The following is a 258,007-nucleotide window of genomic DNA, read 5'->3' on the forward strand; positions in this document are numbered from 1 at the left end:
TCTGCACCTCCAGGCAATCAGAGGGCGGGCTTTGTGTGAATGAAGATTGAGCTTCACGGAGACTGAAACTTCCTCCTGTTTCAAACATCTGTGAGAAAATCACTTTACTTTCTTTCCCCTTTCCATTTCTTTTCTAATTCTGGATTTCAATTGTTGATTTGCTGAAACTGAAGGGAAAGTAAGTGAATCCAGGGAGGTTGGACACTCTGGAAAGGTTGGTCCAGGTCATAGAATCCCTACAGTAAAGAAGGAGGCTATTCGGCCACATCGAGTCTGCACCGGCCCTTGGAAAGAGCACCCTACTTAAGGGTAGGTAAGTACTTAAGCCCACACCTCCATCCTATCTCTCGGGACCCTGGAGCTGTGAGGCAGCAATGCTAGCCACCATGCCTTCCTCTCACTCTCTCTCTTAAAGACATTAACATCCTTTGCACTCTCAGCATGACATTTATTTGTCTGGCTAAAAGGATGGTCTCTTTCCTAATGTTCGCAATTAAAGGGCTGGTTTCCTCAGGAGGCGATTGACATTTAAGGGGGCAGTAAATTAAGAGAGGATAGAGATATGTCTCGTGATGTTATATGGTATGTTTTAGATATTTATTGGCCTGTAATAAATTTCATTCATAATTATTTCTAGTCTTGTAATATATTACTCTAGTTGTGTTATATTTTTCCAGTTATAGTGTCACTAAAGCACACAAAGTCAAATTTAACAACTTGTGTCCATGTTGACTCTCTTTAGATCAATCCAGTCAGTCCATTCCCCGGTCTATATCCCCTGCCTGTATCCCCTTCCCCAGTAAGTTTATTTCTTCAAGTGCTGATCCAATTTCATTTAGAACTCATTCATCTCATAGGTAACAAGTTCCTGGTCATGTGCATTCACTCATAAATAAAGATCTTCTTTGTTGTAATTTTTTTTCATTCATTCATGATACCTAGACCTCGCTGGCTGGGTCAGCCTTTATTGCCTAATTGCCCTTGAACTGGGTTGATTTGTTCAGGCATTTGAGATCAACCACATTTTTGTGGGTCTGAGAGGGGATCTGATAGAAACATATAAATTTCAACAGGAGTGGACAGAGTAGATTCAGAAATAATGCTCCCGCTGGTGGGGAGTCCAGAACTAGGGGCTCATAGTTTGAGGATAAGGAATAAAACTGACGTGAGGAGAAATCCTTCACCCAGAGAGTGATGAGCCTGTGGAATTCATTACCACAGAAAGTCACTGAGGCCGAAACATTGTGCAATTTCAAGAACAAAGAACAAAGAAAAGTACAGCACAGGAACAGGCCCTTCGGCCCTCCAAGCCTGCGCTGACCATGCTGCCCGTCAATACTAAAATCGTCGAAGGAGTGAGATATAGCTCTTAGGGCTAAAGTGATCAAAGGATATGGCTCTATGGGCAATGGATAGTGTGTTGGACTTCTACTTTTTAAAAGTAAATTTAGAGTACCCAATTCATTTTTTCCAATTTAGTGGCAATTTAGCGTGGCCAATCCACCTAGCCTGCACATCTTTGGGTTGTGGGTGTGAAACCCACGCAAACAGGGGGAGAATGTGCAAACTGCACACGGACAGTAACCCAGAGTCGGATCAACCTGGGACCTCAGCACCATGAGATAGCAGTGCTAACCACCATGCTTCCCATACTAGTCATGTGATATTAACAATATGTCATCACCACACCGAGTGATGCAGTGTACTTTACACACATTTTTAATCCAGTAATATATACATATCCTACCTATATGATCCTTTTCAGGTCTCTGCCCTGCACAGGAATTAGTGAACATGGATATGTTCATCAGCATGAATTGTCATTCATAAGAATTGGGACGGTGTATATTAGGCACAGCAGAGAGAATGGAGGGAGTGTGTGAGATGGAGATATACAGGTTTTGGGGATGGGAGAGGAAGGAATATTCCATAGAAACGAGCATTAGGTGTTGTGAATATCTATCCTGTCCTGACAGTGATGACTTTTGTAAACTCCTTTCACAGGACAATAGAAGTTTGCATTCGGGAAATTCAAATTAAATATTGCATCAAGTTCGGACAGAAGTCAGTTGATTCATCAGCAACTGAATATCATCCTTCGAATGTGGAAGGAGAAATGTTTCTCTGTTCTGCCTGTGAGAAAAGATTTCAAACATCAGTGTGACTGGAAAAGCACCGAAATACACATGCAGCCGAGTGAGAGTGTTCCAGTGAACTGACAGTGGAAAGAGATTTAACCAGTTACACAGTGGGGAGGCGGTGGTGTAGTGGTATCGTCGCTGGACAAGTAATCCAGAGACCCAGGATAATGATCTGGGGACTCGGGTTTGAATCCAACTACTGCAGGTGATGGAATTTAAACTCAATAAAATATCTGGAATAAAAAATTTATGAAACCAGCTGGTTCACTAATGTACTTTAGGGAGGGAAATCTGCCGTCCTTACCCAGTCTGGCCTACATGTGACTCCAGACGACATAGCAATGTGGTTGACTCTTATCAGTCCCCTCAAGGGCAATGAGGGATGGGTAATAAATGCTGGCACAGCCTGCGACGCCCACGTCCAATGAATAAAAAAAAATTGTTTCATTAATTGTAACTCAATTAAGGATCACTACACATTTAATCATGTTACAAAATAATTAATACAGTAATTTGTAATAAATACATTTGGCTAATACAAGATGCACTGTTCTCTACTGAGTAGCACTACACTCCATATGCTTCACCTGGTGTCTGTGTTTACATTGTATATTTATCGTATGTCCTATGTTTTTTCATGGATGGAACAATACTTTTCACTACCTCGGTACACGTGACAACAAATCAAATCCAATCAAAGAGAGGGCGGCATGTGGCGCAGCAGTTAGCACTAGGACTGCGGCGCGGAGAACCCGGGTTTGAATCCCGGCTCTGGGTCACTGTCCGTGTGGAGTTTGCACATTCTCCCCATGTCCCCACAACCCAAAGATGTGCTGGTTAGGTGGATTGGCCATACTGAATTGTCCCTTAATTGGAAAAAAAAAAAATTGGGTACTCTAACTTTAAAAAAAAATTAAAAATCCAATCAAAGAGAATTTCTTACTAGTTTTCAGATTGAACAAAGAGTCTTCTTAAAAATTATTCATTCGTGGGAGTCACTGGCTGGGCCAGCATTTACTGCTCATTCCAATTGTGCTTGAACTGCGTGAGGCTATTTCAGGGGACACTTACAAATTAACCGCAACATTGCTGTGGATCTGGAGTCACGTTTAGGCTAGGCCACATAAGGAGAGCAGATTTCATGAAGGTCTTTAGTGAACGAGGTGGGTTTTACAACAATCAACAATGTCATCATTGGACTTCGAATTGCAAACTTTTATTCAATTTCACCATCTATCTTGCCAGATTCGATCCCAGATCCCCAAGCGCATTAACCTGGGTCTCTGGATTACCAGCCCAGTAACAATACCATTACACCACTGCCTAGCCCACATAGACTTGGCAGAATATGATGTCTAGTAACTTCTCAAAATTATTAAGTAATTTATTTTTTCAACCAAATTCTGATCGCTCTGCAGTTTCTGGAAACATTTTGGTTGATAGTGTTATTTTTTAAAATAAAGATCTAGTCTTTACAACATAATTACCCAATACACCAATTCACTAATGATAATCAATGTTCACTACTGAATAATCATGAATTTAATTGTTTTTTGCTGTGAAATCAATACATAGTTAATATAGAAAAGGTACAGAAGGTGAAATGGCTGCAGGAAGCCACATGTTCGAGGTATAAAAGGGCTTCCTTGACCTTGTTACTAATGATAGTGATTACACTATGAAAATAACAATTTTATAACTAAATGTGATTACACATGCGTACTTACAGCTTCCTACATTACAACAGTGAATATGTTTCAAAAGTACTCCATTGGCTTTAAAATACTTTCGGAGATCCAGTGGTCATGAGATGTTTTATAGAAATATACATTTGTTCTAACTGTCCGCAAACTAGGATATATTACACTCGCTGTCCTCACCAATTTATTGATAAAGGTAGAGTCTTAATTTTGTGTAATAAGCACGTCGTTGATACCATTTTGAATACTCTGTGAAACTCCAGACACACCATAGGCACAATTATCTGTTGTAAAACACAGCGAGTTGTTGTGATTTGGAATGCACTGTCTACAAATGGTGCTGGAATCTCATTGGACTGTAACTTCCAAAAGGAAATTTAGTGCATTCTGAAAAAGAAAACAAAATTGTCGAACTATGAGCTTAAATGGGTCGCTGTACAAAGAGCTGGCACGGGAAAAATGGGCCAAATAGACTCCTCGATGCTCCATGAGCCTTGTGTAGATGTAAAGGGAGTGGTAACAACCTGGAACCTACTGCTCAAGAGGATAGGAGATGAAGGAATGATTTCAATAGGAAATTGGGCGGGCACTGACAGAAATAAATCATGGGGATTTGGGGATAGAATGGGGCAATGGACAGACTGGCTTCCTCCACAGGGAGCCGACGTGGTCTCAAAGGGCTGAACGGCCCCATTCACCACCCTCCAGATGCTGTGATCTCAGGAGAGAAATTCAGCTGCTCCAGTCACTCCAACTAACTGGAGTCCATCAACTCTGGTGCCATTCTTGTTAATGTCTGCTACACTGTCTCTAAGAACTTCACATCTTTCCTAAAGTGTGGGGCCCCTATATAGGGTTCCATTGTAGAGGGATAGAATTGAAAGGCACGGAGGAAATGTTCAACTTGTTTAGAACCAGGGTTGGACTACACTGGGAGCTCTGTCAACATTGATTATCTCCATTTAGAAAAAGGAAATAGAGGCACTGGAGAAGGTGCAACAAAGATTCAAAATATTCAGAACTGAGAGCATTTAACACCCAGGAAAGGCTGGGGCTGCTTTTTTCGGGAAAAGAGAAGACTGAATGATGACCTGTAGAAAATCTTTAAGATTATGAATGGATTCAATAATCCAATAGGAATTTCAGTAGAAACCTCTTTACCCAGTGAGTGGTGAGAATGTGGAACTCACTCCACAGCGAGTGGTTGAGGTGAACAGCATGAATCCATTGGACGTAAAGCTAGATACACAAATGATGGAGAAAGGAATAGAATGAGATGCTGATGGGGGGGGGAGATGTAGAGGGGTGGGTGGAGGATCATGTGGAGCATAAATACTGACACAGACCATGGCTAACCTCAGCCGGTATGGCAATTTAACGTGTGCTGTTGGTGTCACTCCGCACAAACCAGCCATCCAGCCAACTGAGCTAACCGATCCCCGTGTCAATCTGTAATAATTCCTTAAATATTACTGATTGTCTGTCTCCCACCATACTATTTAATGTAGTTTGCCAGTGCACCTCAGACAGCTTGCCCCTCATACCCTGATAGTTTTCTTCTGTGAGAAGCACCAAGATAAATTAAACAAAAGAACCATGTAACCACCATAGCCCATCTTCATGGCAATATGGCATGAGTTTTGGGGTATCCAAACAGAAATGGTAATGAAACATCTTCTAACCTCCAAACCCCCTTTCATTCCTTGTGAAATATGAAACTAGATACTCGCAAGAAGGCTCAGAGAGAATCAGCCCACTGGAGGCGAAGTCGTGAGACCGGCCAGTCCAGCAGAAAGAAACCCTCTGACCATCCCCATTGACCAACATAATGAATAAAATGCAGTCGTGGATGTAGTTGAGAACAGAAACTATAACAGCAGAATCCAATCCCTGTAATCAGTTGTGAACCTGTTGGTGTCTCAGAAAGTGCGATAAATTACAAAGTCCCTTTGCACATTGTGAGCAGGTGAATGGCCTCTCCCCAGTATGAACTCCCTGGTGTGACTGTAGACAGCATAACCGAGTGAATCGCCCAAATCGACGCACAAACGGGTGTGAGATAATCGGGATTATGGAGACATGGCTGCAGGATGACCAGGGATGGGAATTGAATATATTCAGTATTTAGGAAGGACAGCCAAAAAGGAAATGGCAGTGGCGAGGCAGTGCTGGTTAAAGAGGAAATTAATGCAATAGTGAGGAAGGATATTAGCTCCAACAATGTGCAATCTGTATGGGTAGAGCTGGGGCAAAATAATTAGTGGGCATTGTATATAGACTCCCAAACTGCAGTGGTGATGTTGGGAATGGCATAAAACAGGAAATTAGGCTGATTGTAAAAGTTTCTATAGGAATGTGAAGAGAAAAAGATTGGTGAAGCCAAATGTAGGTTCCTTACAGTCAGAAACAGGGGAATGTATAATAGGGGACAAAGAAATGGGTGAGCAAATAAATACATACTTTGGTTCTGTCTTCACATAGCAGATACTAGAAATGTTGGGGAATGCAGGATTTAGTGAGAGGGAGGAACTGAAGGAAATCAATATTCGAGAAATGGTGTTGGAGAAATTGATGGGATTGACGGCTGATGAATCCCCAGCGCCTAATAATCTGCTTCCCAAAGTACTTAAGGAAGTGGCTCTAGAAATAGTGGATGCATTGATGGTCATCTTCCAGGATTCTACAGACTCTGGAACAGTTCCTGAAGATTGGAGGGTGATTTATGCAACTCCACTATTTAAAAAGTGAGATAGAGAGAAATCAGGGAATTATAGACCATCAGCAGTGGGGAAAATTCGAGAAAACCATTATCAAAAATGTTATAGCAAAGTACTTAGAAAACAGTGACAGGATTGGACAGAATCAGCATGGATTTATGAAGGGGAAATCATGCTTGACAAATCTACTGGAATTCTTCGAGGGTGTAACTGGTAGAGTTGATGAGGGGGAGTCAGTGGATGTGGTATATTTGGACTTTCAGATGGCTTTTGACAAAGTCCCGCATAAGAGATTAAATGTGTAAAATTAAGGAACATGGGATTAGGGGTAGTGTATTGAGATAGATAGAAAACAGGTTGGTAGACAGGAAACAAAAGTAGGAATGAATGGATGTTTTTCCAATTGGCAGGCAGTGACGGGTGGGGTACCACAGGGGTCGGTGCTAGGTCCCCAGATATTCACAAGATATATTAATTGATTTTAAAAAAATGTAAAGTACCCAATTCTTTTTTTCCAATTAAGAGGCAATTTATTAGGGCCAATCCATCTAGCCTGCACATCTTTGGGTTCTGGGTGAGACCCATGCAGACACGGGGAGACGTTGTCTCCACACGGTCAGTGCCCCGGGGCCAGGATTGAACCCTGGTCCTCAGTGCTGTGAAGCAGCGGTGCTAACCATTGTGCCACACTATATATTAATGGTTTGGAGGAGAGAACAAAATGCAATATTTCCAAATTTGCAGATGACACCAAATTGCATGGGAGGGTGAATTGTGAGGAGGATGCAGAGATCCTTCAGTGTGATTTGCACAAGTTGAGTGAGTGGGCAAATGAAAGGAGATGCAGTATTATTTGGAGACATGCGAGGTTATGTGTTGATGGGCGGGGGGATGGGAGAGGGGGAACAATGAGAGCGAGACAAGTGGGCGGAGTGATGAGTCATCGGGCTAGCTGAGAAAGCTGGTCAACGGAAGCCAGGTGGGGGGTGTGCATACAGCCAGTATATGGCAGGGGTTGGGTTACAGAGGGTTGTTGCTGGGGGTGGGGTGGGGGGGGGTCGGGGGGAGCTATTCTGACATGGGAGGGATTTGAATCAGGTAACAGACAGGAGGTTGGGGGTGGGAGCCGCCAGGTGGCGAACCGGAAGAGGCGCGGCACATGGGCTGGAGGCGGGCCCAGGAAAGGTTATGGCTGATTGGCGTAGGGGGAGGGCCGGATGCCCTCCAACCAGGCTGATCACCTGGAATGTCAGAGGGTTAAACGGGCCAGTCAAGAGGACGTGTCTGTTTGCACATCTGCGAGCTTTAAAGGCGGACGGAATCATGCTGCAGGAGATACACTTGGAAGTGAGTGATCACACTAGATTCAGGAAGGGCTGGATTACCCAGGTCTTCCACTCGGGTTTAGACTCCAAATCCAGGGGGGTGGCAATTATGATCAATAAACGGGTTCTATTTAAGGCGGAGGACACAATTGCTGATGGGGTGGCAGATTCCTTATGGTCTGCGGCAAGCTTGAGGGAATGAGGGTAGTCCTGGTGAATGTATATGCCCCAAACTGGGACGATGCAGACTTCATTGAAAGGCTGTTGGGGAAAATTCCCGACTTGGACTCACGCAAGCTGATTATGGGTGGAGACTTTAACACGGTTCTCGACCCCGGCCTAGACCGGTCATGCTCCAGAACGGGTAGGGTCCCAGCAATGGCAAGGGAACTGATCGGTTCATGGAGCAAATGGGGGATGTAGATACATGGAGAGCCAGTCGGCCGATGGGAAAGGAGTTTTCGTTTTACTCACATGTCCATAAAGTCTATTCTAGAATTGACTTTTTCATCATGAGTAGGGATTGTTTAGTTGGGATAAAGGACACAGAATACTCGGCGATCACTATTTCGGACCATGCCCCACACTGGGTTGACTTGCAGGTCTGCAAAGAGAGTTACCTGCGCCCGCAATGGAGACTGGATGTCGGATTACTAGTGGATGAGGGGGTATGTGAGAGACCTGAGGAAGTGTATGCAGAACTATATGCAGGTCAATGACACAGAGGAAGTCTCAGCAGCGGTCCTGTGGGAGGCGCTGAAGGCGGTGGTGAGAGGGGAATTGATCTCTATACAAGCCCATAGGGATAGAACGGTTCAGAGCGGAAATGGACAGACTGGTCAGGGAGATTCACCAGACGGACAAGGAATATGCGGAGTCCCCGAGGGAGGACCTACTCAGAGACAGATGGAAGTGGGAGTGCTGTCCACGAGTAAGGCTGTGGAACAGCTCAGGAAGGCAAGGGGCGCGATCTATGAACATGGGGAGAAAGCCAGTAGAATGCTTGCGCAACAACTCTGGAAGAAGGAAGTAGCCAGAGAAATAGGTTGGGTAGCGGATGGTGAGGGAAACAAAGTGGACCACCCAACAGGACTGAACAAGGTGTTTCGGGATTTCTATAGCAAGCTCTATACCTCGGAACCCCGAGGGGCCGGAAGGGATGAGGCGCTTCTTGGACGGACTGACCTTCCCTAAAGTGGGAAGGGGGCTAGTAGACGGGTTGGGGGCCCCGATCAGGGTGGAGGAAATACTGGGTGGCTTGAAGGACACGCAGTAGGGCAAAGCCCCGGGGCCGAATGGATACCCGGTAGAGTTCTACAAAAAGTTCCCGGAGATAGTGGGGCCGGTTCTGACCAGGGTGTTTAATGAGGCGAGGGACAGAGGGGCTCTACCCCCGACGATGTCACAAGCCACCATCTCGCTGATACTAAAACGGCACGAGAACCCGGAAGCGTGTGGGTCATATAGGCCAATCTCCCTGATCAATGTTAACGCTAAGCCGCTGGCTAAGGTCTTGGCATTTAGAATTGAGGACTGGGTACCGGAGGTAATTGGGGAAGACCAAACTGGGTTCGTTAAAGGTAGACAGCTGACAGCCAACTTAAGAAGACTACTTAACGTGATCATGATGCCCCCAGAGGGCAGAGAGGTGGAATTAGTGGTGGCAATGAATGCCGAGAAGGCCTTTGACCGGGTGGAGTGGGACTATTTGTGGGAGGTATTGGGACAGTTCGGGTTCGGGGAGGGCTTCATCAACTGGGTCAGATTGCTATATCAGGCCCCGGAAGCTAGCGTAAGGATGAATAGGACAACATCCGATTATTTTAGACTACACCACGGGACCAGACAGGGATGCCCACTCTCTCCATTGCTGTTTGCTGGCGATTGCTCTGAGAGCAGCCAGGGGTTGGAAAGGAATAGTCGGGGGGATTAAGCATAGGGTCTCGCTCTACGCAGACGGCTTGCTTCGATACGTATCGGACCCACTGACCGGGATGGGTGGTATAATGGAAACACTGAGAGAATTTGGCTGATACTCTGGGTACAAGCTAAATATGACAAAGAGCGAGATGTTTGTGGTACAGGCGAGGGGCCAGGAGAATAGGTTGAAGGGGTTTCCATTTAGGCTGGTCGGGAAGTGCTTCCGATACTTGGGGATACAGGTGGCGCGAGACTGGGGCAGGCTACACAAGTTAAATTTGACCAGGGTGGTGGCGCAAATGAAGAGTGAGTTCCGGAGATGGGATGCACCCCCGCTATCACTTGCGGGGAGAGTGCAGACGGTGAAGATGACGATCCTCCCGAGATTCCTATTTATTTTCCAGTGCCTCCCAATTTTCATCCTTCTTTAAACGGGTTGATAAAATTATTAGGGGCTTTGTTTGGGCGGGGAAGTCCCCGCGGGTGAAGAAAGTGATGCTAGAGAGGAATCGCAGCGAGGGGGGACTGACGCTGCCGAATCTTAGCAACTACTACAGGGCAGCCAATATAGCCATGATAAGGAAATGGATGGTGAGTACGGGGTCTATTTGGGGGTGGCTGGAGGCAGCTTCATGCAGGGGCACCAGGCTAGCAGCCCTGGTCACGGCTCCTCTGCTGCTCCCGCCGGCCAGGTACTCCACCAGCCCTGTAGTGGTGGCGGCCCTGTGGATCTGGGGCCAGTGGAGGAAACATGTGGGGGAGGTGAGAGCATCGGTCTCGTCCCCAATCTGTGACAACCACCATTTTAACCCGGGGAACATGGATGGCGGGTTCCGAGCATGGCGAAGGGTGGGGGCGGGGTGGATGGGCGATTTGTTCCTAGAAGGAAGTTTTTTGAGCATAAGGGAGCTGGAGCAGAGATTTGGACTGGCATGGGGAAAGGACTTCAGGTACTTGCAAGTACCTGATTTCGTTTGCAGATAGGTCCCATCCTTCCCACGCCTCCCACCAAACGGGATCCAGGACAGAGTAGTTTCCAAGGGAGAAATGGGAGAAGGGAGAGTCTTGGACGTCTATAAAGAGCTCATGAGAGCGGAGGAGTCTCAGACAGAGAAACTGAAACTTAAGTGGGAGGAGGAACTCGGTGAGGAGATGGAGGACGCCGTATGGGCGGAAGCCCTGAGTAGGGTAAACTCAACTCCAACATGCGCAAGGCTCGGCCTGGTTCAATTCAAGGTCGTCCATCTGGCACACATGGCGGTGGCCCGGATGAGTAAATTCTTTGGACTGGAGGACAAGTGTGCTAGATGCGCAGGAGAACCAGCGAACCATGTCCACATGTTCTGGGCATGTCCAAAATTTAGGAGATACTGGGAGGGTTTTGCGGACTTCATGTCCCAGGTTTTGAAAACAAGGGTGGCGATGAGTCCAGAGGTGGCAATTTTTGGGGTTTTGGAAGACCCGGGAGTCCAGGAGGAGAAAGAGGCCGACGCCTTGGCCTTTGCTTCCCTGGTAGCCAGGCGACGAATACTGCTGGCGTGGAGGGACTCAAAGCACCCAAAGACTGAAATATAACTTTCGGACATGGCAAGCTTTCTCGGTTTGGAAAAAATTAAGTTCGCCTTAAGAGGATCAATGACAAGGTTCGCCCGAAGGTGGCAACCGTTTATCGACTTATTTGCGGAGAATTAAACGTCAGCGGGCGGGGGGAGGGTGTGTGTGGTGAGTAGAGTAGAGTAGGGGGATAAATAGGCGGGTGTTTGTGAGAGATGACTTGTTTTTTTGCACTATGTTTCTCGTGATAATGGCACATTACTGTACACTGTGGCTGTTTACAATGCCAAAAATACCTCAATAAAATTGTTCATTAAAAAAAAATGAGAAGGCAGACTATTAGCTGAATGGCCATAAATTACGAGGGGAATGTGCATTGAGACCTGGGTGTCCTCGTACACTGGTCACTGAAGGAAAGCATGCAGCTGTAGCAGGCGGTAAAGAAGGCAAATGGTATGCTGGTCTTCATTGCGAGCGGATTTGAATACAGGAACAGGGATATCTTGCTGCAATTATATAGGGCCTTGGTGAGGCAGTACCTGGAATATTGCGTGCAGTTTCGGTCTCCTTAGGAAGGATGTTCTTGCTCCAGAGGGAGTGCAGCAAAGGTTTACCAGACTGATTCCTGGGATGGTGGGACTGACGGACGAGAGATTGAATGTTAGGATTGTATTCGCTGGAGTTCAGAAGAATGGGGGACCTCAGAGAAACCTATAATATTCTAACAGGACTTGACAGGGTAGATGCAGGAAAGATTTTCCCGATGGTGGGAGTGTACAGAACCAGAGGTCGCAGTCTGAGGATAGGGGGTAAACCATTTAGGACAGAGATGAGTAATTTCTTCAACCAGAGAGTGGTGAGCCTGTGGAATTTGTTACCACAGGAAATAGTTGAGGCCAATACATTGTATGTTTTCAAGAAGCAGATGGATATAGCACTGAGGACGAAGGGGATCAAAGGATATGAAGGGGAAAGCGGGATTAGGCTATGGATGGTAAGCCATGATCATAATGAATGGCGGAGCAGGTGCAAAGGGCCAAATGGTCTCATCCTGCTCCTATTTTCTATGTAATCCCTTCCCACACTAAGAGCAGGTGAATGGCTTCTCCCCAGTGTGAACTCGCTGATGTCTCTGCAGGTTGGATAACAGTGTGAATCCTTTCCCACAGAGGGAGCAGGTGAATGGCCTCTCCCCAGTGTGAACTTGCTGATGTTTCCGCAGGGTGGATGAATCAATAAATCCCTTCCCACACTTAGAGCAGATGAACGGCCTCTCTCCAGTGTGAACTCGCTGGTGTCTCTGCAGGGTGGATGAATCAATAAATCCATTCCCACACTGAGAGCAGGTGAACGGCCTCTCCCCAGTGTGAACTCGCTGGTGTGTCTGCAGGGTGGATAACTGAGCGAATCCCTTCTCACACTGAGAGCAGGTGAACGGCCTCTCCCCAGTGTGAATTCGCTGGTGTGCCTGCAGGGTGGATAACCGAGTGAATCCCTTCCCACACCGAGAGCAGGTGAATGGCCTCTCCCCTGTGTGAACCCGCTGGTGTGACTGCAGGGTGGATAACTGAGTAAATCCCTTCTCACACTGAGAGCAGGTGAACGGCCTCTCCCCAGTGTGATTGCGGCGATGAATCTCCAGCAGAGATGGGACTCTGTATCCCTTCCCACAGTCTCCACATTTCCACGGTTTCTCCATGTTCTGGGTCTCGTGTCTCTCCAGATTGGACAGTCAGCGGAAGCCTTGTCTGCACGCAGACCATGTGCACTGTCTCTCCTCACTGTGAATAGTGTGATGTTTTTTCAGGCTGTGTCACACCTTGAAGCTCTTTCCACAGTCAGTTCACTGGAACACTCTCTCTCGGGTGTGTGTTGTGTGGGTCTCGGTGCTTTTCTAGTCACACTGATGTTTCCACAGTCAGTTCACTGGGACACCCTCACTCGGGTGTGTGTTGTGTGGGTCTTGGTGCTTTTCCCATCACACTCACATTTAAAATGTTTTGAAGCTGATAGATCAGACAAACATTTCTCCTTCTCGCCGATGATATTCAGAGCCCGATGATATTCAGATCAGAAGGAATCGAGTGAGTTTGTCACATCGAGACGTGATATTTGATATTTCTGTCTATAATTCCTCCTCTTCCAATATCCTTTAAATACAATTTACAAAAGTCATCATTGTTAGTACGGGATAGAAATTCAGAACAGACGGTTCTAGTTTCTATGGAACATTATTTCCTCTCTCGCTCTCCAAAAGCTGTAAATCTCCGTCCCACACAATCTCCCTTGATTCTCACTCTGCTGTATCTAATATTCACCCTCCCAATTCTCCTGAAGGTGCTGATTCATGTTGATTGACAGATCCAAGCTCAGCTCACTGCTTCCTGACCAGGACACAGAGATTACGTGACACCACTGTTTAAAAAAGGAGGTAGGCAAAAAGCGGGTAATTATAGGCCAGTGAGCTTAACTTCGGTAGTAGGGAAGATGCTGGAATCTATCATCAAGGAAGAAATAGCGAGGCATCTGGATGGAAATTGTCCCATTGGGCAAACGCAGCATGGGTTCATAAAGGGCAGGTCGTGCCTAACTAATTTAATGGAATTGTTTGAGGACATTAACAGTGCGGTAGATAACGGGGAGCCAATGGATGTGGTATATCTGGATTTCCATAAAGCCTTTGACAAGGTGCCACACAAAAGGTTACTGCATAAGATAAAGATGCATGGCATTAAGGGGAAAGTAGTAGCATGGATAGAGGATTGGTTAATTAATAGAAAGCAAAGAGTGGGGATTAATGGGTGTTTCTCTGGTTGGCAATCAGTAGCTAGTGGTGTCCCTCAGGGATCAGTGTTGGGCCCACAACTGTTCACAATTTACATAGATGATTTGGAGTTGGGGACCAAGGGCAATGTGTCCATGTTTGCAGACGACACTAAGATAAGTGGTAAAGCAAAAAGTGCAGAGGATACTGGAAGTCTGCAGAGGGATTTGGATAGGCTAAGTGAATGGGCTAGGGTCTGGCAGATGGAATACAATGTTGACAAATGTGAGGTTATCCATTTTGGTAGGAATAACAGCAAAAGGGATTATTATTTAAATGATAAAATATTAAAACATGCTGCTGTGCAGAGAGACCTGGGTGTGCTAGTGCATGAGTCGCAAAAAGCTGGTTTACAGGTGCAACAGGTGATTAAGAAGGCAAATGGAATTTTGTCCTTCATTGCTAGAGGGATGGAGTTTAAGACTAGGGAGGTTCTGCTGCAATTGTATAAGGTGTTAGTGAGGCCACACCTGGAGTAGTGTGTTCAGATTTGGTCTCCTTACTTGAGAAAGGACGTACTGGCACTGGAGGGTGTGCAGAGGAGATTCACTAGGTTAATCCCAGATCTGAAGGGGTTGGATTACGAGGAGAGGCTGAGTAGACTGGGACTGTACCCGTTGGAATTTAGAAGGATGATGGGGGATCTTATAGAAACATATAAGATTATGAAGGGAATAGACAGGATAGATGCGGGCAGGTTGTTTCCACTGGCGGGTGAAAGCAGAACTAGGGGGCATAGCCTCAAAATAAGGGGAAGCAGATTTAGGACTGAGTTTAGGAGGAACTTCTTCACCCAAAGAGTTGTGAATCTATGGAATTCCTTGCCCAGTGAAGCAGTAGAGGCTCCTTCATTAAATGTTTTTAAGATAAAGATAGATAGTTTTTTGAAGAATAAAGGGATTAAGGGTTATGGTGTTCGGGCAGGAAAGTGGAGCTGAGTCCACAAAAGATCAGCCATGATCTCATTGAATGGTGGAGCAGGCTCGAGCGGCCAGATGGCCTACTCCTGCTCCTAGTTCTTATGTTCTATTAGAATAGGAGAAAGAGTAGGCCATTCGGCCCACTGAGTCTGCTCAACCATTCAATGCGATCCTTGGCCGATCTACCCCAGCACCATTTTCCCACACAATCCCCATATCCCTCGATATCTTCAATATCTAGAAACCTACCAATATTTGTCTTGAACATCCCTGATGACTGAGGCTCCACATTCCTCTGGGGTAGAGAATTCCAAAGCTTCACCACATCCTCATCTCAGCTTTCTCTCTATTTTCCTACCTGTTGTCCATAACCCTTAACTCCATTGTCAATAAAATATCTGTCAAACTTGTGCTTTGATATGTTCAATGATCCCCAGATAGGGGCTGTTTAGCACAGGGCTAAATCACTGGCTTTGAAAGCAGACCAAGGCAGGCCGTTAGCACGGTTCAATTCCCGTACCAGCCTCCCCGAACAGGCGCTGGAATGTGGCGACTAGGGGCTTTTCACAGTAACTTAATTGAAGCCTACTTGTGACAAGAAGCGATTTTCATTTTAATTTTTCAGATACAACTGGTCCCTATGAAAGAGAAATCCAAAGACTAACAACCCTCTGAGGGAAGAGATGACTGGAAATCTATGACATAGCTGCAGTCTTATCATAGATTATCATAGAATTTACAGTGCAGAAGGAGGCCATTCGACCCATCGAGTCTGCACCGGCTCTTGGAAAGAGCACCCTACCCAAGGTCAACACCTCCACCCTATCCCCATAGCCCAGTAACCCCACCCAACACTAAGGACAATTTTGGACACTAAGGGCAATTTATCATGGTCAATCCACCTAACCATATATATATCAGAACAAATTTACTTTATTACAAACTGCAAATAATATATCTAATCTGTGCCATGTAACAACACGAGACATATCTCTGTCCATTATTAATTTACTGTCCCCTGAAATGTCAGCCATCTCCTGGGGAACCCACCCCTTTAATTGTGAACATCAGGAAAGAGACAAGCCTTTTTAAAAATAAATTTAGAACAACAAAGAACAAAGAACAGTGCAGCACAGGAACAGGCCCTTCGGCCCTCCAAGCCCGTGCCGACCATGCTGCCCGTCTAAACTAAAATCTTCTACACTTCCGGGGTCCGTATCCCTCTATTCCCATCCTCTTCATGTATTTGTCAAGATGCCCATTCAACGTCAATTTTTTTTTTCCAATTAAGGGGCAATTTAGCGTGGCCAATCCAGTTAGACATGGGGAGAATGTGCAGAGATGTGCAAACACCCCACGTATAGTGACCCGGGGCTGGGATCGAACCTGGTCCTCGGCACAGTGAGACGGCAGTGTTAACCACTGCACCACCGTGCCACCAGTGACCACCCTTTTAGTCAAGACAAATAAATGCGTCAACCTGTTAAGGAGATGTGTGGGAGGAGTTGGAAACACTTTGTGGAGCTGCAAATCTGCATGAGTTTTATCCCCCCCAATTATAATATAATAATCTTTATTGTCACACGTAATTAGCACTGCAATCAAGTTACTGTGAAAATCCCCTAGTCGCCACATTCCTGCCCCTGTTCAGGTACACTGAGAGAGATTTCAAAATGTCCAATTCACAACAGAAAGTCATCCCAAGGAGGAGGAAACATGCTAAAGGGGAGACAAGGCATCCATGGTTGAAGAGGGAAGTCAAGGACAGCAAATGAAACAGCATACAATTTGGCGAGGATTAGTGGGAAGCCAGAGGATTGGGAAGCCTTTAAAAGCGATCAGAGGACAACTATAAAAGCAATAAAGGAAGATGAAATAGAAGTGCAAGCTAGCTAGTAATAAGTGAAGATATGAAGAGTTTTTTTCAATATATAAAAGGTAAGAGAGAGGCAAATATAGACATTGGACCATTGGAAAATGTGGCTGGAGAAGTAATAATAGGAAACAAAGAAATGGCAGAGCAACTGAACTTTTCATCAGTCTTCATGGTGGAAGACACGTGGGATGCCAGAGATCCAGGAGAATCAGGGGGCCGAGGTGGGTGCAGTGGCCATCACTAAGGAGAAGGTTCTGGGGAAAGGTCTGAAGGTAGATAAACCACTGGACCGGATGGGTTTAGAACCCCAGGGTTCTAAAAGAGATAGCTGAGGAAATTGTGGAGGCATTGGTGGTGATCTTTCAGAAATCACTGGAGGCAGGAAGGGTTCCAGAGGACTGGAAAGTGGCTAATGTAACACCGCTGTTTAAGAAGGGAGGAAGGCAGAAGATGGGAACTTCGAGGCCGGTTAGCCTGACTTCGGTCATTGCTAGGATTTTGGAGTCCGTTATTAAAGCTGAGATCGCGGAGTATTGGGAAGTACATGGTAAAATAGGACTGAGTCAGCACAGCTTTGTCAAAGGGAGGTCATGTCGAACAAGTCCGTTTGAGGAGGTAGCATGGAAGATAGACAAAGGAGAACCAGTGGACGTGATTTATTTAGATTTCCAGAAGGTCTTTGACAAGGTGCCGCACAGTAGACTGTTAAATATGTTAAGAGCCCATGGTGTTAAGGGTAAGATCCTGGCATAGATAGAGGATTGGCTGGCCGGCAGAAGGCAGAGAGTGGGGATAAAAGGGTCTTTTTCAGGATGGCAGCCGCTGACTAGTGGTGTGCCTCAGTGGTCTGTGCTGGGACCACAACTTTTTCCAATATACATTCATGATTTGGAAGAAGGAACTGAAAGCACTGTTGCTAAGTTTGCACATGATACAAAGATCTAAAGGGGGACAGTTAGTATTGAGGAAGCACGAGGGCTGCAGAAGGACTTGGACAAGCTAGGAGAGTGGGCAATGAAGTGGCAAATGAAATACAATGTGGAAAAGTGTGAGGTTATGCACTTTGGAAGAAGGAATTTATGCATAGACTATTTTCTAAATGGGAAAATGTTTCGGAAATCAGAAGCACAAAGGTAATTGGAAGTCCTTGTTCATGATTCTCTTAAGATTAACGGACAGGTTCAGTCGGCAGTTAAGAAGGCAAATGCAATGTTAGCATTCCTGTCAAGAGGGCTAGAATACAAGACGAGGGATGTGCTTCTGAGGCTGTATAAAGCTCTGGTCAAACCCCATCTGGAGTATTGTGAGCCGTTTTGGGCCCCGTATCTAAGGAAGGATGTGCTGGTCTTGGAAACGGTCCAGTGGAGGTTCACAAGAATGATCCCGAGTAGCCTAATTCTGCTCCTATGTCTTATGGTCTAATCTCCTGTAAAAGGAGTTTCCAAAATCCATCGCAGTCAGTCCTCCTCCTGCTCCCTGGTCCAGGATGACCGCTCATACCCCCCGCTGCACACTGACCCTCGTTGTCATCAGCAGTCCCTTGATTTGAGGGCAATGTCTACTCACGTGTTGTGAGCTTCTGCCTTGGGTCTTCATGTGACTCATAGAATTTTCAGTGCAGAAGGAGGCCATTTGGCCCATCGAGTCTGCACCGGCTCTTGGAAAGAGCATCCTACCCACTGTATGTCCCTGTCAGGCAGGGAAGAGATGGTCGAGTGAGGGAACAATGGTTGACAAGAGAGGTTGAATGTCTTGTTAAGAGGAAAAAGGAGACTTATGTAAGGCTGAGGAAACAAGGTTCAGACAGGGCATTGGAGGGATACAAGATAGCCAGGAGGGAACTGAAGAAAGGGATTAGGAGAGCTAAGAGAGGGCATGAACAATCTTTGGCGGGTAGGATCAAGGAAAACCCCAAGGCCTTTTACACATATGTGAGAAATATGAGAATGACTAGAGCGAGTGTAGGTCCGATCAAGGACAGTAGCGGGAGATTGTGTATTGAGTCTGAAGTGATAGGAGAGGTCTTGAACGAGTACTTTTCTTCTGTATTTACAAATGAGAGGGGCCATATTGTTGGAGAGGACAGTGTGAAACAGATTGGGAAGCTTGAGGAAATACTTGTTAGGAAGATGTGTTGGGCATTTTGAAAAACCTGAGGATAGACAAGTCCCCCGGGCCTGACGGGATATATCCAAGGATTCTATGGGAAGCAAGAGATGAAATTGCAGAGCCGTTGGCAATGATCTTTTCGTCCTCACTGTCAACAGGGGTGGTACCAGGGGATTGGAGAGTGGCGAATGTCGTGCCCCTGTTCAAAAAAGGGACTAGGGATAACCCTGGGAATTACAGGTCAGTTAGTCTTACTTCGGTGGTAGGCAAAGTAATGGAAAGGGTACTGAAGGATAGGATTTCTGAGCATCTGGAAAGACACTGCTTGATTAGGGATAGTCAGCACGGATTTGTGAGGCGTAGGTCTTGCCTTACAAGTCTTATTGAATTCTTTGAGGAGGTGACCAAGCATGTGGATGAAGGTAAAGCAGTAGATGTAGTGTACATGGATTTTCGTAAGACATTTGATAAGGTTCCCCATGGTAGGCTTCTGCAGAAAGTAAGAAGGCATGGGATAGTGGGAAATTTGGCCAGTTGGATAACAAACTGGCTAACCGATAGAAGTCAGAGAGTGGTGGTGGATGGCAAATATTCAGCCTGGATCCCAGTTACCAGTGGCATACCGCAGGGATCAGTTCTGGGTCCTCTGCTGTTTGTGATTTTCATTAATGACTTGGATGAGGGACTTGAAGGGTGGGTCAGTAAATTTGCAGACGATACGAAGATTGGTGGAGTTGTGGATAGTGAGGAGGGCTGTTGTCGGCTGCAAAGAGACATAGATAGGATGCAGAGCTGGGCTGAGAAGTGGCAGATGGAGTTTAACCCTGAAAAGTGTGAGGTTGTCCATTTTGGAAGGACAAAAATGAATGCGGAATACAGGGTTAACGGTAGAGTTCTTGGCAATGTGGAGGAGCAGAGAGATCTTGGGGTCTATGTTCATACATCTTTGAAAGTTGCCACTCAAGTGGATAGAGCTGTGAAGAAGGCCTATGGTGTGCTCGCGTTCATTAACAGAGGGATTGAATTTAAGAGCCGTGAGGTGATGATGCAGCTGTACAAAACTTTGGTAAGCCCACATTTGGAGTACTGTGTACAGTTCTGGTCGCCTCATTTTAGGAAGGATGTGGAAGCTTTGGAAAAGGTGCAAAGAAGATTTACCAGGATGTTGCCTGGAATGGAGAGTAGGTCTTACGAGGAAAGGTTGAGGGTGCTAGGCCCTTTCTCATTAGAACGGAGAAGGATGAGGGGCGACTTGATAGAGGTTTATAAGATGATCAGGGGAATAGAGAGTCAGAGACTTTTTCCCCGGGTGGAACAAACCATTACAAGGGGACATAAATTTAAGGTGAAAGGTGGAAGATATAGGAGGGATATCAGAGGTAGGTTCTTTACCCAGAGAGTAGTGGGGGCATGGAATGCACTGCCTGTGGAAGTAGTTGAGTCAGAAACATTAGGGACCTTCAAGCTGCTATTGGAGAGGTGCATGGATTACGGTAAAATGATACAGTGTAGGTTTATTTGTTCTCAAGGGCAGCACGGTAGCATTGTGGATAGCACATTTGCTTCACAGCTCCAGGTTCCCAGGTTCGATTCCGGCTCGGATCACTGTCTGTGCATAGTCTGCACATCCTCCCCGTGTCTGCGTGGGTTTCCTCCCACAGTCCAAAGGTGGATTGGCCATGATAAATTGCCCCTAAGTGTCCAAAATTGCCCTTGGTGTTGGGTGGAGGTGTTGAGTTTGGGTAGGGTGCTCTTTCCAAGAGCCGTTGCAGACTCAAAGGGCCGAATGGCCTCCTTCTGCACTGTAAATTCAATGATAATCTATGATTAATCTAGGACAAAGGTTCGGCACAACATCGTGGGCCGAAGGGCCTGTTCTGTGCTGTATTTTCTATGTTCTATGTTCAAGCCCACACCACCCTATCCCCATAACCCAGTAACCCCACTCAACCAACCTTAAGGGCAATTTTGGACACTAAGGGCAATTTAGCATGGCTAATCCACCTAACCTGCACATCTTTGGACTGTGGGAGGAAACCCGAGCACCCGGAGGAAACCCACGCAGACATGGGGAGAACGTGCAGACTCCGCACAGAGTGTCCCAGCCAGGAATCAAACCTGGGACTCTGGAGCTGTGAAGCAATTGTGCTAACCACTATGCTACTGTGCTGCTCAACAGAGCCGCAGTGCTTTGGACACATGGAACAGGATATCTAATAAGACAGTAATATCTGGAGGACAGGATTGGCTTCCTTTTCTTTCCATCTCTGCCACCGCTTCGCATCAATAAGACATTGAGACTCAAAGACTAATCCAGTTTGATGGACAAGTTGTCTCCATTCTGAACAATGGGGAATAAGCTCCTCCCACTCATTGAATCATCGCCCGCGACAGAAATGACAAACGCGCATGCGCGATGATACACATTAAAGATGGCGGCCGTTAACCCGAGCCGAACGTGAAGAGCTGCAGCCCCGCTCGGTACAAATTGGGTCCCGTAAACTTTTGCGAGGTTTGCCATTGCAACAGCTTTACACAACGTTTCCGCCCACTCCCATTTTCTCTCGCTGACTCTATACTGTTAAACGCCTCTTACCAATTTCGGATCTGAAGAAAAGTTGCTTCTCCTTCGCCATTACCCACACTGCGCATGCTTCAATCACAGCGGGCCCCGCCCCTCATTCACTCCGATTGGTTGGAGGACCAGCCGCTTTCGGTCGGGAAATTCCGTTCCGCCCCTCCTTTTCCTATTGGTCGGGAGCTGCCGTCAATCACCCGGGCATTGTGACGGTTACAGATGGTGAGAGTGGCCACAGGCTCAGGCTGACTCGCTGATTGTCCAATAATAACAGTGGGAGTCTCAGTGGGACAATCAGACAATAATACTGGAGATGGGGCCCAGAGGATAAACAGCAACGGATTCATTCACTTTGAGAGTAACAAACACAGTGTTCCCATAATAAAAGTCAGGCTGCAGTGTGTGAGTGAACACATCTGTGTCTGCACAGATTTCCTGCCGCTGCTCTTATTTCCTCCCTCACAGTCCAAAGATGTGCAGGTGAGGTGGACTGGTTATGCTAAATTGTCCCTGGGAGCGGTTATGAGGATAGGGTGGGAGATTGGCCCAGATTGGGTGATCTTTCAGAGGGGCGGTGCAGACTCGATGGGCCAAATGGCCTCCTGCACTGTAGCAATTCTATGATCATTGAATCCAAAGTCCCACCCTATCCTCATAACCCCTCCCAGGGACAATTTAGCATAGCCAATCCACCGAACCTGCACATCTTTGTACTGTGTGGGAGGAAAGAAGAGCACCAACAGGAAATCTGTGCAGACACAGCAAGAATGTACAAACTCCACACAGTGACCCAAGGTCAGGATTGAACCCAGGCGCTGTGAGGTAACAGTGCTATCCACTATGCCACCCCTGTTACTTTGTCACAGTTATTAGACAATAAGCTGCCTGTTATTCCTATTCTGGTGTGTGTTACTCTGTTACTATTATTATTAGACAATAAAAGGAGGACAAGGTGGAAAGGAAGAGAAGGTGGAAAGGAGCAAAAATGTTGTGTTGTGGTGTCACTGGGAGGTGTGAGATAAAATAGGAATGGAAACGTCATGACAGAGCCACGTGTGACTGACTCTACCTGACTGAGAGCAATGAGGACATGTGGAATTCCAGAGATTTCTGATATCTGAGGTCACAGAATCCCGACAGTGCAGAAAGAGGCTATTCGGCCCATCGAGACTTCAGTGACCCTCTGAAAGTGCGTGCCACCCAAACCCACTTCCCTGTAACCCCTTAACCTGACGTACACTTCCCAGGACACAAAGGGGCAATTTTGCAGAGCCAACCCGCCTGACCTTCACACCTTTGAACTGTGTGAAGAAACCGGAGCACCAGAGGAAACCCACGCAGAGACCGGGAGAAAGTGAGAACTCCACACAGTCACGTGAGGCTGGAATTGAACCCGGGTCCCTCGCGCTATGAGGGCAGCAGTGCTAACCACTGTGCACCGCCCACTGCCTGATATGATTATCCCTCTCAAAAGCCCATTTATAACCATTATTTCTAGGGTCTTACATCAATCACTTATTCAACTGTCCATTAGTCAGGAATAGATATTCAAGTGAAAACCTCATTTTCCATCGGATGTCCATGAAGCCAGGTTGTGGCTCATCGCTTGCTCGGACGTCCTGTTTAATCTTTACACAGGCAGCTGGTTTACATGTTGGACTTGAGATCACAAATACACCAAGATTGTCTTGTTTCAGGCCCTGTGCAAGCCACATGTCCTTGGTAGAGACAACAGGCTAACACTGCCCTGTATTTGTCAATCCTGAAAATGTTCCCAATGGGAGGAAGAGAGACTGAAATAGTCCTATAATAGTCAACACATTTCAGAAGAATTTATTGTGTTATTCGACACTAATTTTTTTACAGATCTCCCCAACCCGAGAGAGAATATCCTTATTAACTTCTCACAACTAATTTCTGGCGTCGCAATTTTAAGCTATTTCAATGCATGTTTTCTTGATTCCATACCATAGATAACTTAGTAATGCCACGAGAATGATCAGAATCAGCAACACAATCGCTTCAGCTGCGACCAATAATAAATGTAAAACCTTTTGATAGAAAAATATGATAAGTATCAACTTAGATTCATCCTCCCCACCTGCAGGTCATCTCACACAATTCCAAATTACTGGCACGTTGTAAATATATCTGGTTCAAACAAACTTCATACACAGACTTTAAAGATTCTCCAGCTGTCTGTTGGGGCAGCATGGCAGCACAGTGGTTAGCACTGCTGCCTCATAGCAGCAGGGACCCAGATTCGATTCCGACCTCGGGAAACTGTCTCTGAGGAGTGTGCACTTTCTCCCCGTGTGCGCGTGGGTTTCCTCCGGGTGCTTCAGTTTCCTCCCACAGCCCAAGATGTGCAGGTTAGGTGAATTGGTCATGCTAAATTGCCCCTTCGTGTGGGGGTATCTATAAGCCCCGGATCGTCTGTTTTCTCTGTCAGACTATCTATCAGTCGTTTCCGGTAATATATCAATGGCATTGTCTACCCCAGGCTTCACTCAGGAATGTCTCCATTCACGTTTAACTGTGCCTGTGATACCACTCCTAACACCACTTGTAGCATTCAGGTCCACAAGTCACAGAATATTCTAAAAGGGGGTTGAGCTCAGAAGCGATTTTAAAGTAGTTTATTGAGAAATAACAGTTTAAATATGATTCAGCAGTTAAATGGTCAGGAAAACACATGACCCAAGACAGGTGATAATAGTAAACCCGTCTCAGAAACACAGAATAACGGTGCAGAAGAGGCCCTTCAGTCCATCGAGTCTGCCCCATCGCATGAGAAACATCTGACCTGCCGACCTAATCCCATTTACCAGCACTTGGCCCATAGCCTTGAATGTTATGTTGTGCCAGTCTTCATCCAGGTACTTTTGAAAGGATATGAGGCAACCCGCATCTACCACCCTCCCAGGCAGTGCATTCCAGACCGTCACCATCCTCTGGGTAAAAATGGTTTTCCTCAAATCCCCATTAAGCCTCCTGCCTCTCACCTTGAACCTGTGTCCTCTCGTAACTAACCCTTCAACTGGAACAGCTGTTCCGTATCCACTCTGTCCACGGTCCTCATAATATTGTACACCTCCATCAGGTCACCCCTGTCTTCTCTGCCCCAGCGAAAACAACCCAGGCCTAGCCACCCTCACTTCATAACTTAAATGTTCCACCCCAGGCAACATTCTGGTGAATCGCCTCTGCACTTGCTCCAGTGCAATTACATCCTTCCTATAATGTGACAACCAGAATGGCAGTACTCCAGCTGCGGCCTCACCAAAGTTCTGTACAGCTCCAATATGGCCTCCCTGCTTTTGTAATCTATGCCTCAATTGATAAAGGCAAGTGTTCCATCTGCCTTTTTCACCAGCCTATTAACCAACCTGGAGGACAAACGGACAGATGAGTGAGTTCTGGTCTCTGCAGCTGGTGACGGCATTCTCCTCTGAACGGTTAACTGGTGTGAGCCAGAGTGTGGTGTTGGGCTAAAGCCAGTATTGATCACTTCAAAATCTATTGCTCTCGAGAGCCTGTTTTAACATTCACACAGACAACTGCTTTAGGCTATGTGTCCTGAGATCCAATCATAGAATTTTTTTTTACATAGAATTTCATAGATTTCATAGAATTTACAGTGCAGAAGGAGGCCATTCGGCCCATCGAGTCTGCACCGGCTCTTGGAAAGAGCATCCCACCCAAGGCCAACACCTCCACCCTATCCCCATAACCCAGCAACCCCACCCAACACTAAGGGCAATTTTGGACACGAAGGGCAATTTATCATGGCCAATCCACCTAACCTGCACATCTTTGGGCTGTGGGAGGAAACCGGAGCACCCGGAGGAAACCCACGCACACACATGGAGGATGTGCAGACTCCGCACAGACAGTGACCCAAGCCGGAATCGAACCTGGGACCATGGAGCTGTGAAGCAATTGTGCTATCCACAATGCTACCTTGCTGCCCCGTAATCGTATCAGGGTTACTTGTTTCAGGGCCCGTGCTAGAGATATGTCCTTGGCAGAGGGAACAGGTCTGTCCTGTGTTTGTCACCCAGCAAGCTGCTAGGGAAGCTTTCTTTATGAGAGTGAGCTATTTCTGTAATATTCCATAAATTGCAAAAGATATTATGCAGTTATTAGATAGCCATTTCTTATAGTTGTTACTTGGATTCAACTTGTCTCTATTCCCATGCCGAAGGATTTCTCAATCAGATTGGAGGATAGCATTTGGGAAAGCTCGATTCTCCACCAATTCCCAGTTCCAGTCTCGCTGGCCGATAACAGAGGTGTCTGTGTGTGTAATGTACAGGTCAGTAAGAATTGTCAGCAAGGATTAATCAGCAATTTCTAATTGGCGATGTTAATCAGCGGAATGTTCAGACATTCAATTGTAGAGTTTCACACAAAATCTCATTTTGAGATTGAAGTAAAAGTCCAGACTCTTGTTGCGAACTAATTTCTGATGAGAGTTCCTGGATTATGGGGAAAGATCACAGACAGCAGTTCCAGAAGGGACACTGCAGCCCCGAGAACACAATCAGCTATAGATCCAGAATAATAAACTCCAGCCCAGTTAAACAGTGGATTAACATTAGCAGAAACCCCAACTGTCAGAACTAATGTGATTCGGGCCTGCTTGTCATTAACAGCAGCAATAACAGCAGAATCCAATCCCTGAGTCACTTGTGACGTCGCTGGTGTTTCAGTAGCTGGGATGAATCAATGAATCCCTTCCCACAATCGCAGCAGGTGAACGGCCTCTCCCCAGTGTGAACCCGTTCATGTCTCAGCAGTTGGCATGAATCTGTGAATCCCTTCCCACACATGGAGCAGGTGAATGGCCTCTCCCCAGTGTGAGCGCGCTGGTGTACAATGAGACTGCCTGAGTGCCTGAAGCTCCTTCCACAGTCAGGGCAGTTGAATGGTTTCTCCTTCGTGTGAACTCGCTGATGTTTCAGCAGAGTGGATGAAAGCCTAAAGCTCATTCCACAGGAGGTGCAGCTGAATGGTTTCTCCCCAGTGTGAACTCGCTGGTGTGCCACTAGGTTAGATGAATTAATGAATCCCTTCGCACATACAGAGCAGGTGAATGGTCTCTCCCCGGTGTGAACTCGCCGGTGTAATGCTAGATTGTATGACTGAATGAATCCTTTCCCACAGACAGAGCAGGTGTACGGCCTCTCTCCAGTGTGAACTCGCTGGTGTAACGCTAGGTTGGATGACTGACTGAAATCTTTCCCACATAAAGAGCAGCTGAAGGGCCTCTCCCCTGTGTGGACACGTCGATGAGTTTCCAACTTGGATGGGCAAGTGAATGCCTTCCCACAGTCCCCACATATCCATGGTTTTTCTGAGGTGTCGGTGTCATCTTGTCTCTCCATGTTGGACATGAGCATGGTCTCTTCCTGCTGTGAATGGTGTGATGTTTTCTCAGGCTGTGCAACTGGTTAAACCTCTTTCCACAGTCAGTTTACGAGAACACTCTCGCTCAATGTGTGTCTGGGTCTCGATGCTTTTCCAGTCACACTGATGTTTGAAATATTTAACCACAGACAGAACAGATAAATATTTCTCTTTCCATATTCAGAGTCCGAAGATACCCAGGTCCTGTTGACTCTGAAGATCTTGAAGTTTGTTTTCTCTTTCCTGTCCACAAATCCTCTCCTAATATCCTGTAAAAGGAATTTACAAAGGTCACAATTGTCAGTCCTGGAAGAAATTCAGAATTAAGTTTTAGTTTCTATGGAACATTTTTCTGTCTTGTTCCCCCAAAGCTGTAAATCCCCATCCCATACACCCTCCTCCCTGGTCTGAAATCCAAATAAAGTGTCAGATTGTCATAGAATCTCACTCTTGTCATAGAATTTACAGTGCAGAAGGAGGCCATTCGGCCCATCGAGTCTGCACCGGTTCTTGGAAAGAGCACCCTACCCAAGGTCCACACCTCCACCCTATCCCCACAACCCAGTAACCCCACCCAACACTAAGGGCAATTTTGGACACTAAGGGCAATTTAGCATAGCCAATCCACCTAACCTGCACATCTTTGGACTGTGGGAGGAAACCAGGGCACCCGGAGGAAACCCACGCACACACGGGGAGGATGTGCAGACTCCACACAGACAGTGACCCAAGCCGGGATCGAACCTGGGACCCTGGAGCTGTGAATCAATTGTGCTATCCACAATGCTACGGTGCTTCCCTCTACAATGCTACCGTGCTGCCCTTGACTGTGTGGAGATTTAATAAGCAATCGTGAAGGTGGTTTCTCCAAACCTCCCAGGGTTTCCGTCCTTCTTTCTCTCCATCTCCAACTAAGTTAAACCTGATACTGTTCTCAGGGCCTATTCTGATTTCTGGTTGTCTTCCTGTTGCCTAATTAACTCAAATTAAATATTGAGGAAACTGAAGCCACTGTTTTCAGTCCCTACACCAATCTCCGATCCCAAGATACCGAATCCATCCCTCTCCCTGGTAACAATCCCATTGCAATCTCAGTGTCACATTTGATCCCAAGATGAGTTTCTGTTCTCCTATCACTAAGACTGCCTGTTTCCACTTACACTACAGCACCTGGTGTCGCTTCTGACTCAACGCCTCTGGTGCTGAAACCCAAAATCATGCCTTCGTAAGCTCCAGACTCGGCTGTTCCAATACATTCCTGGCTGCTTGCCCACATTCTACCCCAGAAACCTGAAATGAAATGAAATTCGCTTATTGTCACAAGTAGGCTTCAAATGAAGTTACTGTGAAAAGCCCCTAGTCGTCACATTCCGGCGCCTGTTCGAGGAGGCTGGTATGGGAATTGAACCATGCTGCTGGCCTGCCTTGGTCTGCTTTAAAAGCCAGCTCTTTCGCCCTGTGCTAAACCAGCCCCGGACTTGAAACCATCTAAACGTCTGCTGTCTTAATTCACAGCCAGTTTCTTTCCTCTATCACCCCTGTGCTCTCTGACTTGCATTGGCGCCCAGTCAATTCTCACCCTGGTTTTCAAATCCCTTCATGGCCTCATCTCTCCGTCTCTGGAATCTCCTACAGCCCCATAACCCTCCGAGATATCTGCGCTCCTCTAATCCTGGTCTCTTGCGCACTCCCTATTATAATTGCTCTGCCATTTGCGGCCATGTTTTCAGTTCCCTCGGCCCCAAGCACTGGATTCCCTCCCTGAACCTCCCCGTCTCCACCTCACTTTCCCCCTTTAAGACTCAATTTAAAACTTACCTCTTTAATCAGGTTTTTGGTCCCCCTGCCGAATATCTTTTTCATTGTCTGTGTGTCTCACTTTGTTTTATAATGTTCCTGTGAAGTTGACTGGGATGATTTATGATGTTAAAGGTGTTATATAAATAGAAGTTGTTGTTGTTGACTGTAACCCTGACCTCCTGTTTTACATCCCATTGGTTTCACAACAAACTCTATCTCTGATTATATTCCCGTGGATTTGGAGCCTTTCTAGAGACGGCGGCCGTTAACTCAGGCCTGTCACCGGGAGCAGGCCGCAGCTGCCCCGCCGCTCGATGCAAACCCGGGCCCGGAAACTTCTTCTTGGGGTTTGAAGCCTCCACCGGGTTTCAGTGCAACCTCCCGGCCGCGTCGAGCAGCGGCACTGCGCATGCCCCGGCTCACAATGCCTTGGGAATGATTGACGGGAGCTCTGGACCAATAGGAGGCAATGGGTGGGTTTGGGGGCCCGAAAGGTCGCGGCTGGTCTTCCAACCAATCGGAGTGAATGAGGGGCGGGGCTGAGCCCGGATGTCCCTTGTTACAAACTGGAGCATGCGCAGTGCCATTCATGGCTCAGGATTGAGGAGGTTGTGTTGAAAGTTTTGGCTGTGAGGTACCACCGGGTGAGTCCTGAGGGAGGAATGGGGCGGGAGGCTTCATAACCCCCCCCTGCACAGGCCTGAAACCCCCAATACGAAACTGAGATGCGGCATTTGAACCGGCGAAAGCTGCTCGGGCTTTTCCCGGAAACAGGCCCGAGTTAACGGACGCCATTTTCTCGGGAGACTGTGTTTGGCCTGGCGCATGCGCATACATTGAGCCCAAGGCTCTGCCCCATCCATTCATTCTGATTGGTTGGAGGATCAGCCGCTTGCGTTCGGTCATCCAGCTTCGCCCCCTCTTCCAATTGGTCGCTACCTGCCGTCAATCAGTCCCGGGCATTGTGAGTTGGAGTAAACCCTTCAGAATAAATCTCCACTCCCTGGTTTGCAGCTGCGGAGCTTGTTTGCTTCACACGCGACCTTCATGGTGGAACAGCCCGGAGTGGGCGGGGCTTCAGGGTTCCAGTCACCAGGAGAGAAAATGGTGAATAATTGGTTTTATTGTCAAATTTTGTTTTCTATTCATTCACGGGATGCGGGTGTCGCTGGCTGGGCCAGCATTCACTGCCCATCCCTAATTGCCTTTGAACTGAGGGCATCTCAGGGCATTTTAAGAGTCAGCCAGTTAACTGTGGATCTGGAGTCACATGTAGGCCAGACCAGGTAAGGATAGAAGATTTCCTTCACTGAAGGACATGAGTGAACCAGATGGGTCTTTGCAACAATCGACAATTGTTTCATGGTCATCAGTAGACCTTCAATCAATTCAAATTTTACCTTCTGCCTTGGTGAGATTCATGCCTGGGTCTCTCGAAAATCATTATCACAGTAAAAAAGATTTTTGTGTCTCTGAAAAAAGTAGTTGCCTCCTAGGGCCTCTCCCTACGTACAAACTAGGAGCCGGCCCCTCACGCCTGCTCCTTACATACAAACTAGGAGTCGGCATCTCGAGCCTGCTCCTTTCACACAAACTATGAGTCGGTCCCTCGAGCCTGCTCCTTATATACAAACTAGGAGTCGGCGTCTCGAGCCTGCTCCTTTCACACAAACTAGGAGTCAGCCCCTCGAGTCTGCTCCTTACACACAAACTAGGAGTCGGCCTCTCGAGCCTGCTCCTTACACACAAACTAGGAGTCGGCCCCTCAATACTGCTCCATTATTCAATAATTTTAACCTCAACTCCACATTCCTGCCGACCCTGATGACCTTTCTTATCGAGAATCTATCCAATTCTGCCTCAAAAATATTGATGGACTCTACTTCCACTGCCTTTTAAGGACGGACGTTCCGAAGTCATAGAATCCCTACAGTGCAGAAGGAGCCCATTCGGCCCATCAGATCTGCACCAACCCTCTGAAAGAGCACCCCACCAAAGCCCACCCCATCCCACCCACTTCATCCTCATAACCCCACGCAACGTCCACATCCTTGGAGACGAAAGAGCAATTTAGCATGGCCAATCCACCTAACCTGGCCAATCCATCTAACCTGCACATCTTTGAACTGTGAGAAAAAACCAGAGTACCCGGAGGAAACCCACGTAGACATGGGGAGAACTTGCAAACTCCACACAGTCACCCAGGGTCGGAATTGAACCCGGGTCCCTGGTGCGGTGAGGCATCAGTGCTAACCACTGGCCACTCCCTATCTTACAACCCTCAGGAGAAAAAAATATCCTTGTCCCCATCTGAAATAGGTGACCCCTTATTTTGCAATAGTGACCCCCTTGTTCTAGATTCTCCCACAAGAGGAAACAACCTCTCCACATCCACCCTGTCAAAACCCCTCAGGATCTTATATAGTTCAATCCAGGTTTTACCCCAAACTTTAAATCTGTGTCCCGACTGCTTGTACGACCAGTGAATGGAAACAACAGTTTCTTTGTCCACCTGATGGAAATCTGGCATCATCTTGTGTCCCTGAATCAAATGTCCCCTCAACCTCCTTTGCTGGGACCATTCTGGTAAATCTCCTCTGCACCTTCTCACGAACCTTCACATCCTTCCTGAAGAGTGGTGGCCAGAGCTTTATAAAGATTCATAGAATAGAATTAGAACCATAGAATTTCTACAGTGCAGACGGCCATTCGGCCCATCGCGTCTGCGCTGATTCTCTGAAAGGGCACCCTGCCTAGGCCCACACCCCTGTCACTGTAACCCCATAGCCCCACCTATCCTGCCATTCCAAGGATACTAAGGGGCAGTTTATCAAGGCCAATCCACCTAAGTTTCCCTTCTTGGACTGTTGGAGAAAACCTGAGCACCGGGTGGAAACCCACGCAGACACGGGGAGAAAGTGCAAACTCCACACAGTCACCAAGGTCGGAATTGAACCCGTGTCCCTGGCGCTGTTACGCAGCAGTGCTAACCACCGTGCCACCAGAAACATTGTTTCGGTATCAATATTACCATTTATGAAGCTCAAGATCGAATTTGTTTTGCCAACAAATATGTCTTGTAGATATACAAAATCCCTCTTCACCTCTTTCTCTCTCCTCCCAAAGAGGCCAGTTGGGTTTTTATAACAATCCAGCAGTTTTCATGGTCACTTTTTCCCAGTGCCGGCCCCACAAATGACCAGATTCATTCAGCTCAATTTCACAACCTGCCTTTGTGTTTTTGTGGGTTCTCTCTCACTCCCTTTTCAATCAGTTTCACAGGGTGTTCGAAGGGGAGGCTTCAAAGTTTGGAAACTCAAACCAAGCATCACATCCGGATCTGACAGAGTCCTCAATTTATCATATCCTGAATATCATCGTACTTTGAACATGGACGGAAAAAGCATCGTTCACAGTGGGGCGAAACCGTACACGTGTTGTGTGTGTGGACGAGAATTCACTCAATCATCAGACCTCACAAGCCACAAATGTAGTCACACTGAGGAGAAACCGTGGAAATGTGCGGACTGTGGGAAAGGATTCACTGCCCCATCCAAGCTGGAAACTCATCGACGCAGTCACACTGGGGAGAGACCATTCACCTGCTCACAGTGTGGGAAGGGATTCACTGAGTTGTCCACTCTGTCCACACACCAGCAAATTCACACTGGGGAGAGACCATTCACCTGCTCACAGTGTGGGAAGGGATTCACTTGTTCATCTCACCTGCTGAGACACCAGCGAGTTCACACTGGGGAGAGGCCATTCACCTGCTCAGAGTGTGGGAAGGGATTTACTATGTCAGCCCACTTGCTGAGACACCAGCAAGTTCACACTGATGAGAGACCGTTCCAATGTCCAGACTGCGGGAAATGCTATAAAAGTTCTGGAGATATGATGAGCCATCAACGTGTTCACACTGACGAGAGACCGTTCAGGTGCTCTCACTGCGGCACTGTGTTCAGACTATCATCTCAGCTCATTGTACATCAGCGAATTCACACTGGGGAGAGGCCATTCACCTGCTCCGAGTGTGGGAAGGGATTCACTCAGTTATCCCACCTGCTGAGACACCAACGAGGCCACAAGTAACCACAGTGATTAGATTTTGCTGTTGACTCACATTCAGAACTGAACCATGTTCATTTGGATCACTTTCTGCTGATAACAATACAGGGGCTAATATTCTGGCTAAAAGTCAAATAAATTAGATTTGTGTGAAATATGTAGTGTGTTGAAACTTTTTAATATCTCTGACACAAGTTAATTCCTTTTGAAGTAATCTCACTCTCCTGTCTCTTCCATCCTCACCTCCAACAAGAAGTGTGAGGAGCTTCTTTGTGACTGAGATTGAGTAAATCCGATCAGCTGCCTCTGCTGCTTCCCTCCCTTCCACGAGCCCACCGGACCAAAGTTTCTCTAAATTTCATCCTTTCCTGAGCCCTGAACCCACATCTTTCTCTAGTTTCTCTCCCATCTCCCCTCATGCCCTCTCTGAGCTCATCTTGTCCATGAGACCCAGCTCCTGCTCCATCGACCCTATTCCCACTGAGCTACTGATCAGCCAACTTCCCTGTTTCCATGGATATTGTCAACATTTCTGTCCCACTGTCCTTCAAATCTGCCATCATCACCCCCTCCTCAATAAAACAAATCCTTGACCCTGCCATCCTTACAAATTACTGTTCCTTCTTCAACCTCCCTCTCCTCTCCAAACTCTTTGAACATGTTGTCACCCCCCAAATCCTTGCCCATCTTTCCCAGAACTCCCATGTTTGAATCCCTTCAATCAGGTCTCTGCCCTGTCACAGTGAAATACAAGAGACAAACAGAATCTTACCCGGAGAGAAAGACAGACAATCCGGGAGGTTGGATCCAACACGGATATGTTCATCAGACCAGAAGACAAGGACAACAGCACAGTCATTATCGAGAGCCAACAATATCTGCTGGAGACAGACAAGACAATAGAACAACACAAATCACAACACCAAGCTACCTCGACCCATATACCCGAGATAAGAAGGAGATTCCAGACACATTAACCAAAAACAGATGGAATATCTGAGGGGACAACAGGTAGTACCAAGGAAGTTAAAATACCCAAACACATAATAATAATCTTTATTATTGTCACAAATAGGCTTACATTAACACAGCAATGAAGTCACCGTGAAAATTCCCTCATTGCCACACTCTGGTGCCTGTTCGGGTACACAGAAGGAGAATTCAGAATGTGAAATTCACCTAACAAGCACCTCTTTCTTGACTTGGAGGAAACCGGAGCACCCGGAGGAAACCCACGCAGACACTGGGAGAATGTACAGACTCTGCACAGGTAGTGACCCAAGCGGGAATTGAACTTGGGACCCTGGTGCTGTGAAGCAACAGTGCTAACCACTGTGCTACCATCAGGGAAATAACACCACACAGACACATCGGATGAGACTGAGAGAAAATCTTATCCATATCTCTGAAATGGCCACAACATCGAAGTCCCAGGTACCAACCCATGCTGCCAGTTCCCCTACCTTATTTCGTATACTCCTGGCATTGAAGTAGACACACTTCAAACCACCTACCTGAACACTGGCCCCCTCCTGCGACGTCAAATCTGTGCTCCTGACCTCTATACTCTCATTCTCCCTTACCCTAAAACTACAATCCAGGTTCCCATGCCACTGCTGCATTAGTTTAAACCCTCCCAATGTTCAAACATCCAGAGAAATAGTGTGATAATAAATAACCTTTATTCCTTTAAAAATTACCAGTAAGCCTGCTGCTGAAATGTATTTTAAATAAAGAAAAATCACACTGAGGGCAAGGAAATATCACACAAACATCCTGATAAATGACTGGAAAGGACCACGAAATGTAATCAAACGCTGTATAACCCCCTTCAGGTAGCTATACAGAGGCTGCAGCCTCTCACACTGAATTTCTACGTAATCCAGAGATACCTCCAGGCGACAAATATCAGCTTCATCCGGAGTGGGTGAAAAACTGTTGACTTTGTTTATCTTCGCCGGGCACTAGGACCCGGCTGGGAACAGAAACCTTCAGGTTCCGCCCACTAACTGTTGCATCACCAAGACGCCAGCGCATGCGCTCTGCTTCCCCAAGATGGCGGCTGTGAACCAGGGCCTGGTCCCGGGAGAGAGCTGACCGGCGGTGATGTGACCTGAGGATCACCGCACCTCAGGCAAGCGGCCAGGTTGGGAAGGCGGTGCCTTCAGGAATAAGTGGGAAGGTGATGTTTGGTCAGTTGCTGCAGTCTGTGTAGTGAAGGTGCTGTCACAGTGGTGTGAGGTGAGGAAGTACAGGATTATCACCCAGCAATGATCAATTAAGGGGAATGTAAATCCAGCTCAGGCTGCTTTCAGATTGGAAAGGGAGCGAAGGTGTGTCCTCAGAGCTGGTGAGTGTTGTGGCTTTGGCACTGTCTCTGTCAATTCCTTCTCATTCATTCCCTCTCTTTACAACACAAATAGAGGCCCTTTGACCCATTCATAATAATCTTTATTATTGTCACAAGTAGGCTTACATTAACACTGCAATGAACATATTGTGAAAATCCTCTAGTCGCCACACTCCAGAGCCTGTTCGGGTACACAGAGAAAAAATTCAGAATGTCCAATTCGCCTAACAAGCTCAACTTTCGGGACTTGTGGGAGGAAACCGGAACACCTGTAGGAAACCCATGCAGACACGGGGAGAACATGCAGACTCCGAAGCCGGGAATCAAACCCAAGTCCTTGGTGCTGTGAAGCAACAGTGCTAACCACTGTGCTACCATGCCGCCCATAAGATTATTAGATTACTAGGTCTGGATGAATTGTGTCCCAGGATGCTGTGGGAGGCGAGGGAGAGATTGCAGCGGCTCTGACCCAAAGTTTTAATCTCAAATTAGGCCTGTTTTTGCTAGAATTTAGAAGGTTAAGGTGTGATCTGATTGAAGTATTTAAGATATTAACAGAGAAAGATTAACTATTTCCACTGGTTGGAGGTTCTAAAAGGAGGGATCACTGTCTAAAATTTAGGGCTAGACAGTTCAGTAGAGATGTTGGGAAGAACTTCTTCAAACAGGGTGATAGAGGTTTGGAACTCTCTCCCACAAACAGCACGTGAAGCTGGATCAGTTGTTAAGATTAAATCTGAGGTATTTTGTTAAGCAAAGATATTCAGAGATATGGAGTTAGGTCACAGATAGGCCATGATCTCACTAAATGGCAGGACAGACTCGAGGGGCTGAATGGCCTACTCCTGTCCCTATGGGTATTTCTGTGATTCTGAAATTCAGACAATAATACCTAGACAGGGGCAGCACGGTGACGCAGTGGGTTAGCCCTGCAGCCTCACGGCGCCGAGGTCCCAGGTTCGATCCTGCTCTGGGTCATTGTCCGTGTGGAGTTTGCACATTCTCCCCGTGTTTGCGTGGGTTTCGCCTCCACAACCCAAAAATGTGCAGGCTAGGTGGATTGGCCACACTAAATTGCTCCTTAATTGGAAAAAAAATGAAATGGGTCCACTAAATTAAAAAAAAAAAGAATACCATGACAGGGAAAGAGTCCGGATTAGAACCTGAGTTAATCCGAGCTGCAAACCATCCCTTCAGATCCTGGCTCTTCATGGATTTAATGAAGGCCAAGGCAATAGTTGGATTATTGAAAGGCTTGACGGAGTTGTTGGATACCATTTTTCGGGTCTCAGGATAAAGCCTGACGTAATTCACTCCCACAGGCTTGACCTGCCTTTGAACTTCATCGAAGCCTCAGCGCTTTGTTTGTGTTGCTTTCGAAAGTCCTGAATCCACCCTCCCTCCTGGGGCCAGATGCCACCTCACCATACCCATCTCCAGGACCTTCTGGCGATCTTTCCAGTTGTGGAAGTGAATGATTACAGGCCTGGGATGAAAACTGTCCCTCAGCCTCAGAGATACAATGCACCCTTTCTAATTTGGAACACCCAGGCTTCACATCCAGCTTGAGAAAACATGGCTTCCGGTCCTTGAAGAATTAACGGGAGCCTTACCCTCCACATCTTCTGACAGATCGACGACTCGGATGTTCTTTCTCCGACCCTCAGTTCTCCAAGGCCTCCAGGACATCCGCCAGCCACTCGGCTGGTTTTCAAAGGATTGAATTCTTGCCCCCGTTGAGGAGGCGTCTTGCTGAACATTCCAGATCCTCTCCTCCGGATCATCGAGCCTCTCATGGCGTTTTGCAGCTGGGCCTCATGAGCTCATAGATATTGAGTCAGCACACTCCGCCCCTGGTCAATAACACGGATAATATCGGCAGTCATCATTTTCGCCGCCTCCCAGAGAGCCCCGGAGAGCGCGGGGTCGAGAGACCTCCCGAGTGTCAGGCCGCCATGTTGAAAAGGCGACTCCATTTCCGCTGAATCCACCTCCGCTGTTTTATTGGTGCATTTCTTCACTTTTTCTGGCATAATCCTACCAGACCGAACCCTGAAGTCTTCCAGGACATGTTAAGAACATAAGAACTAGGAGCAGGAGTAGGCCATCTGGCCCCTCGAGCCTGCTCCACCAATCAATGAGACCATGGCTGATCTTTTGTGGAATCAGCTCCACTTTCCGGCCCGAAAACCATAACTCTTAATCCCTTTATTCTTCAAAAAAACTATCTATCTTTATCTTAAAAACATTTAATGAAGGAGCCTCTACTGCTTCACTGGGCAAGGAATTCCATAGATTCACAACCCTTTGGGTGAGGAAGTTCCTCCTAAACTCAGTCCTAAATCTACTTCCCCTTATTTTGAGGCTATGCCCCCTAGTTCTGCTTTCACCCGCCAGTGGTTAACAAATATGAATTCAAGGATTAGGTAGATGAGTGCTGGGCGATCAGGATAAGTGACAGATTATAGGTGAGAGGCACCAGAACCTGCAGCAAACCAGCTACTCCCATGCCAGTGTCACATTCCACCCCCCCCCCCCTTCCAAGGGTTATGGGGAACTGGCAGGAAAATGGGGAGAAAGCTGAGATGAAAGGGATTTCTTTATTCGAGGATGTGGTGAAGCTTTGGAATTCTCTACCCCAGAGGATTCTGGAGCTTCAGTCGTCAAGTATTTTCAAGACACAGATTGATAGGTTTCTAGATATTGAAGACGTCGGGGGATATGGGGGATAGTGTGGGGAAAACGGTGCTGAGGTAGATCGGCCAATGATCCCATTGAATGGTTCAGGTTCGATGGGCCGAATGGTCAACTGCAGCTCATATTTGTTATGATCTCCTGGACAGGAAGCTGGGAGCTTGGATCTGTCAGTCAGCCTGCATCAGCACCTTCAGGAGAATTAGGAGGGTCAATATTAGATACAGCAGAGTAAGAATGGAGGCAGTGTGTGGGATGGAGATTTACAGCTCTCGGGGAATAAGAGAGAGGAAAAAATGTGACATAGAACAGACAATGCCAGTTTCTGAGTTTCTATCCTGTACTGACAGTGATGAATTTTGTAAATTGTTTTTACAGGATATTGGACAAGGAGGAATTACAGACAGAAATCTCAAACGTCACGTCTCGATCTTACAGTCACTCCCTTCCTTGGAACCTGAATATCATCGGCCTTTCAATCTAGAAGGAAAAATGTTTCCCCGAACTGTCAGCTAAATATTTCAACCATCAGTGTGACTGAGAAAGCACCGAGACCCACACAACACACACCCGGGTGAGAGTGTTCCAGTGAACTGACTGTGGAAAGAGCTTTAACCAGTTACACAGCCTGAAAAACACCACAACATTCAGAGTGGGGAGAGACCATACCCGTGTTGTGGACAAGGCTTCAACTGATCATCCAATCTGGAGAGATGTGAGGAGACCCAAAACATGGAGAAACCGTGGAAATGTGGGGACTGTGGGAAGGGATTCAGAGTCCCATCTCAGCTGGAGATTCATCAACGCAGTCACACTGGGGAGAGGCCGTTCACCTGCTCAAAGTGTGGGAAAGGATTTACTCAGTTCTCCAGTCTGCAGACACATCAGCGAGTTCACACTGGGGAGAGGCCGTTCCCCTGCTCTCAGTGTGGGAAGGGATTTACTCGGTTATCCACCCTGCAGACACATCAGCGAGTTCACACTGGGGTGAGGTCATTCACCTGCTCCCAATGTGCGAAGGGATTTACTCAATTATTTCACCTGCGGAGACACCAGCGAGTTCACACTGGGGAGAGCCATTCACCTGCTCGGAGTGTGGGAAAGGATTTATTCGATTATCCACCCTGCAGTCACACCAGCGAGTTCACACTGGAGAGAGGCCGTTCATCTGCTCTCAATGTGGGAAAGGATTTGCTGAAGTATCCAACCTGCGGAGGCACCAGCGAGTTCACACTGGGGAGAGGCCATTCACCTGCTCTCAGTGTGGGAAAGGATTTACTCAGTTATCTCACCTGCGGACACACCAGCGAGGTCACACTGGGGAGACGCCGTCCACCTCTCAATGTGAGACGGGATTGCATGTTTTACCACACCTGCTGTGACGCCAACAATTTCACAATTGATTACAGGGGTTGGATTCTCCTGTTATTGTTTCTGCTCTACACCCAGGACTGCATTTTGTTCATTCTGACAGGTGGTCCGTAGGGATGGACGGAGGGTTTCTTTCTGCTGGACTGGCCGTTCTCACCACTTAGTCTCCAGTGGACAGATGCTCTTTGACCCTTGTTACTAATACCTGGCTTCAAATTACACAAGGATCACAGAGTGAAAGGGTGTTTGGAAGTTTGAAGATACTTGTTCCCATTTCTGTTTGCAACCCCCACAAAAGTGTGCCATGTTGCCATGGAAATGGGCCCTGGTGGTTACATGGTTCTTTTGTTTAATTTATCTGGGCGTTCCTCACAGAAGAAAACTATCAGGGTATGAGGGGCAAGTTGTCTGAGGTGGAGTGGGAAACTGATTGGTACAGGGAATACCTAATATTTAAGGAATTATTACATATTTATCAGGGGTCGGTTAGCTCAGTTGACTGGACGACTGGTTTGTGATGCAGACCAAGGCCAACAGAGTGGATTCGACTCCTGTACAGGCTGCGTTTATTCATGAAGGCCCCGCCTTCTCAACCAGGCCCCTCGCCTGAGGTGTGCTGACCCTCGGGTTAAATCACCTCCAGTCAGCTCTCTCTGTCAAAGGGGAGAGCAGCCTATGGTCCTCTGTGGTTGAACAACTTTAATTTCACATATATACAACAAATATAGGTTCCTTTCAGGAACAAAAATCCAAAGGAAAAGTGATGGAACCGTGGCTGACAAGAAAAGTTGAAGATTCCATGAGATCCATTAGAATTCAGCAAAGGAGGACCAAGAAACTGATGAGAGGAAACTGGCGAGAAATATAAAAAACGACTGGGAAAGCATCTCCAGGAATGTGAAAAGGAAAAGATTAGCAAAGACCAATGTGGGTCCATTCCAGGCAGAGACAGGAGAGTTTACAATGGGGAGTAAGGTGATGGCAGAGAAACTGAACAATGTGTGTCTGACTTCACAGAGGAAGATACAGAAATTGTCCCCAAAACACCAGAGAACCAAGGGACTGGCAGAGATTAGTATTGGTGAAAAAGTAGCACTGGAAAAATTAATGGGGTTGAAAGTCAATAAATCCCCCAAAGCTGATGACCTACATCCCAGAGTGTTGAACGAGGTGGCTGTAGAGATCTCTATTCCTCATTCTAAATTCTACTGACTCTATCTGGAACGGACAAAACTTTGTCTGAGCCAAACATTTCCTTTTTACGTAGCCACAGAAGCTTTTACAGTCCATTTTTATGTATTTTGCCAATTCACATTCTATTCTATTCTCCCTTTGTTTCTCAGTGTCTTGGTCGAAGAACTGAAGTAAATCCTCGGGAATGAATCATCACTTTGGACAGGTTCTGAGACAATTAAGTTTCAACTTCCAGGACAGATTAACTATAATCGTGGAGTGTGATTTTTAGATTGTATAAAGGGCAAAGTTCTAGTTTATAGTTTCATGTGTAGGTTTCCGAGTTAAAGTAGCTTCTAGTTTGTTTTTTTGTTGCATTAAAAGTCATAAAACTTGAAGTCCCGTCGTGTGATCCTTTAATTTGTGGACTGGGAACTTGATTTTTTATAAGAAGTTGCTGACCTTTATGGAGATCCTAATCCACAAATTTTGATTTCCTATTTGACCCTCGGCCACCTTTCTGTCTCTATTGCTCGTGTCAGTGACAGCCAGGTGATGGAGCTGAGGGCTGAATTTAGCTGAGAATAATGGGGCCTGTGCCCCAGTTGCGGAACTGCCATGGGCGTCGCTAATAGAGACAGGAAGGTGCTGGAGGACTGACTGGGAACTGCACCTCCAACCAATCGGGTGGGGGGGGGTGACCGGGGCTGACGGTGATGTGACCCCCAGGGTCCAGTGCCCCGTGTCCAAAGCGGGGAGTCACGGGAACAGGGTACAGAGGAGCCGAAGGGAAACCATTTGGGACCCAGAACATTGTGAACATCCTGTTACTCTGGTTGTCTTTGATCCTCAAGTAATTTTCTGTTAGTTTTTTTAACCATGTTCTGTTTCATCAATAAACTTTTAACAGGAAAATATTTGAATTGGTTGAACTTGTCTTGATTAAATTTATTCACTTTAGGAAAAATGGGTGAAATGGGTTGACAAGCTCTTTAACAGAAAGTGAGTCCCTCTAAGGTAATTGGCAAAGGAGCCAGAGGGGTTGAGGAGATTTGATTTTTCTTTTGACAGTGTTTGAAAATGGGTTTAAGGAATCAATTGTGACTGACTAATTTATCAAGGTTCTCTGAGGAAGTAACGAGGGATGTCAATAAAGGGGAACCTGTAGATGTGCTTTATCTAGATTTCCAGAAGGTATTTCCCAAGGTGCCACATCAAAGGTTATTACACAAAATAAGAGCAGCGAATGAGCTGGGGTGAGGTGGACCTGGTAACATTATGGAGATTGAAATATCTGGTATCAGTGATGGTGTGGATATGGGGTCCGAAACTCATCTTGGGGTCAGATCTGACACGGAGATTGTGTAGAGTGTGGTTCAGCTTCAGACAGTTCTCAGGGAGAGGGATGGACTCGGGGGTTAGGGAACGGAATTTGTAGTGGTGATTGAAGTTAATGGCTTTGGTCTTCCCAATTTTTAATTGGAGGAAATTTCTGCTCATCCAGTACTGGATGTGGGATAAGTAGTTTGATAATTTAGTAACAGTGGAGGAATGGAGAGTGATGGGGGTGAGGTAGAGCTGGGTGTTGTCAGTGTACATGTGAAGACTAACACAGTTGTTTTGTGTTGTCACGGATGATGTCACCTCACGAGAAATATGAGGGGCTGAGGATAGATCCTTCGGGAACACCGAGTACAAGGGATTTGGAGAGGAAAGGGAGATTGGGGATCATAGAATTTATAGTGCAGAAGGAGGCCATTCGGCCCATCGAGTCTGCACCAGCTCTTGGAAAGAGCACCCTACCCAAGCCAACACCCCCACCCTATCCCCATAACCCAGTAGCCCCACCCAACACTAAGGGCAATTTTGGACACTAAGGGCAATTTAGCATAGCCAATCCACCTAACCTGCACATCTTTGGACTGTGGAAGGAAACCGGAGCACCCGGAGGAAACACACGCACACACGGGGAGAACGTGCAGACTCCGCACAGACATTGACCCAAGCCGGGAATCGAACCTGGGACCCTAGAGCTGTGAAGCAATTGTGCTAACCACTATGCTGCCGTGCTGCCCTAAATGTCTTGGAAATTTGTAAAGCTGGTGGGGTCAAGTGTTCTGTTTAGGATGGGTGATGATGTTGCATTAAAGTGAGAAGGACAGGACAAAATGAGAGAGAACTGGAAACATATCAACTAACATAGCGAGGTTGGATGGTCAACTGTTTTGTGAGAATGGAGTCAAGGGAACAGAAGTTGGGGCTTGTGGACAATATAAGCTCGGAGGGAGACAGAAGATTGGAGAGAAACTGGAGAAAGATCCGGGTTCAGGGCTCAGACGAGGAAGAACTTTAGACAGTTTGGCCTGGCGGGTTAGTGGGAGGGAGGGAAGCAGCAGAGGCAGCTGATCAGATTGTCTCAATCTCAGTGACAAAGGAACCCCATGAACTCCACATACTTGTTGTCGGAGGTGAGGATGGATGAAACAGGGAGAGGGGGGAGAACATTTCAAAAGGAAGAACTTTTGTTAGAAATATTTTGAAATACTTGATGCACATTGTTTCACGCAATGCTGATTTATTTAACTTTTACCTGGAATATTAACCCCTATAACTGAGCTGGAGTTTATTTACTGTTAAGGGCACAGCCAAAAAGGAAATTTGAGACATTAGCGCATCAGGTCCACAGGACTTTAATAGCACTTCCCACAGTCAGTGCATTGAAATGGTCTCGCTTCAGTGTGAACCTGCAGGTGTTTCAGCAGGGTGGAAGAATCGCTGAATCCCTTTCCACACTTGGAGCAGGTGAATGGCCTCTCCCCGGTGTGAACTCGCTGGTGTAGCAGCCCTGATGATCGAGTGAATCCCTTCCCACATTCGGTGCAGGTGAACGGCCTCTCTCCAGTGTGAATTCGCTGGTGTACAATGAGTTCAGATGACTGCCTGATCCCAGTTCCACAGTCTGAGCACCTGAACGGTCTCTCATCAGTGTGAGCTCGCTGATGACGCTTTAGGTTGAGGGAACTTTTATAGCACCTCTCACAGTCTACACATTTAAAAGGTCTCTCGTCCGTGTGAACCTGCTGGTGTTTCAACAGAGTGGAAGAATCAGTAAATCCCTTTCCACACGTGGAGCAGGTGAATGGCCTTTCCCTAGTGTGAACCCGCTGGTGTTGCAGCCCTGATGATCGAGTGAATCCCTTCCCACACTCTGGGCAGGTGAATGGCGTCTCCCCACTATGAACTCGCTGGTGTCTCAGCAGGTTGGATGATCAGGTGAATCCCTTCCCAGACTCTGGACAGGTGACCAGTCTCTCCCCAGTGTGACTGGGCGGATGGGCTTCCAGCTCCGACAGGGATCTGAATCCCTGCTCACAGTCCCCACATTTCTCCGCACTGCCAGCATTGCTATTTTCTTGCATGTTAAAAATCCGATGATATTCAGGTCCTGATGTGATGTCTGGTTTCAGTTTCCCAACTGCAAATCCTCCCCTTCGCACACCCTGTGAAACGGATTGAAAACAGAAAATAGGGAGTGAGAGAGAACCCACAAAAACACAAAGGCAGGTTGTGAAATTGAGCTGAATGAATCTGGTCATTTGTGGGGCCGGCACTGGGAAAAAGTGACCATGAAAATTGCTGGATTGTCATAAAAATCTACCTGGTCAGGAATTTCCTTCATGGATGGGAACCTACCATCCGGTCTGGGCCTATACAGGATCCTGGCCTCTATACAAATATATGAAATAGGAGCAGGAGTATACCATAAAGCCCATTGAGCTGCTTCAATATTCACTGTGATCATGGCTGATCTTGGTTTAATCTCCAACTTCCCACCATCCTCCCCAAATCTTTTGATTCCCTGAAAAGTTTCTCTATCTCTGGGTTCGAAATTCCCATTTTAATCTTTTTTTTAATAAATGTTTTTTATTGGGTTTTTGAACATAGTATATTTACAGTTATGTACACAGATTGAAATATATATATTTTTTTAAAAAGGAAAAAACTGGTAGGATATTGTACACTGGCACAAGAACAGCAACTCTGTACAGTTCGCAATCTTACGTTTGACAAATAAGTAGGCACTTGATTGTGGGGGGGGGGGGGGGGGGGGGGGGACACTGGGAAACTGGGGAGGTGCATATACATTTGGGTGCCGGAGAAACAATTACAGTAGTTCTGTCCAATACAGAGAAGCAATACAAGAATTGATCTGGTGTTGGTGTTTTTGCTTGCTTCTCCTGGACGGTTTTCACTGCCGCTGTTGTTGCGCGTTCACCTCTGTTTCCACCATTCGGCCAGTCTTTCTCCAGTATTCTCTTGCTCTCTGTTACTGTATTTGCTGAGCTTGTTGTCGTTTCCCATGCTCTCCTTCCGGCTTTCATTCCCTCGCCTCCCCCCACCCTCTCTGATTCCCCTCTATTATTCCCTGTCCCTTCACTCTCCTCCCTTCTCCTGTGGTTCACTTTTCTTTTCTCTTAGATTTAGCTGTTTCCCCCCGCCAGGTCTTTCTCTCCATCTGCATTTTAATCGTAATCATCTCCTTTAATAGATTCTGCTGATGGCGCACGAGCAGCCCTGACCTCAATTTAAAAATGATCACAAATGTGTTCCAAATGAATACCTGCACCATGAGTAAATTAGCATAGAGTGAATGTGGTGTTTGCGTTGTTCAGTGATTTGCCTGGATAAATGGGGTTTGAGGGATGGCGGGGAGGTAGAGCTGGGTGTTGTCAGTGTGCATGTGAAAACTAACACAGTGCTTTTGGATGATGTTTTAGGGCTGGTTTAGCACAGGGCTAAATAGCTGGCTTTTAAAGCAGACCAAGGCAGGCCAGCAGCACGGTTCAATTCCTGTACCAGCCTCCCCGAACAGGCGCTGGAATGTGGCGACTAGGGGCTTTTCACAGTAACTTCAATTGAAGCCTACTTGTGACAATAAGTGATTTTTATTTCATTTCATGTCACCTCGTGGCAGCTTGTAGAGAAATAGGAGGGGCTAAGGATAGATCCTTCGGAGAAACTGAGTACAAGGACTGTGGAGAGGAAAGGGCGTTTCGAGATGGAGAAGTAGTTTGCAAAGCTGGGAGGGACAAGTGTTTTTTTGGGATGCGTGATGACAGTGGATTTAACACTGAGAGAGACAGTACCAGCAGAGATAGAGAGCTCTTCACTATATCAGCTCACATGGAGAAGTTGGGATGTCAGCGGTTTATGGGAATTATCAATGGAGCAGAAGTGGGGTCTCATGGACAAGGGAGTTCTGACGGGAGAGAAAATAGAGAAAGATGTAAGTTCAGAACTTCAACAAAAATGGGCTTTAGAGACAGTTTCGTCCGGTAGGTTAGTGGAGGAAAGCAGCAGAGGTAGCTGATCAGATTGTCTCAATCTTAGTGACAAAGAAGCTGTGAGAGCTCCTCACACTTGTTATTGGAGGTGAGGATGGGGGACACGGGGAGAAAGAGACCTTCAAAAGGAACTAACTTGTGTTAGCGATATTAAAAAGACACCACACGCTTTGTTTAACACAAACTGATTTGACTTTATTTTTATTCAGAATTTAATTCTTTGTAACTATTAGAGTTTATGAACATCAGCAGCAACTGACCCCCCAATGAACATGTTCCAGTCCAGGATGTGATTAACAGCGAGCTCCAATCACTGAAGTTACTTGTGAACTTGCTCGTGCATCAGCAGGTTGGATAATTGAGTGAATCCCCTCCCACACTCCGAGCAGGTGAATGGCTTCTCTCCAGTGTGAACTCGCTGGTGTACAGTGAGGTCAGATGATCGCCTGAATCCACTTCCACAGTGAGAGCACCTGAACGGTCTCTCGTCAGTGTGAACATGGTGATGAGATATCAGTTCCCCAGAACTTTTATAACACTTCTCACAGTCTGGACATTTAAATGGTCTCTCCCCAGTGTGAATTCGCTGGTGTCTCAGCAGATTGGAGGAATGAGCAAATCCTTTCCCACACTGCGAACAGGTGAATGGCCTCTTCCCAGCATGAATGTGTTGGTGTGTCTGCAAGTGGTATGAGTGTGTGAATCCCTTCCTGCACTCGAAGCAAGTGAACGGTCTCTCCCCAGTGTGAATGCGCTGATGGATTTTCAACTTGGATGGATAATCGAATCCCTTCCCACAATCCCACTTTTCCCATGGTTTTTCCCCGGTGTGACTGCATTTATGTTTCGAAAGGCCAGATGATCGACTGAAGCCTTGTCCACACACAGAGAACGCGAGTACGGTTTCTCCCCACTGTGAACGGTGCATCTTCCTTCCATCTTCAAACTCCCATGATATTTATGTTACAAACGTTTTGGTGAGTGTAGATCTTGATGTGATGTTCAGTTTGAATTTCCTGACTGAAGTTCCTTCACTTCTAATACTCTGCAAAATGATTCAAAACAGAAAATAGTGAGTGAGAGAGAACGCACAAAAACACAAAGACAGGTTGTGAAATTGAGCTGAATGAATCTGGACATTTGTGGGGCCGGCACTGGGAAAAAGTGACCATGAAAACTGCTGGGTTGTCATAAAAAAAAACTGGTTCACCTCTATGGGAGGAGAGAGGGAGAGTGTGTGTGAGAGAGAGGGTGCGAGAGAGAGGGTGTGAGTGAGAGAGAGGGTGCGAGAGAGAGAGGGTGCGGGAGAGACAGAGTGTGTGTGGGACAGAGAGAATTTGGGAAAGAGAGGCAGAGACAGCGAGGGAGTGTATGTATGTGTGTGTGTGAGTGAGTGTGTAAACACAGCGAATGGTAATGACCTGAAACGCAAACACTTGCGTTCAAAGGACGATAATGTTCACTTCCTGATGAATCGAGTGAAGCTGTCACAAAGAACAAAGAACAAGAACAAAGAAATGTACAGCACAGGAACAGGCCCTTCGGCCCTCCAAGCCCGTGCCGACCATGCTGCCCGACTAAACTACAATCTTCTACACTTCCTGGGTCCATATCCCTCTATTCCCATCCTATTCATGTATTTGTCAAGATGAACCCTTAAATGTCCCTATCGTCCCTGCTTCCACCACCTCCTCCGGTAGCGAGTTCCAGGCACCCACTACCCTCTGCGTAAAAAACTTGCCTCGTACATCTACTCTAAACCTTGCCCCTCTCACCTTAAACCTATGCCCCCTAGTAATTGACCCCTCTACCCTGGGGAAAAGCCTCTGACTATCCACTCTGTCTATGCCCCTCATAAATTTGTATACCTCTATCAGGTCTCCCCTCAACCTCCTTCGTTCCAGTGAGAACAAACCGAGTTTATTCAGCCGCTCCTCATAGCTAATGCCCTCCATACCAGGCAACATTCTGGTAAATCTCTTCTGCACCCTCTCTAAAGCCTCCACATCCTTCTGGTAGTGTGGTGACCAGAATTGAACACTGTACTCCAAGTGTGGCCTAACTAAGGTTCTAATTGGTCACATTGTGATGTAAGAGTTTGCTCAAGGTTCCGGTCTGTAAATCCTTTTCTAATACCCTGAAAATGAAATTTACAAAAGGTCAACCCTAATGTCAATCCAAAAATGGAATTCAGAAAATAAAATTGTGGTTTGGGTTTGTCGTGTGTAAATTCTCCCTTTCTAACTTCCTGTAAAAGGAGTTTCTCAAATCCATCATTGTGTGGGACGGCACGGTGGCACAGCGATTAACACTGCTGCCTTACAGCACCAGGGACTTGGATTCAATTTTGATCTTTTGGGTCACTGTCTGTGTGGGTCACTGTCTGCCCGTGTTTGCGCAGATTTCTTCGGGGTGCTTCAGTTTCCTCCCACAGTCCAAAGGTGGATTGGCCGTGTTAAATTGCCCCTTATGTCCAAAGATATGTTTGTTAGGTGGGGTTACGGGAACAGGGCGGGGGCTTAGGTAGGGTGGTCTTTCAGAGGATCTGTGCAGACTTGATGGGCTGAATGGCCTCCTTATGCACTGTCGGGATTCTATGACTGCCAGTCAAGGATAGAAATTCCCAACATTCCCTTCTCCTGCTCCCTAATCCAGTATGACTGTTCATGCTCCCCTCTGCACTTAAAAATTTTTTTTTAGAGTATCCAATTATTTATTTACGTATTTATTTATTTCCAATTAAGGCAATTTATGGAGCAATTACTGATACTGTGCATGCTTTCATCATAGCCCGGCCTCGCCCTTCATTCACTCTGATTTGTTGGAGGACCAGCTGCGCTCGGTTGGTCCTCCAGCCTGCCACTCCTCTTCCTATTGGTCCGGAGCCGCTGTCAATCTCCCGGGCATTGTGACCGTTCCAGATGGTGAGAGCCGCCACAGGCTCAGGCTGATTATCCAATAATTTTTTAAAAATAAAGTTATCAAAAATAACTTTAGAGTACCCAATTCATTTTTTCCAATGAAGGGACAATTTAGCGTGGTCAATCCACCTACCTTGCACATGGGGGTGAAACCCACTCAGACACGGGGACAATTTGCAAACTCCACAGGGACAGTGACCCAGGGCCAAGATTCAAACCCGGGTCCTAAGCGCCGGAGTCCCAGTGGTAACCACTGTACTGCCCTCTCCCCGCTTATACTTTGCCTGGACAAGTTGTCTGCATTCTGAACAATGGGTAACAAGCTCCTCCCACTCATCAAAACGTTGCCCCCGATAAAGATGGCGACCACGCATGCGCCATGGTGCACACTCATTCCAATAAAGATAGCCCCGCTCGGTACAATCTGGGTCCGGTAAACTCTTTTCAGAGTTTAATGACTCACAATGTGCTTACACAGCGTTTCCAACCTTCCCCGCGATCTCAAGCACCCTACATATTGCTAACCGCCTCTTACAAATTATAGATGCAAAATAGAAACAACCGCTCTCCATCGCCATTACTGATACTGCGCATGCTTCAATCACAGCTGGCCCCGCCTCTCTTTCACTCCGTTTGGTTGGATGACCAGCCTCTCTCGGTCGGGCCTCGACTCCCGCCCCTCGACTTCCTATTGGTCCGGAGCCGCTGTCAATCACCCGGTCATTGTGACAGTTCCAGATGGTGACAGACGCCACAGGCTCAGGCTGACTCGCTGATTGTCCAATAATGTTTTAAAAAATAACTAGACTCCGTGGCCAATCCGCCTACCCTGCACATCTTTGGGTTGTGGGTCAAAACCCACGCAAACACAGGGAGAATGTGCAAACTCCGCATGGACAGTGACCCGGAGCCAGGATGGGACCTGGGCCCTCAGCACCGTGAGGCAGCAGTGCTAACCACTGTGCCACCGTGCTCCTTGATTCTCCAATAATAACAGTGAGAGTCTCAGTAACAATAATAATGGAGATGGGGCCCAGAGGAGAAACAGCAAAGGATTCACTCACTTTGAGAGCAACAAATACTGTCTGTTCCCATAATAAGTCAGGCTGCAGTTTGTGAGTGAAAACATCATTGGATCAAATGTAATGATGATACAGTAAGTATCAAGAGAACCAAAACTAAATTTGGTTTTCAAATAATAGTGAAGTAGTCATGGTTTCTTGACAACATAATATAATCCGCTTCTGGTGTGTGTTACTCTGTCCCATTAGACAATAACCTTTAAAAAAAAAAATTTAGAGTACTGAATTCATTTTTTTCCAAGGGGAAATTTAGTGTGGCCAATCCACCTACTCTGCACATCCTCAGGTTGTGGGGGTGAGACACACACAGACTCAGGGAGAATTTACAAACTCCACACGGACAGTGACCCAGGGCCAGGATCGAACCCGGGACCTTGGCACTGTGAGGCAGCAGTGCTACCGTAGCACAGTGGTTAGCACAGTTGCTTCACTGCTCCAGGGTCCCAGGTTCGATTCCCGTCTTGGGTCAATGTCTGTGCGGAGTCTGCACGTTCTGCACGTGCCCACATGGATTTCCTCCGGGAGCTCCAGTTTCCTGCCACATTCCTAAGATGTGCAGGTTTGGTGGATTGGCCATGCAAAATTGCCCTTAGTGTCCAAAAAGGTTAGATGGTGTTACTGGGTCACCGGGATACGGTGGGGGTGTGGGCTTAGATCGCGTGATATTTCCATGGGCCTGTGCAGACTCGATGGGCCGAATGGCCTCCTTCTGCACTTTAAATTCTATGATTTATGATCGAGCGTGATGCACGCGGCGGCCACCATGTCGCTCCCTTCATTAGACAATAACCTGCTTTTTATTCCAATTCTGGTGTATGTTACCACTGTAGGTCCTGGGCTGAATGAGTCTGGTACAATAAACAGAGTCTGGTTCCAGTGCCTCTGAGGTCATTTGACCTACAGGTAAGCTGATATTAATCGAGACAAAAGGCCCAGTAAATATCCAATTGTAATAGGAGGACAAGTTGTAAGGAAGCAACGATATTTTGAGGCTTCTGTGTTGTGGTGAGTGTCACTGGGAGGTGTGTGATAAAATAGGAATGGAAACATGACAGAGACACGTGTGACTGACTCCACCTGATTGAGAGCTGTTATACCCAAGGGGACAGCAATGAGGACATGGGGAACTCCAAAGATTTCTGATATTCGAGGTACATCTGTTAGAGGAACTGAAAATATTCTGTTCTTTCTTGTGGTTCTCGAGTTACACAGTCACACAGGAAATGTATCCGACAGATCATCAAAACCAAAGTTTTAATCTTCTCTTTGAGACACACTGTGATTGAAAAGGTCAAATGTTAAAACATCAGTTTGAGCAAAATTCATAATGTCACAAAGATGAGTGAACTGTCCAATTAACCCCATTCACCATAACTCTGCCAATTTACCGTCCACAAGAATTTATCCAATTCCCTTTGAAAGTTACTGTGAAATCTGCTTCCTGCAGCGTGTCAGTGTGAATTCCAGATCACATCACATCACTGTGTAAAAACAATTCTCCTCATCACCTCCTTGGGTTCTGTTGTAAAATATCTTAAATCTCTGTGTCCTCTGGTTACAAACCCTCCTCCTCCCCATCGACACCATCACAAAGCCTTCCTCATTTTAAAGACCTCTATTAAATCTCCCCTTCACCTTCCCTGATCTCAGAGGGACAATCCCGGTTTCTCCTGCTCTGAGTCACAAGGACTCGAAGCGTTAACTCGGTTTCTCTCAGTACCGATGCTGCCAGAACTGCTGAGTTTTCCAACATTTTCTGTTTTTCTCCCTCTTTTTCCTTCTTCAATCTATCACAAACACTTCATGATTTTGATCACCTCAGTTAAATAGGAATAGGAGTGAAATATAGATGGAGAAAGAAAAACTGATAGAAGAACTGAGAGATTTTAAAAAACAGAAAGGTGAGGTGGCAAGAGATAAAAGCTGAGAAATAGAGGAAATAAGTAACACAGAAAGAATGATATAAAATATAAGGGAGCAGGTTATGCTACAGAGAGCAGAGGGAACTTGTAGAATCCCAAGTTTCTTTACCCGTCAGTCTGGCCTCAATAAAAGTCGAGATGGATTTGCAGGTACAGCATTAGTTATTTTATTTAGCTTGCAAGCGTTCCTCAATTCTCAGGAGCACGAAGCACATTCTGCTCCATGGACGTCTGGAATCAAGTGAGGATATGGAACAAAGGAATCTGTACTGATACATTCAAATGGCATCAAGTTTCACATACACAATGCCCATAGGTCATCCTATATCCCTCCTGACCTGTTAATCTATTCTGATTGGCTCACTTCCAATCCCTTCCTCTGGCCCCTATTACCCAGCATCCTTTTCTCCTGCTTTGGTGGACACACCTCTTCCTGCTTTTCCATGCGGTCTGAAATCCTTTGTCTGTGAACTCACCAGAATTAGACTGGCCTACCTCTACATTACATTAACTAATATCTCTAAAGTAACTATTTTATATCACATTCGTCAAACTCAGTGTTCCACAGACACAGCTGCTTCTGTCCGGGAATGGAGACTCTGAACAGAAATAACCGGCTCATTTGTAAATGTCACCACAATGTGATCTGTGGGACTCTGCCCTGACTCTGTGGACAGATATAGGCCGCACTGACAGATGTTCTCGCCAGATTGTGGACCGCGGATTTATTTTCTGCTCAGAAGTGAGATGTGCGGTTTGGAACCGGCAGCAGAGAAACAGGAAGTTGTGTTACCTGAGAATGAAACAGCAGGCGTCAGTTTCACATTATCACCGTGAACAGTCTTCCTGCCTGTGAGGGTGACCTCACTCTGACAGCATCAAGAACAACCACACAGATTGCTGCCGGTCTCAGCATTACATTCACCTCACTTCCCATTTTAAACATTAAAATATGAGGTTATTTAATTTTTTAACATGTTCTCTGAATTGGAAGATGGACTGAGGATTATCACTGGGAGAAATGAGGGGACATTATAGAAACTTAAATTTTCCTCAAAGAGGGTTATTAGAAAATAGGAGATTAAAAGTGAGTCAGGGCCAATCAGAGAGAGAGAGAAAATGAGAGGTAGAGAGAGAAAGGATTGAGTCTCCATAAATGAGATGTTCACTCAGAAAGCGGAGAGGTTCAGTGTGATGTTCAACACTCAGGTGGGAAAGACAAAAATCTGCAACAACGTTTCAAACACATTTATTCAGAATAATAAACCTCATCGGCAGATTAAGACTGTCAGAGTGAACATTATTCAGTCCTGTACATGATTAGCAGCATCAATAAGGGTGTATTCTAAACCTTGTGGTTGCTTGTGAACTCGCTGGTGTGTTAACAGGTGGGATGAGTGAGTAAACCCCTTTCCACAGACATTACAGTTGAATGGCCGCTCCACAGTGTGAACTCGATGGTGTTTCATAAGATAAAATAAATGAGAAAATCCCTTCCCACATATGGAGCAAGTGAATGGCCTCTCCCCACTTTGAACTCTCTGGTGTGTCAGCAGGTTGAATCCCTTCCCACACACAGAGCAGGTGAATGACCTCTCCCCAGTGTGAACTCACTGGTGATTCACAAGGTTGGATGAATGAGTGAATCCCTTCCCACACACTGAGCAAGTGAACGGCCTCTCCTCACTGTGAACCTGCTGATGTGTCAGAAGGTTGTATGAATGTGTAAATCCCTTCCCACATTCAGGGCAGGTGAATGGTCTATCCGCTGTATGAAGTTGCTGGTGTATCAGAAGGTTGGATGAATTAATGAATCCTTTTCCACAGTCAAAGCAGGTGAATGGCCTCTCGCCAGTGTGAATTCTCTGGTGGTTCAGTACGGCAGATGGACGGCTGAATCCTTTCCTACACACGAGCAGGTGAATGGTCTCTCCGCAGTGTGAGCATATTGGTGTGTTCGTAAATCCTTTTCATTTTTAAAGCTTTTCTCACAGTCAGGACAATAAAAAATGTGTTATCAGAGTGAACAAGTTGATGTGTCTGCAGATGGGATGACTGAATGAATCCTTTCCCACACAGGGAGCAGGTGAACGGTCTCTCCCCAGTGCCAATACGTTGATGTGTCAGCAGATCATTTTTACATTTCAAACTCTTCTCACAGTCAGGATATGTAAATGGCCTCTTATAAGTGTGAACAAGTTGATGAGTCACAATGTGGAATGACCGAGTGAATCCCTTCCCACACACAGGGCAGGTGAATGGCCTCTCCTCAGTGTGAACTCGATGGTGTGTCAGAAGGTTGTATGAATGGGTGAATCCCTTCCCACAAATGGAGCAGATGAACGGTCTCTCCCCAGTGTGAATGCGACAATGAACTTCCAGTTGTGATGGGTAACTGAATACCTTCCCACAGTCCGCACATTTCCACAGTTTCTCCATGGTGAGGGGTCTTTAGGTCTCTCCCGGTTGAAGCTTTGTCCACACACAAACAAGCATTTAATTTTTCCCTGCAGTGAATGATGTGATACTTTTTTTGAGGCTGTGTAACTGGTTAAAACTCTCTCCACAGTCAGTGGACTGGAAAACTCTCATTGGGGGTGGGTCTCGGTGCTTTTGCAGTCACACTGTTGAAACAGAACAAACACTTCTCCTTCCAAATTCAAAGACTGAAGATATTGAGCTCTTACTGAATTGAGTGACTGTCAGATTTCGAGGTGATGTTTGGTTTGAATTTTCTGTCGGCCAATCCTCCACTTCCAATATCCTGTAAAAGGAATTTATAAAAGTCATCACTGTCAATCCAGGTCAGAAATTCTGAACAGACAATTCTAGTTTGTCTGGAACATTTTTCCCTCTTGTTCCCCCCAAGCTGTAAATGTCCCACACACACTCCCTCCTCCCTGGGCTGAAATCCAAACCCATCTCACCATCTGCACCATTTCTTTCCCCCACTCCCAGTTTTCTCCCTCCCTCTCCTCTGCCTGGGTTCAGTTCTCCAGCTCCTGTCTGCAGACTGACAATAAAATCAATGGGTCTTATTGGGGGGTTTGAGGTTCTCACCATTGTCCCCGCTCGCGGTGGCTCTCATTCAGCCTCTGGGAGCCGCACTCACTCTCAATGCGGCTGCGCTCAGCCCGGAGCAGCAACGCGCATGCTCCACACGGGGAGGGGGGGCGGAACTTCCGGGTACGGGACATTCTGGTGCCTGCGCGTTCTGGCTCCTGTGACGAAGATAGGGCGTATTCATCCGCGCCCGGCATTCCGGGTAGCCTTATCCGCCATTATTTCATTACGTTCCTCAGGGTGAGAAATTGGTTCCGGCACTTTTGATACAATTCGGTGTTTGTACCGAATGGGGCGGCCGCATCGGCGTTTTTCTCTCTGATCGGCCCCTGTTAATGGCTGTCATGTGTTTCGGGGGCGAAATGCAGCAGAGCGCCTGCGTGGCCGCCATCTTGTTCGCCGGCCATGTGCAGCAGGATGCATGCGCGGGCATCCAGGAACGGGAAGCCGGAAGAGAGAATCTTGTGAATTTCTCTCCTGGAGTGAGAGTGAAATTCCTTTGGAAACGTCTCAAGAAAGAGGAGGATTTACTCACGGGAACTTCAAACCACATATCACAACATCATCTGACAGAGTCACTTGATTCATCAGGACCTGAATATCATTGGAAGGTAAAATGGGTTGTCTGTTCTGCCTGGACAATGATTTGAGATATCAGAATGACTGAAAGTTTTAATGAATTTTCCAGGTTAACTTTGAGACTAATTACACCAATCACATTGGTGAAGCTAAAGAATTTGCTGTTGTATTATTATGTATGAGGGCAAATTAACTCGTGTGTTTAAATAACTATATTAACATAAAGTCCAAACATGTGCTAAAGTTCCCCTTAGTGTCAAAAAGTTAGGTGAGGTTATCATAGAATCATAAAGTGCAGAAGGATGCCATTCGGCCCATTGAGTCTGCACCAGCCCTTGCAAAGCGCACCCTGCTTAAGGCCACACCTCCACCCTATTCTCTTAACTCCACCTCACCTTTTTGGACACTAAGGGCAATTTAGCACAGCCAATCCATCTAACCTGCACATCTTTGGATTGTGGGAGAAAACCGGAGCACCCGGAGGAAACCCACGCAGACACGGGGAGAATGTGCAGACTCTGCACAGGTGGTGACCAAGCCAGGAACCAAACCTCAGATCCTGGAGCTGTGATGCAACAGTGCTAACCATTGTGCTACTTTATCACCATGTGGTGATTAGGGGAATTTCACAGTAACTTCATTGCAGTGTTAATGAAAGCCTACTTTTGGCAATAATGAAGAATATCAACCTTTGAATGTGGGTGGAGAAATGTTTGTTTGTTAGGCAGCAGTTTCGAAGGATAAGAGGCGAATAGATTGAAACATATGATCCTCAGGAGTCTTGACAGGGTGGATGTGGAGAGGATGTTTCTTGAGGGAGAATCTGGAACCCGTCAATCACTGTTTAAAAATAAGGATGGCACGATGCACAGTGGTTAGCACAGTTGCTTCACAGTGCCAGGGTCCCAGGTTCTATTCTCGGCTTGGGTCACTGTCTGTGCAGAGTCTACGCGTTCCCCCCCATGTCTACGTGGGTTTCCTCCGGGTGTACTGGTTTCCTCCTACAAGTCGCGAAAGACGTGCTATTCGATAAATTGGATATTCTGAATTCTCCCTCAGTGTGCCCGAACAGGAGCCGGAGTGTGGCGATTAGGCGCTTTTCACAGTAACTTCATTGCAGTGTTAATGGAAGCCTACTTGTGACAATAATAAAGATTTTCATTATTATTATCAGTAGTCGCCCATTTAAAACAGTGATGATGGGCTGATACGTATCAGGGTGGTTGGGATGCAGATTTGGGCAGCACGATAGCACAGTGGTTAGCGCAGTTGCTTCACAGCACCAGGGTCCCAGGTTCGATTCCCGGCTTGGGTCACTGTCTGTGCGGAATCTGCACGTTCTCCCCGTGTCTGTGTGTGTTTCCTCCGGGTGCTCTGGTTTCCTCCCACAGTCCAAAGATGTGCAGGTTAGGTGGATTGGCCATGATAAATTGCCCTTCGTGTCCAGAAAGGATAGGTGGGGTTACGGGGATAGGATGGAGGCGTGGGCGTAGGTAGGAGAGCCGGCGCAGACTCAATGGGCCGAATGGCTTCCTTCTGCAGTGTAAATTCTATGATTTCAGGTTACTCAAATCAGCCATGATCTTATTAAGGGTCGAGGAGCTGAATGGCCGACTCCTGCTCCTTGTTTGTATTTTGTAAAACCATTCTAGTTTTGTTAAGAATGTTCCCTTCCCTTCTGTTATGACTTTGTTGCAGAAGGAGGCCATTCAGCCCATCAAGTCTGCACTGGCCCATGCCTCCGCCCTATCCCCGGAACCTGACCTAACCTTTTGGACACTAAGGGGCAATTTAACATGTCCAATCCACCTCATCTGCACATCTTTGGACTGTGGGAGGAAACCGGAGCACCCAGAGGAAATGTACACAGACACGGGAAGAAAGTGCAAATTCCACACAGACAGTATCCTGAGGCTGAAATCGAACCCGGGTCCCTGGAGCTGTGAGGCAGCACTGCTAACCATTGTGCCACCGTTTGATTGGGTCACATATTTGAAAGAAGAGAGAGGGGAAAAACTAGAATTATCTGTTCTGAATTTCTATCCTGGACTGATATTAACACTGGTAACTCCTTTTACAGGGGACCAGAAGGACATGATTTTCAGACGGAAATATGTCTCATTGAGGTCTGTCAAAGCCACTGAACTCATCAGGACAGAAATATTACCGGCCTTTGGGTGTGGAAGGAGAAATGTTTGTCTCTGGACACACACACACCCAAGTGAGAGTGTTCCAGCAATTACACAGCCTGAAAAAAACATTGCAACATTCACAGCGAGTAAAAACCGTTCTGTGTTGGAAGAGGCTTCAGCTGATCATCCAACCTGGATAGAGACACAAGGGCGCGAACACCATGGAGAAACCGTGGAAATGTGGAGACTGTGGAAAGGGATTCAATTACCAGTCACGGCTGAAATACCATCGACACACTCACATTGTGGAGAGACCATTTCTCTGCTCAATGTGCGGGAAGGGATTCACTCGGTCATCCGACCTTCTGAGACACCAACAAACTCACACTGAGAAGCTGTTCACCTGTTCCACATGTGGGAAGGGATTCATTAATTCATCTGATCTTCGAATACACCATTGAGTTCACACTGGGGAAAGGCCGTATACCTGCTCAAAGTGTGGGAAGGAATTCATTCAGTCAGCCCACCTGCTGACACACCAGCGAGTTCACACTGGGGAGAGGCCGTTCACCTGCTTTCTGTGTAGGAAGGGATTCTCGCGGTCACCCCATCTCACTGCACACCAACTGGTTCACACAGATCAGAGACCTTTTACATGTTCTGAATGTGAGAAAAGCTTTAAAGCAGGTACCAGATACTGACTCACCAACGTACTCACACTGGGGAGAGGCCGCACACCTGTTCAGTGTGGGAAGGGATTCATTCATTCATCTGACTTTCTGATACACCAGCGAATTCACACTGGGGAGAGACCGTTCGACTGCTCTGTGTGGTAAGAAATTCTCTTGGTTATCCCACCTCACTGAACATCAAGTGGTTCACACTAATCAGAGACCTTTCAAATGTTCTGACTGCGAGAAGAGTTTCAAAAGCAGACGAGCGCTACTGACACACCAAAGTACACACATTCTGGGAGACCTTTCACCTGCTCCGAATGTGGGAAAGGATTCACTCAGACATCCCACCTGATGCGGTAAGATTGAGAAGGCAGGGCTTTCATCAATAACCTCAGCCAATACAAGAATTGACGATGCCCTGTTGACCTTGCTCTGCATCAAGAACCAGCTGTCCAACCCACTGAGCTAAACCGGACGCCAAAACGCTGAAGTCCGAGCCAGCCAGGAGTCGAACCTGGAATCTCCTGATTCATAGTCAGAAGCGTTATCCATTGTGCCACTGGCCCACCCTTCATGGCTTTTGCTAGTTCTCTTTCACAATGACCGTTTACGAGATTGAGGTAATATTCAGCAAAGGTAATATTCAGCAAAGGACTAAACTAGAAGTATGAGATGTTTCTGCCCGGTTTCGAACCGGGGACCTTTCGCATGTAAGGCGAATGTGATAACCACTACACTACAGAAACAGCTGTCAATGCAGAAGCCACCGGACCTGTGCCACGTTCACTGAACTGCCTGCTGCAGCTTCTCATGGTTCGGCTGAGAGGCCATGTCACTGATTACAAGAAGGCAACGGTTTATTTAAAACAAATGTCTCAACTTATAAGACCATAAGAAATAGTACTTATGTTCAACTTTAGTATTTGTTCAGCAAATATTTAACAGAACAATGTTTTCTCTTCAATTTTAATGCATCACTCTTGTCTTCCTACAGAAACATTCAACCAACTTTACTCAATATTTGTTTTGTTATTCAATGTTTAACATCAGTATATTTACTTATTATATATGTCTTCATTTTTAATTGAATAACTCTGAAATATACAACATCGAATTGCAAACATGACTGACCAACAAAAGAAAGTGTGTCACTGGGTAATACAAATCCCATGGTGCTTTGTTGAGATTGACCACAGTCAGATTTTAAACAAAGTCAAATATCGTTAAATGCAAGTGAATTGAGAATTATGCGTTGCGTATATTTGACCCTCTGTGTTTTGTTGCAAAATATCTGGGGCCTAAATACTGTTCATGTATAAGAAAGGAGGGGTGACAGCAAATCCGCACTGAGCCTGGATTTCCTCATCTACCTGAGAGGCTTATCCTATTTCTCCATCATGAAGACACATTTTTTCAAAAAGGTGATTCAGTTAAATCTCTGGCATTTCCTCTAATTCAGTTACATATCGTCTATGTCTGTCCTTTTGAGTACACATTACTATTAGACATCCTTCAATCTGGCCTGTTGCATTTGCTGCTTGCAATGCGGTCTACTCTACATTGGAGAGACTAAATGTCGGTTGGGTGACCGCTTTGCAAAACACCTTCGCTCCATCCACAAGCTGGACCCAGACCCTCCTGTCACTTGCTATTTAAACTCACTGTCCTGCTCTCATGTCCACATGTCCGACCTTGGCCTGCTGCAATGTTCCCCTGAAGTCCAGCCCAAAGCCGAGGAACAGCCCCTCATCCTCCGATTAGACATGTTACAGCCTTGCGGACTTAGCTTTGAGTTGAACAACTTCAGACTGAACTCTATCCTCCACCTTCACCACATGTTCATTTCTATCAACTGATTTTCAGTTCTTGCATTAATCTGTTTTCCCCTCACCATTGCCCCCCCTTCCCCCCAGCTCATTGCACTTGAGCAATTCTGTTCCTAATTGTCTTTTGACTCACCGCTTACTTTGTTCTGCCATTAATACATCCCAATATCTTAATGCGCCACCATCAGCACCTTTCTGAGCCTTGATTACACTCATTTACATTCCCTTTTTCTTTCTGCTCAATCATTTTTTGTCATTCTCCACCTATTGCTGCCCAATACTCCTCCCCACCCACAACTGTCTAAATCTGACCCCATTTCCAGTTCTCCAGCTTTGACAAAGAGTCACCCAGACTCGAAAAATCAGCTGCCATCTCTCTCCACAGAGGCTGTCAGACCTGCTGAGATTGTCCAGTATTTTCTGTTTTTGTTTCAGAATGAAGCATCCGCAGTAAGTTGCATTTATCGTACATTTAGACATGTTTGAGATGGTGATTAAATACGTTCATCTGCATTTGTAAACCCATTAAATTCTGTTGTGGATGAACAAACTGCTAATATGTGAACTGTGACAAAATAGGAAAACCTTTTTCTTCTCCTTGCGTCTTGAAAGTTCAGTGCTTCAGTCTTTGCTGAATGAATTTTTGTGGCTGAAGTGAGACTAAATCTCATATTCATGTAATATACGAGATTCAGGTGAAATTCAGTACAAACTTTTCTCACACTATATGAGAATAATTTAATGTTTCTGCCGGGTTTAGAACCGGGGACCTTTCACGTGTGAGGCGAATGTGATAACTGCTACTCTACAGAAACGGCTGGCTGTACAACAGCCAAAGGCCCTGTGCAACATTCAGCTGCACTGTCTTGCTGCAGCTTCTCATGGTTAGGCTGAGAGGCCATGTCACTTCTTCCAAGAAGACAGCTGTTTCTTCAAAACAGAGGTCTCAATTTACACGGCGATAAGCTTGTATTGAATTTAGCATTTGTTGAGCAAATATCTAATGGAACAATGTTTTCTGTTCAATCATTAATCCATCATTCTTATCTTCCTGCAGAAATTTCCACCATCTTTGTTTCATTATTCAATGCTTAATATCAGTATATTTATTTGCTACATATGACTTCATTTCAAATTGAATAACTCGAGTCTTCACTCTGAAATATACACCATTGAATTGCAAACATGACTGACCAAAAAAAGAAAGCGTTTCACTGGGTAATACAAATCCCATGAATCTTTGTTCAGTCTGACCACAATCAGCTTTTGAACAAAGTCAAATATCATTAAATGGAAGTGAATTGAGAATTATGTGCTTCTTATATTTGACCCCTCTGTGTTTTGGTGTGAAACATTCTGCAGCCTAAATACCGTTCATGTATAAGAAAGGAGGGGTGACAGCAAATCCGCACTGAGCCTGGATTTCCTCATCTCCCTGAGTGTTTTTTCTTGTTTCTCCATCATGAAGACACATTTTTTCAAAAAGGTGATTCAGTTAAATCTCTGTCATTTCCTCCAATTCAGTTACAGTATCGTTAGTGTCTGTCTATATGAGCACACATATATGAGCACACATTAGGTATGTTTCAGACGGTGATTAAAATCTTAATCTATGTCTACAAAGCCATTAAAATCTTTTATGAACTGAGCAAACTGCCAAGATCCGCACTTTGTTTTTTCATGTATGGAACAATCTGTCTGGACTGTACACAGAACAATACTTTTCAATGTACTCGGTACACTTGACAATAAATCAATTCCAATCAAAGAGACAGTTTCTTACTAATCTTCAGATTGAACAGTGAGCCTTCTTAAAAATTATTCATTCATGGGAGGTGGGCGTCACTGGCTGGGCCAGCATTTACTGCTCATTCCAATTGCCCTTGAACTGCGTGTCTTGTGAGGCTATTTCAGAGGGCACTTACAGAGGGCAGCACGGTAGCACACTGGTTAGCACTGTTGCTTCACAGCGCCATGGCCCCAGGTTTGATTCCGGTCACTGTCTGTGCGGAGTCTGCACGTGCTCCCCATGTCTGCGTGTTTCCCCAGGGTGCTCCGGTTTCCTTTCACAAGTACCGAAAACATGTGTTGTTAGATAATCTGGACATTTTGAATTCTGCCTCTGTGTACCCACAGGCGCCGGAATATGGTGACTAGGGACTTTTCACAGTAACTTCATTGCAATGTTAATGTAAGCCTACTTGTGACAAAGATTATTAAAAAAAGGTAAACCACAACATTGCTGTAGATCTGGAGCCACGTGGAGGCAGTAAGAATACAATTACCCCACTGCCCAGCCCACATCCATGGCAGAATCTGGGGCGCAATTCTCCGCTCCCGCGTCGGTTGGGAGAATTGCCTGGGTCGCCAAATTTTCCCGCGATGCCGGTCCGACGCCCTCCCGCGATTCACGGAAGCGGCCAGATTGGCACAATCGCGTTTTGCGCGGCACGATACAGTGAATCGCCCGAGACAGCCAAAATGGCGATTCACCGGTACCCCTGCGAATCTCCGGCCTGGATGGGCCAAGCGGCCTGCCCAAAACGACGGGTTCCCCCCGGCGCCGTCTACACCTGGTCGTTGCCGGCGGGAACGCTGGGGGGGGGGGGGGCGGCCTGCGGGGGGAACCTGCACCGGGGGGGGCCTCAAATGGGGTCTGGTCCGCGATCCGTGCCCACCGATCGTCGGGCCGGGCTCTCTGAAGGAGGACCTCCTTTCTTCCGCAGCCCCGCAAGATCCGTCAGACATCTTCTTGCGGGGCGGACCCGGAGAGGACGGCAACCATGCATGTGCGGGTGACGCCAGTTATGCGGCGCCGCCTTTACGTGGCGCCAAGGCCTGGCGTGCGTAAATGACGCGGCGTCGCTCCTAGTCCATTATCGGGCCCTGAATCGGTCGGGATAGGAGCCGTTTCGCGCCGTCGTGAACCTCGACGGCGTTCACACTCCGCCTCTTTTGTAAGGGCCACGAAGAATCCAGCACGAGTTTTAAGGATACAAAATAATAACGTTTATTTACTATAACAATATATACATAACAGTAGCAGTAACTTCCCTTGCTACCTTCTCCTTCCTCTGGTTCCTGAACTGGCCAGCTTATTTATACTAGGAGTTTCTCCGCCCCCCTCATTGGGGAAGTTCATACTCCCATAGGATTGTGGGATAGTCATTAGTCCCCAGCCAATCGTAAGTAGACAGGTTATAACAGCCTCCATTTTGGAAAATCACACCCAAGGTGTCTTGTGTTGTGTCCTGTGATCTTGTCTTAGAACATAGAAAAATACAGCACAGAACAGGCCCTTCGGCCCACGATGGTGTGCCAAACCTTTGACCTAGATTAATCATAGATTATCATAGAACTCTCCTTACTTGAATCATAGAATTTACAGTGCAGAAGGAGGCCACCCGGCCCATCGAGTCTGCACCGTCTCTTGGAAAGAGCACCCTACCGAAGGTCAACACCTCCACCCTATCCCCACAACCCAGCAACCCCACCCAACACTAAGGGCAATTTTGGACACGAAACCAATTTATCACGGCCAATCCACTAACCTGCACATCTTTGGACTGTGGGAGGAAACCGGAGCACCCGGAGGAAACCCACGCAGACACAGGGAGAACGTGCAGACTCCGCACAGACAGTGACCCAAGCCAGAATCGAACCTGGGACCCTGGAGCTGTGAAGCAATTGTGCTATCCACAATGCTACTGTGCTGCCCCTAAGAACAAATTAATCTACACTATATCATTCTACCGTAATGCATGTACCTATCCAATAGCTGCTTGAAGGTCCCTAATGTTTCCGACTCAACTACTTCCACAGGCAGTGCACTCCATGCTCCCACTACTCTCTGGGTAAAGAACCTACCTCTGACATCCCCCCTATATCTTCCACCATTCACTTTAAATTTATGTCCCCTTGTAATGGTTTGTTCCACCCGGGGAAAAAGTCTCTGACTGTCTATCTATTCCCCTGATCATCTTATAAACCGCTCTCAAGTCACCCCTCATCCTTCTCCGTTCTAATGAGAAAAGGCCTACCACCCTCAACATTTCCTCGTAAAACCTACTCTCCATTCCAGGCAACATCCTGGTAAATCTCCTTTGCACCTTTTCCAAAGCTTCCACGTACTTCCTAAAATGAGGCGACCAGAACTGTACACCGTATTCCAAATGTGGCCGTACCAAAGTTTTGTACAGCTGCATCATCACCTCACAGCTCTTAAATTCAATCCCTCTGTTAATTAACGCAAGCACACCATAGGCCTTCTTCACAGCTCTATCCACTTGAGTGGCAACTTTCAAAGATGTATGAACATAGACCGCAAGATCTCTCTGCTCCTCCACATTGCCAAGAACTCTACCGATAACCCTGTATTCCGCATTCATATTTGTCCTTCCAAAATGGACACCCTCACACTTTTCAGGGTTAAACTCCATCTGCCACTTCTCAGCCCAGCTCTGCATCCTATCTATGTCTCTTTGCAGCCGACAACAGCCCTCCTCACTATCCACAACTCCACCAATCTTCGTATCGTCTGCAAATTTACTGACCCACCCTTCAACTCCCTCATCCAAGTCATTAATGAAAATCACAAACAGCAGAGGACCCAGAACTGATCCCTGCGGTACGCCACTGGTAACTGGGCTCCAGGCTGAATATTTGCCATCCACCACCACTCTCTGACTTCTATCGGTTAGCCAGTTCATTATCCAACTGGCCAAATTTCCCACTATCCCATGCCTCCTTACTTTCAGCATAAGCCTACCATGGGGAACCTTATCAAATGCGTTACTAAAATACATGTACACTACATCCACTGCTTTACCTTCATCCACATGCTTGGGCACCTCCTCAAAGAATTCAATAAGACTTGTAAGTCAAGACCTACCCCTCACAAATCCGTGCTGACTATCCCTAATCAAGCAGTGTCTTTCCAGATGCTCAGAAATCCTATCCTTCAGTACCCTTTCCATTACTTTGCCTACCACCGAAGATTAACTGGCCTGTAATTGCCAGAGTTAACCCTAGTCCCTTTTTTGAACAGGGGCACGACATTCGCCACTCTCCAATCCCCTGGTACCACCCCTGTTGACAGTGAGGACGGAAAGATTATTGCCAATGACTCTGCAATTTCATCTCTTGCTTCCCATAGAATCCTTGGATATATCCCGTTAGGCCCGGGGACTTGTCTATTCTCAAGTTTTTCAAAATGCCCAACACATCTTCCTTCCGAACAAGTATTTCCTCGAGCTTACCAGTCTGTTTCACACTGTCCTCTCCAACAATATGGCCCCTCTCATTTGTAAATACAGAAGAAAAGTACTCGTTCAAGACCTCTCCTATCTCTTCAGCCTCAATACACAATCTCCCGCTACTGTCCTTGATCGGACCTATCCTCGCTCTAGTCATTCTCATATTTCTCACATATGTGTAAAAGGCCTTGGGGTTATCCTTGATCCTACCCGCCAAAGATTGTTCATGCCCTCTCTTAGCTCTCCTAAGCCCTTTCTTCAGTTCCCTCCTGGCTATCTTGTATCCCTTCAGCGCCCTGTCTGAACCTTGTTTCCTCAGCCTTACGCAAGTCTCCTTCCTCTTAACAAGACATTCAACCTCTCTTGTCAAACCATGGTTCCCTCACTCGACCATCTCTTCCCTGCCTGACAGGGACATACATATCAAGGACACGTAGTACCTGTTCCTTGAATAAGTTCCACATTTCACTTGTGTCCTTCCCTGACAGCCTATGTTCCCAATTTATGCACTTCAATTCTTGTCTGACAACATCGTATTTACCCTTCCCCCAATTGTCAACCTTGCCCTGTTGCACGCACCTATCCCTCTCCATTACTAAAGTGAAAGTCACAGAATTGTGGTCACTATCTCCAAAATGCTCCCCCACTAACAAATCTATCACTTGCCCTGGTTCATTACGAAGTACCAAATCCAATATGGCCTCCCCTCTGGTCGGACAATCTACATACTGTGTTAGAAAAGCTTCCTGGACACACTGCTCAAACACCACCCCATCCAAACTATTTGATCTAAAGAGTTTCCACTCAATGTTTGGGAAGTTGAAGTCACCCATGACTACTACCCTGTGACTTCTGCACCTTTCCAAAATCTGTTTCCCAATCTGTTCCTCCACATCTCTGCTACTATTGGGGCGCCTGTAGAAAACTCCCTAACAAGGTGACTGCTCCTTTCCTGTTTCTGACTTCAACCCATACTACCTCAGTAGGCAGATACTCCTCGAACTGCCTTTCTGCAGCTGTTTTCTATCTCTAATTAACAATGCCACCCCCCCACCTCTTTTACCACCCTCCCTAATCTTATTGAAACATCTATAACCAGGGACCTCCAACAACCATTTCTGCCCCTCTTCTATCCAGGTTTCCGTGATGGCCACCACATCATAGTCCCAAGTACCGATCCATGCCTTAAGTTCACCCACCTTATTCCTGATGCTTCTTGCGTGGAAGTATACACACGTCAACCCATCTCCGTGCCTGCAAGTACTCTCCTTTGTCAGTGTTCCCTTCCCCACTGCCTCACTACAGCCTTTGGCATCCTGAATATCGGCTACCTTAGTTGCTGGACTGCAAACCCAGTTCCCATTTGTAGCCATGTAAAATGGCTGATTCCCGATTAGAATGGTCAAACCCCGATTTAAAATGGCGAATGAAAGAGGCTGATGGGAAAATCAGCAAACAGGACTCAAAAGGACAGCTGCAGGTAAAACAGTGTATTCGCCTCTGGGGACGTCAGTCCAGACCGATACCTGCCACCATCAACATCACAACAACCCAGCCATCTGCATTTTAATCAGCCATCCCCGGGAACAATTGCTACAAATTAGCAATTGAAAGCTGACCCAGATCTTTCGGCGCCAGCAGGGGCTGACACAAAGAAAGGCAAATGACTGCCCCCCCCCCCCCCCCCCCCCCCGATCAAGGAATCACCCCATTACTGGAGCATATCGAACCAAGTGATTGGGACCAAGTTCAATCACTTGGAACCAGGTACGAGGTCCACCCCGAGAGGCGGGAAGCCCCTGGGGACTATAAGAATAGGGGCCAAGTTCAAATCGACCCTTCTCTTCCTGCTCACAACCTGCGAGACCCTTCTACAAGAAACTGTAAGTGTTACTCCAGCGATCGCTACCAGATAGGCGCTCCTGACTATCGACTTGTACCAGCTTTTGAATCTCGCAGGCTCAGAACCAATTCGAAAGACCATTCGTTTCCCTGACCTGGTGGGCCATTTCCAAAGTTAAGTATTGGCCTTTAGTGGTAGGTAGTAGTCTAGAAGTAGGATTATTGTAAAAGTATTAATTGCTGTATATAATAAATGAACGTTGATTTAACTCTTACTAAGCGGTGTGTTGCATTATTAATCATTACTTGGACTTGAACCACGTGGCGGTATCAGAAAGATACCTGGCGACTCATGAGCAAAGGTGACAGAATAAGAATAAATAAACTAAGGCTAAAACGAGCAACACATTCCCCTGCCTAAATTAGTTTAAACCCTCCCGAAGAGTACTAGAAAACCTCCCTCCCAGGATATTGGTGCCCCTCTGGTTCAGATGCAACCCGTCCTGCTTGTACAGGTCCCACCTTCCCCAGAATGCGCTCCAATTATCCAAATACCTGAAGCCCTCCCTCCTACACCATTCCTGCAGCCACGTGTTCAACTGCACTCTCTCCCTATTCCTAGCCTCGCTATCACGTGGCACCGGCAACAAACCAGAGATGACAACTCTGTCTGTCCTGGCTTTTAACTTCCAGCCTAACTCACTCAACTCGTTTATTACCTCCACACCCCTTTTCCTACCTACGCCGTTGGTACCAATGTGCACAACGACTTCTGGCTGCTCCCCCTCCCCCTTAAGGATCCTGAAGACACGATCCGAGACAGCCCTGGCACCCGGGAGGCAACATACCTTCCGGGAGTCTCGCTCGCGACCACAGAATCACTTAGCTATTCCCCTAACCATTGAATCTCCGACTACTTTGCTTTTCTATTCTCCCCCTTCCCTTCTGAGCCCCAGAGCCAGACTCAGTGCAAGAGACCTGGCCGCTATGGCCTTCCCCCGGTAGGTCATCCCCCCCAACAGCATCCAAAATGGTATACTTGTTTTGAAGGGGAACGGCCACGAGGAATCCCTGCACTGTCTGCCTGTCTTGCAATGATTCTGCAGAACCGCTGGTGACTTAGCCAGAACGATGATTTATTAATGTACACGTGGTAAGGTAATGATCAGAATGCTATACAGCCCAGGTTATCACAGAGTTGCATTAGACTATCATGTAACTATCCTTATGTGCGACTGTCCTTGTGTACTCCTTACAACCTTCTGCTGGTAGCCAGATGTCACCTGACTGATATCTGACACCACCTCATGGGAGGTTACACTGCCGAATACATGTAATATATACAGGCTTATCACCACATCTCGTAACTTCTCAAAAGTATCAAGTAATTTATTTTTTCAAACAAATTCTGATAGTTCTGCAGTTTCTGGAAACATTTTGGTCGATGATGTTATTTTTAAAAATAAAGATCTAGTCTTTACAAAATAATTACCGAATACACCAATTCACTAATGATAATCAATGTTCACCACTGAATAAACGTAAACTTAATTATTGTTTTTGGCGATGAAATCAATACATAGTTAATATTGAAAAGGTACAGAAGGTTCAATGGCTGCAGGAAGCCACATGTTAGAGGTATAAAAGGGCTTCCTTGACCTTGTTACTAATGACAGTGAATACACTATGAAAGTATCAATTTTAAAACTAAATGTGATTACATATGCGTACTTGCAACTTCCTACATTACAACAGTGAATATATTTCAAAAATACTCCATTGGCTTCAAAACACTTTCGGAGGTCCAGTGGTCGTGAGAGGTTTTATAGAAATGTACATTTGTTCTAATTGTCCGCAAACCCGGATATATTACACTTGGTGTCCTCACCAAAGTCATTGATAAAGATTGGGTCTTAATTTTGTATAATAACCATTTTGAATCCTCTGTGAAACTCCAGGTGCACCATATACACAATTATTTGTAGTAAAATACAGCGAGTTGTTGTGATTCGGAATGCACTGTCTATAAATGGTGCTGGAATCTCATTGGACTGTAACTTCCAAAAGGGAATTTGTTGCATTCTGAGAAAGAAAACAAAATAGTCGAACTCTGGGATTAAATGAGTCGCTGTACAAAGAGCTGGCATGGGAAAAATTGCCAAACAGACTCCTCTGTGCTCTAGCAGCCTTGTGTACATGTAAAGGGAGTGGAAACAACCTGGAACCTACTGCCTATGAGGTTGGAGATGCTGAGATGGTGGAAGGATTTCAATCGGAAATTGGACAGGCACTGAGAGAAATAAACCGACAGGGATTCAGGGATAGAACGTAAATGGACAGACTGGCTTGTTCCACAGAGAGCCAACACGGTCCCAAAGGGCTGAATGGCCCGATTCCCCACCCTCCAGATGCTGTGATCTCAGGAGAGAAATTCAGCTGCTCCAGTCACTCCAACCAACTGGAGTCCCTCATCTCTGGTGCCATTCTCGTAAATGTCCTCTACACCGTCTCTAAGAACTTCACAACTTTCCTAAAGTGTGGGGCCCATATATAGGGTTCCATTCCAGAGGGATAGAATTGAAAAGCACGGTGGAAATGCCCAACTTGATTAGAACGATGGTTAGCTTACACTGGGAGCACTGTCAACATTGGTGATCTCCATTTCGAAAAGGGAAATAGAGGCACTGGATAAGGTGCAACAAAGATTCATAATATACAGAACTGAGAGCATTTAACATTCGGGAAAGGCTGGGGCTGCTTTTTTCTGGAAAAGAGAAGACCGATGGTGACCTAATGGAAGTCTTTCAAGATTATGAAGGGATTTAATAATCCAATAGGAATTTCAGTAGAAACCTCTACCCTGCGAGTGGCGAGAATGTGGAACTAGTTACCACAGCGAGTGGTTGAGGCGAACAGCAGGAATACATTGAACGTAAAGCTAAATACATACATGAGGGAGAAAGGAATAGAAGGAGATGCTGATGGGGGAGATGTAGAGCGGTGGGTGGAAGATCATGTGGAGCATAAATACTGACACAGACCACGGCTACCCTCAGTCGGTATGGGAATTTAACCTGTGCCGTTTGTGTCACTCAGCACAAACCAGCCATCCAGCCAACTGAGCTAACCGATCCCCGTGTAAATCTGGAATAATTCCTTAAATATTAGTGATTGCCTGTCTCCCACCATACTATTTAATGTAGTTTCCCAGTGCACCTCAGATAACCTACTCCTCATACCCTAATAATTTTCTTCTGTGAGAAGCACCAAGATAAATTAAATAAAAGAACCATGTAACCACCACAGCCCATCTTCATGGCAATGTGGCATGATTTTAGGGGTTTCCAAACCGAAATGGGAATGAAACATCTTCGAACCTCCAAACACCCTTTCACACTTTGATCCTTGTGAAATGTGAAACCAGATATTCGCAAGAAGGATCAGAGAAAATCAGACCACTGGAGACGAAGCGATGAGACCGGCCAGTCCAGCAAAAAGATACCCTCTGACCATCCCCATTGACCAACAGAAAGAACAAATTGCAGTCCTGGATGTACTTGAGGACAGAAACAATAAAAGCAGAATCCAATCCCTGTAATCAGTTGTGAACTTGCTAGTGTCTCAGAAAGTGTGATGAATTACAAAATCCCTTCGCACATTGAGAGCAGGTGAACAGCCTCTCCCCAGTATTAACTCCCTGGTGTGACTGCAGAAGGCAAACCGAGAGAATCGCGCAGAGGAAAGCATCTTTGAGTTATGGGGGTGACACCCACGCAGACACTTGGAGAACATGTCACCACACGGTCAGTGACCTGGGGCCAGGATTGAACACTGGTCCTCAGCTCTGTGAGACAGCAGTGCTAACCACTTCGCCACCTTATATATTGACGATTTAGATGAGGGAAAAAAATGCAATATCTGCAAATTTGGAGATTTCGCAAGTTGCTTGGGAGGGTGAGCTGTGAGGAGGATGCAGAGATCCGTCAGTGTGATTTGGACAAGTCAAGTGAGTGGGCAAACGAATGGCAGATACAGTATCATTTGGAGAAATGCGAGGTAATCCAGTTTGGTAGCAAGAAGGTAGACTTAACTGAATGGTCATAAATTAGGAGAGGGCAATGTGCAACGAAACCTGGGTATCCTCGTACACGTCACTGAAGGTAAACAGCAGGCGGGAAAGAAGGCAAATGATATGCTCGCCTTCATTGCGAGCGGATTAGAGTACAATAAGAATGTTGTGTGCAGTTTGGTCTCCTTATCTGAGGAAGGATGTTCTTGCTCTCGAGGCAGTGCAGCAAATGTTTACCAAACTGATTTGTGGGATGGTGGGACTGACGTATAAGAGATTGAATCAGTTAGAATTGTATTCGCTGGAGTTCAGAAGAATGGGGGCGAGCTCATAGAATCCTATAATATTCTAACAAGACTTGACAAGGTAGATGCAGGAAAGATTTTCCTGATGGCGGGAGTGTACAGAACCAGAGGTCGCAGTCTGAGGATACGGGGGAGACCATTTAGGACTGAATTGAGGAGAAATGTCTTCAACCAGAGAGTGGTGAGTCTGTGGAATTTGTTACCACAGGAAATAGTTGAGGCCAATACATTGTATGTTTTCAGGAAACAGTTAGATATAGCACTTAGAGCGAAGGGAATCAAAGGACATAGTTGGGAAATCGGGATTAAGCTATTAAGTTGGATGATAAGCCATGATCATAATGAATGGCGGAGCAGGCGCAAAGGGCCAAATGCTCTCATCCTGCTCCTATTTTCTATGTTTCTATGTAATCCCTTCCCACACTAAGAGCAGGTGAATGGCCTCTCCCCAGTGTGAACTCTCTGGTGTGTCTGCAGACTGGATAACTGTGTGAATCCACTCCCACAGAGGGAGCAGGTGAACGGTCTCTCCCCAGTGTGAACTCGCTGATGTGTCTGCAGACTGGATAACTGTGTGAATCCACTCCCACAGACGGAGCAGGAGAATGGCTTTTCCCCAGTGTGAACTCGCTGGTGTTTCCGCAGGATGGATGAATCAATAAATCCCTTCCCACACTGAGAGCAGGTGAACGGCTTCTCCCCAGTGTGAACTCGCTGGTGTGTCTGCAGGCTGAATAAATCACTGAATCTTTCCCCACACTGAGAGCAGGTGAATGACGTCTCCCCAATGTGAACTCGTTGATGTTTCTGCAGATTGGATAACCAAGAGAATCCCTTCCCACACTGAGAGCAGGTGAACGGCCTCTCCCCAGTGTGAACTCGCTGGTGTTTCTGCAGGTCGGATGACTGAGTGAATCCTTTCCCGCACTGAGAGCAGGGGAATGGCCTCTCCCCAGTGTGAACTCGCTGGTGTGTCTGCAGACTGGATAACCGAGTGAAACCATTCCCACACTGAGAGCAGGTGAATGGCCTCTCCCCGGTGTGAACTCGCTGGTGTGTCTGCAGGATGGATAACTGAGCGAATCCCTTCTCACACTGAAAGCAGGTGAACGGCTTCGCCCCAGTGTGAATGCGTCGATGAATCTCCAGCTTAGATGGGACTCTGAATCCCTTCCCACAGTCCCCACATTTCCACGGTTTCTCCATGTTTTGCGTCTCCTCGTGTCTCTCAAGGTTGGACAGTCAGTGGAAGCCTTGTCGACACACAGAACATGTGCACTGTCTCTCCTCACTGTAAATGGCGTGATGTTTTTTCAGGCTGTGTAACTAGTTGAAGCTCTTTCCACAGTCAGTTCACTGGAACACTCTAACTCGGGTGTGTGTTATGTGGGTCTTGGTGCTATTCCAGTCGCATTCACATTTAAAATCTTTTGAAGCCGACAGATCGGACAAACATTTCTCCTTCTCGCCGATGATGTTCAGAGCCCGATGATATTCAGATAAGGAGGAATCGAGTGAGTTTGTCACATCAAGATGTGATGTTTGAGATTTCTGTCTATAATTCCTCCTCTTCCAATATCCTTTGAAAACAATTTATAAAAGTCATCAGTTAGTACAGGATAGAAATTCAGAACAGACAATTCTAGTTCCTGTGGAACATTATTTCCTCTCTCGTTCTCCAAAAGCTGTAAATCTCCGTCCCACACAATCTCCCTCCATTCTCACTCTGCTGGATCTAATATTCACCCTCCCAATTCTCCTGAAGGTGCTGATTCATGTTGATTGACAGATCCAAGCTCAGCTCACTGCTTCCTGACCAGGACACAGAGATTAGAATAGGAGCAAGAGTAGGCCATTCGGCCCACTGAGTCTGCTCAACCATTCAATGAGATCCTTGGCCGATCTACCTCAGCACCATTTCCCACACAAACCCCTATCCCTCGATATCTTCAATATCTAGAAAACTATCAATATTTGTCTTGAATATACCTGATGACTGAGGCTTCACATTCCTCTGGGGTAGAAAATTCCAAAACTTCACCACATCCTCAAGTGGAAAAAATCCCTCCTCATCTCAGCTTTCACTCTATTTTCCTACCTGTTCCCCATAACCCTTAACTCCATTGTCAATAAAATATCTGTCCAACTTGTGCTTCAATATATTCAATGATCCCCCAGATACAACTGGTCCCTGTGGAAGAGAAAGCCAAAGACTAACAACCCTCTGAGGGAAGAGATGACTGGAAATCTATAACGTAGCTACAGTCTTATATTACAAGACGAGAAATAATAATATTTACTGTATTACAGAACCATAAATAATATATCCAATCTGTACCATGTAACAACACATGACATATATCTCTGTCCATTATTAATTTAATGTCCCCTGAAATGTCAGCCATCTCCTGGCGAATCCATCCTTATCCACCTACCCTGCACATCTTTGGTTTGTGGGGGTGAGACCCACGCAGATACAGGGAGAATGTGCGAACTCCACGCGGACAGTGACCCGGGGCCGGGATCAAACCCGGCAATGCTAACCGCTGTACCACCATGCCACCAGAAACCATTCTTTTCGTCAAATAAATGCGTCAACCTGTTAAGGAGATGGGGGAGAGGAGAGGGAAACACTTTGTGGAGCCGCGAACATTCACAAATTTGTTTTTTCCGAATTGAGCAATTTAGCGTGGTTCCAGTTTGGGCTCAAATCATCAATGAGGACTCTAATCTCTGGCAAGGAAGGAAACCCTGGCAGATGGGCAGGGAGGATTCACAAATACCCGCTGGAGGCCCCAAACCCCCAATAAGACCCATTGATTTTATTGTCAGTCTGCAGACAGGAGCTGCAGAACTGAACCCAGGCAGAGGAGAGGGAGGGAAAAAACTGGGAGTGGAGGAAAGAAATGGTGCAGGTGGTGAGATGGGTTTGGATTTCAGCCCAGGGAGGAGGGAGAGTGTGTGGGACGGGTAAAACATTTCGAGAGAAACTCGAATTGTCTGTTCAGAATTTCTATCCTGGACTGACAGTGATGGCTTTTGGGGTTTTTTTAATAATAAAAAAAAAATACATTTAGAGTACCCAATTCCTGAGGTGTCAAAGGCAGTTGTCTGGTAGGTTCTAAAGGCGGTGGTGAGGGGTGAGGTGATCTTGTTTAAGGTGCAGGGTGAAGAAAGAGGAGAGGTTGGAGTGGCAGAGGGTAATAGATGAGATGTTGGAGGTAGATAGGAGTTATGCTGAAGATGCGGACTCAGCGAAATTGAAAAAGAGGAAGGAACTACAGGCGAGCTTTGACCGACTATCTACCAGGAAGGTGGTGCGCCAACTGAGGCGAGCAAGGGGGCAATTTACGAGCACGGAGAGATGGCAGGGCGTATATAACGGGTCAGCTTCAGAGGGAGGCGGCGGCAAGGGAAATTGTTCAGGTGAGGGACAGGGCAGGGAAGTTGGTGGCTCCGGATCAGATTAACAAGGTCTTTGAGGAATTCTATGAGAGGTTGTACAGGTCAGAGCCACCTGGGGGAGACCGGGAGATGCAGGAATTTCAAGATGGGTTGGAGTACCCGAGGTTAGGGGAGGGGGACAGGGCGACATTAGAAGGAGTGATAGTGGAGCAGGAGATAAAAGATGCGATTGGGAGGATGCAGTCGGGGAAGGTGGCAGGGCCAGATGGGTTTCCGGTGGAATATTATAAAAACTTCAAGGATAAGCTGGTACCCCTGATGGTGGGGATGTTTGAGGAGGCGATAGGCAAGGAGGTGTTACCACAAACTTTGGGGCAGGCATAGTTGCTTAAAAAAGAAAAGGATCCAGGGCAGCACGGTGGCGCAGTGGTAGCACTGCAGTCTCACGGTGCCAAGGTCCATGATTCGATCTCGACACTGGGTCACTGTCAGTGTGGAGTTTGCACATTCTCCCTGTGTTTGCGTGGGTTTCGCCCCCACAAGCCAAAGATGTGCAGGGTTGGTGGATCGAACATGCTAAATTGCCCCTTAATTGGAAAAAATGAATTGGGTACTCTAGATTTTTTAAAAAGATAAGGATCCGACGGAGTGTGGGTTGTTTCGGCCCATATCACTTTTAAACGTGAACTCAAAGGTATTAGCGAAGGTACTGGCAGGTAGGCAGGAGGAGTGCCTCCTGAAGGTGATAGGTGAAGATCAAACAGGGTTTGTGAGAGGGAGGCAGCTCTTTTCAAACGTTAGGAGGCTATTGAACGTGGTTATGGCACCAGCGGAGGGGAAGGAAACAGAGGTGGTTGTGGCAGTGGACGCCGAGAAAGCGTTTGACCAAGTAGAATGGGGGCACTTGATAGCAGTTCTGGAGCGGTTTGGGATTGGTCCACGATTTGTGGACTGGGTAAAGCTACTGTATAAGGAGCCGGGGCTAGTGTCCGCACAACAAACATCAGCTCGAGATACTTTTCTCTCCACCGTGGGACTAGGCAGGGATGTCCTATGTCCCCCTGCTGTTTGCACTCGCGACTGAGCCGTTGGCCATCGCGTTAAGAGATTTGGGGGTATGGAAAGGGATTGTGCAGGGGGGTGAATAGAGCATAGGGTGCCCTTGTATGCCAACAACTTGTTATTATATGTGTCGGAACCGAGTGTGTCAAGAGGGGGAATATTGGAGCTGCTTCGGGTGTTTGGGTCTTTCTTGGGGTACAAATTAAATCTAAAGAGTGAGTATTTTGTGGTGTTTCAGCCGGGGGTGTGGGCAGGGGTGGGGGGGTTGGCATTCCGTAAGGCAGGGTCTCACTTTAGATATCTGGGGGTGCATGGTGCTCGGGATTGGGGGGGGGGGTTCTGTCACTGGAGGGTCGGGTACAGGCGGTTAAAATGAACGAGTTGCCGCGATTTCTGTTTATTTTCCATGCCTGCCGATTTTCCTGCCAAAGGCATTTTTTGGAGAGTTTTACGGAATAATTACCTTGTTCATATGGGGAGGGAAAGTGGCCAGAGTTAGAAAGGTGCTGCTACAGAGGGGAAGGCAGGCAGGGGGTTTGGGTCTTCTGAACCTGATGTATTATTACTGGCCGGCGAATGTGGAGAAGGTACGGAGCTGGGTCTGAGGGGTTGATTCCCAGTGGGTCAGAATGGAGGAACGTTTGTGTCGGGGGTCGGGATTGAAGGCGCTAACAACAGCGTTGCTCCCGATGGCCCCGGGGAAATACTCAGGGAGTCCGGTAATAATAGCTTCATTGAGAATTTGGAAGCAGTTTCGCCAACACTTCGGGTTGGGGGCAGGGTCAAGGGAAATGCCGATTTGGGGGAACCAGATTTGAGCCAGGGAAGTGGGATGGAAATTTTCAGAAATGGGAGGAGAAGGGGATTAAGACACTAAAAGATTTGTTTCTTGGGGGTCGGTTTTCAGGATTGAAGGAGCTGGGAGCAAAGTATGGGCTGGAGCAGGGGGAAATGTTTAGATACATGCAGGTTCGCGATTTTGGCAGGAACAAGATACAGAGCTTCCAGGTGGAGCCGGCCTCCACATTGCTAGAAGAGGTGCTGACGACAGGGAGACTGGAGAAGGGGGTAGTGTCGGCAGTTTACGGGGCTATTTTGGAAGAGGAGAAGGCACCACTAGAAGAGATCAAAGCAAAGTGGGAGGAAGACTTGGGAGAGGGTATGGAGGAGGGTTTCTGGTGTGAGGTGCTCCGGAGGGTGAACGCCTCCACCTCGTGCATGACGTTGGGGCTGATACAGCTAAAGGTGGTATACAGAGTGCAGCTCACGAGGGCAAGGATGAGCTGGCTGTTTGAGGGGGTAGAAGATGTGTGTGAATGTTGCACGGGGGGGGGGGAAGGGGGAATCACATTCATATGTTTTGGTATCCTGACCAAAGCTGGAGGATTACTGGAAGGAGGTTTTTAGGGTAATCTCTAAAGTGGTGCACGTGAAACTGGACCCGGGCCCTCGGGAGCCTCGTTGATCCCCGAAGGCGGATCCTGTTGGGGTTGAGATCAACCTCTCCACCCTGTGCCGTGGCGGGGGGACTGCTGCAATTCCTGACTCTTGAGAATGTTAAGTTTGAACTGAGGGGAAGGATGGTGGGGTTCTACAATTCATGGGCATTATTCATTATGCACTTTCAAGAATTGGATAGCATCGAACATTATGGAGGTGGGCGGGGGGTGTTGGGAGGAGGGGGACTGTATGTGATAATGGTGACTATGGTTGATTCCTAATTCCTTTTTGTTCACTAACATGCGGGATGCTGTTTGGGGGTTTGGTGGGAGGATGAGATTGTTATTGTTGATTTGGGGATTGATATTGTCTTCGTTACTGCTTATTGTTTATTGTTGGTGGGTGTAAATTTGGAAGAAAATATGATAAAGGAGAATAAAAATATATTTTTAAAAAAGAGTATCCAATTCATTTTCCCCCCCAATTCAGGTGTCATTTTAGCGAAGCCAATTCACCTACACTGCACATCTTTTTGGATTGTGGGGGTGAGACCCACACAGACACGGGGACAATGTGCAAACTCCATATGGACAGTGACCTGGGGCTGGGATCTAACCCGGGTCCTCGGCTAACCACTGAGCCACCGTACCTGCCCCTAGTGATGACTTTTGTAAACTCCTTTTACAGGATATTACAAGGGAAGCATTTATAGATGGAAACTCAAATCGAATTCACATCAAAGATTTAACAGAGTCACTCCATTCATCAGGACCTGAATATCATTGGCCTGTGAATGCAGAAGAAGAAATGTTTGTCTGTAGGAAAATATTTTCAAGATGAGTATGACTGAAAAAAAAAAACGATACACTCACACTCGACTCGAGTGAGAGTGTTCCAGTGAACTTGTGGGTTCGAGATCAGACCAGGGCTGCACAGTAGCGCAGTGGTTAGCATTGCTATCCCACAGCGCCGAGGTCCCAGGTGCGAACCCGGCCCCACATCACTGTCTGTGTGGAGTTTGCGCATTCTCACCGTGTCTGCGTGGGCTTCTCCCCCACAGCCCAAAGATGTGCAGGTTAGGTGGATTGGCTGCACTAAATTGCCCCTTAATTGGAAAAAATAATTGGGTACTCTAAATCGATATTTAAAAAAATAGAGCAGACTGCGGAGGGGTGAGCAAAGTGTTTCACTCGGGCTTTGACGAAGGGCTCGAGGTGCTGCAATTCTAATCAATAAACAGATTCCTCTTTCGGTCACCAGGATCGTTGTGGATACTAATGGGAGATACGTGGTGGTCAGTGGGTCATTGGCAGGTACATTGATGGTACTGCTGAATGTCTATGCCCCTAACTCAGACGATGGGCATCACGGTAGCCCAGTGGTTAGCACTGTTGCTTAACAGCGGCAGGGACTCAGGTTCGATTCCCGGCTTGTGTCACTGTCTGTGCGGAGTTTGCACGTTCTCCCTGTGTTTGTGTGGGTTTCCTCCGGTGCTCCGGTTTCCTCCCACAGTCCCGAAACATGTGCTCATCAGGTGAATTGGACATTCTGAACTCTCCCTCAGTGTACCAGACAGGGGCCATAGTGTGGCAACCAGGGGATTTTCACAGTAACTTCATTGCCGTGCTAATAATAAAGAATGTGGCAATAACAAGGATTATTATTATGTGGCATTTGTAAAAAATTGTTGGGATCCATCCCAGACCTGGATACAAATCAATTAATTTTGGAAGAGTTTATTTCAATTGTGAACTGGATCCGAAAATGGACTGGTCCAAACTGATTCAACCACTACAAATACACAAAGATGGAGTGAAATCTGGACGGACCACCCGGCAGCGACCCAGGCACCGGAAATGACAACATGACAACAGCAAACCCAGCAAAAGATAAAGAAAAGCTATTCATTAGCAGATTGTAAAAGGATTATGGGACACAGATTTATGATCATGAGCAAGATCTACTGGGGAGATATGAGGAAGAAATTTTACACAGTGAGTGATAATGATCTGAACTCAATGCTCACACACAAAGGTCGATAAACTCCAGGTCCTGATAACTCGAATGGTGCTGCTAGAATTTGATGTGAGGATTGGTTGTGAGTTTCCTGTCTGCGAATCCCTTTCTAAGTCTCTGTGAAAGAAGTTTACAAAGGCATCACCGTCAGTCCAGAAATGAAATTCAGGAAAGATAAACGTTTCTCCTGGTTTGAGTTTGCTGTGTGTAAATCCTCCCCTACTAATCCCCTGTAAAAGGAGTTTACAAAATTAATCACCATCTGTCCAGGATAGAAATTCACTACATTCTCCCCTCCTGCTCCCTGGTCCAGGATGATAGCTCATGCACCGCCCCCACCCACCACCCCCCGCCTGCAAACTGTCCCTCTTGTTCTCAGCAGTCTTCTGATTTGAGGGTGATGTTGACTCAGGATTGCGAGTTTCTGCCCTGGGTCTTCATGTGGCTGAACAGAGCCGCAGAGCTTTGGACACATGGGACAGAATGTCTAATAAGACAGTGAAATCCGGAGAGCAGGATTTGATTCCTTTTCTTTCCATCTCTGCCACCGCTTTGCATCATCAATAAGATACTGGGACTCAAAGACTAATCCAATTTGATGGACAAGTTGTCTCCATTCTGAACAATGGGAAACAAGCTCCTCCCCCCACAAAGATGGCAAACGCGCATGCGCCCTAATGCACATCCAATAAAGATGGCGGCCGTTAACCCGAGCCGAACTGAGGAGCTGCAGCCCCGCCCGGTACAAACGGGGTCCCGTAAACATTTCCGAGGTTTGCGATTGCAACAACTTTACACAACGTTTCCGCCCACCCCCGCGGTCTCTCGCTCCCTCCATATTGTTAAATGCCTCTCACAGATTTCAGATCTGAAAACACAGCTCTTCTCCATCGCCATTACCCATACTGCGCATGCTTCAATCACAACGGCTCCGCCCCTCATTCACTTTGATTGGTTGGAAGACCAGCCGCTCTCGGTCGGTCCTCCAACCCGCCCCCTCTCTCTATTGGTCCGGAGCTGCCGCCAATCACTTCCCGGGCATTGTGAAGTGGCGCATGCTGGAGCTAGACAACTGTGCGCAGGCGCGGGGACGGAGTTTGGAGCATGCGCAATTCCAGTGTTGGCCTCGAGGAGAGAGTCCTTTGTCCTGGAAAAGCGGAGTCAGCGTCAGGTGGTCAGGTGGTTGGTTGGTGGGTGGGAGGATTTGGAAACACTTTGTGGATCCGCAAACCCTTCACAATCATTGTCAGCTCCCTGGTTTGCAGCTGTGGGGCTTCTCCCTCCCTCCCGGGAACAGGCCCAGGTTAACTGGCACCATCCTGCTTCAGCCACTGGAGGATGGTTCACATCAGAGGATGGGGGAGGGGGATAATAAATAAGAGCTTACACTTTGCACTCAAATCAATGAGGACTCTGATCTCTGGCAAGAAAGGAAACCCTGGCAGATGGACGGGGAGGATTCACAAACACCCACTGGAGGACCCAAACCCCCAAAAAGAACCCGCAGATCCCGGGTTTGCAGCTCCCGGGCTTGTTTGCTTCATGTCGGGCCATCTTGTGGAGCAGCAGGGTGGGCGGCGCTTCGGGGCTCCAGTGACCAGGAGAGAAAACGATTGATTGTATTTTCACTCTGCACAGAAAAAATTAAGGGGCAGCCTGCTTGAAGCCGCAGGAGCAGGTGTACATTATTGGGTGGGATGCTGCCAGAACTCTTGAGTCCAGGGAATGGGCTGGTTGGCAGCCAGAACAGTTGGAAATGGTGCTGCACTGATCCATTGTGCGGGTTAAACAGCATCCAGACACCATGCAGCCTGGCACTGTGGATTCAAATACAGGGTAACCCGATAAAATGTGCAATGGGTGGTCTCCCTGTGTTTTGGATTCCAGCACCGCAGGAAGAAGAGGGAGTGGGACGGTGATTTACTGCTTTACAAGAACAAGTGAAGAAAACTGTCAAAACTAGAAATGTTTGTTCTGAATTTCTATCCTGTACTGACAGTGATGTTTGTAAACTCCTTTTACAGGATATTTGAAATCTACAGGTGTGAAATCATCCAACCTGGAAAGAGACAAGGACATCCACACCATAGAGAAACTGTGGAAATGTGGGCACTGTGGGAAGGAATTCCATTCTCCATCCCAACTGGAAACTCCTCAGCGCAGTCATACTGGGGAGGGACCGTTCACCTGCACCGTGTGTGGGAAGGGATTTAATCGATCATTCAACCTTCGCACACACCAACGAATTCACACTGGCGAGCGGCTGTTCACCTGCTCTGTGTGTATGAAGGGATTCAGCAGTTCATCACACCTGCTGAAATATCAGCGTGGTCACACTGGGGAAAAGCCATTCATCTGTTCCATGTGTGGAAAGGGATTCACTAATTCAACTGACCTCCTGACACACCAGCGAGTTCACACCGGGGAGAGGCCGTTCATCTGCTCCATGTGTGGGAATAGATACACTCAGTCACAAAACCTCATGAGACACATGCGAGTTCACAAGTAACTTCTGAAGGTAGATTCTCCTGTCATTGATCAGGTAATCACATCCAGGACTGACCCATGTTCATTCTGATAGTTGTGGTTAGTGTCTGCTGCTGTTAATCACTATAATCAACTGGAATTAACTATTCAGTTATTTGTTCTGCAGGTTAAGAGAGAATAATTGATCATCCAGGGTCTAACTGAATGGCAGAACAAACTCAAACGGCTGAACAACCTACTCCAGTTCATAGAATCATCGAATTTACGGTGCAGAAGAAAGCCATTCAGCCCATGAGTCTGCACCGGCCCTTGGAAAGAGCACCCTACTCAAGCCCCATGCCTCCATCTTATCCCCCTTTATCCCAGTAACCCCACCTAACCAGTTCCTGTGTAGTATTACCTGAGACTTCACCCACTCTCTAACTCTGCTCCAGTGCTGAAGCCACTTCCCCAGTCTCTTCCCCAGCTCTCCCATCACTTTCCATTCACCAGCTGGTGTTTGAGTCCATGTTTATTAGGGACATGGGAACAGGAGGAGGTCATTTATCCCCCTCAAGCCTGTTCTCTTATTCATCGAATTCATGGCTGATCTGTGGCCTAACTCCATTTAGTCAGATATTATTTTAATCCTGACTTCCCCAGTCTGTTACAATGTGATTTAAAACAATCAGACCATTAATGTAGGAGAGTGTCCCAAAAAAATTCTCAGAAACATCAACTGACAAATTAGACAGAAACTGACACTGAGGGGCACACGCTGATGTAGCAGTTAGCACTGCTGCCTCACGGCACCGAGGACCCTGGTACAATACTGGCCGCAGGTCACTGTCCGTGTGGAGTTTGCACATTCTCCACGTTTCTGCGTGGGTCTCACTCCCTCAACCCAAAGATATGCAGGGTAGGTGGATTGGCCACGCTAAATTGCCCCTTTATTGAAAAAAGAAACTGACACTGAGTCACACAATGGGAAGGATGTGATTGCACTAGAAAGGTTGCAGAGGAGAGTCACCAGGATGTTGCCTGGGCTGTTTTACGAGCAGTGAAGGCTGAGGGGGAATATAATTGAAGTGTACAGAATTATAAAGGAAATAGGGTAGATAGGAGGAAACTTTTCCCCACAGTACAATAATAATCTTTATCTTTGTTGTCACAAGTAGGCTGACATTAACACTGCAATGAAGTTACTGTGAAAAGCCCCGAGTCGCCACATTCAGGCGTGTGTTGGGGTACACAGAGGGAGAATTCAGAATGTCCAAATTACCCAACAGCACTTCTTTCGAGACTTGTGGGAGGAAACCGGAGCACCCGGACGAAACCCACGCAGATGCGGGGAGAACATGCAGACTCCACACAGACAGTGACCCAAGCCAGGAATCGAACCTGGGACCCTGGAGCTGTGAAGCAACAGTGCTACTGTGCTGCTGGTGAGGGGTCAATAACCAGGGGGCACAGATTTATGGTCAGGGGCAAGAGATTTAGAGGGAATTTGAGGAAAGCTTTTTCACCAGAGGGTAATGGGCATCTGGTACTCACTGCCTGAAAGGTTGGTCGAGGCAGGAACCATTCATTTCAAAAAGAGAAATGCAGAACAATATATATTAATGATTTGGATGAGGCAACAAAATGTAACATCTCACAGTTTGCAGATGATACCAAGTTAGGTGGGAGGGTGAATTGTGACGAGGATGCAGGGATCCTACAGCATGATCTGGACAGGTTGGGCGAGTGGACAAATCAATGGCAGATGCAGTATAATTTGGATATAAGTGTGAGGTTATTCACTTTGGAAGCAAAAACTGGAAGGTAGCTTACTATCTGAATGGTTGTAAATTGGGAGAGGGGAGTGTGCAGTGGGACCTGGGTGTCCTTGTGCACCAGTCACTGAAGGTGAGCATGCAGGTGCAGCAGGTGGTAAAGAAAGCTCATGGTATGTTGGCCTTCATTGCGAGAGATTTCGAGTATAGAAGCAGGGATATGTTGCTGCAAATATACAGGTTCTTGGAGTATTGTGTGCAGTTATAGTCACCCTCCCTGAGGAAGGATGTTGTTGATTTCGAAGGAGAGCAGCGAAGGTTTACCCGACTGATTCCAGGGGTGGTGGGACTGTCATATGAGGAGAGATTAACTAGGTTGGGATTGTTCTTATATCATAGAATTTACAGTGCAGAAGGAGGCCATTCAGCCCATCGAGTCTGCACCATCTCTTGGAAAGAGCACCCTCTCCAATGTCAACACCTCCACCCTAACCCCATAACCCAGTAACCCCACCCAATACTAAGGGCAATTTTGGACACTAAGGGCAATTTATCATGGCCAATCCACCTAACCTGCACATCTTTGGACTGTGGGAGGAAACCGGAGCACCCAGAGGAAACCCACGCACACACGGGGAGGATGTGCAGTCTCCGCACAGACAGTGACCCAAGCCGGAATCGAACCTGGGACCCTGGAGCTGTGAAGCAATTGTGTTATCCACAATGCTACCGTGCCGCCCTTGTTGGAGTTCAGAAGAATGAGGGGGATCTCATAGTGACTTATAAAATTTTAACAGGACTAGACAGGGTAGATGCAGGGAAGGTGTTACCAATGATGGGTGATTCCAGAACCAGGGGTCACAGTCTGAGAATTCAGGGTAAATCATTTTGGACAGATATAAGGAGACATTTCTTCAAAGAGTGGTAAGCCTGTGGAATTCATTAACACAGGAAGTAGTTGATGCTAAAACTTTGAATATATTGAAGAGGCGGCTAGATAGCACTTGGGGAGAATGGGTCAAAGGCTATGGGGAGAAAGCAGGATTAGGCTATTGAGTTGGATGATCAGCCAAAATCGTGATGAATGGTGGAGCAGGCTCGAAGGGCCAAAAGGCCTCATCCTGCTCCTATCTTCTACGTATCTATTTTGGCATCTCCACATCATTACAATGCATCTGTGTAAGTGGCTTCCTGTTATCTGAAATGTACTGATTGGAAGAAACTGTAGTTAGCGAAGCAGCAGAAAGGGAATCAGAGTGACTGATGAATAAATTCATTTTGACATTGTTCCAGGGATCAAATTAAAGACCCAGGTATAGGGGTATTGAACAATCAACAAAGTAGATGTGCGAATTGTTAACAACACCTGCAACATTTTACTGTGACGAAGGCACTGTATAAAACATGCTGTAGTTACTGAAGACTGGGATGGTACTCAGTTATTCATTGGGTTGATACAATCATAATGCAGAAAGGCCAGTTGTATGCAGAAAAAAAATAATTCAGTTTTCACACTTACTAACATCTGCACAGTCACACTGGAGGCAGACTGTTCAAATACTTCGCAGTTAACACTCCAGCTTCAAAACATCAATAGATTTGTTAAGCGATTGGTGCATTGTGATTGGTGAGAGGCTGCTTAAATATTGTGCGTGTGGACAAAGATTCATTCATCCCACCTGATCACTCACGAGTTGTTTCAAATTTGACTAGCTTCTAATGTTATATCCAGGACGGGGTGGCATGTGGCGCAGTGGTTAGCACTGGGGCTGTGGCGCTGAGGACCTAAGTTCGAATCCCGGCCCTGGGTCACTGTCTGTGTGGAGTTTGTACATTCTCCCCATGTTTCACCCGCACACCCCAAAAGATGTGCAGGTTTGGTGGATTAAATTGCCCCTTAATTGGAAAAAATAAATTGGGTACACTAAATAAAATTAAAAAATGGAAAACAATTATATCCAGGACAGCACTATGGTATAGAACCAATCCACTGGGACTTTTCAAACAATTAATTACTAATTTCCTATCTGAGCCCTTTAGCTAATCAGATCACAAACGATAATTTAGACTTCACCAAGATTGCTATATGGAACGATTACCCATCATTCACAGCGTGTCAGAATGTGACCCATGTTCCCTACAAGGAGAGACTGCGCAGGCGCGGAGACTGCTGTGATTGGAGCATGCGCAGTTTGGTTAACGGGTTTAGAACCCGCGCTTTCGGGTGAGAAAGGACTGGAGAGGAATGGGGCTGATTGTGTGCCGGGGGAATGGGAAAACTTCTTGAAAAACCATGTTTCGGCCTCATTCTGAATTCCAAACTACCGGGCCCCGCGTGCGGCTCCTCCGAGACTTTTGTTGGAGCCGGTTTAACGACCGCCATCTTTACCGGTTAAGGGCGCATGCGCGATGCTCCCTGTCCTGGCAGGAGAGAATGTTGTGAATTTCTCTCCGGGACTGACCGGGCTGGATTCTGGAAACTCCTTGGTCAGAAGGAGGGGGCTTGCAGAAGGGAAACCAATGTCCTTTTTCTTGTGGAGCATTTTACTGGAGTCATGTTTTGAGCATTTCCAAACTCTGTCTCCCTATTCGGTCATGTAAGTGGATTGTAGATTGCTGTGAGTGTTAGACTGTATTGCCACTACTCATTTACCCCCTGCTTCCACGCCGAGTTCAAAGCTGCAGGCTCCTGCTGATCAATGTCTGCCTCCAGTGGGGATGTGGGGCAGCTGTCAGGCGCAGTAATCTCAAAGGGTTGGAGGAAATTATACTCTGTAATATACAATACTCCATATGCTTCACCCAATGTCTATGTATTTATCGTATGTCCTATGTTTTTCATTTATGGAATGATCTGCCTGGACGATACGCAGAACAATACTTTTCACTGTACCTCGGTACATGTCTCAATTTTATGTAGGGGTGAAGGTGGGAGGTGGACCAGGAGTGTGTTCGAATAATCAAGTTTAAAGGTAACAGTTGTGTTTATATATTTATAAGTTTAATAAGCAGATGACCTGAGGCAGTGGTTAAGTGAGACGATGTTACTGAAGTGGAAATAGGCAGTCTTAGTGATGGTGCAGATATATAGTCAGAAAATCAACTTCTGGGCAGATATGACACTAAGGCTCTCCCCATCTTCTTCCGCTTCAGAAAGTTGCTGGGGAAAGGGATGGAGTTGGCAGCTAGAGTTGAAACGGGGACTGAAGACAACGGCTTCAGTCTTTCCAATATTTAATTGGAGGAAATTTCTGTTCATGCAGCACTAGATGTCAGAGAAGTCAGGACAATGTATGAGTTGGGGGGGAACTTGGAGATGATGTCCTTCACATAAACCTGCTACTCTTGTCCATCTAGGTGGTAGGGGCCGAGGGTTTGGAAGACTGTGTCTGGTTGTAGATAAATAGATCTTTCTCCTTCAACCCCTGCTTTTCCCACTTCTCCCTCCATCTCCCACAGAGACCAGCGTCTTGTGTCAGTCCAGACTGGATGGCAGCCTCCCTTCCCTGAAGGACATGAGTGATCCAGTTGGGCTTCTGCAACAATCCAGCAGTTTTCCAGGTCACTTTTTTCCGAGTGCTGGCCCCACAAATGACCAAGTTTATTTCGCTCAGTTTCAGAAGCTGTTTTTGTGGTTTCTTTCTCACTTTTTCTTTGTTTTAAATCAATTTCACAGGATGTAAGAAGGGGAAGGACTTGCAGTCTGGAAACTCAGCCTAATCATTCCGTCAAAACGTGACAGTCGCTGAAATTTTTGTAACCTGAATATCATCGGATTTTGAACATTGAACTGAAAAGCACTGTTCACAGTGGGGAGAAACCGTTTTCTGGGTGGATGAGATTTCTGCCAACATCTGGCCTGTCAAAACAGAAGTACAGTCATTCCATGGAGAAACCATGGAAATGTGGGGACTGTGGTAAGGGATTTAGTTACCCATCCAAGCTGGAAATTCATCGGCGTAGCCACACTGGAGAGAGGCTGTTCACCTGCTTCACATGTGGAAAGGGATTTGTTAGGTCATCCCACCTGCTGTCACACCAGCGCCTTCACACTGGGGAGAGACCGTTCACCTGCTCCGAGTGTGGGAAGGGGTTCACTCAGTCATCCCACCTGCTGTCACACCAGCGAGTTCACACTGGGGAGAGACCGTTCACCTGCTCAGAGTGTGGGAAGGGATTCACTGCTTCATCCTACCTGTTGACACATCAGCGAGTTCATACTGGGAAAAGACCGTTTAAATGCCCAGACTGTGGGAAGTGCTATAAAAGTTCCGGTGTACTGATGCGCCATCAACATGTTCACCGTCAGGAGAGACCATTCAGGTGCTCTCACTGTGGGACTGGGTTCAGACAGTCATATAACCTCATTGTACACCAGCGAGTTCACACTGGGGAGAGGCCGTTCACCTGCTCCGATTGTGGGAAGGGATTCACTCAGTCATCCAACCTGCTGAAACATCAAAGAATTCACAACTAACTACAACGGTTCAATTCTGCTGTTAATCACATCCAGGACTGAAATATGTTGAATGGGTCTGTTTCTGCTGAGTTGATCAATCCCGGTAGTAGCACAATGGTTAGCACTGTTACGTCACAGCGCCAGGGACCAAGACTCGATTCCCGGCTTGGGTCACTGTTTGTGCAGAGTCCGCACGTTCTCCCCATGCCTGCATATGCCTTAGTATTGATTGGAAAGTATAATTATGGACATGTGCTTGTTAGTATTGCAATTAGGTCAGCATATCGATGCTGTAATTGGTTAACTACAATCATGGGAGACAAATGAGGTAATTGGAACCACCAGTTGTGATTGTGTAATTATGGGCGAAAAACAAATGCAAACCTCTGATTGGTATATGTAAATTACCTTCCTGTAAGACGACCGGAAGGTATAATAATGTATTGTTTAGGGAGTCTGTATACTATTCTCTGGAGATAGCTCCCATATGCATATGTCTGAATTAAAAACCGGCAAGAAAGATACTCCATGGGTCGCTTCGTAAGTTACATGAACAGAAAGTTTGACAACTGCAAGTTCCCCAAACACCAGATATTGTTTCTGAATGCTCCCCGCCCACCTGCCAGGGTCTGCTTACTGCGCAGGCTCAGTTCACAGCTTGGCGTGTGATTGACGGCAACTGCTGACCAATAGGAAATGAGGGAATGCCTGGAGGACTGATTTTGGGGATGGTCCACCAACCAATCAGAATGTGAGGGCGGGACTTACTGTTGACAATGGGCGGCGCTGATTGGCTGCGCGACACAGTTGCCCCTCTGAAGATGGCGGTCGTTAACCGCTCAGCGGAAAGAGCCCCAATAGTGACCGCTGGTTTGAACCCAGGACCAGGAGCTTCTTATTCAGATTTGGAGCCTAACTGGGTGTATTTGAAGCTTTCCTTTCTGACCCACCCAACGGCTCAAACGGCAGCTTCTCACCGGCTGAGAATTTCCACATGGCTGCCCGAGGCCAGCTTCATATCCACACAGCGCATGCTCAGATCGCAAAGCCCGGGTGAAGTGACGATAATTTGGACCCACAGAACGAGCCGGTCAGGAGGACCGAGCCTCAGAGGCTGGCCCTCCAGCCAATAGGAGTGAATGAGGGGCGGGATTGGAGGACCGAGCGGCAGCAGCTGGTCCTCCAGCCAATGGGAGTAAATGAGGGGTGGAGCTAGCGGTGATGTTCCACAGTGGGAGTGAGCCTAGACTAACTGGGGATTGGAGCCCGGGGATATTCCCGGTGTGTGCATTTTATTTAATAATCTTTATTGTCACAAGTAGGCTTACATTAACACTGCAATGAAATTACTGTGAAAATCCCCTAGCTGCCACATTCCGGCGCCTGTTTGGGTACACTGAGGGAGAATTCAGAATGTCCAAATTACCTAAAAAGCACATATTTCAGGACTTGTGGGAGGAAACCAGAGCACCCGGAGGAAACCCATGCACACATGGGGAGAACGTGCAGACTCCACACAGACAGTGACCCAAGCCGGGAACCAAACCTGGGACCTTGTCGTTGTGAAGCAACAGTGCTAACTACTGTGCTACCATGAGGCCGTTATTCTGCTGTCTGACACATACATCAATAAAACGGGGAATTCCTGGAAACACTGCGGCTTCTTGATCTGGAGATCAAATGGCTGATGTGTAATTGCTCCACCAGTCGGTCTCTCCTATCCAATTTACCTTGGCCCCTCAATTTTAGCTCCCACAGTTAAAACATCCCTCAGCCTCCAAAGAACAGCCTCTCCATTCTTACCCCTTTGTGATAACTCTCCAATCCGATCAACATCCTCGTAAATCTCCTCTGTACCTCTCTGTCTGGCATGAACACATCCTCCTTGTAATGCGATAAACAGAATGGTACACTAATCTCGCTGTGGTCTAATTTATACAGCTCTAATATCACCTGCCTGATCTTTTAATGAAAACAGAAAATGTTGGAAATACTCAACAGCTCTGGCAACATCAGTGGAGAGAGAGGAGTTTCAGATCTGCAATCTTTCATCAACAGAAAATTCTGGACATTACTCTTGTACGCTATGTCTCACTTAATATTGGTGTTGTGGAGAAGATAATTATATGAAATAATCCATGGCGATCCAGATACAGAATGATTGTTTATTAGTCAATGCATTGGGACAGCACCACTTCAGAGAACGATCTCTGGAGCTGACTCTACCCAGTTGAGAAATCAAGCAATATTTATACATTGTAGGCAAGGGATTACTTACATTTGAACATTGTCTGATTCAGACTTATGCAAGTTGTGGATGTTCAGAAAGCAGAGTAATCATTTTTCACACTCATCCCTCTATGGCTCCTCTTGATGCTAACTGGCTCCACCTTGCATCGTCAGCCGTGTCTGCCACTTTAGGACATGGAAACAAATACTGAAAAACAAGTTACTGATGTGGGCCCTGCTGGTGTCTTAGAAACCAAGTTGCAGTCTGTAAAACAAGTTACTGAAGAACAAGTTACTGAAATGAGCCTTGCAGGTGACTGTGTCTTTGCTACATCAGCATGTTTCTGGGTGATGTCTTTACCCTTAGTGTGGAATTTTCCTTTAACTTTGGAAAACACAGGTCAAAATACTATTTTAAGATCCTTTAATAGACTATAATTATTATCTGCCCTAATAAATCATTATAATTACACCAAATGCATTAGTTCTCCTTTTACAATGGAAAGTATCCTGTGTGCCTTTTCAACCACCTCATCTACCTCTCCTGTTACTTTCAGGGATCTGTGGACATGCACTCCGATCTGCCTCTGTGCCTCTACACTTCTCACTCTCGTACCAGTAATATTATTTCTCTTTTCCTTGTTTGTCCGCCCCAAATGTATTTATTACTTCACAATGTTGCAAATCTTCCTGTTACTTGTTTCCCACCTGATCAGTTGACTGATATCTTCCTGCAGGTTACAGCTTTCTTCCTCACTGTCAACCGCAAGACTGCCAATGTCTTAAACATGCCCCCTATGTCAAAGTCGAAATCATTGATATATACCACACAAAGCATGGAATCTTATCCTGAGAAATATTAAATCCCACTGGAAACAGCTTCCAGGCACAAACATACCTCTCAAACATTCCCCGTTTGCTTCCTGTTGCTCCAGCTGATGACATTTCCTGCACTTGTGACCGTCCAGCCTATGAGAAAGTTGCTGCTTTTCCCACAGGGAACTGGATTGCACTCCACGGGACTAGGATGCCCTGCCGTGTCTTTATTTATCTGATTATTAACTGACTGAACCAGAATCAATTTCATATTAAAATAAATAACGGTTTATCAGCTACTCACCAATCAGCTTCTTCCATTGTGTTGAAGTCACCTTGCTTTATTGAGTTAATTGAAATGATTTTCTTAATTTTATTATCTAAACACCTCAGATTTTAATTAACTGAGAAATTGAGATTTCCTCACTGTTGCAATCCTTTGTTAGTTAGTGTTATCTTTATCCCCTAGATTTGATTAACTGAACATTGAATGTAACTATATGATAAATTATGAATTTTTTAAAAGATTTACATTAGTTGATTAATATATCCTTACTTTATAGTTGATTAATTTAGTGACCAGAACTGTACTCAGCACTCTCGCTGTGCTCTTATGTTTTACAAAGTCCAAACATAATCTCCCTGTTCTTTCATTCTGGGCCTCAGACAAGAAAGAAAAGTGTCCCAAATGCCTTCTTGACCACCTGATCTACCTGTCCAGCGATCTTCGGGAATCTGTGGTTTTTGAATCCAAGGTGACTGTTCCTGAATAATTCTCAGTATCATCCCATTTATTCTTCATTCCCTTCTCTTGTTTACCCTCCAAATTCTTGATGTCACACTGTTCCAAATTGAATTCCATTTGCCATTTTCCTGTCCATCTGACCCAGTCTATTGATATCTTTCTGCTGTCCATGGATTTATTCTGCATCATAATAATCTTTTTGTGTCACAAGTAGGCTGACATTAACGCTGCCACACTACGGCACCTGTTCGAGTAACTGGGGGAGAATCCAGAATGTCACCTTTAACAAGCACGTCTTTCAGGACTTGTAAGAGGAAACCGGAACACCCGGAGGAAACCCAATCATTGTCAAACACATGAATAACTTCTGTACCTTCTGCTAATTTCTGAATCATAGCTCCTATATTTATCTCAAAATCATTGATTTATACTACAGAACTATGGAACCCCACATGAAATAGGCGTCCAAATAAATTTCAGTTCTGAATGTGATTAACAGCAGCAATAACAGCAGAATCCAAACCCGGATGCCGCCTGTGAACTTGCTGGTGTCTGAGCTGATTGTTTGACAGAGCAAATGCCTTCCCACACATGGGGCCGTTGAATGGCCTCTCCCCAGTGTTAACTCGCTGGTGTTTCAGCAGGTTCTGTTTACTTTTAAATTCCTTCTCACAGTGCGAACATATAAATGGTCTCTGATCGGTGTGAACAAGTTGGTGTATCAGAAGATTGGATGAATCAATGAAGTCCTGTCCCCACACACACAAGATGAATGGCCTCTCCCCAGTGTGAACCCGATAGTGTCTCAGAAGGTGAGCTAACCAAGTGAATCGCTTCCCACAGATCGAGCAGGTGAATGGCCTCTCCCCAGTATGAATATGTTGGTGTTTCAGAAGTTCCCGTTTGCTTAAAAGTTTTCCCACAATCAGAATAATTAAAAGGTCTCTAATCAGTGTGAACAAATTGGTGAACCAGAAGGTGGGAGGAACAAGTGAATCTCTTCCCACACACGGAGCAGGTGAATGGCCTCTTCCCCAGTGTGAGTGCGATGATGTATCAGTAAATCCTTTTTACTTTTAAAGCTCTTCTCATAATCAGAACACTTAAAAGGTCCCTGATCAGTATGAACTAATTTCTGAATCATAGCTCCTATATTTATCTCAAAAGGCGACAGGAGGTGTAATGACTGAATGAATCCCTTCCCACACACAGAGCAGGTGAATGGCCTCTCCCCAGTGTGAGTGCTTTGGTGCAACAGTAAATCTTTCCTGCTTTTAAAGCTCTTGTCACAGTAAGCACATTTAAATGGTCTCTGATCAGAGTGGACCTGATGGTGGGTCCGGAGGTTTGATAAAGCATTAAATCCCTTCCCACAATCCAGACAGGTGAATGGCCTCTCGCCAATGTGAACGTGCTGGTGAGTGTAAAGGCTGGATGACTGAGTGAATCCCTTCTAACAAACAGAGCAGGTGAATGGCCTCTCCCCAGTGTAACTGTGTCGATGAGTTTCCACTTCAGATGGATAATTTTTTAAAAAATATATATTTATTAAAGTTTTTTAACACAATTTTTCTCCCTTACAAACAATAACCCCCCCTCCCCTCGTAACAAAAAAACCCGACAAATCGCGCAGAGCAAGATATATACATGGCAAAATAATATATTTACACAGCTTTGTACACTGGCCCTCACCCGTACGTGCCAGTTTCCCCAACCCTTCATGTTATTTCTTGCTCATCCACCCTCCCAGGCAGTCCCCCCTTTCCCCCCCCCCTTCCCAGGACGTCCCCTCCACCCCCCCCCCCCCCCCAAGGTTGCTGCTGCTGCTGACCGACCTTCCTCTAATGCTCTGCAAGATAGTCTAGGAATGGTTGCCACCGCCTGTCGAACCCCTGCGCAGACCCTCTCAAGGCGAACTTAATCCTCTCCAACTTTATGAACCCAGCCATATCATTTATCCAGGCCTCCAGGCTGGGGGGCTTCGCCTCCTTCCATAAGACATAGGAGTGGAAGTAAGGCCATTCGGCCCATCGAGTCCACTCCACCATTCAATCATGGCTGATTTCAACTCCATTTACCCACTCTCTCTCCATAGCCGTTAATTCCTCGAGTAATCAAGAATTTATCAACTTCTGTCTTAAAGACACTCAACGTCCCGGCCTCCACCGCCCTCTGTGGCAATGAATTCCACAGACCCACCACTCTCTGGCTGAAGAAATTTCTCCTCATCTCTGTTCTAAAGTGACTCCCTTTTATTCTAAGGCTGTGCCCCCGGGTCCTAGTCTCCCCTGCTAATGGAAACAACTTCCCTACATCCACCCTATCTAAGCCATTCATTATCTTGTAAGTTTCTATTAGATCTCCCCTCAACCTCCTAAACTCCAATGAATATAATCCCAGGATCCTCAGATGACTTCCACATTAGCAAGATCCTTCGCCGGGCTACTAGGGACGCAAAGGCCAGATTGCCGGCCTCTTTCGCCTCCTGCACTCCCGGTTCGTCCACTACTCCAAATATTGCTAGCCCCCAGCTTGGCTTGACCCGGACTTTCACCACCTGAGATATTGCTCCCGCCACTCCTCTCCAGAACCCCTCCAGTGCCGGGCATGACCAAAACATATGGACATGGTTCGCCGGGCTCCCTGAGCACCTTCCACATCTGTCCTCTACCCCAAAGAACCTACTCAACCTCGCCCCGTCAAGTGCGCTCTGTGGACCACCTTAAATTGTATTAGGCTGAGCCTGGCACACAAGGAGGAAGAATTAACCCTACCTAGGGCATCAGCCCACAGACCTTCCTCGATCTCCTCCCCCAACTCCTCCTCCCATTTACCCTTCAACTCTTCTACCAGCACTTCCCCCTCTTCTTTCAACTCCTGGTGTATTTCCGACACCTTGCCCTCCCCGACCCATACACCCGAGATCACCCTATCTTGAACTTCTTGTGCCGGGAGCAACGGGAATTCCCTCACCTGTCGCCTCACAAAAGCCCTCACCTGCATATATCTAAAGGCATTTCCTGGGGGTTTCAGATGCATAATTGAAACCCTTCCCACAATCCCCACATTTCCGCGGTTTCTCAGTGGTGCCGGTACCGGTCCTTATGTCTGTTCAGGTTGGACGATGAGTTGAAGCCTCATCTACACACAGCCTGAGTACGGTCTCTTCCGGATGTAAATGGTGCAATATTGTTTCAGACACTGTGACTGGTTAAAGCTCTTTGCACAGTCAGTGTGTATGTGCCTCAGAGCTTTTCCAGTTGCACTGATATTTGCAATCTTTTCTCTCAGGACAAACATTTCTCCTTCCACATTGAAAGACTGATGATTTTCAACTCCTGATGAATCAATAGACTCTATTAGGACTTGACATGATGTTTGGTTTGAATTTCCCATCTGCAATCCTTATATTCTGTAAAAGAAGTTTACTTAGATTCTACAATGCACAAACAGGCCAGTTGCTCCAACTGTTCTGCTGCTGATTATCCTCGACACACATCTCCTTCCATCCCGTCCACCTCACCTCAGCCTGTCAGCTGATCTTTCCATTCCCTTTTCTCATGTGCTTATCTCATTTCCTTTTGGAAACAACCCAGCACTTTCCTCAACTCCTTCCCTGGTAACAAGTTGCACATTCTAATCCAGTGAATGAAGAAATGTATCCATATCTCCCTCTTGGATTTATTAGTAACTCTCTTGTATTTATGACCTAGTTTATAATAATGGAGAGAGAGCGGGTAAATGGAGTTGAAATCAGCCATGATTGAATGGTGGAGTGGACTCGATGGGCCGAATGGCCTTACTTCCGCTCCTATGTCTTATGGTCTTAATAATAATATTTTTTATTGTCACAAGTAGGCTTACATTAACGTTGCAATCAAGTTACTGTGACAAGCCCCCAGTTGCCACATTCCAGTGACTGTTTGGGTTCAGAGGGAGAATTCAGAATGTCCAATTCACCGAACAAGCACATCTTTCAGGACCTGTGGGAGGAAACCCGAGTATTCGGAGGAATCCGACACCGACACGGGAGAACAGGCAGACTCCGCATAGACAGTGATCCAAGCGGGAATTGAACCTGGAACCCTGCCACTGTGAAGCAACAGTGCTTGTCAGCCTCCTCCGTGTCAAGCGCGAAACCAGCTAGTCCCGCACCGTTTCTCAGTGCTAACCACTGTGCTACTATGCCGCCCATGTTTATTCCTGGCTCCTAGTTTTCGACTCCTTTATAATTGGCAGCATCCGCCCCACCTCTCCCCTGTCCAACCCACAGATCGTTTTAAAACTTTGCATCAGGTCACGACTGAGTCACTTAATTTCTAAAGCAAATAAGGCCCAATCTGTTTAACTAATTGCCCGATTGTTGGAATCTCTGTTTACAAAGATCATCTCTATGCATCCAGGTTAGAAATTGGGGAGACGAACCTTCTTTGTTTAAGTTGGCGCCTGTGAGGTTGCTTCTTCTGTGAAGATCCGGCACCCCCAGAGCCCCGCCCTTCATTCACTGATTGGTTGGAGGACCAGCCAGTCCAGTTCTGTCATCCAACCAATCCTCTTCTCCTCCTATTGTTCCGGAGCTGCCGTCAATCATTGCCCGGGCATTGTGAGGTGTCAGGTGAGAGGTCGTAGGCGGAGTTTACAAATCCCGAGTGCGGCCCCAGAGCAGAATGTGAAACAATGTTATTATTGATCGATCAGCCCGTCAGCCTGATCTCACCGTCAGCAACCGTCACAATGCCCGGGTGATTGACGGTAGCTCCGGACCAATAGGAGGAGGAGAAGGGTGGGGCTGAAGAACCGACTGGGAGCGGCTGGTCCTCCAACCAATCGGAGTGAGTGAGGGGCGGGCCAGGCTGTGATTGAAGCATGCGCAGTGTGGGTAATGGCGGTGCAGAAGGGCGTCTTTTTCATTTTCGAAATCGGTAATAGGCGTTTAACAATATGGAGGAAGCGAGAGATCGCGCGAGTGGGCGGAAATGTTGTGTGAAGCTGTTACAATCGGAAACCTCGGAATAGTTTACGGGACCCAGTTTGTACCCAGCGGAGCTGCAGCTCCTCATGTTCAGCTCGGGTTAACGGCCGCCATCTTTATTGGATGTGCATCAGGGCGCATGCGCGTTTGTCATCTTTGCCAGGGCGATGTTTCAATGAGTGGGTGGAGCTTGTTCCCCATTGTTCAGAATGGAGACAACTTGTCCATCAAACTGGATTAGTCTTTGAGTCCCAATGTCTTGTTGATGATGCAAAGCGGTGGCAGAGATGGAAAGAAAACGAAGCTAATCCTGCTCTCCAGATTTCACTGTCTCATTGGACGTCCTGTCCTATGTGTCGAAAGCTCTGAGGCTCTGTTCAGCCACATGAAGACCCAGGGCAGAAACTCACAACCCTGAGTCAACATCATTCTCAAATCAGGGGAATGCTGATGGCAAGAGGGACAGTGTTCAGGGGTTCGGGGGGGGGGGGGGGGGTGGGGGCGGGCATGAGCAGTCATCCTGGACCAGGGAGCAGGAGGAGAGAATGTGGTGAATTTCTATTTGATAGTGATTAATTTTGGAAACTCCTTTTACAGGGGGTTAGTAGGGGAGGATTTACTCACAGCAAATACAAGCCTGGAGAAATATTTATCTTTCCCGAATTTTAAGAAGTTTAACAGGTTTATTTGGAATCACGAGTTTTCAGAGTGTAGCTTTTTAATCAGGTGAATGAAGAGGAATGTTACACAAACACAGCCAATGATGAAAGATGATATTTTGAATGCAACTCTTTGCAGGTAATTAAGTCTTTACACGTCCAGGCGATGCGACTGGAGAGAGGGTTAATCACAGCTTGAAGAGGTGTGACTTTTCTCAAGCCAGGACAGTTGCAACTTAGATATATTATTTACAGTTTGTAATAAAGTAAATGCATTATTATTTCTTGTCTTGCAATATAAAACTGTAGCTATGTTATAGATTTCCAGTCATCTCTTCCCTCAGAGAGTTGTTAGTCTTTGGATTTTGCTTCCACGGGGACCAGTTGATTCTGGGGGTCAGACAGTTTGACAGATATTTTATGAAAATGAAATGAAATTATTGACACTGGAGTTCAGGGTTATGGGGAACAGGTAGGAAAATAGAGTGAAAGCTGAGATGAGGAGGAATTTCTTCACTTGAGGATATGGTGAAGCTTTGGCATTCTCTTCCCAGAAGTTCTATGTTTTATGAATGTGCAGCTTAAGTCGTCAAGTATGTTCAAGACAAATATTGATAAGTTTCTAGAGATTGAAGATATCGAGGATATGGGGATCGTGTGGGGAAATGGTGCTGATGTGGCCAATGATTGCATTGAATGATTGAGCAGACTTGGTGGGCAGAATAGCCTACTCTTGCTCCTATTATAATCCCTGTGTCCTGGTCAGGAAGCAGTGAGCTGAGCTTGGATCTGTCAATCAACATGAATCAGCACCTTCAGGAGAATTGGGAGGGTGAATATTAGATACAGCAGAGTGAGAATGGAGGGAGATTGTGTGGGATGGAGATTTACAGTTTTTGGAGAACAAAAGAGGAAATAATGTTCCACAGGAACTAGAATTGTCTGTTCTGAATTTCTATCCTGTACTAACTGATGACTTTTGTAAATTGTTTTTAAAGGATATTGGAAGAGGAGGAATTATAGACAGAAATCTCAAACATCACATCTCGATGTGACAAACTCACTCGATTCCTTCTGATCTGAATATCATCGGCGAGAAGGAGAAATGTTTGTCCGATCTGTTGGCTTCAAAGGATTTTAAACGTGAGTGTGAATCGAACAGCACCGAGACCCACAAAACATACACCCAAGTGCGAGTGTTCCAGTGAACTGACTGGAAAGAGCTTCAGCCAGTTACACAGCCTGAAAAAATATCACGCCATTCACAGTGAGGAGAAACCACACACGTGTTGTGTGTGTAGACAAGGCTTCCACTGATTGTCGACTCTGGAGAGACACGAGGCGACCAAAACATGGAGAAACCGTGGAAATGTGGGGACTGTGGGAAGGGATACAGAGCCCCATCAGAGCTGGAAACTCATCGACGCAGTCACACTGGGGAGAGGCCGTTCACCTGCTCTCAGTGTGGGAAGGGATTCACTCGGTTATCCAACCTGCAGACACACCAGCGGGTTCACACTGGGGAGAAGCCATTCACCTGCTCTCAGTGTGGGAAGGGATTCACTCTGTTATCTCACCTGCAGACACACCAGCGAGTTCACACTGGGGAGAAGCCATTCACCTGCTCCCAGTGTGGGCAGAGATTCCGTGCTTCATTCACCCTGCAGAGACATCAGCGAGTTCACACTGGGGAGAGGCCATTCACCTGCTCTCAGTGTGGGAAGGGATTCATTGAATCAACCACCCTGCAGAGACATCATCGAATTCACACTGGGGAGAAGCCATTCACCTGCTCTCAGTGTGGGAAGGGATTCATTGATTCATCCACCCGACAGAGACATCAGCGAATTCACACTGGGGAGAGGCCATTCATCTGCTCTCAGTGTGGGAAGGGATTCACTCAGTTATCCAGTCTGCAGACACACCAGCGAGTTCACACTGGGGAGAAGCCATTCACTTGCTCTCAGTGTGGGCAGCGATTCCGTGCTTCATTCACCCTGTGGAGACACCAGCGAGTTCACACTGGGGAGAGGCCATTCACCTGCCCTCAGTGTGGGAAGGGATTCATTGATTCATCCATCCTGCGAAAACATCAGCGAGTTCACACTGGGGAGAGGTCAATCATCTGCTCTCAGTGTGGGAAGGGATTCACACAGTTGGTAAATCTGCAGACACATCAGCGAATTCACACTGGGGTGAGGCCATTCACCTGCTATCAATGTGGGAAGGGATTTATTTATTCATCCACACTACAGAAACATCAGCGAGTTCACACTGGGGAGAGGCCATTCACCTGCTCTCATTGTGGGAAAGGATTCATTGATTCATTCACCCTGCTGCAACATCAGCGAGTTCACACTGGGGAGAGGCCATTCACCTGCTCTCAGTGTGGGAAGGGATTCACACAGTTATCCAGTCTGCAGACACACCAGCGAGTTCACACTGGGGAGAAGGTATTCACCTGCTCTCAGTGTGGGAAGGAATTCACTTGGTTATCCGGGCTGCAGTCACACCAGCGAGTTCACACTGGGGAGAAGCCATTCACCTGCTCTCAGTGTGGAAAGGAATTCACTTGGTTATCTGGACTGCAGAGACACCAGCGAGTTCACACTGGGGAGAGACCATTCACCTGCTCTTAGTGTGGGAAGGGATTACATAGAAACATGGAAAATAAGGAGCAGGAAGAGATCATTTGGCCCTTCGCACCTGCTCTGCCATTCGTTATGATCATGGCTTATCATCCAACTCCATAACCTAATCCCACTTTTCCCTTCATATCCTTTGATCCCCGAAGTGCTGTATCTAACTGCTTCTTGAAAACATACAATGTATTGGCCTCAACTATTTCCTGTGGTAACAAATTCCACTGACTCACCACTCTCTGATGAAGAAATTATTCATCTCTGTCCTAAATGGTCTACCCCATATCCTGAGACTGCGACCTCTGGTTCTGTACACTCCCGCCTTCGGGAAACTCTTTCCTGCATCTACCCTGTCAAGTCCTGTTAGAATATTATAGGTTTCTATGAGCTCCCCCATTCTGAACTCCAGCGAATACAATCCTAACTGATTAAATCTATCATACGTCAGTCCCACCATCCCAGGAATCAGTCTGGTAAACCTTCGCTGCACTCCCTCTAGAGCAAGAACATCCGTCCTCCGATAAGGAGATCACTATTCCAGGTATGATCTCGCTAAGATATCCCTGCTCCTGTACTCGAAACTGCTCACAATGAAGGCTCGCATGCCATTTGCCAACTTTACCGCCTGCTGTAGCTGCATGCTGACCTTTAGTGACCGGTGTGCGAGGATTTCCAGGTCTCGTTGCACATTCCCTTCTCCTAATTTATGACAATTCAGCTAATAATCTGCTGTCTCGTTTTTGGTACCAAAGTGGATAACCTCACATTTCTCCAGATTATACTGTATGTGTCATTCATTGGCCCACTCACTCAACTTGTGCAAATCACACTGAAGGATCTCTGCATCCTCCTCACAGCTCACCCTCCCACGCAACTTGGTATTATCTGCAAATTTGGAGATATTGCATTTTGTTCCCTCATCTAAATCGGTAATATATAGGGTGGCACAGTGGTTAGCACTGCTGCCTGACGGAGCTGAGGACCAAGGTTCAATCCTGGCCGCGGATCACTGTCTGTGTGGAGACAAATTCTCCTCGTGTCTGCATGGGTCTCACCCCCATAACCCAAAGATGTACAGGGTAGGTGAATTGGCCACGATAAATTGCCCCTTAATTGGAAAAAAAGAATTGGGTACTTTAAATTTGAAAAGAATAATCATGAATATATCTTGTGAATATCTGGGGCCCTACCACCGATCCCTGCAGTACCCCACTAGATAAGTCACTGCCTGCCAATTTGAAAAAGACCCATTAATTCCTACTCTTTGTTTCCTGTCTGACAACCAGTTTTTTATCCATCTCAAGAGACTACACCTGATCCCATACGCTTTAATTTTACACACTAGTCTCTTATGCGGGACTTTGTTGAAAGTCATCTGAAAGCCCAAATATACCACATCCACTGGCTCCCCCTCGTCAACTCTACCAGTTACACCCTTGAAGAATTCCAGTAGATTTGTCAAGCATGATTTCCCCTTCATCAATCAATGCGGACTCTGTCCGATCTGCCATTGGTTTCGAAGTGCTTTTCGATAAAATCTTTGATAATGGATTCTAGAATTTTCCCCACTACCAATGTCAGGCTTACTGGTCTATAATTCCCTGTTTTCTCTATCTCGCTTTTTAAATAGTGGAGTTACATAAATCACCCTCCAATCTGCAAGAACTGTTCCAGAGTCTATAGAATCCTGCAAGATGACCACCAATACATCCACTATTTCTAGAGCCACTTCCTTAAGTACTTTGGGTTGCAGATTACCAGGCCCTGGGGATTTATCAGCCTTCAATCCCATCAATTTCCCCAACACTATTTCTCTAATATTGATCTCCTTCAGTTCCTCCCTCTCACTAAATCCTTCGTTCCCCAACATTTCTGGTGCCTGATTTGTGCCCTCATTTGTGAAGACAGAATCAAAGTATGTATTTATTTGTTCAATCATTTTTTTGTCCCCTGTTATCCACTCTCCTATTTCTGACTAAGAAACCTACATTTGTCTTCACCAACTTTCTCTTCACATTACTATAGAAACTTTTGCAATCAGCCTAATTTCCTGTTTTATGCCATTCCCAACATCACCACTGCAGTTTGGGGATCTATATACGACGCCCACTAATTATTTTGCCCCTTGCTGTTTCTCAGCTCTACCCATACAGATTCCACATTGTCGGAACATATACCGTTCCTCACTATTGTATTATTTTCCTCTTTAACCATGGGCGACATGGGTAGCACAGTGGTTAGAACTGTTGCTTCACATTGCCAGGGTCCCAGGCTCGATTCCTGGCTTGGGTCCCTGTCTGTGCAGAGTTTGCACGTTCTCACTGTGTTTGCTGGTTTTCCTCCGGGTGCTCAGATTTTCTCCCAACAAGTCCCGAAAGATGTGTTCTTAGGTGAATTGGGCATTCCAAATTCTCCCTCAATATATCTGAACAGGTGAGTGTGGCGACTAGGGGATTTTCGCAGTAACTTCATTGCAGTGTTAATGTCCGCCTACTTGTGACAAGAATAAAGATTATTATTATTAACCAGCAGTGCCACTCCACTGCCTTTTCCTTTTTGTCTGTCCTTCCTAAATACTGAATATATTCAGTTTCCATCCCTGGTCACCCTGCAGCCATGTCTCCATAATCCCGATTATCTCACTCCCGCTTACGTGTATTTGCGCAATTCACTCGGTTATGCCGTCTGCAGTCACACCAGGGAGTTCATACTGGGGAGAGGCTGTTCACCTGCTCTCAATGTGCGAAGGGATTTTGTAATTCATCGCACTTACTGAGACACCAACAAGTTTACAACTGAATACAGGGATTGAATTCTGTTCTCAATTACATCCAGGTCTGCATTTTGTTCATTCTGTTGGAGGTTAAGATGTTTCATTCTCTTTTCTGTTTGGAAACCCCAAAAATCATCCCACATTGTCATGAAGATGGGCTATGGTGGTTACATGGTTGTTTTGTTTAATTAATCTTGGTGCTTCTCACAGAAGAAAACTATCAGGGTCTGAGGGGCAAGTTGCCTGAGATGCACTGGGAAACTACATTAAATAGTATGGTGGGTGACAAGCAATCACTAATATTTAAAGAATTATTGCAGATTTACGTAGGGATCGGTTAGCTCAGTTGGCTGGATGGCTGGTTTGTGCTGAGTGATACCAACAGCACAGGTTAAATTTCCATACCAGCTGAGGGTAGCCGTGGTCTGTGTCAGTATTTGTGCTCCACATGATTCTCCACCCACCCCTCTACATCTCCCCACATCAGCATCTCCCTCTATTCCTTTCTCCCTCATGTATGTATCTCGCTTTCCATTCAATGTATTCATGCTGTTCACCTCAACCACTCACTGTGGAATGAGTTCCACATTATCACCACTCGCTGGGTAAAGAGGTTTCTACTGAAATTCCTACTGGATGATTGAATCCCTTCATAATCTGAAAGACTTCCAACAGGTCACCCATCAGTCTTCTCTTTTCCAGAAAAAAGCAGCCCCAGCCTTTCCTGAGTGTTCAATGCTCTCGGTTCTGTATATTATGAATCTTTGTTGCACCTTATCCAGTGCCTCTATTTCCTTTTTCTAAATGGAGATCACCGATGTTGTCAGTGCTCCCAGTGTAGTCTAACCCTGGTTCTCATCAAATTGAACATTTCCTCCGTGCTTTTCAATTCTATCCCTCTGGAATGGAACCCTATATACTTTAGGAAAGATGTGAAGTTCTTAGTTAGGGTGAAGAGGACATTTACAAGAATGGCACCAGAGATGAGGGATTCCAGTTAGTTGGAGTGACTGGAGCAGCTGAATTTCTCTCCTGAGATCACAGCATCTGAAGGGTGGCGATTGGGGCAATTCAGCCCTTTGGGACCGTGTCGGCTCTCTGTGGAGGAAGCCAGTCTGTTCATTTCCCCGTTCTATCCCCAAATCTGTGCAGGTTTATTTCTCTCAGTGCCCGTCCAATTTTGTATTGAAATCCTTCCGTCATCATTACGTGTACACAAGGCTGCGAGAGCACAGGGGAATCTATTTGGCCCAATTTTCCCATTCCAGGTCTTTGTACAGCGACCCATTTAATCCCAGAGTTGGACTTATGTTTTCAATTTCAGAATGCATCAAATTCCCTTTTGGAAGTTACAGTCCAATCAGATTCCAGCACCATTTATAGACAGTGCATTCCAAATCACCACAACTCGCTGTGTTTTACAACAAATAATTGTGCATATGGTGTATCTGGACTTTCAGAGTATTCAAAATGGTGTCAATGACGTGGCTATTACACAAAATTAAGACTCTACCTTTATCAATAAATTGGTGAGGACACCGAGTGTAATATTTCCTCGTTTGCGGACAATTAGAACAAATGTACATTTCTATAAAACCTCTCACTACCACTGAACCCCCTAAAGTGTTTTAAAGCCAATGGAGTACTTTTGAAACACATTCACTGTTGTAATGTAGGAAGCTGCAAGTACGCATGGGTAATCACATCTAGTTTCAAAATTGTTATTTTCACTTTAAAACATTTTTTTTAGAGTACCCAATTCATTTTTCCAATTAAGGAACAATTTAGCGTGGCCAATCCACCCACCCTGGACATCTTTGGGTTGCGGGGGTGAAACCCACAAGACCACGCGAAGAATGTGCAAACTTCACAAGGCAGTGACCCAGGCTCGGGATCCAACCTAGGACCTCGGTGCCGTGAGGCAGCAGTGCTAACCATTGCGCCACCATGCTGCCCGTAAACTGTTATTTTCATAGTGTATTCACTGGCCTTAGTAATAAGGTCAAGGAAGCCCTTTTATACCTCTGACATGTGGCTTCCTGCAGCTATTTCACCTTCTGTACCTTTTTTATATTAACTCTGTATTGATTTCATCGCAAAAAAACTAATTATATTCAAGATAATTCAGTAGTGAACATTGATTATCATTAGTGAATTGGTGTGTTCGGTAATTATTATTTTCTTTAAATAATTTTTATTGAGGTTTTCACAAAATATCAACAGCAAAATGGAAAAGGAACCCAATAGAATTAAATACAGAACAAAATAAAACAACCCCCGTGCCCCCCTCCCCCCATACATTAATAATAAATTAACACTCCAAATTAACACATAGCAAATATATACACCCCCTCAGATCCCCCAGTGTAAACAAACAAAAATAAAATAGAACTCGACCCCTCCCCCACCCGGGTTGCTGCTGCTGACCATTGTCTACCGTTCTGCCAGGAAGTCCAAGAACGGTTGCCACCGCCTGAAAAACCCTTGCACGGATCCCCTTAAGGCAAATTTCACCCTCTCCAATTTAATAAACCCCACCATATCGTTGATCCAGGATTCCATGCTTGGGGGCCTCGCATCATTCCATTGAAGAAGAATCCTTCGCCAGGCTACCAGGTACGCCAAGGCCAGAATTCCGGCCTCTTTTGCCTCCTGCACTCCTGGCTCCACTGCAACCCCAAATATTGTGAGGCCCCAGCCCGGTTTGACCTTGGATCCTACCACCTTCGACGCCATCCTCGCTACGCCCTTCCAAAATTCCTCCAGCGCTGGGCATGCCCAAAACATATGGGTGTGGTTTGCTGGGCTCCCTCAGCACCTAACACACATGTCCTCACCCCCAAAGAACCGGCTCATCCTTGTCCCGGTCATGTGTGCCCTGTGCAGCACCTTAAACTGTATGAGGCTGAGCCTCGGGCACAAAGAGGAAGAGTTCACCCTCCCAAGGACATCTGCCCACGTCCCCTCCTCGATCTCCTCCCCCCAACTCCTCCTCCCACTTACCTTTCAACTCCACCACCGAGGCCCCCTCCTCCTCCTGCATCACCTGGTAAGTTGCCGAGATCTTCCCTCCAACCCCCCCCCCCCCCCCCCCCCCCCCGAGAGCACCCTGTCCTGTACTGTGCGTGGCAGCAGCCGCGGGAATTCCACCACTTGCTGCCTGGCAAACGCCCTTACCTGTAAAAACCTAAAGTTGTTCCCGGGGGGGGGGGGGGGGGGGAGCCCATACTTCTCCAGCTCACCCAGGCTTGCAAACTTCCCATCCACAAACGGGTCCCCCAACCTTCTTATCCCTGCCCTGTGCCACCCCGAAAACCCTCCATCTATTCTCCCTGAGACAAACTGGTGGTTCCCCCGTATTGGGGTCCACACCGAGGCCCCCACTTCCCCTCTGTGCCGCCTCCATTGCCCTCAGATTTTGAGGGCAGCTGCCACCACTGGGCTCGTGGTATACCTCATTGGAGGGAGCGGCAGTGGCGCCGTTGCCAGCACCTCCAGACTCGTACCCTCACAAGATGCCGTCTCCAGCCTCTTCCATGCAGCCCCCTCCGCCTCCATCACCCACTTGTGCACCATCGCCACATTGGCGGCCCAGTAGTACCCACAGAGGTTGGGCAGTGCCAGCCCCCCATCCCTTCTCCACTCCAGGAACACCCTAGGAGTCCCTCGCACCCACACAAACTCCGTTATGCTCCTGTTCACCCACCTAAAGAAGGCCTTCGGGATAAGAATGCATTCTCTGCTCGGTTCAAGCAGGTAACCAACAATCCGCTGGCGAGTGCCCCAGCAGCCCATAATTCACCCATACCCACCATCACAGCTTCCGAAGTCAGACTGGCCTTCCTGAAAGTGAACCCTCGGAAGGCGACGGGCCCAGACGGGATACCTGGTCGTGCACTCAGAGCCTGCGCGGACCAGCTGGCAGAGGTATTCACGGACATCTTTAACCTGTCCCTACTCCACTCCGAGGTCCCCACCTGCTTCAAGAAGACCAGCATCATACCGGTACCAAAGAAGAACCAGGCAACGTGCCTCAATGACTACCGACCAGTGGCCCTGACTTCAGTCGTAATGAAGTGCTTCGAGAGGTTGATCATGAAGTGCATCACCTCCATACTCCCAGAACGCCTTGATCCATTGCAATTCGCATACTGCTGCAACCGGTCCACATCAGACACCATTTCCCTGGCCCTACACTCATCCCTAGAGCATCTCGAAAACAAGGACTCCTACATTAGACTCCTATTTATTGACTACAGCTCCACCTTCAACACCATAATCCCAGCCAAGCTCATATCAAAGCTCCAAAACCTAGGACTTGGCTCCCCACTCTGCAACTGGATCCTCGATTTTCTGACCAACAGACCACAATTAGTAAGAATGAACAACAACGCCTCCTCCACAATAGTCCTCAACACCGGCACCCCACAAGGCTGCGTACTTAGCCCCCTACTCTACTCCCTGTACACACACGACTGCGTGGCAAAACTTGGTTCCAACTCCATCTACAAGTTTGCTGACGATACGACCATAGTGGGCTGGATCTCGAATAACGATGAGTCCGAATACAGGAGGGAGATAGAGAACCTAGTGGAGTGGTGTAGCGACAACAATCTCTCCCTCAATGCCAGCAAAACTAAAGAGCTGGTAATTGACTTCAGGAAGCAAAGTACTGTACACACCCCTGTCAGCATCAACGGGGCCGAGGTGGAGATGGTTAGCAGTTTCAAATTCCTCGGGGTGCACATCTCCAAAAATCTGTCCTGGTCCACCCACGTCGACGCTACCACCAAGAAAGCGCAACAGCGCCTATACTTCCTCAGGAAACTAAGGAAATTCGGCATGTCCACATAGACTCTTACCAACTTTTACAGATGCACCATAGAAAGCATCCTATCAGGCTGCATCACAGCCTGGTATGGCAACTGCTCGGCCCAGGACTGCAAGAAACTTCAGAGAGTCGTGAACACCGCCCAGTCCATCACACAAACCTGCCTCCCATCCATTGACTCCATCTACACCTCCCGCTGCCTGGGGAAAGTGGGCAGTATAATCAAAGATCCCTCCCACCTGGCTTACTCACTCTTCCAACTTCTTCCATCGGGCAGGAGAGACAGAAGTCTGAGAACACGCACGAACAGACTCAAAAACAGCTTCTTCCCCACTGTCACCAGACGCCTAAATGACCCTCTCATGGACTGATTTCATTAACACTGCACCCTGTATGCTTCATCCGATGCCAGTGCTTATGTAGTTACATTGTATATGTTGTGTTGCCCTATTATGTATTTTCTTTTATTCCCTTTTCTTCTCATGTACTTAATGATCTGTTGAGCTGCTCGCAGAAAAATACTTTTCACTGTACCTCGGTAATCGTGACAATAAACAAATCCAATCCAATCCAGAATGGGGAGGCACTGGAACAGGAACGAAAACCTTGGGAGCACCGTCATCTTAACTGACTGCACCCTACCCGCCAGGGACATCGGCAGTGCATCCCACCTCATAAACACCTCCATTTGCTCCACTCGCCTCGTGAAATTAAGTCTATGCAGGGCCCCCCAGCTCCTGGCCACCTGGACCCCCAAATACCTGAAGCTCCTCTCCGTCCTTTTTAGTGGGAGCTCGCCAATCCCACTCTCCTGGTCCCCTGGGTGAACCACAAACAACTCACTCTTCCCCATGTTGAGCTTGTACCGTGAGAAATCCCCTCACTCCCTGAGGATCCTCATTACCTCCGGCATTCCCCCCACCGGGTCCGCCACATATAGCAGCAAGTCGTCCGCATAGAGCGACACCCTATGCTCCTCCCCACCCCGCACCAACCCCCTCTAGTTCCTCGACTCCCTCAGTGCCATAGCCAGGGGTTCAATCGCCAGTGCGAAGAGCAGGGGGGACCCCTGCCTCGTACCTCGATGCAACCGAAAGTACTCGGACCTCCTCTTGTTCATAGAACATAGAACATAGAACAATACAGCGCAGTACAGGCCCTTCGGCCCACGATGTTGCACCGAAACAAAAGCCATCTAACCTACACTATGCCATTATCATCCATATGTTTATCCAATAAACTTTTAAATGCCCTCAATGTTGGCGAGTTCACTACTGTAGCAGGTAGGGCATTCCATGGCCTCACTACTCTTTGCGTAAAGAACCTACCTCTGACCTCTGTCCTATATCTATTACCCCTCAGTTTAAAGTTATGTCCCCTCGTGCCAGCCATATCCATCCGCGGGAGAAGGCTCTCACTGTCCACCCTATCCAACCCCCTGATCATTTTGTATGCCTCTATTAAGTCTCCTCTTAACCTTCTTTTCTCCAACGAAAACAACCTCAAGTCCGTCAGCCTTTCCTCATAAGATTTTCCCTCCATACCAGGCAACATCCTGGTAAATCTCCTCTGCACCCGCTCCAAAGCCTCCACGTCCTTCCTATAATGCGGTGACCAGAACTGTACGCAATACTCCAAATGCGGCCGGACCAGAGTTCTGTACAGCTGCAACATGACCTCCCGACTCCGGAACTGAATCCCTCTACCAATAAAGGCCAACACTCCATAGGCCTTCTTCACAACCCTATCAACCTGGGTGGCAACTTTCAGGGATCTATGTACATGGACACCTAGATCCCTCTGCTCAGCCACACTTTCAAGAACTTTACCATTAGCCAAATATTCCGCATTCCTGTTATTCCTTCCAAAGTGAATCACCTCACACTTCTCTACATTAAACTCCATTTGCCACCTCTCAGCCCAGCTCTGCAGCTTATCTATATCCCTCTGTAACCTGCTACATCCTTCCACACTATCGACAACACCACCGACTTTAGTATCATCTGCAAATTTACTCACCCACCCTTCTGTGCCTTCCTCTAGGTCATTGATAAAAATGACAAACAGCAACGGCCCCAGAACAGATCCTTGTGGTACTCCACTTGTGACTGTACTCCATTCTGAACATTTCCCATCAACCACCACCCTCTGTCTTCTTTCAGCTAGCCAATTTCTGATCCACATCTCTAAATCACCCTCAATCCCCAGCCTCCGTATTTTTTGCAATAGCCTACCGTGGGGAACCTTATCAAACGCTTTGCTGAAATCCATATACACCACATCAACTGCTCTACCCTCGTCTACCTGTTCAGTCACCTTCTCAAAGAACTCAATAAGGTTTGTGAGGCATGACCTACCCTTCACAAAGCCATGCTGACTATCCCTGATCATATCATTCCTATCTAGGTGATTATAAATCTTGTCCCTTATAATCCCCTCCAAGACTTTACCCACTACAGACGTGAGGCTCACCGGTCTATAGTTGCCGGGGTTGTCTCTGCTCCCCTTTTTGAACAAAGGGACCACATTTGCTGTCCTCCAGTCCTCTGGCACTATTCCTGTAGCCAATGATGACATAAAAATCAAAGCCAAAGGTCCAGCAATCTCTTCCCTGGCCTCCCATAGAATCCTAGGATAAATCCCATCAGGTCCCGGGGACTTATCTATTTTCAGCCTGTCCAGAATTGCCAACACCTCTTCCCTACGTACCTCAATGCCATCTATTCTATTAGCCTGGGGCTCAGCATTCTCCTCCACAACATTATCTTTTTCCTGAGTGAATACTGACGAAAAATATTCATTTAGTATCTCGCCTATCTCTTCAGACTCCACACACAATTTCCCATCCCTGTCCTTGACTGGTCCTACTCTTTCCTTAGTCATTCGCTTATTCCTGACATACCTATAGAAAGCTTTTGGGTTTTCCTTGATCCTTCCTGCCAAATACTTCTCATGCCCCCTCCTTGCTCGTCTTAGCTCTCTCTTTAGATCCTTCCTCGCTACCTTGTAACTATCCATCGCCCCAACCGAAACTTCACACTTCATCTTCACATAGGCCTCCTTCTTCCTCTTAACAAGAGATTCCACTTCCCTGGTAAACCACGGTTCCCTCGCTCGACGCCTTCCTCCCTGTCTGACCGGTACATACTTATCAAGAACACGCAGTAGCTGATCCTTGAACAAGCCCCACTTATCCAGTGTGCCCAACACTTGCAGCCTACTTCTCCACCTTATCCCCCCCAAGTCACGTCTAATGGCATCATAATTGCCCTTCCCCCACCTATAACTCTTGCCCTGCGGTGTATACTTATCCCTTTCCATCATTAACGTAAACGTCACCGAATTGTGGTCACTGTCCCCAAAGTGCTCTCCTACCTCCAAATCCAACACCTGGCCTGGTTCATTACCCAAAACCAAATCCAACGTGGCCTCGCCTCTTGTTGGCCTGTCAACATATTGTTTCAGGAAACCCTCCTGCACACACTGTACAAAAAACGACCCATCTATTGTACTCGAACTATATCTTTTCCAGTCAATATTTGGAAAGTTAAAGTCTCCCATAATAACTACCCTGTTACTTTCGCTCATATCCAGAATCATCTTCGCCATCCTTTCCTCTACATCCCTAGAACTATTAGGAGGCCTATAAAAAACTCCCAACAGGGTGACCTCTCCTTTCCTGTTTCTAACTTCAGCCAATACTACCTCGGAAGAAGAGTCCCCATCTAGCATCCTCTCCGCCACCGTAATACTGCTCTTGACTAGCAGCGCCACACCTCCCCCTCTTTTGCCTCCTTCTCTGAGCTTACTAAAACACCTAAACCCCGGAACCTGCAACATCCATTCCTGTCCCTGCTCTATCCATGTCTCCGAAATGGCCACAACATCGAAGTCCCAGGTACCAACCCACGCTGCCAGTTCCCCTACCTTGTTTCGTATACTCCTGGCATTGAAGTAGACACACTTCAAACCACCTACCTGAACGCTGGCCCCCTCCTGCGACGTCAAATCTGTGCTCCTGACCTCTATACTCTCATTCTCCCTTACCCTAAAACTACAATCCAGGTTCCCATGCCCCTGCTGCATTAGTTTAAACCCCCCCAAAGAGCACTAACAAATCTCCCCCCCAGGATATTTGTGCCCCTCAGGTTCAGATGTAGACCATCCTGTCTGTAGAGGTCCCACCTTCCCCAGAAAGAGCCCCAGTTATCCAAAAATCTGAAACCCTCCCGCCTGCACCATCCCTGTAGTCACGTGTTTAAATGCTCTCTCTCCCTATTCCTCATCTCACTATCACGTGGCACGGGCAACAACCCAGAGATAACAACTCTGTTTGTTCTAGTTCTGAGCTTCCATCCTAGCTCCCTGAAAGCCTGCCTGACATCCTTGTCCCCTTTCCTACCTATGTCGTTGGTGCCAATGTGGACCACGACTTGGGGCTGCTCCCCCTCCCCCTAAGGACCCGGAAAACACGAGACATCACGTACCCTTGCACCTGGGAGGCAACATACCAAACGTGAGTCTCTCACGCTCCCACAAAATCTCCTATCTGTGCCCCTGACTATAGAGTCCCCAATTACTAATGCTCTGCTCCTCTCCCCCCTTCCCTTCTGAGCAACAGGGACAGACTCCGTGCCAGAGGCCCGTACCCCATGGCTTACCCCTGGAAAGTCGTCCCCCCCACAAGTATCCAAAGCGGTATACTTGTTTCTCAGGGGAACGACCGCAGGGGATCCCTGCACTGACTGTTTTTTCCCAGTCCCTCTTACAGTTACCCACCTATCTCCAATCTTTGGTGTAACTAATTCCCTGAAGCTGCTATCTATGACCCCTTCTGCCTCCCGAATGATCCGAAGTTCTTCCAACTCCAGCTCCAGTTCCCTAACTCGGTCTTGGAGGAGCTGGAGATGGCAGCACTTCCTGCAGGTAAAATCAGCAGGGACACTAACTGCATCCCTCACCTCAAACATCCTGCAGGAGGAACATTGTACTCCCTTGCCTGCCATTCCTCTAACTTTCTACCAAGATCTGGCTAACAACTAAATTAAAATTTTATAAAAAATAATAATAATATAATAAAAATATGGTACTTACCTCAGACCAATGGGTTTTATTATTAGGTTAGAGGAGGAGGGCGGGTGGGAGACACTACACGTGTAGTGTCTCGGGTTTCCTCTCCACCTGAATTTATTGGTGAGGGTCTTCCCAGACGTCCGCGGGTCGACTTCCTGATCCCGCCTAAAAAACTAATTTAAAGAAAAGAGAAAAAGTTCGTGGCCACACTCGCCATTGGGACCTCGTACAACAGCCTAAGCCACCTGACAAACCCCTCCCCAAACCCGAACCTCTTCAGTACCTCCCACAAGTACCCCCACTCTACCCTATCGAAGGCCTTCTCAGCGTCCATCGCCACGACTATCTCCGCCTCACCATCCCTCGTCGGCATCAGAAGAACGTTCAGGAGCCTCCACACATTCGCGTTCAACTGCCTCCCCTTCACGAACCCCGTCTGGTCTTCATGGATGATCTGCGGCACACAATCCTCAATCCTCGTGGCTAAGACCTTCGCCAGCACCTTGGCATCTGCGTTTAACAACAAAATCGGCCTATAAGACCCACACTGCAAGGGATCCTTGTCCCGCTTCAGGATCAAGGAGATCAGTGCCCGGACATTGTCGGGGGCAAAGCCCCCCCCACCCCCCCCGCAACAGGTCCACATATTTTTTGTAGAATGCGACTGGGAAACCGTCTGGCCCCGGTCCCTTCCCCGCCTGCATGCTCCCTATCCCTTTGGCCAGCTCCTCCAGCCCAACCAGGGCCCCTAATCCCACCACGAGTCCCTCCTCCACCTTCGGAAACCTCAATTGGTCCGGAAAGCAGCCCATTCCTCCCTCCTCCAGTGGGGGCTCAGACCGATACAGTTCCTCATAAAAGTCCCTGAAGACCCCATTGATGCCAACCCCACTCCGCACCACACTCCCTCCCCTATCCTTAACTCCCCCAATCTCCCTAGCTGCGTCCCGCGTCCGAAGCTGATGTGCCAGCATCCGACTTGCCTTTTCCCCATACTCATAAATCGCCCCCTGGGCCTTCCTCCACTGCGCCTCCACCTTCCTGGTGGTCAACAGGTCGAATTCGGCCTGGAGGCTCTGCCTCTCCCTCAACAGTCCCTCCTCAGGCACCTCCGTATACCTCCTGTCTACCCTCACCATCTCCCCCACCAGTCTCTCCCTCTCCCTCTGCTCTCTCCTCTCCTTGTGGGCCCTAATGGAGATCAGTTCTCCCCTAACCACCACCTTCAGCGCCTCCCAGACCATCCCCATTCGGACCTCCCCATTATCGTTGGCCTCCAATTATCTCTCTATGCTTCCTCGGACCCGCTCACTCACCTCCTTGTCCGCCAACCGCCCCACCTCCAAGCACAACGGGTGCTGGTCCCTCTCCTCCCCCAGCTCTAGGTCTACCCAATGCGGGGCGTGATCCGAAATGGCTATCGCAGAGTACTCGGTATCCTCTACTCTCAGCGCCCTACTCATAATAAAAAAGTCGATCCGGGAATCAGCCTTATAAACATGCGAGAAGAATGAAAATTCCCTAGCCTCCAGCCTTGCAAATCTCCAAAGGTCCACTCCTCCCATCTGGTCCATAAACCCTCTCAGCACTTTGGCCGCCTCCGCCTTCCTACCTGTCCTAGACCTGGAGCGATCCAGTGCTGGATCCAACACCGTGTTAAAGTCCCCCCCCCATTATCAGGCCCCCCCCACTTCCAAGTCCGGGATCCGACCCAACATGCGCCGCATAAAACCCGCATCGTCCCAGTTCGGGGCGTACACGTTGATCAGCACCACCCTCTCCCCTTGCAGCTCACCACTTACCATTACATACCTGCCGCCATTGTCTGTCACAATGCTCGACACCCTCTTTCCCACCAAGATCGCCACTCCCCGATTATTGGCATTCAGCCCCGAATGAAAACCCTGACCTACCCACCCCTTCCTCAATCTTACCTGGTCTGCCACCTTCAGGTGTGTTTCCTGGAGCATGACCACATCCGCCTTCAGCCCCTTCAGGTGCGCGAACACCTGGGCTCACTTGACCAGCCCGTTCAGACCCCTTACATTCCAGGCTATCAGCCGGGTCAGGGGACTACCCGCCCCCCTCCCCCGCCGACTAGCCATAACCCCTCCTTGGCCAGTCACACGCCCGCACCCCACGCCCAGCCCGTTCCCCATGCCGGCCACTCCCGCCACTCCTTCAACTCCTCCCATTGTGGGACATACCCTCCTCCTCCATTACCCATCAGCAGGCTCTCCGCCTCCTCCTTCCATCCCAAGCGCAGGAAACAACCCTTGTGGCCCGGCCCGGCCCCCTCCAGCGTGGGAAAAAGCCCGCGCTTTCCATCTGCCCGGTCCCTCCGCCTCTGCCGCAGCTCCTTTTACAGGCCCAGTCCCCTCACCCCCGACTCGGGCCTCCCCCTCCCCCGCGGGGCCCCATCCCCCCTACCGGCCATCCACCCCTACTCCATTTACTTACCTCCCTCCAAGAGCCCACCCGACAGACCCAAACAAAACAGTGCCCAACCCACCCTAACCACCCACACCAAACCAAAAAGAAACGAGAGCAAAGAACCTCCCCTCAAAATATAACACACCAACAGCAATCCCGACCACCCATCCCGACCCTCAGTTTGTGTCCAGCTTCCCAGCCTGAAAAAAGGCCCACGCCTCCTCCAGGGACTCAAATTAATGATTCCGGTCCTTGTAGGTGACCCACAGACGCGCCGGCTGCAACATGCCAAACTTCACCCACTTCCCGTGCAGCACCGTCTTCGCCCGGTTGTACCCAGCCCTCTTCTTCACTACCTCCGCACTCCAGTCCTGATATATTCAAACCTCCGCATTCTCCCACCTGCTGCCCCTCTCTTTCTTGGTCCACCTGAGCACGCACTCCCGATCAGCGAACTGATGGAACCGCACCAGCACCGCCCGCAGAGGCTCGTTAGCCTTGGGCCTCCTCGCCAGCACTCTATGGGCCCCTTCCAGCTCCAGGGCCCCTGGAAGGACCCCGCTCCCATCAGCGAGTTCAACAAGGTGACCACATAGGCCCCCACGTCCAACCCCTCCAGCCCCTCCGGGAGGCCCAGGATCCGCAAATTCTTCCGACTCGACCGATTCTCCATCTCCTCGAACCGCTCCTCCCATTTCTTGTGGAGCGCCTCCACCTTTACCGCAAGGCCTAAGATCTGGTCCTCGTTGTCGGAGATCTTTTGTCGGACCTCGCGGATCGCCACCCCCGTGGGCCGTCTGGGTTTCCAGCAGCTTGTTGATAGAAGCCTTCATCGGCTCTAGCAGGTCCGCTTTAATCTCTCTGAAGCAGCGCTGGATACCCTTCTGCTGCTCCTGCACCCACTGCATCCACGCTGCCTGGTCCCCACCTGCCGCCATGTTGCTCTTCTTCCCTCGCACTTCTTTGGGTTCACCACCACTTTTTTTAGTCGCCCTGCTCCTGGTCCAAGCCATACACTGTCGGGGGAATATTGCAATCTTCTTCCCACACCGGGAAATGTTGGGAAAAAAAATTCCGTTGGTGGCCCTGCAAAGAGCCCATAAGTCCATTCCAAGGGGGAGCTGCCGAACGTGCGACTTAGCTCTGCATAGCCGCAACCAGAAGTCGTGTCAGGTTATTATTTTGCAAAGACTAGATCTTTATTTTTAAAAATATCATGATCAACCAAAATGTTTCCAGAAACTGCAGAGTTATCAGAATTTGTTTGAAAAAAAAAATGATTCGATAATTTTGTGAAGTTACGAGATGTGGTGATAAGCCTGTAGATAATATTACACGTACTCAGCAGTGTGACCTCCCACCAGTAGTTGGCGTCAGGCATCAGGTGACATCCGGCTACCAGCAGAAAGTTGTAAAGCGTACATGAGGCCAGTCGCACATAAGGGTAGTTCCAAGAGAGTCTATTGTAACTTGGTCTGTATAGCATTCTGATCGTTACCTTACCACGTGTACATTAATAAATCATCGTTGTGGTTAATTCACCAGCAGTTCTGTAGAATCACTACAAGACAAGATCACAGAACAGAACATGAGATATCATATTCTGTCAAGAATATGTGGGCTAGGCATTGGAGTAATAGTATTGTTACTGGGCGAGTAATCCAGAGACCCAGGTTAATGCACTGGGGATCTGGGATTGAATCTGCTGATGACAGATGATGAAACTGAATAAAAGTCTTGAATTAAAAGTCTAATGATAACATTCTTGATTGTTGTAAAAACTCATCTGGTTCACTAATGTCCTTCAAGAAATGTTGTGGTTGGACTTCCGGTTGCGGTGATGCACTGCTAAGCCGCACGTTTCGGCAGCTCCCGTTCTAACGGACTTTTGGGCTCTTATCGGGAGCCCCAACGGATTTTTTTTTCAACCTAACTCAGTGTGGGGTGACGAAGGAAGGAGTCCCCCTGGGTGTGTATGGAAGGAGCAGCGGTAGTGGCCAGATTGCAGAGGATCCTGTGGAGCAGCGGCAAAGAAGAGAAGGGAGAAGCAAGATGGCGGTGGATGGAGCCCAGATGGTATGGGGCCCGGACCAGCAGGAGTTTCTCCGACGATGTGTGGAGGAGCTCAAGAAAGAGGTGCTGGCGCTGATGCTACTGGCAATCGAGGGACTGAAGGAAACACAAAAGGTCCAGGTGATGGAGCTTCGTGGAGTGAATACAAAGGCAGCCGAGAATGAAGATGAGATACAGGGCCTGGTGGTAAAAACGGAGACACACGAGGCACCACACAAGAGGTGCATAGAAAGGCTGGAAGCCCTGGAGAGTAGCTCGAGGAGGAAAAGCCTACGGATTCTAGGTCTCCCCGAAGGAGCAGAGGTAGCTGATGTTGGGGCTTATCTGAGCACGATGCTCCACACGCTAATGGGAGCTGAGGCCCCAACGGGCCCCCTGGAAGTGGAGGGAGTGTACCAGGTCCTCGTGAGAAGACCAAAGGCAGGTGAAACACCAAGAGCAATAGTGGTGAAGTTCCATCGCTACACGGACAGAGATGGTCCTGAGCTGGGCCAAGAAGGCACGGAGTAGCAAATGGGAGAATGCGGTGATACGTGTGTATCAGGACTGGAGTGCTGAGGTGGCGAGAAGGAGGGCGAGCTTTAACTGGGCCAAGGCAATTTAGTTGTTAGCCAGATCTTGGTAGAAAGTTAGAGGGATGGTAGGGAAGGGAATGCAATGTTCCTCCTGCAGGATGTTTGAGGTGAGGGATGCCGTTGGTGTCCCTGCTGATTTTACCTGCAGGAAGTGCTGCCATCTCCAGCTCCTCCAAGACCGAGTTAGGGAACTGGAGCTGGAGTTGGAAGAACTTCGGATCATTCGGGAGGCAGAGGGGGTCATAGATAGCAGCTTCAGGGAATTAGTTACACCAAAGATTGGAGATAGATGGGTAACTGTAAGAGGGACTGGGAAGAAGCAGTCAGTGCAGGGATCCCCTGCGGTCGTTCCCCTGAGAAACAAGTATACTGCTTTGGATACTTGTGGGGGGGGACTTATCAGGGGGAAGCCATGGGGTACGGGCCTCTGGCACGGAGTCTGTCCCTATTGCTCAGAAGGGAAGGGGGGAGAGGAGCAGAGCATTAGTAATTGGGGACTCGATAGTCAGGGGCACAGATAGGAGATTTTGTGGGAGCGTGAGAGACTCACGTTTTGTATGTTGCCTCCCAGGTGCAAGGGTACGTGATGTCTCGCATCATGTTTTACGGGTCCTTAGCGTGGAGGGGGAGAAGCCCCAAGTCGTGGTCCACATTGGCACTAACGACATAGGTAGGAAAGGGGACAAGGATGTCAGGCAGGCGTTCAGGGAGATAGGATGGAAGCTAAGAACTAGAACAAACAGAGTTGTTATCTCTGGGTTGTTGCCCGTGCCACGTGATAGTGAGATGAGGAATAGGGAGAGAGAGCAATTAAACACGTGGCTACAGGGATGGTGCAGGCGGGAGAGATTCAGATTTCTGGATAACTGGGGCTCTTTCTGGGGAAGGTGGGTCCTCTACAGACAAGATGGTCTACATCTGAACCTGAGGGGCACAAATATCCTGGGGGGGGAGATTTGTTAGTGCTCTTTGGGGGGGTTTAAACTAATGCAGCAGGGGCATGGGAACCTGGATTGTAGTTTTAGGGTAAGGGAGAATGAGAGTATAGAGGTCAGGAGCACAGATTTAACGTCGCAGGAGGGGGCCAGTGTTCAGGTAGGTGGTTTGAAGTGTGTCTACTTCAATGCCAGGAGTATACAAAATAAGGTAGGGGAACTGGCAGCATGGGTTGGTTCCTGGGACTTCGATGTTGTGGCCATTTCGGAGACATGGATAGAGCAGGGACAGGAATAGATGTTGCAGGTTCCGGGGTTTAGGGGTTTTAGTAAGCTCAGAGAAGGAGGCAAAAGAGGGGGAGGTGTGACGCTGCTAGTCAAGAGCAGTATTACGGTGGCGGAGAGGATGCTAGATGGGGACTCATCTTCCGAGGTAGTATGGGCTGAGGTTAGAAACATGAAAGGAGAGGTCACCCTGTTGGGAGTCTTCTATAGGCCTCCAAATAGTTCTAGGGATGTAGAGGAAAGGATGGCGAGGATGATCCTGGATAAGAGCGAAAGTAACAGGGTAGTTATTATGGGAGACTTTAACTTTCCAAATATTGACTGGAAAAGATATAGTTTGAGTACATTAGATGGGTCGTTTTTTGTACAGTGTGTGCAGGAGGGTTTCCTGACACAGTTTGTTGACAGGCCAACAAGAGGCGAGGCCACGTTGGATTTGGTTTTGGGTAATGAACCAGGCCAGGTGTTGGATTTGGAGGTAGGAGTGCACTTTGGGGGCAGTGACCACAATTCGGTGACGTTTACGTTAATGATGGAAAGGGATAAGTATACACCGCAGGGCAAGAGTTATAGCTGAGGGAAGGGCAATTATGATGCCATTAGACGTGACTTGGGGGGGACAAGGTGGAGAAGTAGGCTGCAAGTGTTGGGCACACTGGATAAGTGGAGCTTGTTCAAGGATCAGCTACTGCGTGTTCTTGATAAGTATGTACCGGTCAGGCAGGGAGGAAGGCGTAGAGCGAGGGAAACGTGGTTTACCAAAGAAGTGGAATCTCTTGTTAAGAGGAAGAAGGAGGCCTATGTGAAGATGAGGTGTGAAGTTTCAGTTGGGGCGATGGATAGTTACAAGGTAGCGAGGAAGGATCTAAAGAGAGAGCTAAGACGAGCAAGGAGGGGACATGAGAAGTATTTGGCAGGTAGGATCAAGGAAAACCCAAAAGCTTTCTATAGGTATGTCAGGAATAAGCGAATGACTAGGGAAAGAGTAGGACCAGTCAAGGACAGGGATGGGAAGTTGTGTGTGGAGTCTGAAGAGATAGGAGAGATACTAAATGAATATTTTTTGTCAGTATTCACTCAGGAAAAAGATAATGTTGTGGAGAATGCTGAGACCCAGGCTAATAGAATAGATGGCATTGAGGTACGTAGGGAAGAGGTGTTGGCAATTCTGGACAGGCTGAAAATAGATAAGTCCCCGGGTCCTGATGGGATTTATCCTAGGATTCTCTGGGAGGCCAGGGAAGAGATTGCTGGACCTTTGGCTTTGATTTTTATGTCATCATTGGCTACAGGAATAGTGCCAGAGGACTGGAGGATAGCAAATGTGGTCCCTTTGTTCAAAAAGGGGAGCAGAGACAACCCCGGCAACTATAGACCGTTGAGCCTCACGTCTGTAGTGGGTAAAGTCTTGGAGGGGATTATAAGAGACAAGATTTATAATCACCTAGATAGGAATAATATGATCAGGGATAGTCAGCATGGCTTTGTGAAGGGTAGGTCATGCCTCACAAACCTTATTGAGTTCTTTGAGAAGGTGACTGAACAGGTAGACGAGGGTAGAGCAGTTGATGTGGTGTATATGGATTTCAGCAAAGCGTTTGATAAGGTTCCCCACGGTAGGCTATTGCAGAAAATACGGAGGCTGGGGATTGAGGGTGATTTAGAGATGTGGATCAGAAATTGGCTAGCTGAAAGAAGACAGAGGGTGGTGGTTGATGGGAAATGTTCAGAATGGAGTTCAGTTACAAGTGGAGTACCACAAGGATCTGTTCTGGGGCCGTTGCTGTTTGTCATTTTTAGCAATGACCTAGAGGAAGGCGCAGAAGGGTGGGTGAGTAAATTTGCAGACGATACTAAAGTCGGTGGTGTTGTCGATAGTGTGGAAGGATGTAGCAGGTTACAGAGGGATATAGATAAGCTGCAGAGCTGGGTTGAGAGGTGGCAAATGGAGTTTAATGTAGAGAAGTGTGAGGTGATTCACTTTGGAAGGAATAACAGGAATGCGGAATATTTGGCTAATGGTAAAGTTCTTGGAAGTGTGGATGAGCAGAGGGATCTAGGTGTCCATGTACATAGATCCCTGAAAGTTGCCACCCAGGTTGATAGGGTTGTGAAGAAGGCCTATGGAGTGTTGGTCTTTATTGGTAGAGGGATTGAGTTCCGGAGTCAGGAGGTCATGTTGCAGCTGTACAGAACTCTGGTACGGCCGCATTTGGAGTATTACATACAGTTCTGGTCACCGCATTATAGGAAGGACGTGGAGGCTTTGGAGCGGGTGCAGAGAAGATTTACCAGGATGTGGCCTGGTATGGAGGGAAAATCTTATGAGGAAAGGCTGATGGACTTGAGGTTGTTTTCGTTGGAGAGAAGAAGGTTAAGAGGAGACTTAATAGAGGCATACAAAATGATCAGGGGGTTAGATAGGGTGGACAGTGAGAGCCTTCTCCCGCGGATGGAAATGGCTGGCACGAGGGGACATAGCTTTAAACTGAGGGGTAATAGATATAGGACAGAGGTCAGAGGTAGGTTCTTTACGCAAAGAGTAGTGAGGCCGTGGAATGCCCTACCTGCAACAGTAGTGAACTCGCCAACATTGAGGGCATTTAAAAGTTTATTGGATAAACATATGGATGATAATGGTATAGTGTAGGTTAGATGGCTTTTGTTTCGGTGCAACATCGTGGGCCGAAGGGCCTGCACTGCGCTGTATCGTTCTATGTTCTATGCTCTATGTTCTAAGGCGGTGCTCCATAGGAAGAAAATAAAATTTGGGATGCTGCAGCCGGCGCGATTGTGGGTCACGCATCAGGGCAAGCACTACTACTTCGAGACGGCGGATGAGGCATGGACATTCATCCAAGAAGAGAAACTGGACTACATTTGAGAGTTTGATGTTTGGAGAGAAGCTGCGAGGTGGTGGTACAGGAATGTAAAGTGGGGAAAGGGGAGGGCTATTGCACAGCAACGTTGGACGGGGAATTTCTCTCCCCCCGATGGGGGGGGACACGAAGAAATGTGGGCGCCGGGGGAAAAAGGGACAGGGAAGGGGAATGAGGGAACTGCGCCATTGGGGGCGGGGCCGAGAGGAAAGTGCGGGTATTTTCCCGCGCTATGGAAATTTGGAAATTATAGCGGGAAAACGGACGCAGGAAGGAAGGGAGCTCCACACGCAGGGAGGTCAAAGAGTGAACGGGGGAAGCCGAGGTCAGCCAGAGTTAGCTGACTCCCGGAAGCAATATGAGGGGAGTAATCAAGCTAGAGGGGAATCTAGCAGGGGGAGGGGGGGATTAACTGGGTTGCTGCTGCTGAGTGCAAGGGGGAGCTGGTTAGAGATGAGGTGATCGGGGCGGGAAGGTGCTGCCTGGGGGACAGACGGGTGCGCGGGACCTGGATGAGGAGATGGCCTAAAAAAGGGGATGGCTAGTCGACGAGGGGGGGGGGGGGGGTGAATTGCCCCCCAATCCGGCTGATCACGTGGAATGTGAGAGGCTTAAACGGGCCGATTAAGAGGGCAAGGGTGTTTGCGCACTTAAAGAGACTGAAGGCGGACGTAGTTATGCTCCAGGAGATGCACCTGAAGGTGGCGGGTCAGGTTAGACTAAGAAAAGGATGGGTGGGACAGGTATTCCACTCAGGGTTGGACGCGAAAAACAGAGGGGTGGCAATATTGGTGGGGAAACGTGCATCATTCGAGGCTAAGAATATAGTGGTGGACAGTGGGGGCAGATATGTGATGGTGAGTGGCAGACTGCAGGGAGAGGCGGTTGTGCTGGTGAATGTATATGTCCCGAACTGGGATGACGCGGGATTCATGAAGCGAATGCTGGGACGTATCCCGGACCTGGAGATGGGAAGCTTGGTAATGGGGGGGATTTTAACACAGTGCTGGATCCAGGGCTAGACCGGTCCAGATCCAGGACCTGGAGAAGGCCGGCAGCGGCCAAGGTGCTTAAGGGATTCATGGAACAAATGGGGGGAGTGGATCCGTGGAGATTCACCAGGCCAATGGCTAAAGAGTTCTCTTCCTTCTCCCACGTCCATAAGGTATACTCCCGGATAGACTTTTTTGTTTTGGGAAGGGCACTGATCCCGAAAGTGGCAGGAACGGAGTACTCAGCCATAGCCGTTTCAGACCACGCCCCGCATTGGGTGGATTTGGAACTAGGAGAGGAAAGGGAGCAGCGCCCACTCTGGCGACTAGATATGGGACTACTGGCGGACGAGGGGGTCTGCGGAAGGGTGAGGGGGTGTATTGAGCGATACCTGGAGGTCAACGACGATGGGGAGCTTCAGGTGGGGGTAGTATGGGAAGCGCTGAAGGCGGTGGTTTGAGGAGAGCTGATCTCCATCAGAGCCCACAAGGGGAAACAAGAGGGCAAGGAAAGAGAGAGATTAGTGGGGGAAATCTTGAGGGTCGATAAAATATATGCGGAGGCCCCAGACGAAGGGCTATACAGAGAAAGACGAAGACTACAGACGGAGGTTGACCTGCTGACCACGGGAAAGGCAGAGGCACAGTGGAGGAAGGCACAGGGGATGCAATATGAGTATGGGGAAAAGGCGAGCCAGCAGTTGGCCCACCAACCTCGGAAGAGGATGGCGGCGAGAGACATCGGGGGAGTTAGGGACGAAACGGGAAATATGGAGCAGAGAGCAGGGAACGTGAACGAGGTGTTCAAGACCTTTTATGAGAGGATATATAAGTCCCAACCCCCGGGGGGAAAAGAAGGAATGTTACACTTTCTGGACCAGCTAAGGTTCCCGAAGGTGAAGGGGCAGGAGGTGGCAGGTCTGGGGGCGCCAATCGAGGTGGATGAGGTGATTAAAGGACTGGGGAACATGCAGGCAGGGAAGGCCCCGGGACCAGATGGGTTTCCGGTGGAATTCTACAGGAAGTATATAAATCTGTTGGCCCCGCTATCGGCGAGAACCTTTAATGAGGCTAAGGAAAGGGGGATGCTACCCCCGACAATGTCGGAGGTGACGATATCGCTAATCCTGAAATGAGATAAAGACCCGCTGCAATGCGGGTCATACAGGCCTATCTCACTCCTAAATGTAGATGCCAAACTGCTGGCAAAAGTGATGGCGACAAGGATAGAGGATTGCATCCCAGGGGTGGTGCATGACGACCAGACAGGGTTTGTAAAGGGGAGACAACTGAATGTTTTTTTTTTATAAATGTTTTATTGAAAATTTTTTCCCAAACAACAATTTTTCCCCTCTTACAAAGCAAACGCAACAATAATACAGAAATTTTAAACAATACACAAGTAACAAAACCCCTTTATCTTTGACCTAAACTAAACCCCCCCCTCCCCCCCCCCCCCCCCTCCCCCTGGGTTGCTGCTGCTGGTCATCTGTCTTCCCTCTAACGTTCCCCTAGGTAGTCGAGAAATGGCTGCCACCGCCTGGTGAACCCTTGAGCCGATCCTCTCAGGGCAAACTTTATCTGCTCCAGTTTAATGAACCCCGCCATATCATTTACCCAGGCCTCCAGTCCGGGGGGTTTCGCCTCCTTCCACATGAGTAGGATCCTGCGCCGGGCTACTAGGGACGCAAAGGCCACAACGTCGGCCTCTTTCGCCTCCTGCACTCCCGACTCTTCCGCAACTCCAAATAGAGCTAACCCCCAGCCTGGTTTGACCCGGGCCTTCACCACCCGCGAAATCACTCCCGTCACTCCCTTCCAATACCCTTCCAGTGCCGGGCATGCCCAAAACATATGTGCGTGGTTTGCCGGGCTCCCGCCACACCTCCCACATTTGTCCTCCACTCCAAAGAACCTGCTCAATCTTGCTCCCGTTATGTGTGCTCTATGTAGCACCTTAAATTGAATCAGGCTAAGCCTGGCGCATGAGGAAGAGGAATTTACCCTGCTTAGGGCATCAGCCCACATACCCTCCTCTATCTCCTCCCCTAGTTCTTCTTCCCACTTTCCTTTTAGTTCGCCCACCGACTCCTCCCCCTCTTCCCTCATCTCTCGGTAAATCTCTGACACCTTGCCCTCTCCGACCCACACCCCTGAAAGCACCCTGTCCTGTATCCCCTGTGTCGGGAGCAATGGAAATTCCCTCACCTGTTGTCTAGTAAATGCCCTCACCTGCATATATCTCAAGAAATTTCCCCGGGGCAACTTATACTTTTCCTCCAATGCTCCCAAGCTCGCAAAAGTCCCATCTATAAATAAATCTCCCACCCTCCTAATTCCCAACTGGAACCAGCTCTGAAATCCTCCATCCATTCTTCCTGGGGCGAACCTATGGTTGTTCCTGATTGGGGACCCCACCAGGGCTCCCCGCACCCCTCTCTGTCGCCTCCACTGTCCCCAGATATTCAATGTTGCCGCCACCACCGGGTTCGTGGTAAACTTTTTAGGTGAGATCGGTAGCGGCGCCGTCACCAGCGCCTCTAAACTCGTCCCTTTACAGGACTTTCTCTCCAGTCTTTCCCACGCCGCTCCCTCACCCTCCATCATCCATTTACGTATCATTGCCACATTGGCGGCCCAATAGTAATCGCCCAAGTTCGGTAGTGCCAATCCTCCTCTGTCCCTACTACGCTGAAGGAACCCCCTCCTTACTCTCGGAACTTTCCCTGCCCACACGAAGCTCGTGATGCTCCTGTCTATTTTATTAAAAAAGGTCTTAGTGATTAGTATAGGGAGACATTGAAATACAAATAAGAACCTCGGGAGGACCATCATCTTAATTGCTTGCACCCTGCCCGCCAGCGATAGAGGCTGCATGTCCCACCTCTTGAAGTCCTCCTCCATTTGTTCTACCAACCGTGTCAGATTAAGTCTGTGCAAGGTTCCCCAGCTCCTAGCGATCTGAATCCCCAGGTATCGGAAGTTTCTTTCCACTTTCCTTAGAGGCAAGCCTTCTATCTCTCTACTCTGGTCCCCTGGATGTATCACAAATAATTCACTCTTCCCCATGTTTAGCCTATACCCCGAGAAATCCCCGAACCACCTCAAAATTCGCATAACCTCTATCATTCCCCCCGCTGGGTCCGACACGTATAACAATAGGTCATCCGCATATAACGAGACTCGGTGTTCTTCTCCCCCTCTAATCACCCCTCTCCATTTCCTGGAGTCTCTCAACGCCATGGCCAGAGGTTCAATTGCCAACGCGAACAACAATGGAGACAGCGGGCATCCCTGTCTTGTTCCCCTATATAGTCGGAAATACTCCGATCTATGTCGACCTGTAACTACGCTTGCCGTTGGAGCCCCATAAAGAAGTCTAACCCAGCTAATAAACCCGTTCCCAAACCCAAACCTCCTTAACACTTCCCATAAATACTCCCACTCCACCCTATCAAATGCCTTCTCTGCGTCCATTGCCGCCACTATCTCTGCCTCCCCCTCCACTGGGGGCATCATTATCACCCCTAATAGTCGTCGCACGTTAACATTCAGTTGTCTCCCTTTTACGAACCCTGTCTGGTCTTCGTGCACCACCCCCGGGACACAGTCCTCTATCCTCGATGCCAGTACCTTTGCCAACAATTTGGCGTCCACGTTCAACAATGAAATGGGTCTATAGGACCCGCACTGCAACGGATCTTTATCCCTCTTCAAAATTAACGATATCGTCGCCTCCGACATCGTCGGGGGTAGAGTCCCCCCTTTCCTGGCCTCATTGAACGTCCTCACCATCAACGGGGCCAACAAGTCCACATATTTTCTGTAATACTCCACCGGGAACCCGTCTGGTCCTGGGGCCTTCCCTGCTTACATGCTTCCCAGTCCCTTAATAACCTCGTCCACCCCAATCGGTGCCCCCAGGCCTACCACCCCCCGCTCCTCCACTTTCGGGAACCTCAATTGGTCCAGGAACTGCCGCATCCCCTCCTCTCCCTCTGGGGGTTGAGACCTATACAGTTCCTCATAGAAGGTCTTGAACACCTCATTTATCTTTCCTGCCCTTCGCACCGTGTCTCCCCTTTCGTCTCTAATTCCTCCTATTTCCCTCGCTGCTGCCCTCTTTCGCAATTGATGAGCCAACAGGCGACTCGCCTTTTCCCCATATTCATACCTCCTCCCCTGTGCCTTCCTCCACAGTACCTCCGCCTTTCTGGTGGTCAGAAGGTCAAATTCCGTCTGGAGTCGTCTCCTCTCCCTGTACAATTCCTCCTCCGGGGTCTCTGCAAATTCCCTATCCACCCTTAAAATCTCCCCCAGTAATCTTTCCCTTTCCTTGGCCTCTGTTTTCCTTTTGTGGGCCCCAATGGAGATCAGCTCTCCTCTGACCACCGCTTTTAGTGCTTCCCATACCACTCCCACAGGGACCTCGCCGTCGTCATTGACCTCCAGGTATCTCTCAATACACCCCCGCACTCTTGCACACACTCCCTCATCCGCCATCAGTCCCACATCTAATCGCCAGAGTGTTCTCTGCTCCCTTTCCTCTCCTAATTCCAGGTCCACCCAATGTGGGGCATGATCCGAAACCGCTATGGCTGAGTACTCAGCTTCTTCCACCCTAGAGATCAACGACCTTCCCAAAACAAAAAAATCTATCCGGGAGTACACTTTATGGACATGGGAGAAGAAGGAATACTCCCTAGCCCTAGGTCTAAGAAATCGCCATGGATCCACTCCCCCCATTTGGTCCATAAACCCCTTAAGTACCTTGGCCGCTGCCGGCCTTCTTCCGGTCCTTGAGCTGGATCTATCTAGCCCCGGGTCCAGCACCGTATTAAAGTCCCCTCCTAAAATCAAGTTTCCTACCTCCAGGTCCGGTATACGCCCCAGCATCCGTCTCATAAATCCCGCATCGTCCCAGTTTGGGGCATACACGTTAACCAACACGACCTCCATTCCCTCCAGCCTGCCACTCACCATTACATATCTACCTCCGCTATCTGCTACAATGTTCTTTGCTTCAAATGCGACCTGTTTCCCCACCAAAATGGCCACCCCTCTATTCTTTGCGTCCAGTCCTGAGTGGAACACCTGTCCCACCCATCCTTTCCTTAGCCTAACTTGGTCCGCCACCTTTAGGTGCGTCTCTTGGAGCATAACCACGTCTGCCCTTAGTCCTTTCAAATGCGCGAGCACTCGGGCCCTTTTTATCGGTCCGTTCAGGCCTCTCACGTTCCACGTGATCAGCCTCACTAGGGGGCTACCTGCCCCCCTCCCGTGTCGACTAGCCATTACCTTCTCTAGGCCAGTCCCATATCCCGCCTCCGCGCTCCCGCTCGCTCCCCCAGCGTCGCACACCATCCCCGCCCACCCACTCTTTAGCCATTTCCTTTTGGATTTCCGCAGCAGCAACCCAGTTGTCCCCCCCCCCCCTTCTCCCTCCCTCCTCCCCTCCCCGCTAGATCTCTTTCTAGCTTGATTGCTCCCCCCATATTACTTCCGTAAGTCAGCTGACTTCAACTGACCCCGGCTACTCCTGCTCACTCCTCGACCCCCCCCATGTGGGGAACTCCCATCCGCCTTGCGCCTATCTTCCCGCCTTATTCTTTCTGGTGCGGGAACATCCCTTTACCTGACCCGCCTCTTATGGCGCAGCTCCCTTTCCCCTCCCCCTCCCCTTCCCCATTCTCCAACTATGTCCCGTCTTTCCCCCCTCACCGGCGCCCACATTTCCCCAATGTCTCCCCCCTTCCCTGTTTACTTCTCAATTAACTTCCACCGTAACATTAACAATAACATTTCCTGCAGCATCAGTCCCTCAGTTCCGATCCAATTTCTCTTCTTTGATGAAGGTCCATGCTTCCTCCGCCGTCTCGAAATAATGGTGTCTCTCCTGATACGTGACCCATAGTCTTGCCGGCTGCAGCATCCCGAACTTCACCTTCCTTTTATGCAACACCTCTTTGGCTCGGTTGAAGCTCGCCCTCCTTCTCGCCACCTCCGCACTCCAATCCTGGTATACCCGTACCACTGCATTCTCCCATCTGCTACTCCGCACCTTTTTAGCCCATCTCAGGACCTCTTCTCTATCCTTAAGGCGGTAAAATCGCACGATTATCGCCCTGGGTGGTTCTCCCGCTTTTGGTCTTCTCGTCGGAATCCGATTTGCCCACTCCACCTCCAAGGGGACAACTGAATGTTAATGTACAAAGGTTGCTGGGGGTGATGATGACGCCCCCACCGGAGGGGGAGGCAGAGATAGTGGCGGCGATGGATGCAGAGAAGGCATTCGATAGGGTGGAGTGGGACTATCTGTGGGAGGTGCTGAAGAGGTTTGGGTTCGGTGAGGGGTTTATTAGATGGGTCAGACTCTTATATGGGGCCCCGGTGGCAAGCGTAGTCACAAACCGGCAAAGATCGGGGTATTTTCGGCTACATAGGGGTACAAGACAAGGGTGCCCCCTGTCCCCGTTACTGTTCGCGTTGGCAATTGAACCACTGGCCATAGCGCTGAGGGATTCTAAGAAGTGGAGGTGGGTGCTTAGAGGGGGAGAGGAGCACCGAGTGTCGCTCTACGCAGATAATCTACTGCTATACGTTGCGGACCCGGTAGAGGGGATGCCAGAAGTAATGCAGATACTTAGGGAGTTTGGAGAGTTCTCGGGATACAAACTAAATATGGGGAAGAGCAAGATTTTTGTAATGCACCCCGGGGAACAGGGAAGGGGGATAGATGCTCTGCCGCTGAGGAGAGTGGAAAGGAACTTCCGATACCTGGGGATCCAGGTGGCCAGGAACTGGGGAACCCTGCATAGACTTAACCTGACGCGACTGGTGGAGCAGATGGAGGAGGACTTTAAGAGGTGGGATATGGTGTCGCTATCACTGGCGGGCAGAGTGCAGGCAGTTAAAATGTTGGTCCTCCCAAGGTTTCTTTTCGTGTTTCAGTGCCTCCCCATTCTGATCACAAAGGCCTTTTAAAAAAAATAGACAGGAGCATTACGAGCTTTGTGTGGGCAGGAAAGACCCCGAGAGTAAAGAGGGGGTTCCTGCAGTGCAGTAGGGACAGAGGGGGGGGGGGGGGGAGATTACATATAGATTACATAGAACATACAGTGCAGAAGGAGGCCATTCGGCCCATCGAGTCTGCACCGACCCACATTAATCCCTCACTTCCACCTTATCCCTGCAACCCAATAACCCCTCCCAACCCTTATGGACACTACGGGTAATTTAGCATGGCCAATCCACCTAACCTGCACGTCTTTGGACTGGGTTGCAGTCTTTGGTATGGGTTGTGGATAGATTTTTCTTGTAAATGGTAGTTATCCCACCTTGTTTTGTTAAATTGTTAATGCTGCTTTTTGTTTTTTGTTGCCTTCTTTTAGTAATGGTTTTGTAAAAATTCTGTAAAGTTTTGAATAAAAACAAGTTTTTTTTAAAAAGGATCCATAATATCCAGGTTTAGATTAATCAAGTGACTCTCTCAGGTCTTAATGTCTTGTTTGATTTCACTTTGCTTTGTTTAAATCCTCCACTTGTAACGCCCTGTGAAAGGAGTTTCCAGAATCCATCACTGTCAGTCCTGCTGAGTGGACAGAGCTCACCGCGCATGCGCCCTGCTGCACACTGCCCCCTATGAGGATGGTGCTGGTTAACTGGGGAAAGGCTCTGCAGGAAAACCTTCCCGCTCGGTGCAAACTCGGGAGTGGTAATTTCTTTTATTTTCTTTTAGCGTACCCAATTCATTTTTTTTCCAATTAAGGGGTAATTTAGTGTGGCCAATGCAGCTACCCTGCACATATGTGTGTTGTGGAGGCAAAACCCACGCAAACAGAGGGAGAACATGCAAACTCCACACGGACAGTGACCCAGAGCCGGGATTGAACCTGGGAACTCCGAGCCGTGAGACTGCAGTGGGGAGCGGTAATTTCTTGTTTTAGCTTTGAGACCTCCACTGGGTGTTTGTGAAGCCTCCCCTCCCACCCACTGCCCCCAACGCTGCCTCCACTTATCCGCCTCCTTCCGCCGGAAGATGAGGCAAACCAGGGTCTGTCCCTGGACATGAGCCGCACTGCGCATGCTCCACATCACAATACCCGGGGAGTGATTGACGGCAGCTCCCGACCAATAAGAAGAAGGGGCGTGAGAGGAGGACCGAGTGGGAACGACTGGTCTTCCAAGCAATCGGAGCTAATGATTGAGGCTGATCCCGGATCTCCCTCATTGGCTGACACTCTGCATCTTTTTGAGTTCTTCCCATTGGCCACGTGGGCGCGGGTTCCGCAACCTCATTTCCTGCCTGTGAGGCATTGACCAATGGGAGGAATTGGAGGACCGGATGGACTCTGGTCCTCCAGCCAATCAGACTGTGGGCTTTGTGTGAATGAAGATTGAGCTTCACACTGGCTGAACCTTCTTCCTGTGTCAAACCTCTGAGGAAAATACTTTCTTTTCACTTCAATGGACTTTTTAAGATTCCATTGACCCTTCTACAGAACTGTTACAACAAGGGACAACAAACTCTGTTCTTTACTCAATCTCAGTCACAAAGAAGCTCCACAAGCTCCTCACACTTCTTGTTAGTGGTGAGGATGGAAGAGACAGGGGAGAGCGAGAGTACGTCAAAAGGAACTAATTTGTGTCAGAGATATTTCAAAAATGTCAGCACTCTTCGTATTTAACACGATTCTGATTTAGTTGACTTTTAGCCAGAATATTAGCCCCTGTAAATGGGCTGGAGTTTGTCATCAGCAGAAAGAGACCCAAATGAACATGGTTCAGTCCTGAACGTGAGGAACAGCAAAACCCAATCACTGTGGTTACTTGTGGCCTCGTTTGTGTCTCAGCAGGTGGGATGAAGTGGTGAATCCCTTCCCACACTCGGAGCAGGTGAATGGTCTCTCCCCTGTGTGAATTTGCTGGTGCTTCTGCAGGGTGGATGACTGAGTGAATCCCTTCCCACACTCGGAGCAGGTGAATGGTCTCTCCCCAGTGTGAATTCGCTGGTGGATTCGCAGGGTGGATGACTGAGTGAATCTCTTCCCACACTTGGAGCAGGTGAATGGCCTCTCCCCAGTGTGAATTTGCTGATGTACAGTGAGGTTAGATGATTGTCTGAACCCAGTCCCGCAGTGAGAGCACCTGAACGGTCTCTCGCCAGTGTGAACACGTTGATGGTTCATCAGTTTCCCAAAACTTTTACAGCACTTCCCGCAGTCTGGACATTGAAACGGTCTCTCATCAGTGTGAACTCGCTGGTGACTCAGCAGGTGGTCTGAAATAGTAAACCCCTTCCCACACTGTGAGCAGGTGAATGGTCTCTCCCCAGTATGAACTCGCTCATGTCTTAGCAGGTGGGATGACCGAGTGAATCCCTTCCCACACTTGGAGCAGGTGAATGGCCTCTCCCCAGTGTGAACTCGCTGGTGTGTGGACAGAGTGGATGACTCAGTGAATCCCTTTCCACACTTGGAGCAGGTGAATGGTCTCTCCCCAGTGTGAACTCGCTGGTGATTTCGCAGGACCGATGACTGAATGAATCCCTTCCCACACTTGGAGCAGGTGAATGGTCTCTCGCCAGTATGAACTCGCTCATGTCTTAGCAAGGCCGATGTCTGAGTGAATACTTTCCCACACTTGGAGCAGGTGAATGGTCTCTCCCCAGTGTGACTGCGTCGATGAGTTTCCAGCTGGGATGGGGAAGTGAATCCTTTCCCACAGTCCGCACATTTCCACGGTTTCTCCTCAGTGTGACTGCATTTGTGGCTTGTGAGGCCTGATGATTGACTGAATCCTCGTCCACACACACTACACGTGTACGGTTTCCCCGCACTGTGAACGATGTTCTTTCCTTCCATGTTCAAAATCAGCTGATATTCAGGATATGATAAATTGAGGGTGTGATGTTTTGGTTTGAGATTCCCGACCTTTGAAGCCTCCCCTTCGAACACCCTGTGAAACTGATTGAAAACAGAAAATAGGGAGTGAGAGAGAACCCACAAAAGCAGGTCGTCAAATTGAGCTGAATGAATCTGTTCATTTGTGGGGCCGGCTCTGGGAAAAAGTGACCATGAAAACGGCTGAATTGTTACAAAACCCAATTGACCTCTTTGGGAGGAGAGAGAAAGAGGCGAAGAGGGATTTTGTATATCTACAAGACATATTAAGAGAGTAGTTCGCAAAGCAAATTCGATTTTGAGCTTCATAAAGTCAGATTGATACTGAAACTATGCTTCTGGTGGCACGGTGATGAGCACTGCTACCTCACAGCGCCAGGGACCCGGGTTCAATTCCGGCCTTGGTGACTGTCTGGAGTTTGCATTTTCTCCCCATGTGTGCGTGGGTTTCCACCCGGTGCTTAGGTTTCCTCCCACAGTCTAAAGAGCAAATTAGGTGGATTGATCTTGATAAATTGCCCCATAGTGTATCGGGATGTGCAGGTTAGGTGGGGCTATGGGGTTACAGGGTAGGAGTGTGGGCCGAGGCAGGGTGTCCTTTCAGAGAATCACTGCAGACTCGATGGGCCGAATGGCCTCCTTCTGCACTGTAGGAATTCTATGGTTCTAATTCTATTCTATGAATCTTTACAAAGCTCTGGTCACCACTCTTCAGGAAGCAAATGAGGTTGAGGGGAGATTTGATTCAGGGACACAGGATTATGCCAGGTTTCGATCAGGTGGACAAAGAAACTCTGTTTCCATTCACTGATCGTACAAGCAGTCGGGACATAGATTTAAAGTTTTGGGTAAAACCTGGATTGAACGATATAAGATCCTGAGGGGTTTTGACAGGGTGGATGTGGAGAGGATGTTTCCTGTTGTGGGAGAATCTGGAACAAGGGGGTCACTGTTGCAAAATAAGGGGTCACCCATTTCAGATGGGTGACAGTGCGGAGACTGCACGTTCTCCCCGTGTCTGTTTGGGTTTCCTCCGGGTGCTCCGGTTTCCTCACACAGTTCAAAGACGTGCAGGTTAGGTGGATCGGCCATGCTAAATTGCCCCTTCATCTCCAAGGATGTGCACGTTGGGTGGGGTGGACCTGAGTGGGGTGTTCTTTCACAGGGTTGAGTCCGCTCCAGTCACAGCCGGACTCTGCACACGTGCGAAGTTGTGTAATGTGGATCATGCACATTCTCAGCTGCAGTGCATGTTGGGTGATTAACCCACCATTGAAATCTATATTGGGATATAAATCATGCTTTGCAAACTGATTGTGACTGGTAATATTGGGCCAACGTAACAAATGTATGAAGTCAATTAATACAGCACCTAAATAGTACGGGCCCTCCACCACAGTTCTGTCCTGGGTGTGATTGACAACAGTGAGATGTGAACTCATTGGGGTCTCAACGGGTTAGGGTGAACAAGTGATTTTTGTCCCCATAGACCGAACTGTTAAACTGCCCCTCACCAATAACAATGAGCTGAAATTGGATCAAATAGTCTGAGCTTTTAAAGTTGGAGTGTTGACCAGCGGGAAAACTGAGGAAATCCCTTTGCACATGTGAAGTGTGTGAGTGATCTCCCTCTGAACTGCTCCTGAACTGCACATTAGATTAATTAATGACTAACTAATATTCATTCTCTTCCAGTGGAAACATCTTCCAATTGTCCATCATATCAAACCTTTTCATAATCTTACAGGATCAGGTCACTCTTCATTCCCTTTTCCAGAGAAAAGGTTTACACCCTGTCCAATCTTTCTTGCTGGGTATAACCTGCCAGTTCAGGCATAATCTAAATATCTTTTCCTGCATCTTCTCCAGTCCTTCTAGATCCATTTTATGATGTGGAGACTTTACCTAATCTGAGCAGCAAACTCAAAGTTGCCCCCAAATGTCTGGATGTTGCAGTATTTTAATCATTTTACCATTAGCTGAATATAAGATGGGACAGAAGAAGCAGATCCAACGGGTCTGTACCACTGTAGAGCATCTACAAACTTGCCTCTTCCCCTTACTGCTAAACCAGGTTAAAGTCCAACAGGTTTGTTTCAAATCACTAGCTTTCGGAGCACAGCTCCTTCCTCAGGTGAAGAAGCATTGCTCCGTGATTCGAAACAAACCTGTTGGACTTTAACCTGGTGTCGTAAGATTTCTTACTGTGCTCACCCCAGTCCAACGCCGGCATCGCCACATCATTACTGCTAAACAGTTGACTTTTTCACTCTTAACCTGTCCGTGATGACATTAAGAATAATGTGTCAGAGAAAGACTGGATTTCAGCTCGGTGACACGAGGCTAGACTAAAGGTTACTTCATAGGATTGTTGAGCTAATGTCTCCATATTATAAGATGGATCGAGAAGGCCCGGAGAAGAAGCAGGAGAGTATGCCAGAATGATGTCTGAACGGGCAGGTTACACCCAGCAAGAAATGCTGAGGCCTGATGAGCCGTATGGTCTCCCCCCGCTCCATTACTTGTGTCCTTATGAACATCACTGTAAATCTTTCCACGCAGAAACAACAGATGCAACAACCACCATTTCATCTCCTTCATTCCCATATTCTAGGATTCCAAACACACTGCAGGGGCTGCTTTAGCACACTGGGCAAAATCGCTGGCTTTTAAAGCAGCCCAAGGCAGGCCAGCAGCACGGTTCAATTCCCGTACCAGCCTCCCCGAACAAGCGCCGGAATGTGGCGACTAGGGGCTTTTCACAGTAACTTCATTGAAACCTACTCGTGACAATAAGCGATTTTCATTTCATTTCACTTTCCAGATGACACAGTGCTACTCAGTATTGTGCTCACGATTTGGTCTCCCCTCCACTGAGGAGATAAGTCTGGATTGGTGACTGTGGAACATCACCATTCAGCCTGCAAGCATAATCCTGAGCTTCTGATCATTTAATATTTTAATTCCCTGCCCCATTCCCACTGTCCTCGGCCTCCTGCACTGCTCCAATAAAGCTCAAAGGAAACTCGAGGAACAGAACCTCATGAAAATGAAATGAAATGAAAATCGCTTATTGTCACAAGTAGGCTTCAAATGAAGTTACTGTGAAAAACCCCGGGTCGCCACATTCCGGCGCCTGTTCGGGAAGGCTGGTGCGGCTCATCCTTGATCAGCCAATTTCCAACCTTCCAGACACAACATTCATTTCAGTAATTTCAGATTATAATCATCACTCCGATATTTTTCGACAGTTGGTGCTGGTAACGGTTCTGCTGTTGCCATTTATACCTCACCTGGACCTGTCTTTTATTTCTTCTCTTGTCCTATTAGTTTACCTACTTGCCTCATTGTCACCCAGTTTTGCCTTGCATTGTTATCCTCTGTCATTAAAAAAAAAATGGAAGTGCCCAATTCTTTATTTTCCAATTAAGGGACCAATCCCTTGGCGTGGCCAATCCACCTACTCTGCACAATTTTGGGTTGTGGGGTGAGACCCACGCAGGGAGAATGTGCAAACTCTACACAGACAGTGACCCCGGGGCCGGGCTCGAACCCGGCCATGAGGCAACAGTGTTAACCACATTGACTGTTAATCACATCGCCAGCAGACATGCTGTCTGCAAACATTACCCAGGTTTTAATAATATTGTGGAAGGAGAAATGTTTGTCTTCTGTCTGTGGGAAAATATTTCAAATATCAGTGTGACTGGAAAACAATGAGACCGCCCTCCACCCCCCCGCCCCGCCCCGAGTGAGAGTGTCCCAGTGAAAATGAAAATCGCTTATTGTCACAAGTAGGCTTCAAATGAAGTTACTGTGAAAAGCCCCTAGTCGCCACATTCCGTCGTCTGTTCGGGGAGGCTGGTATGGGAATTGAACCATGCTGCTGGCCTGCCTTGGTCTGCTTTAAAAGCCAGTGATTTAGCCCTGTGCTAAACCAGCCCCGAGCTGTGAACGGACTGTGGAAAGAACTTTAACCAGTTACACAGTCTGAACAAGTCACACCATTCTTTGTGAGGAGAAACTGTACACATCTTCTGTGTGTGGACCTGGAGAGGCCCCAGCATACCGGCACCATGGAAATGTGGCGACAGTGGGAAGGGATTCAATTACACATCCCATCACAAAACTCATCAATAGAGTCACACAAGGGAGAGGCCGTTCATCTGCTCCTTGTGTGGAAAAGATTTCATTCAGTCACAACACCTGCAGTCACACCAGCGTGCTCACTCCAATAAGAGACCTTTAGAATGTTCTGACTGTGGGAAGAGCTTCAAAAGCAGAAAGAACCTGATGCAACCCTCACTCTCACACTGGAGAGAGGCCGTTCACCTGCCCCATGTGTGAGAAAGGATTCACTCAGCCATCCACAATGATGAGGCACCAGCGGGTTCAAACTGGGGAGAGGCCATTCACCTGCTCTGTGTATGGGAAGGGATTGACTCGGTTAAGCACCCTCGCTGCACATAAGACCATAAGACATAGGAGCGGAAGTAAGGCCATTCGGCCCATCGAGTCCACTCCACCATTCAATCATGGCTGATTTCAACTCCATTTACCCGCTCTCTCTCCATAGCCCTTAATTCCTCGAGAAATGAAGAATTTATCAACTTCTGTCTTAAAGACACTCAACGTCCCGGCCTCCACCGCCCTCTGTGGCAATGAATTCCACAGAGCCACCACTCTCTGGCTGAAGAAATTTCTCCTCATCTCTGTTGTAAAGTGACTCCCTTTTATTCTAAGGCTGTGCCCCCGGGTCCTAGTCTCCCCTGCTAATGGAAACAACTTCCCTACGTTCACCCTATCTAAGCCATTCATTATCTTGTAAGTTTCTATTAGATCTCCCCTCAACCTCCTAAATTCCAATGAATATAATCCCAGGATCCTCAGATGTTCATCGTATGTTAGGCCTACCATTCCTGGGATCATCCGTGTGAATCTCCGCTGGACCCGCTCCAGTGCCAGTATGTCCTTCCTGAGGTGTGGGGCCCAAAATTGCTCACAGTATTCTAAATGGGACATCTAAATTGAACATCAACATGTTCACATTCGTAAATGCCCTCTTGTTATGAATATGACAAGTAGGAGCAGCACGGTAGCATTGTGGATAGCACAATTGCTTCACAGCTCCAGGGTCCCAGGTTCGATTCCGGCTTGGGTCACTGTCTGTGCGGAGTCTGCACATTCTCCCCGTGTGCGCGTGGCGTACCTCCGGGTGCTCCGGTTTCCTCCCACAGTCCAAAGATGTGCAGGTTAGGTGGATTGGCCATGATAAATTGCCCTTAGTGTCCAAAATTGCCCTTCGTGTTGGGTGGGGTTACTGGGTTATGGGGATAGGGTGGAAGTGTTGACCTTGGGTAGGGTGCTCTTTCCAAGAGCCGGGGCGAAACCCATGCAAACACGGGGAGAATGTGCAAACTCCACACGGACAGTGACACAGAGGCAGGATCGAACCTGGGACCTTGGCGCCGTGAGGCCACAGGGCTAACTCACTGCACCACTGTGCTGATCATAGAATTATCATAGAATTTACAGTGCAGACTCGATGGGCCGAATGGCCTCCTTCTGTACTGTTAATTCTATGAGCAGCACGGTGGCGCAGTGGGTTAGCACTGTGGCCTCACGGCGCCGAGGTCCCAGGTTCGATCCTGGCTCTGGGTCACTGTCCGTGTGGAGTTTGCACATTCTCCCCGTGTTTGCGTGGGTTTCGCCCCCACAACCCAAAGATGTGCAGGGTAGGTGGATTGGCCACGCTAAATTGCCCCTTAATTGAAAAAATGAATTGGGCACTCTAAATTTTTTTATTTTCTTTAAATGAATATGAGAAGTACATGTGAGTTCAGACACACCAACACACTCATGTTGGAGAGAGTCTGGTCACCTGCCCTGTGTGTGAAAAGGGTTCACTCACAGCACCTATTGTGAGACCAGAGAGTTTACATGTGATTGTAGGGGTGGGATTCTGCTGTTCATCACTTTCACTGTTCCTGTTTGGAGCAGTCTGTGCGGAGTCTGCCCGTTCTCCCGTGTCTGTATGGGTTTCCTCCCACAAGTCCTGAAGGACGTGCTGTTAGGTGAATTGGACATTCTGAATTCTCTCTCTGTGTACCCGAACAGGCGGCAGAGTGTGGTGACTAGGGGATTTTCACAGTAACATCATTGCAGTGTTAACGATTCGAGTCCAATGATTCTTTGACATTGGACTCCCTACAGAGGAGAACGTGCAGATCTGCCTACAGATGCTGCCAGACCTGCTGAGATTTTCCAGCATTTTCTCTTTCGTTTTGGGCCGGAAAGTAGAGCTGAGTCCACAAAAGATCAGCCATGATCTCATTGAATGGTGGAGCAGGCTCGAGGGGCCAGATGGCCTACTCCTGCTTTTAGTCCTTATGTTCTTATGTTTCAGATTCCAGCATCCGCAGTAATTTGCTTTTATTCAGATTTATACTGTTGGGATGGAGAGGGGAGGGGGTGGGGGGTGGGGAGCAGAACATTGGGGCTGGATAGAGGGCCGGCCAGCGGTGAAGGTTGACAAAGATGTCATGGAAAGACAAAGGGAATGTAAATGCCAGTCATCAAGGCTGCTAATCGTGCCGCATTCAGATATTAGAATGTGTTAATGGCAGAACAAAGGTAAGCAGTGTTCCAAAGGACAGTAGGAACAGGGAGCAGATTGCTCAGGAGCTGGGGGCAATGTTATGGGGAAAACATATCAGTGGAAGGTGCTGAAGGGGGAGGAGAGAGTTCACAGTCTGAAGTTGTTGAACTGACTGTTAAATCCACATGTCTAATCGGAGGGCGAGGGGCTGTTCCTCGGCTTTGCGCTGGGCTTCAGGGGAACATTGCAGCACGCCAAGGTTGGACATGTGGACCGGAGAGCAGGTCAGTGAGTTGAAATAGCAAGCGACAGGAGGGTCTGGCTCCAGCTTGTGGATGGAGCGAAGGCGTTCTGCAAAGCGGTCACCCAGTCGGCACTTTGTCTCTCCAATGTAGAGTAGATGGCATTGGGATCAGCAAATGCAACAGGCCAGATTGAAGGACGTCTTATAGTAATGTGTACTCAAAAGGACAGACACAAACGACACTGTAACTGAATCAGAGGAAATGCCAGAGACATAACTGGACCAGCTTTTTGAAAAATTCAGTCTTCATGATGGAGAAACAGGAAAAGCCACTCAGGGAGATGAGGAAATCCAGACTCAGTGCGGATTTGCCGTTACCCCTCCTTTCTTATACATGAACGGTATTTAGGCTACAGAATATATCATACCCAGAACAAAGAGGGTCAAATATAATGAACATATTCTTAAATCTCTGACCTGTGATTGTGTATAAAAACTGACTGTGGTCAATCTCACAATGAACAAAACTTGTATTACCCAGTGATTCGATTTATTTTCTCTGTCAGTCATGTTTGCAATTAAGTGCTGTATATTTTAAAGTCTCGATTTCAAATCAGGACATTACTTTCAAATAATATTAAGTTTGGAGTCATGGAACATTAAAAAAAAACAAATTTAGAGAACCCAATTCATTTACCCAATTAAAGGGCAATTTAGTGTGGCCAATTCACCTACTCTGAACATCTTTTGGGTTGTGGGGGTAAAACCCATGCAAACACGGGGAGAATGCATGAACTCCAGATGGACAGTGACCCAGAGTGGGGATCGAACCTGTGACCTCAGTGCTGTGAGGTCACCATGCTGCCCTGAGCCATGGAACATTACTTGATTGAACAGAAAGTATTCATAGAATCATAGAATTTACATGCAGAAGGAGGCCATTCAGCCCATCGAGTCTGCACCGGCCCTTACAAAGTGCACCCCACTCAAGCCCACGTCTCTACCCTATCCCAGTAACCCCCACTTATCCTTTTTGGACACTGAGGGCAATTTAGCATGGCCAATCCACCTAACCTGCACCTCTTTGGAATGTGGGAGGAAACCGGAGCACCCGGACGAAACCCACGCACACACGGGGAGAACGTGCAGACTCCGCAGACAGTGACCCAGCCAGGAATCGAACCTGGGATCCTGGAGCTGTGAAGCAACTGTGCTAATCACTATGCTACCGTGCTTCCCCAAATTGCTGAACAAATGCTTTTACATTTTGAAGTGCAGACTAAGTTCTGTATCTTATATTCTTGTCAGTTGAGACATCTGCTGGGGTTCGATCCTGGCCCAGGGTCACTGTCCCTGTGGAGTTTGCACCTTCTCCCCGTGTCTGCGTGGGTTTCGCTCCCACTACCCACAAATGTGCGGGTTAGGTGGATTGGCCACGCTAAATTGCCCCTTAATTGGAAAAAAAGTAATTCGGTATTCCGAAATTAATTTTTTTAAAGTTGAGACATCTGTCTCATTTAGTGTGAGGAAAGTTTGCACAAACTAATTTTGAAACTGAATATTACCTGAATGTTCAGGACGCAATGAGAAGAAAAAAGATGTTCCCATTTTGACACAGTGCACAACAGAATTTAATGGGTTTACAGATGCAGATGATCAAATTTAATCACCATTTCAAACATGTCTAAATATACAATAAAAGCAACTTACTGCGGATGCTGGAATCTGAATCAGAAACGCAAATACTGGACACTCTCAGAAGGTCTGGCAGCCTCTGTGCAGAGAGATGGCAGCTGTCGTTTCCAGTCTGGATGAATCTTTGTGAAATCTGGAGAACTGGAAATAGGGTCAGATTTAGACTGTGGTGTGTGGAGAGGAGTGTGTGTGTGGGGGGGAGGGGGGGGGGGAGTGGGGCATTGGGGCTGGATAGAGGGCCAGCGATAGGTGGAGGATGACTGTGATGTCTTGGAAGGAAAGACAAAGGGAATGCAAAAGGAGGTGATCAAGGCTAAGAAAGGTGCTGATAGTGGCGCATTAAGAGATCAGAATGTGTTAATGGCAGAACAAAGGTAAGCAGTGACGCAAAGGACAGGAGGACCAGGGAGCAGATTGCCCAGGTGGGGGGGAAGGGGACAATGGTGAGGGGAATGTCCCTTATTCGAAACATTATTGACGTTACTCGTCTAAATTTGCAGATGAGTTGTATCCTTGCTATTTGTTGTTCAATAGTTAAGCGAATACATTATCTTACACCCGCAAAGTTTCAAATGATACCCTGCAAAATACTCTGATGTATTGATGTACTCGGATACTGGCAGGAATCGCAGTCCGAGTTCACACGTGTTAACTCTGAATGGTTTTCTAATGTGCTGACATTTTATGATTCTAATGTCGGATCGATTTCGCTGCCACTTGTCTAAGTTTTCAGTTGAATGGTACTCTGACAATAGAAGGTTCTTCAGTGCAATAAGGACGCACAGTTTACTATTCTCGGCCAGTGCGCTGAGCGCTGTTCCCTGTTTCTGCAGTGTGGTGATTATCAAGTTTGCTTTACACAAAGGCTTTAAAACCGCACAGAAACATTGTCAAACTCCATTCATTTCCGTGTGTGGAAAAGTTACATGATTGACATTTTCATTATTCATTTACACCAATCTTGAATTGCCCTTGAATTGAGTGGCTGAGTTAATCTGCCGCGTGGAACCCCGGTCCCCAGAGCTCCAGCCTGGTTTACTGGTCTGGAGCCAATTACACTATTCAACCACCAGCCACTCCCCCATTGAATCCACCATCCAATATTACCTGAATATAATATCTTACAAGCACGTGTCATTTGCCCTGACATGTACCTCAAAATGCATTCAGGAGAAGCTGAAAATTGCCGGTGCACTGAGCAGGAACATAGATGCTCCTATTTTGACTCGGCACAAATATTAACAGTTCATTCAATGGCGACAAATGCAGGTCAGAGGCTGGGAATCCTGCAGCGAGTAACTCGCCTCCTAACTCCACAAAACCTGCCCACCATCTACAAGGCACAAGTCAGGAATGTGATGGGATACTCTCCACTTGCCTGGATGGGTGCAGGAACTCACCAAAGGCATTTTAGACAGCGCCTTTCAAACCCAAGACCCCGACACCCTGAAAGTTCCCTTCCCAGCCGCTCCCCATCCTGGCCATTTTCACAGTAACTTCATTGCATTGTTAATATAAAATTACTTGTGACAATAATTAAGATTACTTGGAAATATATCGGCTGTTCCTTCACTGTCACTGGGAAATAATCCTGGAACTCCCTCCCTAACAGCACTGTGGGTGTACCTACACCAATGGACTGCAGCGGTTCAAGAAGCAGCTCACCACCACCTTCTCAATAGCGAATAGTCCTGGGCAGTAAATGTTGGAGCAGCCAGCGAGGTTCACATCCCCGAATGGATAAAATGAAACAGACAGACAGCTGCCTGAATTAGTGAATGGAGATAAGTGAATGTCCACTCACATAGACAAGCTTTTCGAAAATGTATTGATTGTCTCGGGAACGTATTGATTCCCTGCAGTGTGAGCTCAGCTTCTCAAAGCAAACCCAATGTGAATGAATCCCGCCGTCTGCACTGAAAGAAATGAACAAAATCTTTGGTTTGGCCAGTAAGCAAGAACATCAAAGGGTTCGTCCGGAATTTGAACCCGCGTCCTCTCACATTTTCATGTGATAACAAACCAACTGAGGAAAGACTGCGGTTCTCGGCCTCAGAGTGAAGTTAACATCGATTCAGAGAATAATTACACCACAGAATGAGGCCATTCGGGCTGCCGTGTCTGTGCCAGCTCTCTGTCAGAGCAATGGAAGAAACAAAGAAACAAAAGATGTGTCTGGAGGAGCTGTCAATGGCAGATTGATCAACAACTGTCGCCCGGACACAAAGAACAAGTGGAAACAAGATTCAAACCCAAATCTGCGATGTAAGGGCACACAGAATGGGGGCAGCATTTACAGTGTGAGACTGTTGAACACACGGAGTGTGAAAGCTGTATTGAGCCCAGTGGAAAGATGCGCTGCTGTTCCTCGAGTGTCTGTTGAGTTTCTTTCGAACATTTCTGGAGGCCGAGGACCAGCAGATCAGCGTTAAGATCCAGCTCTCCAGTCAGTTCAATTCTCCACTTTGGATATTTGATCAATTCCATCCCAACAAACTCCTGCTCAGACACTATCTCCCTGAACAAATTTCCACTCCAATATAAACTCATTAATGACTCCTGCACTTTGACACTCTCTGCCTAACAATAGGTTTCAGTCTGTCTGACTTTCCTGAACCTTTCATTCCCTATTCAGTGGAATGTTAAAGGCAGGAAATGACTCACACTCTGCTAATTGTAACTCCGGGTATACGAGTAAACTCCGGTCAAATGGGAATGAAAGTGACGTTTTCCAGCTCTGTCAGTCCTCTTGCTGCCTCAGGCAGGATTAAAATTGGTTGTTGGAGATCAATCATCTCAGCTCCAGGACATCACTGCAGGAGTTCTTCAGGGTAGTGTTATTCACCCAGAGATAATAATAATAATCTTGATTATTTTTACAAGTAGGCTTACATTAACACTGCAATGAAGTTACAGTGAAAATCCCCTAGTCACCACATTCCGGTGTCTTTTCGGGTACACAGAGGGAAATTCATAATGCCCAATCCACCGAACAACACATCTTTCTCGACTTGTGGGAGGAAACCAGAGCACGCGGAGAAAACCCATGCAGACACAGGGAGAACATGCAGACTCCGCACAAATAGTGACCCAAGCCAAGCCTGAGGAATTAGCCTCCACAGAAAGTCATTCATGCCGAAACATTTTATGTTTTCAAGAAACAGTCAAATTCAGCACTGAAGGTGATGGGGTAAAAGGATATGCGGGGAAGGCGAGGTCAGGTTTTGATCGGATGATCAGCCAGGATCATAATGAATAGTGGAACAGGCTCGATAGGCCAAATGGCCTCCTCTTGCTCCTATTTTCAATGTTTCTGTGAACTATTCCCGCCCTCTCTGCCTTGTTCAAGAGAAAAACAACACTATAGGGCTCGTCCGGGATTTTAACCCGGGACCTGTCGCAAACTTCAACACTGAAAAACCCGAAGTGGGAATCATATCCCTAGACCAACTTTCTGGGATCGATGTGAATTAAAGGATGCTTTAATTGCAATCCAAAGCCGAATAGAATTCTGCGTCAAAGGGCCAATATGCCGTAAAAATCCAGCGGCATTTGTGCACAGGAAAACAAAGCTCATTTTCAGCTCCGTGACCTCTCTTCTTAGCTCCAGACCATCGAGGGATGAAGACATCTTTGTTTTCCCCTCACCAGCATTCATCATCACACAGCTCCAGGTTATCAATGGGGGGAAAATATCTGCCCAACGTTGCAGCTTGACCACAGTGTCAAACCTTGCAGTCTCTTTGTGCTTCACATCTTTCATTGCGGAAGCCCAATTCAGCTGAAAACGCAGTCACGTGGCAGAGAAACTGATCTAACATCAGAATGTCAGAGCAGATTAGGAGCCATTCAACATTTCACACAGTGAACTCTCTCACTGCAATGTGTCCAATTTCTATTCTGTTTCTGCTTATCCGGGTCCTACTCACTGTGGAGCTGAGAATGAGCAAATCATTGATGAGTTTATTGGAGCCTAATAACTTCATAGCTTTCTCATGAGTTTGATTTAGATACATGGTCTGTCAATTTTGATGTTTCTTTTAAATGAATATTGAATCAGTAACACAGGTGTATGAACTCACCGGATGTCACTGGTTTTCAACGTTTTGGTTTAAGTACCCATTGATAACCTGGGACTGTGACAATGAATACTGTCTGGGACAAAACTAGCGAGAGCTTTGTCCTGATGGTATCGGAGTAACCACCTTTCTCTGAATAGCTGCCCAGTTGCACCACAATGATTGAGTCTTTCCAATCGACCAGTCAGCCACTTTTAGCAATATTTTTAACATTACTTTATCTCCCATTGAACAGTGTGTAACGGGTGGAGTGGTTTTCCCTGAAGGTGTTGAGCCAGGCAGTGCCCATCTTCTCCAATGCCTGTAACATTGAGGATGCTACATCAATCATCTACTCTATCACATCAGAATAACCGCTTAATTTGCGCAAATGGTCGCAATAGTTTACCTGTTGAGTTTATTAATTCATTTCAATTGCGGAGCAAAATAGTTTTTCTTATGTTGGGATGCTTCGATGGCGCTGCTGTTACCCAGCATCCCCTGCAGGTGTGAATGCGCCCGATTCACTGTGCGGGAGGTCAGTGCGCATGCGCAGTGCTGTATTCTCCGGAACATGCGCAGTGTCACCTTGTTCAGAGGCGGGAGAGGTTTTTGTTAATGGGAGAGAGCGGGCGGGGCGGAGGGAGGAATGAAGGGAGGTGAGGGTGGGGAGGGAGCGGAGGCTTCATTAACACCGGGTGTAGGCCCCAAACCCAAATATGACCCAGCAGGTCCGGAGTTTGTAGCTCGGAGGCTTTTTCATGGGAATAGGCCCAGGTTTAAAAACATCTTACGAAGTCTTACAACACCAGGTTAAAGTCCAACAGGTTTGTTTCGATGTCACTAGCTTTCGGAGCGCTGCTCCTTCCTCAGGTGAATGAAGAGGTCTGTTCCAGAAACACATATATAGACAAATTCAAAGATGCCAAACAATGCTTGGAATGCGAGCATTAGCAGGTGATTAAATCTTTACAGATCCAGAGATGGGGTAACCCCAGGTTAAAGAGGTGTGAATTGTACCAAGCCAGGACAGTTGGTAGGATTTCGCAGGCCAGATGGTGGGGGATGAATGTAATGCGACATGAATCCCAGGTCCCGGTTGAGGCCGCACTCATGTGTGCGGAACTTGGCTATAAGTTTCTGCTCGGCGATTCTGCGTTGTCGCGGGTCCTGAAGGCTGCCTTGGAGAACGCTTACCCGGAGATCAGAGGCTGAATGCCCTTGACTGCTGAAGTGTTCCCCGACTGGAAGGGAACATTCCTGCCTGGTGATTGTTGCGCGATGTCCGTTCATTCGTTGTTGCAGCGTCTGCATGGTCTCGCCAATGTACCACGCTTCGGGACATCCTTTCCTGCAGCGTATGAGGTAGACAACGTTGGCCGAGTCGCACGAGTATGTACCGCGTACCTGGTGGGTGGTGTTCTCATGTGTAGTAGTGGTATCCATGTCGATGATCTGGCACGTCTTGCAGAGATTACCATGACAGGGTTGTGTGGTGTCGTGGTCATTGTTCTGAAGACTGGGTAGTTTGCTGCAAACAATGGTTCGTTTGAGGTTGCGCGGTTGTTTGAAGGCAAGTAGTGGGGGTGTGGGGATGACCTTGGCAAGATGTTCATCGTCATCAATGACGTGTTGAAGGCTGTGAAGAAGATGACGTAGTTTCTCCGCTCCGGGGAAGTACTGGACGACGAAGGGTATTCTGTCGGTTGTGTCCCATGTTTGTCTTCTGAGGAGGTCGGTCCGGTTTTTCGCTGTGGCGTGTTGGAACTGTCATTGATGACGATGAACATCTTGCGAAGGTCATCCCCACACCCCCACTACTTGCCTTCAAACAACCGCGCAACCTCAAACGAACCATTGTTTGCAGCAAACTACCCAGTCTTCAGAACAGTGACCACGACACCACACAACCCTGTCATGGCAATCTCTGCAAGACGTGCCAGATCATCGACATGGATACCACTATTACACGTGAGAACACCACCCACCAGGTACGCGGTACATACTCGTGTGACTCGGCCAACGTTGTCTACCTCATACGCTGCAGGAAAGGATGTCCCGAAGCGTGGTACATTGGCAAGACCATGCAGACGCTGCGACAACGAATGAACGGACATCGCGCAACAATCACCAGGCAGGAATGTTCCCTTCCAGTCGGGGAACACTTCAGCAGTCAAGGGCATTCAGCCTCTGATCTCCGGGTAAGCGTTCTCCAAGGCGGCCTTCAGGACCCGCGACAACGCAGAATCGCCGAGCAGAAACTTATAGCCAAGTTCCGTACACATGAGCTCAACCGGGACCTGGGATTCATGTCGCATTACATTCATCCCCCACCATCTGGCCTGCGAAATCCGACCAACTGTCCTGGCTTGGTACAATTCACACCTCTTTAACCTGGGGTTACCCCATCTCTGGATCTGTAAAAATTTAATCACCTGCTAATGCTCGCATTCCAAGCATTGTTTGGCATCTTTGAATTTGTCTATATATGTGTTTCTGGAACAGACCTCTTCATTCACCTGAGGAAGGAGCAGCGCTCCGAAAGCTAGTGACATCGAAACAAACCTGTTGGACTTTAACTTGGTGTTGTAAGACTTCGTACTGTGCTCACCCCAGTCCAACGCCGGCATCACAACATCATAAAAACATCTTGTTTCAGCAGGAGCAGTGCGCATGCGGCACTGTTGTTCACATAGACAGAGGGGCGGGGCTTCAGGATCCCAGTGACCAGGAGAGAAAATTGCTGAGTCTTCATTTTCATCTCAATCTGCACCCAGCAGTTCCAACCTAACAGACCTGAGTTAGGGATGAACAATGTGCGGTGGGGCGAATGCACGGCAGTCCGGTGAACAAAAAAGATAAGATTAGAATTACAACTAGGACATTCGTCTCATTAAGTCTGCTCCCTATTTGATCATTTGATTCCCATTCAATTCTCTGCCATTGTCTAACTTCCTCTGTCTCTAATAGTGGATTAATTTCAACCATGTTTGGTATTGAACTGTTTTTCCTGTCAACTGTTTCTAAATTAGGTTTCCATTCCATTCCATCCCTTGGCGATGTGCTGCTGATTTACCAGCTTGACCTTCCCATGGTCAGGAATTACATTTTCTGCACTAGATATAATTTCTCTTTCAATTCTGAGCTTACTTTGACCAACAGATTCTGTACCATTTCTATTCCATATAATTAATTCTGCACATCATTAAATATTGACTCTGTTTCTCTCTCCACAAATACTGCCTAACCTGCTGTGTTTTTCCAGCATTTTCTCTTATTTCACATTTCGAGCAATGCAATATTTTTGCAGGAGTTTCATACAAAATTATATCTAGAAACAGATGGGCCAATTAAGAAACGGTCTGTATGGGGTTGGTGGCAGAGATCGGACCCTTTCCTCCAGTGCAATGATTGCATCACAGAGAGAGGCCATTTAGCACACACAGTTGCAAACCCATCTTGGGGTGAAATATACCATCATGGTTGTGAACAATCATGTTGAGCCTCAGATAGTTACCATGGAGAGAGATGGAATCAGAGGCGAAGGATTGACAAGGACTGAAGACAATGGCTTCAATCTTGTCAATATATTAAACATCTGTTTGTCCAACACTGGATGTCAGACAAGTCAGGAAGGTGTGTGACAAGAACAAAGAAATGTACAGCACAGGAACAGGCCCTTCGGCCCTCCAAGCCTGTGCCGACCATGCTGCCCGACTAAACTACAATCTTCTACACTTCCTGGGTCCGTATCCCTCTATTCCCATCCTATTCATGTATTAGTCAAGATGCCCCTTAAATGTCACTATCGTCCCTGCTTCCACCACCTCCTCCGGTAGCGAGTTCCAGGCACCCACTACGCTCTGTGTTAAAAACTTGTCTCGTACATCTCCTCTAAACCTTGCCCCTCTCACCTTAAACCTATGCCCCCTAGTAATTGACCCCTCTACCCTGGGGGAAAGCCTCTGACTATCCACTCTGTCTATGCCCCTCATAGTTTGTAGACCTCTATCAGGTCGCCCCTCAATCTCCGTCGTTCCAGTGAGAACAAACCAAGTTTATTCAACCGCTCCTCATAACTAATGCCCTCCATACCAGGCAACATTCTGGTAAATCTCTTCTGCACCCTCTCTAAAGCCTCCACATCCTTCTGGTAGTGTGGTGACCAGAATTGAACACTATACTCCAAATGTGGCCTAACTAAGGTTCTATACAGCTGCAACATGACTTGCCAATTCTTATACTCAATGCCCCGGCCAATGAAGGCAAGCATGCCGTATGCCTTCTTGACTACCTTCTCCACCTGTGTTGCCCCTTTCAGTGACCTGTGGACCTGTACACCTTGATCTCTCTGACTTTCAATACTCTTGAGGGTTCTACCATTCACTGTATATTCCCTACCTGCATTAGACCTTCCAAAATGCATCCTCACATTTGTCCGGATTAAACTCCATCTGCCATCTCTCCGCCCAAGTCTCCAAACAATCTAAATCCTGCTGTATCCTCTGACAGTCCCCATCGCTATCCGCAATTCCACTAACCTTTGTGTCGTCTGCAAACTTACTAATCAGACCAGTTACATTTTCCTCCAAATCATTTATATATACTACAAACAGCAAAGGTCCCAGCACTGATCCCTGCAGAACACCATTGGTCACAGCTCTCCAATTAGAAAAGCATCCTTCCATTGCTACTCTCTGCCTTCTATGACCTAGCCAGTTCTGTATCCACCTTGCCAGCTCACCCCTGCTCCCGTGTGACTTCACCTTTTGTACTAATCTACCAGGAGGGACCTTGTCAAAGGCCTTACTGAAGTCCATCTAGACAACATCCACTGCCCTACCTGCATCAATCATCTTTGTGACCTCCTCAAAAAACTCTTATCAAGTTAGTGAGACACAACCTCCCCTTCACAAAACCATGCTGCCTCTCACTAATACGTCCATTTGCTTCCAAATGGGAGTAGATCCTGTCTCGAAGAATTCTCTCCAGTAATTTCCCTACCACTGAAGTAAGGCTCACCGGCCTGTACTTCACTGGATTATCCTTGCTACCCTTCTTAAACAGAGGAACAACATTGGCTATTCTCCAGTCCTCCGGGACATCACCTGAAGACAGTGAGGATCCAAAGATTTCTGTCAAGGCCTCAGCAATTTCCTCTCCAGCCTCCTCCAGTATTCTGGGGTAGATCCCATCAGGCCCTGGGGACTTATCTACCTTAATATTTTTTAAGACGCCCAACACCTCGTCTTTTTGGATCTCAATGTGACCCAGGCTATCTACACACCCTTCTCCAGACTCAACATCTACCAATTCCTTCTCTTTGGTGAATACTGATGCAAAGTATTCATTTAGTACCTCACCCATTTCCCCAGGCTCCACACATAGATTCCCTTGCCTATCCTTCAGTGGGCCAACCCTTTCCCTGGCTACACTCTTGCTTTTGATGTACGTGTAAAAAGCCTTGGGATTTTCCTTAATCCTATTTGCCAATGACTTTTCGTGACCCCTTCTAGCCCTCCTAACTCCTTGCTTAAGTTCCTTCTACTTTCATTATATTCCACACAGGCTTCGTCTGTTCCCAGCCTTTTAGCCCTGACAAATGCCTCCTTTTTCTTTTTGACGAGGCCTACAATATCTCTCGTTATCCAAGGTTCCCGAAAATTGCCGTATTTATCCTTCTTCCTCACAGGAACATGCCGGTCCTGAATTCCTTTCAACTGGCACTTGAAAGCCTCCCATTCATGTGAGATGTTGATTTGCCCTCAAACATCCACCCCCAATCTAGGTTCTTCAGTTCCCGCCTAATATTATTATAATTAGCCTTCCCTCAATTTAGCACATTCACCCGAGACCACTCTTATCCTTGTCCACCAGCACTTTAAAACTTACTGAATTGTGGTCACTGTTCCCAAAATGCTCCCCTACTGAAACTTCTACCACCTGGCCGGGCTCATTCCCCAATACCAGGTCCAGTACCGCCCCTTCCCGAGTTGGACTGTCTACATATTGTTTTAAGAAGCCCTCCTGGATGCTCCTTACAAACTCTGCCCCGTCTAAGCCCCTGGCACTAAGTGAGTCCCAGTCAATATTGGGGAAGTTGAAGTCTCCCATCACTACAACCCTGTTGTTTTTACTCTTTTCCAAAATCTGTCTACCTATCTGCTCCTCTATCTCCCGCTGGCTGTTGGGATGTCTGTAGTAAACCCCCAACATTGTGACTGCACCCTTCTTATTCCTGATCTCTACCCATATAGCCTCACTGCCCTCTGAGGTGTCCACCCGTAGTACAGCTGTGATATCCTCCCTAGCCAGTAGCGCAACTCCGCCACCCCTTTTACATCCCCCTCTATCCCGCCTGAAACATCTAAATCCTGGAACGTTTAGCTGCCAATCCTGCCCTTCCCTCAACCAGGTCTCTGTAATGGCAACAACATCATAGTTCCAAGTACTAATCCAAGCTCTAAGTTCATCTGCCTTACCCGTAATACTTCTTGCATTAAAACATATGCACTTCAGGCCACCAGACCCGCTGTGTTCAGCAACTTCTTCCTGTCTGCTCTGCCTCAGAGCCACACTGTCCCTATTCCCTAGTTCTGCCTCAATGCTCCCACCTTCTGACCTATTGCTCCTGTGCCCACCCCCCTGCCATACTAGTTTAAACCCTCCCGTGTGACACTAGCAAACCTCGCGGCCAGGATTTTTATGTCTCTCCAGTTTAGATGCAACCCGTCCTTCTTATATAGGTCACACCTGCCCCGGAAGAGTTCCCAGTGGTCCAGATAACGGAAACCCTCCCTCCTACACCAGCTGTTTAGCCACGTGTTTAGCTGCTCTGTTTTCCTATTTCTAGCCTCACTGGCACGTGGCACAGGGAGTAATCCCGAGATTACAACCCTCGAGGTCCTGTCTTTTAACTTTCTGCCTAGCTCCCTGAACTCCTGCTGCAGGACCTCATGCCCCTTCCTGCCTATGTCGTTAGTACCAATATGTACAATGACTTCTGCCTGTTTGCCCTCCCCCTTCAGGATACCCTCTACCGGTTCGGAGACATCCTGGACCCTGGCACCAGGGAGGCAACATACCATCCTGGAGTCTCTTTCACGTCCACAGAAGCGCCTATCTGTGCCCCTGCCTATACAGTCCCCTATTACTATTGCTCTTCTGCACTTTGACCCTTCTGAACATCAGAGCCAGCCGTGGTGCCACTGCTCTGGCTGCTGCTGTTTTCCCCTTCAAGGGATACTTGGAGGTGATGGCTTTCCTATTTACCTGCAATCCTGCTCCTTCTAGGTGGTAGCGTTTGAGGGTGTGGGAGATTCTGTGAAAGTTCTCGATGAGTTTTAGAAAGGTAAAATCCTTCTCATTCTCCCACCAACTATGCCCCCTGCCCCTGCAACCTCAACTCTCCCACTACTCCTCTTCTCCTCCCCCTACCTTGTTCTCTCCTCAAGCAGAGGTCCGGGTCTGTGCAGGCCCAGATCGGGAGGCAGGATCCCTTCCCTGAAGGACATTAATTAACCAGTTGAGTTTTTATGACAATCCAGTAATTTTCATAGTCAATTTTCCCCAGTGCCGGCTTCACAAATTAGCAGAATTATTCAGCTGAATTTCACAACCTGCCTTTGTGTTTTTGTGGGTTCTCTCTCACTCACTTTGTTACCGATTTAAATCAATTTCTTAAGGTTTGCAGTTGGGAAACTGAAACCAAACACCACAGAAGGATCTGACAGTGTCGCATAATTTATCATAACTTGAATATCATCAGATTTTGAACATGGAAGGAAAAAGCACTGATCACAGCGGGGAGAAACCATATACGTGTCCTGTGTGTGGTCAAGTCTTCAGCCGATCTTCTGCCTTTTGAGACACAAGCATAGACACACTGGGGATAATCCATGGAAACGTGAGGACTGTGGGAAGGCATTTAGTTGTCCATCTGACCTGGTAATCCATCGAAGCAGTCACACCGGGGAAGAGACCATTCACCTGCCTTCAGTGTGGGAAGGGATTTACTCAGTCATCCAGCCTGCTGAGACATCAGAGAGTTCACAATGGGGAGAGGCCGCTCACATTTTCCGAGTGTGGGAGAAGATTCACTCTGTTATCCAATCTGTTAGGACACCAAAGTGGTCACACTGGGGAGAAGCCGTTCCCTTGCTCTGTGTGTGGGAAGAGATTCACTCGTCATTCCACCTGATGGCTGAGCAGCTAGTTCACACTGGGGAGAAACCATTTACCTGCTCCGAGTGTGGGAAAGGGTTCACTCAGTCATCCCACCTGCTGAAACACCAACAGGTTCACACTGAGGAGAGACCTTTTAAATGCCTGATCTGTGAGAAGTGCTTTAAAAGCTCTGGGGAACTGGTGACCCATCAACGTGTTCACACGGAGGAGAGACCTGTGCTCCTGCTGTGGGACTGGGTTCAGGAAATTAGCTCAACTCACCGAACACCAGAGAATTCACACCGGGGAGAGGCCGCTCACCAGCTCGGAGTGTAGGAAGGGATTCAATCGTTCATCCAACCTGCTGGCACATCGACGTATTCACACCGGGGAGAGGCCATTCACCTGCTCCAAGTGTGGGAAGTGATTCACTCAATCATCCAATCTGCTGAGACACCAACGAGGTCACAAGTGATTATGGTGATTGGATTTTGCTGTTCATAACATGAGGGACGAGGGTGGCACAGTGCACAGGGGTTAGCACTGCTGCCTCAAGGCAACGAGGACCCAGGTTCGATCCCGGCCCCAGGTCACTGTCTGTGTGGAGTTTGTACATTCTCCCCGTGTCTGCGTGGGTCTCACCCCACAACCCAAAAGATGTGCAGGGTAGGTGGACTGGCCATGCTAAGTTGCCCCTTAATTTGGAAAAAAAAAGAATTGGGTACTCTAAATTTATTTATTTTTGAATCACATGAAGGAGTGAAGATGATTCACTGGTTTCTGTTCCTGCTGATGTTAATAAACATCAGCCCAGTTATAGGGGTTAATATTCTGCGTACAATACTAATAAAATCAGCCTTGTGTTAAATACTGTGTGTTGAGTCTTTTTAATATCTCAAACCTTTTTCTCCCTCCCCTGTCCCTCCATCCTCACCCCCAACAAATGTGAGGAGCTCATCGAGCTTCTTTGTCACTGAGATTGGGCAGGGTTTTCCGGTTCTCCTGGGCATGCTTTCCAGTGGGGGAGGCACATCGCCATTGGCCGCCAGCAGATCTTCCGGTCCCTCCGAAGTCTCTGGCGTTTTGTGTGGTTCACCCATCCCGCCGTGTGGGAACTCACCGTGAGGGGGTTGGCCATTGGTGGGTCTGGAAGCTCCAGCCAGCAGGAAGGGCTGGAAAATCCCACCCATTGAAACAATCCGATCAGTTGATTCTGCTGCTCCTCTTCCATTAAACCACTCAGTAAAACTGCCTCGAAAGTCCTTTCTTGTCCAAGTTCTGAACTCACATCTTTCCCCTCTTTTTCTGCTATCTCCCATCATGCCCTCTCAGAGATCATCTTGTCTGTGAGAATTATCCTTTGACCCGATTCTCACTAAACTGCTGAACATCCATTTCCACAATCTCCCCATTTCCATGGTATCTCCATGGAGTCAGTGTCTTTGGGCCTCTCCTTTGGACAATCAGTTGAAGCTCGCCCACACACACAACACATGGATGGTTTCTCTCCACAGTGAATGGTGTGTTTTTTCAGGCTGTGTAACTGGTTAAAGTTCTTTCCACAGTCAGTTCACTGCAGTACTCTCACTCGTGTGTGTGTGTCTCGGTGCTTTTCCAGTCACACTGATGTTTGAAATATTTTCCCACAAACAGAACAAACATTTTTCATTCCACATTTATCGTCTGAGGATATTCAGGTCCTGGTCAATTCAGTGACACTGTTGGATCTTAATGTGATATTTGGTTTGTGTTTCCTGTCTGAAAATCCTCTCCTAATGCCCTGTAAAAGGAGTTTACAAAGGTCACACTGTCAATACAGGATAGAAATTCAGAACAGACAATCCCAGTTGCTGGGGAACCTTTCTTTTCTGTCTTTTTTCCCCAAAGCTGTAAATCCCCGTCCCCCACACTCTCCCTCCCCCCTGGGGCTGAAATCCAAATAAAGTATTAGATCATTATTTCTGTATCTTTTACTAAAATATACTTTGTAAGTCACTTCATTCATGACTTGTGACAGACATTAATCTGAATCACCCTGACTGACCAGACAGAATAACAGATGTTAACCTTGTGTCCAGAACTGACTGTGTGGAGATTTGATGAGCAATCGCGAAGGTCGTTTCTCCAAATCTTCCATAGATCATTGATCATAGAATTTACAGTGCAGGAGGCCATTCGGCCCATCGAGTCTGCACCAGTTCTTGGAAAGAGCACCCCACCCAAGGTCAACAACTCCACCCTATCCCCATAACCCAGTAACCCCACCCAACACTAAGGGCAATTTTGGACACTAAGGGCAATTTATCATGGCCATTCCACCTAACCTGCACATCTTTGGACTATGGGAGGAAACCGGAGCACCCGGAGGAAACCCACGCACACACGGGGAGGATGTGCAGACACCGCACAGACAGTGACCCAAGCCGGAATTGAACCTGGGAACCGGGAGCTGTGAAACAATTGTGCTATCCACAATGCTACCGTGCTGCCCAAGGTTACCTTTGTTCTTCCTCTCCCTCTCGAACTAAGTTACACTGGATATCTGTGTCAGTGCCCATTCTGGTTTCTGGTTCTCTTCCTGCGGACTAAATAACGCCAATCAAATATTGAGAGGACTGAATCCAGGGTGTTCGGTCCCTGCTCCAATCTCTATTCCTGACATACCGACTCCATCTCTCTCCCTCGCAACAGTCTGAGACTTAGCCAGTCTCTTTGTAATCTTGGTTTCATATTTAATCCCAATATCAGTACTCTCACTCATGTGTGTGTCTCGGTGCTTTTCCAGTCACACTGATGTTTGAAATATTTTCCCACAAACAGAACAAACATTTTTCATTCCACATTTATCGTCTGAGGATATTCAGGTCCTGATCAATTCAGTGACACTGTCGGATCTTAATGTGATATTTGGTTTGTGTTTCCTGTCTGAAAATCTTCTCCTAATGCCCTGTTAAAGGTGTTTACAAAGGTCACACTGTCAATACAGGATAGAAATTCAGAACAGACAATCCCAGTTGCTGGGGAACCTTTCTTTTCTGTCTTTTTTCCCCAAAGCTGTAAATCCCCGTCCCCCACACTCTCCCTCCCCCCTGGGGCTGAAATCCAAATAAAGTATTAGATCATTATTTCTGTATCTTTTACTAAAATATACTTTGTAAGTCACTTCATTCATGACTTGTGACAGACATTAATCTGAATCACCCTGACTGACCAGACAGAATAACAGATGTTAACCTTGCGTCCAGAACTGACTGTGTGGAGATTTGATGAGCAATCGCGAAGGTTGTTTCTCCAAATCTTCCATAGATCATTGATCATAGAATTTACAGTGCAGGAGGCCATTCGGCCCATCGAGTCTGCACCAGTTCTTGGAAAGAGCACCCCACCCAAGGTCAACAACTCCACCCTATCCCCATAACCCAGTAACCCCACCCAACACTAAGGGCAATTTTGGACACTAAGGGCAATTTATCATGGCCACTCCACCTAACCTGCACATCTTTGGACTATGGGAGGAAACCGGAGCACCCGGAGGAAACCCACGCACACACGGGGAGGATGTGCAGACTCCACACAGACAGTGACCCAAGCCGGAATCGAACCTGGGAACCGGGAGCTGTGAAACAATTGTGCTATCCACAATGCTACCGTGCTGCCCAAGGTTACCTTTGTTCTTCCTCTCCCTCTCGAACTAAGTTACACTGGATATCTGTGTCAGTGCCCATTCTGGTTTCTGGTTCTCTTCCTGCTGACTAAGTAACTCCAATCAAATATGGAGAGGACTGAATCCAGGGTGTTCGGTCCCAGCTCTGATCCTGGACTCTTGCACACTCCCGATTCCAATTACTCCGCCATGGTTTTAAGTTCCCTCGGCCCCAAGCACTGAATTCCCTCCCTAAACCTCCCCGTCTCCACCTCACTTACCTCCGTGAAGACTCTCTTTAAAACTGACCTCTTTCATCCGGTTTTTGGTCAGTCCTAATATCTCCTTTTGTGTCTGGGTGTCTCACTTTGTTTTATAATGTTCCTGTGAAGTTGACTGGGATGATTTATGATGTTAAAGGTGTTATATAAATATAAGTTGTTGTTGTTGACTGTAACCCTGACCTCCTGTTTTACATCCCATTGGTTTCACAACAAACTCTGTCTCTGATGTTTTGCCCCCTGCGGGTTTGCAGCCTCTATAAAGACGGCGGCCGTTAACTCAGGCCTGTCACCGGGAGCAGGCCGCAGCTGTCCCCCCCGCTCGATGCAAACCCGGGCCCGGAAACTTCTTATTGGGGTTTGGAGCCTCCACCGGGTTTCAGTGAAACCTCCCGGCCGCGTCCAGCATCGGCACTGCGCATGCTCCAGCTCACAATGTCCGGGGAATGATTGACGGCTTCTCTGAACCAATAGGACGAGGGCAGGTTCGGAGATCCAACCGGAAACAGCTGCTCCGCCAACCAATCGGAGTGAATGATGGGCGGGGTTGAGCCCCGACCTCCCACGTGCGTTGGACGCATGCGCAGTGTCGATGACGGCTCAGGATTCAGGCGGTGGGGTGGAAATCTTCAGCCAGGGTCAGAAGTGGAGAATTTGCTCAGAAAAAACTCAATCCAACAGAAAGGTTTGTGTCTTTGTGATTTCTATCCTGCATTGACAGTGATGACTTTGTAAATGAGAGATTACAACTCTCAGGAAAGATTAAATGGAGTAGGGCCTTTTTTCTATCGAAAACAAGGAATTAAGCAGTGACCTGATAGAAATCTTTTAAATTATCAGTAGTTTGGAGAGGGGTGATGTGAGAGAGTCCAAAACCAGGGACCATCAATAAACAACAAGTCATAAATACAAGATAGTTACAAATAAATCCAAGGGGACAATACGGATAAATGTATTTCCTCACAGATTTAGAATGTGCAACTCATTACCATGCAAAGGAGTTGAGGAAAGTGCTGAGATGTTTTCAAAAGGAAATGGGACACATGAGAGAAAATGGAATCAAAAATCAGCTGAAAGGCTGAGATTTGAGAGGTGGGACAGTCGGAGATGTGTGCCGAGTATGGACAGCAGCAGAATCTGTGATAGAATGGCCTGTTTGTGTCTTATATATTCACAATAATTCAATGTAATCTCCTTTTACAGAATATTTGCAGATGCAAACATCATGTCGAGATCTGACAGTCACTTGATTCATCAGGACCGGCCTTTCAACGTGGACAGAGAAATGTTTGTCTGTTTAGTCTTGAGGAAAACATTCAAAAATCACTGTCATTGGAAAATCACCGAGACACCGACATCAAAGTAATTTTCCACAGTTAGCTGGGACTGAGCTTTAACCAATCACACAGCATGAAATTAAATTGCAGCATTTACATCAGGGAGACACCGTACTCAGGCTTCAACTGATGATCCAAGCTCGAGAGTCAGAAGGACATGAAGCAGCAATTAGACATTCAGCCCCATGAGCCTGTTCCACCATTTAATAACATCACGGCTGATCTGATAGTGACCTCAAATCTGCGGCCCACCTACACCTGATAACTTGTCAATAACCATGGAGAAACCGTGGAAATGTGGGGACTGTGGGATAGGATTCAATTACCCGTCTGAATTGGAAACTCATCGCCGCAGCCACACTGGGGAAAGGCCATTTACCTGCTCCGTGTGTGGGAAGGGATTCACTCAGTCATCGAATCTCCTGACACACCAACTTGTTCACACTGATCAGAGACCTTTTAAATGCGCTGACTGTGAAAAGAGCTTTAAAGGCAGAATGGATTTACTGATACACCAACATACACACACTGGGGAGAGGCCATTCACCTGTTTGGAATGTGGGAAGGGATTCACTCAGTTATCACACCTCCTGACACACCAACTTGTTCACACTGATCAGAGACCATTTAAATGTGCTGACTGTGAAAAGAGCTTTAAAAGCAGAAAGTATTTACTGATGCATCAACGCACTCACACTGGGGAATGGCCATTCACCTGCTCTGTGTGTTGGAAGGGATTTAATGCTTTATCAAACCTCCGGACTCACCATCAGGTCCACTCTGACCAGAGACCGTTTAAATGTGCTGACTGTGAGAAGAGCTTTAAAAGCAGAAATGATTTACTGTTCCATCAACGCACTCACACTGGGGAGAAGCCGTTCACCTGCTCCACATGTGGGAAAGGATTCACTCAGTCATCGAACCTCCGGACACACCAACGTGTTCACACTGAAAAGAGACCTTTTAAATGTGCTGACTGTGGGAAGAGCTTTAAAAGTAAAAGGTGTTTAATGATACATCAAATCACTCACACTGGGGAGAGGCCGTTCACCTGCTCCGTGTGTAGGAAGGGATTCATATGTTCATCCCAGCTTCTGAGACACCAGCGGGTTCACACTGGGCAGAGACCGTACACTTGCCCCGTGTGTGAGAAAAAATTCACTCAGTCATCCCACCTGACTAGACACCAACTTGTTCACACTGATCAGAGACCTTTTAAATGTTCTGACTGTGAAAAAAGGTTTACAAGTAAACAGAATCTGCTGAAACACCAGCGAGTTCACACTGAAACAGAATCATAGAATATACAGTGCAGAAGGAGGGCATTTGGCCCATCAAGTGCACCGGCCCTTGCAAAGAGCACCTTACTTAAGCCCATATCTCCAACCTAACCCACAACCCCACCTAACCTTTTTGGACACTAAGGGCAATTTAGTATGGCTAATCCATCTAACCTGCATATCTTTGGACTATGGAAACCGGAGCACCCGCAGACACGCGGACAGCGTGCAGACTCCGCACAGACAGTGACCTAAGCCGGGAATCAAACCTGGGACCCTGGAGCTGTGAAGCAACAGTGCTAACCTCTGTGCTACCGTGACGCCCATACGTGGGAGCGGTATTGGGGAGAGGTTGTTTAACTGCTCCGTGTGTGGGAGGAGATTCACTCAGTCAAACAACCTGCACAGGCATCAGCAAGTTCACAGGCAACAGCAGGGTTTGGATTAGCTGTTGTTGCTGCTGTTGGTCACATCTGGGACTGAATGACGCCTGGACGTCTGTTTCCAGTGGGGCTCCACAGTTTGCCGGTATATATCAATGATTTAGACTTAAATGTAAGCACCACGATTATACAAAAGTTGCTGATGTGTTTTAGACAATGAGGGAGAAAGCCATGGGCTGGGTCAGGTGGACAGAAAAGTGGTGAATGGAAATTTAGATAATGAGAGGTTAGGAACACACTTCAGTTAACTTCCTATAAAAATAAGGTCACTTCAGGGTAATGGAAAAAACTGATTGGTGAGGATCTGATGAATCTATATTTGTTTTATTAAGTTTATTTACTTAAGTCAGTTAATAATGAAATAAATAAAGACACGGCAGAACATCCCAGCCCTGTGGAATACACATCCAGTTCCATGTGGAAAAAATCGGGCACTTCCATTACGCTTGGCAATCACAAGTGCTGGAGCAGCAGGAAGCAAAGGGGATTGGTCCAGAGGTATTTTTGTGACCGGAAGACTGTTTCCAGTGGAGCTCTGGATTGTTCAGGACAAGATTCCCTGCTTTGTGTGGTATATATGAATGATTTAGACTTTAAGAAAGGGACATGGTTAAGATATTTGCAGTCCCGTGGTTGACAGTGAGGAATAAAGTTGGAGACGACAGGAAGATATCGGTAGACTGCTCAGCTGGGCAGCAAAGAAGCAAATGATTGTCAATCTGGAGAAGTGTGAAGTAATAAACACACTTGTGGTTCATGTACAAGGACACACAGATCCTTCTTCACTGTGGTATTCTGCAGTCTTTCTATTTAAATTGTTATTATTATTCCCAACATGGGACAACTTCACTTTTTTTCAAAATTATACTTTATCTGCCAAATATTTCCCACTGACTTAGCCTATGTATGATCTTTCTGCCGGCTGTGTAACTTGGTGAAGCTCTTTTCACAGTCAGTTCACTGGAACACTCATTTGGGTGTGTGTGTATCGGCACGTTTCCAGTCACAACAATATTTGAAATCTTTTCCCACGGGCAGAATCGACTTAACATTACTCCTTCCACATTAAAAGGCCTGTGATATTCCAGTCCCAATGAATCGAACAACTGTTACCCTTCAATGTGATGTTTGGTTTGAGTTTCTCATCTGCAAATTTTCCTCTTTAATACCTTGTACAAAATTTGGGACAGTCAATTCCACTTTCAATGTTTTCTTCCAATTACCCAAAGCTTTAAATTCTCATCTCACAAACTCTGCCTTCTTTCTGTGATAAGAACCAAACCCATCTCACCATCTGCACCATTTCTTTCCTCCACTCCCAGTTTTCTCCCTCCCTCTCCCCTGCCTGGGTTCAGTTCTCCAGCTCCTGTCTGCAGACTGACAATAAAATCAATGGTTCTTAATGAGGGTTTGGGGCCTCCAGCGGGTATTTGTGAATCCCCCCTGCCCACCTGCCAGGGTTTCCTTCCTTGCCAGAGATCAGAGTCCTCAATGATTTGAATGCAAAGTGTAAGCTCTTATTTATTGTCCCCCATCCCCCGTCCTCTGATGTGAACCATCTTCCAGTGTCTGAAGCAGGATGAAGCCCGTTAACCTGGGCCTGTTCCCGGGAGGGAGGGAGAAGCCCCGCAGCTGCAAACCAGGGAGCTGACAATGATTGTGAAGGGTTTGCTCCAGCTCACAATGTCAGGGGACTGATTGACGGCAGGTATGGACCAATCGGAAGAGTTGCGGGCTGGAGGACCGAACGAGAACGGCTGGTCCTCCAACCAATCGGTGTGAATGGGAGGCGGGGCTGAGCCCGGATGTCCCACATTGCTGAAAGTCTGCATCATTTTGAAAGCTGATTTTTATAATAATCTTTATTGTCACAAGTAGGTTTACATTAACACTATGATGAAGTTACTGTGAAAAGCCCCTAGTCACCACATTCCGGCACCTGTTCGGGTACACAGAGGGAGAAGCCACCAATAGAACAAGTATTGTTTCTCATTCTAACAACTAGGACAGGATAAGGAGAAGGTTAACATTCTAACAACTAGGACAGGATAGGGAGAAGATTAATACTGTTACCATTTAAAGGTGGCACGGTGGTGCAATGGTTAGTACTGCTGCCTCACGGCGTCGAGGTCCCAGGTTTGATCCAACTGCAATTATGTAGTTTTCAGGTTTCCCACCACACTTCTACACATAAGCACCTACACACACTCACAGACACACAGAAGCACCCACACACTCACAGACACACACGGGGACACTTCCAGTCCAATCAGATGGAAATTTTTCCTCACACTAACCAACTTGACTATTACTGTGGTTAGGTCCACAGTTTTGCCGAAATTCAAGTAAACCTATCCCTGCCGGACTGTGAGCAGTTTTAACCATCCAGTGTTTTAACCGTCCAGTGATCAATGTGAGATTGTTTACAATACAGGGCACCATCCTTGAATCATTGCAACCTGGTATTACAGATTATGCTAATTCCCCTGATCTTGATGGGGAGATGAAGAGGAATCTAAGACAGGTTACAAAGAGAAAAATGCAACGGGAATGTTTGCACTGAGCAAGAGGAAAGCTTTGAAGCAGCAAAAGGATTAAATACCTTGCGCCCCGAGGTGATGTGTGTGTGTGCGGGGGGGTGTAAACAGAAGGCAGACAGGTGGGGACCGTCCAAATAATTATTTTTTTGAAAATATTTCATTACAGCATATATAATTTTAAAGAGGAAAAACAACAAAGTAAATAACACCCACTCAGCCAAACCCAGCCAACGTGGCTTACATACATAATTCCCCAATCCCCCTTTCCTACTAACTATTTCCCATCTCAACCAACCCCCCACCCCCTTCTACAAGCTTAATTATCCCCAAAAAAGTCGTTAACCGTTGGCCCCTCCTCGCAAATCCTAACATCGATCCCCTCAGGGTGAATTTGATCATTTCATGCCTGAGAAACCCGATCATGTCACTAAATCATAGCCCCGATTTCGGAGACTCCGAGTCCCTCCACGCCAATAAGATCCGTCTCCCAACTCCCAGGGAGGCAAAGGCCAAAACATCGGCCTCTCTCACCCCCTGAACTCCCGGGTCTTCCGACACACCAAACATCGCAACCTCTGGTCTCGGAACCACCCGTACCGTCAATATCTTTGACATGACATCGGCAAATCCCTGCCAAAATCCCCTAAACCTTGGGCATGCCCAAAACATACGGACATGATTTGTGGGCTCACCCGCACCATCCACACCTGAACTCCACCCCTTCAAACTACAACTAATTCTCAAAACATTATTGAACAGTTCTCAAATAGAAAGGCACTTGACCACATTAAAAGTAAGGATCTGCAACAGACGTTTGTTCTAGTAAGTCATATTTAGGGCATGATTATAAACAGACAGCATTGATTTAAGGTGATTATAAAAAGAAGCAATGCTGATGTGAAGAAAAACATTTTGTTCTGCATGTGATAACATGAAAGCACTGCTCGGAAATGTGGTGGAGGCAGATTCAATTGACGTTTTGAAAGAGAATTGGACAACTATCTTACTATTAGATCAGCCATGACCTTATTAAATGGTGGGGCAGACTGGGCTGAATAGCCAACTCCAGTTCCTTGCTCATCTGTTCGTATCTTTTGAGGAAAAAAATATCTGCAGAGTTCAGGGCCAATGACAGGGGATTGTGACTGTTGCAGAAAGTTGGCACAGATACAATTTGTCGAGTGCCTTCATTCTGTGCTGTCACCTTTCTATGCCACTGTGAGATTAGAGAAATGCAGTGCACCAATGCAAGAGAGGCAGATTGCTCCCTCCCAATATAATAGAAACCCTGTGCCCCAGTGCAGGAGAGGTTGGTTGTTGGGCAGTGTGAGCTGAACATACATGGCTGGATAACAACTAAAGCAGATGTCAAGATCCTTGGAGGGAAAGCAAATCTGGAGGGAGTGGGTCAAAAAACCTGGGGAGTTGCATTTTGCATGAATCGTGAGTGTGACCCAGTCACAATTATGAACAGTAAACAAACCTATCACTGGTAAATACTGTGCATACTGTAGAATAATGTGCTGGTCTTAAATAAAGTATCCGAACCTCTCATTGTGTTTCATGCCCAGCAGGTTGCCTGTCTGTGGTCTTCTGTTTTGCTAACTGGGAAAAAGAATCTTTCTGTTTACTAATTGCTCTCTATGGCGGCTGCCTTACCCAGAATCCCCCACGCTGCAGAAAGTCACCGATCAGTGAGTGTAGGAGGCCAGTGCACAGGTGCAGTGTGGGTGTGAGCTCTGAGCATGCTCAGTGTCAGTCATGGTGAGAGACTGAGGAGGAGCGGATGGTTCGGGAGGAGATTGTGAGCACAGGGTAGGAATGGAAGCCGCGGCTGCACTGGAAACTTTATCAACTTCTGGGGTCGGCCTGAGGCCACAAATAAAAGGCCACAGGCACCATGTTTACCTCAGATGGCTGCCTGCGGCGACAGGCCCGGGGGGAGCGGGCTCACTGGTCGCCATCTTGCGAGTGGGAGTCAGGGAGGCGGGGCTTCCTCCCCGGTGACAGGCCCGAGTTACCCAGGCAACCGGCCACCGCCATCTTGGACAGGGTTCAGGTCTTTCCCATGAGAGACAGAAACTGGGATTGACAGGTTTGGGGAAGGGACATTCCAGAGAAACTAGAATTGTCTGTTCTGAATTTCTATCCTGTACTCACAGTGAGCACTCTTTTCAATTCACTTTCCAGGGGGTCAGGGGAGGATTTTCAGACAGAAAATCGAATCAAAAATCATGTCAAAGTCTTTACAGAGGTCCACCAGGAGCTAAATATCATCGCTCTCTGAATGTGGAAGGAGAAATTATTGTCTGTTCTGTTTGGTGGAGAAGATTTAAAACATTAGTGTGACTGGAAAAGCACCGAGACACACACACGACTCGCATGAGAGTGTTCCAGTGAACTGACTGTGGAAAGAGCTTTAACCAGTTACACAGTCTGAAAAAACATCACATCATTCACAGTGGGGAGAAACCATACACGTGTTCTGTGGACGAGGCTCCAACTGATTGTCCAACCTGGAGAATCACAAGGACACCAACTCCATGGGGAAACCGTGGAAATGTGAGGATTGTGGGAAGAGATTCAATTATCCATGCCAGCTGGAAATCCATCGACGCAGTCACACTGGAACCAACACGGTAGCATTGTGGATAGCACAATTGCTTCACAGCTCCAGGGTCCCAGGTTCGATTCCGGCTTGGGTCACTGTCTGTGCGGAGTCTGCACATCCTCCCCGTGTGTGCGTGGGTTTCCTCCGGGTGCTCCGGTTTCCTCCCACAGTCCAAAGATGTGCAGATTAGGTGGATTGGCCATGATAAATTGCCCTTAGTGTCCAAAATTGCCCTTAGTGTTGGGTGGGGTTACTGGTTTCTGGGGATAGGGTGGAGGTGTTGACCTTGGGTAGGGTGCTCTTTCCAAGAGCCGGTGCAGACTCGATGGGCCGAATGGCCTCCTTCTGCACTGTAAATTCTATGATAACCACCGCAGAAAGATCGTGGAAATGTGAGGATTGTGGTAAAGGATTCTATTATCCATGCCTGCCGGAAATCCATCAACGCAGTCACACTGGGGAGAAGCCATTCATCTGCTCCATATGTGGGAAAGGATTCACTCAGTCGTCTGGCCTTTCGTTACATCAGCGAGATCACACTGGGGAGAGGCCATTCAGCTGCTCTGTCTGTGGGAAGGGTTTTACTCAGTTATCAGCCCTGCTGACACACCAGAGAAATCACACTGGGGAGAGCCCATTCAGTTGCACTTCCTACGGAAAGAGGGTCAGGTCTTCATCCAACCTCAGCACCCACAAATGTGTTCACACTGGGGAGAAACCATTCACCTGCTCCGAGTGTGGGATGGGATTCACTCAGTCAACCAACCTGGTGGGACACAGGAGAATTCACACTGAGGAGAAACCATTCACCTGCACTTCCTGTGGAAAGAGCTTCAGGCAGTTATCCACACTCACTGCACACCAACGCACTCACACTGGAGAGAGACCATTCGCCTGTTCCTTATCTGGGAAGGGATTCACACAATCAGCCAGCCTCATGTTACACCAGCGAATTCACTGTTTGGCTGCACTCACTGTGGAAAGAGATTCAGGCAGTCTTCCGACCTCACTGCACACCATGTTCACACCGGGCAGAGACCATTCATCTGCTCCGTCTGTGGAACGGGATTCAATCAGTCATCTGGCCTTTGGTCACACCGGCGAGTTCACACTGAGGTGAAGCCATTCAGCAGCACAGCCTGTGGAAAGATTTTCAGATCTTCATCTGATCTCAACGTACACAAGCGCGTTCACACTGGGGTGAGGCCGTTCACCCGCTCTGTGTGTGGGAAGGGATTCAGTCGGTCACACAATCTGTGGACACACCAGAGAGTTCACAAGTGACTGCAGGAATTGGATTATGCTGTTATTGTTGCTGTTACACACATCCAGGATTGTTAGTCTGATAATATTTGGTTTGTTTCTGGTGAAATTAACAACCCAATAACAGACGGAACTGTAATGTTCTGGATATCACCCTGATTCTCGGGGCTGCAATGTCCCTGTTTAAAACACCATCTGGGATCTTTCCCCTTCAGTCAAGAACTCTCAACAGAAGCTACTTTACAATAAAATTATTAACTTCTACTTGAATCCTAAATTGCTCTTTGATGTAAAATCTACAATTCAGTGTCTGAAAGGTTCCACTGATGAACATCTCCAATTGTAACATGCTGATTAATCCTTGCTGACAATTCTCTCTGACATATACGTTCTTCACATTGGGAGCTCCATTATATTATCACGGCACATTGAACAAAACAGTAAAGTATTTCACAGACACAAATAAAATTTACATTGACATTGATGAACAGTCAACATTGATATTGATGAAGTTTGGAAGTCGCTGAGTTGAATCATTTCTGACACAGTAGCAGCATCATTTGGTAAAGGTGGAACCCACAACAAAGTCTGGTTTGAGAGCCACTCAGCAGAGATGACATCTGTCATTGAAGCAAAAAGCAAAGCCGACCTGATGTACAACATAAATCCAACACCGAGAACACTGCATCATGTGAAAGTAACCCAGAAAGTAGCAAAGGACAGTAGCAAATAAACACGGGATGAGCCGACATCAAGAATTCCAAACTGCCTATGACAATGGAAATATATCTGTAATGTATTTGATGGGATTAAGAGGACAATTAGTACTGCTTTCACCAAAGTAGGTGTCCTGAAATCATCAGACTCTAAAATCCTCACTGACAGAAATAAACAGATGTCCCGTTGGGTTGAACACGACCGTGAGGTGCACTCCTGTGAGACGGACAGCTCCTCGTCTCTGTTTGACTCTCCTGCAGCTTCCTATCATGGTTGAATTGGACAAGAACCCTCATCATTTGAGCTGGACAAGGCCATTTGATTGCTGAACAAGCAACAAGGTGCCCGGCGAGGATGGAATTCCAGCTGAACTGCTCACACACAGAAAGTCCCATCAACTGTCCCACCTTCATAACCTCCTCTTTTGGGCTGTGAGACTGGTCCACGGAACATGTGAGATGCAATAAAAACAGCAGTGACAGAGGAGACAGCATCAACTCCAGGGACATCTCACTCCTTAGAGTCAGGGGGAAGACCTTCACTCGGGTCATGTTTAAAGATTCATCTACTTGCAGACTGAGTGTATCCAGAAGCACAGTGCGGTTTCTGTGCTGACAGATCTACAGTGAACATGATCTTCTCCACACACCAGCTACAAGAGAAGTGAACAATTGGGATTTAATCTAAAGTATCAGTGCTGAGAAAGTGAAATGTTCTAATTAGTGAGTGAAAGTAAACCTTTAAGTGTGTATCATAATTTACTGGTACAATTGGAAAAGGCACCAAAACGTTTCAAACTCTGAAGATAAACTTCAGCCTTGAAGTTATGTTTCGGAGCTCACAAGCTGTGGGAATCTTTGTGACTGTTTCCTCTTCCCTTTTGTAAACAAGCAGAGAAGTTAACTCTTTCCCCTGACAGCATGGCAATGATTTGAAATAAAGACTTGTCTTTTAAAGATTTGGTTTTATCCAATTTGTTGGGGTCATATTTCCGGTTGTGGGAATCATAGCGGGCGGAATGGAAAATTTAAAGGTCCATTGACCTTGGGAGGGAATTTCAGGGCTCCGGAATAAGATAGAATGATCCTTAATGGGATGTCCCACTGAGAATAAAAGAGAACGGTCACACCATCAAATGGGAATTGGAATTATTCAGCCTGGGGCAGGCAAATGGTTTCTCCCCAGTGTGAACTCGCTGATGTAACAGAAAGCTGGATAACTGAGTGAATTCCCACACTTAGAGCAGGGGTACGGCCTCTCCCCGGTGTAAACTCGTTGGTGTGTCAGCAGATTTGCTTTTCTTTTGAAGCTCTTCTCACAGTCGGAACATTTCAAAGGTCTGGTATCAGAGTGAACAAGTTGATGTGTAGTGAGGTGGGTTACTCGAGTGAACCTCTTCCCACACTTGGAGCAAGTGAATGGTCTTTCGCCGGTGTGACTGCGCCGATGAATATCCAGCACAGACAGATATGAATCCCTTACCATGGTCCCCACATTTCCACGGTTTGTCCATGTGTCTCTCCAGGTTGGACAATCGGTTGAAAACTGAATGGTGTGATTTATTTTCAGGCAGTGTCAAAGCTCTTTCCACAGTCAGTTCACTGGAACACTCTCACTCAGGTGTGTGTGTCTCTCGGTGCTTTCCCAGGCACACCGGTGTTTTGAAATCTTTTTCCACAGACAGCACAGCCAAGCATGTCTTCATCCACATTCAAAAGCCAATGATATTCAGGTCCTGATGAATTGAATGACTGTCAGATCTTGATGTGATGTTTGATTTGAGTTTCCTTTCTGTCAATCCACTCCTTGTAACCCTTTAAAACCAATTTGCACAGATTAGCCCAGGACAGAAACGTAGAACAGATAATTCTAGTTCCCGGGGTTTAATTATTGCTCTCTTCTCCCCAAAGCTGCAAATCCCAGTCCCACACACTCTCCCCTTCTTACAAACTCACCACAATGATTTCACGGTCACCAATACCGAGATGAACATTGAATTTCAGATTATTAATTGAATTTACATTCCACCAATTGCCATGATGGGATTTGAATCCTTGTCCCCAGAACACTAGCATGTGTCTGGATCGCTGGTATAATGAACCCCCATGGAAAGTGGTACTGACCTGGAACTCAATGCTTACACTCAAAGACCAATAATATCCAGGTTCTGATTAATAAAGTGACTCTCGACTTCCGGGTGTGGCGATGACCAGCTAAGTCGCACGTTTCGGCAATTCCCGGTGGAACGGACTTTTGGGCTCTTAATAGGAGCCCCAACGGCAATTTTAACGGCTAAAAGCACTGTGCGGTAAACCAGAAGGGAATCCCCCCTGGATACGGATGGAAAAAGGAGAGGAAAGTGGCCGGATTGCGGTGGATCCTTTAGAGCAGCGGCAAGGAAGGCAAGCAAAAACCAAGATGGCGTCGGAAGGTGGCAGTTTAATATGGGGCCCTGAACAACACGAGTTTTTGAAACGCTGCGTGGAAGAGCTTAAAAAGGAGATGAAGAAGGAGCTGTTGGCCCCGATATTACAGGCGATTGAAGGGCTAAAAGATGAGCAAAAGACCCAGGAGCGGGAGCTTCGGGTCGTGAAGGCAAAGGCTGCCGAGAACGAGGACGATATACAGGGCCTGGTGGTGAAGACGGAGATGCACGAGGCACACCATAAACGATGTGTGGAAAGGCTGGAGGTGCTGGAGAATAATGCGAGGAGGAAGAATTTAAGGATTCTTGGTCTTCCTGAAGGTGCAGAAGGGGCGGACGTCGGGCATATGTGAGCACGATGCTGCACTCGTTGATGGGGTCGGAGGCCCCGGCGGGTCCGCTGGAGGTGGGGGGAGCCTATCGAGTTATGGCGCGAAGACCGAGGGGGCGTCGCACGGTGCGAGCCGAGGTCACGGGGGGAAGCCGAGGTCGGCCAGAGTTTGCTGACTTCTGGGAGCAACATGGGGGGTGTAACTACGCTAGTGGGGGATCTAGCGGGGGGGGGGGGGGAGGGGGGATTTACTGGGTTGCTGCTGCTGGGGAGAAGGGGGAGCTGGTATGGGGTGGGGTGGGCGGGGCGGGGGGGCACCGCCTGGGGGGGACACAGCTGCGTGGGAACCGGGTGAGGAGCTGGGTAAAAGGGGATGGCTAATCGACAAGGGGGGGATAAAGAGCCCCCCAACCCGGCTGATCACGTGGAATGTGAGAGGGCTGAACGGGCCGATAAAGAGGGCACGGGTACTCGCACACCTAAAGAAACTTAAGGCAGATGTGGTTATGTTACAGGAGACGCATTTGAAACTGATAGAACAGGTTAGACTACACAAAGGATGGGTGGGGCAGGTGTTTCATTCGGGGCTAGATGCGAAAAACAGGGGGGTGGCTATATTAGTGGGGAAGCGGGTAATGTTTGAGGCAAAGACCATAGTGGCGGATAGTGGGGGCAGATACGTGATGGTGAGTGGCAAATTACAGGGGGAGGCGGTGGTCTTAGTGAACATATATGCCCCGAACTGGGATGATGCCAACTTTATGAGGCGCATGTTAGGACGTATCCCGGACCTAGAGGTGGGGAAGTTGGTAATGGGTGGAGATTTTAACACGGTGCTGGAACCAGGACTGGACAGATCGAGGTCCAGGACTGGAAGGAGGCCGGCAGCAGCCAAGGTGCTTAAAGACTTTATGGAGCAGATGGGAGGAGTAGACCCATGGAGATTTAGTAGACCTAGGAGTAAGGAGTTTTTGTTTTTCTCCTATGTCCACAAAGTTTATTCGCGAATAGACTTTTTTGTTTTGGGAAGGGCGTTGATCCCGAAGGTGAGGGGGACGGAGTATATGGCTATAGCTATCTCGGATCACGCTCCACATTGGGTGGACTTGGAGATAGGGGAGGAAAAAGAACGGCGTCCACCCTGGAGAATGGACATGGGACTAATGTCGGATGAGGGGGTGTGTCTAAGGGTGAGGGGGTGTATTGAAAAGTACTTGGAACTCAATGATAATGGGGAGGTCCAGGTGGGAGTGGTCTGGGAGGCGCTGAAGGCAGTGGTTAGAGGGGAACTGATATCAATCAGGGCACATAAAGGAAAGCAGGAGAGTAGGGAACGGGAGCGGTTGCTGCAAGAACTTCTGAAGGTGGACAGGCAATATGCGGAGGCACCGGAGGAGGGACTGTACAGGGAAAGGCAAAGGCTACACGTAGAATTTGATTTGCTGACTACGGGTACTACAGAGGCACAGTGGAGGAAGGCACAGGGTGTACAATACGAATATGGGGAGAAGGCGAGCAGGTTGCTGGCCCACCAACTGAGGAAAAGGGGAGCAGCGAGGGAAATAGGGGGAGTGAGGGATGAGGAGGGAGAGATGGAGCGGGGAGCGGAGAGAGTGAATGGAGTGTTCAAGGCATTCTATGAAACATTATATGAAGCTCAGCCCCCGGATGGGAAGGAGAGAATGATGTGTTTTCTGGACCAGCTGGAATTTCCTAAGGTGGAGGAGCAGGAGAGGGTGGGACTGGGAGCACAGATCGAAATGGAGGAAGTAGTGAAAGGAATTAGGAGCATGCAGGCGGGGAAGGCTCCGGGACCGGATGGATTCCCAGTTGAATTTTACAGGAAATATGTGGACTTGCTCGCCCCGCTACTGATGAGAACCTTTAATGAGGCGAGGGAAAGGGGACAGCTGCCCCCGACTATGTCAGAGGCAACGATATCGCTTCTCCTAAAGAAAGAAAAAGACCCGCTGCAATGCGGGTCCGATAGGCCTATTTCCCTCCTGAATGTAGACGCTAAGATTCTGGCCAAGGTAATGGCAATGAGGATAGAGGATTGTGTCCCGGGGGTGGTCCATGAGGACCAAACTGGGTTTGTGAAGGGGAGACAGCTGAATACGAATATACGGAGGCTGCTAGGGGTAATGATGATGCCCCCACCAGAGGGGGAAGCGGAGATAGTGGTGGCGATGGATGCCGAGAAAGCATTTGATAGAGTGGAGTGGGATTATTTGTGGGAGGTGTTGAGGAGATTTGGCTTTGGAGATGAGTATATTAGATGGGTACAGCTGCTGTATAGGGCCCCGATGGCGAGCGTGGTCACGAATGGACGGGGGTCTGCATATTTTCGGCTCCATAGAGGGATGAGGCAGGGATGTCCTCTGTCCCCATTATTGTTTGCACTGGCGATTGAGCCCCTGGCAATAGCATTGAGGGGTTCCAGGAAGTGGAGGGGAGTACGCAGGGGAGGAGAAGAACACCGGGTATCTCTGTATGCGGACGATTTATTGTTGTATGTGGCGGACCCGGCGGAGGGGATGCCAGAGATAATGCAGATACTTGGGGAGTTTGGAGAATTTTCAGGATATAAACTGAACATGGGGAAAAGTGAGTTGTTTGTGGTGCATCCAGGGGGGCAGGGCAGAGAAATAGAGGACTTACCGCTGAGGAAGGTAACAAGGGACTTTCGCTACTTGGGGATCCAGATAGCCATGAATTAGGGTACATTGCACAGGTTAAATTTAACGCGGTTGGTGGAACAGATGGAGGAGGACTTCAAGAGATGGGACATGGTATCCCTGTCACTGGCAGAGAGGGTGCAGGCTGTTAAAACGGTGGTCCTCCCGAGATTCCTTTTTGTGTTTCAGTGCCTCCCGGTGGTGATCACGAAGGCTTTTTTCAAAAGGATTGAGAAGAATATCATGAGTTTTGTGTGGGCCGGGAAGACCCCGAGAGTGAGGAGGGGATTTTTGCAGCGTAGTAGGGATAGGGGGGGACTGGCACTACCGAGCCTAAGTGAGTACTACTGGACCGCCAATATCTCAATTCTATGCAAGTGGATGGGAGAAGAGGAGGGAGCGGCGTGGAAGAGATTGGAGAGTGCGTCCTGCAGGGGGACTAGCCTACAAGCTATGGTGACGGCGCCGTTGCCGTTCTCACCGAAGAAATACACCACAAGCCCGGTGGTGGTGGCTACTCTGAAAATCTGGGGGCAGTGGAGACGGCATAGGGGTAAGACGGGAGCCTCGGGGTGGTCCCCGATAAGAAATAACCATAGGTTTGCTCCAGGGAGAATGGATGGGGGATTTGGAACATGGCAAAGAGCAGGAGTAACACAATTGAGAGATCTGTTTGTAGATGGGACGTTTGCAAGTCTGGGAGCGCTGACCGAAAAATATGGGTTGCCCCAAGGGAATGCATTCCGGTATATGCAACTCAGGGCTTTTGCTAGGCAACAGGTGAGGGGGTTCCCGCAGCTCCCGACGCAGGAGGTGCAGGACAGAGTGATCTCAAAGACATGGGTGGGGGACGGTAAGGTATCAGATATATATAGGGAAATGAGGGACGAGGGGGAGATTATGGTAGATGAGCTGAAAGGGAAATGGGAAGAGGAGCTGGGGGAGAAGATTGAGGAGGGGCTGTGGGCTGATGCCCTAAGTAGGGTAAACTCATCGTCCTCGTGTGCCAGGCTAAGCCTGATACAATTTAAGGTGTTACACAGGGCGCATATGACTGGAGCACGGCTCAGTAAATTTTTTGGAGTAGAGGATAGGTGTGCGAGATGCTCGAGAAGCCCAGCAAATCACACCCACATGTTCTGGTCATGTCCGGCACTACAGGGGTTTTGGGTGGGGGTGACAAAGGTGCTTTCGAAGGTGGTGGGGGTCCAGGTCGAACCAAGCTGGGAGTGCAGGAAGCGAAAGAGGCTGATGTTTTGGCCTTTGCATCCCTAGTAGCCCGGCGCAGGATACTGTTGATGTGGAAGGAAGCCAAGCCCCCGGGTGTGGAGACCTGGATAAATGACGTGGCAGGGTTTATAAAGTTGGAACGGATTATGTTCGTCCTAAAGGGATCGGCTCAAGGGTTCACCAGGCGGTGGCAACTGTTCATCGAATACCTCACAGAAAGATAGAGGGAATGGAAAAGAAGAAGACAGCAGCAGCAACCCGGGGGGGGGGGGGGGTAGGGGAGGGGGGGTAGGGGAGGAGAGGGGGGGGTAGGGGAGGAGAGGGGGGGTACAGGAGGGGGGAGGGGAGGGGAGGGGAGGGGGGGGTAGGGGAGGGGGGGGAGCGGGGGGGGGGGCGGGGGGAGGAACCAGAAGGACTCTCAGGGATGTTAGTGTTCATGTATAATATGTATAGGTTGTTGTTATAGGTAATTGTATATTGGATTGCTGAATTGTATTTTTGGAGAGTATTTATTTGGGACAAGGCAGTTGCCATTTAGTTTTGTTTTTTAATTTTGATGTTGTTTATATATTATTTATTTATTGCTTAAAACTGGCCATTGTTATTTATATTATATTACTGTGTAAAGGATACACATTGTACTGTCATGGTTGGCCAAAAATTTTGAATAAAATACATTTTAAAAAAAATAAAGTGACTCTCTCAGGTCTCAATGTCTTGTTTGATTTCACTTTGCTGTGTTTAAATCCTCCACTTGTAACGCCCTGTAAAAGGAGTTTCCAGAATCCATCACTGTCAGTCCTGCTGAGTGGACAGAGCTCACCGCGCATGCGCCCTGCTGCACACTGCCCCCTATGAGAATGGTGGTGGTTAACTGGGGAAAGGCTCTGCAGGAAAACCTTCCCGCTGGGTGCAAACACGGGAGCGGTATTTTTTTGTTTCAGCTTTGACGCCTGCACTGGGTGTTTGTGAAGCCTCCCCATCCATCCAACCACCCACCCACTGCCCCTAACGCTGCCTCCGCTTATCCGCCTCCTTCCCGCCTGAGGATGAAACAAACAAACGTCTGTCCCTGGGTACGAGCCGCACTGCGCATGCTCCACAGCACAATGCCCGGGGAGTGATTGACGGCAGGTGCAGACCAATAGGAAGAGGGGGCAGGGCTGGAGGACCAAGCGGAAGCTGCTGGTCCTCCAAGCAATCGGAGTCAATGAGGGGCGGGGCTGATCACGGATCTCCCTCATTGGCTGAGACTCTGCATTATTTGGAGTTCTTCCCAATGTCCACGTGGACGCGGGTACCAAACCTCATTTCCTGCCTTTGAGATGTTGACCATTGGGAAGATTTGGAGGACCGGATGAACTCTGGTCCTCCAGGCAATCAGGCTACTGGCTTTGTGTGAATGAAGATTGAGCTTCACACAGACTGAAACGTCTTCCTGTGTCAAACCTGAGTGAAATACTTTATTTCCACTTCTTTTCAAAGCGTTTAATTCATTGACCCTTCTACAGAACTGTTGCAACAAGGAACAACAAAGTTTAACTCTGTTTCTCTCGTCACAGATGTGGCAAGGTGGCACAGTGGTTAGCACCGCTGCATCACAGCGCCAGAAACCCAGGTCAATTCCGGCCTTGGGTGACTGTGGAGTTTGCACATTCTCCCCGTGTCTGTGTGAGTTCGCCCCGGGTGCTCCAGTTTTCTCCCACTGTCCAAAGATGTGCCGGTTTGGTGGATTGGCTATGCTAAATTGCCCCTTAGTGTCCAAAGGTGAAGTGGGGTTATGGGGAGAGGGCAAGGGAAGTGCACCTGGGTGGGGTGCTCCTTTGTAGGATTGGTGCAAACACAATGGGTCGAATGGCCTCCTTCTGCAGTATAGGGATTCAATGATGCTGCCAGACCAGTTGAATTAATCTAGGATTTTCTGTTTTACTCTATATTACAGACATTTCTAATCCACTAATTATATTTATTGAGCCATCAACTACCAGGAGCATTGTGTTGATGTTTCAGCTATTCCGGCCTTGGGTGACTGTGTGAAGTTTGCACATTGTCCCCCGTGACTGTGTGGGTTCCCTCCGGGTGCACTAGTTTTCTCCCACCATCCAAAGATGGGCAGGTTAGGTGGATTGACTATTCTAAGTGTCCAAACAAAGGTTAGGTGAGGTGACTGGGTTACGGGGATAGGGTGGAGACATGGGCTTAAGTGGGGTGCTCTTTCTGAGGGCCGGTGCAGGCTCGATGGGCCAAATGGCCTCCTTCTGCACTGTAAATTGTTGTATTTTCTCTCCCACAGTCTGACCCGGTGGGCCTGTCTGGTGTTATTTCTTGGTACTGTCCATGTGTTTGGATGTTTGGGTATTTCAGGGAGCAGGTAGAACTTCCTTGGTTCTACCTGTTGTTTTTGGTTAATGTGTCTGGAGTCTTTTGCGTTCTTCCAGTCCATCTCCAATTCTCCTTACTGTCTCAGGTATATGGATCTAGGTAGCTTGGTGTTGTGATTCGTGTTGTTTAGTTGCTGTCTGTCTCCAGTAGGTATTGTTATCATATCATAGAATTTACAGTGCAGAAGGCCATTCAGCCCATCGAGTCTGCACCGGCTCTTGGAAAGAGCACCCTACCCAAGGCTGCACCTCCACCCTATCCCCATAACCCAGTAACGCCACCCAACACTAAGGGCAATTTTGGACACTAAGGGCAATTTATCATGGCCAATCCACCTAACCTGCACATCTTTGGACTGTGGGAGGAAACCGGAGCACCCGGAGGAAACCCACGCACACATGGGGAGGATGTGCAGACTCCGCACAGACAGTGACCCAAGCCGGAATTGAACCTGGGACCCTGGAGCTGTGAAGCAATTGTGCTATCCACTATGCTACCATGTTGTCTCTCGCTAATGACTGTGCTGCTATCCTTGTCTTCTGGTCATATGAACATATCCGTGTTGGATTCAAGCTCCCGGAGTGTCTATCTTTCTCTCCTGGTACGATACGGTTTGTCTCTTCTATTTCACTACTGTGACTGGGCAGAGACCTGATTGAAGGATCCAAACATGGGAATTCTGGGCAAGATGGCCAAAGATTTGGGAGGTGACAACATGTTCAAAGAGTTTGGAGAGGAGAGGGAGGTTGAAGACGGGGCAGTAATTTGTATGGATGGCAGGGTCAAGGGTTTGTTTTATTTTTTATAAATTTTGAGTACCCAATTCGTTTTTTTCAATTAAGGGGCAATTTAGCATGGCCAATTCACCAACCCTGCACAACTTTGTGTTGTGGGGGTGAAACCCACGCAAACATGAGGAGAATGTGCAAACTCCACACGGACAGTGACCCAGAGCCGGGATCGCACCTGGGACCTCGGCGCCGTGAGACAGCAGTGCTAACCGCTGCTTGCGGTGATTGTTTAACATAAACTGCCTGGAGCTCAGAAAGGACAATCTGGGGGAGGATCATACGGCAGGAACAGAGCTTCAGCCTCGACAGTCCTTCAGGGACACACTGATGGAGTCAAACAGGCACTTTGGTCTTTCTCATCTCCCTTCACTGACTCTGTGGGTTAATGTATAAGAAATGTGTCCCAGTTTCTCTCTCTTCCAGGCCTCAGAGTTCCTAATAATAATAATCGCTTATTGTCACAAGTAGGCTTCAATGAAGTTACTGTGAAAAGCCCCTCGTCCCCACATTCCACCACCTGTTCGGGGAGACTGGTACGGGAATTGAACCTGCGCTGCTGGCCCCTAGACATGGAACTGAAGACTCCTTTACATCTGTGCTCAGAGCTAGGAAGAACAGTAAATGCCAGAGACATGCTGTCAAATCAGAGATTGGTGGAAAATGATTTGTTCCAGACTGAAAATAAACAGCAGGTTTAAGTTTGAAAGGTAGATTGATAACCAGGGTTTCACAATGCTTCAACAGATGCCAATCCACCTAACCTGCACATCTTTGGACTGTGGGAGGAAACCGGAGCACCTGGAGTAAACCCACGCAGACACGGGGAGAACGTGCAGACTCTGCACAGACAATGACCCAAGCGGGATTCGAACCAGCAGCCACAATAATTTGCTTTTATACAGAACTCAATCACCACACTCCAACATTAAAAAAAATAAATTTAGAATACCCAATTAGTATTTTTCCAATTAAGGGGCAATTTAGCGTGTTCAATTCACCTACCCTGCACATCTTTGGGTTGTGGGGATGAAACCCACACAGGCACGGGGAGAATGTGCAAATTCCACACGAAGAGTGGCGCAGGGCCGGGATTCGAACCCGGGTGCTCAACGTTGCAGTCCCAGTGCTAACCACTGTGCCACCGTGCGGCCCCTCCCATACGCCAACATTACACTGTCTGATAAAGTTGACAGTCAAGGGCATTCAGCCTCTGATCTCCGGGTAAGCGTTCTCCAAGGCGGCCTTCAGGACCCGCGACAACGCAGAATCGCCGAGCAGAAACTTATAGCCAAGTTCCGCACACATGAGTGCGGCCTCAACCGGGACCTGGGATTCATGTCACATTACATTCATCCCCCACCATCTGGCCTGCGAAATCCTACCAACTGTCCTGGCTTGATACAATTCACACCTCTTTAACCTGGGGTTACCCCATCTCTGGATCTGTAAAGATTTAATCACCTGCTAATGCTCGCATTCCTAGCATTGTTTGGCATCTCTGAATTTGTCTATATATGTGTTTCTGGATCAGACCTCTTCATTCACCTGAGGAAGGAGCAGCGCTCCGAAAGCTAGTGACATCGAAACAAACCTGTTGGACTTTAACCTGGTGTTGTAAGACTTCGTACTGATAAAGTTGAAGGTTGAAGGAAGAAACAAAATGAGGCCATGAATCGAAATTGGGAAATGAATCAGATTACCATGATTATATTTTGAAACAATGTCATTTAAAATCATGATATTTAATAAATTAATTTTGCGCTTGATAGGTAAGGAGTGGGACTAGATAATGTTCACTACTTTACAACATTTTATTTTTCAATGACACATGGTGTTTTCCATATGGATGGGATGAATGAGTGAATCCAGCTCATCTTCAACGCACATGCGCAGGAAAGCTCAGCCCCCAGAGCCCGCTTCCCGGAGCATGCGCTGCACAACCTCAGCAACAGCGAATGCAAACGGACGGGGGGGGGGGGGGGGGGGGACGGACCGTAATGGCGGAGACGTTACCCAGCCTTCCCCGCGGTGGGGAATACCCTCTGTCCTTAGCTGGAAATCGGAACGCATGCGCAGTTCCTCCAGTATTCCGAGCATGCGCAGGTTGAGTGATGGTGATGGAGTGACGTCTGTTTGTCGCTCGGCAGCCGGTAAGAGCCCGTAGAGCGGCGGGAGGGGATCCGGCGATTACGTGGGTGGGAAGAAGGTTTATTAATGGCCCGTGTAGGCCCTAAACCCCAAGAACAACCTGCAGATCTCGTGTTTGCAGCGTCGGTGCTTTCCCCAGGAACAGAGGAACAGGCCCAAGTTAACGGCCGCCATCTTTTTCCAGCGGGGAGCAGAGCGCAGGCGCGGGTATCATGGTGACCTCACAATGAAGGGCAGGACGCTGGGAAGTGGAGGGTCAGAGGGAGCTTGTCCACAGTCCCTGAGGCAGCAGCACAGGGACATCAGCTGCTTCAGAAGGCAGATAGGACATTTGTCTTTATTAGCCGAAGCATAGAATATAAGAGCAGGGATGATCTGTTGGAGCTGTATAAAACACTTGTCAGCTGGATCACTGTGTGCAATTGTGGTCGCCACACTATAGGAAGGGTATTATTGCACCCCAGAGAGTGTGGAGGAGATTCACCAGGATGTTGCCTGAACTAAACTGTTTCAGTTATGAAGAGAGGCTGGCTAAACTGGGGTTATTTTCCCCAGAGCAGGGAAAGCTGAGAGGCACATAATCGAGGTGTACAATATTATGACGGACATAGATAGGGAGGTACTTGTCCCTTTAGTAGAGAGATCAATAGCCAGGGGACATAGATTTAGGGTAGGGGATTTGAGGGAAAGCTTTTTCACCCAGAGGCTGGTGGGAATCTGGAAGTCACTACCTGAAAGGGTGGTAGAGGCAGGAACGTTCACAACATTTAAGAATCATTTAGATGAGCGCTTGAAATGGAATAGCATGCAAGGCTTTTGACCAAGTTCAGTAAAATGGGATTAGAATAGATGGGTATCTGATGGCTGGGCCTCTTTTTGTGCTGTAAAACTCTGATTTTCGCCTAGGAAGGAGCAAAAATGTGCAGGATGGTGATTTACAGTTTTTGTGCAACAACTGAGGGAGAAATGTTCCATACAAACTAGAATTGTCCGTTCTGAATTTCTGTCTGTACTGACAGTGCTGACTTTTGTGAAATCCTAATTTGTCTCAGAAATAAAAGGATTTCTAACTTCTGTGTGACTGCCTGCTTCTGTGCAGTGACTTTGTCTCATTCTATTCTTTTATAACAGGATCTGGAAGCACTCACTCCGGAGTGATAGAGTCCAGTATACTGACTGGAAAGAGGTTTCTCTGGTTGCAAAGCCTGACAGCGGGGAGAAACCATACATGTGTTGTGTGTGTGAACGAGGCTTCAACTGATCATCCAACCTGGAGAATCACAAGGACGTCTGTTTGTCGCTCGGCAGCCGGTAAGAGCCCGCAGAGCGGCGGGAGGGGATCCGGCGATTACGTGGGTGGGAAGAAGGTTTATTAATGGCCCGTGTAGGCCCCAAACCCCCAATAACAACCTGCAGCTCCCGTGTTTGCAGCTTGCGCCATGGAGAAACCGTGGAAATGTGAGGACTGTGGGAAAGAATTTAATTATCCATCCCGACAAGAAATCCATCGACGCAGTCACACTGGGGCTGGCATAATGGAGAAACCATGCAAATGTGAGGACTGTGGGAAGGGATTCAATTATCCATCCTTGCTGGAACTTCACCGACGCAGTCACACGGGAGAGAGACCATGGAAATGTGAGGAATGTGGGAAAGGATTCAATTATCCATCCCTGTTGGAAAACCATCGACGCAGTCACACTGGGGAGACAATATGGAAATGTGGGAAAGGATTCAATTATCCATCCCTGCTGGAATACCATCGACGCAGTCACACTGGGGCAGGGACCATGGAGAAACCATGGAAATGTGAGGACTGTGGCAAAGGATTTAATTTCCCATGCCTGTTGGAAATCCATCGACGCAGCCACACTGGGGAGAAGCCGTTCACCTGTTGTGTGTGTGGGAAGGGATTTACTAAGTCAACCAACCTGCTGAGACATCAGCGAAATCACACCGAAGAAAAGCCCTTCAGCTGTACTGACTGTGGAAAGAGTTTTGGGCAGTTATCCAATCTCACTGCACACCAACGGGTTCACACTGGGGAGAGGCCATTCAACTGCCTTGTGTGTGGGAAGGGATTCACTCAGTCAGCCAGCCTCATGTTACACCAAAGAATTCACACTGATCAGAGGCCGTTCAGCTGCACTTACTGTGGAAAGAGGTTCAGACAGTCCTCTGACCTCACTGCACACCAACGCACTCACACTGGGGAGAAACCGTTCATTTGTTCTGTGTGTGGGAAGGGATTCACTCATTCATCTGGCCTTTGGTCACACCGGCGAACTCACACCGAGGAGAAACCATTCAGCTGCATTGCCTGTGAAAAGAGGTTTAGACATTCTTCCGCCCTCACTGCACACCAACGCAGTCACACTGGGGAGAGACCATTCACCTGCTCCCAGTGTGGGAAGGGATTCACTCAATGCTCTCACCTGCTGACACACCAGAGAGTTCATACTGGGGAACCTGCTCTGTGAGTGGGAAGGGATTCACTCAGTCACAACACCCACTGTCACATCAGCAAGTTTACAAGCGACAGCAGTTGTTGAATTCTGCTGTAACTGCTGCTGTTAATTATGTCAAGAATCGATCATCTGAATATATATATATTTTTTCTGCTGATATTAAGAATAACAGGCTGAGGGCAGTGGCGCAGTGGTTAGCACTGCTGCCTCACGGCACTGAGGTCCCAGGATCGATCCCGGCTCTGGGTCACTGTCCGTGTGGAGTTTGCACATTCTCCTCATGTTTGCGTGGGTTTCACCCACACAACACAAAGATGTGCAGGGGAGGTGGATTGACCATGCTAAATTGCCCCTTAATTGGAAAAAATGAATTGGGTACTCTAAATTTTTTTTAAAAATACATTTACAGTACCCGATTCTTTAAAAAAAACATTTTTTAAAAAAGAACAGCTGGCTGGAGTTTAATACTCTGGAGAAGTCACTGATTTTGAGGACCGCAGTCTCCCTTTTTAAAAGCACCATCTGTGAACTTTCCGCTTATTTCATGATCCCATGACAGATACTCCAGTCCAATAAAATTATTAACTTTTACTGCAATCCGAAATTGCTCTTTGGTGCAAAATGTACAATTCTGTATCTGAAAGGTTCCACTGTTGACATCTCCAGTTAGAAAGTGCTGATTAATCCTTGCTGACAATTCTCACTGACTTGCACATTCTTCACAGTGACCCCTCCATTAAGAATATAAATTATCCAGACACATCTGCCAAAACAATAAAATATTTTATAGATACAAATAATAAAAGAATGTGATGTGAATTGGACCATTAAGGGATAGACAGCACAATACCACAATTAATGAGGGAGAGATGATTGAAATATTCAAACATTCTTTTGACCCGCTTTTTCCCAGGGATAGAGAACAGGTAAACATAACATTGAATAATAAGACAAGTTATGAGATAAATTAATTTAAAATCAGGAAAAGATGTGTTGACTAAACTCATATAACTTAGAGGATGGACTAAATTCACATATTTTAAAAGAATGCAGAGAAGTGATAGCACAGGCAGTATGGCTCATAATTCATTCACTAAAGGTGTAGTGTCAGAGGACTGGTGGATCATTAATGTAATTTCTATATTTAAGAAGGGGACAGATCATGCCCAGGGATGGTACGCCAGTCAGCTTCACATCAGCAAATAATACAATCCTGACTAAAGTAGAGAATATAAGAACATATTAAAAATATATATATATCAATGAACAGTCCGTGTGGATTTCAAAAGGAAAAATCTTGCCTGACCAGCCTTATCGACTGTTTTGATGTGATAACAGAGAGCATATACAATGGTAATGTAGCCAATGGCATTTATCTGGATTTTCGAAAGGCCATTGATAAGATTCCCTACGGGAGAATAATGGACATGGTCGGAGAATGTGGAGTTGGGACAAATGATAGACTGGATTGTCAGCTGGTTTCAAGACAGAAAGTAGAGAGTGGGAGTAAAGGGGAGTTATTCAGAGTGACAGAAGGTGGGAAGTGATGTTCCACAAGGATCAGTGCTGGGACCACGACTGTTCACAATTTCCATTCACGATGTGGACTTTGGAATCCAATACACAATCTCTAAACTGGGAAGATAGAACGGAGGAGAACTGCAACAAATTACAAGACGGCATTTTTAAACTTGCTAAATAGACAAATAATTGACGAATGATGTACAATGGATAACTGTGAAGTACATCGATTATAGAACATACAGTGCAGAAGGAGGCCATTCGGCCCATCGAGTCTGCACCGACCCGTTAGTACATTTTGGTGCAAAGAATGAGGGGGTCACTTCTTACTTGGAAGTTGTGAGTGTAGATGGTGGAGAGAAATAGAGGTCTCAGAGCAACAGAGAAAATAAATAAAGCAGAGGGCGAGAGGGGCACAAGTGAAAAGAAGGAAGTTATGATGATCCTTTGGGAACTTGGTTACACCATACGTAGAGTACACGGTGTGGTTCTATTCAGCTTATATCTTTGGCAACCTTCCATCTTGTGAGATGATAGTTTGCATCTTAAGTGTTCAGCTCTGTTTTAAACATTGCCTGGGATAGTTCAGGAGCCTTTCTGAGGCAAGACAGTATCTGACACATTTGCTGCAGATGAAGACATTGGGCTGAGAAGGTGCTGGATTCTCTGGATCCTCTCCTCAGCAAACTGAGCTTTCCATTTCTCTGGTCCCCACATTATAAAATGGAGATGGGAACAGAGAAGATTCACAAGGATCATACCAAAAGTGTGTGGGTTTATAAATCAGGAAAGGATTGAGAGACTGGATCTCTTTACTCTTGGTTTCAATGGTTCCTCTTGTAGGGAAGAGCAAAACTAGAAACCACAACATACGGTCATCACCAAGAAATCCAATAGGGAATACAGAAAAAACTCCTTCACCCAGAGAATGGTGAGAATGAGCTCACTCCCACAGGCACTGGGTGAAGTGAATAGTATCAACGTATGTATAGGGAGGCTGGACACACACACACACACACATATATATATATATGGGAGAAGCAAAGATGGTAGGAGACTCAAATAGAACTTAAACACCAGTACAAACTGGCTGGCTGAATGGCCTGTCTCTGTGCTGTATATCCTGTATCATCTAATTCAAGGCTTCAACTGATCATCCAACCTGGAGAGACACAAGGATGCCCACAGCAGGGAGAAATGTGGGACTGTGGGAAAGAATTCAGTTCTCCATCCCAGCTGGGAACTCATTGACACCACCGCACCAGGGAGAGAGCGTTTACCTAGCTTGTGTGTGGGAAGGGATTCACTGAATTGTCCAGCTTCCAGAAACACCAGCACATTCACAGCGAGGAAAAAATGAAACTGACTCCGTGTCTGCGAAAAGATTCAATCAGTTATCCTGTCTCCGGATACACCCACACCAGAGAGATGCTGTTCATTCGCTCCAAATGTGGGAAATGATTTACTTGTGTTTCCAGCCTCGCTGCCCATCAAGTTGTTCACTCATTCAAGGGACCTTTTAATTGTTCGCGTGGTGGGAAAAGATATAAAAGTGTTAAATATCTTATGAAAAACCAACTCACTGACACAGGAGAGAAACCATTCACCTGCACTGTGTGGGGGAAGGGATTCACTCAGGCACTGAACCCGCTGACAGCAATCCACATCTGACTGTATTGGGTGGATTCTGTTGTTATTCTGACCACTAACTGCACCTGAACCAAACTGTTCATCGCCTCAGCATCGATTTCACCCTGAACTGATTTTCTGATCCATATTCGCTCTATCACCAAGGCAGCCTACATCCACCTCTGTGACATCGCCGGTCTCTTCTGCTTCAGCCTAGTTGCTGCTGAAACTCTCATTCAGGCCATAACATCCTCGAGATCTGACGATTCATGAACCGTCTGAGCTTCCCCTCATATACCAGCTGCTGTCAGTCTGGAACATTGGTGCCTTTTCTTTAATTCTTCCACAGGGTGTCGGTGGCAAGGCCAGCAATTGTTGCCCATCCTGACTGAAGTTTACAACCAACTCAGGGCAGTTAATAGTCACTATATTGCTCTAGTCTGGAGTCACATGTAGGCCAGACCAGGGTTTTCAACAACAATTTCATGGTCCCCATTATTGAGACTAGCTTTCAGTTCCAGATTTTATTGAATTTAAATACCACCAATTCATATTTGGATTTGAACCCATGTCCCCAGAATATTTGTCTGACCTCTGGATTACTAGTTACATTATCACTACCCCTGCACCTCTCTATCCTAACTCAGTCCCATTCACTGATTACTCCTGTACTCATTGATCTACATTGGTGCCCCGTCTAACAATGCATCAATTTTTACACTTCTCAGATTTTATTCCAAATCCCTCCCTGATCTCGCCCCTCCCTCTCTGTAACCACCTCCAGCACGACATCCCACTTAGATTTTTGAAGAGATCTACCATGCGGATTTAGTGAAATCTTGCGACACCAAAACTCAGTAGAAATTTGAGTTAAACTTCTCGGATGCAAACAAGAATTTGATTACAATTGAGAGAAACTTAAATCTATTCTCAATAAAGTCCGGCTAGCAAAAGGACTTAAAGAGAAGTAACTTTTACACAATTTAACTTTCACAATAATACAGAAATGGTTTCTTGCTTACGGCAAAATAGCTTGCATTTACTTCAAGAGTTCGAGTGGAAAGTGAAAATATGAAAATAGAGATAGCGAGTAGTTAGATCAAAGTATAGGATGTTCCAGGAATAAAGATGGCCGTACAGACCATCATGTTTAAAGAGAATTTTATCAGTCTGAAGCCATCTGTCTACACCTCTATGTTGTCCTAATTGGTTTGGGTGAGAATCAGATACATTTGATTCGATGGTTAACTGTCAATCCTTAATGTGCAACATAAGTTCTGAATGTTTCATGTTTGAATATTTGTGTATGCTATGGAATGTGATTCTGTTCTTTTATCAAGACTGGTTTCCTGCTGACTTTGCTTTATCCACATTCTGGACAATGGTGCCTTCATATGAAATGAAATGAAATGAAAATCGCTTATTGTCACAAGTAGGCTTCAAATGAAGTTACTGTGAAAAGCCCCTAGTCTCCACATTCCGGCGCCTGTTCGGGGAGGCTGTTACGGGAATTGAACCATGCTGCTGGCCTGCCTTGGTCTGCTTTCCAAGCCAGCGATTTAGCCCAGTGTTGCTGTGGTGCTTACTTGGCCTTGATCTCGATTACTGCTACAGCTTATTTCTTAATGTCAAACTGACTTTGAAAATATGTTCATCAGAACAATAGCTGTTTCATCTTGCTTAGTGAAAATGGTGTTTTTATCTCCAAATAGTTTATGCATGTGTCAGCAAAAGCCGATGTGTTTTGTCATGACCTGAGGTTATGAATGCTGAAATCCTCATTTTAAAATGGGTATTAAAACTGGGTCTTAATATTTACATTAAAATAGCCTTTTTACCTATCAGATCTATCATGCCCAGTCTAACAATGCATCAATTTTTACATTTCTCAGATTTTATTTTAAATCCCTCCCTCTCTGTAACCACCTCCAGCGTGACATCCCACTCAGATCTTTCTGCTCCTCCAATTCAAGACTCTTGTACATCCCGATTTCCGGTACTCCTCCAGTGTCGGATGTGCATTCAGCTGCCTGGATGCTGAGCTCTGGATTCCGCCCTAACCAGCCCCACCTCTCGAACTTTCTCTCCTCTCCTTTAAAACTTCTCTCTGGCCCAGTGTTTGGTCACCTGCCCGAATATCTCCTGTTGAGTCTTGGTGTTGAGGTTTATTTGACTACACTCCTGTGAAGCACCTTGGGATGTTTGACAATGTTAAAGGTGCCAAATCATCACAAGTTGTTATTGCTGCTGTTAATCACGTTAAGGACTGAACCATCTTCATGCTGCCACTTGGGAGTTTATTGCTGATATTAATAATCTCTATACAACTGGGATTGGGGATAAGATTCTGGAGATATGTCAGAAATCAGTTTTGTTTCACATACACTGATAAATTGTTGATTTCTCTTTGATAAGCAGAGACTAACTGATGTCCTTTACGGATTATTTAGTTTGCTGTCATTTTCTCCTTTCTTACTCCAGATTATTTTAGTTTTCAAACCTTTAGTTACAAATACCAGCTCCCCTCACCTGACACTGAATTTCCTTTCTCACGATATTGTTATTCTTCAAATAATCCCTGCTGTCTGTGCTGAATTAATCCACCTCAGTAACAAATGTTGAAGTGTTTTCTCCACACCCATTGGGTTTCATCATAGAATAAAATCCCTACAGTGCAGGATACCATTTGGCCCATCGAGTCTGCCCCAACCCTCTGAGACCTAGGCCCACTCCCTGCCCCATTCCTGTAAGCTCATAACCCCACCTCACTTTTGACGCTTAGGGGCAATTTCGCATGGCCAATCTACTTGCACATCTTTGGACTGTGGAAGGAAACCGGAGCAGCCGGAGGAAACCCACGCAGACACAGTGAGCAAATGCCTCAGTCACTCAAGGCTGGAATTGAACCCAGATCCCTGGCGCTGTGAGGTAACAGTCCAGGGACTTCAGGACAAAAAAAATCACATCCAATATTCCTTGCCCAGCACTCAGTGAGTGGTGCACTGTCAGAGTTTCCTTCTTTCAAATAAGATGTTCAACTGAAGCCCTGTCAGTTCCTCTCAGGTCCTGTAAAAGTTCCCACAGCCATTATTGTGAAGAAGAGTTGGGGAGTTATCCCCGGTGTCCTGGCAAATATTTATCCCTCAATCAACATCACCAAAATCCGATCATCTGCTCATTGTCATATTGCTGTTTGTGGGATCTTGCTCTGTATAAATTTGCTGCTGTTTTTCCTACATTACACCAGTTACTACCCTTCAAAAGTACTCTTGGCTGTAAAGCACTTTGTGACGACCTATGATTGTGAAAGGCGCTACAGAAATGCAAGTTTTTAAATCGAAGATTGATCTTATCTGATTTTATTATCTGTAACTTAATTGATCTCAGCCACCCCCAACTTACCATTCAATAAATTCACTTTGTTTCACTGTTTCAGACACGATTTTAAGCAATTAAAGCAACGGCAGAATTCTCTGGATAGTAAATTTAAAATGTTTATCAAAAGAAAAAGGTTTACTGAAAACTTGAAGATATTGAAGTTTACAACTTCAAGGCGGTGATCAGTCTGTAGAAGCGTAACCCTCCCTGGCTCCTTCTTTGACAGTAATTTCCTTGGCCTCGAGTCTGCAGTACTTGGCCAGCAAGGAAGACCTTCAGAACCTCTACTTTTATCCCCAAAGTGACCATTACCTCATGTCAGAGTTGGGCCTGTTGTAACATAACCATTGGTCAATTAGGCACCAGTTTAATTGAATTGGATTCCCAATTACTGACACCACCTTCTCTCATTATCTTAGACAGGAATACAATTGAACAGTTTCAGACTATCCTTTTATCTGATTCTGTACAATTTCTTATTCATACAGTTTCAAATGCTGGGGCTAATCAGGCTGAAAGGTCTCTCTTGCGGGTACATTTATCCTCATTGCACATTCTTTATATACACACCAATTAAGCATTTACATTTTTACAACAAATAAAACTTAGACCTTTACTATAACCACTGATTCATTATTGTTTCATTAAGTGTAGCTCAATTAAGGATCACTACTTATTTTATCATGTTACAGACTGGTAGCTAATTAATACAGTAATATTTAATTAATACATTTGGTCTATCATACACTGGTTATCTACTGAGTAGTACTACACTCCGTATGCTTCACCCGGTGTCTTTGTATTTACATTGTGTATTTATCGTGTGTCCTAGGTTTTTTCACGTATGGAATGATCTGTCTGGACTACGCAGAACAATACTTTTCACTATCTCGATATACATGACAATAAACCAATCCAATCAAAGAGAGTTTCTTACTAGTCTTCAGATTGAACAATGAGTCTTCTGAAAAATTATTCATTCGTGGAAGGTGGGGGTCACTGGCTGGGCCAGCATTTACTGCTCATTCCAATTGCCCTTGAACTGCGTGTCTTGTGAGGCTATTTCAGAGGGCACTTACAAATTAACCACAACATTGCTGTGGATCTGGAGTCAAGTGCAGGCCAGGCCACGTAAGGAGAGCAGATTTCCTAAAGGACATTAGTGAACCAGATGGGTTTTTACAACCATCCACAACATCATCATTCGACTTAATTTGAGACTTTTATTCCATTTCAATATCTGTCGTAGCCAGATTCCATCCCAGATCCCCAGAGCATTAACCTGCGTCTCTGGATTACTAGCCCAGTAACAATACCATTACGCCACTGCTGAGCCCACATAGTCTTGGCAGAATATGATGTCTTGTAACTTCTCAAAAATTATTTATGTATTTATTTTTAGAGTACCCAATTATTTTTTTCCAATTAAGAGGCAATTTAGCATGGCCAATCCACCTACCCTGCACATCTTTAGGTTGTGAGGGCGAAACCCACGCAAACAAGGGGAGAATGGGTAAACTTCACACAGACAGTGATCCAAGCCAGGAATCAAACTGGTGCTGTGAAGCAACAGTACTAACCACTATGCTACCATGCCACCTGTAAAGTAGCCAATACTTTTCTTCCAATTAAGGGGCAATTTAGCATAGTCGAGTCACGTACCCTGCACATCTTTGGGTTATGAGGGTGAGACCCACACCGACATGGGGAGAACTTTTTTCCACGCGGACAGTGACCCTGGTCCTCAGTCCGTGAAGCAGTAGTGCTAACCACTGCGCCGCCCTATATATTAACAATTTAGATGAGGGAACTAAATGCAATATCTCCAAATTTGCAGATGCCACCAAGTTGCATGGGAGGGTGAGCTGTGAGGAGGATGCAGAGATCCTTCAGTGTGATTTGGACAAGTTGGGTGAGTGGGCAAATGAATGGCAGATGCAGTATAATTTGGAGAAATGAGAGGTTGTCCACTTTGGTAGCAAAAACAAGGCGGCAGACTATTAGCTCATAAATTACAAGGGGAATGTGCAACGAGACCTGGGTGTCCTCGTACACCAGTCACTGAAGGTAAGCAGGCAGCTACAGCTGGCGGTAAAGAAGGCAAACGGTATGCTAGCCTTCATTGCGAGCGGATTCGAGTACAGGAGCAGAGATCTTTTGCTGCAATTATACAGGGCCTTGGCGAGGCCATACCTAGAATATTGTGTGCAGTTTTGGTCTTCTTATCTGAGGAAGGATGTTCTTGCTCTCGAGGGATTGCAGCGAAGGTTTACCAGACTGATTCCTGGGATGGTGGGACTGACGTATGAGAGATTGAATCAGTTAGGATTGTATTCGCTGGAGTTCAGAAGAATGGGGGATCTCATAGAAAATAATACATACAGATACATAGAAGATAGGAGCAGGAGGAGGTCTTTTGGCCCTTCGAGCCTGCTCAGCCATTTATCACTATCATGGCTGATCATCCAACTCAATAGCCTAATCCTGTTTTCTCCCTAAAGCCTTCAATCCCATTCTCCCCAAATGCTATATCTAGCCCCCTCTTGAATATATTCAGTGTTTTAGAATCAACTACTTCCTGTGGTAATGAATTTCACAGGCTCACCACTCTTTGGGTGAAGAAATGTCTCCTCATCTCTGTCCGAAATGGTTTACCCTGAAACCTCAGACTGTGACTCCTGGTTCTGGACACACTAATCATTGGTAACATCTTCCCTGCAACTACACCGTCTAGTCCTGTTAGAATCTTATTAGTCTCTATGAGATCCCCCCCCCCCATTCTTCTGAACTCCAGCGAGAACAATCCTAACCTAGTCAATCTCTCCTCATGTGACAGTCCTGCCATCCCTGGAATCAGTCTTGTTAACCTTCGCTGCATTCCCTCGAAAGCAAGAACATCCTTCCTCAGAAAAGGAGACCAAAACTGCACACAATATTCTAGGTACGGCCTCATCAAGGCCCTGTATAATTGCAGCAACACATCCCTGCTTCTGTACTCAACCTCTCGCAATGAAGGAGAACATACCATTAGCCGAGCGGCATGTGGCGCAGTGGTTAGCACTGGGACTGCAGCGCTGAGGACCTAGGTTCGAATCCCGGCCCTGGGTCACTGTCTGTGTGGACTTTGCATATTCTCCTCATGTCTGCATGGATTTCACACTCCCAACCCAAAGATGTGCAGAGTCGGTGGATTGGCCACACTAAATTGCCCCTTAATTGGAGGAAAAAATAATTTGAGTACTCTATATATATAAAAACACAAAAAAAACATACCATTAGCCTTCTTTACCGCCTGCTGCACCTGCATGCTTACCTTCAGCAACTGGTGCACAAGGGCACCCAGGTCCCACTGCACACTCCCCTCTCCCAATTTACAACCATTCAGGTAGTAATCTGCCTTCCTGTTTTTGCTTCCAAAGTGAATAACCTCACACTTATCCAAATTATACTGCATCTGCGTCACAGTTCACCCTCCCACCCAACTTGGTATCATCTGCAAACTTTGAGATGTTACACTTTGTTCCCTCATCCAAATCATTAATATATATTGTGAATAGATGGGGTCCCAGCACCAATCCCTGTGGCACCCCACTAGTTACTGCCTTCCAATTTGAAAAGGACCAATTAATTCCTATTCTTTGTTTCCTCTCTGCCAACCAGTTTTATATCCACCTCAATACACTTCCTTCAATCCACTTTAATTGTGCACAATAAACTCTTAGGCGGGACTTTGTCAAACGCCTTCTGAATGTCCAAATATACATCGACTGGCTCCCCCTTCTCAACTGAACTGGTTACATCTTCAAAGAATTCCAACAGATTTGTGAAGCATGATTTCCCCTTCATAAATCCATGCTGACTGACTGATCCTGCCACTGTTTTCTAAATGTTCCGCTGTAAAGCCCTTGATAATGGATTCAAGAATTTTCCCCAGTACCGATGTTAGGCTTACTGGTCTATAATTCCCTGCTTTCTCTCTACCTCTCGACAGAACCAAAGTATGTATTCAATTGCTCAGCCATTTCTTTGTCCCTTATTATGCATTCCCCTGTTTCTGTCTGTCGCGGGCCGACATTTCTCTTCACCAATCTCTTTCTCTTCACATATAGAAACTCTTAGTGTCAGTCTTTATGTTCCCTGCAAGCTTACTTTCATACTCTACTTTCCCCTTTTTAATCAATCCCTTTGTCCTTCTTTGCTGAATTCTAAATTGCTCCCAATCGTCAGACCTATTATTTTTCTTGGCCAATCTGTATGCTTCTTCCTTGGATCGGATACTATTTCTAATTTCCTTTGTAAGCCATGGATTGCCCCTCTTACCCATTTTGCTTCTGTGCCGACAGGAATGAACGATTGCTGTAGTTCCCCCATGCGATCCTTGAATGTTTGCCATTGCCTATCCACTGTCATCCCTTTCAGTAACTCTCCCCAATCTATCAAGGCCAACTCATGCCTCATATCTTCACAATTCCCTGTATTTAAAAAAAAAAAAATTTAGAGTACCCAATTCATTTTTTTCAATTAAGGGGCAATTTAGTGTGGCCAATCCAGCTCGCCTGCACATCTTTGGGTTGTGGGGGTGAAACCCATGCAAACACTAGGAGAATGTGCAAACTCCACACGGACAGTGATCCAAGCCGTTAATCGAACTGGCGCTGTGAAGCAACAGTGCTAACCACTGTGCTACCGTGTACAGAACCAGAGGTCGCAGTCTGAGGATACGGGGTAGACCATTTAGGACCGAGATGAGGAGTAATTTCTTCAACCGTAGAGTGGTGAGCTTGTGGAATTTGTTACCACAGGAAATAGTTGATGCCAAGACATTGTATGTTTTCAAGAAGCAGTTAGATATAGTACTGAGGGCGAAGGGGATCAAAGGGTACGGAGGGGAAAGTGGGATTAGGCTGTTAAGTTGGATGATAAGGCAATATATAACGAATGGCAGAGCAGGCGCAAAGGGCCAAATGGTCTCTTCCTGCTCCTATTTTCTATGTTTCTATGTAATCCCTTCCCACATTAAGAGCAGGTGAATGGCCTCTCCCCAGTGTGAACTCGCTGGTGTGTCTGCAGACTGGTTAACTGTGTGAAACCTTTCCCACAGAGGGAGCAGGAGAATGGCTTCTCTCCAGTGTGAACTCGCTGATGTCTTTGCAGGATGATTGAATCAATAAATCCCTTCCCACACTGAGGGCAGGTGAATGGCTTCTCGCCAGTGTGAATTCGCTGGTGTGTCTGCAGGGTGGATAATTGAGTAAATCCCTTCCCACACTGAGGGCAGATGAACGGCCTCTCCCCAGCGTGAACTCGCTGATGTTTCCGCAGGGTGGATGCATCAATGAATCCCATCCCACACTGAGGACAGGTGAATGGCTTCTCTCCTGTGTGAATTTGCTGATGTTTTTGCAGGGTGGATGCATCAATGAATCCCTTCCCACACTGAGAGCAGGTGAACGGCCTCTCCCCAGCGTGAACTCGCTGATGTTTCCGCAGGGTGGATGCATCAATGAATCCCATCCCACACTGAGGACAGGTGAATGGCTTCTCCCCTGTGTGAATTTGCTGATGTTTTTGCAGGGTGGATGCATCAATGAATCCCTTCCCACACTGAGAGCAGGTGAATGGCCTCTCCCCAGTGTGAACTCGCTGATGTCTCTGCAGGGTGGATGAATCAATGAATCCCTTCCCACACTGAGAGCAAATGAATGGCCTCTCCCCTGTGTGAATTCGTTGATGTTTCCGCAGGACGGATGAATCAATAAATCCCTTCCCACACTGAGAGCAGGTGAATGGCCTTTCCCCACTGTGAACGCGCTGATGTCTCCACAGGGCAGATGAATCAATTAATCCCTTCCCACATTGAGAACAGGTGAATGGCCTCTCCCGAGTGTGAACTCGCTGATGTTTCCGCAGGGTGAATGAAGCACGGAATCTCTGCCCACACTGAGAGCAGGTGAATGGTTTCTCCCCAGTGTGAACTCGCTGGTGAGACTGCAGGGTGGATGAATCAATAAATCCCTTCCCACACTGAGAGCAGGTGAACGGCCTCACTCCCGTGTGAATTTGCTGATGTTTCCGTAGGGTGGATGAATCAATAAATCCCTTCCCACACTGAGAGCAGGTGAATGGCCTCTCCCCACTGTGAACTCGCTGATGCCTCCGCAGGATGAATAGAGCACGGAATCCCTTCCCACACTGAGAGCAGGTGAATGGCCTCTCCCCAGTATGAACTCGCTGGTGTGACTGCAGGTAAGATAACTGAGTGAATCCCTTCCCACACTTGGAGCAGGTGAATGGCCTCTCTCCAGTGTGACTGCGTCGATGAATCTCCAGCTTAGATGGGACTTTGTATCCCCTCCCACAGTCCCCACATTTCCACGGTTTCTCCATGTTTTGGGTCTTCTCGTGTCTCTCCAGTTTGGACAATCAGTGGACGCCTTGTCTACACACAGAACATGTGCTCTGTCTCTCCTCACTGTGAATGGTGTGATGTTTTTTCAGGCTATGCAACTAGTTGAAGCTCTTTCCACAGTCAGTTCACTGGAACACTCTCACTCGGGTGTGTGTTGTGTGGGTCTCGGTGCTTTTCCAGTTGCATTCACGTTTAAAATCTTTTGGAAGCCGACACATCGGACAAACATTTCTCCTTCTCGCCGATGATATTCAGGTCAGAAGGAATCGACTGAGTTTGTCACATTGAGACGTGATGTTTGAGATTTCTGTCTGTAATTCCTCCTCTTCCAATATCCTTTATAAACAATTTACAAAAGTCATCGTTGTCAGTACAGGAACAAAATTCAGAACAGACAATTCTAGTTCCTAGGGAACATTATTTCCTCTCTTGTTCTCCAAAAGCTGTAAATCTCCATCCCACACACTCTCCCTCCATTCTCACTCTGCTGTATCTAATATTCACCCTCCCAATTCTCCTGAAGGTGCTCATTCATCTTGATTGACAGATCCGAGCTCAACTCACTGCTTCCTGACCAGGACACAGAGAATATAACAGGAGCAAGAGGTATGCCATTCGGCCCACCGAGTCTGCTCAACTATTCAATGAGATCCTTGGCTGATCTACCTGAGCACCATTTTCCCACACGATCCCCATAGCCCTCGATATCTTCAATATCTAGAAACCTATTTGTCTTGAACATACTTGATGACTGAGGCTCCACATTCCTCTGGGGTAGAGAATTCCAAAGCTTCACCACATCCTCGAGTGAAGAAATCCCTCCTCATCTCAGCTTTCTCTCTATTTTTCTATCTGTTCCCCATAACCCTTAATTCCATTGTCAATAAAACATCTGTCAGACTTGTGCTTCAATACATTCAATGACCCTCAGATACAACTGGTCCCTGTGGAAGAGAAATCCAAAGACGAAGAACTCTCTGAGGGAAGAGATGACTGGAAATCTATAACGTAGCTACAGTCTTATATTACAAGACGGGAAATAATAATACATTTACGTTAAATTTTATATTTATATTACCGTAAATAATATATCTAATCTGCACCATGTAACAAAATCTCTGTCCATTATTAATTAATCGCCCTGAAATGTCAGCCATCTCCTGGGGAACCCACCCCTTTAATTGTGAACATTAGGAAAGAGACTAGCCTTTTTTGAAATAAATTTAGAGTAACCAATTTTTTTTTTGCAATTAAGCTGCAATTTAGCGAGGCCAATCCGCCTACCCTGCACATCTTTTTGGATTGTAGGGGCGAGTCCCACACAGACACGGGGAGAATGTGCAAACTCCGTACGGGCAGTGACCCGGGCTGGGATCAAACCCGGGTCCTCGGTTAACCAGTTGGAAACTCAAATCAAACTTCACATCAAGATTTAACAGTCACTCCATTCATCAGGACCTGAATATCATTGGCCTATGAATGTGGAAGTCAAAATGTTTGTTCTGTCCGTAGGAAAATATTTTCTTTTTTTAAAATAAATTTAGAGTACCCAATTATTTTTTCCCACTTATGGGGCAATAGGGAGAGAGAGGGAGAGATGTGGTATTTTTTAATAAATTGTTGGGATCCATCCCAGACCCGGATACACATCAATTAATTCTTGGAGCAAACTTCAATTGTGAACTGGATCCAAAAATGGACTGGTCCAAGCCCATTCAACCATGACAAAAAGAAAAATGGAGTGAAATCTGGACGGACCACCCGGCACCAGAAACGACAACGGCAAACCTGGCAAAAGATAAAGAAATATGTTCCCATCTGCAGATTGTAAAAGAATTATGGGACACAGATTTAAGATTGTGAGCAAGATCTACGGGGGAGAGATGAGGGAGAAATTATACACAGTGAGTGGTAATGACCTGAACGCAATGCTTACACAGAAAGGTCGAAAATCTCCAGATCCTGATAACTGAATGGTGCTGTCAGAATTTGATGTGAGTATTGGTTGTGAGTTTCCTGTCTGTGAATCCCTTTCTAAGCCCCTGTAAAAGGAGTTTACAAAGGCATCACTGTCAGTCCAGAAATGAAATTCAGGAAAAATAAACATTTCTCCCGGTTTGAGTTTGCTGTGTGTAAATCCTCCCCGACTAATCTTCTGTAAAAGTGGTTTCCAAAATTAACCAGTCAGTCCAGCATTGAAATTCACAACATTCTCTCCTCCTGCTTATAGGTCCAGGATGACCGCTCATGCCTCCCGGTGCACACTATCCCTCTTGTCATCAGCAGTCCCCTGATTTGAGCGTGATGTTGACTCAGGGTTGTGTGCTTCTGCCCTGGGTCTTCATGTGACTGAACAGAGCCGCACAGCTTTGGACACACGGGGCAGTATGTCCAATGAGACAGTGAAATCTGGAGAGCAGGATGTCTTCCCATTCTTTCCATCTCTGCCACCGCTTTGCATCATCAATAAGACAATGGGACTCAAAGGGTGAGGCAGTTTGATGGACAAGTTGTTTCCATTCTGAACAATAGCAAGTCTTACAATACCAGGTTAAAGTCCAACAGTTTATTCGGAATCATGAGTTTTCAGAGCATAGCTCCTTCATCAGATGAGTGAAGAGGTAGGTTACACAAACACAGCCAATGATGCAAGATGATACTTTGAATGAGAGTCTTTGCAGATAATTAAGTATTTACAGGTCCAGACGGTGATTAGAGAGAGGGATAATCACAGGTTGAAAAGGTGTGAATTGTCTCAAGCCAGGACAGTGGAAGGATTTTGCAAGCCCAGGCCAGATGGTGGGGTTAACTGTTGTGAAATGTACATGAATCCAAGATAACGGATGAATGGCCATCGTGCGACAATCACCAAGCAGAAATGTCCATTTCCAGTCGTGGAACACATCAGCAGTCAAGGGCATTCAGCCTCTGATCTTGGGGTAAGTGTTCTTCAAGGTGGCCCTCAGGATGTTTGACAACGCAGAATCGCCGAGCAGAAACTGATAGCCAAGTTCTGCACACATGAGAACGGTTTCAACCGGCATCTTGAATTCATGTACATTTTACAAATTTTAACCCCCCACCATCTGGGCTTGCGAAATCCTGTAAAGACTTAACGACCTGCAAAGACTCACATTCAAAGTATCATCTTTCATCAATGGCTGTGTTTGTGTAACCTACCTCTTCACTCACCCGATGAAGGAACTACCCTCTGAAAGCTCGTGATTCCAAACAAAGCTGTTGGACTTTAACCTGGTGTTGTCAACCTTCTTACTGAGCCCAGCCCAACGCGGCATCTCCACATTCTGAACAATGGGGAATAAGGTTCCCCACGGTAGGCCACTGCAGAAAATACGGAAGCATGGGATTCAGGGAGATTTAGCAGTTTGGATCGGAAATTGGCTCGCTGGAAGAAGACAAAGGGTGGTGATTGATGGGAAGTGTTCAGACTGGAGTCCAGTTACTACTGGTGTGCCACAAGGATCTGTTCTGGGGCCACTGCTGTTTGTCATTTTTATAAATGACCTGGAGGAGGGCGTAGAAGGATGGGTGAGTAAATTTGCAGATGACACTAAAGTCGGTGGTGTTGTGGACAGTGCGGAAGGATGTTACAAGTTACAGAGGGACATAGATAAGCTGCAGCGCTGGGCTGAGAGGTGGCAAATGGAGTTTAATGCAGAAAAGTGTGAGGTGATTCATTTTGGAAGGAATAACAGGAAGACAGAGTACTGGGCTAATGGTAAGATTCTTGGCAGTGTGGATGAGCAGAGAGATCTCGGTGTCCATGTACATAGATCCCTGAAAGTTGCCACTCAGGTTGAGAGGGTTGTTAAGAAGGCGTACGGTGTGTTAGCTTTTATTGGTAGAGGGATTAAGTTTCGGAGCCATGAGGTCATGTTGCAGCTGTACAAAACTCTGGTGCGGCCGCATTTGGAGTATTGCGTGCAATTCTGGCGCCGCATTATATGAAGGGTGTGGAAGCATTGGAAAGGGTGCAGAGGAGATTTACCAGAATGTTGCCTGGTATGGATCTTATGAGGAAAGACTGAGGGACTTGAGGCTGTTTTCGTTAGAGAGAAGAAGGTTAAGAGGTGACTTAATTGAGGCATACAAGATGATCAGAGGATTGGATAGGATGGATAGTGAGAGCCTTTTTCCTCGGATGGTGATGTCCGCACGAGGGGACATAGCTTTAAATTGAGGGGAGCTAGATATAGGACAGATGTCAGAGGTAGATTCTTTACTCAGAGAGTAGTAAGGGCGTGGAATGCCCTGCCTGCAACAGTAGTGGACTCGCCAGCACTAAGGGCATTCAAATGGTCATTGGATAGACATATGGACGATAAGGGAATCGTGTAGATGGGCTTTAGTGGTTTCACAGGTTGGCGCAACATCGAGGGCCGAAGGGCCTGTACTGCGCCGTAATGTTCGATGTTCTCAGCTCCTCCCACTCATTGAAACATCACCCCCGACAATGACAGCAAACGCGCATGCGCCCTGATGCACATCCAATAAAGATGGCGGCCGTCAACCCGAGCCGAAGATGAGGAGCTGGAGCTCCGTTCGGTACAAACGGGGTCCCGTAAAGTTTTCCGAGGTTTGCGGCTTACAACAACTTTACATAACGTTTGCGCTTATCCCCGCGATCTCTCGCTTCCTCCATATTGTAAAACCCCTCTTACCAATTTCGTATCTGAAAAAACAGCTCTGCTGCTTCGCCATTACCCACACTGCGCATGCTTCAATCGCAGTGGACCCGCCCCTCATTCACTCCGATTGCTTGGAGGACCAGTCGCTCACAGTAGGTCCTCCAGTTCGGCCTCTCCTCTTCCTATTGGACGGGACCTGCCGTCAATCACCCGGTGAGAGTGGCCACAGGCTCAGGCTGACTCGCTGATTGATCAATAACAACATTGTTTCACATTCGGCTCTGGGGCAGCATTCGGGATTTGTAAACACCGCCCCCCGACACTGACCTTTCACCTGACACCTCACAATGCCCGGAGTGATTGACGGAAGCCTCTGACCAAAGAGGAGAAGGGGATTGGTTGGATGACCGAACGGGAGTGGCTGGTCCTCCAACCAATCAGTGAATGACGGGCGCGGCTCTCGGGGTGCCGGATCTTTACAGAAGAAGCAACCGCGCAGGCGCACGTGCCAACTCAAACAAAGAAACATTCGAATCCTCAATTTGTGACCTGGATGCATAGTGATGGTTTTTGGAAACAGAGATTACAGCTACCGGGCAAAAATTAAACAGATTGGGCCTTATTTTCTTGAGAAAACAAATCACTCAGTAGTGACCTGATACAAGTCTTTAAAATGATTTGTGGGTTGGTCAGGGGAGAGGTGGGGCGGATGCTGCCAATTGTAAAGGAGTCGAAAACTGGGAGCCAGGAAAAACATGGGCGGCACAGTGTCATAGAATTTACAGTGTGGAAGGAGTCCATTCAGCCCATCGAGTCTGCACTGGCCCTTGGAAAGGGCACCCTACACAGCACCCCACGCCTCCACTCTATCCCCTTTATCCCGGTAACCTAATAACCCCACCTAACCATTTTGGACACGAAGGGGAATTTAGAATGGCCAATCCACCTAACCTGCACATCTCTACACAAGCCGGGAATCGAACCTGGGACCCTGGAGCTGTGAAGCTAACCACTATGCAGCCGTGCTGCCCCTGTGCTACGTTGTAGCACAGTGGTTAGCACAGAAATAGTGCAGGATTTTCTGGTTTCACGCTTGAGGAGGCTGACAAGCACTGTTGCATTATAGTGCCAGGGTCCCTGTTGCCTCACAGCGCCAGTCGATTCCCGGCTTGGGTCACAGTCTCTGCGGAGTATGCATGTTCTCCCCGTGTCTGCGTGGGTTTCCTCTGCGTGCTCGGGTTTCCTCCCACAAGTCCTGAAAGATGTGCTTGTTCGGTGAATTGGACATTCTGAATTCTCCCTCAGTGTACCCGAACAGGCGCCAGAGTGTGGCGATGGGGCTTTTCACAGTAACTTCATTGCAATGTTAATGTAAGCCTACTTGTGACAATAATAAAGATTATTATTATAAACACGGTCATAAATGCAAGAGAGTTACTAATAAATCCAAGAGGGAGATATAGACACATTTCTTCACTCATTGGATTAGAATGTGCAACTTGTTACCAGGGAAGGAGTTGAGGAAAGTGCTGGGATGTTTCCAAAAGGAAATGGGACAAGCACATGAGAAAAGGGAATGGAAAGATCAGCTGACAGGCTGAGATGAGGTGGATGGGATGGAAGGAGATGTGTGTCGGGGATAATCAGCAGCAGAACAGTTGGACCAACTGGCCTGTTTATGCATTGTAGAATCTAAGTAATTCAATGTAAACTTCCTTTACACAATATTAGGATTGCAGATGGGAAATTCAAACCAAACATCATGCAAGTCCTAACAGAGTCTATCGATTCATCAGGAGTTGAAAATCATCTGCCTTTCAATGTGGAAGGAGGAATCTTTGTCTGGTCTGCCTGAAAGAAAAGATTGCAAACATCAGTGCAACTGGAAAAGCACTGAGGCACATACACACAGTGATTATTCCAGCGAACTGGCTGTGCAAAGAGCTTTAACCAGTCAGATAGCCTGAAAAAATATTGCGCCATTTACATCAAGAAGTGACCGTACTCAGGCTGTGTGGACCAGGCTTCACATCAGGAAGAGACCGTGCTCAGGCTGTGTGTGGCACCCAGGTTTCAACTCATCGTCGAACCTGGACAGACAAAGGACATCAGTACCATGGAGAAACCATGGAAATGTGGGGACTGTGGGAAGGGATTCAATTATCCACCTGAAGTGGAAACCCATCGACACAGTCACACTGGTGAGAGGCCATTCACCTGTCTGGGTTGTGGGAAGGGATTTAATGCTTTATCAAACCTCCGTACTCACCATCAGGTCCACTCTGACCAGAGACCGTTTAAATGTCCTGACTGTGACAAGAGCTTTAAAAGCAGAAAAGATTTACTGTTGCACCAACGCACTCACACTGGGGGGGGGGTTGGCATTCACCTGCTGTGTGTGTGGGAAGGGATTCACTCAGTCATCACACCTCCGGACCCACCATCAGGTCCAGTCTGATCAGAGACCTTTTAAGTGTTCAGACTGAGAAGAGTTTTAAAAGTAAAAAGGATTTACTGATACATCAACGCACACACTGTGGAGAAGCCGTTCACCTGCTTTGTGTGTGAGAAGGGATTCACTTGTTCCTCCCACCTTTTGATTCAGCAATTTGTTCACACTCATCAGAGACCATTTAATTGTTCTGACTGTGAGAAAACTTTTCAGCAAAAAAGATCTTCTGAAACACCAACACACTCACACTGGGGAGAGGCTATTCACCTGCTCGATCTGTGGGAAGGGATTCACTCAGTTAGCTCACCTTCTGAGACACCATCGAGTTTACACTGGAGGACGGCCATTCACCTGCCGTGTGTGTGGACAGGAATTAATTGATTCATCCAACCTTCTGATAAACCAACGAGTTCACACTGGGGAGAGACCGTACACATGCACTGTGTGTGACAAGAAATTCACTCAGTCATCCCACCTGACTACACACCAACTTGTTCACACATCAGAAACCTTTTAAATGTTCGCACTGTGAGAAGGGATTTAAAAGTAAACAGAATCTGCTGAAACACCAGCGGGTTCACACTGGGGAGAGGCCATTCAACTGCCCCGTGTGTGGGAAGGCATTTGCTCAGTCAAACAACCTGCTCATAGACCAGCAAGTTCACAGGCGGCATCAGGGTTTGGATTCTCCTGTTATTGCTGCCGTTAATCACATCCAGGACTGAATTATGTTTGGACGCCTGTTTTGTGTGGGGTTCCACAGTTTTGTGGTGTACATATCAATGATTTAGAGTGAAATATAGGGACCATAATTAAGAAGTTGGTCGATGGTACAAAAGTTATTTATGTGTTTGACAGTGCAGAATAAAGCCAAGGACAGCAGGAAGATATCACTGGACTGGGTCTTCAGCCAGAGGGTGGTGAATCTGTGGAACTCTTTGCCACAGAAAGCTGTTGAGGCCAAATCACTGAGTGTCTTTAATAGAGATAGATAGATTCTTGATTAATAAGGGGATCAGGGGTGATGGGGAGAAGGCAGGAGAATGGGGATGAGAAAAATATCAGCTGTGATTGAATGGCGGAGCAGACTTGATGGGCCGAGTGGCCTAATTCTGCTCCTATGTCTTACGGGTCAGATGGACAGAAAAATGGCAAACAGAATTCAATCTGGAGCAGTGTGACATCAAGAGTTTGGAGGGTAAGCAAGAGAAGAGAATGAAGAATAAATGGGATGATGCTGAGAATTATACAGGAACAGTGACCTTGGATTCAAAAACCACAGATTCCTGAAGCTGGCTGGGCAGGTAGATCAGGTGGTCAAGAAGGCATTTGGGACACTTTTCCTTCTTGGCTGAGGCCCAGGATGAAAGAACAGGCAGATTATGTTTGATCTGTATCAAACATAGAGCACATCGAGAGTGCTGAGTACAGTTCTGGTCACTGCATTGATCAACTATAAAGTAAAGATATATTAATCAACTGATGTAAATCTTAAAAGAAATTCATAATTTATCAAATAGTTACATTAAATGTTCAGTTAATCAAATCTAGGGGATAAAGATAACACTAACTAACAAAGGACTGCAACAGTGAAGAAATTTCAATTTTTCAGTAAAGTAAATTCTGAGGTGTTTAGATAATAATAAAGAAAATAATTTCAGTTAACTCCATAAAACAAGGTGACTTCAGCACAATGAAGAAGCTGATTGGTGAGTAGTTATTTATTTTAATATGAAATTGATTCTGGTTCAGTCAGTTAATAATCAGATAAACAAAGACACGGCAGGGCATCCTAGTCCCGTGGAGTGCAATCCAGTGCCCTGTGAGCAAAGCACGATGTTTCTCATAGGCTGGACAGTCACAAGTGCAGGAAATGTCATCAGCTGAGCAGCAGGAAGCAAAGAGGAATGGTTGCGAGGTATTTTTATGCCTGGAAACTGTTCCCAGTAGGATTTGATATTTCTCAGGATAAGATTCCATGCATTGTGTGGTACATATCAATGATTTAGACTTTGTCTAGGGGGCATGTTCAAGACAGTGACAGTCTTGCGGTTGACAGTGAGGAAGAAAGCTGTAACCTGCAGGAAAATATCAGTCGACTGATCAGGTGGGAAGACAAGTAACAAATGGAGATTAATATACAACATTGTGAAGTAATAAATACATTTGGGGCGGACAAACAAGGCAAAGAGAAATAATATTACTGGTATGAGAGTGAGAAGTGTAGAGGCACAGAGGGAGATCGGAGTGCATGTCCACAGATCCCTGAAAGTAACAGGAGAGGTAGATGAGATGGTTGAAAAGGCACACAGGACACTTTCCATTGTAAGAGGAGAACTAATGAATATGGTTTAATTAATGATTTATTAGGGCAGACAATAATTATAGTCTATTCAAGGATCTTAAAAGAATATTTTCAATGAGTGTTTTCGAAAGTAAAAGGAAAATTCCACATTCAGGGTAAAGACATCACCCAGAAACATGCTGATGTGGCAAAGACACAACATGGAAAATCCACCTAACCTGCAAGGCTCATTTCAGTAACTTGTTCTTCAGTAACTTGTTTTACAGACTGCAACTTGTTTTTTAAGACACCTGCAGGGCCCACATCAGGAACTTGTTTTTCAGTATTTTTTTGGGTGATCTCTCCAACTTGTTTTCCATGTCCTGAAGTAGCAGACACAGCTAACGGTGCAAGGTGGAGCCAGTTAGCAACAAGGGAGAGACTACGAGCAGCCAGAGAGGGATGTGTGAAAAATGCTTACTCTGCCCGCAACTTGCTTAAGTCTGAACCAGACAGTCCAAATGTCTGGCCTACAGTGTATAAATGTTGCTCGATTTATCAACCAGGTAGTCAGCTCCAGGGATCATTGTCTAACGTTGTGCTCTCCCAGTGCATTGGCTAATAAACAATAATTCTGTACTTTGGTCTCCTGAGATTATTTCCTCCAATTATCTTGTCCACGTGCTCCACCGTAGGGCAGCACGGTAGCACAAGTGGATAGCACTATGGCTTCACAGCGCCACGGTCCCAGGATCGATTCCCTGCCGGGTCACTGTCTGTGCGGAGTCTGCACGTTCTGCCTGTGTCTGCGTGGGTTTCCTCCGGGTGCTCCGGTTTCCTCCCACAGTCTAAAAGACGTGCAGGTTAGGTGGATTGGCCATGATGAATTGCCCAATGACCAAAAAGGTTCGGACAAGTTATTGGATTACGGGGATAAGGTGGAAGTGAGGGCTTAAGTAGGTTGGTGCATACTAGATGGGCCGAATGGCCTCCTACTGCACTGTATGTTCTATGTTCACGACACCGATATGAAATGAGACATGGTATATTAGAGCAGGGAATATGTCCAGCATTTTCTGGTGATGAACGATTATGGGCTGGATTCTCTGTATTCTATGTCCGCAGGATAAAAGTCGGCGCCGCCCCCGCACCGATCCTCTGCCCGGTGGGGGGGGGGGGGGGGCCAGCAGCCGCTCCGCATAAAGCCCCTGGCTCGACCTGCGGATACGGCTGCAGAATGGTTGGCTCAATAGCCGCGCATGCACACGGCTGTGGCCTCCTACAGCATGGCACTGGCCGCGCTTGGACGGGCTTGTCAAAATCTGCATCTCTGTCACCCCCCAGACCACCCCCACTAGTCCCCCCAGGCCCCGCCGAAGCCTCCCCTGCCAGCGGAATGACCCCCCCCCCACCCCACCAACCCCCGACAGTGAAAGCGCTGGACACAGTCCTCAGTCGCCACGGGAGGTCCCTGAAAGTTGTGAGGACGCTTGTCTCACACCATCGGGGAGTCGGCCAATTGGTGGCGGAGCATCGGGGGAGGGTCCCGGGTGAAGTCCTGGGGCCGTCCATACGCCGTACAGTGCACTCCCGAGTATGCCGTTTTAGGGGGCGGAGCATCGGAAAAACGGTGTCCCCTCTGATTCCAGCATAAAAATGGATTGTCCGGCCAATCGCCAAACGCAATTTCGGCGATCGGAGAATCCAGCCTCTTATGGGCCAGGGTTTAGAGAACACCAAAGTATATCATGGAGTTCATCTGACCCACAACTTTAAATAGATTGTGGTTATGGGGAGCACAAGGGCCCACTTTACAGGTGTGATGCAACAGAGAGCTGAAGTATGTTTAAAACAAAACAATGTTTATTCTATGAATCCAGTTAACATTTTATAAACACACAGTAAACAATTTATCAACTACCAATCCTGACCACTCCCCCCAAAAGAATACAGTACTCTATAGATCACCCTTGATAACTTTCCAAACAACATCCATAAGGTAAATCCTTTTTAAAATAAAGACAGCAGGTTTAAATGCTCTACAGAAACAGGTATTACTTTGGAATCATCAATGATCATGAGATATGGGAGAAGAATTAGGCCTCTCGGCCCATCGAGTCTGCTCCGCCATTCAATCATGGCTGATATTTTTCTCATCCCCTCATACTCATGAAGAAGGAGCTTTTAAAGATTGAGTCACAGTAACTGTCACCTTGTTCAAAATCAAACTAAACTCACTGTCTTTACCAAGGAGATAGGTGCTATCTGTAAAGTCTCAGGCAAGCGACCACTCGGAAGCGATGACTGTAGAAAAGTTTAGATTTATTCCTCTTACTATTTACATCTTCTACTCACCAAAGGGTCTCCCGCGTCTACCCACAGCTGGGTCAGGATATTTATGTTCCAGCAGTCTGAGGAAAACGTGTGGCAGCTCCCCCTCCCCTCACTCAGGTGAGGCCCCAGGGACTCTGAGGTTGCAGATCCCTGGGCCTTCTGCAGGGTTAGAACACTACCCAGGCCATGGAGACAGGCTAGGAAACCCTGTCCCTTGATCAGTTCAAAATTGAGGAAGTGTTGAAGTGAGAATGTAAATTACAGCAGCGCTGGCAATAATCTCCGAGTCATTCCTGGAGGTGCCAGAGGACTGGAGAATTGCAAATGTTATGCACTTGTTCAAAAAGGACAGTTCCAGCAATTACAGCCCAGTTAGTTTTGAATATCCTGGGAAAGGAGTTCACTAAAATCAGCAACAACCCAGCCTCTTGTGCGGTTTTGGTTTCTGTTTCTCTTCCTGCACAATAAAACCCTGAGCTCATGTTTACAATGATCCACTTCCCAAACAGAGATCTGAGGCTTCATTAATTTCAGCCCAAAGTGTAACCACAGGAAGAGGAGGCTTTGCAAACATCCCATCCTTAATGATGAGTTTCAGTACAGATCCAGTACATCAGGCCAAAAAACTGGCTCTTGTGTTTAGTGGTCCCGGGAGTGTTCCCAATACCTTCCCTGGATCCTAGGGTTCGGAAACACTCTGGAAGGTGTGGGGAGCTGGGGTCTGTCCATGGGAGTAACTGAATGTATGAGAACTGGATTAAAAAGGAGAAAAGACCCGAAAATGGAGCAGTTGGGAACAGGATACCAATTAGTTTCCTCTTATCCTCGAGAAATTACTGGCCCTGCTGTGTGTCTGAAAAAACATAAATTCATTTGACACAGATCAGAATATTAAACTGCAGCAAACAGTTTTTGTTTGTGAACTCTCTGGTGTCTTAAGAGGTGGGACGAGTGGATGAATGTCTTCCCACAGTCAGAGCAAAGAAACGGCCTTTCCCCAGTGTGAACTCGCTGGTGTGTCAGAAGATTGGATGGATGAATGAATCCCTTCCCACACGTGGAGCAGGTGAATGACCTCTCCCCAGTGTGAACTCGCTGGTGTTTCTGGAGGCTGGATGACAGGGTGAATCCGTTCCCACACACAGTACACCTGAATGGCCTCTCCTCATTGTGAACTCGCTGGTGTGTTAGCAGATCAGTTGAGGTTTTGTAAATCTTCTCACATTCAGAACATTTGAAAAGTCTTTTATCCGTGTGAACCAGTTGGTGTTTAGCAAGGTGGGATGATCGTGAGAATCCCTTCCCCCATACAGAGCAGGTGAATGGCCTCTCCCCATTGTGGACTCTCTGGTGTATCAGCAATTCACTTGTGGTTTTATAACTCTTCTCACATTCAGTACATTTGAAAGGTCTGTTATCCGTGTGAACCAGTCGGTGTGTCATGAGGTAGGATGATCGGGTGAATCCTTTCCCACACACAGAGCAGATGAATGGCCTCTCCCCAGCGTGAGTACGTTCATGTTCAATGAGTGTCTGTGATCGTATGAACCGCTTCGCACAGTGAAAGCAACTGAATTGTCTCTCGCTGGGAACAACCTGGTGCGTAACCAAGTCCTTGGAGCTTTTAGAGTTGTTATCACAGCCTGAGGGCTTAAAGAGCCTCTCGTCAATGTGAGCAGGTAGGATGACTGAATGAATCCCTTCCCACATATGGAGCAGATGAATGGCCTCTCCCCAGTGTGACTGCGTCGATGATTTTCAAGCAGGGATGGATAATTGAATCCCTTTCCACAGTCCCCACATTTCCACGGTTTCTCCATGGCGTCAGTGTTGTTGTGTCTCTCCAGGATAGGTGATCAGTTGAAGTGTTGTCCACACACAGAACATGTGTAGTTTCTCCTCACTTTTAATGGTGTGATATTGTTTCTGGCTGTCTTAACTGGTTACAGCTCTTTCCACAGTCAGTTCACTGGGACACTCACTCAGGTGCTTTTCCAGTCACACTGATATTTGAAATCTTTTCCCATGAACAGAACAGAGAAACATTTCTCCTTCCACATTTTTCGATGATATTCAGATTCTGATGTAGCGAGTGATTCTGTTAGATCTCTGCGATGTTTTATTTGAGTTTCCCACTTGCAAAATTTCCTCTTCTAATACCCTGTAAGTTTACAAACATCATCACTGTACAGTATATTAGAAATCCAGAACAGACAATTTCTATGGAGTAACCTCTGACCTCTTGTTACCCCAAATATGTGGGGCAAACAAACTGAAAGAAGACAAAATTAGCAACAAAAGCAAAGGAAGCTTCCGAACTCAACCAGAACGTTGTTTCCAGTGTCTTGGAGTTGTTCTGTAGCCTGAAGTTCCCAACAGTTGTGGAAGGTAGCAAGCGTACCAGTGGACACCACTGCTCCCTTTCCAGACAGGCTGTCAGGCAGTGAGACAGCCACCGAACCTCCATAGGGACTGCAAATTCAGCTCCAACAAATTTGTGTTAACCAGGTCCAAGAACAGGTCTAGGAGAAGTACTTCTGATTTACCCAGCCTCTTCCAAGGATTCGGAGCCAAGTGTAAGCAAAGTTGAAGAGCAACCCCTTCTGGAAACTATACAGAGGCTGCAACCTCTCACATTGAACAGAAACATGGCTCCATGCACTCTTCTGCACTGCAGCCTGGGGATGAGTGGAGTTGTTAAACAATCTGTGACCCAGTCTCTAGTATTCCCCGAGCACTAGGACCCGGGCGGGAATAGAGAACCCGAAGCCCACCAACCACCCGCGCATGCGCACCGATTCAATTGAATCAAGATGGCGACAGTCAAGCCGGGCCTGTTCCCGGGAAAACGACCCGAAGCTGCAAACGCAGGACTTCCAGGTACGTATTCCTGGTTTAGGGCTTTCATCCGGTGTTTAGACACTCTCCCCATCCAGACCCGGCTCCATCGCTTCCTCCAGGTTTCCGCTTCCTTACCCGCTGCCCATGAGACAAAGAACCGTCTTTCTCTCGCATGCGCCATCACACACTGCGCATGCTCCAATTCCGCTAGATATTACGCCTGCGCATTGCTGTCCTGCGGTGCAGATAGGGAACATTCACCACCGCGGGGAATGCTGGGTATAGAGTCCGCCATCGATAATCCCAATTACGTGATTAGTGATTTTTGTTTGTTACGTTGTGAAAGTTGGGGCTGGTGGGACAACCAATAAAATTCGGAATATAATCATAGGTAAATCCAAGTGAGCAGACCCTCAATTATCAACCAGAAAGAAAAGTAGTGGAAATTAATGAAACACCAGCCATCCAAGTATGGAAAATAGATATATAATGAGGGAAATCAATTTATGTATCTTTAATGAACATCGAAAAGCAAAGAGGAAGATTAAAGATCTTTAAACACCTCACACACTGGGCAAGAAATGTCTTGAAACTCAAAACAGGAGCTTCAGGAAATCAATACTGACCTTGGGTAGAGTGCTCTTTCCAAGAGCCGGTGCAGACTCGATGGGCCAAATTGCCTCCTTCTGCGATGTAAATTCTATGAAAACCCTGACAAATATGAAACTACTAGGTTGATGGAAGACATTTTAAAATTACAAATCGTTTACCAGGGATTCACACTCACTCACTTAACTTGCGAATTCAGGTTCCAGCCCTCAAGTCTGGCAACAGACCTTACTGCTCCCTTGCCCCTCCGGCCTCTGAGCACCTCTTGCTGCTGTTTCCCAGGACAATCAGTGTCTACTCTCCAACATTACTCTGTCAAATGGAGTTCAGAGGCTCAGAGGAAAAAAAAGAATGAGGACATGGATCTGAATTTGGAAATACAGTTAAAGAAACATGATTCCATTTGTAAACTGAAGTATTTTCATTGAAATTCAAAGTACTTGATTGCAATTAACACATTCATTTTGCCTGACACTTGTGGGCAATGGGAGTAAATTATGCTCATTATTTTATATCAATCTACTTTTCTATGATTTTGACACATAATCTTTCTTTTTTATCACATTTAAATGGTGGACTTTGAGCTGAAAAATCATCAACGCAGTCACAATGGTGAGAAGCCGTTCAGTTGTACTGAATGTGGGAAAGCATTTACACATTCATCCACCCTGGTGACACACCAGCAAGTTCACACTGGGGAGAGGCCATTCACCTGTTCTGTGTCTGGGAAGAGATGCATGTTTTTATCTGGGCTGCGGAGATACCAGCAAGTTCACAATGACAAGAGATGGTTTCATTGCTCTGACTGTGATAGGAGCTTTAAATGTCTGTATGGGCTGAGGGAGCACCAGCACATTCACACTGGTTACTCACCATTCAGCTGCTCTCACCGCACAAAGAGCTTCAGCAGATCGTCCAGCCTGTTGATACATCAGCGAGTTCACACTGGGGAGAGGCCATTCACTTGTCATGTGTGTGAGAAGGGATTCATTAATTCATCCAATCTGCTGACACACCGGCGAGTTCACGCTGGGGAGAGATCTTTTAAATGCCCAGACTGTGGGAAGAGCTAACAAAGTTCCGGAGACCTGGTGCACCATCAACGTGTTCACACTGATGAGAGACCGTTCAGGGGCTCTCACTGCGGGGCTGGGTTCAGGCGATCATCTGACCTCAGTGTACATCAGCGAGTTCACACTGGGGCGAAGCCGTTTTCCTGTTCCGAATGGGGAAAGGGATTTGTTCGTTCATGCAACCTGTGGAGGCACCTGCAAGTTCACAGTGGAGAGAGGCTGTTCACCTGATCTGTGTGTGGGAAGAGATTCACTCATTCATCCACTCTGCTGACACACCAACAAGTTCACAAGTGACTGCAGGGGTTGGATTCTGCTGTTATTCCTCCTGTTAATCATGTCCAGAATTGATCCATGTTCATTATGACCATTGGGATCTGTTTCTGAAGATTTGAATAAACTCCAGCCCAGTTAAAATTATTCAGATTCTGGATAACTGTCAAATCAGCTTTATCTTAAACACAAAGATAAAAGCAAATTACTGCAGACGCTGGAACCTGAAACAAAAACAGAAAATACAGGACAATCTCAGCAGGTCTCTCCAAGATGCTCTCCACAGAGGCTGCCAGACCACCTGAGATTGTCCAGTATTATCTGTTTTGTATTAAACACAGTGTGAGTGTGTTATGTCTTTTTAAATATGTGAAGACAAGTTAGTTCCTTTCAAAAAGTTCTCTGTTGTTTAACAACAACTAGTGTGTGCACAACAAGATCCGAACAGCAAGGAGACAAACGACTGATTGATCCAGTTTTCTGGTGGTGTCAGTTAAAACATGAATGCTGGTCCCACTGGACCAGGAAATCTCCCCTGTGGACAGTGTGTGGAGCTGCTGAGCTCTCCCAAGCTGAAAGTGGAGCTGATTGAGCTGTTGCGCCTGCAGTGAACTGTGAAGAACCGCTGCCTGGGATCTTTCCTCTTAATTCAGACTCCCAGCTGAAGCTGTTTCTGCAGTAAAATAGTTAATAAAACAAACAAAGAAATGTACAGCACAGGAACAGGCCCTTCGGCCCTCCAAGCCCGTGCCGACCATGCTGCCCGACTAAACTACAATCTTCTACACTTCCTGGGTCCGTATCCCTCTATTCCCATCCTATTCATGTATTTGTCAAGATGCCCCTTAAATGTCACTATCGCCCCTGCTTCCACCACCTCCTCCGGTAGCGAGTTCCAGGCACACACTACCCTCTGCGTAAAAAACTTGCCTCATACATCTACTCTAAACCTTGCCCCTCTCACCTTAAACCTATGCCCCCTAGTAATTGACCCCTCTACACTGGGGAAAAGCCTCTGACTATCCACTCTGTCTATGCCCCTCATGATTTTGTAGACCTCTATCAGGTCTCCCCTCAACCTCCTTCGTTCCAGTGAGAACAAACCGAGTTTATTCAACCGCTCCTCATAGCTAATGCCCTCCATACCAGGCAACATTCTGGTAAATCTCTTCTGCACCCTCTCTAAAGCCTCCACATCCTTCTGGTAGTGTGGCGACCAGAATTGAACACTATACTCCAAGTGTGGCCTAACTAAGATTCTATACAGCTGCAACATGACTTGCCAATTCTTATACTCAATGCCCCGGCCAATGAAGGCAAGCATGCCGTATGCCTTCTTGACTACCTTCTCCACCTGTGTTGCCCCTTTCAATGACCTGTGGACCTGTACTCCTAGATCTCTTTGACTTTCAATACTCTTGAGGGTTCTACCATTCACTGTATATTCCCTACCTGCATTAGACCTTCCAAAATGCATTACCTCACATTTGTCCGGATTAAACTCCATCTGCCATCTCTCCGCCCAAGTCTCCAAACAATCTAAATCCTGCTGTATCCTCTGACAGTCCTCATCGCTATCCGCAATTCCACCAACCTTTGTGTCGTCTGCAAACTTACTAATCAGACCAGTTACATTTTCCTCCAAATCATTTACATATACTACAAAGAACACCACTGGTCACAGCCCTCCAATTAGAAAAGCATCCTTCCATTGCTACTCTCTGCCTTCTATGACCTAGCCAGTTCTGTATCCACCTTGCCAGCTCACCCCTGATCCCGTGTGACTTCACCTTTTGTACTAGTCTACCATGAGGGACCTTGTCAAAGGCCTTACTGAAGTCCATATAGACAACATCCACTGCCCTACCTGCATCAATCATCTTAGTGACCTCCTCGAAAAACTCTGTCAAGTTAGTGAGACACGACCTTCCCTTCACAAAACCGTGCTGTCTCTCACTAATACGTCCATTTGCTTCCAAATGGGAGTAGATCCTGTCTCGAAGAATTCTCTCCAGTAATTTCCCTACCACTGAAGTAAGGCTCACCGGCCTGTAGTTCCCGGGATTATCCTTGCTACCCTTCTTAAACAGAGGAACAACATGGGCTATTCTCCAGTCCTCCGAGACATCCCCTGAAGACAGTGAGGATCCAAAGATTTCTGTCAAGGCCTCAGCAATTTCCTCTCCAGCCTCCTTCAGTATTCTGGGGTAGATCCCATCAGGCCCTGGGGACTTATCTACCTTAATATTTTTTAAGACACCCAACACATTCGTCTGTTCCCAGCCTTTTAGCCCTGACAAATGCCTCCTTTTTCTTTTTGACGAGGCCTACAATATCTCTCGTTATCCAAGGTTCCCGAAAATTGCCGTATTTATCCTTATTCCTCACAGGAACATGCCGGTCCTGAATTCCTTTCAACTGCCACTTGAAAGCCTCCCACATGTCAGCTGTTGATTTGCCCTCAAACATCCGCCCCCAATCTATGTTCTTCAGTTCCCGCCTAATATTGTTATAATTAGCCTTCCCCCAGTTTAGCACATTCATCCTAGGACCACTCTTATCCTTGTCCACCAGTACTTTAAAACTTACTGAATTGTGGTCACTGTTACCGAAATGCTCCCCTACTGAAACTTCGACCACCTGGCCGGGCTCATTCCCCAATACCAGGTCCAGTACCGCCCCTTCCCTAGTTGGACTGTCTACATATTGTTTTAAGAAGCCCTCCTGGATGCTCCTTACAAACTCCGCCCCGTCTAAGCCCCTGGCACGAAGTGAGTCCCAGTCAATATTGGGGAAGTTGAAGTCTCCCATCACCACAACCCTGTTGTTTTTACTCTTTTCCAAAATCTGTCTACCTATCTACTCCTCTATCTCCCGCTGGCTGTTGGGAGGCCTGTAGTAAACCCCCAACATTGTGACTGCACCCTTCTTATTCCTGATCTCTACCCATATAGCCTCACTGCCCTCTGAGGTGTCCTCCCGCAGTACAGCTGTGATATTCTCCCGAACCAGTAGCGGAACTCTGCCTCCCCTTTTACATCCCCCTCTATCCCGCCTGAAACATCTAAATCCTGGAACGTTTAGCTGCCAATCCTGCCCTTCCCTCAACCAGGTCTCTGTAATGGCAACAACATCATAGTTCCAAGTACTAATCCAAGCTCTAAGTTCATCTGCCTTACCCGTAATACTCCTTGCATTAAAACATATGCACTTCAGGCCACCAGACCCGCTGTGTTCATCAACTTCTCCCTGTCTGCTCTGCCTCAGAGCCCCACTGTCCCTATTCCCTAGTTCTCCCTCAATGCTCTCACCTTCTGACCTATTGCTCCCATGCCCACCCCCCTGCCATACTAGTTTAAACCCTCCCGTGTGACACTAGCAAACCTCGCGGCCAGGATATTTATGCCTCTCCGGTTTAGATGCAACCCATCCTTCTTATATAGGTCACACCTGCCCCGGAAGAGCTCCCAGTGGTCCAGATAACGGAAACCCTCCCTCCTACAAAAGCTGTTTAGCCACGTGTTTAGCTGCTCTATCTTCCTGTTTCTAGCCTCACTGGCACGTGGCACAGGGAGTAATCCCGAGATTACAACCCTCGAGGTCCTGTCTTTTAACTTTCTGCCTAGCTCCCTGAACTCCTGCTGCAGGACCTCATGCCTCTTCCTGCCTATGTTGTTAGTACCAATATGTACAACGACCTCTGCCTGTTTGCCCTCCCCCTTCAGGATGCCCTCTACCCGTTCGGAGACATCCTGGACCCTGGCACCAGGGAGGCAACATACCATCCTGGAGTCTCTTTCACGTCCACAGAAGCGCCTATCTGTGCCCCTGACTATAGAGTCCCCTATTACTATTACTCTAATGCTCTTTGACCCTCCCTTCTGAACATCAGAGCCAGCCGTGGTGCCACTGCTCTGGCTGCTGCTGTTTTCCCCTGATAGGCTATCCCCCCCGACAGTATCCAAAGGGGTATACCTGTTCGAGAGGGGGACAACCACAGGGGATTCCTGCACTGACTGCCTGCCCTTTCTGGTGGTCACCCATTTCTCTGCCTGCACCTTGGGTGTGACCACATTTACATAACTGCGATCTATGACGCTTTCCGCCACCTGCATGCTCCTAAGTGCATCCAATTGCTGCTCCAACCGAACCATGCGGTCTGTGAGGAGCTCCAGTTGGGTGCACTTTCTGCAGATGAAGCCATCCGGGACGCTGGAAGCCTCCCGGACCTGCCACATCTCATAGTCAGAGCACTGCACCCCTCTAACTGACATTGCGTCAATTAATTAAAATTAAAATTAAAAAAAAATTTTTTTTTTTTTTTAAATATATTTTTTTTAATTTCAAAGTTACTGTTAACTATCTGTTTCCTAGCACTAGATTTCTAATAGAAATGCGAAAGCTAAATATAGTACTCTCTGATTCTGGCTTAGATATCCCTCTAAATTATAATTAAGTAATTATGTTTAATTAGTTACCAATGCTTAATTTTTTAAATTTAGTGTAGATTCCCAACCAGCCACTCAGGCCACAGCTTTTCTGTGATGTCACTTCAGTTTCCCCCCGACACACACAATTTGAAAAAGGTATAAAATTAAAAATGAGTAAAAATCACTTACTTACCTTCTTACCCTCTGAGTGTCTTAGATGTACTCAGGTTCTCTCCCTGACAGAGACTGCTCCTCCACCTCCGAACGGCTCCCGAAACTAGGCCGCAATCTTTTAAAATCTCCGCTCCGACTCGCAGCTCCTGCGCTTTTTAAATCTCCCACGCTGTTTTCAGAGTCCCGGCTCACTCAGCTCCCGCGCTGTTTTCAGAGTCCCGGCTCACTCAGCTCCCGCGCTGTTTTCAGAGTCCCGGCTCACTCACCTCCCGCGCTGTTTTCAGAGTCCCGGCTCACTCACCTCCCGCGCTGTTTTCAGAGTCCCGGCTCACTCACCTCCCGCGCTGTTTTCAGAGTCCCGGCTCACTCACCTCCCGCGCTGTTTTCAGAGTCCCGGCTCACTCACCTCCCGCGCTGTTTTCAGAGTCCCGGCTCACTCAGCTCCCGCGCTGTTTTCTTTGAACTTTGAATATCAATCCCAATTTAATCTTTGGTTCAAAATCTATAACTTTTTAAACAATGTGCAGTGTTACAGGGAGAAGGCAGGAGAACGGCACTGGGTGAAAGGCTCATTCAGAAAGACATAGCAGACACGAGGGACCGAATGGCCTCCTTCTGCACTGTAACAGTCTGTGATTCTGTTGAGCTCATGTAGAACCTTTCACACCTTCAGAATATCCAATATGGTTCACAGCCAATGATGGATTCTGGAAGGAATAATGAGGAGAGGCAGTATAAACTAAACAGTAGAATTTTAAACAGAGCAGGAACAGAGTGGCCTGAAGTTTATGAACACAAATGTTAGAAGGTGGCAGGACAAGTTGATGAGGTGGCAAAAATGCACAAACGATCCTTGTTATCATTGAAATGGGCAGGAGTACAGGGAAGCTATGGGAAACGTTTATTAAACGTTTGGGCCTTAGCTGGATCTCGTGACCAGCTGTGGGCAGCACAATTTAGAAAGGAGGCCAATGTCTTAGAGAGGGAGCAGGGGAGATTCACCAGAATGGTACCAAGGTTGAGGGATTTCAGTTTTGTAGAGAGACTGGAGAAGTTGAGATTTCCTTTCTTACACAGAGAAGGTTCGAGGAAAATTTATTGCTGGTGATCAAAATGATGAGAGGTTTCTGCAGGTAGATCGGAAGAAAACGTTTCCACTGTTAGGAGAGTCAGTAAACTCTGGAATTCCTTCGCTAACTATCCCCACCTCATTTTCCTCCTTTGGATACTCCTTAATTCCTACTTCTTTGACCAGCCTTTGGTCACATCTGCTCTATTGTATCCTTTCATTGCTCAGTGTTAAATGATGATTGATAGCGTCTCCCATGAAATGTTTTGGGATGTCAGACAAAATATCCAGGCTTGGGCTAACTAGTGCCAAGTAACACACAAGTGTCAGGCAATGACCATCTCCAATAAGAGACAATCTAACCATCGCCCCTTGACATGCAATGGCATTACCATCACTGAAACCCCCACTGTCAACATCGTGGGGGTGGATGACCATTGATCTGAAACTAAACTGGAATAGCCATATAAATAGTGTGGCTACAAGAGCAGGTCAGAAGCTAGGGATTCTGCATGGAATAACTCACTTCCTCACTCCCCAAAGCCTGTCCACCATCTACAAGGTACAAGTCAGGAGTGTGATGGAATGCTCACCACTTACCTGGATGAGTGCAGCTCCAACCACACTCAAGAAGCTCAACACCATCCAGGATAAGGCAGCACACTTGATTGGCATGCCTTCCACAAACATTCACTCCCTCCACCACTGACACACGGTAGTAGCAGTGGGTGTACCATCTACAAGATGCACTGCGGGAAATCACCAAGACTCCTTGGGCAGCACCTTCCAAACCAATGACATGACTATCTAGAAGAACATAATCAGCAGATACCCTGACATCAAGAACACACCAGACACTCACCGCACACACTGACTGACACACCCACACAAACAGACACACACACTCAGGCATGCAGTCACTACCATCTAGAGGGACAGGAACAGCAGATATATTTTTAAAAATTCAATTTTTACAAGATGTGGTCGTCACTGGCTCGGCCAGGATTTATTACCCATTCTTAGTTTCTCTTCAGACGGTGATGGTGAGTTGCCTTCTTGAACCGCTGCTGTCCTTGAGGTGTAGGTACACCCGCTGTGCTGTCAGGGAGGTAGTTCCAGGATGTTGCCCCAGAGACAGTGAAGGAGCGGTGATATATTTCAATGTCAGGCCACTGAATGACTTGGTGAACCTCCAGGTGATGGGGTTCCCGGTGTCCGTTGCTCATGTCCTTCCAGATGGTAGTGGTTGTGGGTTTGGAAGATGCTGTCTCAGGAACCTTGGTGAGTTACTGCAGTGCATCTTGTAGATGGTACACACAGCTGATTGATCAGGAGCTGGTTTAGCACACTGGGCTAAATTGCTGGCTTTTAAAGCAGACCCAGGCAGGCCATATTCGGTACATACGACAATAAATCAATCAGTCAAATGAACATGAAATGAAATGAAATGAAAATCGCTTATTGTCACAAGTAGGCTTCAATGAAGTTACTGTGAAAAGCCCCTAGTCGCCACATTCCGGCACCTGTTCGGGGAGGCTGGTAGGGAATTGAACCATGCTGCTGGCCTGCCTTGGCCTGCTTTTAAAGCCAGCAATTTAGCCCAGTGTGACTGTGACAGATTTATTGTCATATGTACCGAAGTACAGTGAAAAGTATTTTTCTGTGGCCAAGGGAACATACACAGTACGTACACAGTAGACAAAAAGGATAATTGACAAAGAAAATAATTGATTTTATTGTCAGTCTTCAGACAGGAGCTGGAGAACTGAACCCAGACAGAGGAGAGGGAGGGAGAAAACTGGGAGTGGAGGAAAGAAATGGTGCAGATGGTGAGATGGGTTTGGATTTCAGCCCAGGGAGGAGGGAGAGTGTGTGGAACGGGGATTGACAGCTTTGGGGGAACGAGAGAGGAAAAAATGTTCCAGAGAAACTAGAATTGTCTGTTCAGAATTTATATGCTGCACTGACAGTGATGACGTTTGTAAATTTCTTTTACAGGATATTGGAAAGGAGGATTTACAGATGTGAGACTGAAACCAAACATCATCTGACAGTCACTCAATTCATCAGGACCTGAAAATCCTCAGACTTTGAATGTTGAAGGAGAAACGATTGTCTCTTCTGTCTGTGAGAAACAATTTTAAACATCAGTGTGACTGGAAAGATAGCAAGACAAACACACCCGAGCGAGAGTGTTCCAGTGAACTGACCGAGGAAAGAGCTTTAACCAGTTACACAGCCTGAAGAAACATCACGACCTTCACAGTGAGGAGAAACCATACACGTGACCTGTACGTGGAGAAGACTTCAACCGATCATCCACCTTGGAGAGACACAAGGACACAGGCGCCATGGAGAAACCATGGAAATGTGAGGACTGTGGGAAGGGATTCAGTTACCCTTCCCTGCTGGAAAACCATCGGCAGTCACACTGGGGAGAGGCCATTCACCTGCTCTGTGTGTGGGGAGAGATCAATTCAGTCATCTGGCCTTGGTCTCACTAGCGGATTCACACTGAGGAAAAGCTATTCATCTGCCCCTCCTGTGGAAAGAGGTTCAGGCATTCTTCAGCACTCACTATACATCAACGCACTCACACTGGGGAGAGGCCGTTCGTCTGCTCCGACTGTGGGAAGGGATTCACTCAGTCATTCCACCTGCTGTCACACCAGCGTGTTCATAGAGGTGAGCGGCCGTTCACCTGCTCTGTGTGTGGGAAGGGATTCACTGGATCATCCCACTTGCTGTCATACCAGCGAGTTCACATGAAGGAGAAACCATTCAGCTCCACTTCCTGTGGAAAGAGTTTCAGACAGGCATCCTCCCTCATTGCACAGCAGCGGCTCCATACTGGGGAAAGACCGTTTACTTGCTTTGTGTGTGGGAAGGGATTCACAGTTTTACCCACCCTTCTGAGACACCAGCGAATTCACACTGAAGAGAAACCATTTGGCTGCACCTCCTATGGAAAGAGTTTCAGGCAGTCATCCAACCTCACTGCTCACCAACACACTCACACTGCGGAGAGACCATTCACATGCTCCGTGTGTGGGAAGGGATTCAATTGGTCGTCACTGCTCACCAGCGTGTTCACACTGGGGATAAACCGTTTACCTGCTCAGTGTGTGGGAAGGGATTCACAAAGTCTTTCAACTTGCTGACACACCAACGCACTCACACTAAGAGACAATTCAAATGCTGTGTGTGTGTGGGAAGGGATTCACTCAGTCACGATGCCTCCAGCAAGTTCATAAATGACTGTAGGGGTTGGATTCTGCTGTTGTTTAGTATTGACAGTCTGACAATATTTTGTTCCTGCTGATGTTAACCCCTATAACTGCTGGAACTCAATATGCTGAAAATGGCATTTATTGTGGGGGCTACAGTGTCTATTTTTAAAAGCACCATCTGTGATCTGTCCCCTTAATCCAGGAACTCTCAGCAGAAACCTGTTTAGAATAAATTTCTGAACTTTTGCTTCAATTCTAAATCAATTTTTGGTGCATAATCTACAATTGAGTGTCTGAAAGATCCAACTGCAGGGCTTAATATATATGTTTCTCAATGGCTCTTCTTGAGATTTTCTCGAGAGATGCTCTCTGATTTTCAGGAGTTAATTTTTGGTTTCCAGGGTCTCCTTTTCCCCTCTCACTGACTCCTTTATTAAGTGATGTAGTCACGCAATCACATTACCGTCAACATTTGTGTTGAGTATTTTTTGAGTTTACTTATTTTCGTACAGAAGATAGCACAAATACCAAAGACTGTGTACATATTAAATGTTTTAAATTGAAAGCAATAAGATGTTTTGGTTAATTTATTTAAAAAGGAAACACCCTTAACTTACTCCATTTCCAAAATGAGAATTCAAACTATCTGACACAATGAAACTCAACAGATGCCGAGTGTTTATTGGATCAGACGGTGAAGCAGGAAAAAACTCACCAATTCTGATCTTTATTATGTGGATTTACATTCAAAACCCATCGATAACCTCACTGCACCCACTGAGATCAGCTCAGACCGGGGGTTTTGTTTGTTGTCTGTGAGCGTTCAATTGCAAATAACAGCAGTGAAGAATGAAACCTGGATCACAACTTCTAATTTGACAGATGTGATTAGTGAGTAAGTTCACAGTGGAGATTACTCCAATTCCTGAGCTGTGCATCCCACCTCCTGAGATGTATAAAAATAATGAAATATTGCTCAGCAGAAGGGAAAGCTCTAAGTGTCTGCATCTCCTTCCGAAGCTCACACTGCTATGAAACCCTCTAGTTGTGTCCCAGGGAGACACGGTTCCTCCACACAGCACTGACTCAGGCAGCACGTCAGCCAGCTTCTTTCCTCAAAATGGACGACAAAGCTGTTCCTCCAATCACAGATTCTGTCGCTGCAGAAGCAACAACATTGGGAGAGACAGAATCTGTGATTGGAAGAGCTGTTCTTCACAGATTCTGTCGCTCCCATATACAGGGGCAGGTATTCTTCCAGTGGATTCTCCCATGATAGAACTTTCGTGGTCCTTTTGAGGATGAATTCATGATTCACACCTGGTTCTGAAATACTATCACTATAGGTGTAAGGCTTCGTGGGATAAAACATGGATCTACATCTTGTCACCTAACACAAATTCATATCGTCACCTGAGTCCCAGATTTAAATGTGATTGTCCAATACAGAAAATATATATAAATTCACACCGTTAAATCTGATTCACAAGGTACAGGAGATACTTTGTGTTGTTCACAATGACGGCATTATCAACCTTCTCCCTAACCTGGCCTAATTCTTCTGCTGACCAGGGAGACTCCTTGTTCTAATGGGGACATTCACGTCTGTCCAGTTATCCCTTTAAGCCCTTGAATTGTTTGTGAATCGTGTCACATGTAGGCCTGACTGGGTAAGGATGGCTGATTTCCTTCCCAAAAGGGCATTAAGAGAACCAGATGCGTTTTTATGACATTTGATCCATGCTCACAATATTTTTATTGAATTAAATTCAGCCGTGGTAGGATTCAAACTCAGGTACCATTATAATAAAAACAGCTGATTTGTGGCATTAACTCAGCGGGTCTAGCAGTATCTGTGGAGAGAGAAAAATAATAAACATTTTGAGTCTCCTTCGGTAATTTCTGATTTTATTAGATTTCCAGCATCTGCGGTATCTTGCTTTTATTATTATTTTTTTCAAAAAATATACTTTATTCATAAAATCGATCATAAACATTACAGAACATTGAATTGTCTTGACTGTACATTTCCATCAGAGTTACACATTCCCTTGACTTTCTTCCATTCAATTTTGATAACCTTCCACAGATATCGCTCTTTACGTTACAATTCCTTCTTAAACATTTACATTGTCATGTTTCTTTTACGCATTGGAGTGTTAATCACAAAATCATTACCCTGGCTGTCTGGATTGCTTGTCCACTGCCTCCCTGGGAAGGCTGCTCCTTAAGAATCTGCTGCCCTTGTCCTTCCAGGTGATGGTGACCAGGGTTTGGAAGCTCCTATCTGGTGAGTTCCCACACTTCAGTAACAAATGATGAAATGTTTGCTCCACACCCACAGGGTTTCATCTGTTTAAAGCCACAAACAAAGGCCCAGTTTTCTCCTGGATTTTGAGACAAATTAGCTTTCAAAATGATGCAGAGTCTCAGCCAATGAGGGAGGCCTGGGCTCAGCCCCTCCCCTCATTCACTCTGATTGGTTGGAGGACCAGTCGCTCCCGCTCAGTCCTCCACCCCGCCCATCTTCCTATTGGTCGAGAGGTGCCGTCAATCACTCCCCGGTCATTGTGGTCTGGCGCATGGGCAATGCTGTTGCTGGATTTTAGTAAGAAGTCTTACAACACCAGGTTAAAGTCCAACAGGTTTGTTTCAAACACTAGCTTCCAGAGCACTGCCCCTTCCTCAGGTGAATGAAGAGGTATGTTCCAGAAACATATATATAGACAAATTCAAAGATGCAAGACAATGCTTGGAATGCGAGCATTTGCAGTTAATTAAGTGTTTATAGATCCAGAGAAATGAGTAACCCCAGGTTAAATAGGTGTGAATTGTCTCAAGCCAGGACAGTTGGTAGGATTTCGCAAGCCCAGTCCAGATGGTGGGGGGTGAATGTAATGCGACATGAATCCCAGGTCGCGGTTGAGGCCGCACTCGTGTGCGGAACTTGGCTATAAGTTTCTGCTCGGCGATTCTGCGTTGTTGCGCGTCCTGAAGGCCGCTTTCGAGAACGCTTACCCGGAGATCAGAGGCTGAATGCCTTTGACTGCTGAAGTGTTCCCTGAGTGGAAGGGAACATTCCTGCCTGGTGATTGTCACGCAATGTCCGTTCATTCGTTGTCGCAGCGTCTGCATGGTCTCGCCAATGTACCACGCTTCGGGACATCCTTTCCTGCAGCGTATGAGGTAGACAACGTTGGCCGAGTCGCACGAGTATGTACCGCGTACCTGGTGGGTGGTGTTCTCACGTGTAATGGTGGTATACATGTCGATGATCTGGCAATTGCGTCTTGCAGAGATTGCCATGGCAGGGTTGTGTGGTGTCGTGGTTGCTGTTCTGAAGGCTGGGTAGTTTGCTGCAATGGTTTGTTTGAGGTTGCGCGGTTGTTTGAAGGCAAGTAGTGGGGGTGTGGGGATGACCTAGGCAAGATGTTCATCTTCATCGATGACGTGTTGAAGGCTACGAAGAAGATGTCGTAGTTTCTCGGTCCAGGAAAGTACTGGACGACGAAGGGTACTCTGTCGGTTGTGTCCCATGTTTGTCTTCTGAGGAGGTTGGTGCGTTTTTTTGCTGTGGCGCATTGGAACTGTCGATCGATGAGTCGAGCGCCATAACCCATTCATACGAGGGCACCTTTCAGCGTCTGTAGATGTCTGTTGCGCTCCTCCTCGTCTGAGCAGATCCTGTGTATACGGAGGGCCTGTCCATAGGGGATGGCTTCCTTAATGTGTTTAGGGTGGAAGCTGGAGAAGTGGAGCATCGTGAGGTTATCCGTGGGCTTGCGGTAAAGCGAACTGCTGAGGTGACCCTGCTTGATGGAGATGAGTGTGTCCAAGAATGCAACTGATTTTGGAGAGTAGTCCATAGTGAGTCTGATGGTGGGATGGAACTTAATGATGTCATCGTGTATTTGTTTCAGTGATTCTTCGCCGTGGGTCCAAAGGAAAAAAATGTCATCGATGTATCTGGTGTATAACGCCGATTGAAGGTCCTGTGCGGTGAGGAGGTCTTGTTCAAACTTGTGCATGAAGATGTTGGCAAATTGAGGTGCGACTTTGGTCCCCATGGCTGTTCCGTGCGTCTGGATGAAGAACTTGTTGTCGAAGGTGAAGACGTTGTGATCCAGAATGAAGCGGATGAGTTGCAGAATTGCGTCTGGAGATTGGCAGTTGTCGATGTTGAGTACTGAGGCTGTTGCAGCAATGCTGCCGTCATGTGATTTTAAAGCTCTTCTCACATTCAGAACATTTGAAAGGTTTCTTATCCGAGTGAACAAGTTGGTGTGATCGGAGGCTGGTTAAATAAATGAATCCCTTTCCACATAAAGAGCAGGTGAATGACCTCTCCCCTGTGTGAACTCGCTGGTGTTTCTGGAGGCCAGATAACTGAGTAAATCCCTTCCCACACACTGTACATCTGAACGGCCTCTCCTCGTTGTGAACCCGCTGGTGTATCAGCAGATCATTTGTGGTTTTATAACTCTTCTCACATTCAGTACATTTGAAAGGTCTGTTATCACTGTGAACCAGTCTGTGAGTAGCGAGGTGGGATGATCGTGTGAATCCTTTCCCACACACAGAGCAGGTGAATGGTCTCTCCCCAGTGTGAGTGCGTTCGTGTTCAATGAGAATCTGTGATCGTTTGAATAGCTTCCCACAGTGGGAGCAACTGAACTGTCTCTCAGTGCCAACAACCTGGTGCTTGACCAGGTCCTCGGAGAATTTAGAGTTATCACAGTCTGACTGGTTAAACAGCCACTCATCAATATGAACTTGCTGGTGGGTCAGCAGGTGGAATGACTGAATGAATTCCTTCCCACACATGGAGCAGGTGAACGGCCTCTCTCCAGTGTGACTGCGTCAACGCATTTCCAGCAGGGATGGGTAATTGAATCCCTTCCCACAGTCCCCACATTTCCACGGTTTCTCCATGGCGTCAGTGTTGTTGTGTCCATCCAGGTTGGATGATCAGTGGAAACCTCGTCCACAAACAGAACACGTGTTTCTCCCTACAGTGAATGGGGTGATGTTTGTTTCAGGCTGTGTAACTGGTTAAAACTCTTTCCACAGTCAGTTCACTGGAACACTCTCACTCAGGTGTGTGTGGGTCTCGGGGCTTTTCCTGTCACACTGATGTTTGAAATCTTTTCCCACAGACAGAGCAGACAAATATTTCTCCTTCCACATTCAAAGACCGATGATATTCAGGTCCTCATGAATTAAGTGACTCTGTCAGATCTCGATATGATGTTTGGTTTGAGTTTCCCATCTGCAAATCAACGACCTCTTGTACCTTGTAAAAGACATTGACAGTGTCAGTATTCCCATTTGTACAGGATAGAAATTTAGAACCAACAATTCCAGTTTCTATGAATTTTGTTTCTCTCTTGTTTCCCCAAACTTGTGGTCCAATCAAACTTCCTTCTCAACTACACCAGAATGTTGTTTCCAGTGTCTATGGGACATTCTGCACCCTGAGGTGGCCACCAGTGTGGAAGGTCTCAAGTGTTCCGCTAGACACCGCATGCCCCCTCTCCAGGACAACCCAGGGACCGACAAGACCACAGAAGAGGGGCCGACAGCCAGAGTTACCCCCTGCCGATCTACAGGCTGCTGCTTTAATCAGGCCCAAGAGCAGGTCCAGGAGCAGATCCTCTGACTTATTCAGTCCCCTCCACACTGGGCAGGCAGTGATTAGTAGTGTGAGGTTGAAGTGCAAAACCAAATGGAGAAGCAGCTCCTTCAGGTAACCATACAGGGGCTATATAGCTGGTTTAGCTCAGTCGGCTAGATAGCTGGTTTGTGATGCAGAATAAGGCCAACAGTGCGGGTTCAATTCCTGTACCAGCTTACCCAAACAGGTGCCGGAATGTGGCGATTAGGGGCTTTTCACAGTAACTTCATAATTGTGACAATAAAAGGTTATTATTAGGGGCTGTAACCTTTCACTGAAAATAAATATAAGGCCCAAAGTGGGAAGCACGGTGCCGAGAACCCAGATTCGAACCCAGCCCCTGGTCACTATCTGTGTGAAGTTTGTACATATTCCCCGTGTCTGCGTGAGTCTCAAAAGAAAGGGAAGCTGAAACGAAAGAGAAAATGCTGGAAAATCTCAGCAAGTCTGGCAGCATCTGTAGGGAGAGAAAAGAGCTAATGTTTGGAGTCCGATGACTCTTTGTCAAAGCTGAAAGGGGAGCTGAATTGGGGCTATATTGCCCCTTAATTGGAATAAAAGAACTGGGTGCTCTAAATTTATTTTTTAAAATAAAATTATATGACCCAAATACCCCTCTAGGCCGCGAACATCAAGCGCAACCCGTAAGTGGGAAATATGTTTAAAAACGTGCTAACAACGATTCGGCCCCGGACACTAGGACCCGGTGAGAACAGAAACCTGTAGCTCCGCCTACTCTGCGTCTTAAGGCTACAGCGCATGCACTCCGCCCTGAAACAAGATGGCGACCATTAGCCAGAAGCTGGGTCTGGGGAAAAAAGACCCGGAGCTGGAAACGCGGGATCTGCAGAGTCTCATTCAGGGTTTGAGGCCCTCACCGGGTGTTTAGAAACCCTCCCTATCCAGATCCGGCCCCATTGTTCCCTCAGAGTTTCCACATCCTTCCCACTGCAGACGACAAAAGAGCGACCCTCCCCCTCGCCATTACTTACACTGCGCATGCGCAGCCTATTCCTCTGGCGTGAAGAGGGGACATTCACTGCCGCGGGGAATGCTGGGTAAACACCCGGCATCGAAAATACTAAAACCAAAGAAAATGCTGGAAAATCTCAGCAGGTCTGGCAGCATCTGTAGGGAGAGAAAAGAGCTGACGTTTCGAGTCCAGGTGACCTTTTGTCAAAGCTGGAAATACTAATCAAAAATACTAATTAGTTAGTCGTGATCTTTTTTGCTGTGATGTGGATATTGGGAGAAAATGGGAAATTTATAAAATTAGGAACCAAGTAATAAACCCATGTGCACAGAACCTTCATTATCCATCAGAAAGATGGAGTGATGATGTGGAGATGCCGGAGTGGGACTGGAGTGAGCACAGTAAGAAGTCTCACAACACCTGGTTAAAGTCCAACAGGTTTGTTTCAAACGCTAGCTTTCGGAGCACTGCTCCTTCCTCAGGTGACTATACAGGGGCTATATAACTGGTTTTGCTCAGTGGGCTAGATAGCTGGTTTGTGATGCAAAATAAGGCCAACAGCGTGGGTTCAATTCCTGTAAGATGGAGTGATAATTGGTGGAGAATTTCAAATGCCCCAAAGTTTTCCAAAACAGCAGCAATGACAGAGTCCAATGCAAACACAGAAGGTGGGGTGACTGAGTGAAGCATTTTGGTGATACAATGGTAAGCACTATTGCCTCACAGTGCCAGAGACTCAAATTCAATTCCGGCATTGGGTGACTGTGTGGAATTTGCACTTTATCCCCATGTCTGCGTGCCTTGCCTCTGGGTGCTCTGGTTTGCTCCCACAGTCCAAAGATGTGCAGGTTAGGTGGACTGGCAATGCTAAATTGTCCCTTTGTCCAGGGATTTATCTGGGGTTACGGGGATAGGGCAGGGAAGTGGGCCTAGGTAGTGTGCTCTTGCAGAGGGCAGGTGCAGACTTGATGGGTCGAGTAGCCTCCTTCTGCACTATAGGAATTCTTGGTTCTATTGCACCAAGTTACTGTCAGGATTGTATTTGCGTGGATATTCCAGGTCAGTTTTAAAAATGCATTCATGGGAGGTGGGTGCGGCTGGTTCAGCCAGCATTTATTGCCAATCCCTGGTTGCCCTTGAGATGTTGCTGGTGAGTTGCCTTCTTGAACTGCTGCAGTCAATGTTGTGTAGGAACACTCACGGTGTTGTTAGGGAGGGAATTCTGGATTTTCCTGGAGGAATGGCAATATATCTCCTTGTCAGGGTGGTGAGTGGTTTGGAGGGAAATTTACAGGTGGTGTTTTTTCCCCCAAGTGTCTGCTGCCCTTATCCTTTTCGGTGGCAGTGGGCTTGGATTTTATTTTATTGCAGGTTTTATATAGATTTTCAAAATAAAATCTTTGGAAGTATGTTAGTGAACATTTGAAACAATTCCAGCAACTTTGTTATCCACTTCACCTTAGTTCCAACCCCACAATTTACCAGATATGTTCAGCTCAATTTCACAACTTACCTTTGTGTTTTTGTGGCTTGTCTCTCATGTTTCCCTCTTTCTGTTTTCAATTCATTTTTGAAGGTATTAGAAGATGAGAAATTACAGACAATCGTAAATCAAAGATCAGGTCAAGATCTGACTCAGTCACTCGATTCTCCAGGATCTGAATATCATCAGCTTTTGAACATGGAAGGAAAAAGCACCGTTCACCATGGGGTAAAACTGCATATGTGTTCTGTGTGTGGACAAGGTTTCAACCGTTCATTTGGCCTGACGAGATACAAGCACAGTCACACCGGGGAAAGACCGTATAAATGTGGAGACTGTGGGAGAGGATTCCATTATCCAGTTGACCTGGAAAGTCACCGGCGCACTCACACTGGAGAGAGATGTTTCACCTGCTGAGTGTGTGGGAAGGGATTCACTCAGTGGGCTGGCCTGTTGATACACCAGCGTATTCATAACAGGGAGAGGCAGTTCACCTGCTCCGTGTGGGGGAAGGGATTTACTCAATCAGCTGGCCCGTTGATACCAGTGCATTCACAGCAGGGCGATATAGTTCACCTGCTCCGAATGTGGAAAGGGATTTACTCAGTCATCGGCCCTGCTGATACATTGGCACATTCACACAGGGGAGAGGCCGTTCACCTGCTCTGTGTGTGGGAAGGGAAGCACTGATTTCTCTGCCCTGCAGTCACACCAGCGAGTTCACACCAACAAGAGAGAGTTTAAATGCTCTGATTGTGGAAAGAGTTTTATAAGTCCACGCACACTGAGGGAGCACCACTACATTCACACCGATTCCACACCGTTCAGCTGCTCTCACTGCCAGAAGGGGTACAGGACATCTTTCCACCTTGTGGCACATGAGAACATTCACACTGGGGACAGGCCGTTCACCTGCTCTGAATGTGGGAAGGGATTTAATCGGTCATCCAACCTGCAGAAACACCAACATGTTCACGGTGAAGAGAGACTGTTTAAATGCCCCGATTGCGGGAAGTGCTATAAAAGTTCTGAGGAACTGCAGCACCATCAGCGTGTTCACTCTGACGAGAGACCGTTCAGGTGCTCTCACTACGGGACTGGGTTCAGGAGAACAGGCGACCTCACTGTACACCAGCGAATTCACACTGGGGAGAGGCCGTTCACCTGCCATGTGTGTGGGAAGGGATTCAGTTGTTTATCCCATCTCACTGCACACCAGCATGTTCACATGACTGAGAAACCGTTTAAATGTCCTGACTGTGAGAAGAGCTTTAAAAGCAGAAAACTTCTGCTTATACAGCAGCGTAATCACTCTGGAGACAGACCATTCACCTGCACAGTGTGGGAAAGGATTTACCCGGTCATCCACTCTGCTGAGGCCAGCAGGTTCACAGCGAAGAGAAGCCAGTCACTTGTTCCATGTGCCGGAAGGGATTTACCCGGTCATACAACCTGCTGAGACACCAGCGAGTTCACCAGTGATTACAGGGGTGTGATTCTGCTGTTAATCACATCCAGGACTGTTTATTCTGATAGTTGGAGTTTATTTCTGATGTAAAGCAGCCCTATTGGACTTGGTGTGTGCCCCACAGCATTTCTCATTCATGTGTGAATAGAACATCATCTCCGCAAACCTTGTTTTAAATTTGCATTGAACTGAACATGAACAATAAACAGATCTCAGTCCAATCCTGCAGCTGCATATTGACAGGGGAAAGTCTGTTCTGTAACTTGAGGATAAGGCCGTGTATGCTCTGAATGTTTGTAATCATTAGGTTTAAGCTATGTGATAGACACCTAACTTATCAGACATTGAAGGAATTACTCTGAAAGTAAACTCACCGATTTCTCACCTCAGACTCTGGTCCTGCTGTAATGAACACTCAGCATCCATTAGTGCTGATTTACAGTGAATCACTGAATATCCTGTGGGATCTTTGTTTTGTGAAATATCTCTGCCCATTAGTGCTGAACTGCTGGATAAATCTGATTATATTTCAACATGATTTGGATTTAGTTCAAAGTGCAGGTTAGCTGGGATTGGCTGTGCTAAATTGCCCCTTAGTGTCCAAAGATGTGCAGGTTGGGTGGGGTTACAGGGATAGGGCAGGGGAGTGGGCCCAGGTAGGGTGCTGTTTCGGAGCATCGGTACAGACTCAATGGGCTGAATGGCCTCCTTCTGCAATGTAGGGATTCTATGACAAGAAAGGGTATGTGAGCCCAGATAAATGGGTAATTTGTAACCAATAAACAATGTTTATGTCCTGACTTGTAGTCTGGCGTCTTTGTGAAGATTTAATTCACTCACTCAGCAGCTTGTGGGGAACCAGACTGAGTTTTTAAAAAATGAATTTAGAGTACCCAATTTTCCAATTAAGGGGCAATTTCGCCTGTTCAATCCACCTGCCCTGCACATCTTTGGGTTGTGGGGATGAAACCCACGCAAACACGGGGAGAATATGCAAACTCCACACAGACAGTGACCCAGAGCCCGGATCGAACCTGGGACCTCAACACCGTGAGGCAGAAGTGCTAACCACTGTGCCGCCCTCAGATTGAGGTTTAACGAACATAATGAGCAGGAAGAGGCCTTTCGGTCGTTCGAGCCTGTCCTACTATTCTTTTATTTGTCTAGGGGATGTGTGTATCACTGGCTAGCATTTATTGCCCATTCCTGATTGCCCTTGAATTGATTTGCCGGTTCAGAAGTCATTTCTGTGGGTCTGGAGTCACGTAGACCAGACCAGGTAAGGGTGACATATTTACTTCCCTCAAGGGCATCAGATAGGTTTTTACAACATTTGATAATGGTTTTCATGGTCATCAAAAGATTTTAATTTGAGATTTTTATTGAATTCAAATCTGACCATCTGCCATGGTGGGATTCGAACCCAGATCCCAGGAGCAGTCCCCTGGGTCTCTGGATTTCTGACCCTGTGACAATACCACTACATCACCGTCTCCTCGATCATCACTGATTGGCTACTCCAATTCCACCTCCCTGTACTCTCCCCATACCTCTCAATTCCCTTTATACGCAAAAATCTATCAATATGTCTTAACTACACTCACTGACTGAGCATCTATTGCTCTCTGGGAGAGAGAATTCCAGAAATTCACAACCTTGGTGAAGAAATTGCTCATCACAATTTGAAATGGGCAACCCTTTATTCTGAGAGTCAGTGTTCCAGATTCCCCAGTCAGGAAAAAAAACCATCTTTACAGCGTCTAACCTCTCTGGATCTTTATCAATCATATGTTCTAATTAGATCACCTCTCATTTTTCTAACAACCACAAAATTTGGACCTAGTCTGATTTTATTAGTACCCAGTCACCAAGTCCCTAATAATAAGGATAGATTCTAGCATTTTGCCTACGCTTGATGTTAGGCTAACTGGATGGTAGTTTCCCATTTTATCTCCTTCTCATTTCTGGAATAGTGAGGCTATGTTTTCTACTTTCCAATCCTTGGGGATTGTTCTAGAAGTAAGGAATTCTGGAAGATCCAATATTTATGCAGCTGCCTCTTAAATCCCAAGGATATAGGGTGTCTGGACCAGAGGATATAGTCACTATTTAGTCCCATTAATTTCTCCACTCTATAATTCTAGAAGTTCATCATTCTGACTGGATAAGGGAGTCTGTAACCTGCATCTGCAAAGCTGTATGCAGCTCAGTCAGGATTCATGCAGCTTCCATTCTTGATCAATCAAACACATTTTCAATGGGAATTAAATGGTCTTTTTCATTTTTTAAACTTTTATTCACATTATAATTGTCAGAAAGCATGATTCAATTAACAACTTTTCTGTAAAATTCTATAAAATAATGTTGAAACGTGTGTCTGACTGGATTTTCATTATTACTGGCATCTGATTAACATAGTTGTGGCTCTTCAGATATTGTACTGTTGACCAATTTTTAAAAATATGACTCGTTCTTGTACTAAGGTTGCCATCCGCCCCCTGCACCAAACCCTCAGTTCCCCCTTGTAATTGGAACTTTTCTGTTTCCTACGATGAAGACAGATAAAAAGTATTTGTTTTGTGTCTTATTTCCTTATTCCGATTATAATTTCCCCGTCTCTCATGGAGGCATGTTTACTTTCACTCTTCCTATCTATGCACCTACAGAAATATTTACAATCAGCTTTGTAACTGACTCAAATTCTCCATTCACATTTAATTCAGGCTGTTGTTTCCCAAGTCAATGATCCCGACCACTGTGATCCCACTCCTTATTTAAACTGTTTTTTAATTACTTTATCAGAATTACAAAGCCATATCTCAGAGTGTGGCCAGGAGCAAATCCCTAATCCAGCTCTTTGCCTGCTCCAAAAAACAATTCAAATTGAATCCAATTCATGGTCCCCACCAGAGAGACATACCAGATGCAGGCATTTCACCTGACCTCACGCTCACCTTCGCCAAAAGGCCGAGAAGCGATGTGATTCCACTCCTAACACCACTTGAAAGATACAGAGTGAGGAATCATAACTTACCCGAAAAGAGGACTGAGCTCAGGAGTGATTTTAAAACAAATTATTGAGAAGCAACAAACATGAGTTAAATGGACAGAAAAAGTAAACATTTCTTTAGGTGATGATGGTTTCTGGCTCCTGGAGGACAAACAGTAGGATGGTGCTGAGTGATGTTGGTGTCCATGGCTGGTGGCTGCCATCCTCTCTGAACAGTTCACTGGTGTTGGTGTCCATGGCTGGTGGCTGCAGTGTCCTCTGAACGGTTCACTGGTGTTGGTGTCCATGGCTGGTGGCTGCCGTCTCCTCTGAACGGTTCACTGGTGTGGGCCAGATTTTGATGTTTGGGTGAAGCCAATCACTTTGAAATCTCCTTGTTCTTGAGAGCGTGTGTTAATCTTCACACACACAATTGGGTTACGAATGGCTCATAATGTCCAATTATATCAGGGTTCAAAATGTCTTCTTTCAGGGGCTATACTCAAGACATTGTCCTTGGCAGAGATAACAGGTCTGTCCTGTGTTTGTCATTCAGCAAGCTGACATAGAAGCTTTCTTCAGAATACAGAGGGAGAACTATTTCTCAAATATTCCATAGATTTCTGATGATTTTACACAAGTCGATTAAACTGTGATTTCTCACAATCTATTACTTGGATTGAACTTGTCTCCATTCCCGGTCTGAGGGGATTTCTGGACTAGATGGGAGATGGGAGGGATAACATTCTGGCCTCTCAATTCCCCACCAATTCCCATTCCCTTTCTTTCTGGGAGATAACGGAGGCTTCACTGTGTGTAATGTACAAATCAGTAAGAATTGGCAGCAAGGGCTGATCAGCACTTTCTAATCGGAAATGTTAATCAGTGGAACAAATCAGACACTGAATTGTAGATTTTGTACCAAAGGTCATTTTGGGATTGAAGAAAAATCCAGAATCTTGTTGTGAACTAATTTCTGATGAGAGTTTCTGGATTATGGAGAGAGATCACACACAGCAGTTCCAGAATTCTGCAGCCCCAAGAATACAATCAGCTATAGATCCAGAATAATAAACTCCAGCCCAGTTAAACAGTGGATTAACATTAGCAGAAACAAACCCCGACTGTCAGAATGAATGTGATTGGGGCCTGGTTGTCATTAACAGCAGCAATAACAGCAGAATCCAATCCCTGAGTCACTTGTGACGTCGCTGGTGTTTCAGTAGTTGTGATGAATCAATAAATCCCTTCCCACACTCGGAGCAGGTGAACGGCCTCTCCCCAGTGTGAACCCGTTCATGTCTCAGCAGTTGGGATGACTCAGTGAATCCCTTCCCACACTCGGAGCAGGTGAACGGCCTCTCTCCAGTGTGAACCCGTTCATGTCTCAGCAACTGGCATGAATCAATGAATCCCTTCCCACACTCGGGGCAGGTGAACGGCCTCTCCCCACTGTGACCTCGCTGGTGTAATGCTAGATTAGATGACTGAGTGAATCCCCTCCCACACAAAGAGCAGGTGAATGGTCGCTCCCCTCTGTGAATTCGTTGGTGCACGGTGAAGCTGCTAGAATGCCTGAAGCTCTTTCCAGAGTCAGGGCAGTTGAATGGTTTCTCACCAGTATGAACTCGCTGGTGTTTCTGCAGGGTGGATGAAAGCCTAAAGCTCATTCCACAGTCAGTGCAGCTGAATGGTTTCTCCCCAGTGTGAACTCGCTGGTGTGACACTAGGTTGGATGAGTTAATGAATCCCTTCCCACACACAGAGCAGGTGAATGGCCTCTCCCCAGTGTGAACCCGCTTGTGTAATGCTAAGTGTGATGACCGAGTGAATCCCTTCCCACACACAGAGCAGGTGAATGGCCTCTCCCCAGTGTGAACCCGCTGGTGTAATGCTAAGTTTGATGACCGAGTGAATCCCTTCCCACACACGGAGCAGGTGAACGGCCTGTCCCCAGTGTGAATGCGTCGATGAGTTACTAGCTGGGAGGGGAAAGTGAATACCTCCCCACATTGCCACAGTTTCTCCATGGTGCCAGTGTCCTTGTGTCTATCCACACAGAACAAGTGTACAGTTTGTTCCCAGAGCAATTGAGTTATATGTTTTCAGGCTGTGTAAGCGGTACAGTCAGTTTTCTGGAACACTCTCATTCGGGTGTTAGTGTTTCTCCGTGTTCTTCCAGTCACACTGATAGTTTAAATCTTTTTCCAAATGAAAACCTTCTTTCCACATTCAGAAACTGATGATATTCAGGTCCTGAAGAATAGAGTTAATTTGTTGGATGTTGATCTGATGTTATGTTTGACATTCCCGATGGCAAATTCTCCTCGCCTAATATCCTGTAAAAGGAGTTTACAAAAGTCATCACTGTCAGTCCAGGATAGAAATTCTGAACAGACAATTCTAGTTTCTCTGGAACATTTTTTCCTCTCTTGTTCCCCCAAAGCTGTAAATCCCCACCCCACACACTCTCCCTCCTTGGGCTGAAATCCAAACCCATCTCACCATCTTCTCCGTTTCTTTCCTCAACTCCAAGTTTTCTTCCTCCCTCTCCTCTGCCTGAGTTCAGTTCTCCAAACACCCTGAAAAGGGAATTTCTGTCAGTCCCAGATAGACATTCAGAAGTTACCCAAATTCTTCTTTGTTTCAGTTTGCTGTGTGAAAATCTTTTCCCCTTCTCACCCTGTACAGGAGTTTCCAGAATCCATCAGTGTCACTCAATGGGGCGGTGGTGGCGTAATGGACTAAATAACCAGAGACCCAGAACAATGCTCTGGGGATCTCAGGTTCAAATCCTGCCACTGCAGATGGCGAAATTTGAATTCAATAAAAATCTGGAATTAAAAGACTAATGATGACCATGAAACCATTGTTGATTGTTGTTAAAAAAAAAATCTAGTCATTTAAGGAAGGAAATCTGCTACCCTTACCTTGGCTGGCCTACATGTGATTCCAGACCCACAGCAATATGGTTGATCTTTAAATGCCCCCTCAAGGGCAATTAGGGATGGGCAATAAATGCTGGCACAGCCTACGACGTCCACGTCCCATCAACGAACTTAAAAAATGTCCAGGACTCCAATTCACAGATTTCTCTCCCTGAATTCTGAGCCTGAATGGTGGCGCATCAATAGAAAGATGGCGACTGCGCATGCGCCTTCCCGCACGGCCCAATATAAAGACAATGGCAGCCGTTATCTGCGATATTCACCAGGAAAAGTCGCTCAGCCGCAAGCACGGGTCTACTAACTGTTTATTCGGGCTTTGAATCTTCCACGGAATGGGTTTGAATTCTCTCAGGTTATTCTGCAGACTTCATTCCTCCCGCTCACTCAGCGGCGGCATTATCCAAAACGCTGGCGGTCATCTCCCATCCACTCTGTCCAGTTCCAGCATCAGCACTGCGCATAACGTCACCGCGCATGCTCTATTCACAGCTCCGCCCTGCGCATGGAAATGTCCCCGCGAGGAGGTGCAGGGGCGGGGCAACAATGGGGCGGGGCCACTGTCTCCGAGGGACGGGTCTCCTGTCTCCGAGGGGCGGGGCTCGTGTCTCCAAGGGGCGGGCAGGCCTGGTGATTCCAAGGGGCGGGGCGGGGCGGGGCTTCTATCTCTGAGTTGGGGGGCTCCTTGTCTCCGAGCGCCGGGCCGGAGCTGCAAGCCGGAGATGTCACCGCGGAAGAGTGATTCCTTTGGCTGATTCAGGAGGGGTGCATTGTGACGTCACAATGCGGAAGTTGTGTTGGAGGAAATCCGTGTCTGTCCCTTTTCCATGTCTCCTCTCGCAACAGCAGCTTAAAGTACAATAGGTTTATGTCAAATCAGAAGCTTTTGAAGGAGCAGCTTGCAGCGCAGGCACGGCGCTCGAAAGCTTGTGACTTAAAAATAAACCTGTTGGACTTTAACCTGGTGTTGTGAGACTTCTGACTTTGCCCATCCCAGTCCAGCTCCATTTCTTTTCTCGTTCTGGGATAAATTTGTGACTTGCAGGAACTGAAGGGAAAGGAAGTGAATCCAGGGAGGGTGCAGACTCTGGAAAGGTTGGACCAGGTCTCTCCCTCTCTCTCTTAAAGACATTGACATTCAAGATTCTCTGAAGGTTAACGTGCAGGTTCAATGGGCAGTTAGGAAGGCAAATGCAATGTTAGCATTCATGTTGAGAGGGCTAGAATACAAAAGCAGGGCTGTACTTCTGAGGCTGTATAAGGCTCTGGTCAGACAACATTTGGAGTTTTGGGCCCCGTATCGAAGGAACGATACGGGGCCCAAACCTTGCCGACCTTGGGAAAGGGTCCAGAAGTTCACAAGAATGATCCCTGGAATGAAGAACTTGTTGTATGAGGAACAATTGAGGACTCTGGTCTGCACTCGTTGGGAGTTCAGAAGGATGAGGGGGGACCTTATTGAAACTTACAGGATACTGTGAGGCCTGGATAGAATGGATGTGGAGAGGATGTTTCCACTCGTAGGAAAAACTAGAACCAGAGGAAGAGGGCAAGCAAGTCGGAAACAAGCTTAAAATAAACTTTCTAACTTTCAGAATCTCAGACTAAAGGGATGATCCTTTAAAACAGAGATGAGGAGGAATTTCTTCAGCCAGAGGGAGGTGAATCTGCGGCATGATCTGTATGATCTGGATTAACCCTTAATGGGTTTCCAGCTGGTTTAGCACACTGGGCTAAATCGCTGGCTTTTAAAGCAGACCAAGGCAGGCCAGCAGTACGGTTCAATTCCCGTACCAGCCTCCCCAAACAGGCGCCGGAATGTGGCGACTAGGGGCTTTTCACAGTAACTTCATTGAAGCCTACTTGTGACAATAAGCGATTATTATTATAACTGTCAGAATGAACATGGTTCAGTCCTGGATGTGATTAACAGTAGCAATAACAGAATCCAACCTTTTGTGAACTCACTGGTGTTTCTGCAGGGTGAATGAACGAGTGAATCCCTTCCCACACACAGAGCAGATGAATAATGTCTCCCTGGTGTGAATGCGCTGATGTTTCAGTTGGAGGGAATGCTGAGTGAATCCCTTCCCACACACTGAGCAGGTGAATGCCTCTCTCCAGTGTGATTGCACTGGTGAATCAGCAGATCCATTTTGCCTTTAAAGCTCTTCTCACAGGCGGAACATTTAAAAGGTCTCAAATCAGAGTGAACACGTTGGTGTGCAGTCAGATGTGTTAGTCGAGTGAATCGCTTTCCACACTCGGAACAGGTGAACGGCCTCTCCCCAGTGTGAACTCGCTGGTGTATCAGAAGATTAAATTTGTTTTTAAAGCTCTTCTCACAATCGGAACATTTGAAAGGTCTCTTGTCAGAGTGAACAAGTTGGTGTGCAGTCAGATGTGTTAGTCGAGTGAATCCCTTTCCACACTCGGAACAGGTGAATGGTCTCTCCCCGGTGTGACTGCGGTGATGGGTTTCCAGCTCAGAAGGGTAACTGAATCCCTTCCCACAATCCCCACATTTACACGGTTTCTCAATGGTGCCGGCGTCCTTGTGTCTCTCCATTTTGGACGATCAGTTGAAGCTTCTTCCACACACAGAACACGTGTACAGTTTCTCCTCGCTGTGAATGGTGGGCTGTTTTTCAGGCTGTGTAACTGGTTAAAGCTCTTTCCACAGTCAGTTCACTGGAACACTCTCACTCGGGTGTGTATGTTTCTTTGTGCTTTTCCAGTCACACTGATGGTTAAAATCTTTTCCCACAGACAGAACAAACATTTATCCTTCCACATTCAAAAGTTGATGACATTCAGATCCTGATCAATTGAGTGACTATCAGATCTTGATGTAATGATTGATTTGAGTTTCCTGTCTGTCAATCCATTCCATGTCACCCTGTAAAATCAGTTTACACAGGTCAGAAATTCAGAACAGATAATTCTCGTCCCTGGGGAGTAATTGTTTCTCTCATTTCCCAAAGCTGCAAATCCCAGTCCCACAGTTTCCCCTTTCCCACAAACTCACCACAATGGTTTCAAGGTCATTAATACGGAATGGAGTTTTGAATTTCAGATTATTCACTGAATTTAAATTCGACCATCTACGTTACATCAGTGTGAGTGCAGGATAGAAATTGCCCCATTCTCTCCTCCTGCTCCAGGATCAGTAAAGTGAGTTAAAGATAATTTCTCCTGAACAAATCTATTGCTGCATTTCCTTCCGGAAGCCACATTTGTCCACTGGGGCCTGGCACCGGGAGAAAGCGGCAGCTGCCGTTGTGTTGGGTGTTGAGGCGGTGCCGCCAGTTTGTTAATGGGGGTGTTGAGGCCTCCACTGGGTGTTTGTGAAGCCTCCCCTCCCACCCACTGCTCTTAACGCTGCCTCCGCTTATCCGCCTGAAGATGAGACAAAGAAGAGTCTGTCCCTGGACATGCGCCTCACTGCGCATGCTCCACATTACAATGCCAGGGGTGTGGTTGATAAAGCTTTGGGCCAATAGAAAGAGGGGGCGGGTCTGGAAGACCGAGCGGGAGAGGCTGGTCCTCCAACCAATCGGATTGAATGAGGGGGCGGAGCCGGGCTGTGAGTGACGCAGGTGCAGTTCCGGTTATGGTGATGTGGTAATGTTGACGGTTTTTTCTTCGGTCCGCGACCGGTAAACAGAAAATTGCGGAAAGCAGTCACCGATTGATCTGCCAGGTGTGTGGAGTATTTTTGTATACATGTTGTGCAAGCACAAACTTCGGAAAAAGTCTTCCCAGTCTCCCATTTGAACCGAGCTGGTCCTCACCTGCCCGTTTTAAAGACCGCCATCTTTAATCGGGGCAATCTGCAGGAGGACGCATGTGCAGTCACCATCTTTGTACGGGGCAATGTTTTCAATGAATGGGGAGGTAATCATATCGCGCGAAATTGATATCATTGTAATCACATCATAGAGTCCCTACAGTGCAGAAGGAGGCTATTCGGCCCATCGAGTCTGCACCGACTATCTGAAAGACCACTCTACCAAGGCCCACGTTACCTTTGGGTACTAAGGGTCAATTTAGCATGAAGCAAATCCTGCTCTGTGACTCCCACTCCCTCTTCGGATGTCCTGCCCCATGTGTCCAAAAAAATGCAGGTCTGTGCAGTCACATGAAGACCCATGGCAAAAACACAGACCCTGAGTAGACATCATCCTCAAATCGAGAGACTGCTGATGACTACGGGAAATGTGCAACAGGGAGTATGAGCAGTCATCCTGGACCAGACAGCCAGAGGAAATATTGTGAATTTCTCTGCTTGACTGACAGCGTAGTGGGAGACGACTATGAGTCATTAGGAGAGTTCAGTCCCGAGGTATCAGAAGAATGGGTGACAATCTCAGCAGCAAATGAGCTGAGATTCAGATAGAGTTGAGCGATGTTACTGAGATGAAAATAGTGATAATGTAGATATGTGGCTGGTAGCTCAGTTTGGGTTGAAATATTTTGCCATGACTGAACAGTCTGGTTCAGACTCAGTTACCAGGGAGCGAAATGGAGTCATTGGTGAGGGTATGGACTTTGTAGATGGGTCTGATGACAATGGCTTTGGACTTCCCAATATTTATTTGGAGGAAATGTCTGCTCATCCAGTACTGGATATCACAGAATCAGGATGGTGTGTGAGTTGGAGAAAAACTAGAGGTGATGGTTTCCACATACACCTGATACCCTGATCCTCTGGGTGGTTAGATTGAGGGTTTGTCAAAATTCTCTCAAGAGCTAAATAAAATCCCTCTCTTTTGCCCATTGGTTCTTACACACTGCCCCTTCTCTCTCTTGTCCTCTTCTCCCACATATTGGCCAGAATCCTGTGTGGGCCAAGACTGTGTGGCAGATTTTCTTCCCTGAAAGACATTAGTGAACCAGTTGGGTTTTTTATGATAATCCAGTTTTCATGGTCACTTTTTCCCAGTGTCAGCCCCACAAATGACCAGATTCATTCAGCTCAATTTTACAACCTGCCCTTGTGTTTTTGTGGGTTCTCTCACTCCCTTTTTCTGTTTTATATCAATTCCACAGGATATTAGAAGAGGAGATTTGCAGTTGGGAAACTGAACCCAAACATCACATCAGGGTTAGACAGTTGCCCATTATATAGGGACCGGAATATTATTGGATTTTGAACATGGGAGATAAAGGAATCATTCCCAGTGGAGAAGAACTGTACACGTGTTCCGTGTGTGGACGAGGATTCAGACAATCATCTGACCTGTTGATACACAAGCGCAGTCACACTGGGAAGAAACTGTGGAAATGTGGAGTGTGTAGGAAGGGATTCCAATCTCCCTCTCATCTTGAAAAGCATTGCCACATTCACACGGGGAAGAAACCATTCACCTGCTCCGACTGTGGGAAAGGATTCACTCAGTCATCCAACATGCTGAGACACCAGCGAGTTCACACTGCGGAGAGGCCATTCACCTGCTCTGAGTCTGGGAACAGAATCCCTCACTCATCCAACCTGCTGAGACACCAGCGAGTTTACTCTGGGAAGAAGCCATTCACCTGCTCCGAGTGTGGGAAGGGATTCTCAAGGTCATCTAACCTGCTGGCACACCAGCGGGTTCACACCGACGACAGACCCTTTAAATGTCCAGATTGCGGCAAGTGCTATAAAAGTTCTGGGGAACTGATGTCCCATCAACGTGTCCACACTGACGAGAGACCGTTCAGGTGCTCTCACTGTGAGAGTGGGTTCAAGACATCTTTCGCCCTCACCAAACATCAGCGCACTCACACTGATGAGAGACCGTTCAAGTGTTCTCACTGTGGGACAGCGTTCAGGCAATCGAGTGACCTCGCTGTACACCAGCGCACTCACACTGGGGAGAGGCCATTCACCTGCTCCCACTGTGGGAAGTGTTTCTCTCACTCTTCTAGCGTGCTGAGACACCAGCGAGTTCACACTAATGAGAGACCTTTCATCTGCACCCAGTGTGGGAAGGGATTCAATCAGTCATCCATCCTGCTGAGACACCAGCAAGCTCACACCACTGAGAGACCATTTAAATGTCCAGACTGTGGGAAATGCTACAAAAGTTCTGCGGAACTGATGCGCCATCAACGTGTTCACACTGACGAGAGACCATTCAGTTGCCCTCACTGTGGTAATAGGTTCAAGACATCGTCTACCCTCACCGCACACCAGCGCACTCACAGTGAGGTGAAACCTTTTAAATGCCAGGACTGTGAGAAATGCTACAAAAGTTCCAGTGAACTGATACGCCATCAACATGCGCACACTGAGGAAAGACCTTTTAAATGCTCAGACTGTGGGAAGTGCTTTAGAAGTTCCACCAATCTGATGTCCCATCACCGTGTTCACACTGACGAGAGACCGTTCAGGTGCTCTCACTGTGGGACTAGGTTCAGAGAATCAGCTCATCTCACCGTACACCAGCGCACTCACACGGGAGAGAGACCGTTCACCTGCTCCGATTGTGGGAAGGGATTCAGTCATTCATCCAACCTGCGGGCACACCAGCGAATTCACAAATGACGACAGTAATTGGATTTTGCTGTCAGTTACATCCAGAAATGAATCATGTTCATTGTGCTCTGTTTCTGCTGATGTTAGCACGGTAATATCTGCTGATGGCAGCACGGTAATATCTGCTGATGTTAGCACGGTAATATCTGCTGATGGCAGCACGGTAATATCTGCTGATGGCAGCACGGTAATATCTGCTGATGGCAGCACGGTAATATCTGCTGATGGCAGCACGGTAATATCTGCTGATGGCAGCACGGTAATATCTGCTGATGGCAGCACGGTAATATCTGCTGATGGAAGCACAGTAGCACAAGTGATTAGCACTGTGGCTTCACAGCACCTGGGTCCCATGTTAGATTCCCTGCTGGGTCACTGTGTGGAGTTTGCAGTTTCTCCCAATGTCTGCATGGGTTTCCTCCAGATGCTCCGGTTTCCTCCCACAGCCCAAAGAAGTACAGGTTAGGTAGATTGGCCATGATAAATTGCCCTCAGTGACCAAAAAAGGTTAGGAGGGATTATTGGGTGACAGGGATAGGGTGGAAGTGAGGGTTTAAGTGGGTCGGTGCAGACTCAATGGGCCGAATGGCCTCCTTCTGCACTGTATGTTCTGTGTTAACAAACTTCAGCCGAGTTAATATTCTATATAAATGTGAAATAAATTGAACTTGTGTTAAATGCACACTACGGTCATTCCTTAAAGGTCTCTCCCTCTTCCCAGTCTCCTCCACCCTGACCTCCAACAACAAGTGTGAGGAGCTCATGGAGCATCTTTGTCTCACTCTTACTAACAATCTGATCAGCTGCCTCTGCTGCTTTCCTCCCTTCCACTAGCCCACAGGTTAAAACTCTCTCTAGTTCTCCCTTGTCTGACTCTGTGAGCCCGTTGCCCATATCGTCAAAAGCTCAATAGAGTCAGGGATTGTTCCGAGATTGGAATATAGCTCACGTCGTTCCCGTTTTCCAAATCAGAGCCAGGGAATGATAGGTTCATCAGTGTGACCTCGATTACAGGGAAGGTGCTTGACGGGATGCTTGGAGATATTGTTTCTCATCACTGGGGAAGAGAAGGAACCATTAGAGATGTTCTAGTGTCCAATTCGCTGAGCAAGTCTTGAAACCTGTTCTTCAGCCCAGACTCACTATGCACATCCGCATGTTAGTTAATCCACGCCTAATAAATAAATCTGTCCACTCACACTGGTATCCCATTATCATGCACACGTTCCCTCTGATTACAACCCATTCATAGACTTTCAGGTGATCTTCTCAAAAGTTCAAGGTGGTGTCTGTCTCGAGATCTTTGTTTATCTTAACGGTTAGAGGGATATGAGGAACATGTCGACAGGTGGATTTGAAACCAGGAAGAAATCAGCCATGATCTGACTGAATGGTGGAGCAGGCTCAAAGTGCTGAATTGCCTGCCTCTGCTCCTAATTCCTATATTCTATCTCCCTCTGAATGGTCCCAGTCTCTTGGGCAGTGGCCAGGCTCACTGTAACAAATGCAGGATTTTAGATATATTAGATTTTCAGTATTTGGCAATTTAAGGGTTAACAGCTAGGGTTACAGTGTGTCTGACTGCTGTAGTCATGTTTATAAAAAGAATCTTGTTTTGCAAGACCAGAAAGTTTTAGGAGCCGGAGGTGAAATTAACCAGTGGAATGTGTTTTCAGTCTGGGGTAATGCAATGTTGTTTGACTCGGGAGAAGCCCTGGGGAGTTAATGTGTTTTCAGCCTGGGGTAAAGCAATGCTGTTTGACGAGGGGGAATCCCTGGGGAGTTAATGTGTTTTCAGCTTGGGGAGTTAATTTGTTTTTAGCTTGGGATATGATGTCATTGCTGGGTGGAGCTACGGTATTCAGACATTTTGCGAAAGCATTTTGAGTTCAGGTCGGATCTGGCTACCATTTGGACCACAAGAAAGGTATTTTGCTCTCACTGTAAGATAGTTAAAGGAGAGTAATAGTATTTAATGCAGAGCAGAATTGTATGAGGACAAGGGAAAACAAACCATTTGAAACAGCTTTTTGATGAATTCCTGCCAGAAGACATCCAGCCAGGCTGACAAGGTGGCTAGCACAGCTGTCTCACAGCGCCAGGGACCCAGGTTCAATTCTGACCTTGGGTGACTGTCCGTGTGGAGTTTTCACTTTCTCCCCGTGTCTGTGTGGGCTTCCACCGGGTGCTACAGTTTCCTCCCACAGTCCAAAGATATGCAGGTTCAGTGGAATGGCCACGCAAAAATTGCCCCTTGGTGTCCAGAGATGTTCAGGCCAGGTGGGGTTACAGGGATAGGGCGGGCAAGTGTGGCTAGGTAGGGTGCTCTTTCAGAGGGTTGGTGCAGACTCATTGGGCTGAATGGCCTCTTTCTGTACTGTGGGGATTATATAAGAGAGTCTGCAGGGGTTCTAACAGGAGTCAAATCTGTTCTGGAAAACTAATATTACTCTGTGCCATTGGGATGTGGGGTGGATTGAGAGCTGTAGGGTTTTCCTTTCTTGTTATTTACTTGGGAATAGAGATAGTAATTAAGGGTATTTATTGTGTTGAGTAATGTTGTTTACGGGGTCATTGGAAGCTATTTTCGGGTGTGATGTTAAAGTGTTTAATGTTGTGTTAATAATAAAGTTTTGTTTTAAAACACCAAATTCCTATTTCTTTGTGCAATCACTCCTGGTGCAAAGTATTCTTTTTGCACAGCCTTACAAAATAAACTAAAATATTGGGGTTTTGGTCCAGTACACTAGCGACTGCTGGGGTCTGGTCTGGGATTGTAATATAACAAATGTAGTTTCCTTTTAAAAATGATCATTGACAAAGATACAAACTTCTTCAAAAGAATGCTGTCAATTTATTCATCTCATTCATACTTTCCTTCCACTAGAACGTACATTAATACCGGATTGAGATGTTACATTGAATTACGTTCATTTGCTGCTGTGATTTCCTGTCTCTTCCCCTATCGTCCCTCACTTCTTCTCAATCTGAGACATCTCATTAATTAGCATCCTCTCTCATTGATGAGCTCTGGATAAACATTCCTGTCCACAACAATATGCTCAGAAAACCTTGAGATCAGAGATCCAACATTCCCATTGATTCCAGGCATTAATATATTTTGTTTGTTTATTTTTCACTTTAACCCATTGTAAAAGCTGCTGATGTTTTATCATTTCAAAATGATTCCAAATTCAAACAGGATTTCTGCCGGACATCCTTCAAGGCTGAAGCTTATCCTTTGGGAATCAAACATAATCCTTTTCTCAGTTGTAATTTTACTGTTTAATTTTTATTAGTACAGAAGCTGGCAACATTTTAGATTAAATAACAATTGTTTCCAAACTTCTTCCTCAAACCAATTTATTTTTGAATTTTTGCTGTTTATGTACAACACCATTCTTTAACAATGACCGGACGGTGTTTTGAGTGTCTGTCGTACTCTCAGCAGGGAGAGGGTACTGTTTCATGGGACACTGTGTCGGTCCTCTTATATCTTTGAGTTTGGACATGTCTCCATAACCATGTTTATGGATTGTGAATACACCCGGCACAGACTCGAGAACTGCCGGGACCTCAGGATCATCAGAGGTGACTGGTCCACACTCTGCTGCAAAGCCTGGTAAAACTTGGACCTCAGGATCATCAGAGGTGACTGGTTCACACTCTGCTGCAAAGCCCGGGGAAACCTGGAGCTCAGGATCATCAGCGGTGACTGGTTCACACTCTGCTGCAAAGCTTGGGAAAACCTGGAGCTCAGGATCATCAGAGGTGACTGGTTCACACTCTGCTGCAAAGCCTGGGAAAACCTGGAGCTCACCCTTCATGGGGTCAGGGTGAGGATCGTAGATGACGGTGGTGGGGGAGTTAGAGTCGACTAATATTAATTGCTGATGGCTGCCTTTGTGGGAATGGTGAAGCAACTCATTCCAGGGCATCGTCATAATGTTATAAATGCTCAACATGCTACAGACTCATGGCTGGAGCCCTTTCAGAAAGAGGGTCTTGAAGCTCAGGGAGTGAGAATGGTTTACCAGTCCCAGAGGACAGACGGACAGATGCTGCAGAGTGAGAGCTGGTCTCTGTAGCTGGTGGCGGCCGTCTCCTCTGAATTTTTAACTGGCAGAAGCCAGTGTGTTGGTGTTGGGCTGAAGCTCATCTTCCTGGCAAAGTGGTATTTTTCCTTGCGAAAGCCAGTTTGATTCTTTACAGTCAAACCACAGATAGTTGGTTTACTATGGGTCATGAGATCCAATTGTATTCAGGTTAGAAATGACTTTTTCAGGGCCTGTGCGAGAGACATGTCCTTAGAATACAGACCTATCCTGTGTTTGTCGGCCAGCAAGCTACTCTGGAATCTGTCTTCATAAGACCATAAGTCGTAGGAGCAGAATTAGGCCATTTGGCCTGTCGAGTCTGCCCCATTCTCCTGCCTTCTCCCCATAACCCCTGATCCCCTTATTAACCATGAAACTAGCAATCTCTGTCTTAAAGAGACTCAGGGATTTGGCCTCCACAGCCTTTTGTGACAAAGAGTTCCACAGATTCACCACCCTCTGGCTGAAGGAAGTCTTCCTAATCTCTAAGGATCATCCCTTCAGTCTGAGGCTGTGCCCTCGGGTTCTAGGTTTTCCTACTAGAGGAAACATCCTCTCCCCCTCCACTCTACCGCGGCCTCTCAGTATCCTGTAAGTTTCAATAGGAGCCCGCTTCATCCTTCTAAACTTCAATGAGTACACAGCCAGAGTCCTCAACCACTCCTCAAATGACAAGCTCTTCTGGAGAGTGAGAGAGAGAGAGAGCTATTTCAATAATATTCAATAACGTTCTGAAAATTTTATAAGATTATTAGATGGTGATTTCTTACAGTCCAGTACTTGAATTGAACGTGTCTCCATTCCTGTCCTCGGGGGTTTCTGTACCAGGCGGCAGGGGTAACATTTGGAGACTCTCGATTCTCCACCAGTTCCTATTCTCCTTCTTCCTGCTGGATAATGGAGGTGTCGCTGTGTGTAATGTACAAACCAGTAAGAATTGTCAGCAATGATCAATCAGCACTTTCTAATTGGAGATGGTCATCAGTATAATCTTCCAGATATTGGAGTACAAATGTATCAAAGATCAATTTTACAAATGAAGTAAAAGTTCATCTAAACTCATTTCTGATGAATGTTCCTGAATTATAGGGAAGGTCACAGACAGCGGAACTGCAGCCCCAGGAACACAACCAGCCCAGTTACTGGGAGCATCAAAACAGCAGAAACAAACATGAACTGTCAGAATGGGCATGTTTCAGTGCTGGATGTGATTAAGAGAAGAATCCAATCTCTGCAATCACTTGTGAATTCGTTGGTGCGCCAAAAGGTTGGACGAATTAATGAAACTCTTCCCACACTCGGAGCAGGTGAATGGTCTCTCTCCAGTGTGAATTCGCTGGTGTGTCAGCTGGTTAGATGACTTTGTGAATCCCTTCCCACACTCAGGACAGGAGAACGGTCTCTCTCCGGTATGAACACGTTGGTGTGAAATGAGGTGTGATGAACTCCTGAACCTCTTTCCACAGTATGTGCAGCTGAATGGTCTCCTCAGTGTGAGTTCGTTGGTGTGACAGGAGGCAGGATGAATCAGTAAATCCTTTTCCACACGCGGAGCAGGTGAATGGTCTCTCCCCAGTGTGAACCCGCTGGTGTATCAGCAGGTGGGATGGCCGACTGAATCCCTTTTTTTTTTAAGAATATTTTATTGAAAATTTTTGGTCAACCATCACAGTACATTGTGTATCCTTTACACAATAATATAACAGTATAAATAACAATGACCTGTTTTATAAACAAAGAATAAATAATATATAACAAAAACTAAAACTAAATGGCAACTGCCTTGTCTCAGATAAACACTCTCCAAAAATATGGTTTAACAATCCAATATACAATTATTTATAGTAACGACCTATACATATTATACATATATATTAATAACCCTGAGACTCCTTCTGGTTCCTCCCCCACCCCCCTGGGCTGCTGCTGCTGCCTTCTTCTTTTCCATTCCCTCTATCTTTCTGTGAGGTATTCGACGAACGGTTGCCACCGCCTGGTGAACCCTTGAGCCGATCCCCTTAGGACGAACTTAATCCGTTCCAGCTTTATAAACCCTGCCATGTCATTTATCCAGGTCTCCACCCCCGGGGGCTTGGCTTCCTTCCACATCAACAGTATCCTGCGCCGGGCTACTAGGGACGCAAAGGCCAAAACATCAGCCTCTCTTGCCTCCTGCACTCCCGGCTCTTGTGCAACCCCAAATATAGCCAACCCCCAGCTTGGTTCGACCTGGACCCCCACTACTTTCGAAAGCACCTTTGTCACCCCCACCCAGAACCCCTGTAGTGCCGGACATGACCAGAACATGTGGGTGTGATTCGCTGGGCTTCTCGAGCATCTCGCACACCTATCCTCTACACCAAAAAATTTACTGAGCCATGCTCCAGTCATATGCGCCCTGTGTAACACCTTAAATTGAATCAGGCTTAGCCTGGCACACGAGGACGATGAGTTTACCCTACTTAGGGCATCAGCCCACAGCCCCTCCTCAATCTCCTCCCCCAGCTCTTCTTCCCATTTCCCTTTCAGCTCATCTACCATAATCTCCCCCTCGTCCCTCATTTCCCTATATATATCTGACACCTTACCGTCCCCCACCCATGTCTTTGAGATTACTCTGTCCTGCACCTCATGCGTCGGGAGCTGCGGGAATTCCCTCACCTGCTGCCTCGCAAAAGCCCTCAGTTGCATATACCGGAATGCATTCCCTTGGGGCAACCCATATTTCTCGGTCAGCGCTCCCAGACTTGCGAACTTCCCATCCACAAACAGATCTTTCAGTTGCGTTACTCCTGCTCTTTGCCATATTCCAAATCCCCCATCCATTCTCCCCGGGGCAAACCTATGGTTGTTTCTTATCAGGGACCCCACCAAGGCTCCCGTCTTTCCCCTATGCCGTCTCCACTGTCCCCAAATTTTCAAAGTCGCCACCACCACCGGGCTTGTGGTGTATTTCTTCGGTGAGAACGGCAATGGGGCCGTCACCATCGCTTGTAGGCTAGTCCCCCTACAGGACGCCCTCTCCAATCTCTTCCACGCCGCTCCCTCCTCTTCTCCCATCCACTTACTCACCATTGAGATATTGGCGGCCCAGTAGTACTCACTTAGGCTCGGTAGTGCCAGCCCCCCCCCTATCCCTACTACGCTGTAAGAATCCCTTCCTCACTCTCGGGGTCTTCCCGGCCCACACAAAACTCATGATACTCTTTTTGATCCTTTTGAAAAAAGCCTTCGTGATCACCACCGGGAGGCACTGAAACACAAAGAGGAATCTCGGGAGGACTACCATTTTAACTGCCTGCACCCTCCCTGCCAGTGACAGGGATACCATGTCCCATCTCTTGAAGTCCTCCTCCATTTGTTCCACCAATCGCGTTAAATTTAACCTATGCAATGTACCCCAATTCTTGGCTATCTGGATCCCCAAGTAACGAAAGTCCCTTGTTACCTTCCTCAGCGGAAAGTCCTCTATTTCTCTGCTCTGCTCCCCTGGATGCACCACAAACAACTCACTTTTCCCCATGTTCAGTTTATATCCTGAGAATTCTCCAAACTCCCGAAGTGTCCGCATTATCTCTGGCATCCCCTCCGCCGGGTCCGCTACATATAACAAATCATCCGCATACAGAGATACCCGGTGTTCTTCTCCTCCTCTAAGTACTCCCCTCCACTTCTTGGAACCCCTCAATGCTATTGCCAGGGGCTCAATCGCCAGTGCAAACAGTAATGGGGACAGAGGGCATCCCTGCCTTGTCCCTCTATGGAGCCGAAAGTATGCAGATCCCCGTCCATTCGTGACCACATTCGCCACTGGGGCCCTATACAACAGCTGCACCCATCCAACATACTCATCTCCAAAACCAAATCTCCTCAGCACCTCCCACAAATAATCCCACTCCACTCTATCAAATGCTTTCTCGGCATCCATCATCACCACTATCTCCGCTTCCCCCTCTGGTGGGAGCATCATCATTACCCCTAGCAGCCTCCGTATATTCGTATTCAGCTGTCTCCCTTTCACAAACCCAGTTTGGTCCTCATGGACCACCCTCAGGACACAATCCTCTATCCTCATTGCCATTACCTTGGCCAGAATCTTAGCGTCTACATTTAGGAGGGAAATAGGTCTATAGGACCCGCATTGCAGCGGGTCCTTTTCCTTCTTTAGGAGAAGCGATATCGTTGCCTCAGACATAGTCGGGGGCAGCTGTCCCCTTTCCTTTGCCTCATTAAAGGTCCTCATCAGTAGCGGGGCGAGCAAATCCACATATTTTGTGTAAAATTCAAATGGGAATCCATCCGGTCCCGGAGCCTTCCCCGCCTGCATGCTCCTAATTCCTTTCACTACTTCCTCTATTTCAATCTGTGCTCCCAGTCCCACCCTTTATTGCTCCTCCACCTTGGGAAATTCCAGCCGGTCCAGAAAGCCCATCATTCTCTCCCTCCCATCCGGGGGTTGAGCTTCGTATAATTTTTCATAAAATGCCTTGAACATGCCATTCACTCTCTCCGCTCCCCGCTCCATCTCTCCTTCCTCATCCCTCACTCCCCCTATTTCCCTCGCTGCTCCCCTTTTCCTCAATTGGTGGGCCAGCAACCTGCTCGCCTTCTCCCCATATTCGTACTGTACACCCTGTGCCTTCCTCCATTGTGCCTCTGCAGAACCCGTTGTCAGCAAGTCAAATTCTACGTGTAGCCTTTGCCTTTCCCTGTACAGTCCCTCCTCCGGTGCCTCCGCATATTGCCTGTCCACCCTCAGAAGTTCTTGCAGCAACCGCTCCCGTTCCCTTCTCTCCTGATTTCCTTTATGTGCCCTTATTGATATCAGCTCCCCTCTAACCACTGCCTTCAGCGCCTCCCAGACCACTCCCACGTGGACCTCCCCATTGTCATTGAGTTCCAAGTACTTTTCAATGCACCCCCTCACCCTTAGACACCCCCCCTCATCTGCCATTAGTCCCATGTCCATTCTCCAGGGTGGGCGCCCTTCTGTTCTGTTTCCTCCCCTATCTCTAAGTCCACCCAATGTGGAGCGTGATCCGAAATGGCTATAGCCGTATACTCCGTTCCCCTCACCTTCGGGATCAACGCCCTTCCCAAAACAAAAAAGTCTATTCGCGAATTGACTTTGTGGACATAGGAGAAAAACGAAAACTCCTTACTCCTCGGTCTGCTAAATCTCCACAGGTCTACTCCTCCCATCTGCTCCATAAAATCTTTAAGCACCTTGGCTGCTGCCGGCCTCCTTCCAGTCCTGGACCTCGACCTGTCCAGCCCTGGTTCCAACACCGTATTGAAATCTCCCCCATTACCAACTTTCCCACCTCTAGGTCCGGGATGCGTCCTAGCATACGCCTCATAAAATTGGCATCATCCCAGTTCGGGGCATATACGTTAACCAAAACCACCGTCTCCCCCTGTAGTTTGCCACTCACCATCACGTATCTGCCCCCGCTATCCGCCACTATAGTCTTTGCCTCAAACATTACCCGCTTCCCCACTAATATAGCCACCCCCCTGTTTTTCGCATCTCACCCCGAATGGAACACCTGCCCCACCCAACCTTTGCGTAGTCTAACCTGGTCTATCAGTTTCAAGTGCGTTTCCTGCAACATAACCACGTCTGCCTTAAGTTTCTTAAGGTGTGCGAGTACCTGTGCCCTCTTTATCGGCCCGTTCAGCCCTCTCACGTTCCTCGTGATCAGCCGGGTTGGGGGGCTTTTTACCCCCCCCACTTGTCGATTAGCCATCCCCTTTTTCCAGCTCCTCACCCGGTTCCCACGCAGCTGTGTCCCCCCCAGGCGGTGCCCCCGCCCCGCCCACCCCACCCCACCCCACCCCATACCAGCTCCCCCCTCTCCCCAGCAGCAGCAACCCAATACTTCCCCCCTCCCACCCCCCCCCCCCCCCCGCTAGATCCCCCACTAGCGTAGTTACACCCCCCATGTTGCTCCCAGAAGTCAGCAAACTCTGGCCGACCTCGGCTCGCACCGTGCGACGCCCCCTCCTTCCTGCTTCACTATTCCCGCCATGATTATCATAGCGCGGGAACCGAACCCGTGCTTCCCCTTGGCCCCGCCCCCAATGGCCAACGCCCCATCTCCTCCACCTCCTTTCCTCACCCCACCACCAACTGTGGAAGAGAGAAAAGTTACCACATCGCAGGATTAATAACATAAAACTCCTCTTTCCCCCCTTTTTACCCCCCTCTTCGCCCCCCATACTCGCCCCACCACTTTGTTTCAAACGTTCTTTTTTAATAACCCGCTCATTCCAATTCATCTTCCACGATAAAAGTCCACGCCTCATCCGCCGTCTCAAAGTAGTGGTGCCTCCCTTGATATGTGACCCACAGTCTTGCCGGTTGCAGCATTCCGAATTTTATCTTCTTTTTGTGAAGCACCGCCTTGGCCCGATTAAAGCTCGCCCTCCTTCTCGCCACCTACGCACTCCAGTCTTGGTATACGTGGATCACCGCGTTCTCCCATTTACTGCTCCGAGTTTTCTTTGCCCATCTGAGGACCATCTCTCTATCCTTAAAACGGAGGAATCTCACCACTATGGCTCTAGGAATTTCTCCTGCTCTCGGTCCTCGCGCCATCACTCGGTATGCTCCCTCCACCTCCAGCGGACCCGCCGGGGCCTCCGCTCCCATTAACGAGTGCAGCATCGTGCTCACATATGCCCCGACGTCCGCTCCCTCCGCACCTTCAGGAAGACCAAGAATCCTCAGGTTGTTCCTCCTCGCGTTGTTCTCCAGCGCCTCCAGCCTTTCCACACATCGTTTGTGGTGTGCCTCGTGCATCTCCGTCTTCACCACCAGGCACTGTATGTCGTCCTCATTCTCGGCAGCCTTTGCCTTCACGACCCGAAGCTCCCGCTCCTGGGTCTTTTGCTCCTCCTTTAGCCCTTCGATCGCCTGTAATATCGGGGCCAACAGCTCCTTCTTCATTTCCTTTTTGAGTTCTTCCACACAGCATTTCAAGAACTCTTGTTGTTCAGGGCCCCATGTTAAGCTACCACCTTCCGATGCCATCTTGGTTTTTGCTTGCCTTCCTTGCCGCTGCTCTAAAGGATCCACCGCAATCCGGCCACTTTCCTCTCCTTTTTCCGTCCGTATCCAGGGGGGATTCCCTTCTGGTTTACCGCACAGTGTTTTTAGCCGTTAAAATTGCCTTGGGGCTCCTATTAAGAGCCCAAAAGTCCGTTCCACCGGGAGCTGCCGAAACGTGCGACTTTGCTGGTCATCGCCGCACCCGGAAGTCAGCTATATCAGGATTAACAATGGAGTTGAATCCAAGTAGGAGAATTGTTGAGAGTTTAATAAACGTGTTAAAGCTATCTCCAAGTCTGACCCTTCCTTTGTCAGAGTGTACATCAAGGAAGCAGCTTATGCTACATCAAGAGCATAACAAAACAATACAGAGTGGAGCTTGGAATTCCAGATTATTCACTGAATTTAAATTCGGCCATCTACATTACATCATTTTGAGTGCAGGACAGAAATTCCCCCATTCTCTCCTCCTGCTCCAGGATCAGGAAAGTGAGTTAAAGATAATTTCTCCTGAACAAATCCATTGCTGCATTTCCTTCCGGAAGGCACATTTGTCCACTGGGACCTGGCACCGGGAGAAAGCGGCAGCTGCCGTTGTGTTGGATGTTGAGGCGGTGCCGCTAGTTTGTTATTGGAGGTGTTGAGGCCTCTCCTTATCCGCCTCCTTCCTGTCTGAAGCTGAGACAAACAAGTGTCTGTCCCTGGACATGGGCTGGACTGCGCATGCTGCAGATCACAAGGCAGGGAAGTGATTGACGGCAGCTCCGGGCCAACAGGAAGAGGGGGCGGGACTAGAGGTCCACGCGGAAGAGGTTGGTCCTCCAACCAATCGGAGTGAACGAGAGCGGGTCGGACTTCGCCTGAAGCATGCGCAGTGCGGGTAATGGCGATGGAGAGAAGCTTTTAATCTCGGCTCCACAGAGGGTAAGAGGAACATTGTAGAACGCGGGAAGCGATCGATGTGGCTGGTGGCTGGAAAAGTTTTCTAAACATGTTGTGCAAGCCCACCCCCGGAAAACTCACTTCTTGGTTCCCCCGTTCCACGGAGCGGGGTTGGGAGAGGTCCAGTAATCGGTTCGGGATATCGACCGCCATCTTTATTTGGGGCGATGAACAGGAGAGCGCATGTGCGACCGCCATGTTTGTAGGGGGCAACATTTTCAATGACTGGGAGAATATTGTTCCACATTGCTCAGAATGGAGACAACCTGGCCAGCAAACTGCATTACCCTTTGTCCTGGGTACTTGACCTCCCATTACCCCGGTTTCGATGCCGGCCCTGGGTCACTGTCTGTGTGGAGTTTGCACATTCTTCCCGTGTCTGCGTAGGCCCCACCTCCACACCCCGAAGATGTGCAGGTTAGTTGGATTGGCCACGCTAAATTGTGACAATAAAGATTATTATATTATAACAGGGAGGGGCGATAACATTTCAAGCAGATTTGCAGCTCCACAAAGTGTTTCCAACTCCTTCCACCCACCTCCTGAACAGGTTGACACATTTATTTGTCTGACTAAAATGATGGTCACTGGTGTCACGGTGGTGCAGTGGTTAACACTGCTATCTTACGGCGTCGAGGACCGGCTCGATCCCAACCCCGGGTCACTATCCGTGGGGAGTTTGCACATTCTCCCCTTGGCTGCGTGGGTCTCACCCCCACAACCCAAAGATATGCAGGGTAGCTGGATTGGCCATGCTAAATTGCCCCTTTATTGGAAAAAAATAATTATTTCTTCTACATTTTTTTTGAAAAAATATGGTCTCTTTCCTAATGTTCACAATTAAAGGGGTGGGTTCCCCAGGAGATGGCCGACATTTCAGGGGATTAATATTGGTCCGAGATATGTCTCGTATTCTTTTATGGCACTGAATAGATATATTATTTATGGTTCTGTAATAAAGGAAATGTATTATTATTTCTGATCTTGTAAGACCATAACACACAGGAGCAGAATTAGGCCACTTGGCCCATTGAATCTGCTCCGCCATTCAATCATGGCTGATATTTTCTCATCCCCATTCTCCTGCCTTCTCCCCATAAACCCTGATACCCTTATTAATCAAGAATCTATCTATCCCTGTCTTAAAGAGACTCAGTGAATTGACCTCCACAGCATTCTGTGGCAAAGAGTTCCACAGATTCACCACCCTCTGGCTGAAAAAAATCCTCATTTCTGTTTTAAAGGATCGTCCTTTTAATCTAAACTGGTGTCCTCTGGTTCTAGTTTTTCCCACAGTGGAAACATCCTCTCCACGTCCACTCTATCCAGGCCTTGCAGTATCTTGTACGTTTCAATAAGATCCCCTGTAATATAAGACTGTAGCTACGTTACAGATTTCCAGTGAATGCGGCGACTAGGGGCTTTTCACAGTAACTTCATTTGAAGCCGACTTGTGACAAAAAGCGATTTTCATTTCATTTTCACCTCTTCCCTCAGAGGGTTGTTAGTCTTTGAATTTCTCTTCCACAGGGACCAGTTGCATCTGGGGGTCATTGAATATATTGAAGCACAGGTTTGACAGATGTTTTATTGACAATGGAGTTAAGGGTTATCGGGAACAGGTCGGAAAATAGAGAGAAAGCTGAGATGAGGAGGGATTTCTTCACTCGTGGATGGTGTGAAGCTTTGGAATTCACTACCCCAGAGGAATGTGGAGCCTCAGTCATCAGGTATCTTCAAGACAAATATTGGTAGGTTTCTCGATATTGAAGATATCGAGGGATATGGGGATCGTGTGGGGAAATGGTGCTGACGTAGATCGGCCAAGGATCTCATTGAATGGTTGAGCAGACTCGGTGGGCCGAATGGCCTACTCTTGCTCCTATTCTAATCTCCGTGTCCTGTTCAGGAAGCAGTGAGCTGAGCTTGGATCTGTCGATCAACATGAATCAGCACCTTCAGAATTGGGAGGATGAATATTAGATACAGCAGAGTGAGAATGGAGGGAGATTGTGTAGGATGGAGATTTACAGCTTTTGCAGAACGAGAGAGGAAATAATGTTCCATAGGAACTAGAATTGTCTGTTCTGAATTTCTATCCTGTACTAACTGATGGCTTTTGTAAATTGTTTTTAAAGGATATTGGAAGAGGAGAATTATAGGCAGAAATCTCAAACGTCAGAAACCTTGATATGACAAACTCACTCGATTCCTTCTGATCTGAATATCATTGGACTCTGAATATTATCGGCGAGAAGAAGAAATGTTTGTCCAATCTGTTGGCTTCAGAAGATTTTAAACATCAGTGAGACTGGAAAAGCACCGAGACACACTCAACACACACCCTAGTGAGAGTGTTCATGTGAACTGACAGTGAAAAGAGCTTCAACTATTACACGGCCTGAAAAAACATCACACCATTCACAGTGCGGAGAGACAGTGCACATGTTCTGTGTGGAGACAAGGCTTCCACTGATTGTCCAATCTGGAGAGACAAGAGAAGACCCAAAGCATGGAGAAACCGTGGAAATGTGGGGACTGTGGGAAGGGATACGGATTCCCATCTGAGCTGGAGGTTCATTGACGCAGTCACACTGGGGAGAGGCTGTTCACCTGCTCTCAGTGTGGGAAGGGATTCACTCAGTCATCCAGCCTGCAGACACACCAGCGAATTCACACTGGGGAGAAGCCATTCACTTGCTCTCAGTGTGGGAAGAGATTCATTGATTCATCCACCCTGCAGAGACACCAGCGAATTCACACGGGGGAGAAGCCATCCACCTGCTCTCAGTGTGGAAAGGGATTCCGTGATTTATTCAACCTGCCGCTCCATCAGCGAGTTCACACTGGGGAGAGGCCATTCACCTGCTCTCAGTGTGGGAAAGGACTCCGAGCCTCATCCACCCTGCAGAGACATCAGCAAATTCACACCGGGGAGAGGCAGTTCATCTGCTCCTAGTGTGGGAAGGGATTGCATAGAAACATAGAAAATAGGAACAGGAAGAGACCATTTGGCCCTTCGCGCCTGCTCTGCCATTCATTATGATCATGGCTTATCATCCAACTCAATAGCCTAATCCCGCTTTCCCCTCCTTATCCTTTGATCCCCTTCACCCTGAGTGCTATATCTAACTGCTTCTTGAAAACATATAATGTATTGGCCTCAACTATTTCCTGTAACAAATTCC

At 47.1% G+C, this 258,007-nt stretch overlaps 9 protein-coding genes, 6 long non-coding RNA genes and 2 other non-coding genes across 25 annotated transcripts; 7 read left to right on the top strand and 10 right to left on the bottom strand.

Moving 5' to 3' along the window:
* Positions 1-3,660: 3,660 nt before the first annotated feature.
* On the bottom strand, positions 3,661-21,997 carry LOC140421602 (uncharacterized). Its single transcript, XM_072506395.1, has 2 exons — positions 21,683-21,997; positions 3,661-13,507 (listed from the first exon to the last, which is right to left on the bottom strand). The coding sequence occupies exon 2, from the start codon at positions 13,054-13,056 to the stop codon at positions 12,442-12,444; it is 615 nt and encodes a 204-aa protein (XP_072362496.1). The 5' UTR covers positions 13,057-13,507; positions 21,683-21,997; the 3' UTR covers positions 3,661-12,441.
* Positions 21,998-23,471: 1,474 nt separating this feature from the next.
* On the bottom strand, positions 23,472-29,265 carry LOC140421601 (uncharacterized). The gene is made up of 2 exons (XM_072506394.1): positions 28,895-29,265; positions 23,472-27,345 (listed from the first exon to the last, which is right to left on the bottom strand). Exon 2 carries the CDS (start codon positions 27,067-27,069, stop codon positions 26,353-26,355), a length of 717 nt encoding a protein of 238 aa, XP_072362495.1. The 5' UTR covers positions 27,070-27,345; positions 28,895-29,265; the 3' UTR covers positions 23,472-26,352.
* Positions 25,886-164,824, top strand: LOC140421597 (uncharacterized). Of its 4 annotated transcripts, none has more exons than XR_011946928.1 (2): positions 25,886-25,982; positions 32,151-33,099. XR_011946928.1 is itself a non-coding variant. In XM_072506387.1 (2 exons), the coding sequence occupies exon 2, from the start codon at positions 159,288-159,290 to the stop codon at positions 160,308-160,310; it is 1,023 nt and encodes a 340-aa protein (XP_072362488.1). In that variant the 5' UTR covers positions 25,886-25,982; positions 158,876-159,287; the 3' UTR covers positions 160,311-164,824. The 4 variants fall into 4 exon arrangements, 2 of the variants coding, with proteins under 2 accessions (XP_072362488.1, XP_072362487.1); XM_072506387.1 differs by lacking the exon at positions 32,151-33,099 and adding an exon at positions 158,876-164,824; XR_011946929.1 differs by lacking the exon at positions 25,886-25,982 and adding an exon at positions 30,169-30,287.
* LOC140421614 (uncharacterized) lies at positions 46,804-49,071 on the bottom strand. Its single transcript, XR_011946940.1, has 3 exons — positions 48,932-49,071; positions 47,299-47,361; positions 46,804-46,922 (listed from the first exon to the last, which is right to left on the bottom strand). It is a non-coding gene; the product is annotated as an uncharacterized lncRNA (long non-coding RNA).
* Positions 53,036-54,919, bottom strand: LOC140421620 (uncharacterized). The gene is made up of 2 exons (XR_011946948.1): positions 54,863-54,919; positions 53,036-54,566 (listed from the first exon to the last, which is right to left on the bottom strand). It is a non-coding gene; the product is annotated as an uncharacterized lncRNA (long non-coding RNA).
* On the top strand, positions 55,014-61,732 carry LOC140421594 (uncharacterized). Its single transcript, XM_072506382.1, has 2 exons — positions 55,014-55,476; positions 57,143-61,732. The coding sequence occupies exons 1-2, from the start codon at positions 55,201-55,203 to the stop codon at positions 57,965-57,967; spliced, it is 1,101 nt and encodes a 366-aa protein (XP_072362483.1). The 5' UTR covers positions 55,014-55,200; the 3' UTR covers positions 57,968-61,732.
* Positions 58,747-58,819, bottom strand: trnah-aug (transfer RNA histidin (anticodon AUG)). Its single transcript has one exon. It is a non-coding gene; the product is annotated as a tRNA-His (tRNA).
* Positions 58,927-58,999, bottom strand: trnav-uac (transfer RNA valine (anticodon UAC)). The gene has a single exon. It is a non-coding gene; the product is annotated as a tRNA-Val (tRNA).
* On the bottom strand, positions 68,292-80,376 carry LOC140421606 (uncharacterized). The gene is made up of 3 exons (XR_011946933.1): positions 80,331-80,376; positions 79,484-79,590; positions 68,292-73,130 (listed from the first exon to the last, which is right to left on the bottom strand). It is a non-coding gene; the product is annotated as an uncharacterized lncRNA (long non-coding RNA).
* Positions 92,665-102,767, top strand: LOC140421593 (uncharacterized). Of its 3 annotated transcripts, none has more exons than XM_072506381.1 (2): positions 92,665-92,775; positions 98,593-102,767. In XM_072506381.1, the coding sequence occupies exon 2, from the start codon at positions 98,947-98,949 to the stop codon at positions 100,231-100,233; it is 1,287 nt and encodes a 428-aa protein (XP_072362482.1). In that variant the 5' UTR covers positions 92,665-92,775; positions 98,593-98,946; the 3' UTR covers positions 100,234-102,767. The 3 variants fall into 3 exon arrangements, with proteins under 3 accessions (XP_072362482.1, XP_072362479.1, XP_072362478.1); XM_072506378.1 differs by lacking the exon at positions 92,665-92,775 and adding an exon at positions 96,815-96,885; XM_072506377.1 differs by lacking the exon at positions 92,665-92,775 and adding an exon at positions 97,520-97,733.
* LOC140421604 (uncharacterized) lies at positions 131,768-200,176 on the bottom strand. The gene is made up of 3 exons (XM_072506396.1): positions 199,936-200,176; positions 193,866-195,589; positions 131,768-132,815 (listed from the first exon to the last, which is right to left on the bottom strand). The coding sequence occupies exons 2-3, from the start codon at positions 195,229-195,231 to the stop codon at positions 131,911-131,913; spliced, it is 2,271 nt and encodes a 756-aa protein (XP_072362497.1). The 5' UTR covers positions 195,232-195,589; positions 199,936-200,176; the 3' UTR covers positions 131,768-131,910.
* LOC140421595 (uncharacterized) lies at positions 179,813-182,913 on the top strand. Its single transcript, XM_072506383.1, has 2 exons — positions 179,813-179,850; positions 180,980-182,913. Exon 2 carries the CDS (start codon positions 181,288-181,290, stop codon positions 182,326-182,328), a length of 1,041 nt encoding a protein of 346 aa, XP_072362484.1. The 5' UTR covers positions 179,813-179,850; positions 180,980-181,287; the 3' UTR covers positions 182,329-182,913.
* A 9,611-nt stretch (positions 200,177-209,787) lies between the features above and the next one.
* Positions 209,788-221,243, top strand: LOC140421611 (uncharacterized). The gene is made up of 2 exons (XR_011946937.1): positions 209,788-209,852; positions 219,440-221,243. It is a non-coding gene; the product is annotated as an uncharacterized lncRNA (long non-coding RNA).
* Positions 221,244-222,562: 1,319 nt separating this feature from the next.
* On the bottom strand, positions 222,563-228,932 carry LOC140421646 (uncharacterized). Its single transcript, XR_011946967.1, has 2 exons — positions 228,832-228,932; positions 222,563-225,964 (listed from the first exon to the last, which is right to left on the bottom strand). It is a non-coding gene; the product is annotated as an uncharacterized lncRNA (long non-coding RNA).
* Positions 227,046-231,069, top strand: LOC140421639 (uncharacterized). The gene is made up of 2 exons (XR_011946958.1): positions 227,046-227,756; positions 228,895-231,069. It is a non-coding gene; the product is annotated as an uncharacterized lncRNA (long non-coding RNA).
* A 1,472-nt stretch (positions 231,070-232,541) lies between these two features.
* On the bottom strand, positions 232,542-239,592 carry LOC140421636 (uncharacterized). Of its 4 annotated transcripts, none has more exons than XM_072506434.1 (2): positions 238,172-239,592; positions 232,542-235,597 (listed from the first exon to the last, which is right to left on the bottom strand). In XM_072506434.1, the coding sequence occupies exon 2, from the start codon at positions 235,286-235,288 to the stop codon at positions 234,455-234,457; it is 834 nt and encodes a 277-aa protein (XP_072362535.1). In that variant the 5' UTR covers positions 235,289-235,597; positions 238,172-239,592; the 3' UTR covers positions 232,542-234,454. The 4 variants fall into 4 exon arrangements, with proteins under 4 accessions (XP_072362535.1, XP_072362534.1, XP_072362533.1 ...); XM_072506433.1 differs by lacking the exon at positions 238,172-239,592 and adding an exon at positions 236,470-236,724; XM_072506432.1 differs by lacking the exon at positions 238,172-239,592 and adding an exon at positions 236,189-236,724.
* A 172-nt stretch (positions 239,593-239,764) lies between these two features.
* LOC140417840 (uncharacterized) lies at positions 239,765-247,998 on the top strand. Its single transcript, XM_072501288.1, has 3 exons — positions 239,765-239,906; positions 241,256-242,343; positions 247,913-247,998. Exons 2-3 carry the CDS (start codon positions 241,362-241,364, stop codon positions 247,996-247,998), a joined length of 1,068 nt encoding a protein of 355 aa, XP_072357389.1. The 5' UTR covers positions 239,765-239,906; positions 241,256-241,361.
* Positions 247,999-258,007: the final 10,009 nt, after the last annotated feature.

Source organism: Scyliorhinus torazame, chromosome 5 (genome assembly GCF_047496885.1).
Source record: "Scyliorhinus torazame isolate Kashiwa2021f chromosome 5, sScyTor2.1, whole genome shotgun sequence".
Lineage (NCBI taxonomy): Eukaryota > Metazoa > Chordata > Chondrichthyes > Carcharhiniformes > Scyliorhinidae > Scyliorhinus > Scyliorhinus torazame.

Coding starts and splice junctions, on each gene's coding strand:
- LOC140421602 (XM_072506395.1), bottom strand. CDS start 13,056: ATGGAGAAACCGTGGAAATGTGGAGACTGTGGGAAGGGATACAGAGTC.
- LOC140421601 (XM_072506394.1), bottom strand. CDS start 27,069: ATGCTCATGTCCAACATGGAGAGACAAGATGACACCGACACCTCAGAA.
- LOC140421594 (XM_072506382.1), top strand. CDS start 55,201: ATGGCTGTCATGTGTTTCGGGGGCGAAATGCAGCAGAGCGCCTGCGTG. Junction 55,477..57,142: donor GACCTGAATATCATTGGAAG/GTAAAATGGGTT, acceptor ACTTTGTTGCAG/AAGGAGGCCATTCAGCCCAT.
- LOC140421593 (XM_072506381.1), top strand. CDS start 98,947: ATGGAGAAACCGTGGAAATGTGGGGACTGTGGGAAGGGATACAGAGCC.
- LOC140421597 (XM_072506387.1), top strand. CDS start 159,288: ATGGAGAAACCGTGGAAATGTGGGGACTGTGGGATAGGATTCAATTAC.
- LOC140421595 (XM_072506383.1), top strand. CDS start 181,288: ATGGAGAAACCGTGGAAATGTGAGGACTGTGGGAAAGAATTTAATTAT.
- LOC140421604 (XM_072506396.1), bottom strand. CDS start 195,231: ATGGAGAAACCGTGGAAATGTGGGGACTGTGGGAGGGGATACAAAGTC. Junction 132,816..193,865: donor GGAGAGGCCATTCACCTGCT/CTTAATGTGGGA, acceptor CGTGGAAATGTG/CGGACTGTGGGAAAGGATTC.
- LOC140421636 (XM_072506434.1), bottom strand. CDS start 235,288: ATGGAGAAACTGTGGCAATGTGGGGAGGTATTCACTTTCCCCTCCCAG.
- LOC140417840 (XM_072501288.1), top strand. CDS start 241,362: ATGGGAGATAAAGGAATCATTCCCAGTGGAGAAGAACTGTACACGTGT. Junction 242,344..247,912: donor ATTCAGTTGCCCTCACTGTG/GTAATAGGTTCA, acceptor CCTGAATTATAG/GGAAGGTCACAGACAGCGGA.